The sequence below is a fragment of the Amblyraja radiata genome, chromosome 6 (assembly GCF_010909765.2).
Source record: "Amblyraja radiata isolate CabotCenter1 chromosome 6, sAmbRad1.1.pri, whole genome shotgun sequence".
Classification (NCBI taxonomy): domain Eukaryota; kingdom Metazoa; phylum Chordata; class Chondrichthyes; order Rajiformes; family Rajidae; genus Amblyraja; species Amblyraja radiata.
In genome coordinates this window covers 78,386,934-78,675,291 of record NC_045961.1, presented here as the reverse complement: position 1 = coordinate 78,675,291, position 288,358 = coordinate 78,386,934, and the positions used below count along the sequence as shown (strand labels likewise).

General features: G+C 43.8%; 1 protein-coding gene across 1 annotated transcript; it reads right to left on the bottom strand.

The window, feature by feature from the left end:
- Positions 1-78,408: 78,408 nt before the first annotated feature.
- klhl1 (kelch like family member 1) lies at positions 78,409-281,831 on the bottom strand. Its single transcript, XM_033023035.1, has 10 exons — positions 281,655-281,831; positions 248,218-248,354; positions 231,365-231,561; positions 188,117-188,329; positions 166,909-167,095; positions 134,150-134,374; positions 95,111-95,273; positions 91,601-91,813; positions 89,489-89,660; positions 78,409-81,492 (listed from the first exon to the last, which is right to left on the bottom strand). Exons 1-10 carry the CDS (start codon positions 281,810-281,812, stop codon positions 81,436-81,438), a joined length of 1,722 nt encoding a protein of 573 aa, XP_032878926.1. The 5' UTR covers positions 281,813-281,831; the 3' UTR covers positions 78,409-81,435.
- Between the last annotated feature and the right edge of the window lie 6,527 nt (positions 281,832-288,358).

The window sequence follows — 288,358 nt, the reverse complement described above, 5'->3', positions numbered from 1 at the left end:
TGTCCCAGTCCACCGGACCTGCGGCTGCGTTGCTGGAGCCTCCGAGCCCCAGGAGTCGAGTCGCAGCAGCGAGTCACCACCGCTCCCAACGCTCCGAGGCCGGCCAGCCCCACGATGGTGAGTAGTCCGCAGCTCCGCAGTCTCCCGAGCCCCCGGGTCGTTCAGGTTGGAGGCCGCTCCACGGTGCTAGGCCCCAACGACAACGGAGACCCGACAGGGAAAAGGTCGGGTCTCCCGGACAGGGAAGAGATTTCAAACAGTTTCCCCCTCCCCCCCCCCCGCCCCCCACATATACACATTTAAAACCAGTATTAAAAAACACCAAACACTACATTTAACTAGACAAAAAATAAAAAAAAAGACAGACAGGCTGTAGGGGCCGCTGCAACGGGTGAGTCGCGCCGCCAAAGTCCATGCAGACCTAAGTAATATGAGATTTTTTTTTCTGCAGCTTCTGCCCCTCCACTCTTCAGAGCCTGTCCACACAAAAGTGTTTTGTGTGGACATTCACTGTGCTTTAATGAACACTAATTTGATCATTTGCAGACTTGCCATCCCATCTACCTGGACATGCATACATGTTTAATTTCCTCATTGATATGTCGATATTGTCTTACATAATATATAACATGAAAAGATGTAAAATACACCCTGACACATATTATCTTCTATTATTAGGAGGCAGCAGTGTATTCCGGGTTATCATGCAGAGTGCTATAGTCACTTCTGCAACATAACAACAATAAATCGAGCGATAGCAAAGTCTAGAAGGAAGAAAGGTAATGATAGGACTCAAACAACAAATCTTTTTACTTATGGTCATATGATGTTACTTTGAAAAATGATAAGATATATTTGAGAATGTTGATTTATTTTACTTTTCATTCCTTTTCTGTTTTCTTTTTCCTCTTTCAATTGAGTTCAAGACGCTGAAAAACCTGAAGCAGGTGAATCACCTCAAGAGGCAGTTCCTGATGGTGAAGTAGATGAGCCGGCCCCAAAGATACTGCTTCGATCCATGACAAGTCATAGTCAACAAACAGCAACTGTCAAGCATACTGACCGTAGGCATGTCCTACCAGCGCATTGCATCATTTGTAAAGGTTCAAAGTACACAAAATAAATAAATTGTGGAAAAAAATGATTATATAAAGTTTTAATTTAATGTGGATCGTTTCACTGTTTATTTGGTCAAATTATTTAAACAATGAGTGAATTACTTATGATAATGGCGTGCCGGTGAATGACTGCGACAATCTACCCACCGATCCACACATACATACATACGCACACTTCCATGCATGCAAACACACACATACATGCACACATAAATACGCACACACACATCCACACATCCATTCACACGCAGACATACATGTACACATCCAAACATACATGCACACATACATCCATCCACACATACATACACACTTACAACCACAGATACACATTTGAAAGGCATACACAGACACACACACAAACTAGAGATAAACAATGCAACACTTTTAGGGTTCTTTTAGGTTAAAGGTAATAGCCCTCATTTGCAAAGGCACCATCGGGGGGGGGAGGGGGGGGGCAGGGGGGGGGGGGCAGGGGGGGGGGGGGGGTCTATAACATAAATATAAGCTCATTGTAGCTTAAAATGAATATTCATCGAGTAAACATCAGAGCATTCGATTTTTGGCCAGGATGTGACATTTACATCAGAAATAAGACAGGTCTCTTACAGGTCTGGCACTGCCCCAGTCCCACTATGGCCGTCACCCCCACTCTCCCCACTTTGGCAGTCAGCGGGGTTCAGTAAATGGGGAAACTTAGAGGATTTGTCCTGACCCTTTAATTAGGCAGGTTCATAAGCCCTTAAAACCTGGGACATCTGCTGCAGTCTCATTTAATTTCCTATTAAAGCGACTGGAACATTCCTGCCCCAGTCCCACTATGGCCGTTACCCCCACTCTGCACACTGGCAGTCAGTGGGGTTCAGTAAAGGGAGGAACCCACAATAACTGCCCTAACCCATTAATTAGGCTGGTTCAGGAGCAGGACCTCTGCGACAGTGTCATTAAAAAAACACACTCACAATTATATTCATCATATTATTTTATAATATAATTATACTTAATTATATGTGATTACATTCATATTTACAGGTTACATATATATATATATATATATATATATATATATATATATATATTGGTGTAGTGGCCTGGTCGAGGTCAGGAAAAGACCGGACACCAGGCGGATTCTAAAGAAGCTTTTTAATGGTAGTAGTACGAGAACACACACACGACACCCTTATCTCCGCCCCTCGGGAGTCGTCAGGAAACCCCGAATCTCCGCCCCTGGGGAGTCGTCAGGAAACCCCGTGGCAGACCAATGCCCCTGTCCCTCAATCGGCGAGGGGGATGATCCAAGGAGTGGCCTACCCCACAGGGACCGCCACAGGACCCCCCCCAAGTACCCGAGGTACGAAACGGACAGGAGGGCGTACACGGCGGCCAGCCCGGGTGCACACAACGCTCGGCCCTGGAACAGGCGCCTAGTCAACAAGTGCGGGGGACGAAGTAGCCAGAGGAGGAGGTACCCTAGACAGAGGCCGCCCTCGCTTTCGGGGCAGCGCCACCAGCGCCGGTCGATCGATATCGATATGTGCTGGCTTCAACCGCGCAACTGAAACAGTCTCACGCCGACCCCCAATGTCCAGGACGAAAGTCGACGAGCCATGTTCCAAGACCCGGAAGGGACCTTCGTACGGCCGCTGTAGAGGTGTCCGATGTGCATCCCTGCGCAGAAAAACAAACTGGCAGTTCTCCAGAGCAGAGGGAACGTGCGGACGGAAGGACCCATGACGAGACGTGGGCACCGGCACCAGCTTGCCCACCGTCTGCCGAAGACGTTGCAGAGCGTCCGAAGGCTGCTCCACCTGGCCACGTGCCGGCGGGATGAACTCCCCGGGCACCGTTAACGGAGACCCATACACCAACTCGGCGGAGGAGGAGGCCAAGTCCTCCTTGGGTGCGGTGCGTATCCCCAGCAAAACCCACGGTAGAGCGTCTACCCAGTCTGGGTCAGTGAGCCGCGTCCTCAGGGCACCCTTAAGCTGCCGGTGAAACCGCTCCACTAGGCCGTTCGACTGCGGGTGGTACGCCGTCGTGTGGTGCAGACGAACACCCAGGAGGCGTGCCATGGCCGACCACAGCTCTGACGTGAACTGAGGCCCCCGGTCGGACGTTATGTCCAGTGGAACACCGAACCGGGCGATCCAGTGCGCCAGCAATGCTCGAGCACAGGTGGTTGTTGTGGAATTCTGTAGCGGAATGGCTTCAGGCCACCGCGTGAAGCGGTCCACAACGGTGAATAGGTACGTCATGCCCTGGGATGACGGCAGCGGCCCCACGATGTCCACATGAATGTGGTCGAAACGTTTATGAGGAATGGGGAACTCCTGCAATGGCGCGTGCACATGTCGTTGCACCTTGGCAGTCTGGCACGGGATGCAAGTGCGCGCCCAATGTCCAACCTCCTTCCGCAGCCCGTGCCACATGAAGCGGGAGGCTACCAGGGCTACTGTCGCCCTGATGGAGGGATGTGCAAGTCCATGGAGCACGTCAAACACCCTGCGCCGCCAGGCGATGGGAACGATGGGTCGCGGAACTCCAGAGGAGACATCGCACAGCAGCGTGGTACCCCCAGGGCCACAGACAACGTCCTCCAACTGCAGGCCCGAAACCGCCGTACGGTAGGCGACCATCTCCTCGTCGGCAAGCTGAGCGGCTGCCAGGGCGGAATAGTTGATCCCCTCACCGACCTGGAGAACCGTGTGGACTGCAGGTCTTGATAAGGCATCGGCCACCCTGTTAAATTTGCCCTCAATGAACCGGATGGAGGTAGTGTACTCAGACACATATGCCAACTGCCTCTGCTGCCGGGCAGACCACGGGTCTGATACCTTGGCGAACGCGAAGGTCAGTGGCTTGTGGTCCGTGAATGCAGTGAATGGTCTCCCCTCCAGAAAATACCGGAAATGACGTACGGCGAGATACAGGGCAAGGAGCTCACGGTCGAAGGCGCTGTAACGACGCTGAGGACCACTGAGATGCCTGCTGAAGAAGGCAAGTGGCCGCCAGGAACCCTCAACGAGCTGCTCCAACACTGCCCCAACCGCAACCTCAGAAGCATCCACCGTCAAGGCGGTCGTGGCGTCCTCTCGTGGGTGGACGAGCATTGTGGCATCAGCCAGTGCCTCCTTAGCCCTCTCAAATGCCGCTGTTGCTTCCACGGACCAATCAACCTCCCTGCGATGACCAGCAATCAGGTGGAAAAGCGGACGCATGACTGCAGCCGCTGACGGCAGGAAGCGGTGATAGAAAGTGACCATCCCCACGAATTCCTGCAGGCCCCTAACTGTGGTCGGACGGGGGAACCTGCGGATAGCGTCCACCCTGGTCGGCAGAGGCACCACCCCTTGTGCAGTCACGCGGTGGCCGAGGAAGTCAATAGCCGTCACCCCGAAACGGCACTTGGACGCGTTGATAGCCAAACCGAAATTGCTGAGGCGCTGACACAGTTGACGGAGGTGGGTGCAGTGCTCCTGCCGCGAGCGACTGGCCACGAGTATGTCGTCCAGGTACACAAAGACAAAGTCCAATTCGCGGCACACGCAGTCCATAAGCCGCTGAAAGGCCTGCGCGGCATTCTTCAACCCAAACGGCATCCGCACAAACTCGAACAGACCAAATGGTGTGATAATTGCCGTCTTCGGGATATCGTCGGGGCGGACCGGAATCTGATTGTACCCCCGCACGAGGTCCACCTTGGAAAATATGGATGCTCCAGCAAGATGGGCATTGAAGTCCTGAATGTGCGGGACCGGATACCTGTCGGGGACGGTCGCATCGTTCAGGCGACGGTAATCCCCACACGGGCGCCAGCCCCCGTTCTTCTTAGGGACCATGTGGAGCGGTGAGGCCCATGGGCTACCGGAGGGACGCACGATGCCCATCGCCTCCATCTGGCGGAACTCCTCCCGAGCTAGACGGAGCTTGTCTGGGGCGAGACGACGTGCTCGGGCGTGCACAGGCGGGCCAGTAGTGGGGATATGGTGCTCCACCCCGTGCTTCGGGGTGGAGGAGCGGAAGTGGGGTTCGAGAATGCCGGGAAAATCTGCCAGGATGCGCGCGAAAGTCGCATCCACGGATGACAGGGGGCCATCCGGGCGTACTACCGGATTGCCAGTACGGAGGAAGACCGGCTCCAGCGTGACAGAGTGCAACAGGTGCCGCCGCTTGACATCCACGAGCAGTGAATGGGCTTGAAGGAAGTCGGCGCCCAGCAGCGGCTGGGAAACGTCTGCAATGACGAACCTCCACGAAAACGAGTTGCGGCCAAAGTTGAGCGGGATGGTGCGAAACCCGTAGGTGCGAATAGCACTCCCGTTCGCCGCGGTGAGGAGGGGGCCTTGTTTGCCCGCACGGATGTCGGCAATGGAGGGAGGCAGAACACTCACTTCCGCACCAGTGTCGACGAGGAAACGTCCCCCACTGCGGCGGTCCCAAGCGAAAACGCGATGAATCGTGCCGGCCGCCGAAGGAATCTCTGACGACCGGCCCTTCAGTTTCCCGAGAACGAACAGGGTGGTCGACAAAGCCGTGCTGCAGCTCCCCAGCGGCGATGGTAATAACACCAACCAACCTTGCTGGCGTCTGGTTGAACTGCAGGCGAATTAGGCTGGTTTGAACGCCAGCGACCTCTGCTGGCATTGGTTCGAACTGCAGGCTGGCCGTGCTGGAAGGACGTGCCTGCTGTGGAATGCGCAATGGCCGCCGGATTTTGCCGCGGGGGCCGACCGGGAGCAGCGGAGACGCGGTGGATAGCGGTCCCGACCTGCTCTGAGTCTCCAAACGCCTCGGGAAGGACGTCCACTGCTTCCAGGTTGTGATGGTGAGAATTCCACAGCTCGTCGGCTTGTTCACCCAGCGCCTGCATGTCGGTAAACGGATCCCTGGCGAGCTGCATGCGAATGTCGGGAGGCAGCTGCTGCAGGTAAGCATATTTAAATAAAAAACACGGCTCATGGTCCCCCATTAGGGTGAGCATGTCTTCCAGGAGGACAGACGGCTTGCGGTCTCCCAGGCCGTCCATTCTGAAAATGCGAGCTGCCCGCTCGGCGTCACCCAGGCCAAACCTCCTGATGATAAATGCTTTAAGGCCATCATATTTGTTCGCTACCGGGGGGGCCCTGAGGAAAGGCTTAACTCGCCTCGCAGTTAGTTGGTCAAACGAGCCAACCACATAATAATATTTAGTCTCATCCTGCGTGATACCTCTCATGGCAAACTGTGCCTCTGCCAGCTGGAACCAGGTTTCGGGTTCTTCGGTCCATAGAGTTGGGAGCTTCAACGCAACGGCGTTATTCTCCATCACGATGCGTGATGAACGACGCGGGGTCACCAGTGTAGTGGCCTGGTCGAGGTCAGGAAAAGACCGGACACCAGGCGGATTCTAAAGAAGCTTTTTAATGGTAGCAGTACGAGAACACACACACGACACCCTTATCTCCGCCCCTCGGGAGTCGTCAGGAAACCCCGAATCTCCGCCCCTGGGGAGTCGTCAGGAAACCCCGTGGCAGACCAATGCCCCTGTCCCTCAATCGGCGAGGGGGATGATCCAAGGAGTGGCCTACCCCACAGGGACCGCCACATTGGTATAATAATATATATTGTTTAAATGGACTGCAACACCGAAATAGGCTGCCCATGGTGTAATACGGGCATTGGCCACTAGATGGCGCTTATTTTCCCGATCTCATTTTCTAATTAGTTTAATTAATTAATGTGCAACTTTTGGCAATGACGAGTTATGACTTCCTTCTCAATTATATTTCATCCAAATCCGTGGTAAATATCATGTAGTTTGGTGACTTCGGTCATGAAAACTGATTTCTAGACACATTGTTGATGCTCGGCCCACAGTCTACACTGCCTGATGTAGGCGAGTTCTGATATTATAATGCATGTATAAGGCTGGGCTTCTACTAACAAGCACTATGATTGGCTAGCATGCAATTGCCGATCTACAACCTCCTTTGGCATCACCTCCGGCCACTCCTCCTCCTTGGGTGGGCAACACCTGCATGGCAGGTTATTTTTGAGGGTTGTGCCCTCCCCCTGCGCTGCTGCCTTTTTGGTGCCATCTCTAAAACACAAGTCTCCTCTCCAAAAATCTCTCCAGCTGTGAATAAACATGCCCTGGAGTGACAGAGGTCACATGCTGCTTTTTAAATAACCTTTTTTTTCTACAAACATTTTTTTCACCCCTGAGCTATTACCTTCAACTACTTTCGACCACCTTCGAGTACCTACGACTAGCATCACGACCTACTATGAACGACTTCGATTAGACCTACGACTAAAAATGTATCGATTTTTAGTTGCGGTCAATTTGTAACATCTTGAAAAATACGCCGCGACCTAGGTGAAGCCTCGACTACGCGGAGACCATTCTCAACCATGAAGGAGAGTGACGAAGACCTCCTCCGACCTCATGGTGATCTTCCCACGACTATGGGTCGCGGGCAAGGTCACCTGAACTCGCGGTGGAGGTCGCCCAAGTGGGACAGGGGCTTAAGGGTGAGCTCCTTGATTTTTTTTCAGCAGCTGATTCAAAAAAACTATTTTCCCCTTAACTTAGATTTTTATTCCATTGTACTACACACATTTCAGAAACCATACATGGGTTGATATCTATGTAAAGGACAGATCAGTTTGTTCATATTTTTACTTTTTCTTTATTTTCAGCTTCTTACTTCAATAAACTTGACCCCAGCCAGTGGTGATGAAATATTTTGTGACCTTGACTACCGGATGCTCTTTCATGCCTATATGACCCATAATTTAAATACTTATCCATGTTACAACCTGGTTAATCTCATTGATGCTCCTTTGTGAACTAGCTAGCTCATCATTGCTGCCTTTGATCATTTAAATACGCATTGAATAGTATTATCAGCCAGACAAGGTTGTGACATTTTAATCTAATATCCTCTCTCTTCATAATGAAATAATTATAGATTGAATCAAATATCTTCTTCAAGACGGATCACAGGATATTTGAACTACATGTGCAGCACTTTGATGCATAAGAATTTCTTGCCTTTTTTTAATAGGTTTGTGTTGTGATGGTTCACCCACATACATTAGTCATAGAGTAATACAGATCGCTAACTGAATGTTCAGCCCACCGAGTCTGTGCAAGCCATCAAGAACACAGTTCACATTTAAGGGCAGCACAGTGGTTCAAGGGCAGCACAGAGGCACAGCTGGTAGAGCTGCTGCGTCACAGCACCATAGTCCCAGGTTCGATCATGACAGTCTGTGTGGGGTTTGCATGTTCTCCCTGGGACACGAGGATTTCCTCTGAGTGCTACAGTTTCCTTTCATATCCCTAAGATGTGCAATGTTTTCATTTAATTGTCTCTGTAAATTGGACCTAGTGCGTAGGGAGTGGATGCAAAAGAACTAGTGTGAACGGGTGATCGATGGTCAGTGTGGAGTCGGTAGGCCGAAGAGTCTGTTTCCATGCTGTATCTCTAAACAAAATTGAACTGAACCTACACTTATCCCATTTTACTTTCCACAAATGCCCATTAACTCCACCCAGATTCTACCACACAAGGGGTAATTTTACAGGAGCCAATTGCAGTAATCATCCTGCAATTCTTTGGGGTGTGAGAAGCATCCTAAGGAAACCCACACAATCACAAGGGGTCATGACAACTCCACACAGACAGCATCTGAGTCAGGGCTGAACCTAGCTTGCTGGTGCTGTGAGGCAGCAGCTCTTCTGGTGAAACTCTCCTGCACCATTGTGGAACTTCTCTGTTTCCCATTTCACTGCTCCCATTCATCTGCTATCTATCTAAACTGGCATCATCATTGCGGATTACAGAGACGAATTTTGTTGTTTTCTCTCTGATGGAAAAATGAAAACCAAACAGTCTGATGGAAGAATGAAAACCAAATTCACTGGCGAAGAGTATTCATAACATTATTCCTTTCTGACTATTTGCAGTCAAGTTTTAAGCTGCAACCATTGCTCGCTGCCTGGTTAAAATTTTCATGGCAACAACCATAATTGATACGTTGCACTTTCTTCAACGTCTACAATTTACGGCTGGAATATACTATGTAGCCTGGCACATTGATCACCTATACTGGCTGCTTGTTGGCAGGTACTATTAAACATCTTGCTTGATTAATACCTGCCACCGTGTTTGTGTTTCAGGGACTTCTATTCAATATATAAAACGAATCCACTGGGATTATCTGTGGCACTCAGTTTTTTTACACTTCCCATTCTTAATTTGTGATGTTAGACTTTTCTTAAAGATTTCCACCATGATTTGCCTGCATTTCTTCAGCTTTAATTCTTGTATATATCAGTCAGCTCTCTGGCTTCTTTTACAACATTTTTGATTAGTTCAATTAAACAAGAAATGGTCATTGCCTACAGTCAAAAGGCAGTAATTGCTTCTTGTACCTTTGCTGCAACAGTTCTGATTTTACGAAGCACATTTCCTATTGTTTCAGGAGGAAGAATGTGTGGTGATGAATTGTAAGATTATACATCAGATTGATGATTCAATTAATAATAATGTGTGTACCAACTGTAATCCTTCTGTATATTATAAATAAAGTATATTTTTGAATTTAAACATGAATTTAGCAAAATGAGATTGAACCCACTAAGGGAGCTGAGGAATTTAAATTCAAATTATTAGGTAAATTTGATTTTCTTTTCAAAAATGTAGGTTGTTAAATGATTGCAAAAAGGCTATCACTAATTTCTTCAGGGTAGGAAAAATTATATTTATCTGATCTGTCCAAGATATGACTCCAATTCTATTGTGTGTCATGGAGAGATGCTATATGGAAGCAGACCTTTGGCCCATTGAATCTATATCAACATCACCCACCAATTTACAATACACCATTTTGATTCTTCCATCATTCCTATCATCTCTTCCCAGATTCTACCACTCATTTAGACTGAGGGGATTTTTGATAACAACCAGCGCATCTTTGGGATGTGGGAGGAAACTAGTACTAATAGGAATCTGAAGGTTAACCTTTTCACGCAAAGGGTGGTAGGTGTATAGAACAAGCTGCCAAGGAAGGTAGTTGAGGCAAGTACTATCTAACATTTAAGAACCATTTAGATATGGATAGAACAGATTTAGAGGGATATGGCCCAAACGCAGGTAGGTGGGAATGATATAGTTGTGTTATGTTGGCTGGTGTGGGCAAGTTGGGCCGAAGGGACTGTTCCATGCTATAAAACTCTATGATTCTATGACTCTCTAATTGGGAGAAGCTCACACAGCCACAGAGGGGACATACAAACTCCACAGTGATCTGGATTGAACATGGATCTCAGGAACTATAAGACAATGGCTCTACTAGGTGCACCATTCTGCCATGGGAGACTCCGTTCAGAACAATTAGTGATGGACAACAAATAGCAGCAATGCTGTTGATGTTCCTATGCTATGATTGAACTAAATTACCACCAGCATTCTTTACCTGGAATGGCTTCATTGTCTTCGGATGCAAGATTTGCCAGTTAGGTTTGTATCAGTTTTAGTTTGGAAGTTAGATGGAATTTTTGATAAGGTGGGTGTGGAGAAGATGATTCTTTTTGTGAGAAAATCTAGAAGTTGGGAATTACTTTTCAAATTGAAAGGTTGCCCATTTAAGACAGATGTGGAAAAATATTTACTGATGGGTCTTTGGAACCCTTTTTCTCAAAGGGTGATGAATGCAGAGTCTGAATACGTTTAAGCCAATCGTAGATTGATATTTAAAAGTGATTGAAAAATGCCTGGGATCAGAAGAAAATATGAGTCTGTGGGCCATTAGGAACCTTAAGCTTAACCTTCCCCAGAAGTAGGAAAAATGCATGGTTAGAGATTAGAATCAGATCAGTCATTATCTTATTGAACGGCAAGGCAGGCTTAAAGGGACAATTGGCCTATTCCTGGTCTTAATTTATATGTTCATCTTTTTGTTGCAACACCCTTTTATTTTATTCACTTTACATGCAAGATTGATTGGTTTGTTTTTAACAGATACATCAATGTCTTTAATGTTTCCCAAGGCTGACACCAAGTTGTTTCTAACTCTTTCCTGTTTTCTGAAAGTACTTACTTTTACTTAGCAGAAAGAAGCACCTGGTTATTTAACTTACTGTGAAACTTAGTTGCATGCAAATTGGCTTCATGTACACACAGTAAATACATTTCTATGTACTTCCACCAGGTGCACATTAATTAAACTTTTCTACCAAATCACATTTGCTCCATTCGAATTACTGCTGGTGTTTCAAGTCTTCCATCACGGCTGTAGTCCATATTTTTGAGTAGCCTGGTGAAACTATATTTGAAACCCACGCAGGTCACAAGGTCACGTACAAATTCCACACAGATAGAAGCCGTAGGCAGAATCGAACCTGGGTCTCTAGCACTGTAAGGCAGAAACTCTACCACTGACCCATTGCATCTTTGGTCTGAAGCATGAACTTTGTCTCTCTTTTCACTGTACTCCAACTAATCATTTGCCTAATTATTTCAATGTATAAAGTCATCAGAATCTTTTTTCTTGCAATTGAATTGAATTGGGCAGAATGTACAGAAATATGAAGTCACACACCACCAGGATCAGGAACTATTTCTTTCCTACAGCCATCAGGCTCTTGATCTGATCAGCACAACTCTAAACCTACTTTGGCACTGGAACACAATGGGTTACCTTTTTTTCTTATAGTGTTTGCACTAATGTCTTTTTTTTTGCATAACCTTTTACTATTCACTGTCTCGGAGAATTTATGTGTAATTTATATATCATTTTATATAAGTTATGTTTTGGAGTTGTCTGCATCCATGTGCCTGTAATGCTGCTGCAAACAAAATATTCGTTATACCTGTACCTCTATTTTCGTGCATATGACAATAAATTCAACTTGATTTGACGAGCCCTATCTTCAAAATCCCAAAATGTTTTTGGCCTTTTCTATAACTTTATTAAACTGCATTCACACTTACATTTCATAATGAAGAGGGTTTAATGCCTTTTAAATTGTCAACCTTTGAGGGTTGTGCTGCTTAAGTATTGAAATAAGGCTCAAATTGCTGGTTTTATGGACACCAAAGAAATGGGATGTTCGGCAGAAATATGGACGATGGATAGATCTTAATAAATCACAATGGATTTCTTCCTGCTTTTATCTTAGTCTTCGCTGTGGTGTGGGGATGAGTGCTGCTGTCTCGCAGCTCTAGATTTGAAAGAGACCTAGGGTGCTTTTTGTGTGGAACTTACACCTCTTCCCTCTGACCATGTGGATCTCCTATGGGTGCTCTGGTTTTCTCCCACAACCCAATAATTAGCTATTTGATAGTTTGTTTGTATATTGTAAATTATCCCATGTTTGTGTAGGGTCAGAAGCACAGTGGTGGTGGTGGGAACAGTGGGCCAGAGAGAGGTTGATGAGCATATGAGAGAGAATGGGTTGCAAAAAAATAAGTTGGGGGATAGGATTTCTGTGTTAGCCTGATGGTCAAATAGCTTCATTCTGTGCCTTAAGAAAATATGAGTAATCTCCTACATTCCAATGCTGCAAAGTCAGGAAGGCAAATGGCTTTTAGATAGGCACATGAATATGCAGGGTTTGGAGGGCCAGCGATCCATATGCAGACAGAAGGGATTAGTTTAATTTGGAATTATGTTAGGCACAGATATATATTGCGCTGAGGGGCCTGTTCTTGTGCTGTACTGTTCTTTGTTCTATGTAAGATTAGAAACGGCAGCTTCAGGGCATAAAACAGATTTATACTGACTTTTGTCATAATTCCGATTGGAATTGTTAGCATTTTAAGATTGAAACTGGTCAGTCTGGAAAATCCATGCACACGCAATAGAATTTGACTTATTTGAAGCATACCGAATTATGAGGAACATGGATAAAGTGACCGCTCTCTTTCTTTCACTCTACCACCAATAGAAATTCCTACATATAATGGTGATCCTTTGCAGTATGAAGCTTTCATAAGGGCATTGGACGAAGTAGTAGAAATGAAATTACCGATGAAAAAGAGCACTTACGATTTCTGGTGCATTACACAAGTGGATGTGCTAAGGTACTTGTAGAAAGTTGTCAAAATAAGCCTGACGGCCAAGGCTATCAACAGGCAAGAAGGTTACTTAAAGAACGTTTTGGTAATGAACAGAGGATTGTTAACGCAAACATGGAGAAGGCACATGCTTGGAAAGGTATCAAGCCAGAAGACGTGGATGCATTGAATATTTCTCAGAGGTTGTTGCAGCTCGATGAAAAATCTTGACCACATGGAGGAAATGAATCTTGTTAGTAATACTAAAGCCATCATTAAAAAGCTGCCCAGAGGACTAAGAGAAAAGTGGAGAGTTAAAGCAGGCCGAATATTGAATAAGAAGAAGCGAGTAGCCATGCTTCCATCAATAGTAATGGACCAACAGACATGGTCTCATGTGTAAACAATACAAGAACCAGCGCCTTATAGAGCCTCATCATTACATCCCTGTTTTTGTATTTTAACCATCTTGAAATAAATGCTAGCATTGTGTTTTCCTTCCTTACTACCAATTCGATTTGCAACTTAACTTTTTGAGAATCCTGCACCAGCACTCCCAAGTCCCTGTGCACCTCCGATTTCTGGATTTTCTCCCTGCTTAGAAAATAGCCTATGCCTTCATTCCACTACCAAAATGCATGACTCCACACTTTGCTACATTATATTCCATTTGCCACTTCTCTGCACACTCTCCCAACCTGTCCAAGTCCTTCTGCAGAGTCCCTGCTTTGTCTACACTACATGCCCCTCCACCTATTTTCGTATCATCTGCAAATTTGTTCACAAAGCCTTCAATCCTTCATCAAATCATAAATACGCAATGTGAAGATTAGCGGCCCCAGCACCGACCCCTGCGGAACTCTGCTGGTCACTGACCGCCAACCAGAAAAAAACTCCTATATTGCAACTCTTTGCCTTCTGCTATCCAGCCAACCTGCTATCCACGCTAGTATCTGCCCTTTGATACCATGGGCTCTCATCTTCCTTTAATGCCCCTGTCCCACTTAGGAAACCTGAACGGAAACCGCTGGTGACCTTGCCCATGACCCAAGGTTTCCATGAGGTCGCCGGAGGTTTTGGTTACTCTCCCTAATGGTCGAAAGTGGTTTCCGTGTGGTCGAGGCTTCTTCTAGGTTGCTTCGATTGTTTCAACAAAATCAAAACCGGCCTCGACTAAAAATGGGTTGCCGTTTGGTCAAAGCCAGTGGAGTGGGATCGCTATTTACTTACAGGCAGTCAAAGGCAATTTCCTTCACTGACCGGCCATTTTGATTGGCTCATTGGAGCTTTCAGGACCTAGAAGACCCGCCGGAAGGTAAAATGCTGGCTAAACTTTATTAAACTTCTTAAAACTGTCTCCACTCCTTCTCCCCCCACCCCCTTCTCTCCCCTTCTCCCCACTTCTCTTCCACTTCTCTCTCCCCTTATCTCTACCCTCTCTTTGCTTCTCTCTCCTTCTCTCCTCTTCCCTCCCCCTCTTACCCCCCCCCCCACGCTCTCCAAAGGACTTACCGTGCTCTGTGGCAGCAGTTTACCTTCCTCTTCATCACGCAGACAGTGCTCCTCCGCTCTCCATGGCACCCACCTTCGCGATGTGTTTGTATGTGTGTGTGTGTGTGCAGTCGGTAGATGCAGCTCGCACTTTGGTCGATCCAGCTCGAGGCTTTCCAGGCGAGTGACCAAAACCTCCGCCAACCTCATGGAAACCTTGGGTCGCGGGCAAGGTCACCAGAGGTTTCCGTTCAGGTTTCCTAGGTGGGACAGGGCATAAGCAACAACTTCACAAAACCATGCTGACTTTGTCGTATTTTATCATGAACTTCGAGGTACTCCATTACCTCATCCTTTATAATGTACTTTATAATCTTACCAACCACTGAAGTCAGACTAACCAATCATCTGTAACCACTCCTGTCTTTAGTGATTATTGAAATGTGGAGACATTGTGCTAATGCCTCCACAATCTCCAAAACTACCTCTTTCAAAATGCTAGGGTGCAGTACATCCGGTCCAGTTGACTTATCTACATTCAACCCTTTCAACTTCCCAAGCACCTTCTCCTGAGTAAAAGCCACTCCACCAACTTCCACCCCTGACTCTCTTATATAAAGTATAAGGACGTTTTATTTCACAAAGGAACAAAATAAAAGACAGTAGATCTTTTGGTCTCCTGAACATGTTCCAGTGTCCAACTAGATGATGGCTGATCCTTCATCTCAAGTCCATATTTCTGCTCCATCTAAGCAACCTTTGCTCTCATTTGAGGATTGTCTTGGCCTTGAATGTATTCGGCAACTGAGAATCTAGAACTCTTTGGTATAGAGAATTCCAAAGATATACCACCATCTGAGTGACAACGTTTTATATCTCAGTCCCGAATGGTCATTTTTTTTAAATTAAGACTCTTTCCCCTTCTTGTTCTAGACCCTCCAGCTCAAGGAGGCAACTTCTTGGCAGCTATTCTTCAAGCCATCTTTGAATCCTATAGTTTTCAATAAAATCTTCTCATTCTTCTAAACTAGAAGAGCTAACTTTAATTATTTTTCAGGAGGCACTCTCTCACGCCTGGAACCAATTTGTTGAACCTAGTGCACAGTAAGTTTATAGGTACAGATTCTCCACATATGTTTGCACTAACCCTTGAACAATTGCTAGACCTTCGTCCTCTTACACCCCTAGCTTGCTAGTATGAGCGCTGTGGCACCATGCAGGGGCGGCGTACTCAGTGGCGCTGTACACGAGTGCAAGAGCACTGGTTCGGAGAGTAGATGATCTGCCGCCCCATGACGATCCACCCAAGCAATGCAGGAGATTGTTCTGCGCCGAGATTTTAGCATGGAGAGCTTCAAAGTGTTGCTCTTTGGTCAGCTGTCGAACTAGTTTCACCCCGAGGTATGTAGGAAATGGGTTAGAGGGTAGGGGTGACCCATTGGGGGAGACGGTTGGCTGGCATTGAGCTCCCTTGTTATTCAAGTAAAAGGCCATTGTGATTGTTTTTCCAACACTCAGTTTTAGTCTCCAGGTCTTAAGGTAGCTCAAGTTCCATATCCGCTGAGAACACATCCTCCATGTTTGACCAACTCGTGTCCGAATGCGGTAGGGCCAGGTCATCTGCATGTCCATACTGGCGCGAGGTCATGCGTGGCAGATCGCTGATATAGAGATTGATGAGCATGGGGGCCAGTACTGAGCCTTGAAGGACTCCGTTTCTTAGGCGTCGCAGTCGGCAAGATTGTCCGTCGCTGGTCTTAAGTTCAAACTGTGGTTGGCAAGGATGATGGCAAGGAACCCCACTAAATGACAGTCAGGAATGGATGGGAGGAGCTTCAAGATCCGGCCCTGGTGCCACACAGTATCATTGGCGGCGGTGAGGTCCACCAGTGTGACGCCCGCCTTGTGACCTTTTCAAAACTGTCTTCGATGTCATGGGTCAGCTTGACTATTTGGTGGGTGGTGCAGCATCCAAGACGAAATCCAGCTTGTTCAGCGGGTAGTTGGGGGTCGACGATTGGATCGAGCCGGGCCAGGAGAAGCTGTTCAAGGAGCTTGTACAAGACACAGAGGAGCGAGATGGGCTGATAGTTCCTTGGGTCGGCCGCAGGTCATCAGAGACAGTCCAACAAATTGACTTCACAGTCCAGTAGGGTGGCTTGGGAGACCTTCAATCGCCTCACCGGTCGAAGTACCCGCCCAAAGCATTGCCTGTCACGGCCAACTGCATCGCCCACCAGGTCCTGGCCAACGGCCACTTCTAAGACGCGGACAAGTACCATACTCATTCTGTCAAACAGGAAACCACTAATCTTTGGAAAGCTCCAGGCATTGATGGGCTCCTAGCACCCTTTTGCTCTGCAGAACTCTCTTCTGTCATCTCTCAATTGAAATGCGGAAAGGCCCATGGTCCTGATAACATCCCCCCAGAATTCCTGAAATTCAGCGGTCCTAAATGCCTGGGCTGGCTCCGTGGGTTCTACTCCTCTTGCCTCATTGGTCACTCCATAGGCTCTTGATAAGCTACAGAACTAATGCACAATATCTGGGTAGTTTGGAAAACAAATTAATTGATATAAATTGACAAGAGCTGCTACTTTAATTTAACATACAGCTTGAAATGCAACAGCACTGCATGCCAAATTTGCAGACATGCATACTCATGCAAAGAAAAGCAGTTTACTAAAATAGTGCCAGTGATTGATGAGATCCTTTTTCATGTAAAGTACTGCAATTGCACTCAAGTACAAAGAGCATTATGTCAACCAAAGCTCATTACAAATAGTAAGTTGTGGCTATAAGGTTTGTAATAAGTGAACGTATTATCTGTAAATAAAGCAGGATGCATAATGAAGTCAGCTGTAATTTCCGACAAATTTATTAGGATTACTTTGTCTTCTTCCTTTATGAATACAAATGATGCTCATAATGGGAGAAATGATTGGACTTTTAAAGAATCCATCCTTTACTTTAAAGGTGGCTTGGCAGAACTGCTTTGACAAAAGGTATAATTTATATATAGTAATTCAAGCCACAATTCAGCTTAAATAAACTTGTATTCTGCTATGTCAAAGCCGTTCCTCAATAAGTTATATGAAAATGCTAAATCGTTCAAATCTGAGGTCAAATAAATTACATTGTGATATAAAAGTCACAGGGCCATACGAAACGAGCTGAGAGCATGAATCATTTAATAAGCCAGTGCGAATAACTGTGAATTATAGAATATTGAAAACATTGTTCAGGGAACATTACCACAGCAAAAGCTCTGCTTTAACTTCTAAATCAAAAGATTGCTTAATTGAACTTGGATTCTGAAGGCAAAGCATAGTCTATAAGGTGTACTTTGCATTGAAACTCTGTCCTCATTCATAACTACTAAATAATGGTTTCTCCCATGCTGCTCTTATGGGTCCCTCACCCAACCTCTGGAGGAGCTCAAAGGTCTTGCAAAGTCACGGTTCCTCGTCTTTGAAGAGGGGGTGAAGAGCTGGAGGCGAGAAAAGACCAGGACCAAACAGGGCCAGCCACAAATAAGATCAGGCATGGTAGTGATCGGTGGGCCCATTGTTGGCTCAGGAAGTATAAACTCATAATGGATGCAATGTGGAAAACTGACAAACTGGTTAAATAACTAGGGGGCAGGGGAGCAGAGTATCGGTAGAAGTTACTTAGAATTAGAGAATTTAACATTCATACTGCTGGGCTGATACAGCTTGCAACCCAGTGGTATGAATGTTGAATTTAGCTCACAACCCAGCAGTGTGAACATTGAAGTTAGCTTACAACCCAGCGGTATGAACTTTAAATTATTTAATTATAAGTAACTTTAACCTATACTCCCCTCCCCACACTCCTCCCTCCTCGTCCCTCCACCCTTGTCCACTTCCTTCCTCCTAGTCATTTAACCAATACCTCAGCTCACATTGTATCACTCTTCAGTTCATTCCTTCCCAGCCAACAATGGACCCAACAGGATACCAACCTATCTGAGTTCATTTGTGGGTGGCAAACAGGGCACCAACCTATCTGAGTTCATTTGTGGCTGGCCTGATTGGTCCTGGGCTTTTCTCTGCACCAGCATTTGTCCCCCCCCCCCCCCCCCCCTCGCTCCACCACCACATATTTTTAGCCTGAAGAAGGGTCACAACCCAAAATGTCACCTATCCTTTTTCTCCAGAGATGCTGCCTGACCTGTTGAGTTACTCCAGCACTTTTGTCTATCTTTGGCATCTGCAGTTCTTTATTTCTTCTTTGTTTCTTCTTTTTCATTCAAATTTTGACTACAAAGTTCAGGTTAGAGTTTAGAGATACAGTGCGGAAACAGGTCCTTTGGCCCCACGAAGTCCACTCCGACCACGCCGACCTGTACAATAGTTCTATGTTAGCCCTCTTTCACATCCTACACACCATAGTGGCAGATTATTATATCGTTCAAGTAATTGCCCCCTCTAGCCACTAGGAGAAGACAAAGGGGTAAGGAGATAGCTTTGGTTACGCATGGAAGCTCTCCACGAGACATTCAAAGCCGTCGAAAGATAAATCTTCAAAACACAGTCTCTTGATTAAAAGTGTCTTTATTGTCAAAGTAAAACAGTAAGATATTCATCCAAACTTCTTCTTGATAAGTACATTTTAATCTTAGTCAAACTCCAGCATATGGCTCTGAAACGTTAAACTCCTTTGATGTTGGAAAGCTCTGACCAATGGTCGGAAGCTATGCCGTCCCACCATGCTTCCTCCGAACTAACTAAAAAACTACAAGCTTCTGCGCAAGAATCCCAGCGGCAAATACATCTCTGACTACGTAATAAATCTCACCCACATGATTACAGACAGACTAAATTTAGGCAAATGCCATAATTTATGACACATCTAGTTAAGCCAAGTGGCCACTACATAACGGCCCCTAATTGTTCTGAGTATATAACGCGGCAATTACTAATAGACATCAAAAAAGTAGCTATGAAGGCTTAACATATATATTTTTTAAATAGCATGCATTATATATCCGCATTCAAACTTCTTCACTGATTCTTCCATTTCACCTTCGCTTTCTAGAAGCAAGCATAACTTGGTTATTGGTTTATTAAAACATTGTATTTAGTTTGAAGTTGTATCGTGCGCACCAAACCCTTAACATGATACCCAGTATATAGTCCAAAACACAAAACCCCTAAGTTTTGATTGCATGAAACTTCTTCCTCCATGTCCGATCAATTCATCGAATTGTTGTAACAATAATGTTGAAGTGTAAAAATCCTTCAAGAGAATAATAGGATTTTTAGCAATAACTGTGGTGCTTTGTTTAATTTCCGGATCATTAGCAGAGATTTCAAATCCCACCTCAAGTTTTGCCCAATCTCTGTCTGACTTACAGAGAAACTCTGGTCCATTGATCCATCTTATTGCTTAGTGAGCGGTCTGCAGTCCTCTGCAAGCTTCATCCACAGGATTTTATTTTGTGTTAACATATTTCCTTTGTGAAATATGTAAATATGTAAATATGAAATATTTCCTTTGTGAAATATGTAGCTCCGAATACAAAAGAGATTCTGTTTGCTACAAATGGCAAGAAACGTTTGTTCTCATTGTTGAAATATTTAAGCACTGTAGTATATCGGTCCAGAAGATAGATTCTTCCATTTGAAGCTGTGGTTCCTTGTGCAGCAATATGTCAACTTTAACAGCTAAGACTGCGGCAGTAAGTTCCATTCTGGGAAATGTCATTTGTTTCAATGGTGCCACTCTGGCCTTTCCCATTAAGAATGCAACATGTACTTCTTTGTTATCATTTTCCAGTCATAGATATGCCACTTTCACTGGCATCTGAGAAATTATGCAATGTGCACCTCTGACCTTACCAAGCTTGTAGGCTTCATGCATGGTCCACTTTGAATTTTGAAACCTTTATGAGTTCTGCTAACCATTCTGTCCATCGGTGAGAGGAAGTTTGTGTTATACTCTCATCCCATCCAAGTTTTTCCTTACAAAGATCCTGCAAAATCAACTTGGCTGGCAGTGTAAATTGTGCAAGAAATCCCAAAGGGTCGTAAACTGAACCAATCATGGATATGATATCCCTTGCAGTACATGGTCGCTCTTGAATAGAGATTCTGAACTTGAACATATCTGTTTCAATGCAGCAGTGCAGTCTCAATGCTCCCTCTGTAAATATGCTCCTAAATCTTACCCCCCTAATGGGGCTGTCCCACTGTACAAGCTAATTCAAGAGTTCTCCCGAGTTTCCCCTGATTCGAACTCGGAGAATTACGGTAATAGCCGCTTGTAGGTACTCGGGGCTCTCATGGACATTTTTCAACATGTGCCCGCAACGTACATTTTACGTGCTTACCACGAGTTTGAAGTTGTTTTTTAACTCGGGAGAGCTCTTGAATTAGCTCATACAGTGGGACGGCCCCATTAGTCTAGTTCAGTAAAAACACTGAGTCAAGCACTGGACCAAATTAACTTTATTTTTGAACAAACAACAAATCACCCTATAGGATACCTAAACGACCGCACGTTCGATCCTTGTCTCTGCCTAGCCAAGCCCTTCAGCCTCGTACAAGCAGACACTACAAAAATGTCACGCACCAAGCACCTTTCCAGAAGATCAACACCGATCCAAATGGGGATACCTTTTATAGGTCAATGAACTCTGAGGGGTCAAAGTACATAGGGGTGGCTCCCCTTACAAGCCAATTATAAATGACGATTACATTAAAGTATTATTGACAGTTCCCCAATCCAATTATAAAGAGTCCCAACCAATGTTTCTACCGAAGCTTCTGGAAGGAAGTCAATTAATCAAATAATGCAACATTTGCCTCGTGCAAGCAGAAACACTCCATAAGGTCATGCAGTCTAAGCATTCTCCCAGAAGATTGACATTGGACCTCGTGGTAGCTACCTTTGATAGGTCCCCGAACCTTGAGGGGCTGAACCATATGGGGGTGATCTCTTTACAGACCAATAACAGATATTGATTAACACAGTATATGATTTCCCTAACCCAATAATACAGTAACCAATACAATGTATTTGAGAGAAAGTTCTAGAAGGAGGCAAACAAGAATAAACATTGAAACATATGCCCTGTGATTCAAACAGTTTCTCCAAGGCTCAACAGCTCGACCAATCATCAACCAACAGGATGACAATCTCGCAACATTATTTACACTATTTACAATGCCCTTGCAGCGATCCAATAAAACTGAAGCATTTAGGATTCGTTTGCAAAACTGCAATACATTTTAATCAATTTAGGGGAAACAAGGAGAATACCTGGACCCCTCACCATCCTGCATACCAGTCTAAGCCTAGACTAGCTGGCACCATCCAAAGCCTGTAAATTTCAGCTGACAAGAGTTAAGCAATTCTGACAAGTGCAGGGATCCTCCATTTTATGGTGTCTTTAATGTGGCCAGTATTAACAATTTGCCTCTGCAGCAAACATTTAACCCATTGGATGTAGGTTACATTTTTGTTACTTAGACTCATTACTTACCATCACGATCTTAAATTGTGCTGCTGTAAAGTGTCCCATGAATATTCTTGCCTGGTAGAGTAAAGGGCCTGTCCCACCAGCATGCGATTGCATGTGTCTAGCGCGACCAAACATGGTCGCTTGAGGCGTACGGCCTTGAGGGGCTGGTCCCACTTCGATCGGCGGAGGCGTATGGAGTTGTGCAGGGCTGGCCGCGACATCACGCGGGCTCCAAAAATCTTGTACTGTCCGAAAATCCCACGCGCCAACGGCCTATCAGCCCACAGACACATTGAGGGCATACGCAGCGTCTCGACGGGCGTATGCAGTGTCTTGACATCACACGCAGTGCCTTGATGTCGTATGCAGCATCTTGACAGCGTACACCCAGCGCGTGGCGTAGCGAGATGACGTCACCGCCCGGCGTGCCGTTGCATGATGGCGTCACCGTCCGACGCCGTGCGCCATCCAAATTCAGTCGGCCCGCCTCCTGCCCAGCTGATTGGTGAGTATGATGTTGGGACCAGCCCCGCACAACTCCATACGCCTCCGCGGTTCGAATTGGGACCTGCCCCGCGAGGCCGTACGCCTCAAGCGACCACGTTTGGTCGCGCTAGACGCATGCAATCGCATGCTGGTGGGACAGGCCCTTAAATGCTTCTTTTGTACTGGAAATGATCTTGACTCATGCCTGGAACCTGATAATGGTTTTGGCTGAAGAACTGATAAAGGTTTAGAGATATATTTTTGGAATGCATATAAACTCTTCCCAGACTTCAGGAATCTACAGGTTAAAAGCTTAAGCTCAGCTGCCTTAAATTTATTTTGTTACTTTTGACATTTTTTAAAGATAATTTGATTCATTACCTTAATGTAAATACTTAGAACTGGGCGGAATGTTAAAACATTAATGCTCGGTTGGTTCACAAAACATTGGTGATATTCTCATCAATCAAACCATCGATAGATGAGTTGCTCCAATTTTTTTTTGGTTGCTTCAATCAATTCACTTCACTGTATTTTATTTCATTATTGCATTTAAGTCAGACTGTTACCAATTTAAATCCTATTCTAGAACTGTTGGAGTAATAGGGTATTTCAATTCAGTTGGAGGCTTTTGGATCCAATTTTTAGCCGAGCCTTCATTGAATCCCAATTGCTTTAACATGTTTAAAACAGATTGACCCCAGTAACTATAAATCTATCTCTACCAAAATGTAATTATCGCTCCATTATTCATCTCTCTGCAAGGAAATGCAATATGATTCTGCTGGGATTGCAAAATTCACTTCTGAAATGGAATATTGATAACACACTGGATTACTTTGCTAGGAATAAGAGTAGAGTTACATTTTTAGAGCAATATTTTAACAAAATTCATTTCTATTTAAAGTTCCTATGCAAGTTACAATGTTTTAAAGTTGTATTCGGTCATATCTAGCATTTCAGCTGAACACTACCTGACCTTTTAAAACTGGAAGAGGCTAAAGTGAATGTCATTTTCAGGCATCATCATTATATTGACCAAACTATTGGTCATGCAATTTTAAAACTCTCACCCTTGTTTTCAAATGTGTTGCATTTCTCAATCAACCCTTTCTCCCTCCAGTCATATCCCCAATCTCTGCATATCTCCAGTTTGTGTGTGCAATGCATTGTTTATCTGTTTTGCTCCACAATTGGAGGCCATGCCCTCAAGTCTCATGACTCTTAGATCTGGTACACTCATGAGTATATAAGAAAGAAAAATCAAAAGAACTAAAAGCAGGACAAGACCATTCATCCCTTCTACCTCATTAGCAATTTAATGATATCATGTCTAATCTTTTATTTCTCCTAAATTTCCTGCACTACATCCATATTTCTCTATTGCACTGTTCTTGTTTGGTGAATTCCAAAGATTCAGCACCTGGGGTCAAATACATTTATTCTCACATCCAACCTAAGTATTTCACAGTAATGTGAGATGGCGACCCTTAGTTAAAGACACCCCAGCCAGAGCAAACATCAATTTTGCAACTATTCTGCAACTATCTGAGGCCTCTGAACTCTGTTATCACTGGGTTCGAATAGGTCTCATATCTCCCTCAATTTTAACCTTTCATTTTCACTCCACTATTGGCATTAATCTCATATCTCGGCGCAGAGGTATAGTTGCTACCGTACAGCGTTTGCAGCGGCAGAGACACTGTCAGTCCCGACTACAGGTGCCGTCTGTACTGAGTCTGTATATTCTCCCCGTGACCGCGTGGGTTTTCTCCAAGATCTTCGGTTTCCTCCCACACTCCTAAACGTACAGTTTGTAAGTTCATTCGCTTTCTATAAATATAAATTGTCCCTAGTGTATGTGGGATAGTGTTAATGTGTGGGGATCGCTGGTTGGTGCAGACCCGGTGGGCCGAAGGGCCTGTTTCCATGCTGTACCTCTAAACTAAAAAAAATCTCACTCTTAGTCCCACTATAGCTTTGATTTTCACCCCAGTGCACTCTGATTTCAACCATCAATCTTACTTCTTCCCACATTAAGCAGCAAACTCCAACATTTATAGCTTGATTCTATGTAAATTCAGATTCTGGATTTGAACCTTTCTAAATCCAATACCATACCCCTGATTACTTGATTCCAACCTCCAGCCTTTGGATTCAGTGTCTTTTTTGTCCTCTTCCAGGTCTTTTCTTCCAATGTTTCTAATTAGCTATTCTCTAGCTTTCCACTCTCCTGTATCCCTGAATTTCCAATCCTTCTCCCTTTCTTTTCTGACCTTGTCTTGTGGTCCAGCTATATGCCAGCCACTTCTATTAGGTCACCACTGCAGGGAAATGGAAGCAAATATAGGCATTGGGTCCTTTAAATATATTCACCAGGGTTTGGGAACATTTCATCATTTATGAAGTTGTCCCTCTTTTCTCTTGGGAAGCATTTAACCTATTGCTCTCAAAATGAAAATGAAGGCCAATATTTTTAATTGACATGATTACATAGTGAGGACAGAGAGGATTGTGGGGAATTGTAATCCATGAAGTATAGAGTGATCAAAGAAACAAGCTCAAACATCCAGATGGGCAGCAAGATCACCACAATGCGTGAACCAACGTGGAAATCATGGTGCTAAATTTCATCCTCTGTTTTACAAATATAAAATATTTGTGTTGAAGTCACGTTTGGAAGAGTTCTATTGCATTGAAATCAATGGAACATAATTTGGACACAATGTGCATGTTGCCATGCCAAATATTTAGTTCTTACAGAAGTGCTCCAACTGTTCACCCATTGGCCTTTGCAAAATATATTCAACCTATGCCTGTTAACTGTACACAAATTTTAATCTACTTTATCTTTGTTAGCATTACTCAATATCCGCCTGACTAGGAAATCAGTTTTAATAGGTAGTTATCTATGGTTATGTTACAGTTCAGATTGTAATTTATAATTAGAATCAATCACAATCACAATCACAATAATATTTTATTAGCCAAGTATGTTTTGCAACATACGAGGATCTAGAGTAACGGAGGAACTGAAAGAAATTCACATTAGGCAGGAAATGGTGTTGGGTAGACTGATGGGACTGAAGCCTGATAAATCCCCAGGGCCTGATGGTCTGCATCCCAGGGTACTTAAGGAAGTGGCTCTAGAAATTGTGGACGCATTGGAGATCATTTTCCAATGTTCTATAGATTCAGGATCAGTTCCTGTAAATTGGAGGGTAGCTAATGTTATCTCACTTTTTAAGAAAGACAGGAGAGAGAAAAGGGAATTATAGACCAGTTGGCCCCCGTGCCGAACGATCGAACCCCGCGTTGGGGCTGGTTGAACCTTCCGCGACGTTGGAGCTCCCGACATCCACGACCTCTCCTGAGACTACGAGCTCCCAACGTAAAGTCCGCAGGCCTCGGTTGGAGCGATCCCAGGCAAGGAATCAACTCCGATGTAAGTCCACGCACCACAGTGGGTCCCAAGGTCAGTCTGAGGAGGCTTCCAGCTTCATCGATGGTAGGCTGCAGAGTGACCGGAGAATATGATCCAAAAATTAATCGCATATCCGGCAAGGTAAGAAACTGAAAAAATAACTGTTCCCCCGACCACTCCCCCTACCCCCACATAAAATAAACTTGAGATAATTTACACAAACTTATAACACACTAAAACATATTTTAAAAAAGTGAAAAAACAAACAGACTGTTGGCGGGGCTGCCAATCGTGCGGCGCCCCTGGTGGTCTTCTGAACTGTAACACAACCACAGATATCCACCTATTAATTGTTTAGTAGCAGGATGTACTGATTTATTTTTAACTTCAATACATTAATAAGGAAATTCATAATTTCCATTGGCAGAACGAAAATGACTCAATTAAATTCAAATATCTACCTTAACAAAAGGACTATGCAATTTATCTGTTAAAATGTTTCCACCCTTCTTTCCAAAAATCTTGTATTCTTCCCTTCACATGCCTTGGCTCTGCCAACCTGATAAGACTTTGAGTTTTAATTCCTTTAATTCCAGTCTCTTGGGTATTTCTGAATTTAAGCAATAAGTGTTCAAGGTTACAAACCACAAACTATGCTCCCACAAATTTAAACAAACCAAAATGTACGAGAAGGACTACACTTCTTCCCACCCTGCTTCCTGTAAGGGCTCTATCCCCATCTCCTAATTCCTCCATCTATGCCGCATCTGAGATGTTCCAAACCAGGGCATCGGAGATGTCCTCATTCTTTAGGGTACGGGGGTTCTCCTCTTCGTCTATAGATGAGGCTCTCACAAGGGTCTCCTCTATATCCCATAGCTCCGCTCTCACTCCCCATCCCCCCACTCATAACAAGGACAGAGTCCCCCTTGTCCTCACATTCCACCCCACCAACCGTCACATACAACAGATAATCCTTTGACATTTTCGACACCACCAACGGGATCCCACCACTGGCCACATCTTCCCATCTCCTCCCCTTTTGGCTTTCCGCAGAGACCACTCCCTCCGTAACTCCCTGGTTCCTTTGTTCCTTTTTTCAACTCGCTTAAGGTCTTCTAAACTAGTGGGTTAGGTCACCTAAGTGGGACAGGCCCTTTATGGTAAGTGAAAACCCAGAAAAGGATTGCAGGTACTAGAAACCTGAAACAAAACCTTTTGTCATCAACCTGAAATATTGTTGTTTCTCTTTGCCAGAGCTGCTCAGTCTTTTTACCATTTTATACCTTTGCTTCACATTGCTAGGGTGTCACATTCACTTACAGAAATAAACATAGAGTGCTGAGAATAGCCATCTGGTCAGGCAGCATCTGTGGAGAGGGAAACAGAGTTAACATTACAAATAGGTAACCTTCACAACTGGGAAAAGATGCAGAAATGGTAGTGGCGGGGCATGATGGAAAAGGTGAGACCCAAAGGGGAAGGTCTGTGAGAGGGTGCACAGAAGGAGAGATTCCATATTTATGCTAAGAATGAGTTATAACTGACTGCTAAATAACAGGGTATGCCTGCATGAAGTGTATATGGGAGTAGTAAATATTCAAACCTGCTAATTATTTCTACTTATTTTCAGATTTTCAGCATGTGTCATAGTTCATTTTAATAATTGTGATATCAAGTAATGATTAACTGATAGGCAAACTTAGAAAATATCAGATTATCTATCTTATATAGAAAAATAGAAACATAGAAAATAGGTGCAGGAGTAGGCCATTCGGCCCTTCGAGCCTGCACCGCCATTCAATATGATCATGGCTGATCATCCAACTCAGTATCATGTACCTGCCTTCTCTCCATACCCTGTGATCCCTTTAACCACATGGGCCACATCTAACTCCCTCTTAAATATAGCCAATGAACTGACCTCAACTACCTTCTGTGGCAGAGAATTCCAGAGATTCACCACTCTCTGTGTGAAAAATGTTTTTCTCATCTCAGTCCTGAAAGATTTTCCCCTTATCCTTAAACTGTGACCCCTTGTTCTGGACTTCCCCAACATCAGGAACAATCTTCCTGCATCTAGCCTGTCCAACCCCTTAAGAATTTTGTACGTTTCTATAAGATCCCTCCTCATCTTCTAAATTCTAGCGAGTACAAGCCGAGTCTATCCAATCTTTCTTCATATTAAAGTCCTGACATCCCAGGAATCAGTCTGGTGAACCTTCTCTGTACTCCCTCTACGGCAAGAATGTCTTTCCTCAGATTACGAGACCAAAACTTTACGCAGTACTCCAGGTGTGGTCTCACCAAGACCCTGTACAACTGCAGCAGAACCTCCCTGCTCATATACTCAAATCTTTTGCTATGAATGCTAACATACCATTCGCTTTCTTCACTGCCTGCTGCACCTGCATGCCTACTTTCAATGACTGGTGTACCATGGTGTACCATGACACCCAGGTCTGAAGAAGGGTTTCGACCAGAAACGTTGCCTATTTCCTTCGCTCCATAGATGCTGCTGCACCCGCTGAGCTATTTTGTGTACCTTTGATTTTCCAGGATCTGCAGTTCCTTCTTAAACACCCAGGTCTCGTTGCATCTCCCCTTTTCCTAATCGGCCACCATTCAGATAATAGTCTACTTTCCTGTTTTTGCCACCAAAGTGGATAACCTCACATTTATCCACATTATACTGCATCTGCCATGCATTTGCCAACTCACCCAGCCTATCCAAGTCACCTTACAGCCTCCGAGCATCCTCCTCACAGCTAACACTGCCCCCCAGCTTCGTGTCATCCGTAAACTTGGAGATGTTGCATTCAATTCCCTCATCCAAATCATTAATATATATTGTAAATAGCTGGGGTCCCAGCACTGAACCTTGCGGTACCCCACTATTCACTGCCTGCCATTGTGAAAAGGACCCTACTCTTTACTCCTACTCTTTGCTTCCTGTCTGCCAGCCAGTTCTCTATCCACATCAATACTGAACCCCCAATACCGTGTGCTTTAAGTTTGTAGAGCATATATAACGGACACAATTACTGTGTCCTAGTCATGGACACACAAACTAGAAAATCACATCCATGTTGGAACTTCATTTGTGCCAAAACTAATTTCCCATCTATTATGGATGATGGAATTTCATCATCTATCATAATTCCTACCAACATTCCATTAACAATATAATAGGTAGTAATTCACATAGCATTTTCCAAATATCCTCAAAAATTTATAAATGATTCAATACTTGCTCTAAGATTGCTTTAACTGGTGTAGAATAAATTGTTCTTGGAGGAAAATTGCTCAGCAAAAGACAAGACAAGAAGATATTATTTCTTTATAGAGAGACAAAGAACTAGATACACACTTGTCCATAAATTAACTTAATGCATAGCTCGATAATTTAACACTGTGCAAAGACCACAGTTCCCTTAAACCTGGTCTCCTAAATGACCTGAGATATTGGCAGGCTCAGGATATTAGTCATTCCTCATCATCGCATAACTAGGATGCCCACTCAGAGTCCATGGTTTGACCGACATGTTAATGAACCATTAGTTGAAACTCTTGATTATGCGGCACACAGAGGCATGATTTATCACGCAGAGCGATACATTTATTTAATATTTATATTTTCATATTTTCTTATGGCATAAAAGGAGGCCGTTCACCCCATCCAGTACATACCTGGTCTCAGAAAAATCCCATATCTCCTATGTCCCACTTTTTTTCCCGTACTTATTGTCTCTCATATGCTGATCACTTCCCCAATCCATTGGGCAACAGTTGTTGAGTTTAGTTTAGAAATACAGTGTGGAAACTGGCCCTTCGGCTCCCCGAGTCCGTGCCGACCAGCAATCCCTGCACACCAACACTATCCTACACACGTTAAGGACGATTTACAATTTTACCAAGCCAATTAACCTACAAACCTGTACCTCTTTGGAGTGTGGGAGGAAACCGGAGCACCCAGAGAAAACCCACGCAGGTCATGGGGAGAACGTACAAACTCCATATAGACAGCAGCTGTAGTCAGGGTCGAACCTGGGTCTCTGAGGCTGTAAGGCAACATCACTACTTCTGCACCACTGTGCCGCCCATAACACAACAGTAACTGCCCAGCAGAGAATTAAACCCCAGTCATCCATGTGACAGGCGGGGATGTTAACCACTATATTACTGAGGACTAGTCATTATTTTAGAGATTTACTACCTGTGCAGGTCCAATTGAATCTCTCTTTCAGTATTATCCATCCTACACTAATAAGCATGAAAAAGGACAAATGATTAATACAAATCCTGCCATCTTCTCAGAATCTATTAATTCTCAAGTTCAAATGAATGATACTGATGACTCCAGGGAACTTATATATCCTTATCACGAATAGATTTTGTATTCCATGGTAGTTAATGTCCATTAAACTGTGAGAAATGTGCCACTGATCTTTAGGGGAACTTCAATCAATTTCAGGACCATGTCCGTGATGAATCAGATTGCAAGAGAGCAGAGGAGGAGGGAACATAACAAATTAAAGATTTATTTATGGAAGGTATATTTAGCTTTCCCAATAGTGATCTCCTCTGCATGGACATTTGATACTTTACTCAGTTGTGATCGGAATACAAATATAGGTTCCTGAGGGACGCTTTTACACCCTTGAATGCTAGAAACACAGTGGTTGAGAAGCAACAAAATCGCATAAGATTCATAATTATGTTAGAATCTTGTAAAATTACAAAAAGAATAAGCTTCAGCAGGGTTGTGATTGGGTATAAAGACTAAATCAGGAAAGGGATTGATAAAAGGACAAGATTTGTGATAGGGAAGAGGATGGAGATGAAGAGGACTTGAGGTGATCTGAGGGATTCCTTTATCAGCCAGAGAGGGGTGAGTACTTGGAATGTACTGCTGGAGAGAGCGGTGGCAGAAGACTCGTTGACAGCATTTAAGGAATGTTTTCAGGGGAACATAAATTGTCTTGATCTACAAGATGACGGGCTGGAAGATGGGATTAATATGGATGGGTGCCCGCTGGTCAATGTGAACATGGTGGGGGTCAAATGGTCAGTCTCCATGCTGTATACCTCTATGATCTTATAAATCTAAAATGGAAGTGGCAGGGAAAGAAATAAGTCTCCTCTCAGAAGATATGCTCTTTCCCTGCCCCACACCCCACCTCTTGTCCTCCCCACTCGCAAAATACCTTGTGTTTGCGTGTTCTACACAAACATCCATCTATCCTTGATCAAAGGTCATGGGCCTAACATATTAACAGTAGAATTTGACATTTATCCTTTGTCCAATGTTCAAAATGTCATGTAAGAGCTTATACATATTGATCTGCTTCTTAAATATGATTATATTGAAATTAATTTCCAAAGATTATAAGAATACATGCATAAGCTGCTAAATTGTGCATTTAGCACATGTAGTCATAAATAGATTACTGAGCCTTGTGTGTCTTTCTCTCCTCCCATGCTACCTGAGCACGCTTCAACATTCCCTGGTTTTAATTTATATCCACCTTCCCCAAATAATCTTACAGTTAAGACTCCAATCCCATCCCACCCCCACAAGTCACGGTGCAGTGTGCTGTTTCTTCCTTTATTCTTTCTCTCTGTTTTAATGGGGTTGTTTCCTATTTCAGGGATTGCACAAAAATCCTATTCAATTATGACAGACAATTATTTATCATAATTGGGCAATATTTGACTTTGTGTAGGAAGGAACTGCAGATGCTAGTTTACACCGTAGATACAAAATGCCTGAGTAACTCAAGCAGCAGAGGAGAACTGAAAATGGGCTGAGAAATTGACTTTTAAAGCAATTGAAGGAATTTCATGCAAAGGAATTCTCAGGATGAGTTTACTCATCCTGAGAATATGAGTATATGACTCTATACTCATGACTGAGTAGCCGGTCATAGTGCAAACTCCATCATCAAGTTCGCTGACGACACCACTGTTGTGGGACGTATTACTGATGGGGACGAGTCAGAGTATAGAAGTGAGATCGACCCACTGACCAAATGGTGCCAGCACAATAACCTGGTACTCAACACCAGCAAAACCAAGGAACTGATTGTGGACTTTGGAAGGGGTAGGATGGGGACCCACAGTCCCGTTTATATCAACGGGTCGATGGTGGAAAGAGTCAAGAGCTTCAATTTCCTGGGCGTGCACATCTCTGAAGATCTCTCCTGGTCCGAGAACACTGATGCTATTATAAAGAAAGCACATCAGTGCCTCTACGTCCTGAGATGATTACGGAGAGTCGGTATGTCAAGGAAGACTCTCTCTAACTTCTACAGGTGCACAGTAGAGAGATTGCTGACCGGTTGCATCGTGGCTTGGTTCGGCAATCTGAGCGCCCAGGAGCGAAAAAGACTACAAAAAGTAGTAAACACTGCCCAATCCATCATCGGCTCTGACCTCCCTACCATCGAGGGGATCTATCGCAGTCGCTGCCTCAAAAAGGCTGGCAGCATCATCAAGGACCCACATCATCCTGGCCATACACTCATCTCCCCGCTACCTTCAGGTAGAGGGTACAGGAGCCTGAAGACTGCAACGTCCAGGTTCAGAAACAGCTTCTTCCCTACAGCCATTGAAATCAACTCAAACAAAACTCTGAACATTAATAGCCCATTATCAGTTTATTTGCACTTTATCTGTTTTATTTATTCATGTGTGTATATATTTATACAATGGTATATGGACACACTGATCTGTTCTGTATTCATGCCTTCTATATTCTGTTGTGCTGAAGCAAAGCAAGAATTTCATTGTCCTATCTGGGACACATGACAATAAACTCTCTTGACTTGACTTGTCTTGACTTGACTCTAGCGATGCCCACATTAGGTAAGATTCCTTCACAATGACACGTAACATTCTACCTCTGTCATGTCATCTACTGTTGCAGCACTTCAGGATATTTACGCACCTTCAATTGCGGCCTTCCTGTGATCCCTGATTTTCATTCCTCTGATGTTGACGACCATTCATTCAGGAATTAAGTTAACGTTGATACCCATTGGCAAGTAGACAAAAATGCTGGAGAAACTCAGTGGGTGAGGCAGCATCTATGGAGTGAAGGAAATAGGAGACGTTTCGGGTCAAGATCCTTCTTCAGACCATAGGCAAGTTGTTCTCAAGACTCGGTAATTCATAAGCTATTATTCTGCTGCACTTTTATTATAGGTAAATTATATTGTTATAAATATTTATATGGAGGAATGAATTCCAATGGCACAAATCTGAGATCAATTAGAGTTGAACAAACAAACATGTTTCCTGATGATATCTCCTTTGAATAGCAACTACACGCAATCTACATTTTCCTTTAACGGTTTACGATTGGATGAATAATGCAGATGTCAGTCATTAATACTCTATAATGGTTAACATTTAGGCAGCATTGGCATTTGGTATCCCCTGCAGAATATGAGCACGGAACTGTAAACTACGTTGTTTTAAGATTAAAGTGAAAATACATTGTAAGAGTTATCCATCGCAAGCTGTGTGTAAGGTCAGATTGGTTAATTCAATGTAACAAAGCTTCTCTCTACAATATTGTCACAACACACCTTGATCAATTGGCACATAAAGAATTTATGGTACCATGCAGAAAACAGTATTTCATTCTTATTACCGTACTCAAACACAAGATGCAAGCTGATGCCAACGAGAGTAATTTATGGTTTAAGCTAGCCACAAAATACACTAAGGTATTACAAAAGGCTAGTTTGTAATCTGGAATGTGTTTGCTAATATTTCTGCAGCGTGTGTACCAAAGGAGCTGGCTATCTCCGTAATTCAGGATACTACGCAAAATATTTTATGACTGATAAGTAGTTAAATATTTCATAGGCACAGATCACATATGATTGAATAATCATAAATCACATTAATATCACCACACTATTGGTATCAATGCAAAGAATCTAAGCTCTAACATGGCTTTCCTAAATATTTCTATTTCCCTTTTTATTTTTAAGAGAGAATAGACCAAGCGCGGACCCGTTGGGTCCCATTCCCCCAATGCAATATTCCACCAAGCTGCGCATGCATGACTGACGGACCCATACTGCGCAGGCATGACTGCCGTGTTCAAAGTTGTGCCGTTGATGGCAGAAATTAAGTTAAAGTTAATAAAGTGATTAGAGGACCTGTAGCATCGTTTGTAAAATAGAACAAAATTTACGTGTGGAGCCGTTGGGTCCCCGCTGTGAGGCCAGGCAAGTACACTTGAAAATAAAATGGCGATCTGAAAATCGGCAAATACCCCAACTGTGCAGGCACGGATTCAGGGCCCACTGCCCTCACGAGGTGAGACGGCATCATTTTGCATCACTGCCGCATCACCGGTGCCATTTTCAATTGTGATGTGGCTGATGGGCCTCCCCCAACTGCGCAGGCGTGGCCGGCAAGTGGGAACATGACTACGAATTTTATTAAAGTTTAAAATGTCAATACGTTGTAAAATATAACATAAATCTGAACGAAACTTCCTACTCTACACTCTAGGACAATGGTGAGTAAGGTGGGCAAAAAATCGTAGCACTATCCTCTATCATTTTGGTGGAGTTTGGGGAACACACATATATATATCTATATACAAACAAACAATAATCAAACAAAGAAACAAAAAAAAAGATGAGAGTTTTAGTAATATATACCAGACCAAGTGCGGCCCGTTGGGTTCCGATCCCCCAATGCAATATTCCGCCAAACTGCGCTTGTGGGGTTGACGGGCCCGCATTGTGCAGATGTGACTGCCATGTTCAAAGTTGTGGCATTGATGGCAGAAATTAAGTTAAAGTTAATAAAGTGAATAGAGGACCCGTGGAGCCGTTTGTAAAATAGAACAAAACTTACCCATGGAGCCTTGGGACCCCCATTGTGAGGCCAGGCAAGTACACGCAGGAAAAAAAAAAGGCAAATTTGAAAATCAGCCAAGCCCCCAACAGTGCAAGCACGGATACTGGGCCCACTAAGCATGCGCGGGGAGATGGCATCATTTTGCATCACTGTCATGTCACCGGCACAACTTTCAATTGTGACATAGCTGACGGGCCTCCCCCAACTGCGCAGGTGAGGCTGGCAAATGAGGGCGCGGTTTTAAGTCAATTTAAGTTTAAAATGTTAATAAGTTGAAAAATATAACATCAATCTGAAACAAATTTGGCTAATGCAAATCACAGGACAATGGTGAGTAAGGTGGGCCTAAAATTGTAGCATTATTGTGTACCATTTTGGCGGAGTTTGGGGAACACACACATGTATATATATATATACAAACAAACAAACAAATAAACAAACAAACAAAAAAACAAGATGAGAGTTTTAGTAATAAATATAGATAGATAGTTAGATGTAAACAATGCGCAGGCAGATGGATTAAGTTGTCATCATGGTCAGCATAGATATTGTGGGCCAAAGGGCCTGTCCCTTTGTTGTACTCTTCTACGTTCTATGTTCTAAGATGTTCTTTAAAATCAAGCACATTACCCAAAATTTTTGTTATTGTTTATTATAAGACCTTAAATTGATCAGTATTAAATTCTGCTTAATAACACTAATGTGGAGTGAGTTAGGATACATTATCATAAGGTGCTATATTAGGAAAACTTTACACAATTGCATGAGTGCATGGACCACCAACCAGACTTGGTTAATATATGTGAGAAAACTTGATTCATATGAACATTTTTAATATTGTCATCAATTTCAACCTGGTGTTATTTGATTCTCCACATATCTACTACGATTCCTGCTTCTATCGGTGCAAATTGGACTTGCCCAAGTGACAAAGAACATTTTGCTGAACATATGACATTTTTGTACAGCCTGAGAAGCCATATTTTAACAAGGTTCTCACTAATCTCTTCATATCTTTTGTACTGTGTGAAGTTCTTCTATTGTCAGCAAGCAAATGGCCAAATAATGTTTCCTGCCAAGTTTTAAAATCCTTTGAATAGTTTACTGAGATATTAGCTGCCCCACTTAAAATTAGTTGATGGGGTGGAAGATTGCAACCTTCACGTGGTCCGCCCTGTTTCGACAAATGCAATCAAACCGGCGTGCACAATCAAATAAGATCAAATAGAACAAGTTGTCCGACAACCATAGTATGTGCATGCCATACGCAAGAAGAAGTGAAGCTAGCTGATATGCAGGAACAATAGGAACTTGATTCTTTTCCTCTTCATGAAATTTGTGGATAGAGTAGATTAAAACTGAGATCCATTGCCAGAAATTAACTTAGCAGGTAAGACAAAAAGGACATAATATTCTGGAATAACCGGGCAGGTCAGGCAGCATCTCTGGTAAACAATAGATAGGTGACATTTTGGGTTGAGACCCTTAAGACTGATTGTAGCTAGAGAGAAGAAAGCAAGATGAGGGGAGAGGCAGGACAATGTGTGGCAGATAATAGTTGGACACAGACGAGGGGGGTTAGCTTTCAAAAATCTTTCAAGTAGCTTTAGTACATCATTTGTGATATATGAACCCATGTACTTCACTTCAATCCACATTATGTGGCATTTAATCAGTACCAGGAAATGATTATTCAATTTTTCACAGATATACGTGTATTCTATGATAAGGTCTAGTAGACTGTGACTGTAAAGAGCTTTGGTGGCTTGCTCCTACAGCCTGAGGAAATACTGCATTTATTTTGCCTATGGTGCAAGATCATTACTCAGACAGGACCAGCAGGTGGAGGTTTTGCAATTGATTTCACACTGATGATTCCTATGCATTCAGTGGGAAATTTGAAAAGATATATTTTTCCAGATATTACCATAATACAGCTCTACTTGATGTAACATTGCTCAAAAAACATCTCTATGCCACGATTGTGGGACAGTTTCAAGTCCTTGTTTTGTACAGTAGACAAGATATGTCCATTATTTCAAATATGCTGATAGAATCTCTTTAACAATGGCACTTGGCTGCAATTTCACACACAGACGGAAGAAAATCTTCATCAACCATATTAACATGTTGATCACATTTTCACATTTATATTCTCATACAGTCCCCACTAAGAGCATCGACCATGGTGTTCTGACTGAATCTTATAGAATTTTTCGAGGATGTAACTAGAAGAGTGGATAAGGGAGAACCAGTGGATGTGTTATATCTGGACTTTCAGAAGACTTTCGACAAGGTCATAGGAGATTAGTATACAAACTTAAAGCACACGGTATTGGGGGTTCAGTATTGATGTGGATAGAAAACCGGCTGGCAGACAGGAAGCAAAGAGTAGGAGTAAACGGGTCCTTTACACAATGGCAGGCAGTGACTAGTGGGGTACCGCAAGGCTCAGTGCTGGGACCCCAGCTATTTACAATATATATTAATGATTTGGACGAGGGAATTGAAGGCAACATCTCCAAATTTGCGGATGACACGAAGCTGGGGGACAGTGTTAGCTGTGAGGAGTATGCTAGGAGGCTGCAAGGTGACTTGGATAGGCTGGGTGAGTGCGCAAATGCATGGCAGGTGCAGTATAATGTAGATAAATGTGAGGTTATCCACTTTGGTGACAAAAACAGGAAAGTAGACTATTATCTGAATGGTGGCCGATTAGGAAAAGGGGAGATGCAACGAGACCTGGATATCATGGTACACCAGTCATTAAAAGTAGGCCTGCAGGCGAATGGTATGTTAGCATTCATAGCAAAAGGATTTGAGTATAGGAGCAGGGAGATTCTACTGCAGTTGTACAGGGTCTTGGTGAGACCACACCTGGAGTATTGCGTACAGTTTTGGTCTCCTAATCTGAGGAAAGACATTCTTGCCATAGAGGGTGTACAGAGAAGGTTCACCAGACTGATTCCTGGGATGTCAGGACTTTCATATGAAGAAAGACTGGATAGACTCAGCTTGTACTCGCTAGATGCAGGAAGATTGTTCCCGATGTTGGGGAAGTCCAGAACAAGGGGTCACAGTTTAAGGATAAGGGGGAAATCTTTTTGGACCGAGATGAGGAAAACATTTTTCACATAGAGAGTGGTGAATCTCTGGAATTCTCTGCCACAGAAGGTAGTTGAGGCCAGTTCATTGGCTATAATTAAGAGGGAGTTAGATGTGGCCCTTGTGGCTAAAGGGATCAGGGGGTATGGAGAGAAGGCAGGTACAGGAGACTGAGTTGGATGATCAGCCATGATCATATTGAATGGCGGTGCAGGCTCGAAGGGCCGAATGGCCTACTCCTGCACATATTTTCTATGTTTCTATGTTTCTATGTTCTGCTTTGTAATCTTGTAATCATCTGTCCCGTCATTCATCAGGTCTTAGCATATGCTACACAACCCTAATCAAACTCTACCTTAGCACTGAGTTACTATGGACTTCCCATACATTTGGATTATATACTTCAGCTTGCACTATTAGAGCCTGATTACCTGGTATAACTTATACGTTATTGGTATAATTGTTTATTGTATATTTATTTGTTGCATTGTTGCATTAATGCTCTAGTATAGCTGCAGCAAGTAAAAATTGTATTGCTTCAGTTCCAGTGCATATGACATTCAATTGCTTCTCACTTGACTCTTGTCGTCATTTGATTTGATTCAATTTATTGTCATTGCACTTTTCAGTGCAACAAAATGGTTTATCCTGCAGTCATAGCATAGAATAAATAATAAACATTCAACACAGTTTAAAGTCCCAAAGTCATTGTCTCTTCCCTCCTTGCTCTCCCTCTGCGCTGAGGCAATCCAAGCCTCCGATGTTGTGACTCCGCCGGGTGATGCTAGGTAAGTCCCGCGGCTGAATCCGTGCTCCGCAAACGGGCCGGTTCAAACTCCGCAGCCTGGGGTGGTCGAAGCTGCCGAAGCTGGCGTCCTCCAGTCCAGCGGACGCAGCTGTAGTTGCGGGAGCTCCGGAAAACAGAACTCGAGCTCCCGATGATGTCGTCCACTGGCCCGCAGCCGAGCCTCCGAGGTTCCAAAGTCGGGTCGGAAGTTGGGTCGCACCGCAACCACAGCCCCGAAGTCGGCCAGCCCCGCATTGGTAAGTCCTGGCTCTGCCTCCGCAGCCTCGAGGTCGGTCGCAGTTGGAGGCCGCCAGCTCCGCGATAGGCCTCAGCGCAGACGGACATGGAGACGGGGGATACCGCAAGAAAGGTCGCATCCCCCCCCGAAGGAAGAATCAAGAAACATGTTACACCCACCCCCCCGCACATACACAACTAAATAAACCGAAATAAACTGTAAAAACGGGACAAGAGAAAACAAAAAACTGAAAAGACAAACGGACTGCAGGCGAGCCGCAGCTGCAAGGCAGCGCCGCCACTTCCGAACATAATACAATAGAAAGATTATGAATGAATTAATACGTTTATTGTCATTGCACAATACTGTGCAATGAAATTCCATTGCATCTCCTCCGGTTAAAAAATACAAACACGACAACCATTGACACATATGTACACTTATTAGTAAAAATAATAAATAAGTATTTAAAAAGAATTTTAAAAGTATGTTGCATTTCTTGGAATTACATTTTGCTTCCCCAGTGTTCTCTCTTGGAATTAAGCTCTTTTATCGCACATGGGTAGAAACTATTTTTTAGTCTACCGGTTTTTTTAGTCTAGCGAGCCTTCAGAGACCTGAATCGCCTCCCAGAGGGTAATAGAGTGAAAAGGTGGTTGGCAGGGTGGGATGTGTCCTGCTTGATGTTTGTGGCCCGGCGCAAGCATCGGGCTCTAAATATATCATCCAAGGAGGGCAGTTGAGCGTTTGTAATGCTCTGTGCAGTTTTTATAACTCTCTGCAGCGCCCTCCTCTCAGCCGCAGTGCAGCTAGCAAACCACACCAGGATGCCATAGGAGAGGATACTTTCCACGGCGCATCGGTAGAAGGACAGCAGCAGCGGCTGTGAGACGTTTGCTCTCCGCAGAGACCTCAGGAAATACAGCCACTGCTGTGACTTCTTCACGAGAGTGACGGTGTTCATTTGTCATTTGAGGTCCTGGGAGACGTTTATTCCCAGGAACTTAAAGCCAGTGACTCTCTCCACCATGTCTCCTTTGATGTATAAAGGAGCAGGTTCCTCTCTCCTCTTCCTCCTGAAGTCAACGACCAGTTCTTTTGTCTTTGATGGGTTGAGTACCAGGTTGTTTTTGGTACACCAGACAGTCAGTTTTTGGACTTCATCTCTGTAGGCAGACTCGTCGTTGTTGTTTATCAGTCCCACCACAGTCGTGTCGTCCACAAACTTGATGATCCTGTTTGTACTGTGTGTTGGTGTACAGTCATAAGTGTATATTCTATACAAGATGGGACTCAGCACACAAACTTGTGGGGCTCCTGTGCTGAGCGTCAGGACTGGGGAGTAATTGGACCCCATCCTGACAGTCTGTGGGCGGTCTGTTAAAAAGTCCTTAATCCATCCGCATGTGTTTGCATTAACACCCAGATCAGACAGTTTGTCCACCATTCTGCTGGGGATGATGGCATTAAATGCAGAACTAAAATCTACAAATAACATCCTCACATATGAGCCAGGACGCTCCAGATGTGTCAGTGCAGAATGTAGAGCTATGTTGATGGCATCCTCCGTTGACCTATTAGCTCTATATGCAAACTGATGCTGATCCAGGGTGGATGGGAGTGAGGACTTAATGTGGGCCAGGACCAGTGGTTCAAAACACTTCATCACCGTTCAAGTGAGAGCAACAGGTCTATAGTCATTCAAGCTGGTAATAGATGTTTTTTTGAGTACAGGCACGATGGTAGCAGTCTTGAAGCATTTAGGGACAGTGCACGTTGACAGAGAGAGGTTAAAGATGTCGCTAAAAACCTCCGCTAACTGGTCTGCACAGTCCCGCAATACTCTCCCTGAGATGCCATCTGGGCCAGCAGCCTTCCTGGGGTTGACCCTGCGGAGTGCTCTTCTGACGTCCTCCGTACTCACAGTGAGTGCCAGGTCGTCAGTGCTGGGTGCGGCTGCAGGTGCAGGTTCTGTCTCATTCAGCTCAAAACGGGCGAAAAAGTGGTTGAGCTCCTCAGCTAGCGAGTTGTTACTGCTGATGATGGTCGGCCCCCCCTTGCCCTTGTAGTTGGTAAGTTGCTGAATGCCCTGCCAGACACGCCGAGGGTCCCTCTCGTTAAAATACCCCTCTAACCTTCTTCCCTAGGCTGTCTTTGCCTCTTTAATGGCTCTCTTTAGTTTAGATCTGGCAGTGCTGTACAATTCATCACTGCCAGATCTAAAGGCTGAGTTGCGTTCCCTCAGCAGCTTCCTGACATCCCTGGTCATCCATGGTTTGTTGTTTGGATAGCACCTGACCTCCCTGACGACAGTGACGTTGTTATCACATTGTACCCATGCTTATTTGTGCCTAATATCACTAGTGGTGCCTTATGATCAGTTACTTAGGTAAAGGATGTGTCTGGTTCCATGCAAATACTCTTTCTTGATGTGTGTGTAATTATACTCATTCTCTGTGGGAGTGGGAGAACAGTGGGTTTCTCTCACCCTTCAGCCCTCCGTGATTCAGTACTGCACCCATGTCATGCATTATGTTTCAGCTCAACTGAATGGCATCAAAATAAACAAGGAGTGTTTCATTTGGTGCCTTTTTCTGCATTCATAATTTACACTGTTTTGTTTCTCACTCTATGTCTGATCTCAATGCATTATGCTATGATTTGTGCATTGCTGTGAGATCTGGAAGGATCTGCATGTACTTCTATGCTGACCCTGGGGCACAACCTAGCTCTGCTATATTTTCTGTCCACGTCCTGGTCTCTGTTTCTTTTCTCAACAGGGTGAAAGCCTTCATGGTTCAACATTTGAACTAAGGTACACCAGTACTCATTGCAAAAATGTGTGTTAATTTCGCTTCATATTCACCTTGCACTTACGTAATTTCCTTTCTTTAAGACATAAAGATTTTTTTTCATCTGAGCTTATGGAAATCAATGGATCATCTTGAATACACAAACAAACATCTATTCCTTGCAAAATATTATTCATAGTGTGCTTAATATTCTTGGGCAAAACCTCAACTCCATTGGGCGGCCTTATGCATAGGTAAAGGCCTCTGACCATCTTTGCTGAAATGTAACTGTGTGTCAGCATAGGACAGGCCCAATCCTTGATCGTAGACAGGCCTAAACCCCTCTCTCTCCCCCTCTCTCTCCCCCCTCTTCTCTCTCCTCTCTCCCCCTGTCTCACATCTCTCACTCTCTCCCCTTCCTCTCTCTTCTCTCTCCCCCTCTCTCTCCTCCCCCCTCTCTCTCTCTCCCTCTCTCTCTCCCCTCTCTCCCCTCTCTCTCTCTCTCCCCTCTCTCTCCCCTCTGTCTCCCCTAACTCTCTCCCCTCTCTCCCCCCCTCTCCCCCCCCCCCCTTCTCTTCCTCCTCTCTCTCTCTCTTTCCCCTCTCTCTCTCCCCCCTCTCCTCTCCCCCCTCTCTCTCTCCCCCCTCTCTCTCTCCCCCCCTCTCCCTCCCCCTCCTCTCTCCTCTCTCCCCTCTCTCTCCCCTCTCTCTCCTCTCTCTCTCCTCTCTCCTCTCCCCCTCTCTCTGCTCTCTCCCTACCTCTCCTTCCTCCCCTCTTCCCCTAACTCTCTCTCTCCCCTCTCTTTCCCCTAACTCTCCCCCCCCTCTCTCTCCCCCCTCTCTCTCTCTCCCTCTCTACACTCTCCCCTCTCTCTCTGTCTCTCCTCTCACCTCTCTCTCTCCACCCCACCCCCCTCTCTCTCATCTATCTCTCCCTCTCTCCCCCATTTCTCCCTCCCACCTCACTCTCCCCCGGCTCTCTCTCCCCTCTCTCTTTCTCCTCTGTCTCTATCTCCTCTTTCTCTTTGCCTCCCCCATCTCTCTCTCTTCCCCCTCTCTATCCCATTCTCTCCTACCCTCCCCTCCCTCTCCACCCCCTTTCTTTTCCCTCTTTCTTCCCTGTCACCCCTCTCTCTTCCCCCCCCCTCCCACCTCACTCTCCCCCCCTCTCTCTCCCCTACCTCTCCCCCCTCTCCATCTTCTCTCTCTCCATTCATGCCCCCTCTGTCTCTCCCCTCTCTCTACTCTCACCCCCTCTCCCACCCCCCCCCCCACTGTCTCCCTGTCTCCTCCCCCTCTCTCTCTCTCCACCTCCCTTTGAGAGTCTGTCCCTTCGGCACAGAGACTCTCACGGCAGTGGCGCTTCCGACGGCTCCGCGGCCCGGGACTCTTGCACTGTCCGGAGTGCTCCATGGCCGGAGCTCCAGCGTCAGCCCGCAAACACTCGACAGCGCCGCAAACACTCGCAAGTCCCCGCTCCCCGCTCCCCGCATCTGTTCCCGCCGCTGGTTCTGCTCCCATCCCTCCCTAATCCGCCGCTCTCCAACACCCGCGGACCATGCAGTTTATCCGATTTTTGACATTTTCGTTGATCACAAAATTTCTCACCACTGAGCGTGAGAAATTTCTGATCAGCGTGAGGGCGTGAGAGTTTGCTTGAGGGCGTGAGTCTCACGCTCAAAGCGTGAGAGTTGGCAGCCCTGCTTCAAACATACATTAATACCTTTTCTGTAAATGTGTCACTATTTGATTTTAAAGTGGCGGCAAAGGAAACATGCCTCCAACCTAAATTGAGGTGACCTAGGCAGCCCTTCCTTCGTCAAGTTAAGTTGTGTTTATTGTCATATGCACAAGTATAGTGAAGTAAAGGTATAATTAATAATAATAATAATAATAATAATAATAATAATAATAATAATAATAATAATAATAATAATAATAATAATAATAATAATAATAATAATAATAATAATAATAATAATAATATATTTTATTGTCTTTGCACATAAGTGCAACGAGATTTGGGTATGCAGCTTCCATCCGACATCATAACTTAAGTAACTACTAAAATTTAGGTTTAGATACCCTGAGAACATGGTTTGTACAAATAACATTACAACAGTAAAATAGTCAAATCAAACTAAAGTGCAGATGTGTCTGTGCGACGTGACCATCCGAGGGAGACAGTCCGTGCGGTTGGGGACACTCAGCAGGGCCGGTTCAAAGCAGCTATAGCTCTGGGAAAGAAGCTTTTCCTGAGACTGGAGGTGCGGGCGTAGAAGGCCTTGTAACGTCTGCCGGAAGGAAGTAGTTCGAACAATCCATTACAAGGGTGTGAGGAGTCTTTGTGAATGCTGACGGCCTTCCTGCGGCACCGTGTGTGGTAGATGCCCTCCAAGGCTGGAAGCGGTGTCCCAATGATCTTCTGCGCTCTGTGGACGACGCGCTGAAGAGCTCCCCTCTCCGCCTCCATGCAGCTGAGATACCACACAGAGATGCCATACGATAGTATGCTCTCTGTCGTGCAGCGGTAGAAGGTTGTAAGTTATTGGGGCCAATCCGGACTTGGACAAGGACATGGATATTTTAAAAGACAAATTTGCTGGCTGCAACGGAAACCCCCCCCCCCCAATCCACATCAAGAATCAAACCCGTCTGGCCTGTGGACTTGGACATCACACAACGGTGTGAACAGGAAAGGCTGAGACGGAGATAACGAGATTCTCTTGGATACACAAAGGGAGGAACCAAGCCTCAGCAGATGGTGGTAAACAGGCCAGCACAAGCACAATCACCATCGGGGATGATAACGATCAGGCTGAGGGATCATGACATCAGCAAACCCCTTATCATCGGAAGCCTATTGTTCATGCCAGATCGAAACTGGGAAACATCAAAATAACCCCTTTTATCCAGAGGACCACCTGGGGGTTTCAAAGGAAGCTCAGGTATAAAAGTCGAAGTCAAGCCAGAACTCTCTCTTTCTTCCTGCTCTTCCTGCTCTTCCTGCTCTGCTGGACAGCCCGTGAGCCTGCATCGACCTAAGCTGTGAGTATCCTGGTGACCTGGTGAAAATTCCCGAAATAGGATAGAGGTCGAGGGGGAGTAAACTTGTGTTAAAGTAAGTTTCACGACGTGCCCGTTAGTTTTCCATCCATAGTCTTAGTTTAATGCATAAGTTTAGCCACTGATTATGTAGTGTTGGTGAGATTCGATTTCTCATTGTTTAATAAAGCCTGTAATTTAGACTTGCTTTGGGTCCATCTTGGTTTCTGTTTTCTCTCATCAGCACACTCTGGTCAATTCAACCTTTTTATCATATCCCACCATAATTCCGAGGTCTAGAACCTAGGGGAATCCTTTTTGTGGAGTAAAGGGAAACGCAAAACCCCTACAGAATGGCGACCATGGCAGGACCTCGGTGGTTTGGGATATGTGATTTGTCAGAGGGGGTGAGAGAACGTAGCAAGATGGAGGAGAGAATCTCCTCTTATCTGTTTAAAAAGATCAATCTCACCAAACAATGGGTGATAGCACTGTTGAGAGCAGAGCAGCCCGCAGAAGCTGCAGCTCAATGGATGGAAAGCAAAGCGTATAGTAAAGGGCAGGAAAAGGCAGTTTGGCTAGCGTGCCTATCACAGCAGGTAGCCAATATGCAGAGACAGATAGATAGACTGGAAGAGCAACTGAGAGAAGCTAGGGCCAGCGCTGAAGAAAGCGCTAGAGAAGGGGAAGGGCTATCTGAGGAATGCAGTAAAGCCAGGCAGTGTATCTTGCAGGCGAGGGAGTCCCACAGAAATGCCCAGGAATTCCTCCAATGCCAGGTGGTAGAGGCAAAGGAGAGGGAACGGAACTCCCAGGAACTCCTGGCTCAGAGTACCCAGAAGTGCAGGGAGCTGGAGGGAAAGTTCCAGGATATACAAGCAGCATACAGGGTGGCCCGTAGCGAGCTAGGCAATAGTAATCATGGGCCTTGCCAGGCGAGGATAGCGCAGCTGGAGGAGACTCTGTCCAAGACTAGGGGACGGGTTCACCTGGTAGGACCAGGGGGGTCCCCTGGGGGCAGAGGGCTTCCCTCAGCAGATGATTCCCCAGGGGCAAAGGGGAATAGACCGCCTCCTGAGGCGCCGGGGATAGGTCCGGGTCGACAGGTGGGGTTCGGGTTGTCCGGGGAGGGACAGGCCCAAGGAGGGGCGGGAGAGCACCCTCAGTTAGCGGCTTCCGCGCCATGTGTAGCACACCACGAGGTGGTGGGGTTACCGATCATGGTGGGAGAGCCAGGGGTAAAGGGGCAACAGCCCAGAGTAGGGCAGATGTGCCCGGCACGGCAAAGGAAATATGGTCCCCCGGTAGGGCAGGCAGATAGGGGGCCCATAGAGAGTGATATCATCATTCCCCATGGGGCACATGTGCTGAGGGGGATGGTGGCTCAGGTTCCCAAGTTAACCAGGGCAGGAGACCCGTCATTGCATTTTATGGAGGTGCAGCAGGCAGCCGACATAAACGATTGCGATGAGGTAGAACGGGTAAAGCTGCTACTGATGACCCTAGATTCATACCTATGCAAGGCGGTGACCTCCAGGGAAGGGGGAAGACCTGAAACATGGGTAGCGGCACAGACAGCGGTTCTGGAGGCCATGGGGTTGAATCAGGGTAGTCCTTTCACCAGGGTGGGGGAGACGGAGCAGCAGGTAGCTGAGTCCCCGGACATGTTCGCAGACAGGCTGTGGGCAGTGTATGAGGGAGCGTGTGGGATGCCTTTAGATAGGCAGAATTTAGATGGGAGAACAGCTCACTGGCTGAAGACTCTGGTGGCGAATTGCCTCCCGCGAGTTAGGGCAAAGGCCGAGCACTAGTTCGACCCAGCTGACCCAAACCTTAACGAGGCGGAGGTGATCAGGAAGCTCACCCTTGCGTATCGCAATGGGGTGAGAAGTGAGGAGGAGCCCTTTAAGGGCAAGGTGCACGAAATAGTACCGGCACCCCCCAAAAGGAGGCAGTGGAAACAGGAAGGCAGCCAGACCTCTTCCGAGATGAGGCCGGTGTGCTACGGGTGTGGGAAGCCCGGGCACTACAAGAGGGAGTGCAGAAACCTAAGTAGAGCAGTGGGGGATAGGACCCCAGTAACAATAAAAATAAAAGATCTAATTACCTATTTGCAGTCAAAGGCGGGAGGGTCCGGACAGGTAGCCATGGCAACAGGCCAGGGCGCGCCCGTATCCGCACCCTCGGCACCTTTATGACTGCCAGCGAAACAGCCCACATTCCTATGCCCGTTAGAGTATGGCCCATGTGGGAGACCCTGGGTCAAGATGGAGGTCCAGGATGTGGTCGGGAGTTATCTGCTGGACACAGGTGCTTCCAGTACTATTGTCCACATGAACAACCCCCGTACATCCCCTCTATCTAGTGGGGCGCCCTATAGTCCACGAGGCGAGGGAAATCAGAGGGCGGATTGCTTGGCCAGGGAAGGAGCCAGGAGTGCGAAAGCATGGGATCCCCATGAGGAAGGACAGGTAGCTGCAGCCAGGGAGCAGCCTCGAGAAAAGGAGAGTGCGGGAGTGGTTTTGGCACTGGACCTGACCATGGTCCAGGCACAAGACCCCATTTCAAAGGCTGCCTCAGCAGCCATTTGCGGGCAGGAGATGATAGAGGGATCGTATGGGGGTAAAGATCAAGAACAGACCCGGGTTGATGTGGAAACCGTAGGGGAGCCAGGCGAGTCCACAGGTAGTCAACCTGAAGTAGCCGGCTGTGTTCCAGGGCGAGGACTGGAAGCAGCGGAGAAGGATGCTGGCTCCAGCCCTCCGCAGGCAGGTACCGTAGACTGCCTAAGAGAGGCAGAACTAGCAGAAGCAGAGGAGATGGAGGTATTACCTCTGGTGTGGGAACCCCCGGTCAGACGTAGGAGTGACGGAGTCACTAAACCCCCCAGTAAGGTGGTCCCCATCCCTAATTAAACCTAGGGCTAGGGCCGGCCACAGGAGGGCCGGGAAGGAGAGTGGCCGAAACAGGGCACTACGGAGTGCAGCTGGAGGGAGCCCAGTCTCTACAGGGAACGTAGGGGTAACTCAAAACCCCGTAGTGCAAAGGGAGGTGAGGGGCAGTCAGGCCCCTCGACAGGAGGAGTTCTGGCCTGCACGGGAGGGCCCACCAGAGGGGTGGCCCCAGCGTGACGGGGACCAGTTATGAGTTGGCCACCCGGAGACGGGTGGCGTTGTATATAGCATTGGTTTGTGTGTAAGTAGATGTAGTTAGCGTAATTAGATATAAGGTTTTGTATAGCTACAGGGGAGTACAGGGACAGACAGGACGGGATCGAAGGGATGTGCTGTGGAAAAGTAGACCACAACAGACAAATCAAAACCCCAAATGCCATTTTAGGCGGATAGCTCTGTGGAGGCAAGGAGGTGTTTTGCTTTGTTTTCCAGATAAGTAGCCCCGCCGTATGGATGATGGCAACGATGTGCCTCCGGATGTGCGTGGCACGTCGCGGGGACACGGAGGAGTACCCACATGGTGCCCCCGCGAGACGGAATTATTATATCAGGCCCTGTTAAAAGACATGTTCCAGAAATTCCACAACCTGGATTTTGGGGACATAGACATAGAAGAGATGTACCGCGGGGGAGGGGATTTCACTTTGGGGTCCGGTAGGCAAAGACGAGGGGTGGTTAACGACGGGTTTACAGCATTTAACACGGGGACATCTATTATTAATAGCATGGACAACGTAGAACTGGCCTTGCAGATCAATCAGTTGAAGGGCCAGTTAAGAAAGGTTCTGGGGGAGGAAAATGCGGTGGTAGGATCGGGACTACACGAAGAGGTGGCAATGACTCTACATCTAAAAGAAATCATAGCACAATTGGAGACACATGCAAAAACGATAAACGCCTTGATTAAAGGGGACCGGAATGCGTCCGATCAGGCTGCACAGAATGAGGTGTGTGGGCTGTATGGTGCGTGGTTGTTGGGGGAGGGGAGGAGCAACCTGGAAGACCTGAGGCAAGGTCGGGTCCCCTCCTGGATAAGCAACCAGCACCTAGCAGCGCTACACCCTTATAACAGCACTTTGAGTCCTTGTCAGCTTCGTGTGGCCTCCGAGGCCTACCCGGTACCGGTGGATTGCGGAAAATCCAATCACACCATAATGGGAGTGGTCGTAAGAATCCCGGTGATGGGAACCTCGGCACGACCAGCTCCTCTGTACCGAGTGGAGAACGTGGGAGTTGTTCGTGGGGGGTGCATATTCGCTACGGGAAGGTCCTGCCCTATGTCATAGTGAGGGAGCAAGCTGTGACAGGCATTGACCTTTTGGGTTGTCGGAGCCGGGGAGCACAGGTAATCCTGTGTCCCCAGCACATGGGCGCTGAGGCTAGGCCTCAGTGTGGGTTCAGGACTGTTGGGGCACAGCCTATAAACTGCACCATGGAGGCGATGGCGGCAGACCATGTCCCTCCACAGGTGGCGTATATAGGCAGTGGGACGTACTGTGTCACCACAAGTGCCCAGCGGTATCAGCACGGATCACAGCTGTGGTGCCCGATACCGCACAGCAGCTTCTGCTTTAAACCCAGGGCAGAAGTCCATGTGGCACAGCAGCGAATATTACCCATCCCGGAACCTTCTTCGGTTCACCTCTCGGTACGAGAAAATGTAACTGACTTATTTGACTATGTTGCCCATTTTGGGTATGATATTCCCCCAGTGAATGAAAAATTAAAAGAGTTGCTGGTGGCGGTCGAGTTGTCGCACAAACACTTCTTCTCCCTGGAACAAAAGACTCTGGATATCGTCAGGGATATCGAAGAGATCAAGTCTCCAAGTTGGTGGGACCTGGAGTCCTGGATCATAGTACCAGCATGGGTCCGCATCGTGTCCCATGTTCTGATCATCTGCCAGATGATGATTGTGGTGTATTTGCTATGCATTAATTGCAAATTTAAAAGGCGGAGAAGGATGGCCAAATTACAACAGCTGGTAAATCGAGCCGCCCGACGTCACCGTAACGACACCCCATCACTGTAAAATGTCTGTACTCTAGTGCAATAGTTTTTGTACATAAGTTGTAATCCCTGCATTTTCAGGGAATGGTCGTGAGGGTACTGTATGGTTTGTGGGATTGATGTAAAGTAAAAGGTGTATAGTGTAAGTTAATGTGCTTCGAGGGCCTAGTTTAGCGATTAAGGGGGCTTTCGGGGTACATAATTTCACCTACTCACCAGGAGTGTTTACAGCTCTTGAGGCTGGAGGATTGCCCACTAACTTTGTCAATCGACACGGTCCGTGCAAGCCTGGACGTATCGTAGGGGCATGTAAGTTATTGGGGCCAATCCGGACTTGGACAAGGACATGGATATTTTAAAAGACAAATTTGCTGGCTGCAACGGAAACTCCCCCCCCAATCCACATCAAGAATCAAACCCGTCTGGCCTGTGGACTTGGACATCACACAACGGTGTGAACAGGAAAGGCTGAGACGGAGATAACGAGATTCTCTTGGATACACAAAGGGAGGAACCAAGCCTCAGCAGACGGTGGTAAACAGGCCAGCACAAGCACAATCACCATCGGGGATGATAACGATCAGGCTGAGGGATCATGACATCAGCAAACCCCTTATCATCGGAAGCCTATTGTTCATGCCAGATCGAAACTGGGAAACATCAAAAGAACCCCTTTTATCCAGAGGACCACCTGGGGGTTTCAAAGGAAGCTCAGGTATAAAAGTCGAAGTCAAGCCAGAACTCTCTCTCTCTTCCTGCTCTTCCTGCTCTTCCTGCTCTGCTGGACAGCCCGTGAGCCTGCATCGACCTAAGCTGTGAGTATCCTGGTGACCTGGTGAAAATTCCCGAAATAGGATAGAGGTCGAGGGGGAGTAAACTTGTGTTAAAGTAAGTTTCACGACGTGCCCGTTAGTTTTCCATCCATAGTCTTAGTTTAATGCATAAGTTTAGCCACTGATTATGTAGTGTTGGTGAGATTCGATTTCTCATTGTTTAATAAAGCCTGTAATTTAGACTTGCTTTGAGTCCATCTTGGTTTCTGTTTTCTCTCATCAGCACACTCTGGTCAATTCAACCTTTTTATCATATCCCACCATAATTCCGAGGTCTAGAACCTAGGGGAATCCTTTTTGTGGAGTAAAGGGAAACGCAAAACCCCTACAGGTTGTCAGCAGCTGTTGGGGCAGACCAGTCCTTTTCAATGTTCTCAGAAAGAACAGTCGTTGCTGTGCCTTCTTGACCAGCGCAGCGGTGTTGGTGGACCATGTGAGATCCTCTGAAATGTGAGTGCCCAGAAACTTAAAGCTGGATACTCTCTCCACACTGTCCCCATAGATGGAGATTGGGGCGTATTCCCCCTTCTGTGACCTGCTGAAGTCGATAATCAGCTCCTTAGTCTTGGAGGTGTTTAGTGACAAGTTGCTACATGAGCACCAGTCCGCCAGGTTCTGCACCTCCGCTCTGTAGTTTGTTTCATCACCGTTGGTGATCAGCCCGATCACCGTTGTGTCATCTGCAAACTTGACTATGGTATTGCTTGCAGTAACATCACAGGCACATACACGTAGTCAATACAAAGTGAAAGAGATAAAAGGAACAAGACTGCAAAACAAGACAGTTGTGCAACAACACAAATCAAAAACAAGTCCATGGTAGGGCAAGAGGTGGCCCACAGAGCCTTGCTGAGGTAGGATTAGGGTTGTGCAAGGTGGATCAGTAGTTGCCTTTGTAGCTTGAACTTTGCTACAACTGACTGTGGACTGTACCTCTATCAGTTTCTTGTGGAGGTCAAATCCTGTCATATACCTGGATGCCATTTCCATTGACAGGAGTTTTACATTCATGTTGGAATGTAAGGTTTTGCACACTCAATATGAATTCATTTATCCACTTCTTTACACACCAGTCTTTTAATTAAGGTACTATATGTAAAGGCCCAAACATGTCATTGTAAAAGTAGATTTTTTTCATGAAACAATCTACTCACTAATTGTTTCAATCTGCATCTGAATTCTTATTCCAAAATCATAGCTTTAAACTATTACTGTTATCAGGTTAAACCAATTTTCCGGCTCTTGCACAACATCTTAAAACAGGAGATATTTATCACAGTATTGACATAGATGTGAATAAGGAAAGAAATATGGGACCATGAATAAGATGAGCTATATGAAGCTTTGATATTCATATGAGCTGTTGTGGGAATGTCAATAATTTGGATTTAGCAAGTACTGATTATTAAAATCATATATATTTATTAAACACAAAAATAATTTTGTCAAAGTTTAACCAATACTGCATTTATGAAATTGGTATGTCCTCAACTAAACTAAATATTATGGGCTTATACTTATTCATATGTCACTGGCATCAATTACAAGAAAAATGGCTAGTTCATTGAGCATTGAAGGAGATATTACATTAAGCATATCTTAGTTTTGTATTTGAGCCAATAGTAGGCACCCCCTCGGTCATGACTGACCACAGGTGATGCATCTTAGTTTGCAGGTGATGTGTGGTCGGATGCAAGCCTGGGCGATGTCATATGGAGGACAGGCTGTTGCCCAGGCTGACGAGCCCCTTCTGCCCGAGACTCATGGGGGCGGGAGCGTCTACCTTCCCGTGCAAGTCTAAATGCAACTCTAAACAATAATCTGACAATCCAATTCTGATTCTTGTTCTGACGAAAGGTATTTGAACTAAAACGTTAGCTTTGTTCTCTTTCCATTGATACTGCATGATCTGCAGAGTGTTTCCAGGATTTTCTGGTTTTATAATGGATGGGTAGACTGCCTCAATGAGTTCAGAGCACAAAATGGTTGTTGAATTGTTTTTCATCATTAAAAATCTAAACAATGATGCTTGATGGAAATAAATAAATGAATGCAATGATAGAAACTCTATACACCTAAAGCACAATAAATGTGATGTAATTAATGTAGTAGAGCAGGAAATAGTATGGATCCACTGTGTACAATGAGCTCTCTCATACAGAAACTAGCTTCTTCTTATTGAGTCCACGCACAAGATTTAGAAGTTGTTCAGACAGAGCTGAACACATTTCTCGGCATCTGCACACAATGGTGTCTGTCTTGTCGCTTCTTGTGCTTCCTGTGCGTGGTGGTGGAAAGATTGGTGGAAACAGGTCTGCGACATGAACGCTCTTTCCTTGACCCCAGAAACTAGCTTATGTGCAGATAACCAGTTGTTGAAGGCTATGATACCAATGAAAACTCTTCTACCATTCTTTAAACTCCAGGAGGCGCGGTCCTGTACGGGTATGGCTGCCCAGCCTGCAGCTGTCCGTTTTTTCATCTCTTTCTTTTATTTTTAGTTAGTTGAGTTTTTGTTTTCGGAGTTCTAGCCTTGTTTATGTGGGGGTGGGGGGGGGAGGGGGAAACTGCTTTTCAGAGTCCCTACCTGGTCGGAGTGGCAGCTTTTCTCCGGGCTGCACCGTCGACCTGTCCTCGCGGCCTACCAGTGGGCCTGGAGCGGCGTTTCCTGAGGGAACTGCCCAGAACCTCAGCTTCGATGGCGGCGCAACGCTGGAGCGCTGGAGCGCTATCGCGGAGCGGGCGATGCCTTGCACGGGTCACTGCGCTGGAGCTCCGGAATGCTGAGACCGCAGGTGAACATGGCGGAGCTGCGGGACTGTGGAGCGGCCAGCCGTGGGAGGCGGCGCTGAACTTTAACATCGGGAGCCTGGGATCTCTCGCCGAGATCGCCAGTGTTCGAGCTCCGTCCAGCGCAGCCTGTTGGCTTCGGAAGCCACGTAAGGAAGCGGCCGTTCCAGGCATCCCAAGCCGCTGAGAGGGTTCTCCCGGCGCTAGAGCACCATCACCTGGCGAAGAAGGGCCTGTATCATCGGCCCCATAGCGGCGACTGCGGAGGCCTCAATAGGCCCAACTATGGGTGGACAAGGGGATGGGGACAGGACTTTGTGCCATTCCCTTACAGTGGGAACCATTGTGGGGGGATGTTTTTATGTTTATTGTTAAATTCTTTAATGTTGTGTCTTATCTTTATCTGTGTGCTGCATAGCAAGTCAAATTTCACTACACCAATTGGTGTACGTGATAACAAATGTCCTTTGTATTCTTTGTATCCTTTGTAAACTGTGGCATGGGATTAACAACAACTTCCATTTAAATATTTATTTCAAATGGCATAACTTCCCAAAACACTTCACAAGAGCATTAGCAAAAAATAAGTGGTATCAAAAGAGGAAGGTAAGCTCAAAGGCATCTAAGTGGTAGGCTCTAAGATAATTGAGGGGTTGAAATTGTAAAAGGTTTAGAGATTTTTAAACCATGGAATCTTAAAGCATGTCTCCAATTGTGAGGCAATTAAATCCGGGGATGACCTGGAGTCCAGAAATAGATAATAGACAATAGGTGCAGGAGTAGACAATTCGGCCCTTCGAGCCAGCACCGCCATTCAATGTGATCATGGCTGATCATTCCCAATCAGTACCCCGTTCCTGCCTTCTCCCCATATCCCCTGACTCCACAATTTTAAGCCCTATCTAGCTCTCTCTTGAAAGCATCCAGAGAACCCGCCTCCACCGCCCTCTGAGGCAGGGAATTCCACAGACTCACCACTCTCTGTGAGAAAAAGTGTTTACTCGTCTCCATTCTAAATGGCTTACTCATTCTTAAACTGTGGCCCCTAGTTCTGGACTCCCCCAACATCAGGAACAAGTTTTCTGCCTCTAGCGTGTCCAAATCCTTAACAATCTTATATATTTCAATGAGATCTCCTCTCATACTTCTAAACTCCAGAGTGTACAAGCCCAGCCGCTCCATTCTCTCAGCATATGACAGTCCCGCCATCCCAGGAATTAACCTTGTAAACCTACGCTGCCCTCCCTCAATAGCAAGAATGTCCTTCCTCAAATTAGGGGACCAAAACTGCACACAATACTCCAGGTATGGTCCACTAGGGCTCTGTATAACTGCAGAATTACCTCTTTGCTCCTATATTCGATTCCTCTTGTTATAAAGGCCAACATGCCATTCGCTTTCTTCATTGCCTGCTGTACCTGCATGCTTACTTTCATAGACTGATGTACAAGGACCCCCAGATCACGTTGTACTTCCCCTTTTCCCAACTTGACGCCATTTAGAGGAGGTCAGGTATCAGAGAAGATCAGAGAGTTATAGGGTTGCAGGAAATTACAGGGATAAGGAAGAATGAGGCCACAGACAAAGTGAACACAATCTTCTGTGCCCAGATGAGAAGGCAGATGGAGTCTTAATTCCATCACATCCAGAAATTTACGCTCCTTTATTACCTCTCTACAGTTTACTTCAGCTTCAAAGTTAGTAGGCCCCCCCTCGGTCATGACTGACCACGGGTGATGCATCCTAGTTTGCAGGTGATGTGTGGTTGGATGCAAGCCTGGGCGATGTCATATGGAGGACAGGCTGCTGCCCATGCAGCACGTCCCCGCTCTCCACGTCGCTGATCGATCCAAAGGAACAGCAGGGCCATTACAGTTTGGTACCAGCGCCGTCGCATGAGCTGCCAGAGCGAGGTTGTAGACAACGACAAACTGCCTTTAGGGGTTCCGACTACGGATTTTCTTGAGGTTTACTCCAGGAGCCTTTTCCATGACTGGATATGGCCACAAGGCAGTGGAGGTTTTAAATCAGAGTTTTCCTTCTCCTAGATGGACCACCTTCCCAGGCTGACGAGCCCCATCTGCTCGAGACTCATGGGGGCGGGTCTATAGCACCTGCCCACTGCCCACAACTATTAAATAATCAAAATTATATGCTTGAATAAGGAATGGAAGCCAGATTAGACCATTTAACACTTTATATCAAAGAAAGAATTGTATGGCATGGAAACAGGTCCTTCGGCCCAAGAACTCTACAGACAAATTGTTGATAAATGGATGTCCAGATGGTTACTTGATGATCAGCATGGACATGGTGGGCTGAAGGGCTTTTTTTGTGTGCTGTATGCATTTACAAGTCTATAGGTCTTTGCCTAACAGCAATGCCCGTTTTACACTAATTCTACACTAAACATTCCTTTCAGTTTCCCCCAGACTGGACAACACATCTCCAACTTTGTTGGAGATCTCACTGTGACTTGTCACATGTCACGAATAAACCTCTTTAAACCTTTTACAATCTCTACCACTCCTCTATCTTTCAGGATGCCTCAGAGACTATCTCTTATTTATCATAATCACAATAAATCTAATCTAATCTACTAGGGATAGTTTAAGATGTACAATTAACCTTCCATCTCACACAGCATTGGAATATGGGAGGAAACTGGAGCACCCTAAAGAAACTAAAGAAACGTTACAAACTCCAACCAGACAATGACAGAAGTCCAGATCAAACCAATAAATTAGCATCCAGTTTAATGATTTCAGCATGAAATAATTAATTACATACTGTTTTTACAGTTTACTTTAGATTTTTAGGCGTTTTTTACAGAGACCACAGATCTCTGTAATAAAATTGTCTGGAAATATTTCTGAGAAAGAATAATAACAATTGTGCTTGGTCCACAAGTTGTTCTTTCATGGAGATGTTAGCTGACCTTTATTTTAATGAATCGTCTTGTCATTTAAGGTCAATCAGAAAATAACATGGCATTTGTTATTTTTCAGATGTGTGTCCCTCAGACCTTTAATGCAATACATTTCAGCAGTATAAATAAGTCTAGCTTCTGCTGCATGCCTGTAATACTCTGTCATGTTCCAACTTCAAAATATCAATACGCAAAGACAGGCAATTTTTAACACTGGGTTTAGTGACAGGGGTAATTTGCTTCTGTGCTTTTATTATGTTGTTATGTGTGCATTTTAAAACACTGCAGCCTAGAAATTGGACTAATTTATTGTTATCCATGCTGCAAACATAAAGGCTATTTTTGGAATGTCCAATAGCACTAACAATCCTTTTTGATTAGTAACCGTTGGGAAATTGGTCTAGATATTTCTGAGAGTTACTTACCTTGCCATGGCATTTGCTATGGACTGAATGAGATTGTAAATTCATGCTCTGAATTTTTCCTCCACTCTCCGCAGGGAATAATGTTTTTGGAGAAAATTACACCCTGCATTGTGGGTTTCAGGAGCATATTACAAAGGGATCACCAATCAGATGACAATTTGAGGCTGTAAGATAGCATTGATGCCTTGCACACAACAACTACAGGCCTCAGTTGTTAGGGTAATGGGGACTGGTGCTGATGTTGGCCATGTTGTATAGAATGTTTCTGAGCTACATGGTACTGTCGCTGAGCACCTTGGTCAGTAGAGGATAGAATTGCATCTGGGTTGATCCAGCCAACTCAAGCCACATTTATTGTCATATGAACGAACAGTGAGGTACAGGTACAATGAAAGTCTAAAAACTGCAGATGATTGTTTCCAAAAAATCGACACAACATGCTGGAGTAAATTAGCATATCAGGCAGCATCTCTGGAGAACATGCATAAATTATATTTCAGATCGGGACCCTTCTTCAGATTGATTGAGGAACTGAGATTGTGATTTTGGGCTGAATCTGCAGACCTATTTCATCTCTGGCCTTTGTCCAACCATCTGCCTATCAACCCCCCCCCCCCCCCCCCCTCCCCACTCAGTTATTGCCACCTATTACTTGCCAGGCTTTGGCATGATTCTTCCAGCTTTCTTCTTCACCCTCCCTACAATCAGTTTGAAGAAGGGTCCTAACCCAAAAAGTCATATATCCATGTTCTAGCAGAGATACTGCCTGACCTGCTGAGTTACTCCAGCACATTGTGCCTTTTTGTTCACAATCAAAATCTTTATTTTGCTGACACCTTCGCTCAAACACTATAATCCCCATTCCCATTCCCACACTGACCTTTCTGTCCTTGGCCCCCTCCATTGTCAGAGTGAGGCAAATCACAAATTGGAGCAAGAGCATCTCATATTTTGCTTAGGCAGCTTATAACCCAGTGGTATGAATATCGATTTCTCTAACTTCATGTAACCCCTGCATTCACTCGCTCTCCATCCCTCCCCCACGCAAGTCGCACCAGGTTCCCAATTTCACCTAGCAAACAGCTAACAATGGCCTTTATCATTGTTACTTTTTTGTATATCTTTCATTCATTTGGTCTATATCTCTCTACATCACTAACTCTAGTCATGGTGGTGCAGCGGTAGAGTTGCTGCCATACAGCGAATGCAACGTCAGAGGCCCGGGTTCGATCCCGATTATGGGTGCTGTCTGTATCGAGTTTGTACGTTCTCCCCGTGACCTGCGTGGGTTTTCTCCGAGATCTTCGGTTTCCTCCCACATTCCAAAGACATACAGGTTAGGAGGTCAATTGGCCTGGTAAATGTAAAAATTGTCTCTAGTGGGTGTTAATGTGCGGGAATCACTTGTCGGCGCGGACCCGGTGGTCCGAAGGGCCTGTTTCCGTGCTGTAACTCTAAACTATATCTCTTGTTACCCTTTCCCCTGTCTAGTCTGAAGAAGGGTCTCGATCTGAAACATCATCCATTCCTTCTCTCCAGAGATGCTGCCTGTCCCGCTGAATTACTCCATTATTTTGTTTCTATCTTTGGTTTAAACCAGCATCTGCAATTCCTTCCTACCATTGGGATCTTGTCAAAGGCAAGTTCATATCAACAAGTTTCACCCTATCCTCATCAATCCTCCCAAGAAGCTTTTCATAAAAAACCTATCACATTTGTGAGACACAATTCCCCATTCACAAAGTCATGCTGACTATATTGAATCAGTCCATACATATCCAAATAGATCCTTTCTCTAAGAATTCCCTTAACAACCTCCCCATTACTGATGTCAGGCTTAAAGCCCTGTCCCACGGCACAAGTTCATTCCAAGAGCTCTCCCGAGTTTAAAAAAAATCAAACTCGTGGTAAGCACGGAGAATGAACGTAGCGGGTACGTCGGAGCTCGGGGACGTCACTTTGCGGCTCGTAACGCTAACGGCAGGTACTCAGGAAGACTCGCTAATGGCAGGTATGCACGGGAAGACTCATGAAGATTTTTCAACATGTTGAAAAATGTCCACGAGAGCCCCGAGTACCGACGAGTGGCCATTACCATAAAAATCCGAGTTTTGATCAGGGCAAACTCGGGAGAACTCTTGGAATGAACTCGTACCATGGGACAGGGCTATTACCAATCTGTAATTCCCAGGCTTGTCATTGATGCCATTCTTATATAAAAGGTAAAGCATTACCCACACTCCAGTCAATAGACAATAGACAATAGACAATAGACAATAGGCCATTCGGCCCTTCGAGTCAGCATCGCCATTCAATGTGATCATGGCTGATCATCCCCAATCAGTACCCCACTCCTGCTTTCTCCCCATATGCCCTGACTCTGCTATCTTTAAGAGCCCTGTCTGGCTCTCTCTTGAAAGTATCCAGAGAACCGGCCTCCACCACCCTCTGAGGCAGAGAATTCCACAGACTCACTACTCTCTGTGGGAAAAAGTGTTTCCTCGTCTCTGTTCTAAATGGCTTACCCCTTATTCTTAAACTGTGGCCCCTGGTTCTGGACTCCCCCAACATCGGGAACATGTTTCCTGCCTCTGGCATGTCCAAACCCTTAATAATCTTATATGTTTCAATAAGATCCTCTCATCCTTCTAAACTCCAGAGTATAGAAGCCCAGCCACTCCATTCTCTCAGCATATGACAGTCCCGCCATCCCGGGAATTAACCTTGTAAACCTACGCTGCACTCCCTCAATAGCAAGAATGTCCTTCCTCAAATTAGGGGACCAAAACTGCACACAATACTCCAGGTATGGTCTCATTAGGGTCCTATACACCTGCAGAAGGACCTCTTTACTCCTATACTCAACTCAACAGTCTTGCAGAACTTTACCTGTGGCTCAGATGATGCAAATATCTCTGAAAGGGTCAGCACAATTGCCTGCCTAAAGGGCCTGTCCCACTTGCATGCGAATGCGTGCGTTTGGCGCGACCGACCGGAAGCGGAGGCATCGTATGGCCGCGCGGGGCCGGTCCCACTTAGAAGCGGGGAGGGGTATGTAGTTATGCGCGACATCGCGCGGGGCTCCGAAATTCTTGTAGTGAACGAAATCTTCGCGCGCCACCGGCCTGTCGCGGAACTGACGGCCAAAGTGGGACAGACCCAAGACTCTGGCGTGATGCAACGTCTCACCTTCAACAGCAGCAGAAGCAGGCAAATGATCGCCAAACTCGGCCTGGGGCTCACGGCCGTTGCGGTCCGGATCTGCACCCACTACTACTCCCAGAGCGAGGCCAAGAAAATTGAAGATAGACACAAAATGCTGGAGTAACTCAACGGGACCGGCAGCATCTCTGGAGAGAAGGAATGGGTGATGTTTCGGGTCAAGACCCTTCTTTTCAGACTGACGAAGAGTCTCAACCCGAAACATCATCCACTGCTTGTCTCCAGAGATGTTGCCGGTCCCGCTGAGCTACTTCAGCTTTGTGTCCGTCTTCAAATGACGTCACATGCGCCAGACGGCTGTGCGTACGCATGAAATCGTGCTTCTTAGTGGGACTGACCCCGCGCGGCCTTATGATGCCCGTGCGCCTCAACGTGACAACGAGATCACGTAATTTGTGTGCCAAGAACACGTAAGTGGGACAGGTCCTTAACTTCACACAAGGTTAGGCCCTGGGGGTTTTAAACTGCCAATACCTCTTCTTTGCTCATTTGTATCTCATCTAAGAGAACACCATTCCTATGCCTCATTTCATTAGCTTCTACGAGCTTATCCTCAATTTAAAAAATGAGAAGCATTAATTTACTATCTTACCCATCTCTGTGGTTCCACACTGCTGATCTTTAAAGGATGACCATGCTAATCTTTAATGGAAATATTCTATCCCTAACCACCTTTTTACTCTTAATATATCTATACAGTCTCTTAGGATTCATCGTTACCTGCCCGTTCTATTTCAAGTTCTATTTTTGCTTTCTTGATTGCCTTCTTAAGTGTCCTCCTACACTGCTTAACCATGTGCAGGGATTAGCTTGTCTGCCAAAATTTGATTATGCCTTTTTCTTAATCTTCACCAGAGCCTCAACATCTCTCGTTAACCAGTGTTCCCCAAACTTGCCAGTTTTGAAAGCCTCCCACTTTTGAAAGCCTCCCACTTGCCAACCATCCTCCTTACCCGCAAACAGCCCCTCCCAATCAATCTCTGCAAGTTCTTGACTAATGCCTCCAATATTGGCCTTACCCCAATTGGGACCTTAGGCGAGTCCTATCCTTCCCCATAGCCACTTTGTAGAAGAAATTGATGGAAATGTGGTATAAAAAATGAGTTAAGGATAGTGGTACTGTAAACATAGTCAGTGCTGAGTTGGTAGTTTGTCTTTGTGGTGATTCCATAAATCCAATGTCTGGTATTGCTTTATGCACCACTTACTTGTTGTACTATAAGAAATTGAATTCCAAATCCTATGTGCATATAGGAATAAGAACACTATGTATTGGTTGAGACATGTATAGTAACATAGGAGAAGCAATAGACGTGTCAAAGCCTACACTCTACAGGGGAAAGAGATAGGGTGAGATCTCCATGGATAGTTTCCATAAGTCTCCATCTGTGTCTCTGTGTATCCATTTCTTCAAAAGGTGAACGTGTGAATGGTTGAGAAAGACAGACTGAAAAAGTGTCTCGATCCCAAAAAAGTCACCCATTCTTTCTCTGCCTGTCCTGCTGTGTTACTCCAGCATTTTGTGTCTGTCTTCGATTTAAACCAGCATCTGCAGTTCCTTCCTACACAATGGTTGAAAAAGTAACCATACCCAATGAAGTGAACTTTCACTAAGTTAACCTGACAGATGGTTTGTACTGCTGAACCGAAATAAAATAAAGATCTGTCTGCATTTTTAAAATCTGTTATAGCTACATTATGAAATTGTGCTATTAATTTTTAACTATCTGACAATACATCATTTTCTCACATTTGATTGATTAACATTCGCGGCGACTGCGGAGGGCTCGGGGAGGCGCTGACCACGGGTGAACATTGGGGAACATTAGAGGAAGAGACTGACTTTGGTGTCTTCCCTCATAGTGGGAAACTTTGATTCTGCTGTGTGGGGATGTTTTATGTTTAACTCCATCATGTGTTGTGTTCATTATTTTTATTGTATGGCTGTATGGTTATCTCATTTCATTGTGCCAACTGGCACATGTGACAAATAAATGTATCTTGTATCTTGTATCTTGTATTGATATTTTGGTTTGTTCTCATATATGGTTACGATTTAGGCTTTTGTATTTTGACTGCTAGATTAGCTGGCCTGTATCACGGATACTTATTTAAAAACGTTTCTGGTTTAGTTTAGTTTAGCTTAGTTTATTATCAAGTGTACTGAGGTACAGTGAAAAGTTTTTGTTGCGTGCTAACAAATCAACAGAAAGACAATACATGATTACAATTGGTCCATTTACGGTGTATAGATATATGATAAGGGAATAACGTTTAGTGTAAGGTAAAGCCTGCAAAGTCCGATCAAGTCTGAGGGTCATCAAAGAGGTAGACAGCAGTTCAGCACTGTTTTCTGTTTGTGGTAGGATGATTCAGTTGTCTAATAATAGCTGGGAAGTAACTGTCCCCGAATCTGGTAGTGTGTGTTTCCACACTTCTATACATTTTGCCTGATGGTGCATCATAATGTAATCTGCTCACCCTGCATGCAACTTCAATAGAGACAGCGACATGCAAGGTGTATGAAATGCTCGAATAGGTTTGAAATGTGTGCCTCATCTATTTAAGATTCTTTTCTGAATGTGCACCTGTCCACAATGATATATTAATGCGCAATTACTCAGTGGCTTTTTGGAATCCAATAAAGAAGCTAGATAGAAAATGTTGGTCTCCTTTATATCTGGGCACCACTCTCCATCCCCAAACAAAATTATCTGAACCGATTGACTCTTGTAACTGCCATTGCAAAGCATTGTTTGATAAGGAGACCTTTGATAAGGTGATCTTGTCACCTTCTGTGAGATGAAGGCACCCCTAATTACTTTATCCCCACCGATGTAATTTTGAAATGTTGCCAGTACTACAATGCAGCAAACCTACACACAAGGTTTCAACTAACTACAATGTGTTGGTGGCCAGATCATTTAAGATGTGATTGACTTGTAAATATTGGCCAGGAGCCAGGGCATAAGCTTCTGCTCATATTCCTGCGAGAGTATACTAACATTGTCACTCATTTGTCAACAGACTATAAATGGAAAAGGTCACAGCTTAGAAAGTAGACCTATTTGCTCCCTGTTTTTCTTGCACAAATTATACATGAGAGTCGTAAATCACACCAACGACCCTTTTCAGGACGAGCAGAAAGGTGACCTGGCACATCTGGGTGAAATTCATCCCAGGATAACCTGGCCACAATCATACGCATAAAATACATCACAGACAGCACAGCACATTTCCTACTGTGTAAGAAGAATCAAAGCTTTTATATGCATTCACTGATCTTAAACAATTCACATTTCACTCTTAGTAAAGCTAGCACATCAAACAGGGTTTAGGGAGAATGTGGTACTTAAAAAGTTAGATTTTTTCACATGAATATATCATGGACTGGGTATTGTCAGCCTCACTTTTAAATGGTCAGAAATGATATACTGGAGTGCCCCTCACTATTCATAGTGTCTTTGATCTGGTTACTTCTCATCTTCTTCTGCCATCACTGGGACCATGATCAACTCATAGCTCATAGTTGTAGTGGTTGCATGGAACACACACATCAGTTGGGTCAGTTCATTACATGGGATGATAAGGGGTATGCTCTGATTTATTGATCTATCTCCCTTGTCCATTTTCCTTCACTGAGATGCCAGCTATTTCTGCAACTCTACTGTGCCAGCCATGGGGAAAATTTAGTCATAGAGTCTTACAGCGTGGAAGCAGGCCCTTTGGCCCAACTTGCTCACACAGACCAACATGTCACATCTACACAAGTCTCACCTGTCTGCGTTTGGCCCATATCCCTCTAAACCTGACCTATTAATGTACCTACCTAAATGCTTCTTAAATGTTGCAATAGTATCTGTAACTATTATTTTATTGCTTGGCCACTGATGAAGCTATAATTTCTAATTTTGCTTTAAAATAATTACTGTATAACATGAAGAGTTGCAATTCATATTTAATGTAGACAATTACTTTTACACTCCAGTGCAAAAGTAATTTTTCCATGGCCCTCGACTCTCATTCACAACTGAGATTCTATCAGACAATATTTTTTTTTGTATTAAATGCAGTCAACTCACTCTGTAATATTTACAATTTAATGCATTAGTTAATCGATGACTTGTGTGTGCCAATTATTTTTTACTTAAACCCAACATTAATTCCTGTGCAACCTTTGCTTTTTGTTGAATAAAAGGAACCTTCAATAGTAATTTCCACTGGAGAATTACAAGGATTATGATGGAGGCCAGTCATGAGAAAATTGTGTTTGCGATTCCCTTTGTTCTGAACTGCAGTGAGGATCAAACTGAAACATTTTTTGTAAGTGATAATTGTTATGCTCATAAGATCATAAATACCGACCTGTGGCGGCTCCCAAGGGTCGTGCCATCATAGTGTCGAACCCCTCGGCACAGGAGTAGTTCAGTCCGGAGGCGGCCCTTAGCCAGAGGGTTTAAAGGCAGGGGTTTGGATGCCACCTTCCTCTCATTTGGACTTCCCTACAACCGGGAGGAACATAATAAAAGGTGCCTCTCAAAACACTGTACTTCGTGCCTCCTTTTGATGGGTGAGCCAGTCCGTGGATCACCTCGAACACCCTCCGGCGCCAGGTGGCAGGGACGATGGGGCGCGGCTGCCCGGACGACACATCGCACAGGATTGTCACTCCCCCAGGACCGAGAGGGACATCCTCAAGGCGGAGGCCGGAGATGGCAGTCCGGTAGGCGGGCACCTCATCGTCCGTGAGCTGTGCCTCTGCCAGAGCAGAATAGTCAATTCCGGGCGCCACATCGAACACGGCATTGATAGCGGGGCGGGACAATGCGTCGGCCACCCGGTTCTCTTTCCCCTTGATGTAGCGGATGGATGTCGTATACTCCGATATGTAGGCCAATTGCCGCTGCTGTCGTGCGGAAAGTGAGCGGCTTGTGGTCCGTGTAGGCGGTAAACGGGCGGCCCTCCAGGAAGTAGCGAAAATGGCGCACTGCCAGGTACAGAGCGAGGAGCTCGCGATCGAACGCGCTGTATTTTGTCTGCGCACGGTTGAGGTGCCGGCTGAAGAAGGCCAGGGGCCGCCAACCTCCACCCGTCAGTTGCTCCAGCACAGCACCAACCGCCGACTCCGAGGCGTCCACCGTGAGAGCAGTCGGGGCATCTTCCCGTGGGTGCACCATCAATCCGGGTGACAACGGCACTAGTGGCCGCTCGTTTCATGTGGCACGGTCTGCGCAAGCAGGTTGGCCATTGGGCTCGCACCTGCATTCCGTGCCAGATGGCAAAAATCCAGCGCCATGTCAGTGCGCCTCTCGAGGAGTTTGGTCTACCTCACCGGCAGTTCGACCATCTCCACATAGACATTGTAGGGCCTCTCCCGCCGTCCCGGGGCATCACCCACCTTCTGACAATGGTGGACAGCTTCACGCGGTAGCCGGAGGCCATTCCGTTGGCCGATACATCAATGGTTACGTGTGCTCGTGCGTTGTCCGCGCACTGGATTGCTCGCTTCGGGGTGCCGGCGCACATCTTCTCAGACCGGGGGCCACAGTTCACCTCCGAGCTGTGGTCAGCCATGGCTCGCTTGCTGGGGGTGCGGCTACACCACACCACGGCTTACCACCCGCAAGCTAACGGTCTGGTGGAGAGATTCCACCGGCAGCTAAAGGCAGCACTGAAGGCACGACTCTCCGGCCCGGACTGGATGGACGAGTTGCCGTGGGTCATGCTGGGCATCCGGACTGCTCCCAAAGAGGACTTGGCCTCATCATCGGCGGAGCTCGTGTACGGGTCGCCACTCACGGTGCCAGGGGAGTTCGTGCCGTCGGTGCCGGGGCAGCAGGGAACGCCCTCATCCACCCTAAAGCGCCTTCGCGAGCAAGTTGGCAGGCTCGCACCCGTCCCGACGTCCCGCCATGGGACATTTCGCCCACACGTGCCATCAGCCCTCAGGGACTGCCCTTACGTCTTCCTGCGCCGTGATGCCCACCGGACGCCACTCCAGATGCCGCACGAGGGCCCGTTCCGAGTGCTGAAACACGGGCAGTCGACGTTTGTCCTGGACATGGGGGGCCGGCCGGAGGCAGTGTCGATTGACCGTTTGAAGCTGGCACACCTGGACATTGACCAGCTGGTGCTGGTTGCCCAACCTCGGCCTTGAGGGCGCCCCCCTTCACGGCTCACTCCGCCTGTCACTCCACCTGTCCTTCCCGCCGGTCCCTCGACCTGTCCCTCCACCTATGCCTTCCGCAAGCCCAACGAGCGGCTGACTTCCGCACGCGGACCGGCCGGGTCGTGCTCCCGCCGGTGCGTTTCGTGCCTCTGGTTCTGGGGGGGGGGGGGGGTCCAGTGGCGGCTCCCAAGGGTCGTGCCATCATAGTGTCGAACCCCTCGGCACAGGAGTGGTTCAGTCCGGAGGCGGCCCTTAGCCAGAGGGTTTAAAGGCAGGGGTTTGGATGCCATCTTCCTCTCGTTTGGACTTCCCTACAACCGGGAGGAACATAATAAAAGGTGCCTCTCAAAACACTGGACTTCGTGACTCCTTTTGAGACCCATGCACTACAGACTGACATATATTGCCTACAACCTTAAACATTTCAATGCCACATATATTTACAACAAATATCTAGATCCAAAATTGCAGTATTCAGATAATGAACTTTTGGTAAGTATTTACATTTATTGAATCATAATTCATTCAAGTGAGTATTATTATGTTGAAATTGATGATATACCTCGGTTTGGTTTGGAGGTCTTCTAAAATAATGTTGTTCTTTTGTGTGGTAGCAAAAGATTACATGGGATTCGTATATCATATTGCTGTTTTAATTTCTGATAACGTTCATGTGATAGGAATAATGTATGTAATTATGGAATACAATTTGTCCGTATTTGGATGCAGGCATGGGCGGATGTGTGTGCATTGAGACAGAATAATACGGCATGTAGATGGACTCTTGTCCACCTTGTCCATGCTTTTCCAACAACCTATCTATAATAATCCCTTTTTCCAACACTCATCCGTATATTTCTATGCCACAGGGATTCAGAATCTCATTCAAATAGTTCTTACGTGTTGTGAGAATACTTGCCTCAGGCAGTGCGTTCCAGATCTCAACCATTCTTTGTGTGTAATAAAAATCTTCCTTAGATCCACTAAATTTTCTACCACCCAACTTAAACCGATGCTCTCTGGTCTGGTCTGGTTCCGCCAAGGAGAAGTATTTTTAATTATGTATTTTAGTTATGACTTCTAATTTTATATCCTTTGTTCAGTCCCTATTCCATCTTGTCTATTCCAAGGGAAAACCAATCCACTCTATCCTCATAATGGAAGTTCACCTCAAGCAACTGCTTTGTGGATTTCCTTTGCATCTGCTCCAATGGAATGATGTCGTTGACCACAATACTCCCTTTCAAACCACGTAATTAACAATCGTCACATGTCTTCCCTCACTCCACCTTGCTGCTGACTTCAGTATCAGACCTTTCCTCTTTGAGAGAGGACAGCAGCAGATATTAAATTACTGGACGTAAGTTCAGATGTTTGGAGCACTGATCAAAAAACAATAATTCACACCATGGCAGCCATGAAATATAAATAAATCTGGAGTTAAAAATTAGTGTTAGTAATGGCAGCCATGAAACTAAAATATTATTATAAAAAAATATAATGTAGCGGCGCCTACTGGCGCACGCAGGTATCGAACCCGGCGTTCGGAAGCTGCGGTCACGTGACTCGGGAGGGGCTGCTTGTTTTCGCATGGTTATGCTTTCGCACGTTAGTTCAGCACTGACCACAGATGTGGCCAGACGTATCTAGAGAACCTGTGTACTGAAAACCGAACTTTCCATTAAAGATCCGTTTGAAACTTCTGTTGTCGTTCTTGAGGCCTCCAAAATAACATCCTTTCATAAAATAAATCTGCCTTTTCTACCCAGTCTGGTTATGTGGTTCCAGCTTCATTGATGTATTTGACTTGTGACACACAAAATCACAGATAATAAAATGGATGAGTAAGTTTGCATTGGAGCAGAGTCCATAATCAATTCATAGCAACATCTTGCAGTATAATGTAGCAAGAGATTGACAGAAGTTGAGCCAATCTTCAACTTTTGGTTAGAATGCCTCAATTGATTACCTTTAATGATCTTTTTCTTCATAATTGGCTTCAATTGACTGGCTTCCACTCATATTTTCAGTTAATTGATTACGGCTTTGAGCATAGCACACCTGTGTGGCTTTAATTGATGGCTTGTTATAGGTCCTTATGTGATGAAGGCAGAATAATTTAAGGCAATTTAAACTAATTGCCAGCGACAGAAGGAGAATACCTGTGTCAGCTTTCAACTCACTGCTGGACACAACAGGCTAGCTGCTTATAAGTGAGTTTGGTATCTCGCGCGCGCGCAATGAATCATGGGATTTGTCAAAGGTCATTCAGGATAAACAAAGCGTTGCTAGTGATCGCGAACACAACGCTGTGTAAACTGTGTGTATGTATTGGGCGGAACTCTGTGTAAAAATAAAATTTTCAGTCTGATTTTTCATCCTCTTTGTATCTTATATTGGTTATGGCTGACCCAAATTATGATTTTTTAGCGAACGGGGTTGAAAAAGACGGGACGAAAAGATGAACTCACTTACAAGTTACAATGCAAAATAATTAATTTATAGAATCACAAGATTATAACAGAAAATTAGAATGTCAAATACTGATTAAAATTATCCAACGTAATGGGAATCAGAAGAGACATGATTAGTCAGGAGACTCATGACTAAGTGACCAAGTGACTCGTGACTACACAACTTTATTTACACATGTACCTGCAGCACTCATTCAGAAGTCAACAAACATACATATAGCCCGTGGCCGTGGACTAATATAGTAATAGGTGAAAACCCCACAAATATTTTTCATATTATATGTTGACAATTATTGAAATCATTTCATTCTCCCCCTCCCCACCTCCACCTCCAAACCAAAAATAATCAAAAATGGTTGTAATTCATTGTCACTCACCGAAGTGGGCCAGCAAGCGACCAAGGAAAAGCCAATAAAACCACCAAGATCATTGTAGTTTTGTACAAATGAACCATAAATACACCTAGTTAATAGATTTGAAAGCAGTATTTTCTTACCTCGAAGAAGCAAAACTGGAAAATACGTATGAAACGCAGGTCAAAACAATTATCGATCATAATGTATACACACAGTAGCTCAGCTGGCGAGAATGTTTATCCCGAATGACCCATGTCCTAGGCAAACTCACACGTGCGCAGTTGTAATACCGAACTCGCTTACTCTGGATTCATGTAATCCTAGATTCCTGGAATTCAACTCAATGTTATAAGCCATTTCCAGAGTGGTTTCAGCTACACATTGTTGTTTTATATTTGGTCAGTTGTAAAGAAAGAAGCAACTGAGAATTGAGTTCTTTATCCATTTTTTGGACTTGAGTGCCCGTGGAAAAGCCAACATTTATCGCTAATTCCAAATTAATTGAGGAGCTGATGGTGAACCACCTCATTGAACTGCTGCAGTCTAGCTGGTGAAGGTAACCCCAGAGTCCCATTAGATAGAGACTTCCATGACCTATCCAGTTGGGATGAAAGAATGTTGATTTATTTTACAGTCAAGTGGTGCTCGTCCCATGCACCTGCTACAATTGTTCTTTGTGGTAGAAGACCGTTTTGAGAATTGCTGTATCAATAGCCTTCATTAATAACTTCAGTACATTTTGTAGACAATACATAAATCAGAGCGAAGGTCAGGAAGGTCTTAAGGCCTTCTGTTCTTCCTTGAACAAAGATCTAATCAGTTTCCATCTATTCACACTCTCTTCTGCCTGCTAGAACTTGTCCTCATGCTCGACAACATTTGAGTTTGAGATTAGTTTATTGTCACGTGTACCGAGGTGGCGAAACGGTAGAGTTGCTGCCTTATAGCGAATGCAGTGCCGGAGAGTGTAGGCAAATGGGATAAATGTAGCTGGGACATTGTTGGCCGGTGTGGGCGAGTTGGGTTGAAGGGCCTGTTTCCACACTGTATCACTCAATGACTCTATCACTCTCTGAGAATAGACAATGCACAATAGACAGCAGACAAAAGGTGCAGGAGTAGGCCATTTGGCCCTTTGAGCCAGCACCGCCATTCACTGTGACCAATCATGACTGATCATCCACAATCAGTACCCCGTTCCTGCCTTCTCCCCATATCCCTTGACTTTAGTATCTTTAAGTGCTCTATCTAACTATTTCTTGAAAGCAACCAGTGAATTGGCCTCCACTGCCTTCTGAGACTGAAAATTCCACAGATTCACAACTCTGGGTGAAAATGTTTCTCCTCATCTCTGTTCTAAATAGCCTACCCCTTATCATAGAAACATAGACATAGAAATTAGGTGCAGGAGTAGGCCATTCAGCCCTTCGAGCCTGCACCGCCATTCAATATGATCATGGCTGATCATCCAACTCAGTATCCCGTACCTGCCTTCTCTCCATACCCTCTGATCCCCTTAGCCACAAGGGCCACATCTAACTCCCTCTTAAATATAGCCAATGAACTGGCCTCGACTACCCTCTGTGGCAGGGAGTTCCAGAGATTCACCACTCTCTGTGTGAAAAAAGTTCTTCTCATCTCGGTTTTAAAGGATTTCCCCCTTATCCTTAAGCTGTGACCCCTTGTCCTGGACTTCCCCAACATCGGGAGCAATCTTCCTGCATCTAGCCTGTCCAACCCCTTAAGAATTTTGTAAGTTTCTATAAGATCCCCTCTCAATCTCCCAAATTCTAGAGAGTATAAACCAAGTCTATCCAGTCTTTCTTCATAAGACAGTCCTGACATCCCAGGAATCAGTCTGGTGAACCTTCTCTGCACTCCCTCTATGGCAATAATGTCCTTCCTCAGATTTGGAGACCAAAACTGTACGCAATACTCCAGGTGTGGTCTCACCAAGACCCTGTACAACTGCAGTAGAACCTCCCTGCTCCTGTACTCAAATCCTTTTGCTATGAAAGCTAACATACCATTCACTTTCTTCACTGCCTGCTGCACCTGCATGCCCACTTTCAATGACTGGTGTACCATGACACCCAGGTCTCGCTGCATCTCCCCTTTTCCTAGTCGGCCACCATTTAGATAATAGTCTGCTTTCCTGTTTTTGCCACCAAAATGGAGAACCTCACATTTATCCACATTATACTGCATCTGCCAAACATTTGCCCACTCACCCAGCCTATCCAAGTCACCTTGCAGTCTCCTAGCATCCTCCTCACAGCTAACACTGCCCCCCAGCTTAGTGTCATCCGCAAACTTGGAGATATTGCCTTCAATTCCCTCATCCAGATCATTAATATATATTGTAAATAGCTGGGGTCCCAGCACTGAGCCTTGCGGTACCCCACTAGTCACTGCCTGCCATTGTGAAAAGGACCCGTTTACTCCTACTCTTTGCTTCCTGTTTGCCAGCCAGTTCTCTATCCACATCAATACTGAACCCCCAATGCCGTGTGCTTTAAGTTTGTAAACTAATCTCTTATGTGGGACCTTGTCGAAAGCCTTCTGGAAGTCCAGATACACCACATCCACTGGTTCTCCCCTATCCACGCTACTAGTTACATCCTCGAAAAATTCCATAAGTTTCGTCAGACATGATTTACCTTTTGTAAATCTATGCTGACTTTGTCCAATGATTTCACCACTTTCCAAATGTGCTGCTATCCCATCTTTAATAACTGACTCTAGCAGTTTCCCCACTACCGATGTTAGACTAACTGGTCTGTAATTCCCCGTTTTCTCTCTCCCTCCCTTCTTAAAAAGTGGGGTTACGTTTGCTACCCGCCAATCCTCAGGAACTACTCCAGAATCTAAAGAGTTTTGAAAGATTATTGCTAATGCATCCACTATTTCTGGAGCTACTTCCTTAAGTACTCTGGGATGCAGCCTATCTGGCCCTGGGGATTTATCGGCCTTTAATCCATTTAATTTACCCAACACCACTTCCCGGCTAACCTGGATTTCACTCAATTCCTCCAACTCCTTTGACCCGCGGTCCCCTGCTATTTCCGGCAGATTATTTATGTCTTCCTTAGTGAAGACGGAACCAAAGTAGAATCCCCCAACATCGGGAACATGTTTCCTGCCTCTCGCATGTCGAATCCCTTAATAATCTTATATGTTTCAATAAGATCTCCACTCATCCTTCCAAATTCCAGTGTATACATGCACAGTCGCTCCATTCTTTCAACATATGACAGTCCCGCCACCCTGGGAATTAACCTCGTGAGCCTACGCTGCACTCAATACCAAGAATTTCCGTCCTCAAATTTGGAGACCAAAACTGCACACAATACTCCAGGTGTGGTCTCACTAGGGCCCTGTACAACTGCAGAAGCACTTCCTTGCTCCGATACTCAACTCCTCTTGTTATGAAGGCCAACGTGCCATTAGCTTTCTTCACTTCCTGCTGTACCTGCATGCTTACTTTCAGTGACTGATGAACAAGGACACCCAGATCTCGTTGTACTTCCCCTTTTCCTAACTTGACACCATTCAGATAATAATCTGCCTTCCTGTTTTTGCCACCAAAGTGGATAACCTCACATTTAACCATATTAAACTGCATCTGCCATGCACCTGCCCACTCACCCAACCTGTCCAAGTCACCTTGCTTCCTCATAGCATCCTCCTCACAGTTCTCATTGCCACACAGCTTTGTGACATCTGCAAATTTGCTAATGTTACTTTTGATCCTTTCACTAAATCATTAATGTATATGGTAAATAGATGTGGCCTTGCGGTACCCTGCTAGTCACTGCCTGCTATTCTGAAAGGAACATGTTAATCCCGACTGTTTGTTTCCTGTTTGCCAACCAATTTGCCTGTCAAACCCCCCCCCCCCCCCCCCCTTTGCCAGTATCCATCTATCACTCACCAGGCTTTGTCCTGCCCATCCACTCCTCCAAATTTCTTCTCTGTCTCCTCCCCCCCCCCCTCCCCCCCCCCCCCCGCCCGCCACCACAGTTAGTCTGAAGAAGAGCCACAACCCAAAATGTCACTTTTTCATGCTTTCCAGAAATACTGCCTGACCCACTGAGTTACTGCAGCACTCTGTGGCTTTATTTGTAACCTAGCATCTGCAGTTTCTGGTGTCTTATTACAGACATGGTTGACCATTGGTTAAGAATGGAGCATAGGTTTATAATAAACTTTTTCTGGATAGTATGAAGATTTTCAAGTGTTGTTGTAACTACGCTCAGAAAGTTAAGTCGAGAATACAGCATCACACTCCTGATCTGAAGATATTGGAATGATTATGAGGAGTCTGGAGGCAACACAGTCACCAGTGGATACAGAGATTCTCACCTGCGCTTTGAAGCGGCCTTTTCACGGGGCGACTTGACGCAAGAGTTAACCGGAGTTTAACATCGTGGGAACCTCGTGCGATAACAGTACGGCATTCGTGGACCACCGTAGCGCTAACGGCAGGTCATCGTGTAACTTGGTCACTCGGGAGAAAATTCAAGAAAGTTTGAATTTCTCCAAGATTGACTTGTACACTTGTGGTTGAGTATTGCAACATTATATGAACGTAGTGGCCAGTGCGATATCCGTAATAACTCTTGCGGGTACCGTGGGAACTCCTGCGAACGGTGAACCCGGAAGCTGGACAGAGGGGACAGAAGGTGAGTAAAAATTATCTTCTGTGGGATTGAATTTAAAAAATAAATAAAAATAAAGATTTGCATCCGCATATGGACATCAACTTATTCATGAGTTATGTTAATGAGATTCAAGAAAATAACTATAATCTTTAAAAGGGACTTTAAAAGGGACTTTACTGAAAGGTTACGCATTTTTATGGTCCGTGAGAAATTTTTCACATGTACTTCTTTGAGAGATACAGCTCGGAGTCCTCGGGTCCAGGGGTCCGGAACGCTACCAATCAATGTTGTACAGAGACCCGTGTAAGGAATGAACTGCACATGCTGGTTTAAACCGAAGACAGACACAAAAAGCTGGAGTAACTCAGCGAGTCAAGCAGCATCTCTGGAGAAAAAAAGCTGATGTTTCGGGACGAGACACATCTTCAGACTCAATTCCGATTAGGCTGTCTGAAGAAGGGCTCCAATTCGAATCGTCACCTATTCTTTTTCTCCAGAGATGCTGCCTGACCCGCTGACTTACTCCAGCTTTTTATGTTTTTCTTCCCAGATCTGACTTACCTGCTGAGTTACACCAACATTTTGTGTCCTTCTGTGCGTATTAAACAGCATTAACCAGCGTCTGCAGTTCCTTTAGACATTACCTAACTTCAGATTTTAGAGATATAGCGCGTGGGAACTCCTGCGAACGGTAAACCCGGAAGCTGGACAGAGGGGACAGAAGGTGAGTAAAAATATCGACAAGGGAACATGTGTCCTTCGAGGACGTCCCACCTAATTGTCATTGTTGGATAATCTTTTTAACAGGAACACTTGCAGAGATGGCTCCCAGAAAATCTCAAAGAAAGGGGGTAAAGCGTGTCAGAGATGTTTTTGCCATGTTGCGCTATTCAGTTTCTATATTGTTTCAGTTTCTATATCTATATTGTTGCTCTATTCAGTTTCCCAGGGGGTCGGGACGGGACTGGAGTTGGGAGGGAAAGGTGGGGGAGTCGAGGGAGAGGAGGGGGAGACAGATGGGAGTGTCTTCATTTACTGGCGGCGGGTGTCTGTCACTGAAACAGGCAGGTGAGATTTCACATCCACCTTGTGTGTGCCTCTCTCTCTCTCTCCCTTCCTCTTACACAGGCTGAGAGACTCTGCCTCTGTGAGTGTACGTCTCTTTCTCCCCCTCTCCCACACACAGTAAGACCGAGGTACTGTGCTCAGTCCATCTGTGTCTCCCACATACATCTGTGTCTCCAAATGAGCCAATTCAACCAAGGGAGGATATATATAGTGTGTGAAAAAAAAAGTTACATCATTTGTGTCACGTGTAGTTCACGATGTTCATTCAAGATTTAACGCGAAAGCTCGGGAAACGGACAAGTCACTCGCACAAATAACAGAAATGCCGAGTACCGTGGGAACTCTTTATCTACTCCCGTTATATCGTGCGAGACTCGTGCTGGACCACGACCTCTTCACTCTGGTGACATCTTGCGTCAACTCGCCCCGTGAAAAAGCCCCATTAGACAGTGTCTATAGAGTTAATTCAGCATATACTCCAGCGTAAGGTGATCATGGAATAATTCATCGTCTGATCATTAGTGATTTTGCACATAAATATTCCATCCCAGATTGCACTACTTTCTGGTTGCAAGTCATCCAAGATCTCCCAACCCCTTGCATTCATTGTTTGAATGCACAGAAGTTTACTAACGTCAATGTAAAAAATGGTGATGTATGAAAACAAGCAGGACATGAAAACAAAGGGTTATATATTTTCTATGTTTAATTCATGCTGTATTTCATACTATTTCTCATACTATTTCTCATATTTGACAAAGCTGAAACACTTTTAAGATTTTATCATACCAAAGGAAAAGTTATCACAGAGCATTCTATAAAAATGTTGCAGCTACAGTACATAACTGCAGGATTCCTTCATTCCAACACTTATTCATTTTACAACGACTGCATACTTCATTTATTTTGGCAAGCTTGATACTTAATGGCTTCATGTGCAGTTTTTATTTGGTCTTTTAATACAATGTCACATAATACTGGTACCTTTGTATGCAATGTGTCTGTATAATGATTCTTTTCCAAAGTTTATGTACAATTCTGTCATTTCATACACCAACCTGCAGCACCTGAACACAGCAAAAATCAATGTGTACATTGCCTGTACACAAGCAATTTTTTTTCTGCAGCTTTGCAGATTCCTTTCAAAATAAAAACAAGAGAATAATTGCGGAGACATGACATAAAAGTGCAAAGTGTTGTAAACAATAGTCAAAAGAAAATTATGTGCAACAGGTTATAGACAATAGACAGTAGGTGCAGGAGTAGGCCATTCGGCCCTTCGAGCCAGCACGGCCATTCAATGTGATCATGGCTGATCATCCCCAAATCAGTACCCCGTTCCTGCCTTCTCCCCGTATCCCCTGACTCCGTTATCTTTAAGAGTCCTATCTAGCTCTCTCTTGAAAGTATCCAGAGAACCGGCCTCCACCACCCTCTGTGGCAGAAAATTCCACAGACTCACAACTCTCTGTGAGAAAAAGTGTTTCCTCGTCTCTGTTCTAAATGGCTTACCACTTATTCTTAAACTGTGTCCCCTGGTTCTGGACTCCCCCAACATCGGGAACATGTTTCCTGCCTCAAGCATATCCAAACCCTTAATAATCTTATATGTTTCAATAAGATACCCTCTCATCCTTCTAAACTCCAGAGTGTACAAGCCCAGCCACTCCGTTCTCTCAGCATATGACAGTCCCGCCATCCCGGGAATTAACCTTGTAAACCTACGCTGCACTCCCTCAATAGCAAGAATGTCCTTCCTCAAATTAGGGGACCAAAACTGCACACACTACACCGGGTGTGGTCTCACTAGGGCTCTGTACGACTGCAGAAGGACCTCTTTGCTCCTATACTCAGCTCCTCTTGTTAAAAAGGCCAACATGCCATTCGCTTTCTTCACTGCCTGCTGTACTTGCATGCTTATTTTCATAGCTACACAAAAAAGCTGGAGAAACTCAGCGGGTGCAGCAGCATCTATGGAGCGACGGAAATAGGCAACGTTTCGGGCCGAAACCCTTCTTCAGACTTCCATAGACTGATGAACAAGGACCCCTAGATCCCGTTGTACCTCCCTTTTTCCCAACTTGACGCCATTTAGATAGTATTCTGCCTTCCTGTTTTTGCTACCAAAGTGGATAACCTCACATTTATCCACATTAAACTGCATCTGCCACCAAATTACATCGAATCTACCCAGCTATTTCTCCATTATGTGACAGATGCAAAGGTGCAGATGGTTCTTTAACACATATTTTCTGGCTCTGTCCTCATATACAAAGATACTGGTCTGAAATATTTAAGTGGTTCTCTGAGGTCTATGGAAAAGATATTCCCCCTGATCCAGAACTGGCACTTTTTGGATGCTCAGAGACTGCTTTGTACTTTACATCTGAAGAACAACAAGCGCTGATGCTTGGTATGGTGGCAGCCAAGAAAATGATCCAAACAGACCTTCGAAAAATGGCTCAATGAAATGATAATAATCATACAGATGGAAAGGATACGCTTCTACAACTCCAAGGCACCCAACAACTTTTTAATTGTTTGGGGACCATTTATCAACCATCTCAAAGACCAATAATTTCATAATTTCATATTATCTGCAGTGATGTAGTCCTGTGCTCTTTACTTGTGCTCTTGCAATGCCTGACTGTGTAGCACCATGTGGATTGCACCAATCCTTTTATGTCTGGTGGGTTTATTCTGTTATCTTTTTTTTCTTTCTCTTTTTTGTTTTGTTTTGTTTAATTTAAAAAATTGAAAATAAATAAGTAAATAAATAAATAAAAACGTCATCTGCCATGCATCTGCCCACTCCCCCAACCTGTCCAAGTCACCCCTGCATTCTCATAGCATCCTCCTCACAATTCACACTGCCACCCAGCTTTATGTCATCTGCAAATTTGCTAATGTTACTTTGAATCCCTTCATCCAAATCATTGATGTATATTGTAAATAGCTGCACCGAGCCTGGTGGTACCCCACTAATCACTGCCTGCCATTCTGAAAGGGACCCGTTAATCCCTACTCTTTGTTTCCTGTCTGCCAACCAATTTTCTATTCATATCAGCACTCTACCCCCAATACCATGTGCCCACTAATCTCCAATGTGGGACATTATCAAATGCTTTCTGAAAGTCCAGGTACACTGCATCCACTAACTCTCCCTTATCCACTTTCCTAGTTACATCCTCAAAAAAATTCCAGAAGATTAGTCAAGCATGATTTCCACTTCGTGAATCCATGCTGACTCATACCAATCCTGTTACTGCTATCCAAATGTGCGGCTATTTCATCTTTTATAATTGACTCCAGCATCTTCCCCACCACCGATATCAGGCTAACTGGTCTATAATTCCCTGTTTTCTCTCTCCCGCCTTTCTTATAAAGTGGGATAACATTAGCTACCCTCCAATCCACAGGAACTGATCCTAAATCTATAGAACATTGGACAATTATTACCAATGCATCCACAATTTCTAGAGCCACTTCCTTAAGTACCCTGGGATGCAGACTATCAGGCCCTGGGGATTTATCAGCCTTCAGTTCCATCAGTCTACCCTACCTTTACAAAGCAGAAAAAATGGGTGCAAAAGAAAAGACACAATTGGTTAGGGTTAGGGACAGGGTTGGGGCTATGACAAAATAAAACAGCTGGCATTGGCCTATTGGATTATTTAATCAGGTGTCTATGAATATTGTACATCTAACAATCGCATTTGATAGGCATTCATTGAGTAAATAAGAACAAATATCCTTTCTTGTAGTGAGAGAAAATCTGTGATTAAAATATGTGGATTTTAGGTAAATATGTACCGAAAATGCTGGAAACATTCAGCAGGTCAGGCAAATATATGTGGAAAGATAAACTGTTAAAGTTTCAGGTCAATGGCATTCATCAGAACTGAACCTTCAACAAAAGAGTCTTCAACCTGAAATGTTAACTCACATTGTATGAATGTTGCCTGACTTGCTGAGTATTTCCAGAATTTTCTACTTTAATTTCTTGATTCTACCATATGCAATTTTTTCTTTGATTTTTCACAGATTTAAGGTAATTGGCAAAGGGACCAGAAATGTATAAAGTAAATTGTCATGCTGTGGTCTTCACTCACTGAACACAGGGAGAAAATTCAACAGTAACGTACATGAAAAAAATTGAAGAAATTAGTTAGTGAAAAAGACTAATTGGATTGCTCTTTGAAAGCACTAATGCTGGTACAATGGGCAAAAGGGAATCCACTTAAATAGGTCATAGGATGCCCTTTCCTATTCCCTATCCTGCAATGCACATTAACAGAAAGAAACAAGCCTTTCACAGCAAAATATGACAACATTCATTGTTTAGCCTACTTGTGATGAGAGAATACTTAATAAGTACTATTGTACAACTGTAATCAGTCATGGGGATTTGGGAGAGAATGTAGGAAAAAAATTAAACCGTGAAAATGAAGAAAAAAGATAAAAGATTCTACAAAGTTGAAAGGACAACATCTAATACATAAATTAAAAAAAAAAATCCTGAGCATAGTATTTTATAATTAGTCACCCTGGTGGCTAATTTGGTAGCCAATACATTTGGTAATCAATATGTTGGCTTTGCAATTACTTGTGGTTACATTTCTCTCATTTTATGTAATTTCTTTAAATAATTTTGAACGTAAAATACCCCGATTTCTGAGAAAACGACAAGGGTGATGTGAAGACCTTGTAAACAATAACTGAGATTTTTTCCAAAGTTCTGAAGTGTCAGCCAATTAATCTCATTATTGTAGAAGTGACACTGATAAACTTCAACATAATGGGCCAAGCAAATTGTACAGTGAATTACAAGGATGAACACAAGCTGGTCTTCCTTCTTCACAAATAATAAATTTGCCTCTTTGGAGATAATTACCAATAAAATGTCATACATATCTTCACTCCTTCATCAATGAAATCTTTTAAGTACCTAAGTAATATATCCTTCAATCTTAACCTGGAAGTTGTTTATTGATTCTTAGATCTATTTATCAGTTAGTGGTTTAATGGTCAATAGCTGACTGTCAACGACTCTCTTAACTAAGGTGGTGAATTTACATCCTGTTTTCATGCTTTGCTATTGTGATGCTCGTTAAACCAAAAATAAGCAATTTGTCTCTGGTTCCAAAACACATACCGTTTGGTCATTCGTGTTATCTCCATTTGTTATGGTAATATTACTTAAATAAAGGTGTACATTTACACAGCACTATTCACAATCTCAGGTTGCACTAAAATGTTATAGCTAATGGCGCGTTTTGGAATCTTTGTCATTGTCATTAATGAGAAAAGCTGTAGGGAATTTACAACACCAATACCCCTTAAAGTGTCATTAAATAGTTTGCTAAAGTGGAGTGCGTTATGGGTAAATAACAAGTATTGGCTAAAATGATGAGACATCTCCTGTGTCCTTAAAATATAATCCTTACTGTCTATCTTCAAGGCAACGTGGTTAAAGATGTCATAAAAACAATAGCATGTCCAACAGTGCTTCTGTCCCTCCATGCTGCTGTGAAGAATTAGCCAACATTTTTGTGCTTGGTTGTTCCTTTCAAGGGTTTGAATCTACAATGTTATAACTCAAAGGCAAGGGTGTTGCAAACTGAACCACAACTTTAGTTCATGTAATAAGCATAGAGCTTTGGACACAAGTGTAAAGTGATTACTGCTTTGGCTGCTATATACATAAATATATATATATGTAACAGTGCTATGATAATAACAATGAATAAATCTCAAGAATGTCAACAATAATCCACAGTTTTACCAATAATTTCTCAAGCAGAACATTAAATACATAGCAGTCTGATCACTAAATAACTACAATGGTCACATTGTGATGACTTATTCAGAATCAGTCAGTATTAAAAGGTAAAGTGATGGGTGAAATTCAAAGAAACATTCCATTGTCTCTGGCTGTAATGAGGTGATATTTCATGCCTTGCTAAGCTTCATTGCAGACTGCATCTTTGAGAACACCAGCAATACCAAGGCATCATCTTACCTATTAAAATTACTGTTTTAAAATATCTATTCACTGATACTACTGAGAGACCTACATAAACTTGACATGTGCTTGTTTTAAGATTTTATTTGGTGGTGTAGTCTCGTTTGGAATGTTTTCTAGACAATTCTCTACCAAAGTACATTTTTCATGAATAGATGTGATTTTTTTTGTTTCTTTTGTCATTTCTATGCATTTTAATTTCTCTGCGATTGACTAAAATCTATTGAATTTCAAAAATTGATTTGAGAGTTTTCTGACTTAAGCGCTCGAGGTGATTTGAAGATGCAGCAACAATCCTAAAAACACAATTTCAATACAGGTAAACATTTTAATATACTGTATGGTTTCTCAAACATTGTCTGTTTGGTTTTGTGTTGGTCACTCTGATTATTGCAGAGGATTTAGGTTAGTTCATTGCTGTTTCAGAATTATTTTTTTCCAGCACTCAAATTGTTTCAATTAAGTGGATGCTTCTTGGTAGAAAACAGGCGTACCTTGAAACCTGCAAAGAGGCTCCGTGGAATGCTGGTGAGAATGTAGGATGCAGAAGTAAGTTACAAATACTAGTTCAATGCTAAGAAGAGAAAGTTTTGTGCGTTGACTGCATCTTCACATCTTGACAACTACAACACAGGCTCCAGCTCGCCCGATATTCAGGGATGCTGCCTGCGGGAAGAGAACCAAAGGTCAGTACATGTGTAGGATTTCATGAATACCAGAATCTTTTCATGCCTAGGAGATCTTAGAGCATAAGTTAATATTTCAGAAATAAACTAAAGATTCTAGAAAAAATGTATCCATTAGCTCACTTTAAAAAAAAAAGAATTTGCAAAACTTAATTCGGGTTAGATTCATTTTGATTGTCACATGTCCCAATTGAGGTACAGTGAAACGTGAGTTACCATACAGCCATACTAAGTGAGAAAAAACAAGAATACATAATTCAGCCACATAAAATAAAAATGTAACATAAACATCCACCACAGCAGAATCCACATTCCTCACTGCGATGAAAGTCAATATAGTTCAGCCATCTTCCTCCTTTGTTCATCCGTGGTCAGGGCTGAATCCTCCACACTTGCCATTGCGGACAGTCTGCTGTTCAAGTCCTCTCGTGGGGATGATCAAAACTCCGGCGTCAGGATGGATCGGAACACTCCGCGGCATGGAGCTCCCGAGTCGGCCGCTTCTTTCCGGAGACCGCTGCTTCATGGTGTTAAAGTCCACAAACCCCGCTGTCGGACCTCCTACATTGACGATCCTCTGCAAAAGAAGTCCAGGCTCCGTGATGGTAAGTCCGCTTCGCCCGCGGATTGAAGCTCTGGGCCAGTCTTCAGGAAAGGCCGCACCACTCCACGTTGTAGGCCGGAAGGAGGCACAGAGATACGACACGGAGAAAAATCACATCTCCGTCGAGGTAAGTGACTGGAAAAAGTTTCTCTCGATACCCCACAGCATCCACCACATAAAACAGACCAAGAGGCATTAAAAATCAAACATTCAAGACATACTTAAAATAATAAAAGCAGAGAAGGGACGAGACAGACTGCTGGCGAGGCGGCCACCCGGCGGTTAGTTTGGGGTAACTAACATTCCATTAGAAAATGTACTCATTTAGAAGTCGGGTCACATACTGTTTTTTTTTTCTGGCAATGGTTGTTCAGCTCATGATGTTGATTCATAGATTGATTGTTCCCACCTCCCTGATATACATGGGAGACTTTGTCTGTAATTTCTATCCTTTACTGAACTATCACAATAGACAATAGACAATAGACAATAGGTGCAGGAATAGGCCATGCGGCCCTTCGACCCAGCACCGCCATTCAATGTAATCATGGCTGATCATCCCCAATCAGTACCCCGTTTCTGCCTTCTCCCCATATCCCCGGACTCCGCTAGCTTTAAGAGCCCTATCTAGCTATCTAGCTCTCTCTTGAAAGTATGCAGAGAACTGGCCTCCTCCGCCCTCTGAGGCAGAGAATTCCACAGACTCACAACTCTCTGTGAGAAAAAGTGTTTCCTCGTCTCCGTTCTAAATGGCTTACCCCTTATTCTTAATCACGTTACTAGTGGGAGCATGTTCTGCTACTGCATTTGTCCATTCAAAGATGGATTCTGCTGTGTGGACAGCTTCAGCACTGACGACAGGCTGCCCAGGCTACCGTTGCAGAGTCTACAGTATGTGCAACAACTTGCTTTGCTGTTGAGGTACTCATACCATGGGTGAGTCTTGGTGGTGTGTGACTACAGGCTTCATTACCTCCTGCCTGACAGTATCAATGCTGATGGCTTTAAAATAAATATAGGATTTCCATTGAATGCAGCATCATTGCATGCTTGCCAAGATCATTCAAGTCACTTAGCAGTCAATTATGTTAGTTGTCAGCATGTGTAGTCAGCGTTATTTTGTCTCATCCCATTTCTGCACACCAAGCTCCCACAGCACTGGTGTTTTAAAATTACTAATTCATTTTTGTTTTGCGATGTTGAGTGAAGCAAGATTATTGGCCGATAATTGAGGGTGGCTGATAACATTTCATAAGTACACAAGTTCATAAATTATAGGGGTAGTATTATAACCATATAACCATATAACAATTACAGCATGGAAACAGGCCATCTCAGCCCTTCTAGTCCGTGCCGAACACTTACTCTCACCTAGTCCCATCTACCTGCACTCAGACCATAACCCTCCATTCCTTTCCCGTCCATATACCTGTCCAATTTATTTTTAAATGATAAAATTGAACCTGCCTCCACCACTTCCACTGGAAGCTCATTCCACACAGCTACCACTCTCTGAGTAAAGAAGTCCCCCCTCATGTTACCCCTAAACCTTTGTCCCTTAATTCTCAAATCATGTCCTCTTGTTTGAATCTTCCCTACTCTCAATGGAAAAAGCATATCCACGTTAACTCTGTCTATCCCTCTCAGAATTTTAAAGACCTCTATCAATTCCCCCTTAACCTTCTGCGCTCCAAAGAATAAAGACCTAACTTGTTCAACCTTTCTCTGTAACTTAGGTGCTGAAACCCAGGCAACATTCTAATAAATCTCCTCTGTACTCTCTCTATTTTGTTGACATCTTTCCTATAATTTGGCGACCAAAATTGTACACCATAATCCAGAATTGGCCTCACCAATGCCGTACAATTTTAACATTACATCCCAACTTCTATACTCAATGCTCTGATTTATAAAGGCCAGCACACCAAAAGCTTTCTTTACCACCCTATCTACATGAGATTCCACCTTCAGGGAACTATGCACAGTTATTCCTAGATCCCTCTGTTCAACTGCATTCCTCAATTCACTACCATTTACCATGTACGTCCTATTTTGATTTGTCCTGCCAAGATGTAACACATCACACTTATCAGCATTAAACTCCATCTGCCATCTTTCAGCCCACTCTTCCAAATGGCCTAAATCTCTCTGTAGACTTTGAAAATCTACTTCTTTATCCACAACACCACCTATCTTAGTATCATCTGCATACTTACTAATCCAATTTACCATACCATCATCCGGATCATTGATGAATATGACAAACAACAGTGACCCAACACAGATCCCTGAGGCACCCCACTAGTCACCGGCCTCCAACCTGACAAACAGTTATCCACCATTACTCTCTGGTATCTCCCATTCAGCCACTGTTGAATCCATCTTGCTACTCCACTATTAATACCCAACAATTGAACCTTCTTAACCAACCTTCCATGTGGAACCTTGTCAAAGGCCTTACTGAAGTCCATATAGACAACATCCACTGCTTTACGCTCATCAATTTCCCTAGTAACCTCTTCAAAAATTCAAGAAGATTAGTCAAACATGACCTTCCAGGCACAAATCCATGTTGACTGTTCCTAATCAGACCCTGTTTATCCAGATGATTATATATATTATCTCTAAGTATATTTTCCATTAATTTTCCCACCACTGATGTCAAACTAACAGGTCTATAATTGCTAGGTTCACTCTTAGAACCCTTTTTAAACAATGGAACAACATGTGCAGTACTCCAATCCTCTGGCATCATTCCCATTTCTAATGACATTGGAAATATTTCTGTCATAGCCCCTGCTATTCCCTCAATGTCCTAGGGAATATCCTGTCAGGACCTGGAGACGTATCCACTTTTATATTTTTTTAAAGTGTCAGTACTTCCTCTTCTTTGAATCTCATAGTTTCCATAGCTACTCTACTTGTTTCCCTTACCTCACATAATTCAATATCCTTCTCCTTGGTGAATACCGAAGAAAATAAATTGTTCAATATCTCCCCCATCTCTTTTGGCTCTGCCGATAGCTGTCCACTCTGACTCTCAAATGGACCAATTGTATCCCTTGTTATCATTTTGCTATTAATATAGCTGTAGAAACCCTTTGGATTTACCTTCACCTTACTTGCCAAAGCAACCATATCTTCTTTTAGCTTTTCTAATTTATTTCTTAAGATTCTTTTTACATTCTTTATACTCCTCAAGCACCTCAGTTACTCCATGCTGCCTATAATTATTGTAGATCTCTCTCTTTTTCCGATCCAAGTGTCCAATTTCCCTTGAAAGCCATGGCTCTTTCCAATTATTACACTTTCTTTTCAACCGAACAGGGACATAAAGATTCTATACTCTTAAAATGTCACCTTTAAATGTCCTCCATTTCTCTTCTACATCCTTCCCATAAAACAAAATGTCCCAATTCACTCCTTTTAAATCCTTTCGCATCTCCTCAAAGTTAGCCTTTCTCCTATCATAACTCTCAACCCTAGGTCCAGTTCTGACCTTCGCCATAATTATATTGAAACCAATGATATTGTGATCACTGGACCCGAAGTGCTCCCCAACACTTTCCTCTGCCACCTGACCTGTCTCATTTCCTAACAGGAGGTCCAGCACTGCCCCTTCTCTAGTAGGTACCTCTATATATTGCTGCAAAAAACTATCCTGCACACATTTTACAAACTCCAAACCATCCAGCCCTTTTACAAAATGTGTTTCCCAGTCTATGTGTGCAAAATTGAAATCTCCCACAATCACTACCTTGTGCTTACTACTAATATCTACTATCTCCTTAAATAACCATATAACAATTACAGCACGGAAACAGGCCATCTCGACCCTTCTAGTCCGTGCCGAACACGTATTCTCCCCTAGTCCCATATACCTGCGCTCAGACCATAACCCTCCATTCCTTTCCCGTCCATATAACTATCCAATTTATTTTTAAATGATAAAAACGAACCTGCCTCCACCACCTTCCCTGGAAGCTCATTCCACACAGCCACCACTCTCTGAGTAAAGAAGTTCCCCCTCATGTTACCCCTAAACTTCTGTCCCTTATTTGCTCTTCCAATTCTCGCTCCCTATTAGGTGGGTTATAATACACCCCTATAAGTATTGCTACACCTTTCCCATTTCACAGTTCCACCCAAATAGCCTCCCTAGACAAGCCCTCTAATCTATCCTACCAAAGCACTGCTGTAATATCTTCCCTGATAAGCAATGCAACACCTCCACCTCTTGCCTCTCCAATTCTATCATACCTGAAGCAACAAAATGCTGGAATATTTAGTTTCCAATCACAGCCATCCTGCAACCATGTTTCACTAATCGCCACAACATCATACTTCCAGATGTCAATCCAGGCTCTAGCTCATCCACCTTTCTTACAATGCTCCTAGCATTAAAATATACACATTTAAGAAACCTACCACCTCTGTTTATTATCTTTTTCTTCTTTCTCCCCTACATGGTGGGTCTGAGTGCTTCCCTTCTCTGCCTCCTGCCTCACACACTGTCTGCTTGCTTTCTCTATTTGAGTCCCTCCCCCCAATCGTTCTAGTTTAAAGTCTCCCCAGTAGCCTTTGCAAATCTCCCCGCCAGGATATTGGTCTCCCTCGGGTTCAAGTGCAACCCGTCCTTTTTTTACAGGTCACACCTTCCCCAAAAGAGGTCTCAATGATACAGACATTTGAATCCCTGCCCTCTGCACCAGTCCCTCAGCCACGCATTTATCCTCCACCTCGATCCATTCCTACTCTCACTGTCGCGTGACACAGGCAGTAATCCTGAGATTGTTACTTTTGCGGTCCTTCTCCTTAACTCTCTTCCTAACTCCCTAAATTCTCCTTTCAGGACCTCTTCTCTTTTTCTAACTATGTCATTGGTACCTATATGTACCACGACCTCAGGCTCCTCTCCCTCCCATTTCAGGATATCTTGGACACGTTCAGACACATCCCAGACCTTGGCACCAGGGAGGCAAATTACCATCCGGGTCTCCTGACTGCGTCCACAGAATCGCCTATCTGACCCCCTAACTATAGAGTCCCCTATTACTATTGCCCTCCTCTTCTTTTCCCTACCCTTCTGAGCAACAGGACCGGTCTCTGTGGTAGGCTGTCCCCCTCAACAGTACTCAAACAGGAGTACTTATTTCCAAGGTGTACAGCCACCACACTAGTCCCTGCCTCTGCCCCTTGCCCATCCTATGGTGGGCGGCGCGACTTTCGTCAGCAGCGGCCTCTGCAGTCCGTCTGCGTTTTTATTATTTTATGTGTATGTTTTTATGTAGTTTTTGTTATTTTTTGTTGGGGTATGTGTGTGGGGGGGTGGGGGTGGTGTGGGGGGGAGGGAGTAACTTTTAAATCTCTCCCTGCACGGGAGACCCGACCTTTTCTTTGTCGGTTCTCCGTTGTCGTTGGGGCTGCAACGAGGAGCGGCCTCCAACAGGAAGACCGGGGCTGTGGTGCCGACTACTCACCTCACCGTCGCGGAGCTGGCCGAGTCCAGAGCGGGTGGAGCTGTGGTGGACGCTGCTGCGGCCCGACCCCTGGAGATTCGGTGGCTGCAACTGCGGGTTTGGCGGACAGTGACACCGGGAGTCCGCGGGACCCTGGAGGGAGTCCGCTTTTCGGGGCTCCCGCAACGGCGACTTCTCCCGCCCGAGTTGTGGGGTTGAAGAGCTCCTGGAGCGGGGCCTTACATCACCGCCCCGCGCGGCTTGGAATGGCTGCGGGACTGCGAGTGCACGCCGGGGGCTCTAACATCTAGAACCCGGTGTGCGACCTTGCATCACCCGGCGTGGCTTTAATGGCCACGGGACAATTCGCCATCGCCCGCCGGGGGCTTTGACTTTGACTCTGACATCGGGGTGGGGGAGTGCAGTGGAGAGATAAGTTTTTTTGGCCTTCCATCACAGCAATGTGATGGATGTTTATGTAAATTATGTTGTGTCTTGGGTCTATTTGTTTGTAATGTATGGCTGCAGAAACGGCATTTCGTTTGGACCTCAAGGGGTCCAAATGACAATAAATTGAATTGTATTGTATTGTATTGTATTGTATCCTAACCGTGACCCAATTGTCTGCCTCCCGTGGTATTGGAGTGACCACCTCTCTATAACTCCTCTCTATGACCTCCTCACTCTCCCAGACCAGACAGAAGTCATCGAGCTGCTGCTCCAGGTTCCTAACACGGTCCCTTAGGAGCCCCATCTTGACGCACCTGTCGCAGATGTGGACGTCTGGAAGGCGACCAGACTCCATGATTTCCCACATCTGACATCCAGAACAATAAACTGCCCTGGCCCTCATTCTCCCCCCCCTTACCCAGGTTACAATACAAAGTGCTGTTCAGAAATCAGCAGGGATCTGACTCCCAATCAGCTGCTTCCTCTAGTCCGCTTCCACCAATCAGCGGCTTCCTCAAGCCCACTTATTTAGAAGTGTGATGGAACATTGCAGAGTGGGCACTCCACCCGCTCCAACCGCCATTAGGCCATTTGGCCCATTCAGTCCACTCTGCCATTCAATCGTGACTGATTGAATCCTCCCTCATCTTTCTAAACTCCAGCGAGTACAGGCCAAGTGCCATCAAATGCTCACCATATATTAACCTAATTCTGCCCGGAATCATTCTCGTAAACCTCCTCTGAACCCTCTCCTATGCCTGGACAACCTTCCTCAGATCTGGGGCCCAAAACTGCTCACAATATTCAATTGTCGTCTGACCACTGCCTTATAAAGCCTCAGCATCACATCCCTGCTTTTATATTATATACCTCTCGAAATAAATGCTTGCATTGCATTTGCCTTCCTTACTACTGATTTTACTTGCAAATTAACTTTTTGGAAATCCTCTATCAGCACTCCCAAGTCCCTTTGAACCTCTGTGCCACTCTTCTGAAAAACAGTGCTATGACGTATTTTATGCCCAGCTGAAAAAAACGGAATTTTATTGGATAAACTGCACCTCCAACAGCACATCAGTACAGCATTCTCTCACCATTGCACTAAAATTCCTATCCATACAAAAAAAACACAAGTATATGCAGATGATCAGACATTTTAAGAACATTATGAAATAACTAACACTGCATCCGTGCTTTAAAAACGAGTAATCAGACAGTGAACACTTTGATTGTATTATTCAATAAAGGAGTTAATAGTTATGTGCAAATGCCCTTCTACCAATGATAAATGGCATACATGATGAACAATAATAAGAATGCATGCATTTGAACAACTGTCCATGGTTTTGTGCAATACAGTAGTGTGATTTATGCTGGTAGTTGTCTGATCATGAAATTTGCTCCTATTAAATAGGAGCCCATCATAAAGGCTCTTAAAATTTAGTAATAAAAATATATATTACCTGTGTCCATTCATTAATCTGTGGATCATAAGATTCCATAGTGTTTAGATACGTTTGTCCATCATATCCGCCAACTGCATATAGTCTATCTCCAAGGAGACAGACTCCAACTGCATCACGAGGGGCACTCACTGAAGCTATCATTGTCCAGGTGTCAGTTTTGGGATCGTATCTGATGTGAAAATGGTAAAATAACATGATGATCATAAAAAGGTTCAATGCCATTTTAATGTAAAGTGACAATAAATACCAGTTTATCAATAAATAAGTATAACATCATATCTATAAGTAAGGTTTCATTTGAATGGTAAGTTGAAATAAGTTATAGATATATTATCATGCTGGATGTATAATATTGCCAGCACTAACATTTGGATAGTAAATCCATCAGTCAAGTATACTGGGCAGCATAGTGGCACAGCAGCAGAATTGCTGCCTTACAGCACCAGAGAACTGGGTTCAATCCTGACTACAGGTACTAACTGTATGGAGTTTGCATGTTCTCCCTGTGACTGCAAGGGTTTTCTCCAGGTGCTCTGGTTTCTTCCCACATTCCTAAGACTTGCAGGTTTGTAGCTTATTTGGATTATGTAAATTATCCCTAGTGTGTAGCGTATGGGTGATTGGATTGGTAGTCGGTGCAGACTCAGTGGGCAAAAGGCCTCTTTTCACACTGTATCTCTAAACTAAACAATATATATTTTAGTAGACAAAAATGCTGGAGAAACTCAGCGGGTGAGGCAGCATCTATGGAGCAAAGGAAATATGTTTTGGGTCAAGACCCTTCTTCACACCTGGAGTATTGCGTACAGTTTTGGTCTCCTAATCTGAGTAAAGACATTCTTGCCATAGAGGGAGTACAGAGAAGGTTCACCAGACTGATTCCTGGGATGTCAGGACTTTCATATGAAGAAAGACTGGATATACTCGGCTTGTACTCGCTAGAATTTAGAAGATTGAGGGGGGATCTTATAGAAACTTACAAAATTCTTAAGAGGTTGGACAGGCTAGATGCAGGAAGATTGTTCCCGATGTTGGGGTAGTCCAGAGCAAGGGGTCACAGTTTAAGGATAAGGGGGAAATCTTTTAAGACCGAGATGAGGAAAACATTTTTCACACAGAGTGGTGAATATCTGGAATTCTCTGCCACAGAAGGTAGTTGAGGCCAGTTCATTGGCTGTATTTAAGAGGGAGTTAGATGTGGCCCTTGTGGCTAAAGGGATCAGGGGGTATGGAGAGAAGGCAGGTACAGGATACAGAGTTGGATGATCAGCCATGATCATATTGAATGGCGGTGCAGGCTCGAAGGGCCGAATGGCCTACTCCTGCACCTATTTTCTATGTTTCTATGTTTCAGATTGATGTGGGGGTGGGGGGGGGGGGGGGGGGGGGGCAGAGGGAAGAAGAAAGGACGAGGCAGAGACAGTGGGCTGTGGGAGAGCTGGGAAGGGGAGGGGAATGTAGGAGTAATCAAGATTTAAATTGGATGAGAATGATTTAAAATGCCACTCAGATGTTTGGGTATTGGTGATGCTTATGTTTATAATTTACTATAATTTGAAACATGCAACACTTTAGAACAAATTTGGTGGAATATTATAAAGCATTATGAATAATGAACATTTTTATTAAATATTGACGAATTTCCACTGGGTTAATTAAACCACAGACACCTACTCGAGACAGCTCAAAGTAGATTGATGCCTCAACAGATCAGTTCGAAGGAAGCAGCATTAGAATAATGAACCTTTCTGTAAATAAGCAATTTTTCAACCATTACAGAAATAATATCTGTATCTCAAAGATGATGTTCCATTATTCATTCCGACCATGGAAAATTGGTACCATGTTTCATATAGTTGCTTGTTTGTAAACTTTAATATCCTTGTCCTACAAAATAACTATTTTGATCTTAGAGTCATAGTGAGATAATCAGGAAAGTGGCCCAGTAATAATCCTACCATAATCTTACTTTTTCCAATCTATTGCCAGTTTGCACCAAACTTGGGTGATGGGAAGAGGAAGATGCTGTGAATAAAACTATTCCGGATTGTGCACATTTTGTACAATATTTTAAATATGAAGTGTCACAATTTTATTTCAATCTTTTACCTTTCTACACAGTCCGAAAGCCGAGAGCAGTGGTTTGAAGCTGGAGCATCATGGCCTCCGACTGCATAAAGGAAACCATCACAGGTTGCCACACCCACACCTCCTCTCCTCTTGGACATGGGTGTGCACATACTCCATTTATTGGTGTGTGGATCATAGCATTCTATAGATTTGAGGCAAGCACTTCCATCGCGACCCCCAACAGCATACAGCCTGTTGACAAAGTAAAATCTGCTCAGAAAATCTGTATTATGGCCTCAACAATGCTGATAACTAAAATCACCAGATGTGGAGTCTTACAACACATTTGGAGATGATGTGGTCCATTGTTTCTGTCAGCTCTTTGAAAGAGTAAGTTTATTAGGCCCACTTTGCAATTTTACTTTCAACGCTTTTCAGTTCATCTTAAAAATTAGTCAGCTTAGAATATATGATGTCAGATTAAAGGTAGACGGAAAGGCTCTTTGAATTTGCCCTTCCATTCTATAAGAACATGGCTGGTCTAATCTTTGACTTCAAAACTTTTCACTGCACTGACACGTAGGACAATAATATACCTAAACCTAAACCACTTACATTTTGCAATACTCTGATCTAAACATCTATGCATCTCAGTTGTAATTCTATTGAATGTGATCTTTTGATTGTATATGATTCCATAACTTTGAGGGGAGAAATTAAGTCACTCAAGTTTGTTGAATCTTGCCAATATTTTCTCTGTAATTGTCCCATACAATACATCTTACATTCATATAACATCGCAATTTAATAAAATACCCATGGCACTGCACAAGAGGATTGAAGTGAAGTGGGCAACAAATTGATATTGAACTACACTAAGATCTATTATGACAGGTACTTGAGAGATTTCAAAATGAGTTTTATGGAGTATCTATCTATACTATTACTAAAACTCTCATCTTGACCACTTCGGTCTGCATTGTAATTAAATTTACGCAAAAACACCACCGTATATCGCTAGGATTTTTTCGCCACCTTATCATTCTCATCTGTTTTGTTCTGATCAGTGAAATATGAGAAAAGGTATGAAGGTTTAAAAAATAGTGAGATCAGCAGATTGGTCTTCATGCATGTCAGTCACCATGAAGGTAATGACACTTCCAGCACTCGCTGGAGAATAAAATCCTGGAGGCGGGGCTGATTAAACAAGCCGTGCTGATTGAGCCCGCAACAGTGGAGTCGGGAAAGCCGCTGTGTGGAGTCGGGAAAGCCGCTGTGTGGAGTCGGGAAAGCCGCTGTGTGGAGTCAGAAGGTGCTGTGTGGTGCCACGGTCGGTAGCCGGCCGCTGAGTGGAGTTCCTCCCCCTCAAACCCCCACCCCCTCCACCCCACACACACCCCTTTCACCCTCCCCCCTTCCCCCCTCCCCGCTTCCCCCTCCCACTCCTCCCTACACACCCCCTGCCCCCCTCCCCCTTCCCCTCCACCCATCCCCCTTCCCCACTTCCCCCGTCCTCCCCACATCCCCCACACCACCCCCTCCCCCCACGCCACCCCTCCACCACACCACCCGTCCCCCCCTCCCCACCCTACCCCCCACACCAGCCCTCCCCCTCAAACCACTCCTCCCCCTCACACCAACCCTCCCCCCCACACCACCCCCTCTCTCCCACACCAACCCTCCCACCCACACCAACCCTCCCACCCACACCACCCCCTGGCCTCCACACCACCCCCTCTCCCCACACCACCCCCTCTCTCCCACTCCACCCCCCCCACACCACCCCCTATGTCAAATAATATGTGTGTGTTTATGATTGTGTTTATAGTTTGTTTGGTTGTTTGTTTGTTTGTCTTTTTGCACAAAGTCCGCGAGCATTGCCACTTTTCATTTCACTGCACATCTCGTATGTGTATGTGACGAATAAACTTGACTTGACCACCCCCTCGCCCCTACACTACTCCCACCCCCACACCACCCCCTCCCCCCACACCACCCCCTCGCCCCCACACCACCCCTCGCTCCTACACCACCCCCTCCCCACACACCACCCCCTCCCCACACACCACCCCCTCCCCACACACCACCCCCTCCCCACACCCACACCACCCCTCGCCCCCACACCACCCCTCCCCCCCACACCCCACACCACCCCCTCGCCCATACACCACTCCCTACCCCCACACCACCCCCCTCGCCCCAAACACCCTCCCCCCACACCACCCCCCCTCCCCCCACACCACCCTCCCCACCAAATCACCCCCCACACCACCTCTCTCCACACACCTCCACCCCCTCCCCCCACACACACCCCTTTCACCCTCCCCCCTTCCCCCTCCCTGCTTCTCCCTCCCACCTCTCCCTACACACCCACCTCCCCACACAAATCCTCCGCACACCACCCCCTCACCCCCACACCACACCTGCCCCCACAAACCCCCCCCCCCCCCCACACCCTCCCCCCCACACCACCCCCTCCCCCACACCAGAGTTATTGAAAACTGCCAGTTACAATGATAACAACATATTTGTTTGTATTTATTTTACTGGTATTGGCATGTCATCTACCATATTGTAATGACATCAGGTTGTCATCTAGCATCTTTGTTATCCTGAAATGATCCTAGTTGAATCCAGAACATCAGCTTTGCTTGTCCAGAGGATATCAGCATTGTGTAATGAGGCCCTGAATATTGATCAGGCCTTGACTAGTGATCAGGCCTTGAACATACAATGGCACAATGTGAGTGAGCCAGAAAAAGGCAAGCCACTGATCCCCTCTCAAATCCTTTGATAGCTGGCAAGGCCACATCCCACTTTTGTCAGTTGTCAAATATCTCAAATATATTTAAATATTCCTAAAACTCACAAAAAACCCGTAAAGTGTTAAAAACAAATAATTAAAAAATTAATCCAAATGTTTAAATAAGTAGCGAATTAAAACCTTGTAGGATTGCAAGGTGGTATGGGGTGAATACGAACTGTGTAGTCTACCTCTCTAGATTTGTTAAGATCTGATAGACGTGTCATAGATAAGTACTTATTGTTGTCATCAAGTAAACGTTAGTTTCTTATAAATGTAGTTGTTCATAGACTGTGGATATCGTCGAGTTTGCCAATACGTATTGACCACTTTAATTATTGTGGAACTGAGGAAGCAGTGGAAAGCTGACCTATTGATGGATAAGGAGACAAAAATGACCAGATCACGTACAGACTGAAGTTTTCTATCTTTGAATAACACGTGAAATAGATGGCTTTTTACACCAATTCAGCAGTTTCAAGATGCCTGTTACCATGACTACACTTTTAAAGTTCCAGATTTATTTACTTGCCTGAATTTAAATTCTTCTTGGCCTTATGTTGCTGGATCAATGATGTAGGCCTCTGGTCCAATAATTTAACATACACATTAGTTACATTGCAGTCCTCTTTTTTCTCTATTTCACAATGGTGACATTGATTCATTACATCTATCAATCAGAGAGTTAGTGCAATAGAGATGTGTTCAACCTGGAATACACTCTTGAAGCTGTATTCCCTACTCACTTGCCATTTAATGCTGCTACTCCCACTGTGCTCCGAGCAGTGGACATACTGGCCACAAAGGTCCACTGGCAGGCTTGTGGATCCCACCTTTCTACTGTGTTTAGGTAACTCCAGCCATCGTGGCCACCGACTGCATACATCGGACCTTCTAACACAGCGACACCTGGAAAAGATCGAAAAATGTTCATGTAATGGACAGAAACAGATCAAGAGGCACAGTGTGTGCTGATAATGTTACACAGGCCAACTGCCTTTCCCCGTCAGTTGTGGAATATGATGCTCCCTGCAATAGCATGCACCAGTTCGAAGTTGGTGTAAAGCTGTCCCACACAGTAGTACAAATCAAAAAAAAATTGAAAATACTCAACAGACAGGCCGTAACTCTGGACACAAAACCAGAGTTCACACTTCAGGCTAATCAGTTGAAGAGAAGGAAAAATATACTTAAAACCAAATGGAATCCACAATTTTTTAATTATCATGAATGGAAAGGATTGAGAGACAGGGAATTATAAATTCTGCACTATTCTGTCTACAGGTACAGTATTGTCTAACCAAAAAATAATGTTACTAAATTTCAGTTTTCTAGCCCTTGTAGTATGTACCAGTTATCTAAACCAATCCAGAGGGATGCAATTACAGTATGTGCCTTGAATTCAGCTTTGGCATGTATTCTGATGAAGCACTAGGATTCAGGTTGGTATAGAGCGTATCCTCTTCCTTGAGTACTTTATCCAACTCAAGATGATTAGGTTAGTATTACCACATGCAAATAACATGTTTAATGTTGCTATAATTCCACTGATGATTGGGTGGTGAAAAAATAAACATTATCTGGTTTCCACTGACCATAGCCAGGTTGGATTTCAATTATATATCCAAGCATACCTCTCACCCATAGTGTTCACTTTTGTTTACTCTTTTTCCCAGTGCTCGTGATCCAATTCTGCTTAGTGTTACAGCAATAAAATCTGCCTTTTATCATTCATCACATGGATTTATTTTTTTGACAGAATGGAATAGCAGAGAGAGATATAAGATATAGTAAACCATTGCAGCTTTAGCCTGCCATTTATTTAGAGAAATAACAATAGCAGGCATTTCACAGAAACTTTTGAAAATCAGTCTGAAGAAGGGTCCTGACCCAAATTCCCTCTGCACTTATATAGAACAGTACAGCACAAGAACAGGCCCCTCTCACCTCAAAGCTGCACTGCCTGACCTGCTGAGTTACTCCAGCACTTTGATTTTGTTCAAGATTCCAGGATCTGCAGCACCTTGTGTCTTCATTCCACAGAAAATTAACAACAATAATGACTATATATCAAACTAGTCAAAAGACTCTTCACAATTTTACTTGATATTCAATATATTGTAGTTTAATTTTAATTTGATCCTAAACATTTATTTTTCCTTCTCGACCCTTCTTTTAGGTTTCATGATTATTTTATTTCCCCTTCCAAAAATACCTTGTCTCCTGACATAGATGTTCCCATCGCTGCTGATGAAATGCAGCATTTTAAGCCTCTGTCCCACTTGGGCAACCTCCACCGCGACCGCTGGCGACCTTAAGCGACTTTAAAAAAAAATCAAGGTCACGGTGACCTACGACCTCCTACGACCTTCCACGACTATGCACGACCTCCTACAAATATGTTGAAGACCTCCCTTGACTATGAAGAAGACCTCCTTCGACCTCCTTCGACGCCCGGAGACTGGCTTCGACCATGTACGTTTTACTCGTGGATGGTCTCTGGCAAATTGGTCCACGAATGAGCACGACCCTCTTCCACCTCAGAGGACCACACCGAAAACCAACTACGACCAGTGACGAGTGTCTACAGCTCAAATGATCACTTGATAAAATGATGTCATGTCTGCATTTTTTTCTCACTAAAAAATGCCTCCCAGGTTTTATTTTAAATCATTCTGAACCATGCAAGCAAGGAAGGAACTAGTTTGGAGGATGTTAGTAAAAATACAACTACTGCTGTTTGCAGTAGCCCTTTTGCTTCAGCAGCCTTTTAAGAAAGGCAGAAGGGGAAGAGCAAGGGTGAAGAGGAAGCACAAGAAGAGGTCTCAACGGGTGAACGAAGATGATGTGATGGACTGTCCACCACCAGATGACTGGAAGAGAGTGGCGCTGGGCTTTGACAATGGGTCGCGGGCAAACTCGCCAGAGGTCGCAGTGGAGGTCCCCCAAGTGGGACAGGGGCTTTATTCATCCAAACCTTTCTAACTGTATTTGAGCCTAATTTATCACCTCGAGTATGCTTGTAAAGCTCCTGCACGTTAGTAACAATGCACACACAAACACACATAGCTGGCAGACTTGATAACTATGGGGGCCACAATGACTCCGTTTTTTCCTCTCCTTGTGTAGCTAAATGCACCATGGGGGCTGAGATCCACCAATTTAATTAAGATGAATCCAAACACAGAATTATTTTTAGCATTGAGACTCAGAACTTGTGAGCAAGATAATTATGATGCATGAGAGAATATTAATGGTGTATAACATGACTACTCAGATCAGCCTTTAACAATGCTGTTAAATAATAAAAAATGATAATTCAGATTAATATGGTCTGTTTTCCCTGAAAAAAACACTTTATAAAGAGTGGACATTAGTAATGAACTTAAGAGAATGATACCAGAGATCCCGCATAAACCAGAAACATAGAAATTATATAAAGCTGTATATATAATTTGATCATTAAAATTGTCCGAAGAGTTTTTGCAAATAGGTGCAAATGAATGGATGATGAGAAAGAAAAGGGACAAAGGAAAGCTTGGTCAAAATAGTTTTGTCTCCGTCTTCAGAGAGTGCACATAAATATTGGGTGAGATTATGCTTGTCTCCTTCTAATGGATCCCCAGAGAATTGTTGGCTGTCTTCTCCTCACTAATCAGCTTGTCTCTGAAACAAATGTCTGTGTTTTAAAGCACAGACGTTGGAGAGGGGTTGTAGCTGGGAGTCATGTACATTAGACCTCCTGTTCACCACCAAATCCAGGAATAGGGCTCAGGTGCAGAACACATTTCCCATCGGCAACCATCACTAAACCCCCTCCCTTCTTCTGGCTTCTGGCTTCTGGCTTCATGCCAGGGAGAGAATGTATTTAAAACTTCATCACTTCATATGTCATAAGAGCAGAATTAGGCCATTCGGCCCATTGAGTCTGCTCCCCACATTCAATTATGGTTGAACTATCTTTACCTCTTAATCCCATTCTCCTGCCTTTTCCCCATAGCTTTTGAGACACTTAAAGCCCTGTCTCACGGTAGGAGCTGACCCACGAGGTACCCTGAGTGAAAGACTCGTGGTTGTGTACGAGATCCCAAGTGTATGATCAAGAGTTTAACCGAGTTCCCATGGGTATGACAAGTTTGCCGTTTACTGGTCATTTCTGCGATGTTCCAAATTCGTCTTTAGCCAATCATGAGCCAATCCTGATTGAAGGTCTGTTTTAATAAGCAACAGTGTTAAAGAAGACATCTCCATCCTGCGGCTTTGATTTAAAGATAGAATTCAGCGTGGCCGCATCTATTGATGTGACCTACAAAGGGAAAATGCGCACCATCCAGTGCCAGAGCAGATATACTTATGATTTGTTTGAAACACACAGGTTTGATATATTTTAATTGAATTTACTGCTATGTCTACACACTGCGGGGAGACGGGAGATGAAATAATTGAATATGGACGGATGTGCACATCAGATTGTTGAGAGACGGAGCTCAGGGTTCGCCTCCTGAGCTGCTTTGGTGCCCAGGCGTGAGTTGAGGTGGAGAGAGGTTGGAGGGGGGGGATGTGCGGGCGTCTTTAATCTGTCTGGGGTGACATGGCTCTTGGGTTAGGCTGGGATCATTCTCTGCGGGATGATCTTAGTGCGGGAGACAAGTGTAGGAGAGGTGTACTGACTGTGTGGGCAGACACATTGGTAGTGATTGCCCACCAGTCTCAAAAGCTGCTGTGTCTCCCTGTCCCTGGGATAGCAGGGGGCGATCAACACAGCACAATACCCCCCTCTCATGCACTATTGTAGGTCTCCTTTGCACGTTGGTGTTTCTGTCTTTCTCCACTCATTGTTGTCCCTGTCTGTCGCCACCCCCACCCACACCCCTCTGCTTCCCGGCCATGTGTGTGACCCCTTCCCTCCCCTCTCCAGCTCCCCGCCCATTGCACCGGGCGCGGGGGCTTTGCACTGTCTTCACGTCGGCGATGCCAGCAGGTTAGTGCCAGTCGCCCCGGGGCAGGTGCTCGGGGGCTCTCTCCCAGAGTGGCCCCAGACCTGGGGAGGGGGGAGGGGGAGGTGGGAGTTCGCAGGCACGCCGGCTCTGCCACACCAGTCTGTAATATAAGTGAAGATTTATTGACCAAAACTGCTGGAGCATTGCTGAATATTGTTCGTCCACCATTGTGACTTTGGTGGCTTCAGCTGGTAATAGCATAGGTCTGTTAACAATGACCTATATGGCACTTGCGAGGTTACTACTTTGCACGTTGTAAGTTCTGATAATGCAAAGGCCCAATTGCACAGCTGAAACGCAGCTGCTATATTGCCAATTACACTTGATGAACAGAAGACTGTTACAGGCTTCTATTGATTCCAATCTCTTGCCCCTGGGCGCGTCACAGATAAATTAATGGTTAAAGGTAAAACCAAATAATCAATAAATGTAGTTGGTATCAACTTAAATTTAACTGGATGGATGAGGAACCTCAATTTCTCAAATCTAGTTGTAGCTGAAACAGTTGAACACAGCGTTTAGAATATCATCCAGATAAGCCCTAACAAGTGTTCAAAAGGGAACTGCAGATGCTGGAATATCGAAGGTACACAAAATTGCTGGGGAAACTCAGCGGGTGAAGCAGCATCTATGGAGCGAAGGAAATAGGCGACGTTTCGGGCCGAAACCCTTCTTCAGACTGATAGGGGGTGGGGAAAGAAAGAAGGACAAAGGGAGGAGGAGGAGGAGCCCGAGGGCGGGCGGATGGGAGGGTGGGAGGAGACAGCTAGAGGGTGAAGGAAGGGGAGGAGACAGCACGGGCTAGCCAAATTGGGAGAATTCAATGTTGATGCCATAGGGACGCAAGGACCCCAGACGGAATATGAGGTGCTGTTCCTCCAATTTCCGCTGTTGCTCACTCTGGCAATGGAGGAGACCCAGGACAGAGAGGTCGGATTGGGAATGGGAGGGGGAGTTGAAGTGCTGAGCCACCGGGAGGTCAGGTAGGTTATTGCGGACTGAGCGGAGGTGTTCGGCGAAACGGTCGCCCAACCTACGCTTGGTCTCACCGATGTAAATCAGCTGACATCTAAAGCAGCGGATGCAGTAGATGAGGTTGGAGGAGATACAGGTGAACCTTTGTCGCACCTGGAACGACTGCTTGGGACCTTGAATGGAGTCGAGGGGGGAGGTGAAGGGACAGGTGTTGCATTTCTTGCGGTTGCAACGGAAAGTGCCCGGGGTGGGGGTGGTGCGGGAGGGAAGGGAAGAATTGACGAGGGAGTTGCGGAGGGAGCGGTCTTTGCGGAAGGCAGACATGGGGGGAGATGGGAAGATGTGGCGAGTGGTGGGGTCACGTTGGAGGTGGCGGAAATGGCGGAGGATTATGTGTTGTATTTGCCGGCTGGTGGGGTGAAAGGTGAGGACCAGAGGGACTCTGCCCTTGTTGCGTGTGCGGGGATGGGGAGAGAGAGCAGTGTTACGGGGTATGGATGAGACCCTGGTGTGAGCCTCATCTATGGTGGCGGAGGGGAATCCCCGTTCCTTGAAGAACGAGGACATTTCCGATGCCCTGGTATGAAATGTCTCATCCTGGGAACAGATGCGGCGTAGGCGGAGGAATTGGGAGTATGGGATGGAGTCTTTACAGGGGGCAGGGTGGGAAGACGTGTAGTCCAGATAGCCATGTGAGTCAGTGGGTTTATAATGTATGTCGGTCAGGAGTCTGTCCCCTGCGATGGAGATGGTGAGGTCAAGGAATGGTAGGGAAGTGTCTGAAATCGTCCAGGTGTATTGGAGTGCCGGATGGAAGTTGGTGGTGAAGTGGATGAAGTCAGTCAGTTGTGTGTGGGTGCAGGAGGTGGCACCAAAGCAGTCGTCAATGTAGCGGAGGTAGAGGTCGGGGATGGGGCCCTGGTACGCATCGAACAAGGATTGTTCAACGTACCCGACAAAGAGGCAGGCGTAGCTGGGGCCCATGCGTGTGCCCATAGCTACGCCTTGTGTTTGGAGGAAATGGGAGGAGTCAAATGTAAAGTTATTGAGGGTGAGGACCAACTCCGCTAAGCGGAGGAGAGTGTCAGTGGCTGGGTATAGGTTGCTCCTCTGGTCGAGGAAGAACCGGAGGGCTCTGAGGCCATCCTGGTGGGGGATGGAGGTGTAGAGTGACCGGACATCCATGGTGAAGATGAGGGGGTGAGGGCCCAGAGAGTGGAATGCGTGGAGGCGGCGGAGAGTGTCTGAGGTGTCTAGAACATAGGTGGGGAGGGATTTGACCAAGGGGGATAGGATGGAGTCAAGGTATGTGGAGATGAGTTCGGTGGGGCACGAACACGCAGAGACAATGGGCCTGCCGGGAGAGCCGGGTTTGTGGATTTTGGGGAGAAGGTAAAAACGGGCCGTGCGGGGCTGGGGAACGATGAGTTTGGAGGCTTGGTCAGGTAGGGCGTGGGAATTGATGAAGTCGGTGATGGTGCTAGAAATGGTGGCCTGGTGCTCATCAGTGGGGTCATGGTCCAAGGGTAAGTAGGAGGAGGTGTCCGAGAGTTGGCGCGTGGCCTCAGCTTTGTAGGGATCGACGCGCCAGATTACCACGGCACCTCCCTTGTAGGCTGGTTTGATGACCCAGTCTGGGTTTTTGCGGAGTGATTCGATGGCAGTGCGTTCAGAGGGGGAAAGATTGGAGTGAGACAGGGGAGTGGAGAAGTTGAGGCGGTTGACGTCGCGGCGGCAGTTCTGAATGAAGAGTTCCAGAGCCGGGACTTTCTGAGGGGGGTTCCACGAGGAGGGGGTGCATTGGAGACGGGAAAAGGGGTCATCATTAGGGGGCGAGGACTCCTTCCCATGGAAGTGCGCTGTGAGGCGGAGACGACGGTAGAAGCTCTCCAAGTCATGGTGGGCGCGGAACTCATTGAGATGGGGACGGAGGGGGACAAAGGTGAGACCTCTGCTGAGGACAGACCGTTGGGTGGGGGAGAGGGGGAGGTCGGGGGGGATGGTGAACACCCGGCAGGGGTGGGAGTTGGGGCCAGAGGAAGGCAGGTGGGTAGACTGGGGACGGGGCGATGTGTGGGGGGGGGGGGTTGTGGGTGTTGGAGAGGTGGTGGGTGGTCAGGGGGTGGGGGGGAGAGAGGGCTGTAAGGTGGGTGGGGAAGAGCGGGTGTGACATGGTTGGGGGGGGATGGGGGAGGGTCAGTGGAGCAGCCACTGAGGTTAGCACGGCTGGGCAGACGGGCGCTAGGACCCGGTGGAATTAAGTCCAGGAGTGTGGGAGTAAGCAGCGTGAAGGCTGCAGGCCCAGTGCAGAGTCCAGGCTCCAGGTAAGGCGACGGCTATGGGTTGCTGGAGGGGGGTGGAGTGGCGCGGGTCAACGGACCCGATGGTCGGAGTCCAGCGGCGCGGGTCAATGGACCCGATGGACGGAGTCGAGTGGCACGGGTCACCGGACCCGATGGTCGGAGTCCAGTGGTGGTTGAGTCGGGGTCCGCGGGCAAAAATAACAAGTGTTTTTGAGCTCTGAGCAGTTCCAGCACTGGTTTAGTAATTTGGTAGATGACCTGGGAGCTGAAGTAGCCCATTTGCAATGCATTAACTGTTATCCTTGCCCCATCCAGATAAATTCCAAATGTCTCCTGGGATCCCTGTGAATGGGACCTAAATAGTATGCATCTTTGAAATCGATGCATGCCATAAAGATGTTAAGGAAATCAGTCTGTTAGACAGTAACAAAGTTTCATACACTGAAAAATCTATGTTGCACATGCGAGTTAAATCAATTATGAACCGACATCCTCCATCTTTCACAATGAACAGGCCACGCCTGCCATGATTCCGTGCTTGCCTTGAATGACAACTCTGGTCAGATTCCCGAGCCTGTCTCGAAAGGTGATCCTGGCCATAATACTGAGCCTGCCTCGAAAGACAACTCTGGCCATAATACTGGGCCTGCCTTGAAAGGTTCTCCGGCCATAATTCTGAGCCTGCCTCGAAAGACAACTCTGGCCAATTTCAAAGCTTGTCTTAGAAGGCAATCCTGGCCGTAATACTGAGCCTGCCTCGAAAGACAACTCTGGCCATATTTCTGAGCTTGTTCCGGAAGGCAATCCTGGCCATAATACTGAGCCTGCCTCGAAAGACAACTCTGGCCCCAATTCCAAGCCAAGCTTGGTACCTTTATATACTGTGCAATAATAACCCAATCTCATATTATTATTTTAGTATATAACTGATCTGAATCTCATGTTATCATAGTCTTTTGTACAAAAACAATTGTAAATATTACCAACTTGTAAATGGTCGACTTACCCCATGTTTCGGAAGAACCAGACCCACCTACCTCCATGCTATGTTAGCTTTCATAGCAAAAGGATTTGAGTATAGAAGCAGGGAGGTTCTACTGCAGTTGTACAGGGTTTTGGTGAGACCACACCTGGAGTATTGCGTACAGTTTTGGTCTCCAAATCTGAGGAAGGACATTATTGCCATAGAGGGAGTGCAGAGAAGGTTCACCAGACTGATTCCTGGGATGTCAGGACTGTCTTATGAAGAAAGACTGAATAGACTTGGTTTATACTCTCTAGAATTTAGGAGATTGAGAGGGGATCTTATAGAAACTTACAAAATTCTTAAGGGGTTGGACAGGCTAGATGCAGGAAGATTGCTCCCGATGTTGGGGGAAGTCCAGGACAAGGGGTCACAGCTTAAGGATAAGGGGGAAATCCTTTAAAACCGAGATGAGAAGAACTTTTTTCACACAGAGAGTGGTGAATCTCTGGAACTCCCTGCCACAGAGGGTAGTCGAGGCCAGTTCATTGGCTATATTTAAGAGAGTTAGATGTGGCCCTTGTGGCTAAGGGGATCAGAGGGTATGGAGAGAAGGCAGGTACGGGATACTGAGTTGGATGATCAGCCTTGATCATATTGAATGGCGGTGCAGGCTCGAAGGGCCGAATGGCCTACTCCTGCACCTAATTTCTATGTTTCTATGTTTCTATGGTTACCGGTGGTCTATGGTAAGCTCAACGGCCCCTGATGTGGGTTCTATTCCCGTCCTTGATTGAAGAGTAGGAATGGTAGTGTATGTGGATTCCATATTTTCTGAGACCGGTTTGGACCTTGGCCTGAAAGGCCTCTGCCCAGCTTTCAAGCTGCCACCAGTTTCAGTGAATTGCTTACTGCCGATGAGGCATGGGGTGTGTCATCGCCGATACGATGAACGTTGGTACTTGATCAGTCCGTCAGCTTTACCTTCCTTATCCAGGTATACCTGTTGGATAAGTCTTACCTGAAGAGAAGATTTGGCGTCTGGTTTCATTTCCTCCATGTCACCCCTGATAGCGCTGTTCACTGCCAGCACGTGTAGCGTGAGGGGAAACTCTGGCCCCTTCCGGGTTTTCTGCCAATGGCTGGAACCAATTCTTCCGGCAGTACCCCTTCGCTTGCGAGTATTTCTTCGCACTCCCCTCCACAGAGAGGGAAATTCGTAGGTAGCCCTGAAAACAGGTGCTGCCGCAGGCCCCTGAGGATACCTGCGCTGACATGGCCTCTCCTACGGACCTATATCAGGACTTTTGCTCTGTCAGACTGAAACTGACCCTGAATGCTCCCCTCCTCAAAGATAGAGACATTGTGCAGCCCTGAAACAGGTGCCGCTGCCGCAGGCCCCCGAGGAGACCCGCACTGATAACTCCCTCCTATGGAGTATATCATAGTGGAGCACCTCTCCATCAGGTGCTCCATGTGGGTTAGAACGTTCAAAGACGTTATCCATTGAAGGAGGGGATCCTCTCCATCAGGAATCCTCCTGGCCCGACACGTTTTGAGTTAACGGGCCTCTTCCTTACGCTCCCCTCCTCAGAGAGGGAGATATAATTTAGTGGCTTATCCTCCAAGCGGGGTTGCCCAGGTGCTACCGGCACCAGTCTGAAGCCACTGGCTCCACCGCCAGCAAATCGAAAGGCGAATTCGACCGCCGCCCGCTATCCTCACTTCTGCGGTCTCCGTAGTGGGTTCCCCGCGGTCCATGGCCGGGATTCCCCGAGGTCATGACCGGAATTCCCTGCGGTCCATGACTGGTGTAAGCAGAGATTCCTGCAATAGAAAACATAACCTGGGAATAAGTTTAAAACTTACCTTCAGGTTTAAACTTACCGCTGAAAGGAGCATCGCCCCTGCCAGTCAGTCGTTGCGCAATACGGTAGACATAATGACGCGCATGCGGGCTGACGGCCTTCTTCACGTAGTCACTCACGTGACTCCGAAGTAAAATAGCACTCTGACTCCCTGTGCAAACTTAATGCTAACATTACTGAAGTAAACTTTATCTCCTCAAGGGAAAGTGACTGGTAGATTAACCTTGAAATGGAATTGTAACCTGAGATTCAAACCAGTCACAGGAAAGATAAATCAGATGCAGATTAAATTATCTTGCGATTTTACTGGTAAGTGTATTCATAACCACTTGTGACACCATCAGACATGCATGGCAGCAACAGACATTTTACAACCTCACTATAACCACCTTAATTGCCTAATTACTCCATCTGTGATATTGCCCTTTGAATCTGGTGAAAAACTACAAAATAAACAGGCTTTTTTTTATTCAAGACTTAACTAAATTAGATTCACCTACTAATGTGAAATAAAATAAGCCACATACAGCATGTGATTATTGTTGTTGAGATTCTGCAGAGGAAGATCAAGACACTGTTATTAATTGTAAATCAAATGGACCGAACAGAACTGAATTCAGATCCTTGGGCAAACTCTATTTGCTGTTCAAAGTGGTCACTAACCACTAACCACAATGCGGTGGAGGCCGGTTCTCTGGATACTTTCAAGAGAGAGCTAGATAGGGCTCTTAAAGATAGCGCAGTCAGGGGATATGGGGAGATGGCAGGAACGGGGTACTCATTGTGGATGATCAGCCGTGAACCCATTGAATGGCGGTAGCTGGCTCGAAGGGCTCAATGGCCTACTCCTGCACCTATTGTCTAGACAATAGACAATTGTCTAACGTACAGTTATCAATTGAGAAGTTGCTTGCTTAATAGCTATTTCATCACCATCATTGAACTGTGTGAGAGGCCTCAATTGCCTATACCATCTAACTTTATTTATACCAATCATTTTTAAGTTTCCTGTCAGCTGTTATAAGTCAAGATTATATCTGAAGCAATGGTAAACCAAAGATCAACAATCGCAGCATCTGCTACATTAATAAATGCCACAGGGAGAATGTGTTAACTGCACACAGTTCCTGCTATCAGAATTAAACCTATGTCGCTGGGGCTGTGAGAAGGCTGCACTGCCTGTAGCAGCACACTGTCATTTTTAATGGAGAGGAAGAACTGTGAGGTACTGAAGTAATCAACAAGATAATTTCCATTTTTTATAGTTTTCTTTAAATTATTTTGCTATTTTAAAGTGTTTGTTTCATATTTTACAAATTATATTTTTAAATAGTTATATTTTTTTAATGGTCCATTTTTGTTTATAAATTATGGGGCAATGTTGAGAGAACATGGAAAAGTACAGCATTGGAACCATGTCTGTGCCGAATATGATGCTAAACTAAACCAAATCTCATCTGTCTGATTAGTCATCTGACCATCTTTCTCCTGTGGCTATTTCTCCCTTGCTTTTTTCTTCCCTTGTGCAAAATTAGATTATTGGACTGTGGTGCTGACAGGATTTGGAAAAAATCTGTCCATTAAGAATGTGCTCCATTGAGCAGAATGAGGATAATCGACTGATTAAGAGGTGAAATTATGATGTAGGTATAGAACATTGTTCTCACTCATAGATCGTTCAAGGACATGAAGGTTTAAGAACTAGAAATTCACGAGTGTTGCAAGTAGATTTAATCATAGCTTATACTCAAGGACTAATGTTCAACAACTGTATTGTCTATAACTCTCATTTTGTACCATTGCTTTCCAGAGCAGACAGACATTCATCTCTATCAATGATTTGGTGTTATATAGCCTAACCTGACATGAACTCAGAAATTACAAACCATTTTGTGACATGGTGTCTTTTTTTCCCCCCCAAGGAATATCAATTCTGCCTGAGGATATTTAGAAACTCAAGTGCTGATGTCGTGTGAATGCAAGAAAATTATGTGGTTTTCTCCAAAGACCACACAAAGGGCCACCTCATCAATGAAGCAATACATATATGAAAACGCAGGCAGAATCACTGAGGCTTTTAAACCTGTCAGAGAATAAAGTAACTTGCAGATATTTTGGTGACGAACCGTCAATCTTTATTCATTGCAGGTTCAGTTTTTGAGTTTGAAGACCGACACCCAGGAGGTTAAAATTAATACATCATAAGCCGGCGATCCCATTGAGTACCTGAGTTCCTTTAATGTCCTCTTGGTGGAGTAAATACATGATTCAGATACACTTTGATGTAGAGAGCATGTCTGCGACTGACGTGAGTCTAGCCTAGTTTCATGCTCTTTTGAATAACAGAATGTCACTTTCAAAGCAGAACTAGAGTAAGTGATAATACTACCATTAATTGGTTGCAGTAATGATAAATACCACGATCAAAGCTTTAAGTTCAATACACCTTTTCAATATGATTTCTGAGTACACTCTGTCTGGTTACCCAAAAAGTTCACCATCTAGATTTTGTCTTTCCAATGACCTGTTTCTCAGTGAAAGCTTTGAGGCGGATCATATTAATCTTAGCCTGTGGTTTGTAAATACTGTTCACCCCAATTCACAGGGCATACTAAATTCATGCCACACCACACAGCCTCTACACCAACATCATCGCAATTCTTCTCCAAAGCAGAGGAACCACAAGCAACAGGTAGATCCTGCCCACCACCCACCTTAATGGCCTTATTCATTAAAAAAAACAGGTATACTGTAAAATGAAAAAACAAACACGTTTAAATCAAAAATTTTAATGAATGCTGAGGGACCCAAGGCTAAGGTAGATACCATATATCAGAAAAGCCAGGTATGGCATATCTAACCTCTTGGTTTGGCAATTTACAGAATGGTCTTGATTTCATTGGCACTTCTGAGGTAGATAAAAAGGGCAACAATATGTGCATCTAATCTCCAGTATGACCATGATTTAATTGCACAAGCTTATTCGTGGAAACACAATGAGGCACGCACAACTCGTGGATAAAAGTTCTTTATGAAGAGCAATAATCACATAGCAAGTCTTGCTGATTCGATTTTGAAATCCTCATATTTTTTCGTAATCTCTTCATCTTCTTCTGAAAGTTTCATTTCTGGAGATAGTCATTCTTAATTTGAATTGCTTTATCATTTGGCAATCAAACCTTCAGCCATCATGACCCTAAGCTCTAAAATTCTCAATTTAATTCTTTAAACGTCTCCACGTCATCTTATTTATTAACATTATTATTATTATTATTATTATTATTATTATTATTTATTAATGTATAATTTATTTATAATTTATTAATTTATCATTTATTAACAGATATCTACTGTATCGTTGTTAAAGATGTGACCTCATACATCGGCGAGACCAAACGTAGACTGGGCGATCGTTTCGCTGCACACCTTCGCCCAGTCCGCCTGCACCTACCTGATCTCCCGGTTGCTAAACATTTTAATTCTCCTTCCCATTCCCTCACCGACCTTTCTGTCCTAAACCTACTCCATTGTCAGGGTGAGGCTAATCGCAAATTGGAGGAACAACATCCCATATTTTTCTTGGGCAGTTTACAACCCAGTGGTATGAATATTGATTTCTCTAACTTCAAGCAACCCCTGCACTCCCTCTCTGTCGATCCCTCCCCCACCCAAGACCCACCAGGTTCCTGTTCTCACCTAGCAAACAGTTAACAATGGCCTGTTTCCTTTATCATTGTTACTTTGTTGCATATCTTTCATTCGTTTGTTCTATATCTCTCTACATCACTGACTATATCTCACGTTTTCCTTTCCCCAGACTAGTCTGAAGAAGGGTCTTGACCTGAAACATCACCCATTCCTTCTCTCCAGAATCAGCATCTGCAGTTCCTTCCTACAGCCTCATTTATGGTGCTCCTTAATACCTTCCTGAGATTGGATATCTGCTTTAATATCTCCATGTATAACTCAGATTTATTTTTCTGCTTAAGAAGATGCATACCTGCTTTAGAAGTTCTGTATTTGTGGAAACCTGTTAAAGTATTGGCTGCCTCCAATTGTATTATCTTCATATTAGCTGCATGATTAGTTCAATAATTATCATGTTATTAAATTACTTAGATAGTATTAACCTTGGTTCTTTAAAAGGAATATGGTTCGGTGAATGTTTTATAATCCTTTCAATCTGGGATTGGGGATGATTTATTAGCATGGATAGAGGACTGTCAAACCATAGACAATCTGAATAAATGATTAATTTTGGATTGAAAGTCATTAACTACTGCCGCAGGCATCAGCGTGAGGCTTGAAATATTTATAATCTAGGTTAATGATTTGATTGAAGGAAAGAGTAGCCAAATTTGCTGATGATCCAAAGAATGAGTACTTTTTGAAAAAAGGTACAAAGTGTCTGTCGAGGGATATAGATAGCTGAAATGAATGGACAAGAAGTTGGTAGATGGGGCGGGGGGGGGGGGGGGATGTGATTCCATCCACTCTGGAAAATGAAGTGAGAAACCAAGTTATTATTTAAATGGTGTGTGGCCACAAAATGCCAGAGTGCATAGGAATCTGAAGTTTCCAGAGCATAAATGAGGTAATCTGCAAGAACAACAGCTAATTAGATCGTTTTTTATTTATTGCAAGGGGCATGTGGTGAGACTATAGTGTTGGTGAGACAGCACCTGAAGCACTGTGCATGGTTTCTGCCTGCATATTTAAGAATAAATGTGGTTGCGTTGGAGAGAAGATTCACCAGGCTGTTTCTTCTGTGTGAAGAAAGTTTGAACAGGTTGGAAACTCAAGGAATTGCAGATGCTGGTGTACAAAAAAAGACACAAAGTGTGAGAGTAACTGGCAGGATCAGGCAACATCCCTGGAGTACATGGATATGCAATGTTTTGGGTTGGGACCCTTCTTCAGAATGTTGTGGGGGTGAGGGGGAGGGGGGGGGGGGGTAGCCAGAAGAGAGGTGGGGGCAGGACAAAGCGGTTGGTGGATACAGGTGATGAGGGTTTGGTTGGCAGATGGTTGGCCAAAGACCTGAGATAATTTGACAAAAATGTGAAATAAGGACGGAAGATGTGGCATTTGCAAAATGAAAAAAAAGGAGTATAGGTGGAAGTGGACAGGTGGGTGACAGAGTGAAATAGGGGGCAAGGGGATGGGGGTATGTGGTTGTTTGTAGGTCAGTTAACCAAAATTAGAACATTCAATGTTCACACCGTTAGGTTGTAAGCTACCCGAGCGAAATATGAGGTGCTGTTCCAGTTTGCATATGGCCTCACTCTGGCAATGGAAGAGGCCCAAGACATAAAGGTCAGCATTACAATGGGAAGGGGAATTAAAATGTTGAGCAAACGAGAATTCCAGCAGGTCTTGGCAGACCGAGCACAGGGAAACACTTCGTCTCACTGATGTAAGGAGGTCCCACAACAGGAATAACAATTGAGGTTAGAGGAGGTGTACAAGAAACTCTCACCTGGAATGACTGATAGTGTCCCTGGATTGATGTGAGGGAGGAGGGATAGGAATAGGTGTTACATCTCCTGTTGTTGCAAGGGAAAATACCTGGGGAGTGGATTGTTTAAGTAGGAAGGGTGAGTACACTAAGGAGTTGCAGATGGATTGATCTCTGTGTCAGGCAGAAACGGCTGGGATGGGAAGATGTTAATGATGGTGATATCATGTTGAAGGTGGTGGAAATGTCGGAAGTTAATGTGTTGGAAGCGGAGGTTGGAAGGTTAAAAGGTAAGGGAGCCATCCTCGTTCTGTCATCGAAAGGGGGAGTAAGAGCAGAACTGCTGGACATCGATGAGATGCGGGTGAGGAATCCATCTATGACAGCAGGAGGGAAACTACATTTACTAAAGAAAGAGGACATCTCAGATAACCTGGAATGGAAATCCACATCTTGGGAGTAGATACGGCTGAGACAGAGAAATTGAGAGTAGGGCGTAGTGTCTTTGCCAGAGGCAGGGTGGGAGGAGGTGTAGTCTAGATAATTGGGGGAGTCAATGAGTTTGTAGTAGATGTCATTCGATAATCTGTTCCTTGTGATGGAGACAGAGTAATCACGAAAGGGGAGAACGATGCCAGATATAGTGCATGTGAATTTGAGGGCAGTGTGGAAAGTAGTGGTAAAGTTAATGGAATCAACTAGTTCTGCACGGGTGCAAGAGGCAACCTCGATGCAATTATTGATGACAGTAGAGAAAGAGTTGGGGGATGGTGCAGTGTACAAGTACTGTTCGATATAACCGATATAAACACAGGCATAGCTGGGGCCCTTGCGTGTGCACATGATTACACCTTTAAGTTGAAGAAAGTGAGAGGAGTCAGAAGAAAAGTTGTGAATGAGAACACATCCTGCCAGGTGGAGGAGAGTGTTAATTGGGGAAAACTGAATGGGTCTTTCTTTAAGAAAGAAACGGAGGGCCTTGAGACCTTCCTGGTGGGGGATGGAAGTGTCAAGGGACTGGAAGTCTAGGGTAATGAAGTGGCAATTGGGGCATAGGAATTGAAAGTTATTGAAGAGTCAAAGGATGTGTGAGGTGTCTTGGATGGAGGTCGGAAGGGATTTGACAAGGGGAGGATAGGATGGAATTAAGGTATTTGGGGATGTGTTCTATGTGGCAGAAGCAGGCAGAAATAATGGATCTGCTAGGCAGTCTTGTTGTGGATTTTGGGAAGGAGATAGATGTGGACAGTGCAGAGCTGGGGAACTATAAGATTGTTAGAAGTGATGAAATTGGTAACAGTCTAGGAGATGATAGTTCCACTGCGGGTCATGGTCAAGGTGTAGTTATGAGGAAAAATGTCAGAGAGGTTGCGCCTGGCCTCAGCATGGTGCAGGTTAGCCTGTTGGACTACCACAGGAGACAAAAGCCTGTATCCACCCATCACCTGCCAGACGTTGTCCTGCCCACCTCTCTTCCAGCTTTTACCATGCCCACCACAATCAGTCTTAAGAAGGGTCCTGACCTGAAATGTCACCTAGCCATATTCTCAAGGTACTGACCCGAAATGTCACCTATCCATGTTCTCCAGATTATGACCTGAAATGTCACCTATCCATGCTCTCCAGATTATGACCTGAAATGTCACCTATCCATGCTCCCATAGATGCTGCCTGACCCATTGAGTTACACATGCTGAGGCACTTTGCATTTTTTTTAGCAGGTTAAATCAATGCTCATTGAAAGAAAAGAATGAGATACGATCTTATTAAAATATATAAAACTGACTAGCTAGATGTTACAAAGAAGACAGCGTCTTCCAGAATGAAGAATGGTCCTGACCCAAAACATCACCCATCCCAATCTGAAGAAGTGTCCGGACCTGAAACATCCATCATCCTTTTTCTCCAGAGATGCTGCCTGACCCGCTGAGTTACTCCAGCACTTTGTGTTTATCTTGGGTAGATGCTCAGATGTTTCTGTTGGCAGGGTAACTAGAACTCGGAGGTATAGCTTCAGAATAATGGGTCTGCAATTTTTGACAGAGGTGAGCAAAATAAACTTCTCTTACAGGATCACGTCTTCGGATTTCTCTGCACCAGAGGGCCATGGAGGTGGAAGGCATACTCAAAGCTGAGACTGACAGGCACTTAAACTCTCCCCAAATCCAGGGTTCCAGGGTGGGAGCTGGAAAATGCTGCCAAATCCAAGACTGGCTGAGCCACAAACTACTGATTCACAGAGCAGGTTCGGAGAATCTAACTACACAATTCCTGCTCTTGTTTCATGTTTCCTTTGTGCATTTTACAACCATCAAAGGATCCCTGTGAAAATCTGCTTTGCTTTCATTGCATCAGTATGGAAATAGATAATTAATTTGTTATTTGTCTCATCATTGGTTAATTGCAAATATTATTAAGGCCCCAAGTGAACATGGAGTTAATTTTGATTTATTTTGCCTGGTACAAGCAGATTAACAAACATCATCAATTGTGTTGAGTTGCTTTACCACTGGGTGGCGACTAGCTCCATTCTGAACAGGGTCCTTTGCACTGTGTTCAAAGTATCTGCTTGTTTCAATGACAGACCTCTAATGGGACATTATGACTTAAATTGGCCCAATTTCATTTCATGTTCCAACAAGTTCCTCAGATCTCTGGGCACAACAGTTGAGTTGCTGCCTTGCAGCGCCAGAGACCTGGGTTCGATCATGACTATCGAGACCCGGGTTTGATCCAGAAGCTTTGGTTTCCTCCCACACTCCAAAGATCTACAGGTTTGTAGGCTAATTGGCCTGGTATAATAGCAAATAGTCCGTAGTGTGTATAGGATAGTGTTAGTGTACGGGGATCAGGTCATGCAGGCTGAAGGGCTTGTTTCCGCACTGTATTTCTAAACTAAAGTAAAGATGTTCTGAGCCTCAAAAGATTTGCATTATTTTGTTAAAATATTAAATAATTACAGGGTTCTGGAAAGCGTGTGGCTTAATTCAGTGTGTTACTTCCAACTTGTGTCAATGAGAAGAAAGAAGAGCTGGATAGATAGTTATTTAAATTAGTTTTGTTATTATTGTCTCATGAGGCCCAAGAGGCTATGAATTTTCCCAATGAAAGTACCCTCAATCTGTTGGACTGTTGCAGTTGCAGAGGTCCATGTGTTGGTATTGCATTGAGTTCACTTAAAGGGAGCAGTCCTTTTCACATGTCCATTCTTCATTCGAAGAGAAGAATGAGAAACGATCTTATTAAAATATATAAAACTGAACACTACGAACAGCTGCTTCCTAGTTTCTCCCATGCTGATGTCCAATGTATTAAGGGCCCTTTTACAGATGTCTTTAAGGTACAAGTTAGCAGTCAATTTGCCTATCCTCAGGGCTAGTTCCATCTGTTGAACATCTTCACCTATATGAATAATATTAATTTAATGTTAGGCATTTGCACTGTTGAAGAGTTAGAATGTCAGTTTGCAGGCAAAGGACAACTACCCTTCTATTGCTGCCGAATCCAAGACTGAATCAAATCGAATCCAAGAATCCCTCAACAACTTTTCCAATGACTCCCATTTCCTCCAAATCCAAGGCGTAGCTATGGGCACGTGCATGGGCCCTAGTTATGCCTGCCTCTTTGTAGGGTACATCGAACAATCCCTGTTTGAGGCGTACCCTGACCCTATCCCCGAACTCTACCTCCGCTACATTGACAACTGCATTGGTGCAACCACCTGCACCCATGCAGAGCTCACTGACTTCATCCATTTCACTACTAATTTCCATCCAGCCTTCAAATTCACCTGGACCATTTCTGACATCTCCCTACCGTTTCTAGATCTCACCAACTCCATCGCAGGCAACAGACTACTGACCGACATTTACTGCAAACCCACTGACTCCCATAGCTATCTTGACTACACTTCTTCCGACCCTGCTTCCTGTAAGGACTCTATCCCCTACTCCCAATTCCTCCGTCTACGCTGCATCTGCACCCAGGACAAGGTGTTAAACACCAGGGCATCGGAGATGTCCTCATTCTTTTTGGGAACGGGTGTTCCCATCTTCTATTATAGATGAGGCTCTCACCAGGGTCGGCCTTAGGAGGTGCGGGGCCCAATTGGGAACAATTCTGGTGAGCTCCAGGTTCCCAACCAAGGTTTGTAGAATCATAGAAATATAAATAAAGTTTATTACAGACTTTATATCTCTATGGTAGAATGGAGAGTAATCAAAATGTGCACTTAAAAAGTGCTTGCGACTTAATGGACCAAACAGATCTAAGCTACATTTTAATATAAAATCGCACACATGTAGGCCTACAAGTAACAAACAAAATGTGTAGATCACATCTGAAAAGTACATATTTACAATACCACTTGTTTTAGTGACTGTGAAATGAAAAAAAGTAATTGAATTAAATAGATCCTGGAATACCAATAACCATTGGTGAAAAACCAGTCCAGGCATTAAATTTTGGGCTTCAGCCCCATCTTACCCTTTGGGCTTCTTCCCCATCCTAACTTAGTTGTGTGTGAGTGTGTGTTAGTTAGTTGTCTGTGCGTTATGTGTGTGTGTGGGAGGGAAGGAAAGAAGGAAGAGAAGGGAGGAAGGACAGAAGGGAGGGTGGGAAGTAGAGAAAGGAGGGAGGGAAGGAGAGAAAGAAGGGATGGAACGAAGGAGTGAATGGGAAAGAGAGAGAGGAATGAGGGAGGGAAGGGAAGGAGAGAAGGGAGGGAGGGAGGGAAGGGAAGGAGAGAAGGGAGGGGGGAAGAAGGGAAGGGAGGGAGGGAAGGAAGGGACGGAGAGAAGGGAGGGAAAGGGCCGGCGGTGGGAGCGGATGCCGGGGTCCGGGTGGGAGCTGAGGCCGATGTTTGTAAACGTTGCTCCAACCCCTGCCCGACCCTCCCTGTAGTGTTCATCAAAGATCATAGAGCGGATAATCTTTGGTGTTCACCACGTTTTCCCGGGATGAGAGAGGGGTGGAGCCGGGGCTGTGTGCGTGGTGCACGGCGACTGGAGGAGCGGGAGTGCTGCCCCAGGACCGTGAGCGAACGACCCACCTCCCCCTCTTCCCCATCTCCATTCCCCCTCACACCCCCCTCCCCGTCTATCCCTTTTTTCCCCCTCCACCCCTCTGCTCTCTCTCCACCCCTCTCTTCCCCTTCCACCCGGGGTAGATCTACCCGAGCCGAGAGTTCATTACTCTAGTGCTGGGCCCCCTTAATCGCGGGGCCCAATTGGGAGCAATCGGTCCAATCGGCTTAAGGCGGCCCTGGCTCTCACCAGGGTCTCCTCTATATCTCGCAGCTCTGCTCTTACTCCCCATCCCCCCTAACTCGTAACAAGGACAGAGTCCCCCTTTTCTTCACATTCCACCCCATCAGCCGTCGCATACAACATATAATCCTCCGACATTTTCGCCACCTCCAAAGGGATCCTACCACAGGCTATATCTTCCCATCTCCTCCCCTTTTCTGCTTTCCACGGAGACCATTCCCTCTGTAACTCCCTGGTCAATTTGTCCCTTCCTACCCAAACTACCCCCTCCCCGGGTACTTCCCCCTGCAACTGCAGGAAATGCTACATTTGCCGCTTTACCTCCCCCCTCCATCCAAGGACCCAATCAGTCTTTCCAGGTGAGGCAGAGGTTCATCTGCACCTCCTCCAACCTCATCTACTGCATCCGCTGTTCCAAGTGCCAACTTCTCTACATCAGTGAGACTAAGCGCAGGCTCGGCAATCGCTTCCCCAACACCTCTGCTCAGTTTGTATTAGCCAACCTGATCTCCTGGTTGCTCAGCACTTCAACTCCCCCTCCCATTCCCAATCTGACCTTTCTGTCCTGGACTTCCTCCATTGCCAGAGTGAGGCCCAGTGCAAATTGGAGGAACACTCCAGTGGAATGAACATTGACCTCTAATTTTAAATAGCCCTTGCTTTCTCCCTCCCCCTTCCCAGGACTCCCTCAAAGCCTACTGTCTCCGCCTCTTCCTTTATTTCCCCCCCACCCGACATCAGTCTGAAGAAGGGTCTCGGCCTGAAACATTGCCTATTCCTTCTCTCCATAGATACTGCCTCACCCGCTGAGTTTCTCCAGCAATTTTTGTCTGCCTTCGATTTTCCCAGCATCTTTCCTAATAGGCCTTTTTCACGGGGCGACTTGACGCAAGAGTTAACCAGAGTTTAACATCGTGGGAACCTCGTGCGATAACAGTACGGCATTCGTGGACCACCGTGGACCACCGTGGCGCTAATGGCAGGTAATCGTGTAACTTGGTGACTCGGGAGAAAATTCAAGCAAGCTTGAATTTCTCCAAGAGTGACTTGTACACTTGTGGTTGAGTGTTGCAACTTTATATGAACGTAGTGGCCAGTGCGATATCCGTGCGATATCCATAATAAGTCTTGCGGTTACCGTGGGAACTCCTGCGAACGGTAAACCTGGAAGCTGGACTGAGGGGACAGAAGGTGAGTAAAAAAGGTGTTCTCAATATCCTTTAACTGGCGAAAACTTTGGAACTAGTCGTTCGGTGCGAGTTGATTAAAAAGTGTTTGGAAATTTCAAACTTCAAATCAAATGTCTCTCAAACCTGCTGATTGTATCTGATTCCACTTTTCGTAGCAAGTTCCACTTTTCGACACAAATGCTTGAATAACTCAGGCAGGAAGCATCTCTGGAGAACATGGATAGGTGACGTTTCAGTTCCAGATGGGAAAGAGGAGGCAGGATCAAGCGTGGCAGGTGTCGGAAGGAACTGCAGATGCTGCTTTAAATCGAAGATACACAAAATGCTGGAGTAACTCAGCGAGTTACTTCAGCATTTTGATCTCTGGATGGAAGGAATGGGTTTCCCAAACTCACCCATTCCTTAAACCCATTCTTTCTCTCCAGAGATGCTGCCTGTTCCTCTGAGTTACTCCAGCATTCTGTGTCTATCTCAGGTAATAGATGGACACGGGTGAGGGGGCAGATGGTTTGAACAAAGATCCTAGATTAAAGCGTAGTCTGTAAAATAGGATTGTGAAGCATGGGGAAGGAATGTTTGGGGGGGTGGGGGGTGAGAGGGGTGAGGGGAGGGCTGAAAGAGGTGCGAGTCTAGATGGGCCACAGCGGGGTGTGGTGGGGTGGGGTGCGGGCGAGGGAAGGGTAAGAAATGGGAGGAGAGAGAGGTTGTTAGACGTTACCTTGTGGCTAGCATCCGTCCATCCATGAGAGATGATGGTGTGGCTTTAGAAACATAGAAAACAGGTGCAGGAGTAGACCATTTGGCCCTCCGAGCCAGCAGCGCCATTCACTATGATCATGGCTGATCACCCAAAACCAGTACCCCGTCCTGCCTTCTCCCCATCTCCCCTGATTCCGTTAGCCCTGAGAGCGAAATCTAACTCTCCCTGATAGGAGTAGAATGAGGCCATTCAGCCTATCAAGTCTACGCCATTCAATCATGGCTGATCTATCTCTCCCTCATACCCCATTGTCCTGCCTTCTCCCCATAACCTGTGACACCCGCACTAATCACTGGGTTAGGCAGCAACTCCACTATTGTGCTGCAGTGCCGTTCCAAAATTCCCTGTCTGCGTGTGTTTTAATATCCCAGCCCAGCTTTAAATCTGGGAATGGGAAGGGTGATTTTACAGAAAATAGAACAATACAGGAGGGCACCAGTAAATGGTCAATTAGGGGAGGGCACCAGTAAATGGTGAATTTGGGGAACGCACCAGTAAATGGGAAATTAGAGGAGCGCACCAGTAAATGAGGAATTCGGGGAGCGCACCAGTAAATGGGGAATTGGGGGAGTAAATGGGGAATTAGGACAGCAGCAGTGATAGTCATTGATTGTGTTATGTTATGCACGGATATTACACTGGTGTGAACTTGTATAATACGCTGTGCAGCAAAATGGACCATGAGTTTAAGATCAAAGATTTGCGTGTAAATTGATATGACTGATAGACACAAAATGGACCCTTCTTCAGACTCTCTCCAGAGATGCTGCCTGTCCCGCTGAGGTACTCCAGCTTTTTGCGTCAATCTTCGACAGATTGGGTTTGCTGTAAATGTCTGTATGTTAATATGTGTGTCTTTTCCTCTTGGGCATTACTTTGTTTCTGTTGGTGGCTCCACATTTTATGATAGCCTGAAGTATGATAAACTTTTACCTCAGCAGTTTGATTGTCAGTGCTTGTTTACCTCATTAAATAAATATATTTTTTACTATCAGCTTGATGTCTGCAATTCTTCATTAACACATCACTACAAGATGAATGTCCCTAATGTTATAATCCCTCTCATGCTGAAACACAAAATAGTTGAAGGGAGGTGATATAATCACATTTTCATTAAGTTTCATTTTTGAGTGTTCAGGTCCATCAATTGTTGAGCTATTTAAACGTTTGAAAGTTTCCCCTCTCGGTAGAAAATAAAATAAGCCAATCAGCACGGTAAATGTGAGACAAAGTCTTTATTCCTATTTGACAATATAAAAAGACGACTTCTTGCACATATTGAGAGAAGGTGCATCACACCAAACATTTGTCTATAAAAGGGCCTCGCAAACACGAAAATCAACAAATGAGGCACGCTAGATTATTTTAAACACATTATATTCATTAACCTCCGCAACACGCCTAAACTCAGGCATTAAAAGGAACAATGCAATGTGCTAAATGGCAGGTTTTGCGGATGAACATCTTATAGGAAGCACTTTTCAGAGGACAACACTAGAAAGTCAGCTTATTTGCTATGCATTTCTGCTAACATGCAGTAGTGTTCCTGTGGTCGGCTACCCATCAATATAGCTGTCCTGCCACGGCACACTCCCCAATTGTGAATTGTAGTAAGCGCAGAGATGACCTCTTTGCTCTTTCACACCCAGTGAGACTTCCTCTTAATTCTCTTTTTAATTAATCTCTCCCTTCTGCCTTCACGCAAGCGTCCTCAATGCACATAGTGGGCTGCTGCATACAGCGCGTCATTGACAAAAAACCACCATCCTGTACTCGAAACTACTTTGTATAGGCATGCCTCCAAATGAGCCAATTCAACCAAGGGAGGATATTTATAGTGTGTGAAAAAAAAGTGACATCATTTGTGCCACGTGTAGTTCACAATGTTCATTCAAGATTTAACGGGAAAGCTCGGGAGACGGACAAGTCACTCGCACAAATAACGGAAATGCCGAGTACCGTGGGAACTCTTTATCTACACCCCGTTATATCGTGTGATATCGTGCTAGACCATGACCACTTCACTCTGGTTACATCTTGCGTCAAGTCGCCCCGTGAAAAAGTGCTTTAAACCCTTCATATTGTTTGTTGTTCTCATCCCCAGCCTCACTGGTAGTGTTAGGGTTAACTCTGTTTTTCTTTTCACTGATGCTGCCTAATCTGTTGAATGTTTCCAGCATGGTCTTTCTTTATTTTGGATTTCCATCAACTACACATTTTGTGTTTTTCATGCAATCATTCTTTCCAATTACAGAGTTTTGAATAACAGCTAGCACTCTCAACACAGCAGGCCTAAAACAACGGATGCCAAGCAGAGGCTGAAAACAAATATATCCCAAGATAATAATTATTCCCTGCATGCAAATAGCTATAAATTCAGCAAATCTTCCAAATTCATCATAAATCTTTAATGGTGATTTTTTTCTGTTCATATCTGATGTCAATAATAAAGGATAAAAACCATGAATGTCCCTCAGGCATTTGGCACATTAATGGTGTTCATAATGCATTGCCATCTATCATCCTTATTGTATTTGATACCCTGACCAGTTCGGACGCATGGTCTTTTACTCGTATTAGCTCAGATTTTCTCTCTCCAGGGATGCCACCTAACATATCAAGTATTAGGAGCAATTCTTTTAGTTCGGGTTTCCATCAGGCACTGTGTTTTAAACATTGTTCCAACAAAGTCTGAATATTTCTTCTCCTCTGCTCTCATTTCCCTACCGCAATTAAATCTCCATTAGTGTTTATTAACGATTAACCAGCTAGCATCACCATCTGCCAGCCAGCAGATGTGTCACTTAGTTTAAATCCTTCCATACACTTTATTTTGTTCTCTTCCTCTGCCCTCTTCAAAATTAAATGATTTCCGATGAAAGTCATTAATCTGAAACAATAATTTTGTTTCTTTCTCCACAGACACTTTCTAACCTTCCTAACACAGACACTTCCTAACATGTTGAAAAATCTTCACAAGTGTTCCCGTGCTTACCTGCCATTAGCTAGTCTTCCCGAGTACCTGCCATTAGCGTTACCCGTCCCCGAGCTCCGACGTACCAGCTACGTTCATTCTTCGTGCTTACCATGAGTTTGATTTTTTTTAAACTCGGGAGAGCTCTTGGAATGAACTCGTACCGTGGGACAGGGCTTTAACACCAGTAATCATTTCCAAACATAGTAAGATTAATCGAGAACTTACCAGTTTGAAGTTTGATATTTATTTTATGAGGAGTTACAATGAGCGATTACGTGAAGAAGCCCGCCAGCTCGCATGCGCTTCAACTTTCAAAGCAGCGGTGTGAAATCACAGATAACAGTAGTTGAACTGAACATAGTAGGATTGGAGAGAACTAGAACTACCAAGTGATCTTTATGATAAGAGGGTTGGGAGCGGAGGGCACGTAATCGCTCATTGTAACTCCTCATAAAATAAAGATCAAACTTCAAACTGGTAAGTTCTCGTTTAATCTTACTATTTTACTTCGGAGTCACGTGAGTGATTCCGTGAAGATTTCAAAGCTCTGCGATTTCATGCCGTGAACACGAGTCCACACAAGCACAACTGCATCAGTTGACCATAGATAAGGGAAACGTTCATAATGCATACAGACATGACATAGATTTAAAACATGCTGATGCTTTTTAATGAACAAATAATAATAATAGTAACCCCTCTCATCTGGGAGGAAACCATAAAACAGAACCTAAAATAAAGTTGGCAAATACCCCCGGTCTGGCAATGGGTTATTGTAAAATGTTTGGAAAGTTTGTTCGTTTAACCATCCTGCAGCCGCTAGGATGTGGTCCAGCGGGATGTACATAACCCTTGCTGCTAATGTTGTTGCAGCCCTGGTGGAGTAGGATTAGAAAATATTAGTATCTACTCCTGCATAAGCCAAAAAACCCGTTTTAACCACCTGGAGATGGTCTGAACTGATACCTTCTTATGAGTTTTTTTGTAACTAACAAACATTGCTAGTTCAGAGCATCTGGCTCTTGGTGACTTTGACGTATTGTTGTAAATGTGTGACTACACATAACCAAAGGTCCATGGGGTATGCCATGAAAAACTAGTTTGAGACCTGACGCCCCTAGTCTGCTCTGCTTAACTAAATCACAAGCATAAAATATTATATTATTTGCAGATGTAACCACCCTGTCCAGTCGCAATTTATGTAGTGACTGGACCCGTTGCGCTGAGCCCAGCGCCATGAGCATAACTACCTTATGAGAGCCGGGCCAAAGATAAGGATGTAGCTGGAGCCCCCTGGTGAAGTAGTGTTAACACAAAGTCAATATCCTATACTTCCGTGTACCTGGGCCTGGGAGAATTTGTGTTAAAGGTATCCTTTATAAATTTGGATATCAGAGGGTGAGACCCGACAGAGTGGGTCCCGCTCGCTGCAGCAAATATGATGAGAAGGCACGTTTGGCACAGTTAATGGCACTATAACCTAATTTATTGTCAAAGACCCATTTGAAATGAACTCCAAGACGTCAGTTATCCGTGCCGTATTATATGTAACATTAGCGTTTAAACAAACACTTCCCATCTCCTGATAAGGAAATGTACTGCTTTTTTGGTGCTATCCCCGCACTCTGCAGTGAACACGTACATGGATCGGTCTGACAACCCGAGACGCAGGAAACGGTCTTCTCAGAGTCTGCAAGTCAATGAATTGATTTTATCATGCAGAGGCTGGTTTTCCCGAGTCACGGGCTAAACCAGAAAATTTATGTGTTTAGAATAACCATATAAGGTTCTATTATCATACCCGACATTAGCGGAAACCATGGCTGCATAGGCCAGTCAGGCAGTACGAAAACCCTGAAGCGGTATCTTGCTGGATTTTTTGCAAGACCCGACTGATGAGGTAAAATGGAGGAAAGACATAAAAGAAAATTTCTCCCCAGTGTAGCGAGAATGCATCTATCGCCACAGTTATGCCACATATTTTTGCAACTGGTGATTGAGCCTGGATGCAAACATATCGATATTTGGTGTTCCCTCGAGCCACAATGTCATTAAATACCTTTGTGATCCAACATCCATTCTGTGTTGTCATTGATTTTACATGATGATACACCAGCGCCAAATGCGGTTAGGTAATTTATCACAGGATACTTTGACTTGATTGCACCCATGTGATTAACATATGCCACCACCATAATGTATCAACTTGTAGTTCAGCATGCAGATTATGCATCGTGAAGTTTGCAGACGACACAAACCATCGTGAAGTTTGCAGACGACACAACAGTGATTGGGCTGATCACCAACGGTGATGAAACAAAATACAGAGCGGAGGTGCAGAACCTGGCGGACTGGTGCGCCAATAACAACTTGGCACTAAACACCTCCAAGACCAAGGAGCTGATTATTGACTTCAGGAGGTCCCATTCTGGAGAATACGCCCCAATCTCCATTTATGGGGAAAGTGTGGAGAGAGTGTCCAGCTTTAAGTTTCTGGGCACTCACATTTCAGAAGACCTCACATGGTCCACAAACACCGCCGCGCTGGTCAAGAAGGCACAGCAACGACTGTTCTTCCTGAGGACATTAAAAAAGACTGGTCTGCCCCAACAGCTGCTGACAACGTTCTACCGCTGCACCACAGAGAGCATACTAACGTATGGCATCTCTGTGTGGTATCTCAGCTGCACGGAGGCGGAGAGGAGAGCTCTTCAGCGCGTCGTCAACAGAGCGCAGAGGATCATCGGGACAGAGCTACCAGCCTTGGAGGGCATCTACCACACGCGGTGCCTCAGGAAGGCCCTCAGCATCCATAAGGACTCATCACACCCCTGCCACGGTCTGTTTCAACTACTTCCCTCCGGCAGACGTTACAAGGCCTTCTACGCCCGAACCTCCAGACTCAGGAACAGTTTCATCCCAAGAGCTATAGCGGCTCTGAACCGGCCCTAATGAGTGCCCCCCCACCCACCCCCTTTGGGCAGTCTCCCTCAGATGGTCACGTCAATCAATTCAGCTTGTTTATTTATGTATTGTATTTATTTACCTTTCTTGTACATCAGTGGAGCTGCACACTAAATCTCGTTACACTGACGTGCAATGACAATAAAAGATATATTATATTATTATTATATAACTGAAGAATTGGTAACTCATACAAATCCCATCCGCCTCTGTATGGTATTCGTAATTTTCCATCTTTGAGCACTAGCATCAGTTTGTAATATAACTGAAGCTTTACTGACCAAAAGGTTACTGGAGCAAAGCTGAATACTGTTTGTGACCATTGTGACTTTGATAGCTTCAAATGGAAATAGCATAGGTCTGTGAATAATGTCCTACATGGTACTTGAGAGGTTACTCCTTTGCATGATGTAAGTTCTGATAATGCATAGCCCAAATTACACAGCTGAAACACAGCCATTTCTTTGCCAATTACACTTGATGAATAGAAGGCTGCTTCATAACAACAAGGTTGTTACAGGCTTCTATTAGTTCCAATCTCTTGTCCCAGGGCGGAGTCACAGACAAATTAATAGAGTTAAAGGTAAATCGCAACAATAATAACTCTAGTTAGTATCAACTTAAATTTAACTGGATGGATGAGAAGCCCCAATTTCTCAAATATAGTTTGCGGCTGAAACAGTTAATTTTTAGCAAAATACAGCGTTTAGAATATCATGCAGATAGGCCATAACAAGTGTTTTTGAGCTCTGAGCAGCCCAAGCACCGGTTTTAGTAATTTGGTAAATAACCTGGGAGCTGAAGTTAGCCTATTGTGCAGTGCTTTAGCTGTTATCATTGCCCCATCCAGCTAAATTTCAAATATCTCCGGTGATCCCTGTGAATCGGAACTGAATAGTATGTATCTTTGAGATTGATGCATGCCATAAAGATCCTAAGGAAATCAGTTGTTAGACAGTAATGAAGTTTCCTATTCTGAAATGTCTATACTGCACATGCGAGTTAAATCAAGGATGAACCGACATCCTGCATCTTTCACAATGAACAGGCCATGTCTGGCATAATTTGTGAGCTTGCCTTGAAAGACAACTCTGGCCATATGTCCGACCATGTCTCGAAAGGCAATCCTGGCCATAATACTGAACCTGCCTCGAAAGGCAATTCCGGCCATAATTCTGAGCCTGCCCTGAAAGACAACTCTGGCCATATTTCCGAGCCTGTCTCGAAATGCAATCCTGGGCATCATACTGAGCCTGCCTCGAAAGACAACTCTAGCCACAATTCCAAGCCTGTTTGGAACCCTTGTATACTGTGCAGTATAAACTAATCACGTTATCATTTTAGTTTATAAACGGATCTGAATCTCATGTTATCATTGTCATTTGTACAAAACACATGTGTAAATATTACCAACTTTTAAATGGTCAATATACCCCATGTTTCGGAAAGAACCAGACCCACCTACCTCCATGGTTACCGGTGGTCTTATGGTAAGCCCAAAGGCCCCTGATGCGGGTTCTATGTCTGTCCTTGATTGGAGATAGGACTGGTAGGGTGCGTGGATTCCATATTTTTCCTGAGACCGGCTCTGGCCTTGGCCTGAAAGACCTCTGCCCAGCTTTCAAGCTGCCACCAGCTTCAGTGAACCGCTTACTGCGATGGAGACGTGGGGTGTGTCGTCGCCGAAACGATGAAGCTTTGCTCGTCGTTGGTACCTTGATTAGTCCGACAGCTTTTTCTTCCTCATCCAGGTCTTACCTGGTGGATAGGTCTTCCCTGAAGAGAAGATTCGGCGGCTGGTTTCATTTCCTGGGTTTTCATGCCCCCTCCAATGTCACCCCAGATTGCGCTGTTCACTGCCGGCACTTTCAGGAACAATTTACAGGTGCATGGTATCTTACAGCCATCACCTGTTCCTGTATGATGTGACGTGAGGTAGCTGATGCTAGCAAAGCTTGTAGCGTGAGGGGAACTCTGGCCCCTACCGGGTTTTCTGCCAACGGCTGGAAACCAACTCTTCCGGCAGCAACACCTTTGTTTGCGAGGATTCCCTTGAAACCATACGCATGTACTCCAGTATGTTCCACGGACATACTTCCGAGTTTGGAGTTAGTTACACACTGACCACTCGCACTCCCCTCCATAGAGAGGGAGATTTGTAAGCAGCCCTGAAACAGGTGCTGCTGCAGGCTCCTGAGGATACCTTTGCTGATATGGCCCCTTCTACGGACCATATCAGGATGGAGCATCACATTTGTGGGATAAATGCCCGAGGGCGCTATCCATGCTTCATCTAGGTTAAACGTCCGAGGACGTACCCATGTATGTCGGAGGGGAACCCTCCTGGCCTGACTCGTCCAAGTCCATAGGCCTACCCGACTTACTCTTGGATTAACCCTCTTTCTGGGGAACCACAGCGGTCTGGGAGCCGTTGGCCGCATTGTCAGTGACTTGGGTAGTGAACCCGACGGCTGCCAGCTACTCGCGCTTCCGCGGTCCATGACCGGGATCTCCCCACGGTCCATAACCTGTTTCCCCCGCGGCCCGTCTGGACTTCGCCCCAAAATTGTCCAGCAGGAAAAAACTCTGTAAAAGAGATTCCTGCAAGAAAAAACAGAACCTGGAAATAAGTTCAAAACCTGCAGGGTTTGAAACTTACCACTGGAGGAGCGACGCGCCTGCCAGCCAGTTGTTGCGCAATGCGTTAGATGTAACTGATGCGCATGCGGGCTGGCGGGCTTCTTCACGGAATCACACGTGACTCCGAAGTAAAATACAACAGTAGAACACTCACCTTTAATGCTGATTCCTTTTCTCTGTCTGTGAATTGTAAAAATACTTCAAAATTCTTACTTCTGGTATTGATCCTGACTGCATATCCTCATTACTAACTGATAATAATCTTCCTACATGGACATCAATCACAAACTATTATTCCACATGTGCTTTCCCTTTTCTCTATCCTTTTTAAAGTTAATCTAAATGACATGCAATGACATTTATACCTATGGCACAGCTATTTCACTGGATGCTATGTTATTTCACAACATCCAGATAATTAATTGAAGTTGTGGTTCAGTCTTTTACTATTGGTTCTCAGAAACAAATAGTAAAACATATTGAAACATGTTTTGTGAAGGTGAAGAGTGAGACACAGCATGAAGGCTACCAATTAGGGATGAAATTATGCAAAAGTGATGGGTGGGATGATGCTTACAACATCACATGGCTATTTCCCTTTCATAAGCATTTGAACAGGCACAAAGAATCACATTTTCAAGAAAATGGAAAAGGGTCTGTCCCACAGGCAATTTTTCAGGCGACTGCCGGGGACTGTAATGTCGCCGGCAGTCGCCTGAAAAACGGGCAACTGGAATGGCGACTGTCAGAGTGGAGCACACACACACACACATCGCTTCCTTCTCCAGCCCGTTATGCAGGCGGGGGACAGGGCAAGTGGGGGGAGCGCTGTCTGAGTGAAATTCACACGGTGCAAAGCCAAGGTGATACAGTCACACACCGCGATGAACAGGAAGTTTGCCGCTATAATTAATATGTTGAAAGCACAGTGTATGGTAAGTCCATTAAAAGAGGGGGGAGAGAAAGGGGGAAGAAGGGGGGGAGAAGGGGAGAAGGGGGGAGAAGGGGGGAGAAGGAGGGAGGAGAATGAGGGGGGAGAAGGAGTGGCGACAACTTTTAAGAAACCAGAGATACACGGCTGTGAAGCTCGGCGCACATTAACATTAACGGTCGGCTGAAAACTACTGCTTACGTTTTTTTTCCCAATTAGCCAATGAAATTCACCGGCTACATCCTACGAGAACCTATGAGAACCTTCGTTCTCCTGGCATCCCACTAGGACCTCCTTGTGACCCACCTACGGCACGAGAATTCTCGCTACTCTCCATGGCGGCTTCATTCTGGTCGCCGCTAATTTTTCAACATGTTGAAAAGTTTGCAGCGACCATAATGAGGCCACAACTAGTTCCCAGAATGCAGGAACTCCTCACGACCATGACGGCGATTCCCCGGCAACCACCATGTGGCGACCAAATGGCGACCGCAGTCTCCTGCAGTCACCTGAAATATCGCTTAAGTGAGACAGGCCCTTAATCTGCACAAAACTCTGATTGAGTTTCTCTCCCCACAGATGTTCTTTGGCCAGCTGAGTATTTTCAACATTTTCCTTTATTTTATATTTGATTTTGTGCGTTTGTGATATTTTGGGGGATTTTTCTCTCTCTTTGGGAACATTCATCACTGAAGATGAATGTATTGAATACAAAGGGACAGAATAATAGGCATGGATTAGGAAACCAGAAAGTAGCAAGACTTGAAAATGCTGTGCTGAAGAACATTTTCCTCAATTCTTGCAGTTATCTTGTTGGAAGGAATGGTCCTGCCATTGATCATGAGGTCTTGCAGGGTGGCAGGCTGTTGAACAAGGTAATTCATGGTGAGGGTGGGCCAGTACAAGTCACACCTATGAAACAACTGTGAAGAAACATTAACATCCGTCAAAGCCAAGGTCCCCAGGCTAAGTCAGTCAGGCAAGGTCCCCAGGCTAAGAGAACTTTACAGGTCCCTGTGTTCTTAAATGGATCCATCAGCGTATACAAAATCCATTGCACAAGAATTGCTACAATACCAGTTTTTAACTCTTTGCCAAAACTTGATTTGCTGTCGTGTAATTGAATCTCTAACAAACCAGTCATTCCTTTGACCTTGGCCTCATTTTCCTATATATTTCTCTTGAAAATTAATCAGAAATACTGACAGTAATTTCATAAAGATTGATTAACTGTCTGCTGTTGTTTAATATGGGATCTTCAGGAATAACGGAATAGCTAAAACAGAGTCATTGTATAAAATGATGCTTTCGAAAAGTTAAAGGTGTGTTAAAAAGATTTATAGATTGAATTAAACTATTGCAGCATTAACAACTATTTTCTGTGTTGTGTTTTGCATGGCAGAGCAGCTTACAGTAATAAAAACCTCAAGGTGCTTTTCACGATTGCTATCAGACAAATAAAAAAGATATTGGGCCACAGAAATTTACGACAAATGGCCAGAATTCGAAGCAACGAGAATGGGGTTAAAGAGAGACAGAGAGAATGAGAGTCTCAACAGCTCTAAGCATTGCTCCCAATGTTTAGGACATAGAAAAATGAAATCTGTAGCAGACCCAATTGGAAATACGACAGTAATCTTGAAGATTTGAAGAGCTGGGAAGGTTTCAGAAATAGGGAGGGGAAATGTCAAGGGAGGCACAATGCCACAGCTGGTGCTGCTGCCTCATAGTGCAGGGACCCTGCTTACTGTCTGTCTGGAGTTTGCTTGTTCACCCGATAACTGCTGGGTTTCCTCTGGACGCTCAATTTTCCTTTCACTTCCCAATGATTTGTTTGTTGGTAGGTTAATTGACCCTGTGGGATTGGTGGGTAGTAGATTCTCAAGGAGTTGATGAGGATGTGGAAAGAATAATGTGGGAATAGCGATGAGAATGTGGAGCGAATACCAGTGGAATAGTGCAGGAACTTGATGGTCAGGAGCTGTAGGTACCTGGTCCAAGACCGCAGGAAATTGTTGTGAATTGTGGACGCAGCCCAGACTATCACACAAACCAACTTCCCTTCTATTTACTCGATTTATACCTCACGCTGTCTCGGCAAGGCGAGCAGCATAATGAAGGACGAGTTGCCCCCTTGCCACTCCCTCTTCTCCCATCTCCCATCAGGCAAAAAGGTATAGATGTGTGAAAACTCTGTGTGACACCTCCAGATTCAGGGACAATAGACAACAGACAATAGGTGCAGGAGTAGACCATTCAGCCCTTCGAGCCAGCACTGCCATTCACTGTGATCATGGCTGATCATCCACATTCAGTACCCCATTTCTGCCTTCTCACCATATCCCCTGACTCTGCTATCTTTAAGAGCGCTATCTAACTTTCTAATGAAAGCATCCAGGGAATTGGCCTCCACTGCCTTTTGAGGCAGAGAATTCCACAGATTCACTACTCTCATTCGTTCTAAATGGCCTGCCCGTTTTCTTAAACTGTGGCCCGTGGTTCTGGACTCCCCCAACATCGGGAACATGTTTCCTGTCTCTAGTGTGTCTAATCCCTTAATAATCTTATATGTTTCAATAAGATCACCTTTCATCCTTCTAAATTCCCGAGTATACAAGCCCAGCAGCTCCATTCTCTCACAGTTTCTTCCCAACTTCTATCAGGCAACTGAATCATCCTACCACAACCAGAGAGCAATGCTGAACTATCTAACTCGTTGGTGACCCTCAGACTATACTTGATTGGACTTCGCTGGCTTTATCTTGCACTAAATGTTATTCCCTTAAGTCATGTATATATACACTGTAAATGGCTCGATTGTTATCATGCATTATCTTTCTACTAACTGGATAGTACGCAACAAAAGCTTTTCACCATACCTCAGTACACGTGACAATAAACTAATCTGTAAACTGTTTCACTGTAAATCAGGGTCTCTTTCCATGTTGTATGAGTCTGACGGATGAAAATTCGAACATTGACTGGTCGGTGTGAGCAAGTTGGGCCAAAGGGCCTGTTTCCATGCTGTATAATTCTATGACTCTATGAGTGTTGCTTTGCGGAATGGCCACATAACCTCCCAAGACTCCTATGTTTATGACCCCATTCATTTCCTATTTTACAAAAGGAATATAAAAGGTTCTAGATAAATGTCAGTCTTTATTTTTTTTAAATCTCATTCTGACCCTTTTGGCTTTCTCTTATAAAACTGTCCTAGCAAAGTTCTTGGGTAGTTAATTTGGTATCAGGATTACCTCTGACAGGAATTAATGGCAATTTGAAATTTAGATAATGAAACATTGGTTAATGGAACATTGATCTAGAATCCTACCAAAGCAACAGCAATAATTAAGTAGATGGATAAATTAGTTGGTCTTGGTTACAGTAGTAATGAAACTGGATTAGTGAAATAATGCACATGGTTTGATAATCTACTTCCTTAGTTCTGACACAATTATGGATGGATAATAAATGCCAATGATGCCTACATCCCATGACCAAACAATACTAAAATAAAACATCTTGTTAAAAGGTATAACTCTGGCCAGGGTTCTTATGATGCATGGTTGCATGGTGATTGAGTTAGCAGCTTAGTTTGAAAAGAGTTTTGATCTGAAATCATGAGTTTGAATCTCACCAATCGCCCAAGGAATGTACATAATTTAGTGCATCTAAAAAGAGACAGATTTAGCATCCATATGATTGGTGGCTGTGGAACTGTCAGTTGTTGTAAAATCCCAGCTGGCTCATCACTGTCCTTTAGAAATGGAAATCTGCTAATCTTACCCAGTCCAGCCTATGCTAGATCAAACCTATTGTATTTGTTGTCAGTTCTTATCTGCCCACAGCAGTGACCTGTTCAATTCAGAGAAAATTAGATTTAGGCAATAAAAGTCACTGCTACCTATATTTTCTCTGTTCCTCTTTATTCCCCAGACCTTGCAATTTTTGTTGGTTGTGCTTCAATGGCCTGACCCCAATTGAAATCCCGAAGAATGAAGATATTACACATTGCCACATTGAAACCTCCACAACTTTGCAAACTGCAACTGCAACCACAGAAGTCAAAGACTTATCAACTGCAGATAGTCAGTTTGATTCATTAATTTAATATAAAATATCACAGATTGACATTGTGATTTTGTTCCATGAACAAATGTGAATGGTATGCTCTTAAATGCGAGTCAGTGCCTCCTTTAAAATATTTGATGAATTTGCTACAAGGGCATTAAACACTCCTGTGATAGCATCACCAATAGTAATTTCTAAGCAAAGGACCAAAATCTGCAAACCTAGGAATATTTCCTTCATATCATTTGATGCATTGAGCTTGGTGATATAATTCAACAACTGAAGGCAATGAAATAAAACTTTAAGTATTGCATTGTCAAACTGCAATCTTGATTGCATGCCAGACTCTACACTACTTGCATATTCATTTGGCAAAAGTGTGGAATATTTTTATTCAATGCTGTTGTCATATAAAATCCAGAATTCATGATAGATTTTGGGAGTTGGTGTTAAAACACTTCATTTTGTACGTCTCCCACTCTCCGTAAATCAAGATTGATGAGAGGTGAAATTATTCTGCGACTGCCACAGAAATTATACTGGCCTTCAGGGAATTTTGTATTTACCTCAGAATAGTTCTTCAGCACTTTCTGTCTGGAACAAATAATCTGTCAATTTTATTCAAATGAAGAAGAGAGTCATTTAAAGGAGCGCCTGTCCTCCGTTTAAAAATGACAATGGAGAAATATCACATTCCTTGGGTTCTGCTACCAATACTCTGAAAATGGGAAGCAGAGGATTTATCTTTCTTAAATGAACACATTTCAAATAAAATATAAATTACCATTTTGTAATGGTCTGGAAATGTGTTTTATGAAAAAAAAAACTTTTACTGCAAATAATCAATATACTTGGATATTATATGTGCAACCATTGGAAACAATTGATTTTGATATGCATGGATATGTAGAAACTTCTATAATGTGTCATTTAGACACACAAGTTTGTTCTGGCTTTCTTTTATTTTAATTTAGCTCAAGTTAGATTTACAGCATGGAAACAGGCCCTTCCACCCACAGAGTCCACGCCGACCATCGATCACCTGTTCACACTAGTTCTATGTTATCTCACTCGCTCATCCACACCATACACAGGAGGGGCATTTTATAAAGGCCAATTAACCTGCAAACCTGCACGCCTTTATACACACACGCCGTCATATGCACACACGTGGTCACAGGGAGAATGTGCAAACTCCACACTGTCAGCACTCGAGGTCAGGATCGAATCCGGGTCTCTGGTACTGTGAGGGATCAGCTATATCAGCTGTGCCTCTGTGATACATCGCAATGAAATATTAGCTGATCCATGACATCACAAAATTAACCTGATTTTTTAACACATCCTTGAATTGTTTTAATTAATAATAGTCTTAAAATTAACAGTCAACCTAAATTGCCATCCAAAATTCCATCACCCTCTTATTTGAAGTCTGGCACCAATTTTTAGAGTAATACCCTTTATCTCAACATAAATAATTTATTTCTATGTATAGTGCTACTCGCCCGCCGCAGTCAGATGATGGAGGACACGCCCGTCATGGACCGACGATGGAGGAATCACCCGCCGAGGACAGAGGAACGAGGAACGGCCACCATGGACTGATGACGGAGGGCTTGCTTGCCCTGGGCCGATGGAGGATCCGCTTGTGGACACCGAATTGGACCAAAGGCATCTGTGTCAACAGGAACAATGCCACGAAGAATGAGGTGGACCAGCGAGACCAATAGGGGGTGAGGTGGGGGGGGGGGGGGGGCTGCCGAGAACAAAGGGAGTTCTGTTTATGTAGGATAAAACTGCAGATGCTGGGTTAAACCAAAGACAGACACAAACTGTTAGAGCAACTCAGCAGGACACTCAGTATCTCTGGAGAGAAGGAATGCGTGACTTCTTGGATCTGAAGAAGGGTCCTTCTCTCCAGAGATGCTGAGTTACCCAGCACTTTGTGTCTATCTTCAGAGAGGACTGTTTGGTACTTTGTAACTTTGTCGGTGCCAACACGTGGCGATATTTGTTTATTGCCTAGGTTGTTTGCCAAACAAAGTATAGTACATGCGACAATAAAGTATCAATCATTCATTAATTAATTCATTCATTATATAGCACAAATCATCCTGCAACCTTCCATATTTTAAGTACCAACAATATTAATGCCTGATAAAACATTTTGGCAGTGTTGTTTGATTATATAACAGGATGGAAGATATTGGTGGGAAGCTCACTGGAAGCCATCCAACATAAATGAAAATAGCTACAAAAAGCTGGAGTAACTCAGCGGGGCAGGCATCATGTCTGGAGAGAAGGAATGGGTGTTGTTTCGAGTCGAGACTCTTCAAATGAACATGGATTAATGTCATTATAATAACCATTGATCATTCTCATTCATAAATGTGAAATCATAAAAATAAAATACTCACCAAGACCGTGTCTGTGAGTTGACATAGAAGGCAACACATTCCAAGTCTTTGTTTTTGGGTTGTAACATTCCACAGTGTTTAAAGTCTTCAGGCCATCTCTGCCTCCAACAACGTAAAGTTTATCATCAATGACAGCTACTCCAAATTGCAGTCTCCTACCATTCATCACTCCAGCCTGGGTCCAAGTATTTGTTCGCAGGTCATATTTTTCAATGGTAGTGGCACCTGATAAAACAATTAGCGAGACATGATTGTGACGGGAAAGAGCAGATTGGAATCCTGAATGCACACATCACATGCAACCTAATAATACAGTGCCTCCCGCAACAAACAGAAGTCAAAAAGTTAAGTTAAAATCCATCAAGGAATTTTCATGTACAGCTTTTGGCATTTCATTGAGTGCTCACATTTCTCTGGACCTTTTACTGACTAATGTACTTGTGGGTTTTTTTCAATTAATAGCAGGAAGATGAAGCAAGGAATTTATATATTTACAGCTGCATGATAAATTAAGTTCAATGGAAATCAAAGCATGAAAGGAAGGGCTTAACTAAAAAAAAAGAAACCTTAACTAATGAAGAAAGAAATCAGGATCAAGTTTGCTACATATGGGCCGTTTTCTTTGTCAGTGTCTCGGTTTGAGGTTCAGAAAATTATCTCACAAAATCTCTGCATTTCTCCTTTTTCTTTGAGGAACTCCGTGATGCTATCACTTTGACTCAAGTTTATGGTCAGTGCCCACATCATCTCTTTGTGGGAAATAATATTTAACTCCATTCATTGTCTGATCCAGCCATGCAATTAGGAAATTTAAATTCTGCTAATCAAATAAACCAGAAAATTAATAAAAAACAAAACAGTCTTAGTATCTACAGGATTATTGTAAAAATCCATTCAGTTCACCATTGTTAATTAGGGTGGAAGATTTACCATCCTTGCTGGTCTCCGTCCGTACTATATGCCCAGGGAATTACTACAGGCCATTGGGGTGTCTGTTTACATTCCTCTGTCTGCCAAACCGCTGCATGTGAGTGCGTCATCTACACAGTCACTGCGAGACTCCAGACACCCGAGTGCTTTCATCGCTATCTCAGGGGATTTCAACCACGTGACTTTGGACGCTAACCTATCTACTTTCACTCATTTTGTTGACTGTCCGACCAGGGATATGAAAACATTGGACCTGCTGTATGCCAATGCTAATGAGGCGCACAGCTCCATAGCCATTCTGCCACTGGGAAGTTTTGACCACAACTGATTCACCTTTTATCCAGCTATAAGCCAATGGTCCAGATGCTGCCTGTGACCGCAAGGTCGGTGAGGAGGTGATCATAGGAGGCCTGTGACACTCTACAGGGCTGTTTTGAGGTCACATACTGGGACGCACTCTGTAGTGCCCATGGAGAGGACATTGATGGACTCACAGACAGTGTTACCAGTTACATAAAGTTCTGTGTGGATAAAGTTGTCCCTGTGACTGTACACAGTTTACCAAACAACAAGCCCTGGGTGGCCAATGACATAAAGGCCCTTCTCAACCAGAAGAAAAGGGCCTTCAGGAATGGTGACAGGGAGGAGGTGAAACGAATGAAGAAAGATCTGAAGGTGAGACAAAGACAGGGATGACTACAGGAGGATGCTGGAGCTGAAACTTCAGCAGAATATCATGAGGGATATATGGAGTGCTATAAAGAGCATTACAGAGTACAAGATGACAAGTGGTCTGGGGAGGGAAACCAATCAGGACTGGGCCAACGAGATAAACCTGTTTTTAATAGATTTGGTGGAGGGGCCTTTCTCCACCGTGCTCCCCGACAGACTCTCTCCCTCAATCCCGCTGGTCCACTTCCTCTGTCCTTTCTTTGTCGCACCTGACCATCAAGGCCGAGCAGGTGAAGAAAGAGCTGAGCAGTCTCCGCCCGGGAAAAGCCATGCGCCCCGATGATGTCAGCCCTAGGTTACTCAAGGCATGTGCCAGCCAGTTGTGTGGAGTACTCCAGAATATCTTCAACCTGTGCCTGAGCCAGGAGAGGGTTCGCGTGATGTGGAAAACATCCTGCCTGGTTTCTGTACCAAAGAGGACACGTCACAGATCCTCAAATGACTACAGACCCGTGGTGCTGACTTCACACATCATGAAGTCCCTGGAGAGGCTGATGCTCACTCACCTGTCACCCCTTGTTAAACCCTGCCTGGACCCCCTGCAATTAGTTTACCAAACTAAGATGAGGGTTGAGAACGGCATCATCCAACAGTTCCATCATTCCTATGCTCACCTGTATAAGCCGGGAAGCACTATCAGAGTCATATTTTTTTATTTCTCCAGTGCTTTTAGCACCATCTGGCCTGCCCTGCTAGGGAATAAACTGACGAAGATGTGGGTGGAAGCTCCGTTGGTGTCCTGGATCACCAACTACCTGACTGGATGACAACAGTATATTTACCATGTCAGGTTACAGAACTGTGTATCGGACATGGTAGTGAGCAACACAGGGGTCTCTCAGGGGACGGTCCTCTCTCGCTTCCTGTTCACCATCTACACTTCGGACTTCAGATATAACTTGGACTCCTGCCACCTGCAGGTATTCAGATTACTGCATTTGCGGGCTACATCAGTGAGGGGAGGGAACCTGAATACTGTGTAGTCGATTACTTAGTTGAGTAATGTGGGCTGAAACACCTCCAGCTCAACACCAACAAGACTAAGGAGTTAGTGGTGGACATTAGTAGGAGAGGAACACTCCTGTCCCCTGTCTCCATCAATGGTGTGGATGTGAAGTATACCAAGGAGTACAAATACCTTGGAAGGTACACAAAATAGCTGGAGAAACTCAGCGGGTGCAGCAGCATCTATGGAGTGAAGGAAATAGGCAAAGTTTCAGGCCGAAACCCTTCTTCAGACTGAAGAAGGGTTTCGGCCCGAAACGTTGCCTATTTCCTTCGCTCCATAGATGCTGCTGCACCCGCTGAGTTTCTCCAGCTTTTTTGTGTACCTTCGATTTTCCAGCATCTGCAGTTCCTTCTTAAACAAATACCTTGGAGTTTACCTGGACAATAAACTGGACTGGTCCAGGAATGCTGAGGCCCTGTACAAGAAGGGACAGGGCCAGCTTTACGCTTTGAGAAGGCTCCGCTCCTTCAACATCTGCAGTAAGATGCTGCAGATGTTCTACCAATCGGTGGTGGCTCCGTCCTGGGGGTGGAGTGGATTCATGGGAGGTGGTCTTGGAAGAGAGGATGCTCTTCAAACTGCTGAGCATCTTGAACAATACAGCTCACCCCCTCTAAGACACACTGGTCAACCTGAGGAGTACCTTCTGCAACTGACTAGTTCCACCAAAATGCAGGACAGAATGTCACAGGAGGTCCTTTTTACCTGTGCCTATCAAATTGTACAAGTCCTCCATCTTTTGTCATGGGATAGACTGACTCCCGTCCCCCCCACCCTCCCCAATCTTTGCACATCACTAATCCTTTCCACTCGTCACTTTAAATTCATGTTTCATGTATCTTGTGTTTTATGACAGTTGGCAGACCAATTTATCTCCTGAAAAAAAAGTTATATCGTTTCGTATTGTGCCGTAAGTACAATGGAAATCGTAAGCATGAAGGGAAAGGCTTCTTAATTCAGGAAATTCTCTCGCAGAATCTATGCACTGCTCCTTTTTCTTCTAGGAACTCCTTGGAGCTATCTCTTTGACCCAGATTTATGGTCATGTGCCCTATCATCTCTTTGTGTGAAACAATATTTAACTCCATTCACTATCTGATCCAATTAGAAAATTTAAATTATGGTAATCAAATAAACCAGAAAATCTATTAAAAAAAAGTAAACAGTGTTAGTATCTACAGGATTATTGTAAAAATCCATTCAGTTCACCATTGTTCATTAGGGTGGATGATTTGCCATCCTTGCCCAATCTGGTCCATATGTGTCTCCATATCTAATAATGTATTGATGCCTATTGCATTCCCAGTTCAAATGGAATTGGAATGGACAATAACTGTTGGCATCTCATAATAAAACAAGTCAAATATCAGTAAATAACACTTTGTTAATTAAATATGTGTTTTTAAAGTTGTCATTATCTCTGTTGGTAGGGTGTCCTTAATCATGAGTTTGATTTTGGAATTGTATATTGATAGAATTGATGATAAATGGTTTGCATTACAGCTATTGAAGCATACGCCATACACCCCCCCCCAGAAAATAGTATTCTCAGTGAATTCAGTTTACTGTGAGATATCATTTCCATTTGGTTGTTGAAAAAGTTAAACTAAAGATGCTAATCCAGTTATAGAGTCTAATTCAGTAATAAACTCTGTGGAACATTTCCTGCCTAATAAGCAGAACAATTAATCCCTCTGGGTAATTGGTACTCTGTACAATACTTAGCTGTGTCAGAATAGCTTGACTCTTTCACTGTTGCGTGTATAATTGTGACCGTGTTCCTTCATGTTGTAGACCCAGCAACAACAAAATCAGAAAAATACATAATTTAACTCAAATTAGTCATTATCATTTCTCAAGAAAATTGGAATCTACCTACTTACTAAAAGTTGCATGGTCTATGTACTTACAAATGCACCATTTTAGGGATTATTCAATTTTTGTAAGCAAAGGCTTTAACCTTCGTGCGCTACAAGCCTAAATTATAAAATTTAAAACATTGCTATGAAGATATTATTATTTCCATCTTCAATTTTCGGTATATTACTTTTACTTTGATGATAGACACAAGTAGCTGGAGTAACTCAGCGGGACAGGCAGCATCTCTGGAGAAAAGCAATGGGTGACATTTCTGGTCGAGACCCTTCTTCAGACTGATTAGGATAAGGAAAATGAGAGATATAGACGGTGATGTAAAGAAATAAAGAACAATGAATGAAAGATATGCAAAAAAAGTAATAAAGGAAACAGAGCATTGTTAGCTGTTTGTAGGGTGAAAACGAGAAGCTAGTGCCACATGAGTGGGGGAGGGAGACTCTTTGCTCTTACAATTACAGCTGTTGTTCAATGCATTTCAATGCTCCCTCTGAGTCAGGATGTTCTGGATCAAGTCTCACTCCAAACACACAAGCAAGGTAACCAACCTAATATTCAGGACTGCAGAAGAGTCAGAGGTCTGTCTAATTTTTAGATGAGATGTTGAGTGGGAATTTGCTGACATACACAAACAATGAACATATCAATTTGTCAATTTGCAAGCACTGTACTATTTCCCAGTTGGCAAGGTCATGTGTGGCTGCAAGTCCTTGCATAATGCAAAGTCCCAAATCATAAAGCCACTGCTTGCTGCTGACTCGGATGAACCATAACATTTATCTTTCCCAATCCCAAATTGCCAACTTGCAAACACTACACTGACTAATCATAAAACCACTGAAAAGGTTTTAACTTGCTGATAGCTCACACCTCCAGCTTCGATTGACCATCGACACGAATATAGACTTTGAACGGTCTGAATTGCTGATATTCAGAAATATTAAAAACTGTTATTAAATAATTTTAATGTCTATTTTTTAAATGAACAAAATTTCAAAGATATATTTCACTAAAATACTTACATATTAGATCAAACTTAATTACTGAATAAAATTGAAGTTACTCAATGCCTGGCCTTCTTCCTTGCAGTGACCACTCTCATTTCAATGCATGGGCTCAATGTCCCTGCACCAAGCCTATCTCAGCAGAGGTTAGAAACATAGAAACATAGAAAATAAGTGCAGGAGGAGGCCATTTGACCCTTCGACCCAGCACCATAATTCAATATTATCATGGCTGATCATCCATGATCAGCACTCCGTTCCTGCTTTCTTCCCATATCCCTTGATTCCATTAGCCTTAAGAGCTCTATCAAACTCTCTCTTGAAAACATCCAGTGAATTGGCCTCCACTGCCTTCTGTGGCCGAGAATTTCACAGATTCACAACTCTCTGGGTGAAAAACATTTTCCACATCTCAGTCCTAAATGGCCTACCCCTTATTCTTAAACTATGACCCCTGGTTCTGGACTCCCCCAACATTGGGAACATTTTTCCTGCATCTAGCCTGTCCAATCCCGTAAGAATTTTATATGTTTCAATAAGATCCCCACTCTCCTTCTAAATTCTAGTGAATTCCAGGTTCAGTAGGCAGATTGTCCATTGTAACAGCTGGGGAAATATTCACTGATGGCCTCCACAGACTTTTGTGGCAAAGAATTTCACAGATTCATCACCCTCAGAGAAGTTTCTTTAATCCTTAAAGAAGAATTACCCTTATTTTCTTTAAGGATAAAGAAACTTCTCCTCATCTCCTTCCTAAAAGAACATCCTTTAATTCTGAGGCAATGACCTCTAATCCTAGACTCTCCCACTAGTGAAAACATTCTCTCCACATCCACTCTATCCAAGCATTTCACTATTCTGTATGTTTCAATGAGGTCCCCCCTCATTCTTCTAAACTCCAGCGAGTACAGGCCCAGTGCTGACAAACACTCATTATAAGTTAACCTACACATTCCTAGGATCATTCTTGTAAACCTCTTCTGCACCCTCTCCAGAGGCAGCACATCTTTCCCCAGATATGGTGCCCAAAATTGCTCACAATATTCCAAAAGTGGCCTTACCAGCACCATATAGAGCCTCAGCATTACATCCCTGGTTAATGTATACAAGCCCTCTTGAAATAAATGCTAGCATTGAGTTTACTTTCTTTACTTCTGATTCGACTTGCAGATTAACTTTTTGGGAATCCAGCGCCAGCACTCCCAAGTCACTTGTCATTGAGAGGCTAAGCCCTATGAAAAAGCCTTTCAAATACTAGGTCTGAATCGTCCAAAAGGCCACATGAATGACAGTGATGCCTTGTATATGGTATTAACATTACAAATGTATAGCAAAACACAAAGTTCTGGCAAAACTCAGCAGCCAGCAACATCTGTGGAGGGAAATGAACAGATGACGTTTCAGATGTTGGCCTTCATAACAAAAGGATTTCAGTATAGGAGTAAAGAGGTTCTTCTGCAGTTGTATAGGGTTCTGGTGAGACCACATCTGTAGTATTGTGTACAGTTTTGGTCTCCTAATTTGAGGAAGGACATCCTTGTGATTGAGGCAGTGCAGCGTAGGTTCACGAGATTGATCCAAGGGATGGCGGGACTGTCATATGAGGAAAGATTGAAATGACTAGGCTTGCATTCACTGGAATTTAGAAGGATGAAGCGATATCTTATAGAAACATATAAAATTATAAAAGGACTGGACAAGCTAGATGGAGGAAAAATATTCCCAATGTTGGGCGAGTCCAGAACCAGGGGCCACAATCTTAGAATAATTGGGAGGTCATTTAAGACAGAGATGAGAAAAAAACGTTTTCACCCAGAGAGTTGTGAATTTATGGAATTCCCTGCCACAGAGGCCAGTGAAGACCAAGTCACTGGATGGATTTAAGAGAGAGTTAGATAGAGCTCTAGGGGCTAGTGGATATGGGGAGAAAGCAGGCACAGGTTATTGATAGGGGACGATCAGCCATGATCACAATGAATGGCGGTGCTGGCTCAAAGGGCTGAATGGCCTCCTCCTGCACCTATTTTCTATGTTTCTATGTTTCTAGATTGGGATCCTCCTTCAGACTACAAATGTACAGATCAGACAACACTATGAATGTATAAACAAGACAACAAAATTTAATGTAAAGATAGCCATGTACTTTTAAAAATATTTTTTAGGAATACAGATTATTATTAAAATGAAAAACAAATTATGTCAATAAATGACATCTTGTCTCCTTGCAAGGTGTTATTTTATTGAAGGCCAGGTCCCTTCTCTTCAGTGTCCTGACCAAAAGTTACTCCTTAGTCAATACCACACACAAACGACAAATCCGGTACTTGTAACCTTGCTATTTGATGGAATTGTGAGCAAATATTTGTGTCCTACATTACCAAAATAACTACATCTGAAAAATAATCACCTGCCTCATTGCCCACATATGAGAGTGGATGGGGCAATGATTAAAGTAGGTGAGGATCTGCTGAAAAGTGTCAGCAATTCACCATTGCTTCCAAAGCAGTCAGTAAGTTCAAGGAAGCTATAGGACATGTTTTGTACCTAAACTCAAATTGTTCCTTAATATTTAAGTATTTGTTCTTACCTTCCAAGCCAATTAAACCTTGATAATAGTAGGAACCTGACGTTAAATGGCCAACCGTCTTGTAGAAGCATAGAGTCATGTAGTACAGAAACAGGCCCTTCAGCTTGCCAAGTGCATGCCGACCATCAAGCACCCATTGACACCAGTTATACATTAATTCCCATTTTTTATTCACTGTCAATGCACAATCTCCTCAACTGGCTCCAAACTTGCATTTTTCTATAAATCATGGGAAATTTACAGAGGCCAATTGATGCACCAACCCTGTTATTTTGGGACTTAGGAGGAACCGGAGCACTCACAGGAAACCTATGTGGTCACTTGGAGAATGCGCAATCCCCACACACACACACACAGCACCTCATGTCAGGATTGGAATGGGTCTGATGCTGAGGCAGGGGCTCTATTACTGCACCACTCGCAGCTCCCTTTGAAAGTTATTAGATCTTTTTCTTTGTGTAAGTGCATACTGTCATTCACATTCGATTCCAGGCTGTGTTATATTCCATCTTGAAAAGCTGATTATCTTCCCAAATGCTCAGACACAGTCCAGGCACTGCCACATCACTGAATAAATCCAACTATAGTGCAATGCCTTCCACGTATAAATCCTCTGCTGTGCTAGAACAAGAATCACTGATGTAAAGCGTTATTGCAGCTTGCTAAACTCCAAATGTTCCTGAGCATTTTTTCCCCATTGCATTTTTATACATCACATTGTGAATCAATAGACCAATAACATATCCAACAAGCTTTTCTAAAAGACTATTGTAATGATTTTCCATCAGAACTGCAAAGCAGTGATGAATGGATTGCTGAGCAAATAAATAACCCTACTATTGATGAGTAGAATATTAGGACTACCTATTAATAATGTGCAAATAGCAGACTATTAAGCCACATTCAAAATGTATTTCAATTGAACAGATTTTGAAAATAACTGAATATGATGTTCCATTAAATTACAAAATGAATCACAAAATGTATCACGTTAACAGTCTGACCATATTCTACAATTATCCATGGCAACGCTGTTTTCCTCCTCTCATCGTGTTCCAGTTACAAATAGTGAAGGAAAGTCTGTCACAACCTTCACCACTGCCACAGTAATGCCAAATGTAAACTGGAGCAACAACATTTGGCATTCTGCTTGTGGTCAATTTGTATGAACATTGAACTCCTTTCCCAGTTCACCCATGTTCTCTCTCCCTCTGTTCGGTTTTCCCACTGCAATTTCAGTTCTAATGCAGGGTCGCAACCTGTAATGTTGACAAACATTGATCAACTGAGTTCTTCCAGCTAGGTCTTCTTGCTCGTGTATTTGAATCCTCTTCAATAGATCTACATACTATTTGCGTACCTAGTTGCCGGCTGTAACGGAATGTGTGCTTTCAATTAATGTAATACAAGGACATCTAGCCTTTGCACACCTTCTTCTTTCCAAATCCATCACTATCCAGAAAATAGTCTGTCTTTCTGATACTATAGGCTATTCCCGTTATCCTGCATTTGTACACCATGGACAGCATGACTGTAATCATCTATAGTCTTTCCGCTGACTGGATAGCATGCATCAAAAAGCTTTTCACTGTACTTACTGTAGGTACATGTGACAATAAACTAAACTAAAAAAAAATTAGATCTATAACAGATAACCTCACATTCATCCCCACTGCACTGTATCTGCCATTAATTTGCCCACTTACCACTTGTCTAAATTACCTTTACATTTTCCTCACAGCCCATACATTAATCCCTTCCACTTTTCAACTTTGTGTTGTCTGCAAATTTGGAGATGTTTCATTCACTTATCCAAATATTCATGTATGCAGTGAATAGTTGATCCCTGAGACACTCTCCTAGTCACCGTGTGCACCCTGCAAAAAACCCATTTGTTTCCACTCCGTTTCCAGTTTGTTAACCTTTTTTGAATACATGCCTGTATATTATCATCAATCACATATGCTTAATTGAAAAATTCTTCTTAAAGTCCAAATGTACCTCATCCATTTCTTCTTGCATATATTCCACCAGTAACATCTTCAGATAAACTGCAGTGGATTTGTCAAGCTTATTCCTCTTTTATGAATTCATGTTGACTTTGTTCTATCTTAATAATATTTTCCAAGTGTTGGTTTTCATCCTATTAATGTTTTCCAGATGTTGTCACTCAAAATTATATAACAGATTCCAGCATTTTTTCTACAGCCATGTTATGAAAATTGAGCTGTAATATCCTGTTTTATTCTCCTTCATCTTTTCCTTCAATTATGTAGTTGCTTTTGCCCACTTATGTCCACCCCTACATCTCCCCCTACTCATCCAATCCCCCTGCCCCCAACTGTAGGAACTGATCCACTGATCCAGAGTATAAAGTAATTTGGAAGATGGCCACTTATGCATCTACCATTTCCAGGATCAATTCCTTTGCTAATAGAGGCTGTCAATAATCAGCCTTTAGCCCCATTAATTTGCCAAACACTATTTTGTTAGAGCTTTGAATTTTCTTCAGTTTCTACCTTTCTCAAGACCTTTAATTCCCAATATATCTGTAAGTTATGTATGTCTTCCTTTACAAATTCACAAAGTTTGTGATTAACAGTTCTCTTATTTCTTTGTTTAAGAAAGAATTGCAGATGCTGGAAAAATTGAATGTAGACAGAAATGCTGGAGAAACTCAGCGGGTGAGGCAGCATCTATGGAATGAAGGAATAGGTGAAGTATTGTGTCGAGAACCTTCTTAAGACTGATGAGGGGTGGGGGGGTGGGGTTGGAAAGAAGAAATGAAGAGGCGGAGACAGTGGGCTGTGGGAGAGCTGGGAAGAGGAGGGGAAGGAGGGGGAAAGCAAGGACTACCTGAAGTTGAAGAAGTCAATGTGCATACCGCTGGGGTGTAAACTAACCAAGTGAAATATCAGGTGCTGCTCCTCCAATTTGCGGTGGGACTCACTCTGGCCATGGAGGAGGCCCAGGACAGAAAGGTCAGATGCGGAATGGGAGGGGGAGTTGAAGTGCTGAGCCACCAGGAGAGCGGGTTGGTTAATGCGAACTGTGCGGAGGTGTTGGACGAAGCCATCGCCAAGCCTGCGAGAGAAAGAGAGAGGACGTGGAGCACCTCGCACCTCCTCCAGCTGGGGATCCACCTGAGTCCCACTGAGGATGCTTGACCGACAAACTGGCAGGAGCTGGAGACAAAAGTCGACACCCAGCTGGGACGCTGGTCAGGCTTCCTTAGAGTTCTTTCTTTCCAGGGTGGGATGCTGGTCAAAAACCAGCTGGTGGCCTCCATGTTATGGCACTGGCTGACTCCTCTTGTCCTGCCCTCTATCTCTGCAACTACAATACAAAAGAAGCTAATGGGTTTTTTTGGGGGGAGATAGGAAGCGCGGGTTTTCGCAGTGGTCCTGAGTCTCCCATTAGAGGATGGTGGCCAGACCTTGGTATGCGTGCATAGCCAGGTGGCGGCTCTCCGTCTCAGGACACTGCAAAGGTACGTGTATGCGGAGAAACCACCCCCCCCCCCCCCCAAATGGCATGTTCTGGCCATGTATTTTTTCATCCGGGGCCATTGCTTAAGGGGGGTTTCGCGGCTCCCGGTGGTGGGCATCAGTCAGCCCACCACACGGGGTCTGTTTTGCTTCTATTGCAATGTGTTAAGAATGAGGAATTTGGACATCTTCAGCCAGTGCGTTGCTCCTCAGGGGGAGGGGGGCGTTGTGGCTGCGAGGGGGGGCGGTCCTCACCCTGTCACGGCTGGTGTTAAGGAGAGCCATGTGCTCAGAATGATTCTGACCGAGCTTACCCCTGCTCCGCCGGAATTGCTCATCGGGCCCAGGCTATGGAATATTTCCCGGGCGCCGGCCCCACACAACGAGCCACCTTTCCGAGATCCCCAGCGTGCCATTTCGAGATGCGGGGAGACACGTACTGTACAGAATGCTCCTGCACATTCTGTACCTCCTCGCCTTCGTTTTCCATCCGGACACGCTTGTTACCACCTGAAGGCGGGGGCAGTCCCCACTAGAGGCGAGGAGGTGGTGGAGAGTGTTTCACAGAGCCGTGGCGTGTAATAAACCTTTGAGTCGGTTCACAGGCTCACTGGCCGCCTGTAACCTCTGCGGCGAGGAAGAGACCGTATTCCACCTGTATATGAGTGTGAGAGGTTGCTGTCCATGTACGAATATCTGAAGGGGCTGCTCCTTAGGTTTTGGCTGCATTTTAGTCCCACGATCCGGGTGATGGACACAAGGCAGGGAGTGGGTAGGGCCGATCGGGAGGGTGGGAGGGTGGGATCTCCCTGTCAGTTTGCCCTTGGCCTGACCAAGATGGTCATTCGAGGGTCCAGGCAGTGGGCGGTCGATGGTCACATCAGAGTCGGCTGCCTGCCCCTCTTCCAGGCCTATGTCTGTGCTCATGTGTCCCTGGAGAGGGAACACGCGGAGTCCATGAGGATGTTGGAGGCCTTCTGTATGCGCTGGGAGCCGCGAGGGGTAGAGAGCATAGTAAATAAAAATTGCACCATCGTACTATAATGACAGCTTGATGTATTGTAACCATTGAACGTTTAGGTACCTTTGGTACTGTAATATGCAATTGTTGAATAAAGTCCTTGGAAAGGAAAAAAAAGAGAGAGAGAGAGAGATGGAGTGTGTCAATGCAAGATGGAATGTGTCAGGGAGAGAGAGATGGAATGACAATGAGAGATGAAGTGTGTCAGTGAGAGAGGGAGATGGAGTGTGTCAGTGAGAGGTGGTGTGTCAGTGAGGAGGTGGAGTACATTGGTGAGGGAGAGAGAGAGATTGTATGTCAGTGGGAGAGGTGGACTGTGTCAGTGAGAGAGATGGAGTGTATCAATGAGAGATGGAGTGTATCAATGAGAGATGGAATGTATCAATGAGAGATGGAGTGTATCAATGAGAGATGGAGTGTATCAATGAGAGATGGAGTGTATCAATGAGAGATGGAGTGTATCAATGAGAGATGGAGTATGTCGGTGAGTAAGAGACAGTAAGAGAGAGATGCCGAGTATGTAAGTGGGAGAGAGAGAGAGAGTGCATCAGTGAGAGGGAGGGAGTGTGTCAATGAGAGGGATAGAGTGTCAGTGAGTAGAGAGGGAAATGGAGAATGTCACTGAGAGAGAGGAAGAGCACATCAGTGAGGGAGAGACAGCAAATGTATCAGTGAGAGAGATGGAGCATGTCAATGAGATGGCGAGAGAGAGATGCAGTGCACCACTGAGGGAGAGAGATGGAGTGTGTCAGTGAGAGAGAGAAAGATGGAAGGTACACAAAAATGCTGGAGAAACTCAGCGGGTGCAGCAGCATCTATGGAGCGAAGGAAATGGGCAACGTTTCGGGCCGAAACCCTTCTTCAGACCTGATCTCCCGGTGGCTCAGCACTTCAACTCCCCCTCCCACTCAGTATCCAACCTCTCTGTCCTGGGTCTCCTCCATGGCCAGAGCAAGCAACACCGGAAATTGGAGGAACATCACCTCATATTCCGCTTGGGGAGTCTGCATCCTGGGGGCATGAACATTGAATTCTCCCAATTTTGTTAGCCCTTGCTGTCTCCTCCCCTTCCTCAGCCCTCGGGCTGTCTCCTCCCATCACCCAGCCTTCTGGCTCCTCCTCCTCCTTTTTCCTTTCTTCTCCCTGGTCCCCCCCACCCCCCATTAGTCTGAAGAAGGGTTTCGGCCCAAAACGTTGAAACTTCGATTTTCCAGCATCTGCAGTTCCTTCTTAAACACAGAGAGAGAGATGGGTTTGGTCACTGAGAGAGTTGGAGTGTGGACACCAGCAAATGGGGAATTAGGGGAGAACACTAGAAAATGGAAAATTTAAGGTGGGTTCAAAAATGGGGAATTAGTGAGGGAATTAGAGAGCGTCAGTGAGATATGGAGTGTGTCAGTGGGAGATGGTGTGTCAGTGAGAGAGATGGAATATGTCGGTGAGCGATGGAATAAAGTGTAGATAAAAGAAAAGTGCATCGACCGTAATGAGGTAGATTGCCTCACCCTGGCAGTGGAGGAGGTTCAAGTCAGACACCCATGAGCCCAATTGTCCCTCACTTTACTTCACTCTAGCTCTGCCATTTTATTGTTTTGTATCTTCTCTGCACCAAGGCATGATTTATGGCAGACAAAAAGCTGGAGAAACTCAACGGGTGAAGCAGCATCTATGGAGCGAAGGAATGGGTGATGTTTTGGCTCTCCCGAAACATCACGCATTCTTTCGCTCCATAGATGCTGCCTCACCCGCTGAGTTTCTCCAGCTTTTTGTCTACCTTCAATTATTCCAACATCTGCAGTTCTTTCTTAAACATGGCATCATCTATAATCTCCAAGTAAACTAGCAGCGCACATTTGAGATGTAGGAAGAAACTGCAGTACCCGTGGAAAGTCACAGAGTGAATGTACAAACTTTCTACAGGTGGTACCTTAGGTCAAGATTGTACCTGGGTCCCTGGAGCAGTGAGGAAGCAGCATTAAATGTCTTACCTCTGTGCCTCTGTTGTGAGAGCAATAGAGTTCAAGTAGACATGCTTCAGATGAGACCAACCCTGGAGTACAGCATATGTTTTTATTTATGTGAAGAGGGATAAACTTGATTTTTTTAAATGGAAAGAGTACAGAAAAGATTGACAAGGGTATTGCCCAGACTCGACCCAGAGCCTTAAAGAGAGGTTGAGCAGGCTGGGACTTTATTTCTTAGAGTGCAGGAGGCTAATGCACAGAGTTTTTTACCCAGAGTTGAGAATAAAAAAAATTGAGACATAGGTTTAACGTGAGAGGCGAAAGAGTTAATAGGAACATAAAGGGCATCATTTACATACAGAGCACAGTGGGTAACTGGACAAGCTGCCAAAGGGGGTAGTTGACGTAGGTATTATACCAGCACTTTTGGATAAGTACATGGATAAAAAGGTTTAGAGGGATGTTTTGAGGCAAACACAAGCAGGTCGGACTAACATATGTGGCGTATCTTGGTCGCAATGGACAATGAAAGGGGCTGTTTCTGTGCAGTATGACTATGAAGTAGAAGCAGTTCACAGAAGATTCATTGGATTGATTCCGAGGAAGAGGAAGCTGTCTCCTGAGGAAGGAATGAGAGAATGGACCTATACACCTTGGAACATTTTTTAAGTGAATGAATTTGAACAAAGATGTCTGCAAGGGGGGTTTGCCGTATGAGATGTTGTAAGGATATTTTCCCCAGTCACAGGATTACGGCTCTCCCATTTCATTTGGAGAGATTTCTCTTAGAGGATCCTTGCAATTCTATGTCCAAGAGAACTGTGCCATAAAACATTTCAGCCTGAGACATTTTGACCTTCATGGGGCAAGAAAGGAGTTGAGACTAAATTCAGATTAGCCATGGTGTACAGTGGAAAGCAGGCTTGAAAGGCTCGTTGACCTCCTCCTGCTTGCATTTCACATTGTTTCTGAGCCTGTATGAAACACAACAATTAATTAACCAAATGCAATGAATGTAATGATATGATTAATAATTAATACTACAATTAATTTCTTTGCTCCTGCTGACTGTGTGGTTTCCACTACCTGGTGACAAAGGTTAATCTATTTTGTGATTTAGAATCATCAGCTTCATGCTTCATTTCTAGGAAATTAAATGGTTGATATGAACAAAATAAATGTAACTAGAATGGCACATTAAATTCTGCTGTTGAAAGCAATTCCAATCCTAAAGCATGACTGTTGCAGAGGAGCTTGAAAATAAATTTTAGATCCTGGCATGGGGAGAAAAGAATGGGAGGATTGGAATCATAGAAATTGAAATTCAGACAGCAAGACTGTTTCAACAAATGCAACTTGGTAGATATATGTATAACTTGCAGTTCAGAAGTGGCTTTGTTATTTAAGTATTTTACTGAAACCATGTGCCAGAAATGTCAGCTTTATTTTAGACATAATATCCATTGCAGACAATAGAAGCGAATGGCGTTCATATCAAGGGTGGCACAGTGGTGCAGCGCTGGAGTTGTTGCCTTACAGTGCTAGAGACTTGGGTTTGATCCTGACTGCAGGTGCTGTCTGCATGCAATTTGTACATTTGCCCTGTGACAGTGTGGGTTTCCTCCGGGTGCTCCAGATTCCTCCCATATTTCAAAGATGTGCAGGTCTGTAAGTTAATTGGGTCATGTAAATTGTCCATATTTTGTAGGATTGAACTAGTGTACAGGTGATCATTTGTTGGCATGGACCTGGTTGGCCAAAGGGCCTTTTTCCACACTGTCTTTAAATTAAAGAGGTGTAGAACAATCTGCTTGATCATAATCTCTCACTTTTATTGTCTACCCCTATTTACTGATTTACTATAGTTTCAGTGAGGACCTATAAGTGAGAAGCACTATGACCAACAGGGTCACACCTGCCATTTCCACATCAGAAAGACAAAGGAAGCAAATACATTGGAATATCTTCACCATCAAGGTTCTTCACCAAATTGCACACGAGTGTGAAGCTATGCAGTTAATGACATGCCGGAATACCTTCACCGGGGGCCATAGTAGTCCAAGAAGAAGAGCTAAGGTCATCAGGCCATGGTGTCATATAATCTTAGCAACTGAAGGCACAGAAGATACTTTGTGTTATGCCACTCTATCATTATACCATATCCAACAATGAACCCCATGGGGTCAAGAGGGAGATAGGTCAGCCATCATTAAATGGTGGAGTAGACTTGATGGTCCAAAAGGCCTGATTCTGCTCCTATTGCTTGACCTTATGACAAGAACAAAAGACAACAAAATGATAGGAGCAGGAGTATGCTACCTGACCCCTGACCTGCTATTCACTATGGTCATGGTTGATCTAGACCAGGCTTCAACTATGGCCAAGAAAGCACATCAATGTCTACTTCCTCAGAAGACTAATAAAGTTTGGCATGTCTCCAATAACTCTGACCAATTTCTATAGATGTATGATAGAGATCATCCTATTCTAATACATCATAGCTTGGTATGGCAACTGCTCTGATCAAAACCACAAGAAATTGTGGAAAGTTGTGAATGCAGCTCAGACCATCACTCAAACTGGCCTCTCTCCATTGACTCCATCCATACTTCACACTGTCTTGGGAGGGCAGCCAACATACACACCCCTGTTATTCTCTGTTCATCCCTATCCTACAAGGTAGAAGATGTTCCTATGACATAGAAATAAGTCATTTAGCCCATCATTTCTATGATGGCACTCAGTGCCATGAATCCCATTCCCTTATTTATTTCTTTGTAATATACTCCCTCTCACATTTCTATCAAATCAATCCAGATTCTCCTGTCACCACCTATGTAGGCAGTAATTTACATCAACCAATTAACCTAACAAACTGTATATATTTACGATGCTGAAAACCCCCCAGAGGAAAACCACAGATAGAAGGTTCAAACATCAAAGAGGTGCTAATGGAGGTCAAGATTAAAACTAGATCATGAAAGCTGTTGCAATATTTGTGCCACAGTACCAACCAAAGATTGCTCAGGTCTTCTAGTCCAGAAACATAACCAGTACACTGCATTATTGTACCCAACATGATTTTGGTACCTGCTTTTACACACTGGTGCCTTTGTCTGGGTAACGTGCATCTCAGGAATGATGAGATGTATAGTAACAACATGTGGCAATGTTATTGACTCTGGTTTTCAGAGCTTAATCTGTTCCATGTATTTCTGAGCTCTTTTTCTGATACCATAACTTATTGTTTAAATATGCTTTAATATTTTATTGTTATGTTGCTAAAGTGGAAATATTTACTTCCTGTCCTTTATACACCCACCTGTCACTTGATTATTTATGCTATATTGTGTGAATGTCTTACGAAAGTTGTTAATTATAGTACTGTTCATGGTTGATCGAATAGCTCTCAGAACTCCTATATCATGCAAAAGCAATTACATAATGTACACTGCACTTTTCCTGTTTTGTTAAATTGTTTCTCTTGTGTGCACAGTGTTGTAAATGTATAAGAATGGAATATAAAACATTGAGCGGTTTTTCTTTATGATTCTATATTGTTTCATTGCAATATAGAGTGTCATAATTGGCTTCCTCTGGATAAATAAAAAATGAAATGTACTTTCTAAATTCTTGTAAAGATTGCTGTACAACCTGACCTCATACAACATGAGCAAATATAGAATTGATGTTTCTGTGTAGTTGTAGCTTTTAATTGCTCTATACCTTCCTTCCATTTCCCTCTCTGCAGCCTCAAATTGTCTATGCTTGTGTCTTTGAGCTTTCACTATCAACTCAAAATCTTTCTTTCATACTCTGGCTCACGTCAACCTCAAATAATAACATCACACAATTCCTAATTGTGATTAGTTTGGACTCTTTTAACTTTGCTTGTTTTCCACAGAAATTCTGATCATGTTTGTTAACAATGATATTAATAATTACATTGACTCTAAAGAAGTTGTTGAGACTGGCTATGTGAGAGATTATCCGGGCACTATGGAGTTGCAATTGCGTTAATTCAACATGGCTGATGCCCCTGAAGGCAAGTACCCATCAAAGCTACACTGTTGTCACAAGCAATCAATTGCTTAATCAGAAATACCAAAGATATAGATAGTAAAGTCTATAAGAATTATTTATTGTTTCATTTCCCGCATTTGTCCTTTCAACGGCCATAGGCAGTCATGTGAAGATGCTGACATGTCTTCAGATAGGTACTATGATTGATTGTTCAAACAAGATGGGCTAAATGGTGATAAAAACTAGTCTGTTCATTCCAGAACTAGTACTTTGCAGCTGCTGAGAGGGGTGAAAATCCTTTAAGACTTACTTTGAAGACAAATTGGTCTTTGCTCTCAGCTGAAAACATAAATGTAATACATCATCATGCCAGTTTGGTATAATATTGCCCAAACTGTGAATGCACCAGAAAAATGTTGCCTCTTTTAAGTCTTGTATTTTTACTCCTAATGTGATCAAATTGGCTCCTTAAAACAGTGATAGTCCTGAAATCAATTTTGCTCTTTTCAGCACTTAATTAAAAGGTTTGCTGTTGCCAGCCTTATCTGCTTTAATTTCCTCTTTCATTTACAAAGGAGACAAGCCACCTTTCATTTTAAATTTTATGTTGAGACTTAGTAGTAACATAAAAAGCAAAACCTGCATTCACTTGAGATCTACATCCACGCTTTTCATAGAAGTCACTGGATAATAACAGGGAATGAGAACCATTAGTTGTATTCCTTGTTTCGTTTCCCATGATACTAATTCAGCACCAAGTGTACAGGTGTCACTACAACAACAAATCAGGATTCCAAATGATGTCACCACAAATCAGGATTCCAAATTGGGAATTGCTTATTCTCAACAATGGTGTGTGCTTTATTTGTTCTGTCATTGCCTGGAGAGGGTTTCTTTAACTTGCTGACTATGAAGAATAACTATATTTGTTTTCACTCTTTACAGTTATTTATCCTGCAGTGTTTGTTCATTTAATCAATTGAACTCAACTGATTTTCTGTAGACTTTCAGGTAATTTCAGTGCTTGTATATCGTTGTGTCGGGAAAGGAAGTTTACCGTCTTGAATTAGCAAGGGCTGCCGAAGAATATTTGTTGTATGTTAATAGAACAATTAATTTCACATTCAATTGGCAGCTTCTGCTGTTCTGGTCTCATAAATTCATAATAAGTTCATAGGTGATTGTTGGGGAAGTCCAGAACAAGGGGGTCACAGTTTAAGGATAAGGGGGAAATCTTTTAGGACCGAGATGAGAAATCATTCTTCACACAGAGAGTGGTGAATCTCTGGAATTCTCTGCCACAGAAGGTAGTTGAGGCCAGTTCATTGGCTATATTTAAGAGGGAGTTAGATGTGGCCCTTGTGGCTAAAGGGATCAGGGGGTATGGAGAGAAGGCAGGTACAGGATACTGAGTTGGATGATCAGCCATGATCATATTGAATGGTGGTGCAGGCTTGAAAGGCCGAATGGCATACTCCTGCACCTATTTTCTATGTCTATGTCTAAGTGATAAGAGCAGAATTAGGCCATTTGGCCAATCTACTCCGCCATTCAATCATGGCTGATCTATCTTTCCCTCTCAACCCCAATCTCCTACCTTTTCCCCATCACTTCTGACACCTGTACTAATCAAGAATTTATTCTTGAAAATATCTATTGACTTGACCTTCACAGCCTTCTGTGGCAATGAATTCCAAAGATTCACCACCTTCTGATGAATGAAATTCTTCCTCTCCACATCCATTCTATCCAGGTCTTTCACAATTTGGTAAGTTTTAAGTGCCCCCTCATCCTTCAAAACTCCAGCGAGTACAGCCCAATGCCATCAAACACTCATTACATGTTAACCCAATCATTGCTGGGATCATCTCGTTAACATCTGGAACCTCTCCAGCACCAGTATAATCTGATCTGATTGGATTACATGCAAAACAAAGCTTTTCACTGTACCACCGTACACGTGACAATAATAAACCTAAACCTAGACCTGAATTCCACATAGTCAACACCCAAAGTCAGAATCGAACCTGGGTGCCAGGCACTGTGAGGCAGCAGCTTTCCAAGCTCTACCACTGTGCTGTCAATCATTAAAAACACTTTTAATGATCAACTTACAGATCTTTTGAACCACTTTAAAATATGAATTGCGTAAAAGCATTTAACAATTAAAAAACCTTAAATTAATAATAATTAAAAATTATAAATTCGCTTCACCATGGCAAACTTTCTTCTCCATTTATGGAAAGAGCTCACTATTCTTGACATAGCAGCACATTCCTCAGTGCAAATGTTATTGAATTTGGCCAAAGTTGCTGCTCAAAATTTTCTGTATCTTTTTAACCGTTGAACTGCTTTTATTTTCAATCTTGGAACACTTACAGAAAATCACTGGTCCGCAAGATGGGGATTTCTGTGTTTGCACAGGGGCCTTTACCTTCCAAATTCTCGCAGGATTACATGATGACAGTTCTATGCGGAACAGTTGACATTTCAGAGTAGGTTTTGGTCTTCAGAGTTCAGCCCTATTTCATTGCTTGTCTGTTTCATTTTAGCTTGGAGAACACCTGGGTGGGGATGGATGATGAGCATCTGTTCTGCCATCACTGCACTCTGCCAACGCTGAAAACATATTCAGCCCTGGAGAAATTGATGGTAGTTTGAAACTCAGCTCAAATAATATTACAAGTAAATATTAGTTTTACCACTTGCAATATCTCCTTTAACCTTGCCATGTCAGTGAAGCTTGCTGATTTAAAAATAAGCCATCACAAAAACTTGTGGCCTGTTTAGAAACACAAGATGCCACCAATCCTAGAATCTTGAGTATAAAACAAACTGCTAAAAGAATTCGGTGCGGGCCAGGATGCATCTGTGGAGGGAAAGGAATAGACAAAGTTTTTAGTTGGGACCCTTCATCAGTTTAAAGTTTCTCTCCACAGATGCTACCTGTTCTAGTGAGTTCCTCCGGCAGTTTGTTTATCGTGTTATAGTCTGTTATGCACTCCTTGTAAATGTTAATCCTGGTACCAAATTTAACACAAGAAGATAAGAGCATGGGAAATAAGATGAGAAGCTGATCACATCATCCCTTGAACCGGCTTTTCTCCTTCATAAAATCCGATCTCAGCTTTGGAACCACTTTCTTCTTTCTTTACCATAACCCTTGCCTCTCCTATAGAGCCTATATATTTAATGATTCCATATCTTCAACTCACTGGGGTGAAGAATCCCACTGATTTATTTTTCTCTGAGAGAAGCAATTCCTCCTCATCTCCATCATGAATGGATGTTGTGGTCTTCTGAGTCTATGCCTGTAGATCTAGATTCCCCCAGGAACAGCACCTGAACTGAACTGAACTGAACTGAACTGAACTTTATTTATAGAGCACTTTAAAAACAACCACTGTTGCAACAAAGTGCTGTACATGACTAATCATAAACATAAAACAAAACAATAAAAACATTAAAAGACAGTAAAAACAATAAAAAACAATAATAGAAACACTAAAACAAGAGCAAAGTCTCATGCAGGGGCGAAGGCCAAGGAATAGAAAAGGGTTTTAAGACTAGTTTTGAAAATGGACAGTGAAGGGGCCTGTCTAATGGGCAAAGGTAGAGTGTTCCATAATGTCGGAGCAGCAACAGAGAAGGCTCTATCCCCTGAGCTTCCGCTTAGACCTCGGTACCTCCAGGAACAGCTGATCAGCTGACCTGAGGCACCGAGCAGGAGCGTAGGGATGAAGCAGCTCAGAGAGGTAAGGCGGGGCGAGAACATTTAAAGATTTAAAAACAAATAAAAGAATCTTAAAATGAACTCTAAAGTACACAGGCAGCCAGTGGAGGGAGGCCAGAATAGGCGTTATGTGCTCCCTCTTACGTGTTCCAGTTAAAAGGCGAGCAGCAGCATTCTGAATCAACTGGAGACGTGCAAAGGAAGATTGGCTAACTCCAAAATAAAGTGCGTTACAGTAATCCAGCCGAGATGTAATGAAGGCATGGATTACTGTTTCAAAATGCTGTCGTTCAAGAATGGGCTTCACCTTTGCCAGCTGCCTTAAATGAAAGAAGCTGGACTTAACTACCGCGCCTATTTGACGATCTAATTTAAAATCACTGTCCATCATAAAACCCAAGTTTAAAACTATTGGCTTCACATACAGTGGCAAGGTACCCAAGTCAAAAGGGGGAGGTTCACGGCAGCCATTGGGACCAAACACTATCACTTCTGTTTTCTTTTCATTAAAATTTAAAAAGTTTAGGGCCATCCAGGATTTAATGTCATCAAGACATAACAGAAGTGGTTTGACTGAGAAAGCATCTTTCTTCTTCAGCGGCACATATATCTGACTATCATCAGCATAACAATGAAAAGAGATGCCATGCTTTCTAAGAATGGAACCCAGAGGAAGTAAGTACAGTGAGAAAAGCAGGGGCCCTAAAATTGAACCCTGTGGAACCCCATATGACAGAGGAGCGGAGGAGGATTCAGAACCAGCAAGGCATACACACATAGTTCTGTCTGCCAGATAAGATCTGAACCATTCCAGGGCACTACCACAAATGCCCTGTGCTTTCACCTTCTCTGGATCCTTTGCATTTCAATTGGATCATATTTCAGTCTTCACTTTTCCAATAATAAGTTAGGTCTTTATTCTCTGGAGCGCAGAAGGTTAAGGGGGGGACTTGATAGAGGTCTTTAAAATGATGAGAGGGATAGACAGAGTTGATGTGATCAAGCTTTTCCCTTTGAGAATAGGGAAGTTTCAAACAAGAGGACATGACTTCAGAATTAAGGGACAGAAGTTTAGGGGTAACATGAGGGGGAACTTCTTTACTCAGAGAGTGGTAGCGGTGTGGAATGAGCTTCCAGTGGAAGTGATGGCAGCAGGTTCGTTGGTATCATTTAAAAATAAATTGGATAGGCATATGGATGAGAAGGGAATGGAGGGTTATGGTATGAGTGCAGGCAGGTGGGACTAAGGGAAAAAAGTTGTTCGGCACGGACTTGTAGGCCCGAGATGGCCTGTTTCCGTGCTGTAATTGTTATATGGTTATATGGTTATAAAAAGCAAAACCTGCATTCACTTGAGATCTACATCCACGCTTTTCATAGAAGTCACTGGATAATAACAGGGAATGAGAACCATTAGTTTTATTCCTTGTTTCGTTTCCCATGATAATAATACAGCACCAAGTGTACAGGTGTCACTACAACAACAAATCAGGATTCCAAATGATGTCACCACAAATCAGGATTCCAAATTGGGAATTGCTTATTCTCAACAATGGTGTGTGCTTTATTTGTTCTGTCATTGCCTGGAGAGGGTGTCTTTAACTTGCTGACTATGAAGAATAACTATATTTGTTTTCACTCTTTACAGTTATTTATCCTGCAGTGTTTGTTCATTTAATCAATTGAACTCAACTGATTTTCTGTAGACTTTCAGGTAATTTCAGTGCTTGTATATCGTTGTGTCGGGAAAGGAAGTTTACCGTCTTGAATTAGCAAGGGCTGCCGAAGAATATTTGTTGTATGTTAATAGAACAATTAATTTCACATTCAATTGGCAGCTTCTGCTGTTCTGATCTCATAAGTTCATAATAAGTTCATAGGTGATTGTTGGGGAAGATTGTTGGGAAAAGAAATTTGTTTCAACCTATAATCTGGTTCAAGCTTATAGGACAACCACTCCATTCCACCAATCAAGCTGGTGTATCAACCTAGAGAGCCTTCTCTAAACAACTTCCATTACAAGTAAATTCCTCCTTGAATAAGGAAAGCAAAACTGTGTGCATTACTCCAAGTATAATCCAATCAACATCCTGTGTAGTTGTAACAAGATCTCCCCATTTTTAAATTTACCACACTTTGCATTAAAGCCTCACATTCCATTACACATCATAATTACTTGAACGTACTATCTGTGCCTTATGTACAACGGTATCCAGATCACACTGCACTGTAGCAGTCTATAATCACTCTGCATTTTATTTCTTCTATCATAGTGAATAACATCTTGGCATTTTCATACAAACATGGAATTGTACAGCACAGAAACAGGCTCTATCAGCCCACCTCGATGATGCTGACTGTGATGCCTGTATATGCTAATCCCATTTGCCTATATTAGGCCCCTATCCCACTATGCCTTTCCTATCCATGAATCTGACCAAATATCTTTTATATGTTGTAATTAGATCTTCCTCTACTACTTCCTCTGGCAGCTCATTCCAGATATTCACTCCCCTCTGTATGAAAAACATACTTCTCAGATCTCCTTTAAATTCTCTCCTTTTACCTTAAATATGTGCCCACTGGTTCTCAACTCTCAAAAAGACCACCTATCCTATTCATGCTCCTTATGATTTTATAAAGCTCTGTAAGGTCATCCCTGAGCCTCCCATGTTGCAATAAGAATAAACTTAGCCGTGCTAATCTCTCCTGATATTAAACAGTCCTTCATTCATGGCAGGTACACAAAAATGCTGGAGAAACTCAGCGGGTGCAGCAGCATCTATGGAGCGAAGGAAATAGGCAACGTTTCGGGCCGAAACCCTTCTTCAGACTGATGGGGGGTGGCGGGGAGAAGAAAGGAAAAAGGAGGAGAAGCCCGAGGGCTGAGGGATGGGAGGAGACGGCCCGAGGGCTGAGGAAGGGGAGGAGACAGCAAGGGCTAACAAAATTGGGAGAATTCAATGTTCATGCCCGCAGGATGCAGACTCCCCAAGCGGAACATGAGGTGCTGTTCCTCCAATTTCCGGTGTTGCTCGCTCTGGCCATGGAGGAGACCCAGGACAGAGAGGTCAGATGGGGAATGGGAGGGGGAGTTGAAGTGCTGAGCCACCGGGAGGTCAGGTTGGTTATTGCGGACCGAGCGGAGGTGTTCGGCGAAACGATCGACCAGCCTCCGCTTGGTCTCACCGATGTAGATCAGCTGACATCTAGAGCAGCGGATGCAATAGATGAGGTTGGAGGAGATGCAGGTGAACCTCAGTCACACCTGGACCGACTGCTTGGGTCCTTGAATGGAGTCGAGGGGGGAGGTAAAGAGACAAGTGTTGCATCTCTTGCGGTTGCAACGGAAAGTGCCCGGAGAGGGGGTGGTACGGGAGGGAAGGGAAGAATTGACAAGGGAGATACGGAGGGAGCGGTCTTTGCGGAAGGCAGACATGGGGGGAGATGGGAAGATGTGGCGAGTGGTGGGGTCACGTTGGAGGTGGCGAAACTGATGGAGGATTACTTGTTGTATGTGACGGCTGATGGGGTGAAAGGTGAGAACTAGGTGGACTCTGCTTTTGTTGCGATTGGGGAGATGGAGAAGAGAGCAGTGTTGCGGGGTATGGAAGAGACCCTGGTGCGAGCCTCATCTATGGTGGAGGAAGGGAACCCCCGTTATCCGGCACTCAAATACACCTGGACCATTCCGGACAGTTCCCTACCATTCCTTGACCTCACTATCTCCATCTCAGGTGGTAGACTTCTGACCGACATCCACTATAAACCCACTGACTCTATCTGGACTACACTTCTTCCCACCCTGCTTCCTGTAAGGACTCCATCCCCTACTCCCAATTCCTCCGTCTACGCCGCATCTGCTCCCAGGATGAGGCATTCCACACCAGGGCATCTGAAATGTTCTCCTTCATTCATGGCAGATTTTTTGTGAAAACATGAAATGATGGAGTAACTCAACGGGTAAGGCAGCATTTGTGGAGGGAATGGATAAGCAATGTTTTGGGTCGGAATCCTTCATGGAGTCATAGAGTGATAGAGTGATACAGTGTAGAAACAGGCCCTTCGGCCCACCTTGCCCACACTGGCCAACAATGTCCCACACTTGTCCCATTTGCCTGCGCTTAGTCCATATCCTTCCAAACCTGTCCTATCCATGTACCTGTCTAACTGTTTCTTAAATTATAGGATAGTCCCAGCCTCAACTACCTCCCCTGGCAGCTTGTTCCATACACCCACCATCCTTTGTGTGAAAAAGTTACCCCTCAGATTCCAATTAAATCTTTTCCCCTTCACCATGAACCTATGTCCTCTGGTCCTCGATTCCCCTACTCTGGGCAAGAGACTCTGTGCATCTGCCTGATCTATTCCTCTCATGATTTTGTACACTTCGAAAAGATCCCTCCCCCCCCCCCCCACCCCACCCTCATCCTCCTGCGCTCCATGGAATAGAGACCCAGTCTACTCAACCTCTCCCTATAGCTCACACCCTCTAGTCCTGGCAACGTCCTCGTAAATCTTTTCTGAACCTTTTCAAGCTTGACAATATCTTTACTATAACATGGTGCCCAGAACTGAACACAATATTGTAAATGCGGTCTCACCAACGACTTATACAACTGCAACATGACCTCCCGACTTTTATGCGCAATACTCAGACTGTTGAAGGCCAAAATGCCAAAAGCCTTTTTGACCACCTTATCTATCTGTGACTCGACCTTCAAGGAACCATGCACCTGTACTTCCTCAGAGATCATGGTAAATTTCTTCTGCACCCTCTCTATTCCTGTGATGTAACAAACGGAATTGTACCTTATACGCTAAGCGTCACCCTTGTATTAGCTACACAATATAAAATTTCAAGCCGGCTTGTCAATCTTGTGTGTAACTGAATTAAAGCTAGTGACAGAGGAATTCCCTTAGATATTCTGAATGTGTTTCCATGTTAATAAATTATGTCAGCACTTATCCTCGGCATTTCACTTTCATGTTGATAAACATCACTGAGAATCACTTTCCATGCCTTTCAGGGGTTCATTGATTTTATTTACGGTAAGCCAATGGACCAAATACACAGGATATGCAACTTTTACTTAATCAACCTGATTCTGAAAAATGTATGGAAGCATGTTGGGGTTTAGGAAGAAAGATATGTAACAGTCCACTGCACACCATCCATCACCACTCAAATGTCCCTTCTAATGGTTTGGGCATAGAATTTAATATTTCCTTGTTTAGTTTAGATACAGCATGTAAACAGCTCTTCAGCCTACTGAGTCCATGTCAATCATTGATCACCTGTTCACACTAGTTCTATGTTATTCTACTTTTTCATCCACTCCCTACACCCTAGGGGCCAATTAATTTACAAACCCGCATGTCTTTGGGATGTGGGGGGGGGGGGGGGGGGGGGGCACCGGAGCACCCAGAGGAAACCCACATGGTCACAGGGAAAACATGTAAACTCCACAGATCGAACCTGGTTTCTGGCACTGTGAGGCAGCAGCTCTACCATCTACACCATTGTATGTTGAAGAAAACATTGCAGTTATACAATACTTCCCATAGCCTTGGGAGATTCAATCCTTACAGCAGTGAATTATTGCTCAAATGAAAATAAACAGAATAGAGAATTGATTGAGAGATAAAAGTTAGCCAAGAAACAGGAGAGCAACTCTTTACCCTTCTTGCAAATATTTTGTGGGAATTTTACATATTTTCCATCCATGTAAAGGGGCAACCTTGTTTTAACATTACCTCTCATAGATATAACCATATAACCATATAACAATTACAGCACGGAAACAGGCCATCTCGGCCCTACAAGTCCGTGCCGAACAACTTTTTTCCCTTAGTCCCACCTGCCTGCACTCATACCATAACCCTCCATTCCCTTCTCATCCATATGCCTATCCAATTTATTTTTAAATGATACCAACGAACCTGCCGCCACCACTTCCACTGGAAGCTCATTCCACACCGCTACCACTCTCTGAGTAAAGAAGTTCCCCCTCATGTTACCCCTAAACTTCTGTCCCTTAATTCTGAAGTCATGTCCTTTATTATACCAATACTTTTCAATGCCATTCTTCCGACTATCATTTTAACAGGTGTCAGAGGTTATGGGGGGTAGGCAGGAGAATGGTGTTAGGAGGGAGAGATAGATCAGCCATGATTGAATGTCAGAGTAGATTTGATGGGCTGAATCACCTAATTCTACTCCTATTTCTTATGACCTTATAACACAGGTATTACTTATTGATTCAAAACTCCTATTCTGGAGCCATCTAATCCTATCTAGAACTGTGGTTTATCCCTTATTCGTGTTTTGCTCAATGCTGACAGTCTCTGCAGAACAGTATGCAGAAACCCAGTGCTTTTTACATTGGTATGTGTTATTTTGACCCCATCACCTCACCTTCTTGCACTGTCCTTGGTAAACATTTCTGATGCATCTTTTGTCAGAGTTTTCATTTATATTCATTAAATTCACCCTCAGTTGAATCTAATGCATTATTCATTTCTCTATAAACCAGAGAGCAGCTGAATAGTACATTTATAATTAACTTTATGAATATACATCTAACTGCCGCATAAATCCACTCAAATAAGGATAGTTCACAGAAGAGAAGAGGCAATGAAATTTGATTCCATAATTATAATAATCTTTTTGCCTGCAATTGGCAACAGGAGTGCAGACCATTTTGTTTACAGATTCTCTTTTTGCAGGTCATTGATGTTTATCGACTTTGAACCAAGTGTCTGATGACGTGTATGAAGCAAGTGAGTTTTTTTGTGTCGCAATTGTAGTCGCTGATACATTGTACAGGCATGTGACCTGTTGCTGAGATGTTTCTTTAAGCATGCTAGGGCTTAGGAATTGGATTGCAGCTCACATGTGTGCACTAAAACATTACTTTGTTTAGCCCTGATATCAAATTATATCGGAAAAAAACTGTGAAATTGGCCAAAAAAACCGTAACAAAACAGTATTAAAATGTTTCATAACCAAATGCAAGTGCTAATATGGGACTTGCATGGTTCCCAATGGGACCACTTTCAGTGCAGTGCAGGCACCATTACTCTGCTGCACAACAATCAGAGATGGGCATTAGTCCTTAAAGGTATGCTCCCTTTATACACACAAAATTCAAAGTACACCATGTGTACTTGAAAGAGTTAAATGAAATAGAAGTTACAAAATGGATTCTGCTGTAGATTTATAAGTATACAAAAATGGATGCTTAGCCTAGCCTCTCAACACTCAGCAAGATTAAAGTACAAACACACCAGATGTCTTGTCCTATAATATAAACACTAGCAAGATTACAGTATAAAAACACTAGATGTTTTGCCCTTCTGATATAAACATTCATAAAGATGTTCAGAACACTCGGTCTTTACTCTTTACTCTAGAGATTGTAATGTCCAGACACTGAATCAAAAAGGTAAAAAAAAAAGACCGCTTAAATCTGCAAAAATATAAGAAATAGCTCCTTCGAGCAAAACCACATATGGACATAACCTTTCCTCTATCACAAGAAACTGCCAATCTTTGATACTACCCTATATGGTCAAGGCCAGAGGCTGTACAATGCTCTGTAAGATAATGAATTGCTGATTATTAGGGTATAAATACATCTGATTGAACATTACATCTGTGTGTGGAACGTGAGGAAATCTGTGGTCTGTGTTTACATACTTATAGTTGTCTCCCACACCCGCCTAGACGAAATAAATACTTCACTGCTTTGTTACTAACTTTTGTGTTGTTATCTGTTTGAAGCAAATCAGACTTTAACATACTATGGAAGAGAGGCTGAAGAGGAGAGTGAGATTATTTTCATCTTTATTCAAATTGATGATCTGGTCAATGAGATGTATGCTGGAAGGGATATCTTGTGCACTGCTGTAATTGCCTGGGAACAGAAGACTACTATATTATCCACCAGGAGTGAGAATCCTCACACGGTGAATAATGCAGAAAGAAACTTCATGATCTCAAGAGGTATGTCAGGTTAGTCGCCACCTTACTGGGAACAGCATTCAAAAACAGAGATCCTCACATGAAAATGTATTTGAATCAATGTTCAACACTAAAAGCTGCAGTAACTCAACAGGCCAGGCAACATCTCTGGAGAAAATGATAAGTGACGTTTCAGGTCGAGACCAAACTGAATCAATTTGCCAGTCATTAGACAATATTAAGGTCTTATTGTAAGCCAGGGATGTATTAATTTATGTAATGTATTCAGTGGAGGTGACCTGGACATCATGGTGTCAAGGATTATCAAGTATCATCTCAATGCTTCTATAGACAGTGCTTCCCTTCCCTTTGCAGCTGGAAGAGACACTCTGGATGCTGAGTAAGGACTTCCCTCATAAGCTTTCTTTTTTCTTTCTCCTCTTCATTCTCCTGCTCTTCAGCCTCTTCATCAAGGTCCTCAGGGTTAGGATCTAAATGCTGTTCTTCCTCTGGCTCCACACCTGTCTTTGATATACTAGACTGTGCAACATGAACACAAGGGGAAGTCCCATTCTAGCTCAGTATATACCAGAGACCAAACTGCAAAGTATGATGACTGGCGAAAACAACCAACAATACAAATACGAAGATAGACACAAAAAGCTGGAGTAACTCAGTGGGACAGGCATCATCTTTGGAGAGAAGGAATGGATGAAGGAAAGGGTCGAGACCCTTTTTCAGATGTTTGAAGCAATGTTTGAAGCAACCATTGAATGAGTATCTCATCAAATAAATGAACCAAAGAGCACTTCTTTTTAGGTTAATCAGACTTTGTTGACTTTTGGAAGTATCTTAACAGCCAACAGAAAGTTCTGAAGTTCTTAAGTTACCCAGTCAGGTCAAGGAACATCAATAGGCGGTCAAGGAACATCAATCTTTAAATGGTGATGAAAACAAGAATATTGTTTGAGATGCTCCTGGTGCAAGTGAGGTCCATTTAACATAGTGTAGGCAAAAATGTGTGCAAAATAGTCGCTTGGTGCCTTCCTCAAGGCAGGAAAACACACGAAACATTAAAGTGCAGGAGGATGAGGGGTGTTCTTATAGAGATGTATATGATCATGAGAGGAATAAATTGGGTAGATGCACAGCATCTCTTCCCAGAGTAGGGGCATCGAGGACCAGAGAACATAGGTTCAAGGTGAAGGGGAAAAAGCTTTAATCGGAATCTGAGGAGTAATGTTCTCACACAAAGGGTGGTGGATGTACGGGAAAAGCTGCCAGAGGAGATAGTTGAGGCTGGGACTATCCCAACATTTAAGAAACAGACAGGTACATGGACAAGCTTGGAGAGATATGGACCAAACGCAGGCAGGTGGGACTAGTGGAGCTGGGACAAGGTGGCCGGTATGGGCATGTTGGACGGAAGGGCCTGTTTCCACACTGTATCACTCTATGAAACTATGACTAAGTGAATGGTGCACAGAAGTGTTTGCTCCAAAATCATATCTAATGTGATTTCAACCAGACATAATTACCTACTCAATAAACCCTGGATAAAATGTAAATTGGATTGTGTATTTTATGTGCCATGTAATCCAGTTTTTAGGTATCATTGTTTGAGTTCAAATAGCAATGTTGAAGAATGGTTTTCAAATATTAACATGAAAGCAGTTCAATGACAATGCTGAAGATCCAAAATAAAAATACAACATCCTGGGGATATTTAGTTGGCCCGACAACACCTGTGATGGATGAAGAAAAGTTAATATTTTGGGTTGATGACCTCTCAGTACTGTTCCCTTTAAGTGTTCCTTTTAAGTATTCTCCACATGCCACTTTAGTTTCTTCACATCCCATTTTCATTTATTTCCCTCTACACTGAACATCACTTCTGTAATTTAATTTCTCCTGCCTTCCACTTTATCACAGATCTTCCTCGTGTTCTCTCCACCCCTCTGTCTGTTTTCTGCCCTTCTGTCTTTTTCCTGTTTCTATAAAAGGTCATTGATATGAAATATTTTAACACTTTTACATTTCTCACATATCTATCAGACTTCCTGAATATTTTTTCCCTTTTGATAGCTGTCTAAATATAATTGGTCTTTCAAAGTACAGCCGCAGGCATGATGGGCCAAACAACGTCCTGTGTGCTAAATGAATCAATGTTAAGATATAATCACTAATTATTACTGACAATATTTTCCAACATATAATTAGGAACAGATCAGGGAAGAAATCCTGCCATTATTTGACATGCTAATCATGTGATGTATTAATATATGTAAGTTAGATTCTGCTTCTGAAGTTCTATTCCATTGATGTCTGAATCAGAGTTCAACACAGTAAAACTAGTGTGATACATTTAGCACAACAGAGGAACAATTACTATTGTTTTTACTTCCAAAACAGCACTGAAACGCCTACCTTTATTTGCATCCATGCCTCCAACTGCATACAGAGCTCCAACTGTAGACTTCCGAGGTTTAGTTCTAGGACTCTGCATTAGAGGCCGTCTCTCTGGTAACAGGTGATATTTCATGGCTTCCAAGATAAGCTTTTGGCACTCAAGGTCATCTTTGAAAAGAACATTGTTTTCAAGATCAGCCAGAAGCTGAAAAACAAAAAAATATTTTTAAAATGGGCAACTAATTTCTTTGTGTGGTAGCAGCATTTCAAGGTTGTATTTTAGTTTTGTCATTTTGTTTAAGGGCAAACCAATGATGATTGAGAAGAATGGAAAGTTTGAGCTGCAGTCATTAAATTGAATTTGATATTCTAAATCATGAAACGCAATGGATGAACCAGCAATACATATCATTACATGTAGTACTGATGTGATTGTGAACTGCATGCAGACTGATAATGAATGTTGAGGGAAAATAGGTATAGAAAATTATTATGACTTTAATTCTGTCGAGACCCATTCTCAGTTGAAAATTTATCTGCTTGAGTTATATGCCTGAGCATATTAATTTTATTTTATTTGACTCACGCTTCCCTATACCTACTTGGACGATGGCACAGCTGGAAATAGAACAGAAGCATTGCCTTTCAATTCTGCCTCCAAGAATATGGTTTGGATACCACCAGACACAAGTACAGTGCCATCTCTTTAATCACCTTATTGTTGATTAAATAGAGGCCTGTTTTGCTGCTGCGAATAAGAATTTCATTGTTATGTTGTTGGTACATATGACAATTAAACATTCTTGACTCTTTTGAGTCTTGATAATAAAGCAGAGAGCCAAGGAACTTTAAAGATTTTGAATACCTTACATCAATCCAGGTGGATTACTCATACCTCGTGGTACAAGGATCAACTCCTAAATAGATGGTTCTACCATGTACAAGCCATAATGCATTGTATGTCACAAAAAAAAAAAAAATGCTGGAGAAACTCAATGGGTCAAGCAGCTCTGAGGGGGGAAAGTTATTGGTGATTGGGGTTGAGACTACATCAGGAAATTGCCCTCTCCCACAGATGTTGCTTGACCCATTGAGCTCTTCCAGCAGTTTGTTTTCTTTTGCTCCAGCTTCTGGCATTTGCAGTCTCTAGCATCTATATAGATGATATACAATTGGCCACCATTCATGCAGTCTCTAAGCCAAAGAGCAATAATTGATCATGTTCAAAGTATCTAGAAGGAGACGGACAGACTTTTGAAACACAACCTAAGTCCTGGAGTTTGCATAATGGGCACAAAGTACATAAACATTGCACCATACAAAAAGATTACCAAACTATAGATTTATGGCTCTGTTGCTGGCTCCCCCATATGGAAACTGTGAAATTGTTTGATCTGGTGATGCATCAGTCATCTACTTGAAACATCAGCAACCTATAGATTGACTAATCTTCACTGTCAGGGTTGGAACGAGGTAAGAGTTCTGTGATAGCAGCCAAGGAACTCAGTACTGTGGTCGGGTTGATAACATTTAACATTGCTTACAACAGTTGATTGAAGCATTCATAAAGTGGATTACACTGTTTAAACAATCTAATAGCTCTATTAAGCCTTATCTACAACCAAATATAATTAGTGAAAAACATATTCTAGCAATGTTACAACATTTTGAGATTTAAAAAATCAAGTCTGCAATTTTCCCATCAGATAAAGCACAAAAATAAGTTTAATTTGACACCTAATTCACTTTCATATCTTCAGTATTAAAACAGTTATGGCCATTTTCATACTCGGAAATTAGCATCTTGTTCCCTATTGATTTTCCATTGACTTAACACAAAAGCTGTGATCGAGGACAGTGAAATGGCCATAACTTTCTTAAAAATTAAGAAAACTGAAAGAAATGTTCAGTTATTATAGATTGAAGCATTCTGAAACAAATATGAAACAATCTTACTTGGATGACCTGAAATTAAAGCATATAATGAGTTAGTTACCCAATTGTAGCTAATTCCAAACTTAAATTAATAGATCTAAACATCTATCCATTTCTTAAGAAAAGATTAACATTTTTAAATAGCCTAAGTGTCCAGATAACATTGACAAAGAATTCACAATAAAACATGATTTTTAAATCTCATTTACATTAATTTATAGGCCAAATGGAAGGAATTTAGTGTTCAATTGCTGTAAATTAATGGCCATTTAAATCAGCTTTCGAGTGGGATCCTGTGGAACTCTGTGGAACGCGCTGGTTTGGAACGTTCCCATTGCGGTAGATTTGTACCCCATATGCCCAGAAAAATATTGCGGGATTTAATGGGGCCCCAAATTAGCTACTCGCAACATAAAACTTTGTATAAAGGGATCTTAAGAAGCCCTTTTTAATGTAAAAATAAACAACCTACTTTCCGTTGTCCCCTGTATGAGATCCGTCCCGTTGTAGGCGGTTGCGGGTTTAGAGGATAATTTTTAACCTACTATAACAATTAAATTAACCATTTAAGTTTAAAAATAGCTGCAGAGAATGAACCTCGCAGCAATTTTTCGTCAGCAACTAAGTAGGCTGAACAACCTCGATTTGAATAGCCTAGGGAAAATCGCGTTTTAAACCCGCCCCCCTCTCAAAGGCGCCAAAATCACGCACACGGTCTGGGACAGATCTGCAGCCCCGCTGAAGGTAGGTTTTGCAACAAACCTACATATTCTCAATATTTTTTGTAAATTATTCTATCTTGTTCTGTCTCTATTTTCAGCCATATTGTTAATTATCTCTTCACCAATCCAACCATTCATAGAAACATAGAAACATAGAAACATTCCTGATTCTTGTGTAGGAAGGAACTGCAGATGCTGGTTTAAACCAAAGATAGACACAAAAAGTTGGAGTAGCTAGAAGCACAAGTGAACACTATTGGAGAGAAAGTTCCTCTCCAATCTGCACACCATCCTGATTTGGAAATATATTGCCGTTCCTTCAATGTCTCTGGGTCAAAATCTTGGAGCTCTTTCCCTAACAACATTGCAGGTGCAGCCATACCTTGAGGATGGCAGCTGTTCAAGAAACAGCTCAACAAAATCTTCTCAAGAGAAATTATGGATGGGCAAATAAATGTTGGCTCAACCTGCAATGCCCACATCCCTTGAATGAATAACAATAAAAAAAATAATAATCATCAATATTATTGATTCCAATTTATGATCTTTGGCACAGTTAGGTCAGTCAGAGGACTTGGCTTCATGGATAAATTAGGTGTCTAGTGAAGCAAAATTCTATCACAATAATGTAGGGACAAATGACACAGGAAGAGAGAAATGAGAATTGGGAAGAGCAATTTTCTACATTTGTGCAGCAGTCATCTGTTTTACTAATGCCTTTCTGTAGAGGAAATCTTATTTCCTTGCCTGGTCTGGCCCATATGTGACTTTGTGGCCACAAATGTAGTTGACTATTAACTGATTTAACAAGCCACTCATTTCATGGGTAGACAATAAATGCTGGCCTTGCCAGTAACCATCACATCCTAAAAAAGAAGAAACAAATAAAAATGTCAAGAGCAGGAAAAAAAAAACAAGGAGCAAATAAACCTCATGATTCTCATATTTTTTCACAACACAGAAGGAGGCCATTTAGCCCACTGAGCCAGTGCTGCCTCTCATCAAGCGCAATCTCCATTTATTTATTTGATTAAATTGCCTCCACGTATTAAACCCCGATCAAGACCATATTGACCATATTAAACCAATACCAAGAACAATACCAATCTTATGCAAATATTATTTGTTAAGTCGCAAGGAACTCCTTAAGACTTCCCCACTGGAGGACAGCACATAATGTGGAACAAATTGAAAATGCGAACAGGAGTAAAACATATATCTTGTCTAGCCTTTTCTGTCATCAATAAGTTCACGTTTGAGCTGTGACCATAGACCCTTCTTTTCTCCAACCTCTTAATAGTTTTGTTTAACAGAAGTCATTCAGTGTGAACCTACCATCAAATGCCAGTTGTGGAATAGAGTTCTAAATTTCCAGCAGTCTTTACGAATAAGATCCAGATTATTCTGTTACTCTGGGCTGAGCAAACACTAGCACCAGAAGTAATGGCAACTTGAAAATATATCCTTATATTTTATACAGAATGGGCAACACTCAGTAGAATTTGCTCTGTAACTAGGCCCAGGGTATTCAGCTGACTGTCATGTTAAGCACAGTCCTATTCTTGCAGATTACTATTTGTGTTTTTAAACTATTCCAGTGAAATTCAACTAAAATGTGAGAAGCAGCACCTCACCTTTATTCCGGGCACACTGTGACCTGATGGACCCAATATTGAATTCAACAACTTTAGGTAACTTGTTTACTCTGTTTGTATTACAACTGGCCAATTCTCCAATAAGGCATGCATCTGTCGTATTGACTCAGTTTTCTCATAGCGAGCATTGCCTGACCTACTGAAACCTTCGTACAGTTCCACATCGCACAGTTATGTGGCACACTTTGTTTGTGTTCTTTCTCTCTAATCTATAATAACAAATTGGAAGTTACAGAGAAAGTATATAAAGTGAGACAGCTTCTTCAACAGCATATCTTTATGACCATTCTATACACACCCTGTTAGAGTATTACCTGTAGCGGCAATTTTTATATTGTTCAAGAGATTACTCCCTCTAGCCACTTAAGAGACTACATGGCTTCAGGCGAATGTCGTAATACGCATGTGAGCTCTCCGTGACACTTTCAGAGCTTCTCGTAAGATAAATCTTCATAACACAATCTTTTGATTAATAGTTTCTTTATTGTTGAAGAAAAATTATAAGATATTTATCCGACCTTCATCTCTGACACGTACACTTTAATCTTCGTCAAACTCCAGCATATCGCTTTTAAACATTAGAAAACTCCTCGTGTCTCTGCAAAACTCTACATGGTCGAAGGGTGTTCCTTCACCATGTAGCTCTAAAACTAAACTAAAACTAAGTTTCTGCGCAATTAACCCAGCGACAAACATGCCCCTGACTATGTAATAAATCCCACCCACATAATTAAGGGCAGTCTAAAATTTAGACAAATGCCATAATTAATGACACACAAAATAAGCCAAATGGCCACTACATAACCTTTATCCTATTCTTCCTTGTGTGGCTGCAACTTATTTTCTCATGTCTCCAGTTCTGATGAAGGGTCTTTGTCCTGAAACGTTAACTTTGTATCTCACTCCACACATGCTGTCTTCCCAATTGAGTGTTACCACCACATTGTGATGATATTTTTATTTTCAAATTTTCCAACTGCAGATTTTTTATTTTCAACATTAATTTGAACACTTTCAAATGCTCTATTTTTTATTTCAAATTTTTTATTTCTGGTTCCCACCATTCATGTTTTCTTTCTTGTAATTACACTACCATATTTATTTGTGGCAGTGAATACTCCCATTTATACCTCCTCAAGACCGGCATTTTACTTCGGAGTCACGTGAGTGACTACGTGAAGAACCCGCTTCCAACGCATGCGTGCCATATCGCTACACGCATTGCACGAGTCAACAGAAGGGTGGAGGACATCCACCAGTAACGGGAGAAGGAACAAAGGACCAGCAAAAGGCAGGTAAGGACTCTGCATTTTTATTCACAGAAAAATGGACAGAGTGAAAAGGAAGCGGTCTGCAAAAAAGCTGCCCGAGAAACGCGTTGTAAACGTGGATGAACGGCAGAGACAGCAGCCGTCGGCTCTAGAGGCCTCGGTAGAGGAATCAGCTGTTCTGGCACCGACGAAACTTACTCACCGGCCGGGAGGCAAAGTTCAAACAAAAACGCACCATCTAGCAGAGCCCGACTTGGAGCAGCAGCGGGCGACCAGCCCGTATCAATATCGGACCAGGGCTGAACGGGTGCGGCAGACGGAACAAACCCGCTATGAGTGGCTGCATACGGAGCAGCCAGGAGAAACAGCTGACCGGGAACAGACGTGGACCGACAGTCAGGACTCTATAAGAAACGGCTGACCGGGAACAGACGTGGACCGACAGTCAGGACCGGTGTGGCCAGCGGCGGGACGAGGAAAGCCCGCAAACCAGCACCCGTGAGTACCGGGGACGGGAACAGCTGGGATACAAAGAGCAGCACACTGCTGAAAGGCTGCAGGAATGGGAGCAGCCAAAAATAGCAAGTGCAGTTCACCGTCTAAAGGAGCTGCTGGAGGAGCTCCTTCACAGTGGCAGTCCCATGAATGTGGAGACTAGCCACAGTGGGCAGACAAGCCCCATATGGGTACCCCGTGAGGGACCCCCTGAAATCTCGACCTCTTCGGAGGAGAGTGGGCAGGACCCTGATGGGCCAGACCCTGATCACACAGCTTCCCATGATCCTGAATCTGCAGAAAAACATACACTGCTGGACATGGTGGCTGATTACTTCAAACCAAGTCAAACAGGGGCAGACTTGGATTCCAGGATGGCAGCCAGTATTAACTACATGTCTGGCCATCAACTCCAACAACAAATATTCACAGAGACACTGGCCAGACATATGCCACCTGGTAACTGTGATGTATTACAAATCCCCAGTGTCAACCAATGCATTTGGAAGCATATGGGGAAGGAAATCAGGAACCATGATCTCAAAATCCAGAAAGCCTTAAAGGGGCTTACGGCAGCTTACATCCGCACCCTGGACAAAACAGAGCAAACTAAAGGCCACCAAGACGCACTAGCCCTGTTCTGTAATGTACAATATGAGCTGAATAGCATGCGGAGGGCGGCTATTCAGCCAGCACTGGATCCTAAATATGCAACAATTTGCAAACAAAGAGCCGTTAAAACCCCAACCCTTGTTTGGGGAAGCCAAGACACTGGGGCTCATCAAAACCAGCGCAAAGGCTTATTTTGGATCACGGTACCAGCCACATGGAAGACCGAAAAGTGTGGCTTATATCAGTGGCAGTGCCAGAACCCAATATAACCTGCAGCAGCCTTCTTTTAGGGTATGGCCAGGGACGGCCACCCTGGAAGATGCGGAAGCCTAAACCTCCAGTACAACCACGAACACGAATAAAGACAAAGAAAATAATACAACCACCAGTAACCATGGAGGTAGGTGGGTGTGGTTCTTTTGTAAAAAAGGGACCCACGACGGTGGGAGGGAGGTTGCAATACTACAGTGACGAATGGTGTAAAATCACTACAGACTCGTATGTTCTAAGCAGTATTCAGGGTTATCTGATAGAATTTACTCATCCCAATAACCCCCCAGTACAACATACACCAGAAAGGCATTTCGTCCTTACAAAAACCGAACAATCTAAAGCCCACATGGAGCTACAACGATTGTATACAAAAGGTGTGATTGAGCATACTACTCATGAACAATTAAAATTTGTATCAAACATATTTATTAAAAATAAAAAAGATGGGGGTTGCAGGATTATCATTGACCTTTCAACCCTAAACACATTCGTTCAATATGTTCATTTTAAGATGGATACCTTTATCACTGCTAAAGAATTAGTATCAGCTGGTTTCTATATGACAAGCATTGACTTAAAAGATGCATACTATACAGTACCCATCAAAGGGGAACACAGACGGTAGTTAAGTGTAAATTGATACCAGAAACGAATATGGATTATCTAGGATTCACCATTAACACGGTCAATATGTTAGTAACTTTACCAATAAATAAAGCCGCAGCCCTACAGGAGGATTGCAGCGAGCTTCTTAACACCAACAGACCCTCCATTAGACGGGTAGGCCGGATAATTGGGAAGATTGTGGCTACATTTCCGGGCCACACATTTTGGGCCATTACATTATCAAAATTTGCAAAGAGCAAAAATTAGAGCACTCAAATTTAACAAAGGTCATTTTGATAGACCTATGGAGCTGCCTATGGAAGCTATAATTGAACTACAGTGGTGGGAACATAGCATTAGGTATTGCTCCAAACCCCATCATTATTGAAAACTCGTCTATGGTATTACAAAATGGTGTATCCAAAGAAACATTTGGATATCGGCAACATAAAGGTAAGCTAAATTCAGTGGCAGACACCAGGTCACGCAAATTTAATGAAAACACGGAATGGATGTTAAATAAAATGTATTTGCTTAAATTACAGCAAAATATGGTAGACCAGATATTGATATTTTTGCGTCCAGGTTGAATCACCAATTACCAAGGTACGTGTCCTGGGAACCAGACCCTGGGGCAGAAGCTACAGATGCTTTCTCACTGCATTGGGGGAAATGGCGTTTGTTATGCTTTTCCCCCATTCTGCATCATCAATCGGGTACAAAGGAAAATTCAACAATATTCGGCATCTGGGATTCTCATAGTACCCGATTGGCCTACTCAACCGTGGTATTCGGTCATACAGGGGATGGTGTTAGAACCATGTTCCATTATTGGACATAGCCCGAATTTATTAATTCATCCAGTAACTGGAGGGGGGCAGTCACCCATGCCATAAGACTATGGATTTGTTGATTTGTAGAGTCTGAAAGACCCACTACACGGCATGGGGCTGTCAGACAGGACGATGAATCTCATCACATCCGCACAAAGACTGTCAACACGGAAGCAGTACCTCGGACACATCAAGAAATGGGGCATATACTGCTTTGACAACAACCTAGACCAAAGGGCCAAGAATATTCCGGCCGTATTGGAATTCTTAACAAACCTCCATTATGATAAACGATTGGGCTACAGTGCCATCAATAGTGCCAGAAGTGCACTCTCCAATTACCTATCACAAGGAACGGAGCGGCACACGGTGGGAACGCACCCCCTGGTAACAAAACTTATGAGGGGCATATTCAATGCAAATCCCCCTAAAACCAGGTACTCCAAAATCTGGGATGTGGGTGGCGTTTTAAACATGCTGAGGAGCTGGTAGCCCATAAACAGCATTATCACTGCAGAAACTGACCATGAAGATGGTTATGCTCATGGCGTTAGTTACTGCACAACGAGTCCAGTCATTAAGCAAACTGAGCCTGGACTCCTTGATCATCTCACGAGAGAAACTGGTGTTTGTCATACATGAGTTAATAAAACAAACAGACCAGGTTCATCGGGTCAAGTGATTGAATTTATGGCATATCCATATGACGAACGTCTGTGTATAGCAAGACATATCCAATTATACATGGAATATACTAAGAGCATTCGAGGTCAGGAAATGGCTTTGTTAATTTCTTACAAGAAACCGCACAAAAGGGTCACGACCCAAACTATCTCAAGGTGGCTCAAATGTGTCCTAAAGATGGCAGGAATAAACACTAATGGTTTTAAATCTCATTCCACCAGGGCTGCAGCAAAATCCGCAGCAAAAATTCTGAGGTACCCACGGACCAAATCCTCAGAATAGCAGGATGGTCATCCGAAAGGACTTTCCAAAGGTTTTATAATAAACCAGTTTTTGGAGCCATCATCATTTTCGGAAAGCATTTTACGTTCAATATTATAATTTGCCCGAAGGGTTACAGGGCTATGATTTCAATTAATAAATGTATTTACTCGTTATATCACACAAGTCTTTGTATAAGTGTGTCTAAAATTGCTAATGATACTCTCTCCCGATACCCAAGGCAGTTGTGAAGCATGGACTCGTTCCACGGCATGAGGTCACAGAGCTTTGAAATCTTCACGTAGTCACTCACGTGACTCCGAAGTAAAATAGTAAGATTAAACGAGAACTTACCAGTTTGAAGTTTGATCTGTATTTTATGAGGAGGAACGTTGAGGGAATACGTGCCCTCCGCTCCCACCCTCCTATGATCATATCAAAACTGGTATCTCTTTGATAATCTTACTATGTTAGGTCATTATAGTTTCTGTGACCTCACACCGCTGCTTTGAAGAATGGCACGCATGCGTTGGAAGCGGGTTCTTCACGTATTCCCTCAACGTTCCTCCTCATAAAATACAGATCAAACTTCAAACTGGTAAGTTCTCGTTTAATCTTACTATTTTTCTTCATTAATCCACACCACTTCCTTTCAAATTGCACCTGTTTCAGCATATCATTTTTCCTCTTCTATCTCAGACTTTCCCCTGTTGTCCCCACCGCAGCCCTCATACCCACACCTTAACATTTATTTTTTAGTTCCGGTGAGAGTTTGTCAACCTGTAAAGTTGACTCATTGTCATTCATCACAGGCACTCCAGCATTTTTTTGTTGTGTATCAGACAGCTGTTGCCCGCAGTACTTTCTTTTCAGATCTTTGTATTTACTACTGTTAGTACTTTACATTCTGTTCTCATCTTAGTCATTATTATACCCTCGATCCATGCCAGAAGTTGGAAAGAAATTGTCTTTAAAAAAAAATCAGCAATTATTGTTTACAATTCCCTCATTATACCTCTGCAGAAAGATTGAAGACTCAAAACCACAAAAACATGAGAAGGAGAGAAAGCTATTCAACAACAACCGGCAGCAAACTCATCAGCTTCTTTCTGAATGTATTTACAATTATGACAATCATTTGAGAGCTCAGTGCTGGTGCTACACACGTTGAAACTGGTCCCTTTGGTGCTGCTAAATTTAAATCTAAATCTAAATTTGTGTAAATGCATAATTTGTCAAATTATCGTATAAAAAGAGGGAAATAAACCTGCTTAACTTAATTTAATTATTTTTTTTTCTTCACGTTCATAGGTTATAAAAGTAGAATTGGGCCATTCGGCCCATTGAGTCTACTCCACCATTCAATCATGACTGATCTCAGCCTCCTAATCCCATTTTCCTGCCTTTTCTCCATAACCATTGACACCCATTCTAATCAAGAATTTGTCTATCTCTGCCTTAAACATACCCACTGACTTGGCCTCCACAGCCCTCCGAGGCAATGAGTTCCACAGATTAACTACCTTCTGACTAAAAAAGTTATTTCTCACCTTCTTTCTAAATGAGTACTCTTTAATTCTGAGGCTATGACCTCCGGTCCTAGAATCTCCCACCAGTGGAAACGTCCTTTCCACTATCCACTCTATCCATGTCTTTCATTATTCTGTAAGTTTCAATGAGGTCCCCACTCAACCTTCTAAACTCCAGCGAGTAGAGGCCCAGTGCTGTCAAGCGCTCATCATATGCTAACCCATTCTTGAATTGTAATTTTGATACATGGCTGATATTTATGTTCCCGGTTGAGGATGCTGCACTTTGTATATATTACTGGGTCCGTGGATATCACACATGTGCTAGTTGAGCCCAAGGCACCATCTTGAGTAGCTATGTTAGATAAATTAAGCCATCACATCCAAGCTCCCATTAGTTATCGTCACCAGGAAGACAAAGCAATAATTTAAATTTTCGGGAATAAGTCTACTACAGGTATCTCCCTGCAGTTTCTCTCTCATGGCTTTCTACAGCCAACTGGGATATTATTTCCTCTGGAGTAGATAGATGCTCATTACTTTGTACCACCCATGTTTGGATAGTGCTTCTTCTTTTAGATGCTCACCGCAGGCAAACTCCCACAGTCGGTAACCCCTTCAGCACCAAGATGTCCAGTAACCAAGCTTTGGGAGATTAAAATTCAATGGTACGCAGTTTAGGGTCGGCTATGTCTATTGGGCATAGTTGGTGGTTCTCAAACTCAAAGAATATGCTATCTCACCTGCTGAGTGTTTCATTATCCTGTGTTTATATTTCAGATTTCCAGCATCTTCACATTTGCAGATTTTTTTCAATTATTTATCTACCACTTTTCATGTTCCTTCTATCGAGCAAACATAGAAAATATGATAGGAGTGGGCGATTCAGTCCCTTGAGCCTTTCTGTCATTCAACAGAATCATAATTGATCCGCCATTTCAAATGCATATTCCCATTCTTTCCCTGTAACTTTTGTGTTGATGCTTCTTGCTTGTAAAGTGCCATTTGACACCCACTACCTACTGTAAAAGAGATTTTCATAGGTAGAGTTCAAAAAATTGTCATCTCAGTATTGAACCTCTTACACCATATCCTGAGACCTTAAAGCGCCCATTAACTCCTGCACAGTGGCGCAGTGGTAGAGTTGCTGCCTTACAGTGCCAGAGACCCGGGTTCAATCCTGACCACTGGAGCTGTCATTACGGATTTTTCACGTTCTCCCTGTGATTGCGTGGGTTTTCTCTGAGTGCTCTGGTTTCCTCCCACATTCCAAAGATGTGCAGGTTTGTAGGTTAATTGGCTTCTGTAAATTGACTTTGGTGTGTAGGGTAGTACAGGGTTGGTGCTGGACAACTTGGACGGTGGGCCAAAGGGCCTGTTTCAGTGCTGTACCTCTAAATTAAACTAAACTGTGCAGCCAAGTTTTGATGTCACTGGATAGCATGGAAACTGACCTTTTGGCCCACCAGGGTCAAACACCCATTTACACAAATCCAATTTTCTATCCTCCCCACATTCCCATGAGCCCCCTCAGATTTTACCTCTCATCTATAAAAAATTGAATGGAATTGAATTGAATATTTATTTTATTAGCCAACTATGCATACATACAAGGAATTTGCCTTGGTGCTTTGCTCGCAAGTAACAACACGATATACAGTAGACAGTCAAAAATAAAACATTATAATTTAAACATGTGATGAATGAAATAAAATACCAGAGCACAAGTAGGCTACAAACCTTTGGCTATTGAGTAGAGCTACTGGTTGTGGAGAAAAGCTGTTTTTATGTCTGGCTGTGGCGGCTTTGACAGTCCGGAGGAGCATTCAAAGAGTTTGTGGCCAAGGTGAGAGGGGTCAGAGATGATCTTACCCCCACTCTTCTTTGACCTTGCAGTGTACAGCTTGTCGATGGGGGAAGGTTGCAGACAACAACCTTTTCGGCTGATCGAATGATGCACTGCAGCCTCCGGATGTCATGCTTGGGTGGCTGAGCCAAACCAGACCATGATGGAGAAGACTCTATGATGGCAGTATAAAACTGGACCATCATTGCCTGTGATTGATTGTATTTTCTCAGTTGTCGCAGAAAGTACATCCTCTTTTAGACCTTTTTGACTGTGGAGGCGATGGTGGCCTCCCATTTAAGGTCCCTGGAGATGATGGTTCCAAGGAACTTAAATGACTCCACAGATGTGACTGTGATGTTGTTGATGGTGCGTGGGGGGAGGGGAGGGGAAGCTCTCCTATCAATTCCTCCATCTTAAGAACATTGAGCTCCAGGATGTTGCGATGGCACCAGGACGCCAGCTGTGTCACTTCCTGTCTGTAGGCAGATTCCTCCCCATCCTGGATCAGTCCAATCAGAGTTGTGTCATCCGCAAACTTGAGAAGCTTGACAGAGGAGTCTGTGGAGGTGCAGTCTTTGATGTAGATAGAATAAAGGAGAGGAGACTGTATGCAGCCTTATGGTGCTCCAATGCTAAGGGTCTGCGGGTCCAAGATGAGCTTTCACAACCTCAAATGTTGCTTCCTGTCTGTCAGGAGGTTGATGATCCACTGAGGAGTTCAGGCACTGTCAACTGGAAGAGTTTGGAGTGTAGTAGCTCGGACACAATGGTGTTGAATGCAGAGCTAAAATCCACAAACAAAATCCTTGCCTAGGTCCCCTGGCGATCTAGGTGCTGGAGGATGAAGTGCAGGACTAGGTTGACTGCATAACCCACTGATCTATTTACCCGGTATGCAAACTGCAGGGGGTCCAGCAGGGGGTTTGTGATATTTTTCAGGTGGGCCAGTGCGCCTTTCAGGGGTCCTCATGATTACAGAGGTCAGTACGACAGGCCTGTAGTCATTAAGACCAGTAATCCTTGGCTTTTTAGCTACAACAGTGGAGACTTTGAAGCAGGCAGGGACAGTGCAGGTTTGCAGGGACTGATTGAAAATGTCTGTGTAGACTGGTGCCAGTTGTTTGGCACAGCTTGAGGGTATAAGGGGAAACACTGTTCGGTCCTGGCGATTTCTGGCTTTTCTGTCTCCTGAATAGCTTTTCCACCTCCTCAATTGCTATTGTTAGTGATGGAGAAGTGGCCAGACTGATGTTGGGCTGCAAGGAGGGGGTGGGTAGTGGATGATGGCCCAGTCTTTGGGCCCTCATAAGGTTAAAGTAAGGTTAAGTTAACGTGATCAATTATCCTACCGAACCAGCATGATTTGGGATTATCTGACAAAATCGGAGAACGTGGTGTAGTCCCACCTGGTCACTGGGAATGCGGAAACTATACATGGATTGAACCTAGGTTGCTGGACCTGCGAAGCAGTAGATCTGCTAGTGTGGGTATGTTGTAACGAGGGAAATCATTTGGACACAGCGGGATCTCATGGACTGCAGCGTATTAAAACCAGATAGCAGCTTTTAGAGAAAAAACGTGCGGGAGAATGAGGGAGCATCTGGGAAAAGGACAGGTATGTTTCAGGTAAGGTTTACTATTCAGACTGATGGAGTAAAGTGAAGAAAGTCGATAGAAAGAGGTAAGTCAAAGAGAGGGGGGGCACGCAAGAGGTGATAATTTATAGGTGGATTCAGGTGAGGAGGGAAGGATGGCAGATAAGTGCAGATAGTAACCAAAGCAGTAGGTGGAGTAGAGACAGACGTTAGAGAGGTCGAATCTGAGAAGAAGGAATATAGAGAGTGAAATGTGGCACCAGGAGGGATGGATAGTGGGTGGTAGGGAATGGAAGGGGGAAATGGGAGCAGAAATGAAAATGTGGGACTGGGAGTATGGAGAGGTGGGAGATGAGTGGATGATGGAGGAGGGGAAAGGAAGTTGGTGATGGGCACAAAAAGTGAAAAGAAAGGTGTGTGGCACAGAGTGGGGGGTGTGGGGTGTTTACCTGAACATGGAGAATTCAATGTTTGTGTCATTGATAAATGAGGTGCTGTTCTTGCAGTGTTGTGGCAGGGTGGGGGCGCTGCAAGCCGGCGCCCTGCCAGCTGCGTGTTAGTTCATTCTACTTTTATTTATTTTTAGTATGTCCTAATGTGGGTTTTTAGTGTTTCTCTGTGTGTTATGTGTGGGGGGTGGTGTGGGGGGGTAAGGGGGAAACAGTTTTGGTTGCCTGCTCCATGGAGAGGCAACTTTTTTTTTCATGTCGCCTCCCCCGTGGCCTAACAGCAAGGTTCGGGCGGCCATTCCCGGAGAAAAACGCCCGGGGCTTCAGCGGCGGGCGCAGCGTGGACTCTCGTTGCGGAGTGGGCGAGCCCTCGCTGGGGCTCACCAGAGGGGAGTGCTCCGTTTCGCTGGCCCGTGGCAGCCGGCAGCCTGAAGCCGCGGTCTGCAGAGCTCCAGCTGGCGCTGCGTCTGCAGCCCGGGATCCCTCGTGGGGGACCCGGGGGAAGAAGAGCTCCAATTGCCAGCCCGTGGCCAACTTCTACCGCGAGCCTGGCGTGGACTTACCAACAGGAGCGGGGTCCCTCGCCAGGGATCCCTGGAGGGGAGTTTCGACCATCCTGCAGCCTGCGGTGCTTCGGGCTGTGGCGCGAACTTTAAATCTTCGACCGCCGGCCTGCGGCCTACACCAAATTGAAGCCGCGTTCTCCGGTGGGGAAGAGCCGATTCTGGACTTACCTGGTCTTTTTACCTTGTCCTTTTACCATCTGGATGCCGGCAGCAACGGCTGCGGAGGGTTGAGGTCCCGACCACGGGGGAAAATGAAGGAATACTGGCCAAATGTTGTGCCTTCTACCATAGTGATGAATGCTGTGGTGGATGTTTGTGTTAAATTTTTAGTGTGTTTTTTGTGTGTTCTTTATCATTGTACCGCTGCTGGCAAATTAATTTCACTTGCACTTTATGTGCAATGTGACGAATAAAACCGTATTGTATTGTATTGTATTGAGAGAGTAATCACTCTTGGCCAGAGGTGAGTAATGATCACACTACCATCCACACCTTGAACCTCAAGCTAAAAATACTTCTATTCTGTTTATGATCTGTGCCCCTGAAGCTTCTGCTGTGCTTGTCGCAGGCAAATCGGCACAGTGCTGGGTCATGAATTCTTACTGAAAGCTTGCATTGTAAGGGATGGTAGAGTTGACCTTGATTATATCAGCAAGATTGAATAGACTAGGTTATATTCAGAGGAGCTTAAAGTTAAGAATGATTGTGCAGAGAGGAACAGATCAAACGTGGAGAGAACAGAGCTTTACGTTTGTAGGGGTTGGCGATCAGAGGGAGGTTGAGGAACATAAGATCATCAACGGTGATGGGAATCAGGAACTCACACTTGGCCTGAGGGTGGTGGATTACATAAAAATTAGTCTCAAAGCTTTTTCTCACCTATTATTGCTATGGTGCGAACTCCACCGTTTTATGATATATCATGACTTTACATTTTCAAGTTGTTATTCCACTACCATATTTATTTATTGCTGTTAATTGCTATGCCTCAATTATGGGGTTCAAATGCTTTCTAACTGGCTTTTAAGGATGCTAATTATGACAATTGAATCATTATGCTCTATTCCATATCCCACTGAGTATTGGCCACAATGTGTGCTAAATTCAGGCAAATGAAAGATTAAAGTCTCCGACTGATAACCTCAGTCAATAAAACGTAGAAAAACGTTGAAAATGCTTAGTTAACTATTTTATACTGTGTCAATAACAATGTCTGGGCTTGCCAAAGAAACAAATGTTTATCGACAAAACAGTTTGACCCAATCACATGGGCACCTGGTTTTTGGATGATTACTTCTTCAGATCCAATACTGTATTTAGTTTAGAATGCACACCAAGGGACCACTGAACGAGATCAAACAAGTCACTGAGATTACCAATACAGTTAACCTAGCTCACAGAATTGTTTTTCTTCCATTTTCTAGCCCAAGATGTCTGAGCTGTCAGGTGTTTACAAACTCTGTAAGCATCAGCATTGAGTCAAATAAAAAGTGCAACAACAGTTTGAAATCTGGCACAAAAGGATGATGAAGATAAAAACTTATAGATGTAATTAAGTATAAGTTCTGGTGCGGGGACAATGACTACACCAACACCAATGACTACACTCATGGTCAGGTGAACTCCCATGAAAAGGTTAAAAGAGGATGGTGAGGAGATGGCCTGGGTTAATATGGGGGCGCAGACCCTTGTCATTTGTGGGCAGGTGAGCAGCTGGTGGCCTTGGGCTTGTCCCAGCAATTGAGTTTTGTTCCAAAAGGAGGTGCTGGTGGTCTCAGGCTTGTCCCAACGGCTTAGGCTTGGCACAAGAGGAGGTGTTGACAGCCTCAGACTTGCCTTTGCTGCTCAGTCTTGCCTTCAGTGAGGAGGAACTGACAGTTCCTCGGGCTTGTCCCAGCGGCTCAGTCTTGCTCTGCATGTGAAGACACAGTCCCTTGTCATCTGTGAGAAGGTGAGGAGACACTGGCAGTCTTAGGCTTGCCGTGATACCTTGGTCTTTGCCTCGAAAAGGAGGAGCTAGTGATTTTGGGCTTGTCCCAGTGGCTCAGTCCTGGCCTCAAAGAAGGAGCACTGTCGGTGGACATGCTGGACTGAAGGGCCTGTTTCTATTGTTCGTAACTCTCTCAATTGAAGCCCATTTAGTTACTCTGCTAATAACATGTCCTGTAGACTTCAAACACCTCCCCAAAAGAAAATCAGTATCGTCCACTATATGATATGTTATGATATCATATGATGATCTGCACTGAGGTTCTTGCATTCCACCTTATTTGTGTGTTCTTTGTAATGGCACAGATCGCATCCTGATACTCCACTACACTGATTGTCTCACACTGTCCAAACAAATTATGGACTCTTCCTCTGAATTGCTCGCTTAGCAAGAAGATAAATATTTTCATTTATCTGCAAATGTTAAATCATTGTCCAAATAATCCTTGGATTCTCAATTGCATTTGCCATGGGATAATTAATCATGATTTTGTTCATGAGTCCTTCAGGTTGTGTATCTCATTCCCACTGCACTGCAGTACTTTTCTATCTGCTCCCAGTGAAGTAAAACATGTCCATGGCTTCCAAAAAACTTCTTAATAGTATTTTATATTCCAAATGATAATCTTCATTGGTATCATTGGTTCCATTATTACCTCACCTTTGGGAAAATTACCTTTCCATTGTACAATTTCACCACAGCTTGTATTTCATTCGCCTCAATGTTTTTTTTTAAATTTCACTAACCTGCCACTGTTCAAAATATTGGCACAATATCTGGCTGAGATCTATTACAGTGGATCTTGAGCTTGGCAGCTTTCCCCCTCTTTATGCCTCAACACCTCTTCACGTGGGCTCTTATCAATCTTTCTGTACAGGTACAATGGATAACTACTCAGAAATTGAGCACAACACCTATTCTCTTGGAGGCAGCCACACATCAACTCCACACTCACATTTTGTATGTTGCTCAATGATCCGCAATACACAGCTCTCACCAACTGTCCATGTCTCTGTTTACGCAACTATTTGCCATATATATTAATGATTTGGAAGAGGGAATTAGGAGCAACACTAGCAAGTTTGCGGATGACACAAAGCTGGGTGGCAGTGTGAACTGTGAAGAGGATGTTAAGAGGTTGCAGGGTGACCTGGACAGGTTGAGTGAGTGGGTAGATGCGTGGCAGATGCAGTATAATATAGATAAATGTGAGGTTATCCACTTTGGTGGCAAAAACAAGGGGGCAGATTATTATCTCAAAGGCTTACGTCAGGTAAGGGGGGGGGTACAGCGAGACCTGGGTGTCCTTGTACACCGGTCACTGAAAGTTGGCGTGCAGGTACAGCAAGCAGTGAAGAAAGCTAATGGAATGTTGACCTTCATAACAAGAGGATTTCAGTATAGGAGTAAAGAGGTTCTTCTGCAGTGTATAGCGCTCTGGTGAGACCACATCTGGAGTATTGTGTACAGTTTTGGTCTCCTAATTTGAGGAAGGACATCCTTGTGATTGAAGCAGTGCAGCGTAGGTTCACGAGATTGATCCCTGGGATGGCGGGACTGTCATATGAGGAAAGATTGAAAATAATAGGCTTGTATTCACTGGAGTTTAGAAGGATGAGAGGATATCTTATAGAAACATATAACATTATAAAAGGACTGGACAAGCTAGATGCAGGAAAAATGTTCCCAATGTTGGGTGAGTCCAGGGGCCACAGTCTTAGAATAAAAGGGAGGTCATTTAAGACTGAGGTGAGAAAAAACTTCACCCAGAGAGTTGTGAATTTATGGAATTCCCTGCCACAGAGGGCAGTGGAGGCCAAGTCACTGGATGGATTTAAGAGAGAGTTAGATAGAGCTCTAGGGGCTAGTGGAGTCAAGAGATATGGGGAGAAGGCAGGCACGTGTTATTGATAGGGGATGATCAGCCATGATCACAATGAATGGTGGTGCTGGCTCGAAGGGCCCGAATGGCCTCCTCCTGCACGTATTTTCTATGTTTCTATGTTTCTATGTCTCAGTTCCACCTAGTCTCAGATCCAACTAGTTGTTGACTACTTTATAAGGCACATAAGCTTTACAATCAACATCTGCAAGAAGAAGGTCCTCCAGCAACCATACCCTGCTCGATAACACTGTCCTTTCACAATGAAGGTCAATATGGTCAATGTGGACCTCCTCCTAAATCTTGGGTGCTACCTCTCTCCGATTTCTATGAGGAAATTCATCATCACATTCATGTTCACCACAGCCTTTGTCTGACCAACGAAAAGGGTGTTTAAAATTCAAGATCTCAAACTTGTAACAAACTCCTGGTCTACAAAGCAGCCATGATCAATATTGTTCTGTATCCTTCTGAGACCACTCAAGACACTGAAAGGATATTGCCATTGTTCTTCTGTAAAATCCGCCAAAACATTAGGAGAATCAATTGTCCTCCTCTGAGCTAATATCCCAGCATTAAGGATATATTACACTCTGTCTATTGAGCAGGCCATGTTCTTTGGATCTCAAGACCCCCAAAAGAGTCACTTTATTCTGTGTTCTGCCACAGGAAGAGATTACCAGGTAATCAATATCTTAGGTCAAAGACCCATCACAAGAAATATATTTTCCTCTCTATACCAATTCTGACAAAGGGACTTTAGCCTGAAACATTGATTCTGTTTCTCATTTCACAGATGGGCCCGATGTGCTGAATATTTCCAGCATTTTATTTCAGATTTATAGCATCTGCCATTTTAGTTTTGATTTTCAATGTTGCTCTTTCTAGATAGTGACAAATACCATGAGTAGATTTGGGGGTGGTATGTTTAAGTGGTTGACAATGCAATTTGTCAAGTCAAGTCAAGTCAAGTCAAGTTTATTTGTCACATACACATACGAGATGTGCAGTGAAATGAAAGTGGCAATGCTCGCGGACTTTTGTGCTAAAGACATAACAACCAAACAAACTATAAACCAATCATAACACACATATTCTTTTACATAATAAATAATGGAAGGAAAAAACGTTCAGTAGAGTTAGTCCCTGGTGAGATAGGCGTTTACAGTCCGAATGACCTCTGGGAAGAAACTCCTTCTCAACCTCTCCGTTCTCACCACATGGCAACGGAGGCGTTTCCCTGACCGTAGCAGCTGGAACAGTCCGTTGCAGGGGTGGAAGGGGTCTCTCATGATATTGTTGGCTCTGGAGTTGCACCTTCTGATGTATAGTTCCTGCAGGGGGGCAAGTGAAGTTCCCATAGTGCGTTCGGCCGAACGCACTACTCTCTGCAGAGCCTTCTTGTCCTTGGCAGAGCAATTCCCAAACCAGATGGTAATGTTCCCGGACAAGATGCTTTCCACCGCCGCTGCGTAGAAGCACTGGAGGATCTTCGGAGACACTCGGAGATTGACTGTTCTAACTAGAATTCTATTGAGTTCAAAACAATGGATTGGCAGCTTTACTCTCATATGATAGATTATATTGGAGATCTTCAATGAAATGAAGAATGGGGGCATGGGAAATGTGGTGTAAATGTAAGTTGGAAGTTTAGTTTAGTTTAGTTTATTGTCACGTGGACCATGGTACAATGAAACTCTTTTGTTGCGTGCTAACCAGTCAGCGGAAATACAATACATGATTAAAATCAAGCCACTTAGAGTGTACAAATACATGACAAGGGAATAACTTTTAGTGCAAGGTAAAGCCAGTAATGTCCGATCAAATATAGTCGGAAGTGGTGACTAGATGTTAGAATAAACAACAATCATTCATCCTGAGATATCTTGTTATCTGTAGCTATACAAATAGCACCACAACATAAACATTTAGGGAACATAAAACAACGCATTTCAGTATTGAAGGATTGAATGGGAAAGAAGGAGAAGCGATCAAAAAGACGAGAACAATTAAACTTACTTGAGGTGGGAGCAGTGGTAATCTGATGTATGCGAGCAGCATGCCAAGATCGCGACATCTCCTCTGCAAATCATATTTCACCCACATCATCAGGGCATGAAATATCGTCTCTTCATCTGGAACATTCACATCATCACTTACAAGAAGTTTCAGGATGTCATCTGTAGGCAACAGCAGAAATTCTTGATTTCTGATCACCTCCATAATGTGTTCCTGTGAAATTAAAAGAAACGACTCTTGTCAGAAATCAATCTTTGGTCACCATAGATTCTGTTATTACATGGTTAATCCTAAATGTGTAAAGATCAGTCTTTTCCCCATGTTGCTTCCAGTGCTACTGAAGTAATTTCAGAATTCTGACATCCATATTGTACATGGAAATCTCCTTCATATCCTTGGGTTTTGATTTCAAAGAACACTTCGCTAATCAATCCCTTGTTATCATGCAGCATGTAAATTGAGCATTTAATGCATCAAGTCTATACCAACCAGTTTGGTTTTAAATATCTTTACCAATCTGATCGGGTACTGATTGGGGATGATCAGCTATGATCACATTGAATGGCAGTGCTGGCTCGAAGGGCCAAATGGCCTACTCCTGCACCTATTGTCTATTGTCTATTGTCAATCCACACTTACTGGATATATCACATGTTCTCTGGTAATTGCTTAAAATTTAGCAAGCCATTGAGTACACAATGCATAAATCAATGACAGAAGAACACATGATGAAAATACTACTGGAGGTCCTTCGTACCTTTGCCAAAGATTTGGTGGATTTGCCATGGAAACTGGTCATATTAAAACATAATCAATAACACCTTTTAATTCAGATGCAAATGCTGTCCATGAAGGTTTGAGTGAAAATATCCTAGTAACTTACAAAAGGTCCAAAGGTTCATGTTCATGATGACTATATTGCACATAACCAGATGAATCAAGATTCAAATGCAAAGTGGTTAAAGTTATAAAATAAGTGATCATTTTCCTAATAATCATATTGACATTTAACAGTTGTACAAACCATCCCTTTGACCAAATTCTCTCGTCCTTCAACTCTGACACTTAGAAAATAAGCAAGGCAATTATCTTGCAGAGCCAATAAATTATACAGCAGAATTGTCTGTTATCAGAGTATATCAGTAAAGAGGCGCTCCTTGAATTAAAAAGATATTGATAAATTTTAACGTTAGATTTCCTCAGTGAACACTATGCATGATCTGATCTGTGATATGTACTACTATACATCTACTATACATATTATTATACAACAATTATGCTCATACACCTTTCCAGCTGTACCTGCCGTTTCCCGAGTACCTGCCGTTCGCGTTACGAGCCGCTAAGAGATGTCCCGAGCTCCGACGTACCCGCTACGTACATTCTACGTGCTTACCACAAGTTTGATTTTTGTTTTAACTCGGGAGAGCTCTTGAATTACCTCGTACAGTCCGACAGGCCCTTAAGCATGCAGTAAGAGGTTTGGCCACCTGAGCTTCTGAAATGTAATTTAATTGAAGCATATAATTTGCCACCGTCAATTCATTCAAACTTCAAATACAGGATACAGTACACCCCTGAGGTAAGGAGGCATAATGGTCCTAAAAATCTATCTGCATTGCGATCTTTTGTAATCTGCCTTAACAAAAAAAAGCAAAATTTGTTCTTTTCTCTGCATTTTGGTTATATTGGTTCTTTTTTTCCCCACATAAATTCCGTGTGAAGACTCCCGGGATGCGTCATGGAGCTGAGCAGTGGACGGGCCGCCCAGAACAACCTGGTGGAGAACAAAGAGGTACCTGGCGGAGAGCCACCAAAACCAAAGAGGGTTCCTGCAGGGAGCTGCTGAGAGCAAAGAAGGACCCGGCAGGGGGTCGCCAATGGGCCGTCTGCGGCCACATGCGGCGGCAGGCCTGGTTTGCCACTGTGAGAAGATAAGATCGGCGTCGCGAACTTGTAGATACAATCCCACACCCCGGGGGCTTGCTTGGTTCGGAAGAATCTCCGGGAGCCCGGGACAATGGACGCCCGCGATGGTTGAGCCTCATGGACTGGCTCGCTCAGGTCAAAGTGAGCCGCTTTCAAATGAGCAACAGACACAGTTTCATGCCGGCCTCCCATGTCCAAATCAAATGTAGTGGGCCCGTGCCGCAGAAAGGGACCTTCATACGGGCGCTGCAAGGGTGACCTGTTGGAGTCACGGTGAAGAAAAACATATGGGCAGCCCATCAGCGGCAGTGGTACATGGGAAGGGGCCACTCCACGACGCGACGTTGGGATGGGATACAGGGCACCGACCCTCTTACGCAAGCAGATGAGCTTGAGCTTGATAATGGGGGTTCCTGGGACCCATCAACAGCAGGGACAAACTCCCAGGGGACGGTGAGCGGAGCACCATATACCAACTCCGCGGAGGACGATGACAGATCCTCCTTGGGGGCCGTCCGAATCCCCAACAGGACCCATGGAAACTCGTCTATGCACCCAGGGCCCATGAGACGAGCCTTCAGGGTGGCCTTCAGACAGAGGTGGAACCGCTCCAACAACCCATTTGACTTGGGATGGTATGCTGTCATGTGGTGGAGCAGTTCCACCGCTGTCTGAAGGCTCAGAAGGCACTCAGGGCTCAGATTCTGGTGGACACGGGGCAGAGGTCAGCTTATTGCCCCCATCTGGACTCGACCTTCATGCTGGTAAGAAGGGCTGGTTAATTGCTGCGAGTGGCAGTTCAATCCACATATATGGCGTCCGCACGGTTCCTGTCATTTTCGGCGTGTGCCCATTTATCATCGCGGATGTGACCCAGCCATTGCTGGGCGCAAATTTCTTGTGAGCACATTCGCTCCTCGTGGACGTGAGGGGCCAACATCTCGTCAACGCGTAAACTTTTGAGAAGATCTCCTTGCGCTCTACTGCACCCACCGCGCCGGTCAGAAACCCTGTAGTGATGGTGGACAATGTCTATGCCTAGGTACTGGCTGAGCTTCCGGACCTTGTCACCCCCAAGTTCGGCTCGGCAAGCCTGAGGCACGGTGTCATGCATCATATTCTGACATCGGGTCCACCGCTCCACGCTCGCGCCCGCAGGCTCGTTCTTGACAAGCTCCTCATAGCAAAGGCAGAGTTTCGGAGTATGCAGGCCATGGGCATCGTTCAACGCTCCAACAGCCCATGGGCCTCCCCGCTGCACATGGTGCCGAATGTGCCCGGCGGCTGGAGGCCGTGTGGGGACTACCGCAGCCTTAACGAGGCCATGACCACTGACCATTACCCTATTTCCCACATACAGGACTTCTCAGCCCATCTGGCCGGGGCTAGATTCTTCTCCAAGTTCGACCTAGTCCGGGGATATCACCAGATCCCTGTTCGACCGGAGGATGTCCCCAAGACGGCAATTCGGGGGGGGGGGGGTTGGTTGTCATGTGGTGGCACCAGGTGACAACTCTGGTACCGACCCCATGACTAGCGCCTCCCACACCAAGACACCGCCCTCCAGATCCGATGGTTCGTTGTGCCTCTGGGTTGCCACCAGGTGCCGCCACATGACCACATGAGAGAATAAACACGTCTAGTGCACGCAACTCGTGTCCGATTAGTTTTTGGCTGAACTCCTTCGAGTCCCCGCCACACAACACCCATTTTTTGGAGTAAGCCTAATATATCACAGTTAGAAAGTAGTGTGACCTAGAGAGGATGCAAAGGATGTATGTGGAGCAGAAGGCATTGAGGTATATGGATTGCAGAACAAAACATATAGATATAAGGAACCAGAATGGCTGGGTATATTCTGAATGCTAACAAATGTATCACAATGGAGAAGAATACCACTGACCTAAACATCTCTGACGTACGAACTTTCAAAAGGGGGGTAATATTTAAGAAATAATCAAATAGAATTAACGAATTAAAAAAAGGCTATTAAGAAATAATTAAAAGCACTTGGAAACATGAATGATTAAAACAGCTAAATATTGTAAAATATGAAAAGTACTCAGCGGCTCTTACCTTATTCTACAAGGGTAGTGGCACAAATGTAAATGAATGAGGTTACCATTCCTATCTTGTGTTAAGCAAAAGGCTGCTCATGATGTGGACCGCACCATTCCAAAGGGTCCAACAACAGTCTCAAAGGTGAATTCAGCCGTGCAGGAGGCAGACAGATGTGCTGACATCTCATCTCCAGCTGCCAGCTATCAATCTACATGATTTGCACCATTGTTTAATCTTTGATAAATCCCAATCTTTGGTAACATAGAAACATAGAAAATAGGTGCAGGAGTAGGCCATTCGGCTCTTCGAGCCTGCACCGCCATTCAATATGATCATGGCTGATCATCCAACTCAGTATCCTATACCTGCCTTCTCTCCATACCCCCTGATCCCTTTAGCCACAAGGGCCACATCTAACTCCATCTTAAATATAGCCAATGAACTGGCCTCAACTACCTTGTGTGGCAGAGAATTCCAGAGATTCACCACTCTGTGTGAAAATATTTTTTCTCATCTCGGTCCTAAAAGATTTCCCCCTTATCCTTAAGCTGTGATCCCTTGTTCTGGGCTTCCCCAACATCGGGAACAATCTTCCTGCATCTAGCCTGTCCAACCTCTTAAGAATTTTGTAAGTTTCTATAAGATCCCCCCTCAATCTTCTAAATTCTAGCGAGTACAAGCCGAGTCTATCCAGTCTTTCTTCATATGAAAGTCCTACCATCCCAGGAATCAGTCTGGTGAACCTTCTCTGTACTCCCACTATGGCAGGAATGTCTTTCCTCAGATTAGGAGACCAAAACTGTACGTAATACCCCAGGTGTGGTCTCACCAAGACCCTGTACAACTGCAGTAGAACCTCCCTGCTCTTATACTCAAATCCTTTTGCTATGAATGCTAACGTGCCATTCGCTTTCTTCACTGCCTGCTGCACCTGCATGCCTACTTTCAACGACTGGTGTACCATGACACCCAGGTCTCGTTGCATCTCCCCTTTTCCTAATCGGCCACCATTCACATAATAGTCTACTTTCCTGTTTTTGCCACAAAGTGGATAACCTCACATCCCACTAGGGGCACGACAAAGCATGGCAGCTAATTACTGAACACTGGCAAGGGGTTGAATTTGATAGGCAGGTGGTTGAACAAAGGCCAGAGATAAAATCAGAAGGTGTGAGACAAAAGAATTTAAGAGTTTCAAATTGTGATGCCAGTGTATTTTACTATAAACCAATATAAGCAGTTCCTTGTTTCTACCCTTGAAACAATAGGTCTGCACTAACCATCCTACACCTATCCACGATACCCTCACATTATTCTCCCAACGCCCATCGTTGGTACAATTTATAGTGGCCAACTAACCTATCAATCTGAATGTCTTTGGAAGAAAACTGAAGCACCCTGATGAACACCATGTGGTCACAGAGAGAATGTGCAAAATCCATACACAGTGTCAGTGGTCAGCCTTGTACTTGGGTCACTGGAACTGTGAGGTAATAGCAGTGTGCTGCTTCATGTGCCTGGAGAAGAACATGAATTTAGAATGTCTCAAATCAGTGGTGTAGCAGAATCCAGCTAAGAGTTGCTCTGTAGATGTTTGTGCTCAACTACAGGAAGAGTATTTAGATTGCAATCAAAAGTATTACACTTGTTAGCTCAGAATAACAAAATTAAGAAAAACGTAACAAATAAATACTGATTTTAACAGTCTGTGCATAACTAGGCAATTAGTGCCAGAGTACAACTTCAGAAAAGTAATTATACTTGCAGTCATCAGAATATCTACAAAAAAATATTTTCCAAAGTCTGAAAATTGAAACTACAATGTTATTTACTGCATCAAGAAGATGTCTCGCGTTCAAGGACAATTCAGCACAGGCATTATATAATGGATTTGTCAGCAATCCCTCAGTGCGAGAAACTGAAAAAAAACTACATTTCAACATTGTTGAAACTCCGTAGCAACTTTCTTTGCAAGGAAACATTTTAGAAATTCTTTAAAATGTGTATGAACAATAATGCTTTCTTCTTTCTTTTGAAATTTTTGAAGAAATTATCCACAGAGGTCTTGCAGTGTCACAACAGTTGGTGTTTTGATGTACTGTACCACAGATTCATACAATATGTATGAGAGTTCTCTCACAGCAGGACAAGAATATCCATCATCACTAAATAAAACAAACAGAGTTCTGTCACTTCTTCATTTGTGTTTATTTCTGAGTTAGGCTTGAAAAACGCCAGAACTCCCGGTCATTTTTCTGCTCAAACCATTGTGTGAGGAACGGAGGTGGGAGATCGCTGTACAAGGAGAGTCAGAAAAAGAGATACGATCAAGACACTCCATGATGCTTTATTACACACCAGAGAGGAAGGTGATCTAAAGCACAGAAAGTGCAATGTGGCTCTGTGCTGACCGGGCAAGAAATATAATCATTCCAATGGAGAAGGAGGGGGCACCAATTCACCCAAGTGATAACAAGGCTAAAAGCATTAGGCCTTGAAGGCTGGTCTTGACTGGTATTCCTTTGAGCACAGAAGATTAAGCAATTATCTAATTGAAGGATTTAAGATGATTAAATACACTGACAGGGCAGATACATCATCTCTAATGGGAATCTCAAAGCAATATAACTTTAAAATTGGAACCAGACCTTACAGAGGTGACATAGGTATGTCTCAACAAGGGCAGTATAATTTCCCACAAATAATCAAAGTAACCAAATGAAAAATGCACAACTAAAATTGAAAGCCGAGTCCACGGCCTACGAATGGTGCAGAAATCAAGGACTGTAACACCATCAGGAGGAGTATTCGGAATGGAGCAGTCAGGAGGTGTTGTAAACTATTTGCTGAAAATCTGGCATGACCTTTATTCCAAGAATTGTAAGTTTGGCTTTTCTCTGGTGATGGATGGAGACTGAATGAGCAGGTAATCAATCGGTTGTTGTCTTGACAACAGATATAGTGTGCAATTGGAAAAGAGGTAGCAGGGATTAACCCTCTTAGTCAGGGTGGTGGAAGACCAAATTAAGAGGTAGTGAGCTGTATGAACAATCATTGAACTGAGTTCCTGAATGTCAATAGTTTTTTTTAGTATTTCCCAACACTCAAAATTGTAATGATGCAAACCATAATGATTTAAAAGACAAATACTGAAATAAAACAGAATTTGCTGGAAACACTCAGCAGGTCAGGCGGCATCTGTAGAGAATGAAGCAGAGTAAACAATCCATGTCTCAGACAGTTACGCTGAGGGAACTCAGACGTAAAAAACAGCTGGTTGTCTTTCCATAGGTGGCACCTAATCTGCATTTTCTATTGTTATTATGCACACCAAGGTAGATGTAGACATCCAATGCAAAATGGACAGTTGATATCATTGTGGAATCTGCACTGTGCATGAAACAGAGGTCATGGGCTTGATATAGCCATCCAAAAATAAACGTGTGGTTATAGAAAAATGTAGACTCAGCCAACCATATAGGTTCAAGGTTCAAGATTCACATTTATTTGTCACATGCACCAATTAAGGTACAGTGAAATTAGTTACCATGCAGCCATACAATTTAAAAGAACACAACACACAATAAAATGTAACATAAACATCCACCACAGCATTCTTCACTGTGATGGAAGGCAATAAAGTTCAGACAGTCCTCCTCCTTTGTTCACCCATGGTCGGGGGCCTTGACCCTCTGTAGTTGCTGCTACGGATGGCCCGATGTGCAAGCCCACTCGTCGGGATGGTCAAAACTCCGACATTGGGACAGATCGAACACACTTGCGGTTTGGAGTTCCTGAATTGGCCACTACCGGAGACCGTGGCTTCAGGATGTTAAACGCAGCAGGCCAGCGGTCGGAGCTCTTCTCCAGCGATCCCCGGCAAGTGATCGGCCCGCTTTCCGATGGTAAAGTCCGCTCCACGCCTGCTGCTAGAAGCTCCGCAGACCGAGGCTTCAGGATGTTATACATCACTTATGTGGCAAAATAGCATTCTTGCACATATTCTGGATATTAGTGGCCCTCAGAACAGACTGTAGGACAAACAACAATTTCATGTCCAATCTACATATATGAAGAGAATGTCACAGTAATACAATTGATCCTACTCTCTTGCTCAGCTAATTAGACTTGCTTTTCAAGATCAGCTTCACATAAGGAAATTGTCAATTAATAGCTTAAAAGTCAGGGCCAAGGAAACACAAAACAAATTGAGTTACATATAATCAGTAACTGAATTTGCATTGAGTTTGCCTATGACCTAATGTCAAGCTCACTGATCTTGTTGCATTTAACCTTGTTTGTCCTTTGCTGGTTAATTTACTTTCCTATCTAAGTTTCATCACTACCTTCCCCATGTCTTGTTGTTCTTCCTCTCTAGGGCCTCATTAGTTCTGTTACTGCGATATTCTTGTTCATTTATCAGTTGGAACAAGCACATCCTTTGGAGGTTTGCATAGGTGATTAATAGATCAACCATATGTTGTTAAGAAGCACGTACAAAGGGCAAAGCCATGCTATACACAGTCTACTGCCCAGAATGATGGCCTGTCATGTTCACTCAACCATACATGGCTTTTTTCTATGTGGATGGACACTCAGAAGCTAATCATTATACGCTGATAGAACAGTAAAATAGTTCAGCCCGTTTTTAACAACCATCTTCATATATTTGAAATTTAAATTCTCACAGTTGCTCAGCTGACATTGTGATTAAAAGTACTGGTGAGAGAACAAAATGCTCTTGATTGTTAGTTTAGTTTAGTTTAGAGATACAGCGTGGAAACAGGCCGTTCGGCCCACCGGATCCTCGCCGACCAGCGATCACCGCACATTAACACTAGCCTACACCCACTAGGGACAATTTTTACATTTACCAAGCCAATTAACCTACAAACCTGTATATCTTTGGAGTGTGGGAGGAAACCGAAGATCTCGGAGAAAACCCACGCACATCACGGGGAGAGAGTATAAACTCCGTACATACAGCACCTGTGCACAGGATCGAACCTGGGACTCCGGCGTTGCATTTGCTGTAAGGCAGCAACTCTACCACTCTGCCACCGTGACCATTAGTGTTAAATGGATACACATTGCTTTCCCTTTCAAAATTCAGATCAATTGGTGCCAATTGAACTGAATATATTGTATATTTATGAAGGAGATTATGTTTTCTCTTTATTCTGAATAACCGATTTTCAGTGCGGGCTGATCCAACATGCCACACTTAACTACTTCAAGACATATCTTATAAAGATATTTCTTCACATTTTCCTCTGCTCACTCACCGCAGTTCCTTATAAAGATTTTTATTCACACTTTAAAATAATTGTTCTGCTTAAAGGGGCTGTCCCACTGCAACGACCTAATCCGCGAGTTAAGATGTGTGTCTTCGACCTTCAAGCTTGAGGGCACTCGCCTGGAAAACCTCGATCAGGATCCACCGTCAGCGTTGAAACCGCCAGCTGGATCGACTGACCGCACACACACACACACACACACACACACACACACACACACACCCCCACACACACACACACACACACACACACACACACACATCGCAAAGGCGCGGGCCAGGGAAAGTGGGGGAGCGTTGTCTGAAATTCACACCCGCGATGAAGAGGAAGGTAAAAGATGGTTGCCCAGTTACGGTAAGTCCTCTAGAGAGCACTGGGGGAGGGGGGGGGGGGGAGGGGGGTAGAATAGGGGAGAGAAGGGGAGATAAGGAGAGAGAACCGGTCGGTTTACCTTGGTCCTGAAAACTCCAATTAGCCAATCAAATGCCCAGTCAGTGAAGGAGATTGCGTAAGGCTGCCCTCGACTGCCTGTAACTAAATAGCGACCCCACTCCACTGCACTGTGAGTTAAAAAGAACCATGCCGACCAAATTTTACTCGCGGAAAATTTTTCAACATGCTGAAACATTTTCTGCAACCTAGCTGAGGCCGCGAGTGACCTCATAGGACCTCCTAGGATCACGTGTTAACCATGCTGCGAGTTTGAGTCAAGGACAAACTCATCTAAACTCGCAGAATAGGTCGCCGCAGTGGGACAGCCCCATCTTCCCCACCACCAATGTCAGGCTAACTGGTCTATAATTCCCTGTTTTCTCTCTCCCGCCTTTTGTAAAAAGTGGGATAACATTAGCTACCCTCCAATCCACAGGAACTGATCCTGAATCTATAGAACATTGGAAAATGATCACCTATGCGTCCACAATTTCTAGAGCCACTTTCTTAAGTACCCTGGGATACAGACCATCAGGCCCTGGGAATTTATCAGCCTTCAGTCCCATCAGTCTACCCAACACAATTTCCTGCCTAATGCAAATTTCCTTCAGTTCCTCCATCACCCTAGATCCTCTGGCCACTAATACACCAGGGAGATTGTTTGTGTCTTCCTTCGTGAAGACGGATCCAAAGTATCTGTTCAAATCGTCTACCATTTCCTTGTTCCCCCATAATAAATTCACCTGGTTCAGTCTACTTTGGTCTTAACTATTTTTCACATACCTAAAGAAGCTTTTACTATTCTCCTTTATATTCTTGGCTCGCTTACCTTCGTACCTCATCTTTTCTCCTGGTGTTGCCTTTTCAGTTATCTTCTGCTGCTCTTTAAAAGTTTCCTAATCCTCTGGCTTCCCGCTCAACTTGGCTATGTTATAATTCTTCTCTTTTATTTTTATACTGTCCCTGACTTCCCTTGTCAGCCACGGTCGCCCCTTACTCCCCTTGGAATCTCTCTTCCTCTTTGGAATGAACTGATCCTGCACCTTCTGTATTATTCCCAGAAATACCTGCCATTGTTGTTCCACTGTCATCCCTGCTAGGGTATCTTTCCAGTCAACTTTGGCCAGCTACTCGCTCATGGCTCCATAGACCCCTTTGTTCAACTGTAATACTGACACTTCCGATTTTCCGTTCTCCCTCTCAAATTGTAGATTAAAACTTATCATATTATGGTCACTACCTCCTAATGGCTCCTTTACCTTGAGTTCCTTTAGTAAATCTGGTTCATTACACAACACTAAATCCCGAATTGCCTTTTCCCTAGTAGGCTCCAGTACAAGCTGCTCTAAGAATCCATCACAAAGGCACTCCACAAACTCCCTTTCTTGGGGTCCAGTACCAACCTAATTTTTCCAGTCTACCTGCATGTTGAAATCTCCCATAACAACCTTAGCATTACCTTTACAACATGCCAATTTTAACTCTTAACGCACAGGAGCTTGGGTCTGACAATTAGTTGAACTAAACAGAAAATGTTGGAAAAACACAGCTGGTCAAGCAATATTTGTTGTAATAAAAACTATTAATGCTTCACGTCCTGGACCATTCAGACAGATTGATCTGATAAAATATTCCAGAAATGAAATCTAACTGTTTCTCTTTCGATGAATACAGCCTGACCTATTATGTATTTTCAGTTTTTATTTCACATTTTCAGCATCTGTAAATTTTTGAATTTCTGAATTTGTTGGACCTACCTCAATGGCTATAACCTGACATTTTTTCCTGATAACTGGACATCTGGGTCAAGAGCAGAGTCGTGAATACTGCATTAAGTGAGAATAACCTGAGGTCATGTGCATGGCAATGGAAACAAATGCTCCATTCAAACCGCTGATCTATTTGTCCTGGCTATTTTGGCTCCTGCTCTCACAATAATGACCCAATTTACATTGAGATGAGCTCCATGTCACAGACAGTAATTGGCACAGAGTGGGGCAATGTATAGAAAGAGACTACAGCAGTGAATGTGAACATTCAGCCCATCATGCATTTGAAAGAGACATTCAATTAGTCTCACTTCCTTGCTTCGGTCATCGATCTGCAGAGCACACCTCACGCAGCTGCTTCTTGATAATGATTGTGGGTTTAATTCTCTTTTCGCAGAGCACACTTTCTTGGCAGAGCTACAACATTGAGGCCAAAAATATATAAGACAGTGTAAGCAGAATGTTGCTCTCTTTGAGCAATTGTCTCCGCTTACTACAATTAGTCCTGCAAACTCCCAAGGAGCTTGGGAAACCACCCCACAAGGATTCTGACTGCTGCAAATAAGGTAATAAGATCATAAGGAGAAGGAGTAGAATTAAGCCATTCAGCCCGTCATCTACTCCACCATGTAATAATGGCTGATCTATCTTTCCTTCCTGACCCCATTCTCCTGCCTTCTCCCCATAACCTCTGACACTTTTACTAATCAAGAATCAATCTCTGCCTTAAAAATATATCCACTGACTTGGCCTCAAATGTAGTAGAAAGCTTTACATGTGATAACTTAAAATCCATGCTTCTACTTTGTTGTTCAATTAGGCAAAGAACATATTAGAGCTTCTGAACAAACATCCTTTATTGAAGATGAGCAAGTCCCAACTAACAGCAATGGCTATAGACAATAGACAATAGACAATAGGTGCAGGAGTAGGCCATTTGGTCCTTCGAGCCAGCACCGCCATTCCATATGACCATGGCTGATCATCCCCGATCAGTACCCCGTTCCTCCCTTCTCCCCATATCCCCTGACTCTGCTATTTTTTAAGAGCCCTATCTAGCTCTCTCTTGAAAGCATCCAGAGAACCTGCCTCCACCATCCTCTGAGGCAGAGAATTCCACAGACTCGCCACTCTCTGTGAGAAAAAGTGTTTTCTCTTCTCCGTTGTAAATGGCTTACTCCTTATTCTTAAACTGTAGTCCCTGGTTCTGGACTCTCCCAACATCGGGAACATGTTTCCTGCCTCTAGCGTGTCCAAGCCCTTAACAATCTTATATGTTTCAATGAGATCCCCTCTCATCCTTCTAAACTCCAGAGTGTACAGGCCCAGCTGCTCCATTCTCTCAGCATATGACAGCCCCGCCATCCCAGGAATTAACCTTGTAAACCTACGCTGCACTCCCTCAATAGCAAGAATGTCCTTCCTCACATTAGGGGGCCAAAACTGCACACAATATTCCAGATGTGGTCTCACTAGGGCTCTGTACAACTGCAGAAGGACCTATTTGCTCCTATACTCAACTCCTCTTGTTATATAGGCCAATATGCCATTTGCTTTCTTCACTGCCTGCTGTACCTGCATGCTTACTTTCATAGGCTGATGTACAAGGATCCCCTGATCCCATTGTACTTCCCCTTTTCCCAACGATGCCATTTAGATAGTAATCTGCCTTCCTGTTTTTGGTACCAAAGTGGATAACCTCACATTTATCCGCATTAAACTCATCTAATACAACACGGTATCAGAAGTCACAATTTGACATCGTATCTGTTTGGTTCTACATGTGATTCCCTACCCACCAGCTCTCCACTGCCTCCCAATTCAGAAGCTATTAGGAATGAATAATTGCTGGCATGGCCAATAATGTCTCCATCCACTGAAAGATCACATAACAAATAGGAAGAATCTATTCATTGAAATAATCTATAAATATTGTCTTTTTACTTTTGACAACATTGATATGGAGTTTCAAGAATCTGTATTGACCTGCGAGGAAAAGAAAAATGGAAGCTTTATCGTTAAAAACCATCTCCTCTGAACAAATAAATAACAATAGAAATGCAGGAAGAACTTGGCCGGTATGGAATATATGGAAAGTGAAACGTTAATATTTCAGATCATGTATGATAAAAGGTCTTCAACCTGAAATATTAACTGATCTCCCTTTCCACAAATACTGCTTGACTGCCTGAGTTCTTCCAATATTTCTATTTTCGCTACAGATTCCAGCATCTGCAATGTTACTTGCTTTCCAAATAAATAGATGTCAGTAAAATTTTTGTCCACATAATCTCCATACCTTTAACACAATATTTTGTACATGTGTGGTATGATCTGCCTGGACATCACATAAAGCAACGTTTTTCACTTTATCTTGGTACACGTGACAAAAACAATAAACTGAATCAAACATTGGTCAGGAAAGTAAAAGAGGATACCTTTAATCCTTGATACTCTGAAGTAATGTAGTATTGATAGTGAGATCTCTGTACTCTTCCAGTTCTAGCCTCATGTGTATCTCCAGCTATAACGACTGCCCATTTTACTTCGGAGTCACGTGAGTGACTACGTGAAGAACCCGCTCAGTGCGCAGGCGCGGCATTACGCCAGCAGTGCAACAGCGGCCGCAACGGGAGTTAGGCTCTCCCGTTACAGAATGAACCGGACCATCAGGTGAGTCCCCTGAGGTCGGGGTTTCTTTTACAGGTGAGCCTTTTTTCTGCTTGCGTTTTTTACAGGCAGAGAAAAAGGCTCTGGAACAAAACTGTCCCCCGTTCAAGGAGGAACGGTTTCCCGTTGGGGAGGGGGGCAGCAACAGGCGGTAGGAGCGACCCGGTGTTCCGTAATTCCCCGACACCGTGCCGAGGCCAGCCCGCTAGTACCTGAGCAGCGGGCTGGATGCATAGCCACTCGAGAGGCATCCGGCAGGTGTTCCCGATTGGGACGAGACGTCTCTCCACCCGCACGGGGGGAGAGAGAGCCGCCTGAGCCGCTGGAGCGGCTCACGGAGCAGGTGCCTGCGAGACGCGCTGCTTGAGGGGCACTCTCGCATCTACAAGGCAAAAGCTCCAGAAGAAGGCGGTAGGAACCGGGCGCTCCGCTATTCCCATCACCGCGCCGAGCCCAGTCCTGCTAGTGCCTGAACTGCGGGCTAGATATCTAGCCATCCGAACAGGCATCCGGCCGGTGGCGTCCGATTCGTCGGACGGGGACATGTCTCTACCTAAAATGGAGGAGAGGCAGCCGCCTGAGCTGCATCCAACAGCTATTGGAGCAGCTCCAGCGAGATGCGCAGAAAGAGCGCTCTCGCGAAAAGAAAAAACAAGACTTTCGAAGAAATCTGCCCCCGTCCAACTCCGCAAGAGGAGAAGGGGGGGCAGCAACAGGCGGTAGGAGCGCTATCCGGGCGCTCCGCTATCCCCGACACCGAGCCGAGTCCAGCTCCGCTAACGTCTGAACAGCGGGCTGGAGGCAAAGCCAAACGGAAGATCAACCGGCCGGTGGCATCCGACTCGTCGGACGGGGACGTCTCTCCACCCAGGAGGGGGAGGGACAGCCGCCTGAGCCGCATGGAGCGGCTCTTGGAGCAGGTGCTCCAGCAAGGTGCACCCCCGGAGGGGAGCTCTTGCAGAGGGAGGTCAGGCACTCCCTCTACAGTGCCTCCTGCACTGTCCATTGCATCCTCCTTTCCAGAGGATAGCTTTGGGGACCAGGACTGGGCTGGTCCAGAACAAGGGGTTATGGCTGAAGATTTCGGGAGTATGCAGGGGGTGCAGGAGCAGGAACAGCTGCTTGGTGCAGTGGGCCTCTACGTGTCAAAACCCCGTGCAGGGGAACCGCTAGAGGCCAAACTAGCGGCAAGTATCAATCACCTTTCCAACAGAGCTCTGCAGGGGCAGGTGATTAATGAAGCTTTAGATACCTATACGGCGCCGGAGAACTGTGAACCTCTAAAAGGTACCAGCGGTGAACAGCCAAATCTGGGGACACATTGGGGCAACCATCCGGCACCACGAGCTAAAGCTGCAGCGGATACTCCGACTATTGACAGCAGGCATCACTTCTATAAACAACACCGAGATGACCACCAATCAACAGGATACACTCGCGTTGTGTAACACGCAGTTTGAAATTAATAATCTGCGGAAAGAAATCATCAAACCTGCCATCAGTCCTCGATTTGCCGGGCTGTGTAAAACACCAGCCGATAAGCCAGACAGGCTGCTCTTCGGGAAGGCAGGGTATAAAACGAGCAAACTGAAAACACACACCACCAAGTGGCAGCACCCCGCCGCATCCACCAGTAAACATCTGCCATTCAACACTGGTGAAAGCTCGGGGTCCGCTTACTTTCACCGTAAGTCTTTTTTAGACCAGGGCCCAGAGCGGACCCCATGGAAAATGCGCCAACCCCCAACAAACACGCCACATCAGACACCTCGCAAGCCTCGTCCGACCAAAGGGAATCAGAGGAAATACCCGTAACCATGGAGGTAGGTGGGTCTGGTTCCTATCACCTTTTGGGAGGTGGAGGCTTAATACTAACAGGTAGATTGCACCGGTTTGAAGCATAGTGGATATAAAATACAATTCATGTCAGAAAAAACGCCGCCAGTTCAACAATGGCCCCAAAGGGTATTTCTCCCTCCGTCAAAGAGAAACGTGAGGGACAAGCTGAACTGGTGAGACTTATCACAAAGGGGGTCATCGAAAAGACCAAACATGAACCTTTGGAATTTGTATCGAATATATTCACTAAAACCAAAAAAGATGGTGGCTGTCGCATCATCATTGACTTAACATCACTAAACAAATTTGTTACGTATATACATTTCAAAATGGAGACATATGTTACTGCCAAACAACTGAATTCCAAAGGATATTCGACAATTAGCAAGAGTAATTGGGAAAATGGTAGCAGCATTTCCGGCTACTCAATTCGGACCTTTGCACTATCAAAAAATTTACAGAGAGCAAAGGTACAGGCAATAAAACGACATACAGGTCACTATGATCGTGTCATGAACTTACCCACTGAAGCAATATCAGAGCTACAGTGGTGGGCAGAAAACGTTTGGCATAGTTTCAGCCCTATCTTTATCACTAACCCTACTTTAGTTACTAAAACAGATGCCAGTGCTCAAGGCTGGGGAGCGACTAACTCCATATCCAGCACAGGTGGTAGATGGACTAACCTAGAGTCATCATTACTACTTACACTGGGCATTAACTATCTCGAGATGTTGGGCGCCTTTTATGGTTTAAAAGCATATGTGTCTAATATGCAGCACTTGCATGTTCGGTTACAAATTGATAAATACTACGGTGATGGCTTATATTAACCATATGGGTGGCATAAAATCATTGTCATGCGACAAATTGGTCAACATGATTTGGCAATGGTGTGTTGAAAGACATATTTGGCTATCAGCTACTTACCTACCAGGTAAGCTAAACACCCATGCCATGAGAAAATTAAACGCATGGGTTGCAAGTTTGAACAGACCTTACCTGGAACTGGGATTGTCCAAACAAACCATCACCATGTCGGCATTCCTTCGAACATCCACCAGAGGCAGTACTTAACCAGCATCAAAAAAGGGAGAAGTACTGCCAGGAAACAGGGACGACATACGCAACAGCTACAGCCACCAACATACTGGAGTTCCTGGCCTATCTACACCACGATGTAGGGATCAGCTACAGTGCCATCAACAACCAGCGCCAGGACAACAGGCGATTGGATCCCATCCACTGGTGGTAAAACTGATGAAGGGCATTTACAATATCAAGCCCTAATCCCAGGTATACCCATATTTGGGATATCAGTGTGGTCCTGACATATCTCAGGGAATGGCCACCAGCCAGATCCCCCGGCCTTGAGCAAGCTACACTAAAGACGCTCATGTTGATGGCACTTGTATCCGCTCAGAGGGTCCAGTCACTACACCTATTGCGACTGGACAACATGATCACAGCTCCAGACCAGATCTGTCGTTATCCAGCGACTGATCAAACAGAGCAGACCAGGAACACCTAACCCAGTCGTGGCTTACCCACCAGAACCACGGTTATGTGCCATGACTCACCTACTATCCTACATAGACACAACCAAAATATACGAGGGAGATGAAAAGCCTTGTGGGTCAGTCACAAAAACCTTATGGTCGGGTGACGAGCCAAACCATTGCGAGATGGCTCAAGCAGGTGCTAGAAACTGCTGGGATAAACACTAACATGTACAAATTTTATTCCACCAGGACAGCATCCATGTCGACGGCTAAAGAATGGACATGCCTATAGACCACATCCTGGCTACAGCAGGATGGTGGGGGGGAAAAGACCGTTCAGAAATGTTATAATAAGCCGTTGGCAAAACCTGGTTTAATTGCAGTAAAGATTTACGAACTGCAAATATTTAATTTAAGCCCAGGGGAGCAACTTAATTCTTTGTTGTTATTGTTTAAAAAATACCATTGTGTTTTTCTACAAATACTCATTGGTTGATTACGATAACACTTCCTCCCTCAAGAACTTCGGCAGTGAGTGAAATGAAACTGTTACACGGTTTGAAATCACAGAGCTTTGAAATCTTCACGTAGTCACTCACGTGACTCCGAAGTAAAATAGTAAGATTAAACGAGAACTTACCAGTTTGAAGTTTGATCTGTATTTTATGAGGAGTTACGATGAGGGATTACGTGCCCTCCGCTCCCACCCTCATTATATGGATCAAACGAATAAATTGATGTCTCCTTATCTTTACTATGTTTACTTCAAATAACTGTGTCTATCTGTGATTCCACACCGCTGCTTGGAAGTATGCCGCGCCTGCGCACTGAGCGGGTTCTTCACGTAATCCCTCATCGTAACTCCTCATAAAATACAGATCAAACTTCAAACTGGTAAGTTCTCGTTTAATCTTACTATTTTGTGGGTATTTCTGCTTAAATCAAAGGCTTAGAGACGTAGTTCTGTAACTATCATCCTTCCTGCCCCTCTAATTCTCCCTCTGAAAGAGTTAATCACTATTAGCTAGGGTTACCTTGCATGATGGGATACTTGACCATTTCTGTATTCTTGCTTAAATGCTGATGTAGCTTTAAAACTACTGACAGAGGAAATATACTGCTGACTCATGTAGCTGAAAACTGAAATATTGCTGGTGCCTTGTACGGGGGTAACTGATAACTGAAATACTGCAGACTCATGTAGATGTGAGCAAGACTCATATGATCGAAACTTGCAATCCTTGGAATAACCACAGAACAGAATATGCCTGGGATAACCTAACTACAGAACGGCAGTTGACCGAACTAATGTACATAGGTCACCTCTCCTCCACTGAAACAGACGTCAGCAGTTGTTTCTTGGAAATGCTCCTCGGCTGTAGTTTTTGGAAGAATGACCAAGGCATTTATTTGACATTAACAGTATATAAGAAATTGTAAAACACTGTATCTTTAAATGGCTGGTCAGGGAGCACTGAGTGTATTGGTATACTCTTTGTACTAGTCCCCGCCACTCCAGTCATGACAAATTGAGTAAAGCTTGGTATGGTTTACCTTTAACCCTTTGTGTTGTTGTCTGTATTAAGTAGTGAACTTTATCACCTCAGTCTTAAAAAGACATTATAACATACCTCTTCACCCAATGCTTTGGCTACCTCTCTCAATATCTTCTTACACGGTTCAGTCACAGTTCTGTCTGATGTGAAGTGCTGTTAGCTTTCATATAAGTTAACTTTGTAAACTTGTTAATGATAATTCAATCACGTATTACAGATACCTTGACATAAGTAGTTTGCAATGAAAATCAGCATCAATATGCAAAATTGAATATTGTTCAAGGTTTTATATTTGCCACGGGTTTTTAGAGAGTAAATGAAGAGGCACTATTTCCTGTGGCTGGAGGTTTGTTAATCCGAGGACATAGATTTGAGATCATCGGTGAAAGAATGAGTGGGGAGATGAACTGATTGCTATTCTACACAATAAGCCGTTATGATCACGAATACGGCGTTGGTGGATAATGATACATTGGGGATTTTCAAAAGGGAATCAGATGAATAATTTGAAATGGAATGTATTTTTTTCAATGGTTCTGCATTAAAGATTACAATATATGGCTGAAACAATACTGCATCGTATATCTAAATAACCAAGGACAATTTGATGCCTTCAAATACTGGCCAGTATGAGCTAACCAGTAAGTAAAAGGGATGGAGGTCTCTGGGGCAGACTTTGTACAGGCTGAAAGAGCAGACCTAAAACTGAAATACAGATTTGACAGCTAGATTTTATTCCAAATTGTGGCAGCAGTACTATTCCCACAATTTGTTTACTTCAAATGTCTTTGTTATTACATTTCAATAAAAATATTACAATTTAATTTAAGTTTGCATCAGTAAGTAATGTGTCCAGTACAAGAAACTAGACGATAAGCAGTATTAAAGCGACAAGCTTTCACTTTAGTCCAAGCATTTCAGCATTCGCTGCTGAGTCCAGGCTGAATTAGTGAAATGTGCACAAACACGCTTGGAGGCAGAAAAAGTGAAATCTGTGTCTGTCAAGATAATGAGCTGACAACAGTTTCCCTTCCCAGCTGCTTTAATGTCAACATAATTTAGCATTTTTCGATAAACGAGGCTTAAGCATTTGTTACTCTCACTGTTTAATAAACATCTAATAACGGATTAAAAAGAATAATTGGAGAGATTTTGCAATATAATGGCAGGGAAATATCAGCACTTGTAATCAGGGTACCAGGCAACTAGGGACATCTTCTGGATTCCTGCTCAGTTTAATGAGGAAATGCTGAATTATGGTCAGTGATTCAGCATTCCACCATAGGGCAGTGATAACTTCTGCAACAGAATGGAGGGAATAACTTAGCTATTTGTAAACTAATTTTACAATTGGGACAAAATCCAAGTAGGAATCTGAGAACACTAAGCTATATTTCATCCCAACAAACTTTTTAGCCATAAAACACTTCTTTAAACATGCGTATTGCAATTTCACCACACAAACACTATAACAAGAGACAATAGACAATAGACATTAGGTGCAGGGCCATTCGACCCTTCGAGCCAGCACTGCCATTCAATGTGATAATGGCTGATCATCCCCAATCAGTACCCCGTTCCTCCCTTCTCCCCATATCCTCTGACTCCGCTATCTTTAAGAGCCCTAGTTAGCTCTCTCTTGAAAGTATCCAGAGAACTTGCCTCCACTACCCTCTGAAGCAGAGAATTTCACAGACTCACAACTCTCTGTGAGAAAAAGTGTTTCCTCGACTCCGTTCTAAATGGCTTACCTCTTATTCTTAAACTGTGGCCCCTGGTTCTGGACTCTCCCAACATCGGGAACATATTTCCTGCCTCTAGCATGTCCAAACGCCTAATAATCTTATATGTATCAATAAGATCCCCTCACATCTAAAATTCCAGAGTGTACAAGCCCAGCTGCTCCATTCTCTCAGCATATGACAGTCCCGCCATCCCGGGAATTAACCTTGTAAACCTACGCTGCACTCCCACAATAGCAAGAATGTCCTTCCTCATATTAGGGAACCAAAACTGCACACAATACTCCAGGTGTGGTCTCACTAGGGCCCTATATAGTTGCAGAAGGATCTCTTTGCTCCTATACTCAACCGCTCTTGGTATAAAGGCCAACATGCCATTCGCTTTCTTCACTGCCTGCTGTACCTGCATGCTTACTTTCATTGACTGATGAACAAGGACCCACAGATCACGTTGTACTTCCACTTTTCCCAACTTGACATCATTTAGATAGTAATCTGCCTTCCAGTTTTTGTTACCAAAGTGGATAACCTCACATTTATCCACATTAAACTGTACCTGCCATGCATCTGCCCACTCACCCAACCTGTGCAAGTCACCTTGCATTCTCATAGCATCCTCCTCACAGTTCAAACTCCACCCAGCTTTGTGTCATCTGCAAATTTGCTAATGTTACTTTTAATCCCTTCATCTAAATCATTGATGTATATTGTAAAAGGTTGTGGTCCCAGCACCGAGCCTTGTGGTACCCCACTAGTCACTGCCTGCCATTCTGAAAGGGACCCGTTAATCCCTACTCTTTGTTTCCTGTCTGCCAACCAATTTTCTATCCATGTCAGCACTCTACCCCCAATACCATGTGCCCTAATTTTGCCCACTAATCTCCTATGTGGGACCTTATCAAATGCTTTCTGAAAGTCCAGGTACACTACATCCACTGGCTCACCCTTGTCCATTTTCCTAGCCTCTGTTTTCTAAAGTAACAGAAACAAGATAAAAAATGTCACAATAATAAATCACATAATTCACCTTATCTGAGCTTCAAAGAAAGGTATGTATAGAAAGCAGTCTGAAGAAGGGTCGCAACCCGAAACATCACCCATCCTTTTTTCTCCAGAGAGGCTGACTGACCCGCTGAGCTACTCCACCACTGTATCTGTCTTTGGTATACACGAGCATCTGCGGTTCCTTTCTACAAACTTAATGTTTAGAAATTGTCACTAAAATTAAAATATGTTGCTCGGCTATCGGGCAGGCTATCAAATAGTGATCATTGGTTTCATTATAAGGCTAATTTTGCTGCTAACTGTTTAATTTCTTGTTATAGTTAACCCATTTCTATTATTGTCAAGGTGACAGGAACAATTGGGAACAAAAAAGCAGGGTTCAAGAAACAAAGGCAGTTATGCTAAAACATTGCTTTAAAGTTTTTGATGTTAAAGATTGGCCTCTGTTCAAATCCATCAATGCATTTGTAAGATGCATTATTTAACATGCACATACATAATTAGGCCAAAAATCTCAATGGTTAGGTCAATGCAGGAACATTTAATAGCCTTCTGTGGAATGTGCCCGATATATCCAGATTCATGAAAGTTGATGACATTTCAGAATTACCCCACATTATTATTTTAAAAGACATAATTTGTCCCGTAAAAGCATTAGAAAACCTGAATAGAAAATGTAAATAAAGCATAGTGTTAGGCGCTTCCCCCTCCTGGTGAATGCTATGTACTTACCTTTCTCTGTTTCTCTCCCGAGTACAGGCCTCGTGGCTGTGAGTCTGGAATCAAGGGGTTAAAGGCTCCTGTACCCGATTGGCCAAGCTGCGTCAGGTGACGGGTGACTCATCTGAAGCATAAATACCAGAGCTTCCCAGGATTCTCTCTCTTCTTCGTAGACCCTGACTGATGAGCAGACTGCTGGTGTGAGCTAAGGAAAGCCTGGCCACATGGCATAGAACTTTGTGTACTTTCACCATTCCTTGTTAACAGATATTGAATTGGGACGGATCAGGGCTGACCTTAGAGTTTTCGTGTATTTTGTTTCAGGGTTATATCTCTTTAGGCAGGTTTTGGAGTCTCCGGTTCGACGGCCCATTACGTGGCTGGCTGGAGCATTGTTAAATTGTTTGTCAGTTCATCCATATCCCTGACTGGGTTGTTTAAAATCAGGTTTGGGTTTTGTGTTCCAATGAATAATTAAAACTGTTTTTGAACTTGAACCTGGTTTTTGACGTGTTACGCGGCTCTGAAGTACTTGCATTCGGGAGTCGTAACAATAGTCATAAAAGGTTACAAGACGTGCATTTCTTTTTACATCGCTTCCATTCAGCCACTAATGAAGTGCTCATTGAAGTACATTGGGATGCAGGGAACTTGGCAGCCAATTAGTGCACAACAAGCTTCAACAAACAGTAGGTGAAAATGACCAGATCATCTTGATTAAAGTGATATGAACAGAAAATACTGTAAAGGGTCAGCCGGTTAGGCAAAGCTTTTCACTGTACCTCGGTACGTAACAATAATAAACTGAACTGATAATCCACGGAGAAAGAGAGCCAGAGATAACAGTTCAGTTTCTTGATGCTTTAGTGATGAAATAGTGGCAACGTTTCATTTAAGAGGGATCAGTCATGAAATATTAACAGTCTCTCTCTTCACAGTGAAGTTTCAGCATTTTCTCTTTTTATTTCAGACCAACAGTCAGTTTTTTTCAGTTTTCTTTAGTTTTTTCTTACTTTATGATTATGTTCACAATGGTTCAGATATAAATGTCCAGGACATCAGACATAATGTTTCTAAATTTATCTATATTGGCACCATGGCATTGCACTTGAGAAGGCAAACAGCATCTCAAGTTAAAAACCCATCCAGGACACTAGGGATGGGATAGTGAGAAAAGCACTACTTATGGGCCTGTCCCACTTAGGCGATTTTTCAGGCAACTGCCAGCGACTGTCATGTTGAAAAATTAGTGGCGACCAGAATGAAGCTGCGAGGGAGGAGGGTGGGGGGTGTGGGAGGAGGGTGGGGGGTGTGGGAGGAGGGTGGGGGGTGTGGAGTGAGGGTGGGGGGTGTTGGGAGGAGTGTGGGTGTTGTGGAGGAGGGAGGGTGGGGGGTGTGTGGGAGGAGTTGGGGCGTAGTGTTGTGGAGGAGGGTGGGGGGGGGGGGAGGAGGGTGTGGGGGTTGGGGGAGGGGGGTGGGAAGGAGGGTCCCCATCCCATTGGTACGGAAACATGCATTTCAGCTGAAATGGGCAATATTGTTGATACTGTAGCGAGTCTATAAACTTACACAAATGCAATATATGCTTTAAATTGGATTGGAGTGTTTTGAAAGGGGGGGAGGCTGTGCGATCACTGATCACTGGCTTGGGGGTACCGGTGAGGGAGTGGAGCAACCGAGTGGGGAGAGGGTGTGGAAGAAGGGTAGGAACTTTTTGAAATTTGATGTATTAAAATCATGTTTTAGTGCACTGTAGAAGTATGATTTCAATGTTTTTTGTATGAAATATTTTTAAGAGGTAACTTTTTAAGGGGTAACTTTATCCACACAAAGGGTGATGGGAGTATGGAACATGCTGCCAGAGGAGGTAGTTGAGGCAGGGACCATCCCAACATTTAAGAAAAAGTTAGACTGATACATGGATAGGACAGGTTTGGAGGTATGGACCAAAAGCAGGTAGCGATGCTGGGACATGTTGGCGGGTGTGGGCAAGTTGCGCCGAAGGGCCTGTTTTCACACTGTATCACTCTATGACTACATTATACCTCCATCATGCATGAATGCTTCAAAATCAAGTGATCGAGTTTTATTGCCATATACTCAAGCATAGAAACATAGAAAATAGGTGCAGGAATAGGCCATCGGTACCTTCGAGCCAGCACTGCCATTCAATATGATCATGGCTATTCATCTAAAAACAGTACCTCTTTCCTGTTTTTTCCCCATATCCCTTGATGTTGTTAGCCCCAAGAACTAAATGTAACTCTCTCTTGAAAACATCCAGTGAATTGGCCTGCACTGCATTCTGTGGCACAGAATTCCACAGATTCACAACTCTCTGCGTGAAGAAAGTTTGTCCTCATCTCAGTCCTAACTGCTCCCCCCCTTTATTCTTAAACTGTGACCCATGGTTCTGAACGCCCCCAACATCGGGAACATTTTTCCTGCAGTTACAGTAAGTGAAAATCTAGCAGGCAAGCAGGATGCTTTCACCAACCACCCCCATTTGAAGTCCACTACCTTCCACCGTTTCTACCCAGTGCTTGGTACTTACTTCCAGCAGCCACTGGTTGTCCTCCAGGATGCACCGAGCCGCAGCCTGATCCAAGCCGGTCACCTGGGCAAATTCGACACAAAGACTCTCTCTCTCCCCCCCCCCCTCTCTTCCGCTCTCTCTCCTCTCAACCCCCCTCTCTCTCTCCCCCCCTCTATCTCTCCCCTCCCCCTCTTTCCCCTCTCTCTCTCCTCTCTCCCTCTCTGTCTCTCCTGTCACCCCCTCTCTCCCCTGTCTCCCCCTCTCACTCTCTCCCCTTCCCTCGCTTCTCTCTCCCCCCCTCTCTCTCCCCCCTCTCTTCCCCCCTCTATCCCCCCTCTCTTTCCCCCCTCTCTTTCCCCCCTCTCTTTCCCCCTCTCTCCCTCCCACCTTAATCTTCCCCCTCTCTCTTGTCCCCTCTCTCCCCCTCTCCCTCTCTCTCCCCTCTCTTTCCCCTAACTCTCTCTCCCCTCTCTTTCCCCTAACTCTCTCTCCCCCCCTCTCTTTCTTCTCTCTCTCCCCCTTCTCTCTCCCCCCTCTCTCTCATCTCTCTCCCCATCGCTTCCCAACCTCTTTCTCCCTCCCTCTATCTCCCCCTCTCTCTCCCTCTCCACACATTATCCCCTCTCTCTTTCCCCTCTCTCTGTCTCTCCTCTCACCTCTCTCTCTTCCCCCCTCTCTCCTCCTCTCTTCCCCATGTCTCCCTCCTACCTCACTCTTCCCCTTGCCCTCTCTCCCCTCTCTTTCTCCTCTGTCTCTATCTCTTTTTCTTTGCCCCCCTATCTCTCTTTCCCCGTTTCTCTCTTTCCCCCTCTCCCCCTCTTCCCCATCTCTCTTTTACCACCCCTCTCTTCCCCTTCTCTCTCCCATTCTCTCCTACCCTCTCCTCCCTCTCACTCCCCCCCCTCTCCCACCTCACTCTACCCCCTCTCTCTCTCCCCTACCTCTCTCTCCCCTCTCTCTCCCCTACCTCTCTCTCCCCTCTCTCTCTCCCCCCTCCCTCTTCTCTCTCTCCATTCACTCCCCCGCCCCCCGTCTCTCCCCTATCTCTCCTCTCACCCCCCTCTCTCTCTCCCCACTGTCTCCTTCCCCTCTCTCTCTCTCCACCTCCCTTTCAGAGTCTGTCCCTTCGGCACAGAGACACTCACAGCAGCGGCAGTGGCGCAACGCTTGCGACGCCTTCGACGCCTGGGACATGCACTGTCCGGAGTGCTCCATGGCCAGAGCTGCAGCGAGCGACACGCCGGCCCTGGCAAACACTCGTCTGTCCCGGCTCCCCACATCTGTTCCGGCCGCTGGTACTGCTCCCATCCCTCCCGCAGCCCCGGCTCTCCAACACTCGCGGACCATGCAGTTTATCCGAGTTTTGACATTTTCGGCTCCCCGGCAACCACTGGCGAACTTGTGGCGACCGCATAGTCTCCTGTAGTCGCCTAAAAAGTCACCGAAGTGGGACAGGCTCATTAGGGTTTCAATTTATGGGCAGAGGGATAATCATCCCTCCTTTTTCATTACTGGAGATTTAGTTTCACTAGAAACCTGCCAGTTTGATCTGGCCCCTGACCATGTTTATTGTGGTGTTATGAGGTCACAGAATATATATTGTGTATGTGTGTGTGTGTGTGTGTGTGTGTGTGTGTGTGTGTGTGTGCGCGTGTTGTGTGTTGTGTGTATTGGCGAGGGGGTGAGTGGTTCAGTTAAAGCGGGGTTAAGGTTTGAGGTGGTTATGGACAGGATTACGATGTAATTTTGCAGGCAGCAAGGTTTTTAGAGTAATTGAATCATAAAGTAGTAATCAAGGAATTTCGTCCCACCATGTCCATGCCAAAACCTTTGCCCAACTACACTAATTCCCTTTGTCTGCATTAAAGCTGTATTCTTCCATGCCTTGCCTACAAAAGTGTCTGTCTAAATACCTCTTAAACAAAGTGATTGTATCTAATTCCACCACCTCCACTGGCAGTACATTCCAAATATCACCAGTCTCTGTGTAAACATACTTACCCCCTCAGAACCACTTTAAAACTCCTCCCTCGCAACTTAAACTTGGGTGTTTTGGTACATATCATGGCAAAAATATTTTGACTATTTACCCAATTCATGCCTCTCAAAATCTTACGGTTATACTTCTATCAGATCACCTCTCAACCTCCTTCGCTCCAGGGATATTTTGTCACTAATAGCAGGGCTGTGGGAAATTACCAATTGCTCGGGCCACACTAATGGGACAGAAAAAATTGAAACAACATCACAGAGAGAACACAGACACAGATGGCCAGTTGTGATGCAGGCATAAAGCAAGGCGAGAGCATTACTTAATTCACCATCCTACTCTTAATATTACCTTTCTATCTATGACCTCCTGCACTCTTACAATGAGGCCCAAAGTAAACATGGGAAGGGAAGTTTTAACAAAAGAAAAAATTGGCCCTTGCAATAACCAAAGACATTAAATTAAGTGTCTTAATTAATGGTAATTCCTTTCTTTAATAAAATAAGTGTTCCCAATTTTAATAGATTGTATTATACTTCATGTTTTAAACCAAAATGATTTAGTACGGTGCTGAATGAATCTGCAGTAATTAATATCTAACAGGTCAGCAACATCTCAATTTGTGGTGTAGATTAAAACAAAGGGAGCTTTTTCACAACTCTTGCAGGTGTACATAATGTTTTTAAAGACTGATCCTGAAAAATTAGATTGGCTTTGTTTGGACAAGTTGAATTGTGTAATGATCTGCGTTTTACACCAATAAAGAGAAAAAAGACAGGATCGATGGAATTTCAATTCACTCAATTCTTTGAGTGGGCTGCAATACGTATGTGGAAGTGCATGTCACAGTTCATCTATCAGCATTGAAACAATATCAGAAGAAAGCTTTTCTTTCCTCAAGGGGGTAAATGCGAAGCCTCAGACATTCAAATTGTAAATACTGTTTATCAGTGCATTTCTTTGTCTATAAATAGATTCCGGCATGCATGATTAATAAATATCCATGTTATATGGCCAGAAAGCAAAATAATAACATTTAACTTTTGACATTTAAATTTTGAGGTGGGTGAGTCTCCTTCTTGAAGCAGAGGACTCATTTGGTGAAGTCGTTGAGTGAGGAGTCCAGGATATAAGCCCAGTGATGAAGAGGGAATGGCAATACATTTTTAGGTTAGGACAGCATGAGGTTTGCATAGGATCTGCAGAGAGTGGTGTTCCTTTGCATCTGCTGGCCTTTATCTTAGTGGCAGAATGCGCTTAATTGGTTCTGTCAGAATAGCTAGGGAGAGCAAAGGCAGTGCATTTTATAATGGTCTACTCTGGAGCGACTGCTTCCCATTTACTGCAGTGAATAGGATGTCTGTCAAGCAACCCACTCTGCCTAGATTGCATCCAAGATGGCGGCGCTGGCTTAACAGCTGCGGCCCACCTGCAGTCCGTCTGTTTTTTTTCTTTCGTTTTGTTCATTGTCATGTTTTAGTTAATTTTGTTTTATTAAGTTGTGTATGTGTGTGGGTGGGGTGGGAGAAACATGTTTTGGTCTCTTCCTTCGGGGGATGCGACTTTTTCTTCGGTCGTATTCCCCGTCTCCGTCTGCGCCGAGGCCTAATGGCGGAGCTGGCGACATCGGAGTTGTAGCAGCAACAGCGGCGGCAGCGGAGACCGGACTCGGCACCGAAGCTGTAGCAGCGGCAGCAGCGGCAGCGGAGACCTGACTCGGCCCCGAAACTGTGGCGGCGGCAGCAGCGGCAGCGGAGACCTGACTCGGCACAGAAGCTGTGGCGGCGGCAGCAGCGGCAGCGGAGACCCGGCTCGGCCCTGGAGCGGTAGCGGCGGCAGCAGCGGCAGCGGAGACCTGACTCGGCCCTGGAGCGGTGGCGGCGGCAGCAGCGGCAGCGGAGACCCGGCTCGGCCCTGGAGCGGTGGCGGCGGCAGCAGCGGCAGCGGAGACCCGGCTCGGCACAGAAGCTGTGGCAGCAGCAGCGGCAGCGGAGACCCGGCTCGGCCCTGGAGCTGTAGCAGCAACAGCAGCGGCAGCGGAGACCTGACTCGGCCCTGGAGCTGTAGCAGCAACAGCAGCGGCAGCGGAGACCCGGCTCGGCACAGAAGCTGCGGTGGCGGCAGCAGCAGCAGCAGCAGCGGCGGAGACCCGACTCGGCCCTGGAGTTGCGGCGGAGGCAGCAACCACCCGCGGAGTTTGAACCGTCGCCTCGGCGCAGAGGGAGAACAAAGGGGGAAGAGACAGAGACTTTAAGATTTTGCCTTCCACCACAGTGAGGAGGTGTTTGGTGAACTCACTGTGGTGGATGTTAAATTTGTGTTGATTGTGTGTTTTTGCCATTTTAAAAAATTATATGTATGACTGCAGGGAAACAAAATTTCGTTCAGACCGAAAGGTCTGAATGACAATAAAACGAATCTAATCTAATCTAATCTAATCGCACTTCATATTAACAGTTAGTGCTTCATCTCTGTTTCTTATTTGGAACTTCACCAGACTGGTGTAATTCCAGTTTCAAAGTGACGTAAATCTCGCCATGTTCACTGGATTTTTACAAACTTACTTTAAAGTAAAAGCATAAAATGAATAGTAAGTGACATTAACACGGGTATTGAAATAGGTAAAAAAAAAGATAGAAAAACTAAAATTGTGAAATTAAAATACTGCAGATGCTGGAAATCTGAAATCAGAATAGAAAATATTGGAAGCACTCAGCAGGACAGGCAGCATCTGTGAAGAGAGAAACTGAGTTAACATTTCAAGTTAAATAATTTCATCAGATGAGCAGGTACAGCAGGCAGTGAAGAAAGCTAATGGAACGTTGGCCTTCATTGCGAGAGGATGTGAGTTTCGGAGGAGGTCCTACTGCAGTTGTACAGGGCCCTGGTGAGACAGGCATGAGACAGGGAAAAACCTGAAAAAAGCAGAAGAGAAATGGGGATCCAGGGGGCATTGCCCCCTGGTAGGATTCCAAGGAGCAACGCCCCTGGCGGGGGTAAAAGAGGGCAGCGTCCCCTTTATGCAGAATTTGTTTGATAATTCTACCTTGAAATCACATCGTTTTCTTGCCTGTTTACCCTTAATTTCTCACAGGGTCTTCCCCACTCACAGGGACCCCCCTCACTGCTCACACTCACAGGGACCCCCCCACTGCTCACACTCACAGGGACCCCCCTCACTGCTCACACTCACAGGGACCCCCCTCACTGCTCACACTCACAGGGACACCCCTCACTGCTCACACTCACAGGGACCCCCCTCACTGCTCACATTCACAGGGACGTCATCTCACCTTTACGCACACTCGCAGAGACTCCCCCCTCAGCTCACCAGGGCTCACACGCAGTCTCTCTACTTGCTTTAAAACACTTATTGATACCGACAAGGCCCCGGCACTGCGCCCCGGCCTTTCCCAGCCCAGTAATCGGAAACCCAGTTAATCTTCCGCTGCCTTCCCAGGGACGACGCTAACTGCGCTCCTGGCCATGGTGCCTCGCTCCACCTGCCCCCGGATGTCTCCCTCCTCCAATCACTGCTCTCTATGCTCAATCCCCCCCCCCCCCACTTCTGCCTCTGACAGACGCCTCTCTCCTCCAATTATCGTGCTGAATCATCATGTCCCGTCCCCCCACTGCCTGATGACCAACGTCCCTATCATCCAATTGTCACCCTCGATCATTAGTTCCACCCCCACTGTCTCACGGAAAGCCATTAATAGAGATTTAGATTTTTTTTTTACAAATTTCAAAATCCGCGGAAATCTGCGGGTCCGCGGTGAAATCTAATGCCTGTATTATGTGCAGTTTTGGTCTCCTAATTTGAGGATGGGCATTCTTGCTATTGAGGGAGTGCAGCGTAGGTTCACCAGGTTATTTTCCGGAATGGGCGTGACTGACAAATGATGAAAGAATGGGTCAACTGTGCTTGTATTCACTAGAATTTAGAAGGATGAGAGGAGTTCTTATAGAAAGATATATAAAATTATTAAGGGACTGGACAGGTTAGATGCAGGATAAATGTTCACAATGTTGGGGGAGTCCAGACTCAGGGGTCTCCTTTTAAGAATAAGGCATAGGCCATTTACGACTGAGATATGTAAAAACATTTTTCACCCAGAGAGTTGTGAATCTGTGGAATTCTCTGCCACAGAAGGCAGTGGAGGTTAATTCACTGGATGTTTTCAAGAGAGAGTTAGACTTAGCTCTTAGGGCTAATAGAATCAAGAGATATGGAGAAAAAGCAGGAATGGGAATATTGATTTTGGATGATCAGCCATGATCATAGTGAATAGGGGTGCTGGATCGAATGGTCGAACGGCCTACTCCAGCACCTATTTTTCTGTGTTTCTACGTTTCTATCAGTGAAACTGTAAGAAAATAAGTTAGTTTAAATTGCATAACAATGTGGGAGGGTTGACTAGGGAACAGGGAAAGTCTGTAATAGGATGAGAAAGCCTACTTGTGTGTGTTGCCAATGTTCAATTACCATGGATGTGCCTTTAAAATCGAATGTCCTTCACAGATTAGAGTACACGGTGGTAAGCTTTTGCATTTTTCAATTTGAAATTGTGCAATCTGGTGCATACAGTAGTGAGCCTTTTAACTGAAACTTGAATGCAACATTTATGCTTTAAATTGGATTAGGTACGAATAAGGTTAAGCTAAATTACATTCCTAATTACATTCCACAATACAGCCAGGCTCTGATAAACAGCTGCAGCACATGAATGACTATATTCATGTATGGAAATCAGATTATATTCATGCTGTTATGCAAATATATATAAAGAAAAACAGAGAAACAAAGCAAAAGTCTGACTTCCATCATTGTTCCGCATAAATAAATCAATCAACCTTGCCCTTTGAATATAGAAACAAGACGAAAATAATACCACATATTCAATGATATATGGTTCAATGAAATTAAGATATATTTGTAAAAATATATATATGGAAACAGGCCCTTAAACCCACCGTCCACACCGACCAGCAATCTCTCATACACCAATTCCATCCATCACGCCAGGGACAATTAACAGAAGCCAATTAACCTACAAACCTGCACTTCTTTTGGATATGGGAGAAACCGGAATATACGGGAAAAAACCCATGTGGTAGTAAGGCAGCAACTCTACCGCTGCGCCACCGTGTCACCCCATTTAATTAATTTTACTGTAATATATTTATTATGGTGTCACGTGAATAAAGATGAACACATGATTCTGATTTCTGCCCTTAGTTGGATAACACGCATGTCCAGTCATTGTGTTTTATGGCTGGTTTTCAACCTCTTCAGGCTGAAGGTCTCGACCCGAAACATCACCCATTCTTTCTCTCCAGAGATGCTGCCTGTCCTGCTGAGTTTTTCTAGTTTTTAGTGTCTATCTTCAGTTTAAACCAGAATCTGCAATTCCTTCCTACACTATTTGTTAAGCAAAACGGGTCCTATTCTCATAATATTAATCACCTCAACTAAGTTTTTTCTTCACCTCCGTTGCTGCAGAGAATACAATACCAGTCATCAAATCTTTCTTCAAAATGAAAAAAATTCCAGCCCTGCCAACATCTTCATAAATCGCCCCTGGATCCTCTCCAGAACAATTGCGCCCTTTCTACAATGTGTCATAGTCTTACAGCATAGAAACAGGCCCTTCATCCCAACTTGTTCATGCAGATCAAGATGCCCCATCTAAACTAGTTCCATTTATCCGCATTTGGCCCATATCCCTTTAAACCTTGTGTGTGCCAGTGTGTGTATGAGAGTGTGTCAGTGAAGCGGTGACACCATCCGGAGTGAGCGGGGACTTGGCGATGCCCGGGAAGCATTTCCCTCCCCCCCTCCCAGGAATGCAGGTCGGCCCAGGTGCTCCTTGTACAGCTGGATTCCGGGGGAGGTGAAGGTCAATGACCCGGGGGAGGTGAGGGTCAGCGACCCGGGGGTCAGGCATCGGAGCGGAGCCTTAGCGAGCGATTCATCCCCGCGGCTCCGGAGGCGGCACCACTCACCCGGTCAGCTCCTGGCTCCGGGCCGGGGTTAAAACTCCATGGGGTGTGGACAGAGCGGCTGACAGACATAGAGCCGCCGGAGGTGAGGGTGGGTGGTGTGTGCCGTGCCTCAGGGAGGAAGGGGGAGGGGGATTGATGCTGGGACCACCGCCGTCGTGTCTCACCTATCTCACCATCTGCATGGGAGAAACTAAACTACTTTTTTTCCCCCAAAATCATCCGGCGGGCCAGTAGTTTGACAGCCTACTTTAAACCAATCCCCTCTAGTGCTTGAATCACATATCCCGGGAAAAAGATTATGCATTCACCTTATATTCCCTTCGTGGTTTTAACCCACCTATAAAACAATTTTTGCTTTATTTTGAACTTCCAGCACCTGCAGATTTTTGAACGTGAGAAATTTTGTGATCAGCGTGAGAGCGTGAGAATTTTGTGAAATGCGTGAGTCTCACGCTCAATGCCGCCGGAGGTGAGGGTGGGTGAGTCTCATGCTGAATGCGTGAGAGTTGGCAGTCCTGCTAATAAAGCAAACATTTTATGCAAGTTCCAATTGTTTGGACAAAAATCACTTATTATTGCTTTATAACAGTTAAGTTGCTTTAAGACCATTTCAGAAATTATGGCAATCAACAAACAATCAACTAACAAATTAAAACAAACTAAAAAAAAACGTGTTCCCTTTCCTGACTCTACCTCATAATTACTTTAACGCTGTTAACAGAGCAAAGGGATATTAATCTCAAGAATCAAAATAGGGGAATGTGGGGGCAATTTTGCTTAAATGGTAATTCTAAGCCCATTCAGATCTGCATAGAGTCAGAGTTATACAACATGTACCTGGCTGGCCCAATTTGTCCATAATGATCAAGTTGGCATTCTGCTTTCCCAGGGACTGGTTGCCGTTCCCAGATTAGCTCACGTCCCAGGGACTGGCTGCAGTTCTCAGGTCGGCTCGCCTGCCCCGACCCCGCGAAAACGAATTGAAAATAAAACGCGCTTTTGCGGGTTACGGGCCGGATTCGGCCCGTATGCCGTAAGTCGCCGAACCCCGTCCTAGATGTTTGGCCTCATTGTGGTCCCCCCATGTTTTACAACCGATTCACCTAGTTAGTTCTATCTCCTGCTGTTTCATGTTGTCAGCGGCTGCACATCCAACCAAGAAAGAAGAGAAAATATGCAACGTCACTCACAGCTGCGCTTCCCCAGACTGCACAGATCGCTGTGATGTAGCGCAAAAAGACAAACTGTGCAGGGACTGAAGACAGTGAGAATTCTGTCATCAGCGTGAGAATTGGCTGAAATGCGTGACTGCCCTTTCTAAGGCTAGGATGTGACAACAGACACACAGGGAGACACATACACAAAGGAAAACACACACACACACCCACACACACAGGGAGACACATACACACACACACAGGGAGACAGACAGACACAAACATGGGGACACACACACACACAGGGGACACACACACAGACAGGGAGACATAGAGAGACACACACACACACACAGGGAGACACACACAGGGAGGCACACACACACACACGGAGACACGCACAGATACATGCACAGAGACACGCACAGAGACACGCACAGAGACACGCACAGAGACACGCACAGAGACATGCACACACACACACACACACACAGGGAGACACACACAGGGAGACACACACATGGAGACACACACATGGAGACACACGCAGGGAGACACACACAGGGAGACACACACAGGGAGACACACACAGGGAGACACACACAGGGAGACACACACAGGGAGACACACAGGGAGACACACAGGGAGGCACACAGGGAGGCACACAGGGAGGCACACACACACACACACACACACACACACAAGGAGACACACACAGGGAGACAGACACACACACACACACACCTTTCCTTCCCCCACCATCCCTCCATCCTCCCCCTCACTCCCTCTTTCCTCCCCACTCACTCCCTCTTTCCTCCCGCCATCCCTCCCTCCTCTTTCCTCCCCCTCCCACTCTTTCCTCACCCTCCCTCTTTCTCCCCTTTTTCCTTCCCTTCCTTCATCGCCTTTCTACATTCCCTCCCTCTGTGTCTCTTTGCCTCCATCCCTCCCTTTTTCTCTTTCCCTCTCTCTCTCTCTCTCCCTGCCCTCTCTCCTCCCTCTCTCTCCCCGGCCAACCAATGGGGAGTCTGGCGGGCACAGTGTAGCGTGGATTGGCGGCGCTGGCGCTGCCGAGTGAATTGAAGGGTAGGAGGGAGTGAGGGAGGGAGCGAGGCTGCAGCGGCGGCTGGCAGCGCAGCGCTCGCAGCCGGTGCAGAGAGGCACTGACACCTGGCAGCTGCACATCCGACCAAGAGAGAAGAGACGCGACGTCACACAGCCGTCAACCAACATGCTTCCCCAGACCACACAGATCGCTGTCATGTGATGCAAAGAGACAAACTGTGCAGCAAAGATCATATAGCTCCGCTATAGGATCTTTGCTGTGTAAGGACTGAAGAGAGCGTGAGAATTCTGTCATCAGCGTGAGGGCGTGAGAATTGGCTGAAATGCGTGACTCTCACACTCAAAGCGTGAGAGTTGGCAGCTATGACCATAGAGACATGAAACTGTGCAACACATAAACAAGCCTTTCTGTCCAACTCATCCATTCCAATCAAGTTGCCTAACAGAGCTAGTTTCGTGAGTTACAAAAGTTTCCCCTGTCTTTCTCCGTCACTGGTGTAAACCATGGAATACTCTCACAAACAGCACCTTCAGCAGATGGATTGGTGAAGTTCATAGCCATAACTCACTACAATATTTTAAGAGCAATGAGGTATGAGCCTTGCTAACGAAACCCACATCCCAAAATACATTAAAAAAGATAGCAAGTTTGGAAAAAAGATAAAGCTTAATCTTAATTTTCTTTTTCATTGAAGGAACCTTTTCAGTTACAGCAAGAAAACCTGCTTATACATCAAGCAATTAATTGATATATATATATATTGAAGTGAAATTCTACGTCTAGTTACACTACAATAGTGGAAATCCTGATAATTGCAAGGTGATGCATTTAGCGGTTCTCATAGGGATACATACACAAAAAATGTTAGGTCCCGAAGGAGTATTGAGGAACCAAGGGACTTCAGTACCAGTTCAAAGACCTTTGAAGGTGGCAGCGTTAATAGATGAAAGAGGGATGCATGTAATTCGTGAAATTCGACATTGAACACAAAATGCCTGGATAGAGTGGATGTGGAGAAGATGTTTCCAATAATGGGAGAGTATAGGACCAGAGGTCATAGCCTCAGAATTAAAGGACGTTCCTTTAGGAGGAGATGAGGAGGAATTTGTTTTGTGTCAGCAGGTGGTGTGTGTCAGCGGGTGGTGAATCTGTGGAATTAGTTGCCACAGTAGACTGTGGAGGCCAAGTCAATTGATATTTTTAAGGCAGAGATAGATATATTCTTGATAATGATGGGTGTCAGGTGCAATGGGGAAAGGGCAGGGGTATGAGGTTAGTAGGGAGAGATAGATCAGCCATGATTGAATGGCAGAGTAAAACGTGATGGGCCGAATGGCCTAATTCTGTTCTCATCACATGGACTTATGGCCAACTTTATAAAACCATAGTTAAGACACAACTAGAATATTAAGCAGTTCTACTTGCCTTATTATACAAAATATGTGATTGCACTGGAAAGGGTGCAGAGGAGCTTCACCAAAATATCGCTTGGTTCAATTCATGGTCATATCTACAACAGAATTGGGGTGGCATGGTCTAAAGTCTAAAGTCCAAAGAAGGCATGTTTAAAACACAATATCACTTTTCTATTGCATCCATAATAATATTAACTTAGACTTGGTAAGAACTGATGACCTGAACCACTAGGGGCGCCGCATTGATTGCAGCATCTGCCTACAGTCTGTCTGTTTTGCTATCTTTTTAAAATTTTTAGTCTGTTTTAAAAGTATGTTTTGGAGATTTCTTTAGTTTTTCTATGTGGGGGAGGGGGGTAGAGTAAGGGGAAAACCGTTTCCCAGTCACTTCCTGGCGAGGATGCGACTATTTTTCGAGTCTCGTCCTCGCCCCCATCCTCACGGCGTACCAACTGGATTGGCACGGCCTTTCCTGCCGGGAACAGGCCAAAGCTTCAGCTGTGGCGCAGCACTGGGTTCACCGCGGAGCGGGCGATGCCTTACCTGGATCGCCGTTTGAAGCCTGCTTGAGTGTTGGGCCTACTGCTTCAACATCACGGAGCTGTGGTCTGCAGAGCTTCCAGCGTGGGTGACGCTGACTTCTACATCACGGAGTCCTGGGACCTTTTGCCGAGGGCCGCCAGCGTGAATCTCCACCCAGCGCAGCCTGTGGACTTTGAGAGACACGGACTCTGGTACGAAGTGGCCGATTCGGATGTCCAAGCCGCTGAGGTTGTTCTCCCGTTCCGACGTCAGAGTTCCAGCATCCCGGCGATAGGGCCTGAACATCGGGTCGCCTGTACCCACGACAGCGAGGGGTTCGGGAGCCCCCCGACCACAGGTGAACAACAGAGGACAACGGAGGAGGATGACTGAACTTTGGTGCCTTCCCTCACAGTGGGAAACTTTGATTCCGCTGTGTGGGGATGTCTATGTTAAAGACTATCGTGTTCTGTGCTCTTTTTTATTCAAGTGGCTGTATGGTGACCACACATTTCACTGTACCAATTGGTACATGTGACAAATAAATGTCTCTTGTCTCTTGTCTCAAAAGACATTTGTGAATGAGATATTTTCTGAGTCCATTTCAATTCAAATTATTTGGACCAATAACATAATCCTTAAATACATCATTAAGTGCATTAAGCAGAGATTGGTCCTATCAGCAAACACATAATTACTTAAATTTACAACCATCTCTTGCATAGTAGTAACGATGTGTTTGCTGATAGGACCAATGCATTTAATGTAACCCTAAATTAATTCCAAAAGCTGAAATGATTAATTGATCAAAAGATTGAAATCTTATTCATTCAGTTATTTTAATGAAAATAACGAGATAGATATTGGGAGTAATCAAAATCAAACGATGGAAAATCCTGAATGAAATTGGCAAACATCCAATACATAACTTAACCCATCACACGGGTAACACCTATCACGGAATTACATTTTTTTCCTGCAAGAGATACTTCCATCTGAGAGATAGTATCTTAAGTCATGAAAATTAAGAGGCAAGTTAATATATATATTTTTAAAGATGGAGGAAGTATTGTGGGAAACATTTCCTTTTCAAGGGCTATTTCAGGGAAGAGTCAAAAGTCAAAAATCAAGAGTGTTTTATTGTCATTTGTCCCAGATAGAACAATGAAATTCTTAATTGCTGCAGCACAACAGAATATGTAAACAGGAGCACAATGTCTTAAAATTAGAGCCCGGGTATTCATGGGTGCTGGCGGGAAGCCACTTCTCCACATAAAAATTTGGAAATTTGGAAAAAAAAAAAAAGAGAATTTTGTTAATAGCAGGGCTTTGGAGAAAAGATTGCCATAATGGAGTTTAGATATAGATTCCTGCAACCTAATTGAATGGTGGATGAAGCTAGTTTGTCTGAATGGCTTCCTTCCATACCTGTATGTTTTACTTAAGATTTGTTGGTTCTTCATGAGCAAAGCATACAGATATACCATTCTTTATTTATTAAATATGATAGGATGTGAATGTTCGGTTTATTGTCATATGTACCGAGGTACAGTGTAAAGCTTTTGTTTATTGTCTATTTTACGTGCTAACCAGTCAGTGGAAAGACATTACATGATTATAATCGAGCCATTCACAATCTTCAGATGCATGATAAAGGGAATAATGTGAATGTTTAGTGCAAGGTAAAGTCCAGTAAAGTCCGATCAAAGATAGTCTGAGGGTCTCCATTGAAGTAGATATTAGCCTAAAGGGCCTGTCCCACTTTCACGACCTAATTCACAAATTTTACTCGTGGACATTTTTCATCAGGCATAAAAAACGCCGCGACATACTTGATGCCGCGAGTACTCAAGACCAGCATCACCACCTGCTATGACCTACCTACGACCTCCTACGACCTCGTGACGACCATGCTGCGAGTATAAGTCAAGGGCAAACTCGGCAGAGGTCGTGAATTAGGTCGTAAAAGTGGGACATGCCCTTTCGACTTCTTTCTAAATGTTGGTAGGATGCTTCAGTTAGAGATATCCATGCCCAGGAACTTATAGATTATCTCCACCACCAATCCATCAAGGAAGACAGGTTTGTGGTTCCTTTGCCTTTCTCTTCTAAAGCCAACAATCGGCTACTTGGTTTTGCTGCCATTGAGAGCAAGGTGGTTGTTCTGGCACTCTTCCTCAGATAGCCAAATATCTGTGTCACTAAGCGATGCTGGCAATCTCTGCAGATCTCTTCAACATTATCAAGGTATTTCCCCCCCCCCCCCCACCACTCATATCTTCCTCACAGGCACAAGCCACCTTTACTTATAGGTACATGCTAACATATTAATTGCACAACTCCATTTATTAATACATAATTAAATTATCCAATATTTACGGTATAGAGCAATAGCACATTTCATGGTATTAATAAATTCATCAATATTGCCACTAAAGAGCTAGGACATTTTTCAATTTCTATTTCATTACATTTTATGGATTGCTCAGAAATATCTGTATCAATATTTTTCTCACCACAGAAAGCTATTTCAAGAGTGCGCTGTGCACTAAAATTACACCATATTGCATTTTTCAATGTACTTTATCACTGGATTCACAGATGATGTTTAAATGTCCAGATAGTGATTTAGTGGTCATCCAGATCTCTGCATGTTGATATTAACATCTTAATGATATAAACTATTCATTTGCATTGCACGCTGTATCCAGTTGAGATGATATTAAAATTTTAGTTCTGCTGGTCTGATTTAATCTACAGAAATACTGCTGCAAAGTGCCAACATTGATCAAAACCTTGCCTGCATCCTACCAGTTTAATTTAGTTTAGTTTTGAGATACAGCGCGGAAACAGGTCCTTCGGCCCACGTATCCGCACCAACCAGCGATTGCCACACGTTAACGCTATCCTACACACACTAGGGACAATTTTCCCTTATACTAAGCCAATTTACCTACATACCTAGTAAACACAAAATGCTGAAATGTCTGCGGGTCAGGGAGCATCTCTGGAGAGAAGGAATGGGGGACGTTCCAGGTCGAGACCCTTCTTCAGTCTGAAGAGGTGTCTCGACCCAAAACGTCACCCATTCCTTCTCTCCAGAGATGCTCCTTGACCGTCTGAGTTACTCCAGCATTTTGTGTCTACCTTCGACTTAAACCAGGATCTGCAGTTCTTTCCTACCTACATACCTGTACGTCTTTAGAGTGTGGGAAGAAGATCTCGGAGAAAACCTACGCTGGTCACGGGGAGAATGTACAAACTCCGTACAGACAGCACCAGGAGTCAGGATCAAACCCGGGTCTCCGGTGCTGCAAGCACTGTAAGGCAGCAACTCTACCGCTGCTCCACTGTGCTGCCCCCAGTTCTGCTTTACTTGTTAAAACTCAAGATCCACTTTGGGAAATTTCCCAAAAATGGGTGCAGGATTATCTTGCCTTACATAAAGATTCATGTAGCCAAGGTAAAAAGAGAGAGTATGACTGGTTTTCTGTGCTCATTAAAATACCTAAACGTGCTTAATGATATAATGATAGCTTAAGGCTGCACCAAATAGTCTAAAAGACGTGTGAGATTAATGGGTCATTCAATGGACTCATGAAACTCCATCAGTGGTTGAAGTGTCACGCTGGAAATGTGAGCATCATCTCCATTCCAATAGTACGTGTTGTACAGTCGGTGATGGCAAGCTGGGCAAATGACTCAATGGTATTAGTCAAAGTGGAGGTAGTGCAACATAATATCCTCCAAGCAATGTCATGAAAACTTGGCATTATCATATTACTAATTGTGAGAGCTTAATGTGTGTACAATGGATGCTGCTTCCCACATTATAGTTGTTGACCGCATTTCCAAAAATGTAGCATATTGACTGGAAAGTACTCCAGGATGCCGAGTTATATTAATGAACATCTGCCATATCATTTTTTAAAGCATGCTTATCATTGTCATCAAGTGTATATAGGAGTGTTTGAATATTACAATCAAAATGTTAAAATACCAATTTGAAATGCTTTAAGCATGATCCTGTATGTTTCTTGGTGTAATTCTGGTATTTTACAAATCCTAGAACAGTATTTATTAACTAACCCAGTATCTTTTGAAAACAGCATTTAGTTTAATCCAATAATGCTCAGAACCTCATCCAAAATCACCAACACATAAAGAGAACAAGATTTTTGTTAAAATACTTCAGATGTGATTTAAGACTGATCTCTACACGCAATGGAGAAAACAATGGAAACATCCCCGATTCATCTTTGAAACTACTATCTAAATCACCCATGCTTTAGTGTGGTTTTCACTTCATTTCACTTAGTTTTTCACCACTTAAACAGGCATTTGATTTTGGTAAACAGAAAGTAAGTATACCAACCTTTATTTGTTAAATGGTGCTCAAAGTACTCGCTTCCCCTTCTCTGTTGGAGGCAACCAATCTTTAATGAATAGTTTAAGCAGATAAAGAATATGAGCAGGAATATGTCACCTGGCCCTTCAAGTCTGCTCTGGTATCAATCGAGATTTTGGCTGATCCTTGAACACCGTACCATTTTGCAGCACCATCTCTATACCATAATGTCCTTCAGAGATTTGGAGATTTCAGTCAACAGAACCTCAGAAAGTACCAGCATGGTGAATGTGATTTTTCTAGATGACATTCAGGAACAGAAATCACTTCTTAATCCAACTCCACTTAGTTGAAGTGTAAAACCATTATTGGTAAGATCACCAATGAGCAATTGACTCAGCTTTGATTGCGAAAAGAAAGTTTCTTGTAACCTACAAATTTGAACTGTGCAGTGCAGATATACTTAGAGAATAATGATTATCTATATAATTAAAAGTCTCATCTTGACCACTTTCTGTTTGTGCTGTTGTTTGATTTTACAAAAAACACTACCATATATGTCTGTGATTTTTTGGCCATCTTACTCAGAGTCCTCCTCCGATGATCAGGCCCCAAGGATTTTTCCCATCGATATAAAATAAAAGAGTTTTTAGTGTTTAAAAAATCTTGAGATTTCTCTCTCCTGTCAATCACCGTGATGAAGGCCACGCCCCTTCCAAGGGGGGAGGGACTATAAAACCCAGAAGTCTGGACATGGCTCAGTCGTTGCACGATGGCGAGGGAGAGGCCACGAAACTCAGACTGAGCTGAGAATCTACACAACACTGAGTGTCTACTGAACTGTAAGTGACCTTCATGTGCTTTATGTGGTTTTATGTGGTTTTATGTGGTCTGGAAACCAGTCTGGCCCAGAACACCCATACTAGCACTCCAGAAACCCCCGCCCCCCCCCACCCCTGCCCACCCCACTGGCCAGCGATATTGAAATTGGTGGAGAGGTGGAATATTGCATTGGGGGACCAGCCTTCCCGTGTGAAGCTGGGACCCAACGGGTCCCACTTACTCTAGAATGTAATTAATTCTGTTTCGTTAGGAAGGGAAACTTGTTTGAAATTCTGTATCATAACATTAAATTAAAACAAAAAGCTCTGCTATGTAGTGTGGGACATGCCGTCAATACTAATTTTAATATCACTTTTATTTTACCAGTTTAAAAGAGACTGAACATAATCTCATCAGGATCAAAAACAAACACAGGAATAACTGTTACAAAGTAATTCAGCAGCTCCATCAAACACATATAGTGAGGTAAATTGACAAGCATTTGCTCCTGAAATGGAGACTGGCTTTGTCAGCACAACATCTTATTGAAATGTGCAATTCAGAGGTTGCAATTTGGCCCATTGCCCCAGTCCAAATTCTTTATAAGATCTACTGGATTTATTCCACTCCCCTTGTCGCTCTCTGCATTGAATTTCCTAACAGAAGTCAGCTGAGGTCCCACTCCCCACAAATGCAATCTCCAACAACATTTCCATTCACTTGCCTGGTAGAAATGGACAGGTTGGCCTTAGCACAGACGGCTCCAGTGGAAATATAGTCTGCTCACATAGAACAGGAGCACATGCAGGGCCAGCAAGTGACACAACAAAGTGGTTCTAAATAAAACGTCCCCTGTAACCTTACCATAGTGTAGCTGTGAGCCACCTTCATTAATTCAGTGCAGCCTTGAGCATCAGCGAAAGCACGAATACCCAAGCAGTTTGACGGATGTAGCAACTTCATCAGAAAATGGCAGCACACTTCTACCACCTGGGGGAGCTGGAGTAGGCAGGCAGCTGCAAGGAGATTCTCAATCGTCTCCTCTTTTAACTCCAGGCAACCTGAAAGCAGATCAATTTCCCAAACACAGGGTGACAATTATGTTCTCAAGAGAAACATGGGAAACAAGGATTTTCAAAAAATAAGTTTGTTTTCTTCATGCAATGTTCACAGACATGTGTTCTATTCTCTGTGCTTGTCAACAATAAATGAAACACATTAAAAAAAAAGTTGATTTGAAGTTTGCTTGCAGATTCCATGCAACCGATAAACTGTTCTACAGCAGCCACTGAAATGCAATACAAATCATCATATTGTGAAGCTTCCAGTCCGTATTATGTAACTGATATACTGACACAATTCAACTGTTCAACTCCCACACCTTAGAGATTTTATAATCAACATGATTTAAATCAGGTAGACACAAAATGCTGGAGTAACTCAGCGGGACAGGCAGCATCCCTGGAGAGAAGGAATGGGTGACGTTTCGGATCGACAGTTTAATCAATTCAAATGTGTTGAGTTTTAAAATGACTTCATTGGGAAAATCACTGCAAATTTGATTTGACGGTAAATTTATAAAAAAGTAAGCAAGTACATAATTCCAGGAAAGACTGAACTAATCTTTACAGAGGAAAAAAAACAGGTCTTTGGTTACTAGCAACAAGCTTATGAAAGAATATCAGCTCCTTGCTGGTATTTGACAAGTGCTGAAGCTGGGTCAGGATGCACTTCACATCCAGCCCCTTCACCTTATGACAGAGAAGGTTGGTTTAGGAACAGCAATCTCATTCATGTGAATGGAGTCAACAACCCTGTGGTAAAATCTCGGTGCAAATAAGTGCTCAACCTATTTTACCTTAATGTTTGTAATTATTCTGTGGTATTTTAATCTGTTTCTTCATTTTTTTTTTTGCCAGGCTTTGTTTTTTTTAATTATTTAAAAGCATTTGAATATTTTGTCAGATACTATGGAAAACTGGTCAAAAGTTTTTGACAGGGGGCAAGCTCAAGGGGTGGGACCTCAGTAGTACTATATATGAAAGTGTTCTCAGTGCAGAGGTCACTCTGTCTGCTGGTGGGCAGGAAGGATGGGTTCACAAGAATCCATCCCAATGGAAAAACAAGTGCAGAGTCAAGTTAAGTTGCGGGCTAATTTTCAAGTGCTTGTAACTCTTCATAATACTCCCTCTTCTATCCTTATCTAATACTTTGTCTTTTCATCTCCACCTATTGTCCAACCATTAACAAATTAAAAAAAACACTGTATCCTACCGCTTGTAAAATGTAGTCCTGGCCCAACCCAAAGCTTCCCCTATGCCTTTTCCCAGCAATGCTGCCTAATCTGCTAAGTTACCCCAGCACTTTGGGTCTTGTTTTGTAAACCAGCATCTGCAGTTCCTTGTATCTCCCTGAAAAATCCGTAAGACTTGAAAGACATTCTACGGGCAACAAACAAATAAATCAGAGGCAGACATATGGGGCTGCAGATGCAGGAATCTTAAGCAAACATCAAGCTGCAGTTGGAACTCGGGCAGCATCTGTGGTGGAAATGGACAGATGATAATTTGGGTTGGGATCCTCCATCAATCTGAAGGAGCACTATGTTTTTTTGGTTAATGATTGGTACTCACCACGACTGGGAAAATACAGAAAGCACCCTTTGAAGTTCCACCATGAGCTCATATGGACAGAAGTCCAGAATCATTCAGATCTATCCTGCTTCACCACACACTGCACTGGGACAGTAATTTGCCAATAGAAAAAAAAACTCTGAAAGCGTATGAAGTCTGTGCTCTTACTAAATAGAAAATTATTGGAATATTTCTGAGCAGTATAGAATACATATATCTAAATATTGCTTACCATTAAAGGTCACTAATAAAGGGATTTATTAGCGCTTAAATGCCTTGGATTATACATGAAAGGTGTTACCTTAAAGCAATTGAATTAGTTATCGTATTGTTCATTATGCCCTGGCAATTTAAAGGTGAGGGCTGGAATTGGTCAATTAGGAAAACTGACTAATTTTATGCTTCATATCAAGCAGCCTAGTTCTATTAAAGGCCTTGATCATGTTATAACAGTGGAATTTAAAATCCTTGTTCTGAGTGAGCTATGAAAATAAAATCCACAACATACGTATATGTGGCTGGGTAACAGGAGTGATGGCACTATCTTTTATGGTTGAGATATTCAAAGTCATTTGTGATACCAGGCACCTTGTAGGGAATGTACTAAAATGAAGTTCATTCAATAGGTCAGCAGAATTGTGGGGCAGGGTATGCACTTCTTTCAGATCCAGCCACCCTGGTTAGATCCCGAACTCTGGCATTGCATACATAGCATCTTGTGGGATCCACATTTCCTTGATTATCATTGCTTTCTGCATATCTTCCATTCATTTGTCCGAAGTATCTCTATCTCTCACTCCCCTTTCCCCTGACTCTCAGTCTGAAGAAGGGTCTCGACCCGAAACGTCACTTATTCCTTTTCTTCAGGGATGCTGCTTTTTGTGTCTGCTTCAGTTTAAACCAGCATCTGCAGTTCCTCCATACACATTGAGTCTGCATGTTCTTCCTGTGACTGCTTAGAATTCCACTAAGTCCTGCGGTTCCTTCCTCCAAACACATGCCATGATAAGTTAATTGCTGCTGTAAATTACCCCAAGTCCAGATGACAGGAAAATTAGGGGTGGGGAAATGGGTATTTGGAGGTGGTTAATACGCATTTAATGGGTTACATAAAGCGTGGGATTGATGGGATTGATCTGAGAGCAGCACTGCCTCCTATTTCATTTGGAAAATTTGGAACAGATATTGAACTGTGCATTAAAAACTTTGCAGATCTTTTTCCCGATTAATATGCTGGAGATTGTGACATGCTGTCAACAGAAAACTTTCATTTATTTTCCAGACAGTGGATCTGACTAAATTCACGAGTGAAGTCTCCTAGAAGTTACCGCTTCTCATCTATTTGTTTGTGGTGGGGCACCTTTCCTTTGAGGTTTCTGTTTCCCAAAACCTCACTGAATATTTAACTTTCATTTTCCCTTGTGGATAGCCTAAATTTGACAGGAACATCATCTGTGCCTTTCTATGGCCACCACAGAAATCTCGGCTTCAAATGTGGTCCAGTAGATTATGGATCCTATTTGTTTTGATGGTTTCTTTCCAGAACTAAGACTGGAACTCACTACCTGGAAGCATTAACCTTGCATTTTAGATACTCCTTGACATATTTTTCTTTAGTGCATGAATCTCCTTTGGAATCCATCATGTTAACCCTCTATTGATTGCGACATTGCAAATTTCTTAACTCTGGTCCAGATTAAGTTTTGCCGTCCTTAAACAGAATTTTACTTGTGAAAGGAAATGTACGGGGGAAAGAAAGTAAGAAGCGGAGAGAGTAGGCTGTTGGAGAGCTAGGAAGGGGAGGGGATGAAGGGGAGGGGAAGAAGGGTGAAAGCAAGGAGTACCTGAAATTGGAGGTTCATGTTCATACGCAGTGGTGGAAACCTCCTTCCATCCCCTTCCCAGCCTCTAACTCTTTCTCAGCTATGTAATGACTGCATTGGGTCTACCTCCTGCACCAGTGCAGAACTGATTGATTTCATTAACTTTACCACTAACTTCCACCCAGCCTTCAAATTCACTTAGATTATCACTGACACCTCTCTTCCCTTTCTTAATCCCTCTATCTCCATCACTGAGGACCTACTATCAACTGATGTCTACTACAACCCAACCGATATTCAGCTGAATTACACTTCCTCTCACTCAGCCACTTGCAAAGATGCTGTCCCCTAATCTCAATTTCTCCATCACTGCCACATCTGCTCCCAATTACTACTATAATACTATTGGGATGTCCTCCTTTTTTTAGTAAACATGGTTTATTCCCTTCCGTCATAGATGGATAGACAATAGACAATAGACAATAGGTGCAGGAGTAGCCCATTTGGTCCTTCGAGCCAGCACCGCCATTCAATGTGATCATGGCTGATCATCCCCAATCAGTACCCCGTTCCTGCCTTCTCCCCATATCCCCTGACTCCGCTATCTTTAAGAGCCCTATCTAGCTCTCTCTTGAAAGCATCCAGAGAACTGGCCTCCATCTCAATCTGAGCCAGAGAATTTCACAGACTCACAACTCTCTATGAGAAAAAGTTTCCTCATCTCCATTCTAAATGGCTTACCCCTTATTCTTAAACTGTGGCCCCTGGACTCCCCCAACATAGGAAACATGTTTCCTGCCTCCTGCATGTCCAAACCCTTAACAATCTTATGTGTTTCAATAAGGTGTCCTCTCATCCTTCTGAACTCCAGAGTGTACAAGCCCAGCCGCTCCATTCTCTCAGCATATGACAGTCCCGCCACCCCGGGATTAATCTTGTAAACCTACGCTGCACTCCCTCAAAAGCAAGAATGTTCTTCCTCAAATTAGAGGACCAAAACTGCACACAATACTCCAGGTGTGGTCTCACTAGGGCTCTATACAACTGCAGAAGGGCCTCTTTGCTCCTATACTCGACTCCTCTTGTTATAAAGGCCAACATGCCATTCGCTTTCTTCACTGCCTGCTGTACCTACATGCTTACTTTCATAGACTGATGAACAAGGACCCCCAGATCCCGTTGTACTTCCCCTTTTCCCAAATTGACACAATTTAGATAGTAATCTGCCTTCCTGTTTTTTATACCAAAGTGGATAACATCACATTTATCCACATTAAACTTCATCTGCCATGCATCTGCCCACTCACTCAACATTCTCATAGCATCCTCCTCACAGTTCTCACTGCCATCCAGCTTTGTGTCATCTGCAAATTTGCTAATGCTACTTTGAATCCCTTCATCCAAATCATTGATGTATATTGTAAATTGCTGCGGTCCCAGCACCGAGCCTTGTGGTACCCCACTAGTCACTGCCTGCCATTCTGAAAGGGACCCGTTAATCCCTACTCTTTATTTCCTGTCTACGTCCCTTGTCAGCCACGGTCGCCCCATACTCCCCTTGGAATCTTTATTCCTCCTAGGAATGAACTGATCCTGCACCTTCTGTATTCCTTGAAATACCTGCCATTGTTGTTCCACTGTCATCCCTGCTAGGGTATCTTCCAGTCAACTTTGGCCAGCTCTTCCCTCATGGCCCCTTCTCCCTCTCCAATTGTAGATTAAACCTGACCATATTATGGCACTACCTCCTAATGGCTCATTAACCTTGTTCCTTTATCAAATCCGGTTCATTACATAACACTAAATCCAGAATTGCCTTCTCCCTGGTAGGCTCCAATACAAGCTGCTCTAAGAATCCATCACAAAGGCACTCTACAAAGTCCCTTTCTTGGCATCCAGTTCCAATCTGATTTTCCCAGTCTACCTGCATGTTAAAATCTCTCATAACAACCACAGCATTACCTTTGCTACATGCCAATTTTAACTCCTGATTCAACTTGCACCCTATGTCCAAGCTACTGTTTGGGGGGTTGTAGATGTCCCACTAGGGTATTTTTAGCCTTACAATTCCTTAGTTCTAACCATACTGACTCCACATCTCCTGTTTCAATGTCACCCCTTGCAAGCGACTGAATTTCTTTCCTCACCAACAGAGCTACCCCACCCCCTCTGCCCACCTGTCTGTCTTTTCGATAGGAGGTATACCCTTGAATATTCAGTTCACAGCCCTGGCCCTCTTGCAGCCATGTCTCTAATTCCCACAACATCATACTTGTCAATTTCTAACTGAGCCTCAAGCTCATCCACTTTATTTCTTATACTTCGCGCATTCATATACAACACTTTGACCTCCATATTCACTTCCCCCCTCACACCGTTCGCAATTGGCCCAGAACTTACTCTTTTATCCCTTCTCAAAGTTTCCTTCCCAATAATTCGAGAATCTTTTGTAATTTTTCCTGTACTCATTTCCCCTTCAACTTCGGCTTTATACTCCCAATTTGTCAATCCCTCCCCCCCACTATTTAGTTTAAACCCACATGTGTACCATAGCAAACCTGCCTGCCAGAATGTCAGTCTCCCTCCAGTTAAGGTGTAACCTGTCCCTTTTGTACAGGTCACCCCTACCCCAGAAGAGATTCCAGTGGTCTCTAAATATAAATCCTTGCTCCCTGCACCAGCCCCTCAGCCACACATTCAGATCCCCTATCTCCCTGTTCCTGTCTTCACCAGCACGAGGGTACTGATCTCCGGATTGCTACCTGAGCCACGGGCCAAATCGGCGAGGGTACGTAAAATTAAAAAGCTGAATGCGTGGCTCAAAGACTGGTGTGGGAATAATGGGTTTGGTTTCTTGGGCCACTGGCACCAGTACTGGGACAGGGGGGATCTGTTCTGTAAGGACGGACTTCACCTGAACGGTGCTGGGACTGGGGTCCTGGCAAATCATATAACTAGGGCAGTAGAGAGGTCTTTAAACTAAGTAGCGGGGGGGAGGTATCAAGGGGGGTAATAACGGCAGGGGTAGAGGAAATAGAGCAGGGTATCAGTGGGGAAGCGGAAAGTCAAAATGTGACAGGAGACAGAATGTGTGAAGATAAAGCTCTAGATGTAAAAGGGGCAAAAACGGAAAGGAAGGGTAGTAAAAATCATCTGAAAGTGCTTTATCTAAATGCACGGAGTATTCGTAATAAGATAAATGAATTAACGGTGCAATTAAGTATATATAGTTATGATATTGTGGCCATTACGGAGACATGGCTGCAAGGGGATCAGGACTGGGAGTTAAATATAGAGGGGTACTCGACAATTAGGAAAGATAGACAGGAAAGAAAGGGAGGAGGGGTGGCCCTTTTAATAAGGGAGGGAATAACGGCAATAGAGAGGAAGGATATTGCGTTGAAGGATCAGGATAGTGAAACAGCTTGGGTACAGATAGAGAATAACAAGGGGAAAAAAACACTAGTGGGTGTAATTTATAGACCTCCAAATAGCTGTGACGCTGTTAGTCAGAACATAAATCTGCAAATAGTTGACGCATGTAAAAAGGGAACTGCTGTAATCATGGGGGACTTCAATTTTCATATTAATTGGGCAAACCAAACTGGGCAGGGTAGACTAGAGGAAGAGTTTATAGAATGTATTAGAGACGGGTTCCTAGAACAGTATGTTACAGAACCGACAAGGGGGGAGGCAATCTTGGATCTGGTCCTGTGTAATGAAGCAGGATTAATTAAAAATGTCATAGTTAGGGACTCGTTGGGAACAAGTGACCACAATATGGTCGATTTCCATATTCAAATAGAAGGGGAGCAGGTTGAAACTCAGGCTAGGGTGCTTAGTCTAAATAAGGGGGATTATGAAGGTATGAGGAATGAGCTGATCAAAGTTGACTGGGATAGCAGACTCAAGAATAAGACGGTACATGAGCAGTGGTGTACGTTTAAGGGTCTACTGTATAACCTTCAAGAAAAATTTATTCCTATGAAGAAAAAAAGGGGTAAGGGTAAGAACAGTCAGCCATGGCTCAGTAAAACCATAAAGGATAGTATTCGGCTGAAGGCAAGGGCATATAAGGTAGCCAGAGATAGTGGGAGGGTAGAGGATTGGGAAGCATTTAAAGGTCAGCAAAAAATAACTAAGAGATTAATTAAGACGGGGAAAATAGACTATGAAAGGAAATTAGCAAACAACATAAAAACTAATAGTAAGAGTTTTTATAGCTATATAAAAAGAAAAAGGGTGGCTAAGGTGAACGTTGGTCCATTGGAGGGTGAGACTGGAGAGTTGTTGGTGGGGAACATGGAAATGGCAAAGGCATTAAACGAGTATTTTGTATCAGTCTTCACCATAGAAGACATAAAAAATATTCCAACGCTGGATAAACAGGGGGTGGTAGAAATGGAGGAGCTAAATACTATTAAGATCACGAAGGAGGTGGTATTAGGGAAATTAATGAGACTGAAGGAGGATAAATCCCCTGGGCCTGATGGATTACATCCAAGGGTCTTGAGGGAGATAGCGGTGGGGATTGTGGATGCATTGGTGATAATTTTCCAAAACTCCCTGGAGGCAGGAACGGTCCCAGTGGATTGGAAAATGGCCAATGTAACACCTATATTTAAAAAAGGAAGTAAACAGAAGGCGGGTAACTATAGACGGGTTAGTCTAACATCGGTGGTGGGTAAAATGTTAGAGACAATTATTAAAGAAACACTAACGGGGCACTTGGATAAACATGACTTCATCGGACAGAACCAGCATGGTTTTGTGAAGGGGAAGTCCTGTTTAACGAATCTGCTCGAATTCTTTGAGGAAGTAACAACCCGGGTGGATAAAGGGGAACCGGTGGATGTGGTATACTTGGACTTCCAAAAGGCTTTTGACAAGGTGCCACATAAGAGACTATTGCTAAAAATAAAAAATTATGGGATTGGGGGTAATATATTAGCATGGGTAGAGGATTGGCTAACAAATAGGAAGCAGAGAGTGGGGATAAATGGTTCATACTCGGGATGGCAACCGGTAACTAGCGGGGTTCCGCAAGGGTCGGTGCTGGGACCCCAGTTGTTCACAATTTATATAAATGATTTGGAGGAGGGAACCAAGTGTAATATATCAAAATTTGCGGACGATACAAAAATGGGAGGAAAAGTAGGGGATGAGGAGGATAGGAAGAGTCTGCAAAAGGATATAGATAAGCTAGGTGAGTGGGCAACAACTTGGCAGATGAAGTTTAATACTAATAAATGTGAAGTCATTCACTTTGGGAAAAAAAATGATAGGGCAAGTTATTTTCTAAATGAGGAGGAGCTGCGTTGTAATGCAACGCAAAGGGATCTAGGGGTATTAGTACATGAATCACTAAAAGTTAGTATGCAGGTGCAGCAAGCAATCAGGAAGGCCAATGGAGTTTTGGCCTTTATTGCTAGGGGGATTGAGTATAAAAACACGGAGGTCTTGCTGCAGCTGTACACAGTATTAGTGAGACCACATTTGGAATACTGTGTACAGTTCTGGGGTCCATACTTAAGAAAGGATGTACTAGCCCTGGAGGCAGTGCAGCGAAGGTTTACAAGATTAATTCCTGCAATGAGGGGATTGACATATGAGGAAAGGTTAAGTAGGCTGGAACTCTACTCTTTGGAGTTTAGAAGAATGAGAGGCGATCTCATTGAAACATATAAGATCGTGAGGGGCCTTGATCGGGTGGATGCACCGAGGATGTTCCCAATGATCGGGGAAACTAGAACTAGGGGACATAGTTGCAGAATAAGGGGGGGCTCTTTTAAAACGGAGATGAGGAAGAACTTCTTCACCCAGAGGGTGGTTAATTTATGGAATTCACTGCCCCAGGGAGCAGTGGAAGCAGAAACTTTAAATATATTTAAGACTGAAATAGATGGTTTTTTAGCTGCCAAGGGGATAAGGGGCTACGGGGAGAGGGCAGGGATATGGACCTAGGTATGGTTAGTATAGTAAGACCTGAGTGATCTCCTGGACAAGTGTCGATCGCCTGGATTGGGGTCGGAGAGGAATTTCCCGGATTTTTTTCCCGAATTGGACCTGGGTTTTTATCCGGTTTTTTGCCTCTCCCAGGAGATCACGAGGTTTTTGGGGTGGAAAGGGGTGATAGCGGTATAAAGGGGAGGGTAGTGTCTTGTGTTCTGTGTCTTGTGTCTACTGTTTGTGGGTAAGTGTGTCTGTTTAGTGTTCAGCCATGAGCGAATGGCGGTGCGGGCTCGACGGACCTGGTGGTCTACTCTCGCACCTACTTTCTATGTTTCTATGTTGGAGGACCTCCTTCCTCTTCTTCCCGACGTCATTTGTGCCTATGTGCACAACTACTGCTGGCTGTTCACCTTCTCTCGCGAGGATGTTCTAAATTTGGTTTGTGACATCCTGAACCCTGGCATCAGGGAGGCAACAGACCATCCTCGCTTCTCGTCTGCCACAACAGAATCTCCTGTCTGCTCCTCGGACAATGGAGTCACCCACCACTATGGCTCTGCCTGATGTTGGTCTCGCCGGTCGAGTCCCATCTCCAGGTTTGGATCCACCGACGTGTCCGTCGCTCGGACTGGAGACCTCGTCTCCCCCTCACAGTTCCCAAGAGGGCGTACCTGTTTTCATTAGGCACAGCCACCTGGGTCTCCTGCACTCCACGGTTACCACCCTTTCTCTGAGTCACACACCTTCGTTCTTCCCGTATCCTCAGCGTGACAACCTCACTGTAGGTCCCGTTCAGGAAACTCTCGTTTTCACGGATGTCCCTGAGGTCATCCAGCTGCTTCTCCAGTGCCCCAACACGGTGCTTCAGGAGCTGAAGCTGGACACACTTGCCACAGTTGTAGCAGCCAGAGGCTCCATCCGTGTCCCTGGGCTCCCAAATTCTGCAAGCGTCTATTTATAAGTCTAGGTATAAGTCACACCTATTTCTCCCCTTCCGTTCTCCCTACATTCCTTCCTCTAGCTTCACAATTCACAACTCTTCAATCCGTTTGTCTCACACCTTCTGTCTTTTCATCTCTGACCTCTGTCAAACCATCTGCCCCATACCTGTATCCAACCTTCAAAAATTCCCATACTTGAATCCACGTATTACTTGCCTGGTTGTGTCCTGGCCCTTCTCTCTATCAGCTTTCTCCCGCCCTCCCATCCCCCTCCCCTACAATTAGTCTGAAGAAGGGTCCCAACCCAAAATGTAACCTAGAATGTACTTAAATAGGCTAATCTGCTGAGTTACTCCAGCATGATGTGTCTTTCTTTCTTCAAAATATAACACTAGTTTTGTATATCTGGCTTCAGTTAAAAAAGATTGCAAGTGCCAAATGCAAAACTAACATTGGATTAAATAGTCAAAGCAGTAATTTATTCAAAACGCAGGCCATTGTTCAACCAAACTTGGATGAACAGGCTGGAATTTAATCTAAACTATTCAGATACAATTCAAATTTTGTACAAAATGACTATACAATATTTATACATATACTGACTTTAAACATTTTGCATCAATAACAGATCAAGTAACGTTTACAGGATAGGGAATAACTTCTCTTTTGTGCTATTTTTTTCCTACCATGAGATTAAAGGAATCACATTTATTCTAGCATGTTGCTTTCAAGTATTCATTAACGTTTTCCAGAAGTAGCACGTGCACAAGAAACCTCAACTTGACTCTTTGTCAGGAAGGGCAGTAGTTTGGCAGCTTAATTTCAAAGCCATCTCTTTGATTCTTTTGTAAGCCCAGCAAGTGCTTCAATTCATGCTCTGCTTCTTATCAAGTCAGTACAGGTTTTTTTTTTATCTTTGGCACTTATCAAATATTTCCTTTCGCAACTGTTCTTACAGCTCAATTTAACTTTAATTCATTGAACACATGAGAGATTTGCAGTATCTTGCAAGGCCAGAAGACTGATGAACACGAAAGTAATTGTTTGTATTCTTCAAGACTGGTAACTTGAGTATTGTATAAAATATATATTAAAAAAGCATTATATAAAACATAGGTTGCACAGAACAGTTTATAGTACCAAAGTAAATCAAGGTTAATTAGATTAAGCCAAAATTTAAATCCAATACTGCTTGAATGCTGCAACTTTTGCTTTGCTTACATGCAAGTATCAATTCTGGAGAAATATAACTCTGATGGGATTTTGTGCTGGCAATAAGCTCCTTGTATATTTTGGTTTCTTCAGTTACAGGGATGTGTTTCCAGCTTCTGTAATCACCATTCATGAATTATGCACAATGTAATCACATTTCCAAAATCTGTAAGTCCTTCAAGAGTCTTTTTTTGTGAACTGCTACAGAGCAATACACACCTTCCAGTCTAATGTGTATATATTTTGTAAAATATGATGGTTAAAGTAGGAAAATTGTGTTGGACTGCAGAACTAAAGACTTGTAAAACCATTTACATTACACTATCAAGACACATCTTTAATTCCAATGTAATTAATCTTCTCTCCAATGCTAACTGTCCTATTACATGCCATGGATTATTACAACAGATACATTTAGAAGTCAAAATGAAGTAGCTTGCTTTTATAGAACACTTTACAAAGCTATTCATTGACCAATGCATTTGACTCTCGCTTCTCTTTCTCACTGGAGCCTACTGTTCTAAAAATATGTCAATTTTCATCAGACCTTTAAGCAGCTTTTTCACGGGGCGACTTGACGCAAGAGTTAACCAAAGTTTAACATCGTGGGAACCTCGTGCGATAACAGTACGGCATTCGTGGACCACCGTGGACCACCGTGGCGCTAACGGCAGGTAATCGTGTAACTTGGTGACTCGGGAGAAAATTCAAGCAAGCTTGAATTTCTCCAAGAGTGACTTGTACACTTGTGGTTGAGCATTGCAACTTTATATGAACGTAGTGGCCAGTGCGATATCCGTGCGATATCCGTAATAACTCTTGCGGTTACCGTGGGAACTCCTGCGAATGGTAAACCCGGAAGGGGAGGGGGGGGGGGGGGTGAGAGGGGTGAGGGGAGGGCTGAAAGAGGTGCGAGTCTAGATGGGCCGCAGTGGGGTGGGGTGGGGTGAGGTGCGGGCGAGGGAAGGGTAAGAAATGGGAGGAGAGAGAGGTTGTTAGAGGTTACCTTGTGGCTAGCATCCGGCCATCCATGAGAGATGATGGTGTGGCTTTAGAAACATAGAAAACAGGTGCAGGAGTAGACCATTTGGCCCTCCGAGCCAGCAGCGCCATTCACTATGATCATGGCTGATCACCCAAAACCAGTACCCCATCCTGCCTTCTCCCCATCTCCCCTGATTCCTTTAGCCCTGAGAGCGAAATCTAACTCTCCCTGATAGGAGTAGAATGAGGCCATTCGGCCTATCAAGTCTACGCCATTCAATCATGGCTAATCTATCTCTCCCTCATACCCCATTCTCCTGCCTTCTCCCCATAACCTGTGACACCCGCACTAATCTCTGGGTTAGGCAGCAACTCCACTATTGTGCCGCTGCGCCGTTCCAAAATTCCCTGTCTGCGTGTGTTTTAATATCCCAGCCCAGCTTTAAATCTGGGAATGGGAAGGGTGATTTTACAGAAAATAGAACAATACAGGAGGGCACCAGTAAATGGTCAATTAGGGGAGGGCACCAGTAAATGGTGAATTTGGGGAGCGCACCAGTAAATGGTCAATTAGGGGAGGGCACCAGTAAATGATGAATTTGGGGAACGCACCAGTAAATGGGGAATTAGAGGAGCGCTCCAGTAAATGAGGAATTAGGGGAGCGCACCAGTAAATGGGGAATTGGGGGAGTAAATGGGGAATTAGGACAGCAGCAGTGATAGGCATTGATTGTGTTATGTTATGCACGGATATTACACTGGTGTGAACTTGTATAATACGTTGTGCAGCAAAACTGGACCATGAGTTTAAGATCAAAGATTTGCATGCAAATTGATATGACTGATAGACACAAAATGGACCCTTCTCCAGAGATGCTGCCTGTCCCACTGAGGTACTCCAGCTTTTTGTGTCAATCTTCGACAGATTGGGTTTGCTGTAAATGTCTGTATGTTAATATGTGTGTCTTTTCCTCTTGGGCACTACTTTGTTTCTGTTGGTGGCTCCACATTTTATGATAGCCTGAAGTGTGATAAAGCTTTTACCTCAGCAGTTTGATTGTCAGTGCTTGTTTACCTCATAGTTAAATAAATATATTTTTTACTATCAGCTTTATGTCTGCAATTCTTCATTAACACATCACTACAAGATGAATGTCTCTAATGTTATAATCCCTCTCATGCTGAAAAAAAAATAGTTGAAGGGAGGTGATATAATCACATTTTCATTAAGTTTCATTTTTGAGTGTTCAGGTCCATCAATTGTTGAGCTATTTAAACGTTTGAAAGTTTCACCTCTCGGTAGAAAATAAAATAAGCCAATCAGCACGGTAAATGTGAGACAAAGTCTTTATTCCTATTTGACAATATAAAAAGACGACTTCTTGCACATATTGAGAGAAGGTGCATCACACCAAACATTAGTGTATAAAAGGGCCTCGCAAACACGAAAATCAACAAATGAGGCACGCTAGATTATTTTAAACCCATTATATTCATTAACCTCCGCAACAAGCCTAAACTCAGGCATTAAAAGGGACAATGCAATGTGCTAAATGGCAGGTTTTGCAGACGAACATCTTATAGGAAGCACTTTTCAGAGGACAACACTAGAAAGTCAGCTTATTTGCTATGCATTTCTGCTAACATGCAGTAGTGTTCCTGTGGTCGGCTACCCATCAATATAGCTGTCCTGCCACGGCACATTCCCCAATTGTGAATTGTAGTAAGCGCAGAGATGGCCTCTTTGCTCTTTCACACCCAGTGAGACTTCCTCTTAATTCTCTTTTTAATTAATCTCTCCCTTCTGCCTTCACGCAAGCGTCCTCGATGCACATAGTGGGCTGCTGCATACAGCGCGTCAATGAAAAAAAACCACCATCCTGTACTCGAAACTACTTAGTATAGGCATGTCTCCAAATGAGCCAATTCAACCAAGGGAGGATATTTATAGTGTGTGAAAAAAAAAGTGACATCATTTGTGCCACGTGTAATTCACAATGTTCATTCAAGATTTAACGGGAAAGCTCGGGAGACGGACAAGTCACTCGCACAAATAACGGAAATGCCGAGTACCGTGGGAACTCTTTATCTACACCACGTTATATCGTGTGATATCCTGCTTGACCACGACCACTTCACTCTGGTTACATCTTGCGTCAAGTCGCCCCGTGAAAAAGCGCCATTAATGTTTCCTTCCAAGTATTCCAAAAGACCTTAGTGTCAATCTTTGAAGTGCAGTCAGGCATTACTACGTTGCTACATTTTCTATATACTGATGGTAATGCAGGAAATATAGCTATTTTGAATGTGGCAAGCTCTCACAAACAACAATCCAGCATTGACTGAATGATTAGGTATTTTGACTGATGGGTGGATGTTCAGTCTGAAGAAGGGTCTCGACCTGAAACGTCACCCATTCCTTCTCTCCAGAGATGCTGCCTGTCTCGCTGAGTTGCTCCAGCTTTTTGTGTCTATCTTCTGTTGTTAAGGGGCAGCAGGCCTAATGCATTAGCATTTTCTTAAATTACTGGTACAATTTTTCCCCACTAACTTAAAAGAACACTCAGGGATGCTCTTGATCTCTGGTGCTGTCTGGGTGAAGTTTACACTTTGCTGTATTAAATACCTTTCAAATTATAGTCACAGTGATAGAATATGGAGACAGATCTATTGGTCAAATCGGCCACACAAAGGAGCATCAGTGTTTAGGGGGTTGAATGTCATCAATAAGAGGCAGCTGTGGCTCTGTACGAATGCCCCGGTATAATTTGTAAGCACTGGGACTTCCCACAATAGAAAGAGTCATGTCGCTTTCTCCTGGTTTTTCCCAATAGTTCTATGAATAATTATCTTTCATGCACCATTTCATAAGGCAATAAGGCTGTCAAAAGTTACAGGGAGAAGGCAGGTGTTGGGATTGAGAGGGAAAGATAGACCACCCATTATTGAATGGCAGAATAGACTTGATGGGCTGAATGGCCTAATTCTGCTCCTATGTCTTGTCAACATATGGATAGGATTGTTAAAATCTCGAAGAAGGGACCAACAATATTTAACTTTGTCTGTGCCTTGTGGTGACTCTTTTGTGTACCGTGTTTGCAAAAACAAAGAATTTCACTGTACCTCATGGTACATGTGACAATAAATTATCTATCTATCAGACTGTGCCTGGAGTTTATATATTTCTCCATGTTCCATATGGGTTTTTTTGGGTGCTACGGTTTCCTCCCACATCCCAAATACATGCAGGCCTATAGATTAACTGGCCATTGATAATAGCTCAAAATTAGTGGGTTAGTGAAATAAACTTGAGTAAAATGGGATAAGTACAGGATGAAGGTAAATAATTGTTTGATTTGGTCCCTTTCGACCAGTAGATTTGTTTCCATATTCTATCACTTTGTGACTATAATTTGAAATATATTTAAGACAGCAAAATTTAAACGCCACACAGACAGCACCAGAGGGCAGGATCAAATCTAATGTTGTAAGGTAGCAGCACTAATTGGTGTGTCACCATGCCAATGTTAATTGTTAATGTTATTGAATATTAACCAACCCCAGTGATGTCAAATCTTTAGTACAAACCAATTCTTGTCCCATCAAAGCTAAATACTGTAGGTGCAAGAAAATGAACATATAAAGTAAACAAAATGCTGAAAATACTCAATGGGTCAGGCTGCATTCAATGGAGGGAGTTCGTGTTTTAGGTCGAGCATTCATCAGGAACGGTAGAAGGCCATTAATCCTAAATATAAGAACACAGACTTGCAGGATGAGGCCATTGAGCTTGCTCCACCATTTCACAAGTCTGTGCCTGATTCTGGGTCCCAAGTCCACTTTCCCAGATAATCCCCATATTCCAATTACCCCAAATTCCAAAAGATCTATTTATTTTGACATTGAATATTGACCAATGTGCAATCACAGCACCATGTGGAAAAGAATACCAAGGATTCGCAATTCTCACAGAGAAGGAATTTTTCCTCAGCTCAGTGCTAAATATCCAACATCTTATCCGGAAACCATGCCACATAACCCTATCAGTCCAGACAGGGGAAGTCATCTTCCATTGACAGGCACGTCAAAATGTTTCTTCCTCCACAGATGCTGCCTGACTTGGTGAGCATTTCCATCACATTTTGTTGATATTTTTGTACCTCTAACCTTACCTGTGTATGCAAATTGGACAAGATCCCATAGTGCACTGGGGTCTATGCCCTCCATTTTGATTTCTTCTTGTTTGGCTTCACAAACATCACTTGTAAACATGGCAGCAAAGTAGTCTGAAACAGCACTGAGGACGAGTCTGTAGAAACAAGAAAAACAAGGATTGAGTTTAATTAATTCCTTTTAATTAGTTGAGTTGTTGACTGAAAGAATCCACTCAAAACAAAACAAAGGCACAACTCGTGAGCTATGATTGTTTTTTAAGATAATTTAAGTGCTAGCAAGAAATACATTGGCTGGAAAGGAAGTTAATAAATTTGTATATCTACAGTGTTAAACATTGAGCATTATTTATTTAATGTATTCAAAATGAAGGCCTGAAATTATATTGCATTGAACTTTTATTTACTTAAAGTCAATTTAAATACATTTTGGGGTTAAACTATATCAATCATGAAATTCAACAAACAAATTTCAGCAACAAGCAATTTTTATGCCTGAATTAGTGTCATTCTGCTGCATTAAGGCCACACTGGGTGACAATCCTGCCCTCTGGTGCTGCCTGCGTGGAGTTTGCATGTTCTCCTGTGACCCTGTGAATTGAATTGAATTTATTTGTCATTCAAAAAAGAAAATGTTAACGAAATGTTGTTACCATACAGTCATAACAATAAAAAGCAAACAAAACACAATTATGCAAAAGTAACATAAACATCCATCACAGTGATTCTCCTCCAGGCACTTCCTCACTGTGATGGAAGGTTAAAAAATGTCTTATCTCGTTCTTGCTTCTTCTCCCCCGATCAGGCAGTAAAACGGCTGCGTCGAAGCAATTGAGGCAGCTGATATTGAAGATATCGGGCAATTGAACATCCTGCTGCCGACCACGGCAGGCGATGAAAGGTCCTGCGAACGGGTCGATTCAAGCCTTGCGCTTCTGGGCGGACGAAGTTGCTGCGGCTGGAGTTCCTGAAAAGTTGGTCACCAACCAGGGACCTGCGAGCTAGCAATGTTACAGACCAAAGGACAAATGGCCAAAGCCTCCGAAAGTCGAGTTACAGCCACAATCGCAGCACCACCACAGCCTCCGAAATTCACCCAGCTCCACGAGTCCAAAGGCTCTGTGACCGGAGCCCTCAAGGTCGATCCCTGCTGGAGGTCGCCCAGCTCCTCGATGTTAGGCCGCAACGCGAAGAGGGATACAACATGGAAACATAGTTGCATCTCCGTTGAAGAAAGAGATTTAAAAAAGTTTCCCCACCCACTCCCACCAACCCCTACATAATACATGACTAAAAATAGACTATTACATACATCTAACATTAACGATAAGACAAAGCAGGGAGAGAGACAGACAGACTGCAGGCGAGTTGCAGACGCAGACGCACCACCACCACAGAACTGTTGAGTTGCCTCGGGGTTCTCTATTTTCTTCCCACAAAGTAAAAATGCATTGGTGGTAGGTTAATTGGCTACTGCCCCTGGTATGTAGCCGAATGGTATAATCAGGAGGAGGGGGGTAGTTATAGAGCGGAATATAAGGAGAATATAATGGTTTTGGGTAGAATCAGTGTAAAAATGGGTATTTGATGGGTGACAGGGTCAGTGGGGCAAAGGACAGGTTGCCATGTTATATCTCTCTAGGACTCCATGACACAAGTCCTCTGTGCAACACTCACTATGGAGTATTACAGGAGACTTTGATCATTCTGTCCTGTTCGTGGGCACTCCTGGAAAAAATGTCGTTAAAGGTACATTGCTGAGTTGCACAACTTCCTGACCTCTGCCCCCTGCCTGCTGACCCACCCTTCTTCTTCCCTGATGGTCAGTTAATTTCCCAGCTCTCCTAATTTCCCTCTTTGTTGTTTACAGGGTACTGCCCTACTTCCCTCCACCTCTCAGATCAATCCAGATTAAACCAGTGGCCAACTTCCTGAGCCCCTGATCTCAGAGATCGAGATCAAGTAGAACACTTTCCTTCAAGTAAGCAGAAAATGGTGGATTGAGACTGGAGCTTCAGAGAGGCAATAATAGCAAGATAATTTTTACACTCACTATTCTTTCATCTATGGACATGTATTCACCTTCTCACTCTCTATACTGCTCCCATTCACTCGAGGACCAGGCTACTGTTGTTTACAACTTATCTCCACGGTTTTACCATCCTGGCTTTACTCTATCAGAGACAACAGTGGGTCTGGCAACATCTTTGATAGACAAAGAATAGTTGATTTTCATTTCGAGACCCTGCATGAGAACTTCCTTTCATCTCCTTCCCACTACTGATGAAACATCTTTGACTTAAAACATTGACTGTTTTGCTTCTGACAGATGTGGTCTGACCAGCACATTGTTTCTAACACTTAATATTTGTTATTTTAGATTTCCATTGTCTGCAATTTTTTTTTCATATGTGGTGATTTTTCCACCATATAGGGCCATTATGCCGATAGGCTTTATACCAATTCCAATAAACCAAACTCCTCAGTCATTCTCCCCTGTGCTTTCCCAATAGCTCTGCAAATTATTCACTTTCATGTGCCATTTCATACCCATTTGAAGGCAACAACTCTATTTCAATCACCCTTATGGGCACTGAATTCCAGATCGCATCTCCATTCCTCTTGCCTCATCTATGTATTTTCAGGTTATATCTTTAAATTCCTGCTCCTTGTCTTTGAACTGTCACTAAACAAAACTGTCTCTCTCTACTTATTCCACCTGGCTGCACATTGGTGTGTTGTTATCAAATCTCCTCTCAACCCTAATCTGAAATTTTGGTTCAGATATACGTACGTGAGCATGTACACAAGTAGTTAGTAGCACATTGGACTTGCTGTTTGGAACTGATGGATATGCTGTAATGGGATTAAAATGTTCCAGAGTGGATTAGAGAAATGATGCAATTTGGAAATTTTCATTATGGTTATTGGTATAATTTAAAATTATTGTCTCTTGTATTTAGATACAGTGAGGTTGTTTTACTTGCTATCTGGGCAGAGCATACCATGCATAGGTGCAATCATACTGCACATGAGCATAATCATACCATACATGAGAAATTCTGCATGTAAGAATGTCATTGTTCTATCTGGGACATATGACAATAAAACACTCTTACTCTTGAGTACAATCAAATCACTTATGAGTATGCTAGGTAGAATAAAAAGGGAAATTAAACAGAATATAGAATATAGTGTTACAGTTACAGATAAAATGTAGATAGAATTGCAATGGACAACATGGGGTAGATTGGAGAATTAGGAATGCTTCGTTAACATACTGTCTTTGATAAAGTAATGCAATTTTCTCCAAGTCATGATAACAAACACTTGCAGGGTATTCCCAGGTAAATAGGGTAGTAAATGCAACATGCTAATCGTCATGAGTATAAGATTGAGAGTTATCACATTACACCTTTAATGGTCAAGCCACAATTGAATCATTGTGTATAGTTTTTTAGTGTTCATCACACTACCCAAGAATGTGTTAGCATTGGATAGCGTGTAGAAGAGATGCACCAAGATTTTGCCTGGGATGCAGGGCTGCAGTTATGACAGATTAGATAGGTTGGGTTTATCCTATTCATTGAGAGAATGTCATTGTCCTATCTGGGACACATAACAATAAACTCACTTGAACTTGAACTCCGTGGAATGTAGGGGGCAGAGGTGTGACCTTATAGAAATTTACAAAATTATCAGGTATATAAATCAGGTAGATTGTCAGAGTCTTTTCCCCAGAGTGGGGAGAGTCTAAAATTAGAAGACATAGGTTTAAGGTGAGAGGGGAGAAATTTAAAGGAGATCTGAGGTCCTAGTTTTTTGTATGGAATGATCTGCAGGTGCTTTGGTGAAGAGGTATTGAATCGGAAAGGCGTGAGAAATATGGCCTAAAGCAGGAAAGTAGGATTAGCATAGATAGGCATCGTGATTTAAATTGAACACTGGGCAATGATCAATCAATGTCCTCAATTACTGTTCTTATGACAGAAGAACGGTTACTGATGAAGCTGCTGCAGAGGTTGGGCTTAGGACATAACCCTGAGGAAGTCCTGCATCGGTATCTTCAGGAAGTTACGAACGATCTCAAACAATCACAACCATCTTCCTTTGCATGAAGTATGGTTTCAGTACCTGGAGACTGTTTCATTTGATGTCCATTGTTGCCAGTTTGCTCTGGATGCCTTGCAGCCACACACATGAGCTGCATTGATGCCAAAGCAGTCACAATCACCTCAACTCTGGAATTCAGCTCTTTGGTTCACGTTTTGCAGGAATTTTAATGACACTTCAAAGACAAGGAGCAGGAATTTAAACAATTTAAGGAATTTAATTAATATTTAAAAAATAATGTTTAATTCAATTTTGTAACAAAATTGCTCTTTTTGAGTCTCCCTGTTGTATTTATCACAGCACTCAGACGGATGAATGCTTACATTAGGTGATTTTATCACAATTAATGTTAAGCCCCTGTCCCATTTTCCCGAGTTTTCCCCTTGATTCAAACTCGGAGATGCCAGCCGTAGGGTACTCGGGAGAATTTGTGAGTAACTCGGGAAGGTGGGACAGGGGCTTAACATTAATCTTGATAAAATCACCTAATGTAAGCATTCATCCCTCTGATTGCTATCATAAATACAACAGCGAGACTCAAAAAGAGCAATTTTGTTACAAAATTGAATTAAACATTATTTTTTCAACATGCTGAAAAATATATCCCGATTTACCTGATGCCCCGAATACCTACGGCTGGCATTACGAGCCGCTACGAAATATCTACGGACTCGCTATGGACATTCCCCGAGTTTGAATCAAGGGGAAAACTCAGGAGAATTCGTGAGTAACTCGGGAAAGTGGGACAGGGGGCTTTACTTTTCAATAGAACTGTGCTCCACTGTGCTTTTCCAACTGGTCACCAGCTGAAACGACTTTAGGTAATTACTAATCACTCACAATAGTTGAAAACAAGCCATTAGCCAATTTCATACCATTCAACATCAGAATCCCTGAGTCACATCCACAAAATGGACTGTAGCAATTCACCTAGGCTGCTCTGATTCTGCTGCACTGCATTGATGGTCAAATGTTACACGGTTAACTTTACAATAAATTTAAATTCCAGATACCAAGGACAAAATATACAAAGTCAGATAAAAAAAAGAAGTGAATGATCCTTTTGCATTTCTGCCTACTTCATTCAAAACTTAGAGTCATGTTCAAGTAAATAAAGGAAGGAATAAAACTATTGCCTCGGTTTAAGACTGGACAATGTGTTATTCACTCCAGTGAACAGAATCATCTTTCTCAAGATCTCTAAAAGGCAATCCGCCCCAAAAGTGTCAATGCTCAAAAGATGACAAGCAGATACTAGACTGGATATAAACCTTTGCACCTTGAGTTTTAATCTACTTGAACCATGTTGTTGGATCAAATAACAGTAAGGCTTGGAGGCTGACAATGTTATTAGTTTGACTTCTCTGAAAAGCCAGAAGGAAAATGTGACTGTTTGCTCTTGTCACAATTTCACATCAGATGAACATATTGATTGACCTCTAAAAATCTCTGATGCTTTTAAAAAGGTCACGGAGAAGTAATTTGGCACAAAGGTCAGAGGTGGATCATTTTCACTGCTGTGATGCACACATATAAAACTAAATCAAGAGCCCTGCTTAATGCCTCAGCCTTCAAAATGGGATTGTGAAGAGGAGTAATGATGAACTTATTTTGTATGTGTTATTCAAGACTAACCTCCTAGAAGTGAATTAATTGAAAGTCTCCAGGAAGCATTTACTTTGCCCAGTAGGGAATTTTAAGTGAGGCCATCCACCAAAGTCTCCACTGGGGGATATATAGTAAGTGACAAATGCAAAATGTTCTTGCACAGTGTCAGAAGAGGTTGAATCACTTTAACAGGTCAAGCAAAGTACTTTGACTTCCTTTTACGTGGTGTGAAAGTGCTCAAATTACTTCTAACATAATCCATTTAACACTCCCAGCGAGAGTTCCCTAACTAACAGCCTTACGGACATTGACCTCACTAAAAGTCTCACACATTTGATGCATTGGTCGGTGGACACACATTGGTCGGTGGGGGCGCTGCGAGTCGACTGCCCCGCCAGCAGCGTTTTCGTTATTTTTACTTTTTATTCGTTTTTTGTGTCTAATGTTAATTTAGGTGTCTCTTGGTGTGTCGTGTGTGGGGGGTGGTGGGGGGGAAAAAGGGGGGAACCGCTTTCGGTCGCTTCCTCGACGGAGAGGCGACTTTTTCCATGTCGCCTCCCTCGCGGCCTAACAGCATGGATTAGAGTGTCCTTTCCCGGAGTTGGGCCCGGAGCATCAGCAGCAGGTGCAGCGTGGACTTTTCCATCACGGAGCGGGTGAACCCTTGCCGGGGTCGCCAGAGAGGAGTGCTCCAATCGCTGGCTTGGTGACTTTGGCACCATGGGGCTGTGGTCTGCGGCGCTTTTAGCCATGGGCGTGGCATGGACTTACCATTCGGAGCCTGGGATCCCTAGCCGGGGATGACCAGAGAAGACCTCCGACCGCCGGCCTGCAGCCTATAGCATCCTGAAGCCACGGTATCCGGTAGGAAAGTGTCCATTCGGGACCTCCAAGCAATGGGCAAATTAATGGAAAGGATACTTAGAGATAATATATATAATCATCTGGATAAACAGGGTCTGATTAGGAACAGTCAAGATGGATTTGAGCCTGGAAGGTCATGTTTGACTAATCTTCTTGAATTTTTTGAAGCGGTTACTAGGGAAATTGATTAGGGTAAAGCGGTGGATGGTGTCTATATGGACTTCAGTAAAGACTTTGACAAGGTTCCACATGGAAGGTTGGTTAAGAAGGTTCAATTGTTGGGTATTAATGGTGGAGTACTAAGATGGATTCAACAGTGGCTGAATGGGAGATACCAGAGAGTAATGGTGGGTGGCTGTTTTTCAGGTTGGAGGCCAGTGACTAGTGGGGTGCCTCAGGGATCTGTGTTGGGTCCACTGTTGTTTGTCAAATACATCAATGATCTGGATGATGGTGTGGTAAATTGGATTAGAAAGTTTGCAGATGACACTAAGATAGGTGGTGTTGTGGATAATTAAGTAGATTTTCAAGGTCTACTGAGAGGCTTAGGCCATTTTAAAGAGTGGGCTGAAAGATGGCAGATGGAGTTTAATGCTGATAAGTGTGAGGTGCTACATCTACAACAGAGACACTTACGTAAGAATGCTGTTCATCGATTACAGCTCAGCATTCAACACCATTATACCATCAAAACTGATCACCAAACTCGGTAACCTGGGCATCGACCCCTCCCTCTGCAACTGGATACTGGACTTTCTAACCAACAGACCCCAGTCTGTTAGGTTAGACAAGCACACCTCTTCAACCCTCACCCTGAACACCGGCGTTCCACAGGGCTGTGTGCTGAGCCCCCTCCTCTACTCCCTCTTCACCTATGACTGCACACCTGTACATGGTACTAACACCATCATCAAGTATGCAGATGATACAACGGTGATTGGCCTCATCAGCAACAACGATGAGTCGGCCTACAGGGAGGAGGTCCAGCACTTAGCAGCATGGTGCGCTGACAACAACCTGGCCCTTAACTCCAAGAAGACCAAGGAGCTCATTGTAGACTTCAGGAAGTCCAGGGGCGGCACGCACACCCCCATCCACATTAACGGGACGGAGGTGGAACGTGTTTCTAGCTTCAGGTTCCTGGGAGTCAACATCTCCGATGACCTCTCTTGGACCCACAATACCTCAACTCTGATCAAGAAGGCTCACCAGCGTCTCTTCTTCCTGAGGAGACTGAAGAAGGTCCATCTGTCTCCTCAGATCCTGGTGAACTTCTACCGCTGCACCATCGAGAGCATCCTTACCAACTGCATCACAGTATGGTATGGCAACTGCTCTGTCTCCGACCGGAAGGCATTGCAGAGGGTGGTGAAAATTGCCCAACGCATCACCGGTTCCTCGCTCCCCTCCATTGAGTCTGTCCAAAGCAAGCGTTGTCTGCGGAGGCCGCTCAGCATCGCCAAGGACTGCTCTCACCCCAACCATGGACTGTTTACCCTCCTACCATCCGGGAAGCGCTACAGGTCTCTCCGTTGCCGAACCAGCAGGTCCAGGAACAGCTTCTTCCCGGCGGCTGTCACTCTACTCAACAACGTACCTCGGTGACTGCCAATCACCCTCCCACCCCCCGGACACTTATTATCACTTATTATTATTTATTCAAATCATTTGCTATGTCGCTCTTCCAGGGAGATGCTAAATGCATTTTGTTGTCTCTGTACTGTACACTGACAATGACAATTAAAATTGAATCTGAATCGGAATCTGAATCTTGGCAGGACAAATCAAAATAGGATGTACATGGTAAATGGTAGTGAATTGAGGAATGCAGTTGAACAGAGGGATCTAGGAATAACTGTGCATAGTTCCCTGAAGGTGGAATCTCATGTAGATAGGGTGGTAAAGAAAGCTTTTGGTGTACTGGCCTTTATAAATCAGAGCATTGAGTATAGAAGTTGGGATGTAATGTTAAAATTATACAGGCATTGGTGAGGCCAATTCTGGAGTATGGTGTACAATTTTGGTCGCCAAATTATAGGAAAGATGTCATCAAAATAGAGAGAGTACAGAGGAGATTTACTAGAATGTTGCCTGGGTTTCAGCATCTAAGTTACAGAGAAAGGTTGAACAAGTTAGATCGTTATTCTTTGGAGTGCAGAAGGTTAAGGGGGGACTTGATAGAGGTCTTTAAAATTATGAGAGGGATAGACAGAGTTGACGTGGATAAGTTTTTTCATTGAGAGTAGGGAAGATTCAAACAAGAGGACATGATTTGAGAATTAAGGGACATAAATTTAGGGGTAGCATGAGGGGGAACTTCTTTACTCAGAGAGTGGTAGCTGTGTGGAATGAGCTTCCATTGGAAGTGGTGGAGGCAGGTTCGATTTTATCATTTAAAAATAAATTGGATAGGTATATGGACGGGAAAGGAATGGAGGGTTATGGTCTGAGTGCAGGTAGAGGGGACTAGGTGAGAGAGTAAGTGTTCGGCACGGACTAGAAGGGCCGAGATGGCCTGTTTCCGTGCTGTAATTGTTATATGGTTATACGGTTAAGCCGCGGAGTGTGTTTGACCGTCCCGACGTCGGAGTTTTGATCATCCCGATGAGAGGGCCTGTACATCGGACCATCCGTAGCGACAACTACGGAGGGTTTATCGCCCCTATCACGGGTGAACAAAGGAGGAGGACTGGCTGAACTTTGTTGCCTTCCACAACAGTGAACAATGCTGTGGTGGATGTTTTTGTTAAATCTTATTTTGTATTGTGTGTTCTTTTTAAGTGTAACGCTGCTGGAAAATTCATTTCACTGCGCATTCGGGTGCATGTGACAAATAAAATTTTGACTTTGGCATACACTTATCAACATAAAGGGCCTGTCCCAATAAGGCGACTAAGCTGTCGCCACATATTCGCCGGGGTGACGCCTGTATGATCTCCTCAGTTTCCCAATGAGTCGTAGTCTTTCTGGTCGCCACAGAATTTTGAAATATTCAAAACCTTTCGGCGGCCATTGTCTTGACGCCAATGGGGTAGCCTGATGTAGCCTTATGTAGCATGATGTAGGTGCTGTCGTCAGGATGATGTAGGTAGTTGCCGGTGATGACATTGGTGAATTCCAATAAAGTTATATTATAGATAATTTAAATTTTAATGTTATTATAATATTTTTGTATGCACTGGTGTATGTCGTAGGGGCGTACAGTTGCTGGTTTTTCGGCGACCAGCAACGACTATGACAGTTGCGGCAGTTGCCTAAAAAATCACCTAAGTGTGAGAGGCGCTTAAGCAGTGCGCTGCAGCTTTAATTTGTAGCAATGTCTCAAAGCACTTCAGAGAGTTCAGGCAAAAAGTGGATGTTGCTCCAAAGAATGACACATCAGGATCAGCAACCAAAAAGCTTATTGAAAAGTGGGGTATGTGGAAGGCCGTAAAAGAAAAGACCGCGTTCAGGGATGAAATTCCAGAGCATGTTGTTAAAGATATAAAGGAATAAATCAATGGTGGCAGCAACATCATGGAGGAGATGCTGCCTCTTCACAGAGGATCCCACTTGCACCTGGACTCGAGCTCCTTCACTGCTGCAGTTTGCAGCTCAGAGAGGCAGCAATGATCAAGCACACTGGAGTGGAAAGGTCCCGGGAAGCCGCACGCGCGGCGGGAGATTACCGGAGATTGGCGGCTTGAAGACTGGGCGGGACTTACTTGCCCACCACTAGGTCCAACTCACCAGCCGCAGACGGTGGACCCACGATGTAGACCAGAAGTCACCAGGAATGCCCAGCTCACCTGCCACAGATCGAGGGCCCGCACCGCAAACCGGAAACTCACCTGGAGTCCCGGCTCACCCGCCCAGAGTGGAAGAAGTCTGACGGAGGGCCAGTAAGCCAACTGGCTGCGCGAGGCTGTGCAATGCCTCGATGTGGGAGCGGGCCGCTGGAGGCTCTGCAACAGCCTGGGGCTTGGCTGGACCAGCTGCTGATCCAAGAGGCTGTGCACTTGGACCAGACGCAGCCTAAAGTGGTGGAACAGTAGCGGAGGACACCATGCTTACACTTGGCCAGGCCGGGACTTTGAACTTGATGAAAGCGTCAAACATGGTGGTGCCGGCATTATGAATTTTGCATTTAATTTTGCAAATAAATATGCTTACAAAAAGGGCACGGAGAAGTGATTTGGCACAAAGTTCAGAAGTGGATCATTTTCACTGTATGATGCACACATATAATAATAAATCAAGAGCCCTGATTAATGTCTCAGCCTTCAAAATGGGATTGTGAAGAGGAGTTGTCTGTCTGTCTGTCTGTCTGTCTGTCTGTCTGTCTGTCTATGAAAGGCACTACTTACTGCAAATGGTGGCTTGGTTGCTTTGGTTTGAAGTTGAAAGGTACTACTTACTGCAAATGGTGGCTTGGATGCAATGGCTTGAAGTTAAAAAGGTATTACTTACTGCAAATGGTGGCTTGGGTGCATTGGCTTGAAGTTGAAAGGCACCACTTACTGCAAATGGTGGCATGAAGTTGAAAGGCACTACTTACTGCAAATGGTGGCGTGGGTGCATTGGCTTGAAGTTGAAAGGCACTACTTACTACAAATGGTGGCTTGGGTGCTTTGACTTGAAGTTAAAAGGCACTACTGTAAATGCACATACTTCCTGTTTGAACTGTATATTGATTTTAGATAAAACGCTACCACTTACGGCTGTGATTTTTGGCCATCTTACTCAGTCCCCCTCCGCTGAGCAGGTGCAGAGAATTCTTCCCATCAATGAAAAATAAAATTGTTATTAGTTTTTTTTTTAATGTTGAGAATCTCTCTCCTGTCAATCACTCCATGAAAGCCACACCTTTTCCGGTATGGGGGGTGGGGTTATAAAACCCGGAAATGTGGGTGTGGCTCAGTCTCTGCAAGATGGAGGAGGGAGAGGTCACGACTCACTATCTTTAGTGGCTTTGCAACCTACTTCAAATGGTACTTGAATAGAATAGAATAGAATAGAATAGCCTTTTATTGTCATCCAGACCGAAGTCTGAACGAAATTTAAGCAGTCATACATATAATACAATACAATAAAAAACAACAATAAACACATATTAACATCCACCACAGTGAGTCCACCCAACATCTCCTCACTGTGATGGAGGCAAAAGTCTTAGGGCTGCAGTCTCTTCCCTCCTCTTCTCCTTCTGCGCTGAGGCGATACCCCCCGGGCGATGTTAAAACCTGTCCTCGCGGCTCAAATACCGCGGCCCGGGGTAGTCGAAGCTGCCGCTCACCAGACCTGCTGACGCAGCCGCTGGCCCGCGGCCGAACCCCCGGTCTCAGGCCACCGCCACCAGAACTGCCGTCCCAGCCCCCGGAGCATCGTTCCAGCCCCGAGCCAGAGCGCCCTCACGTGAGTACTGCCACCGTCTCAGCCTCGCGCCAGGCCACCGCTCCTCCCTCGGGCCAGGCCGCCCCGACCGGGCGCCGCTCCTCCCTCGCGCCAGGCCGCCCCGACCGGGCACCGCTCCTCCCTCAGGCTGGGCCGCCCCGACCGGGCACCGCTCCTCCCTCAGGCTGGGCCGCCCCGACTGGGCGCCGCTCCTCCCTCAGGCTGGGCCGCCCCGACCGGGCGCCGCTCCTCCCTCAGGCTGGGAACGCCGTACCTCCCCGAGCTCGGCTACTCCGACGGGAGCACCGTTCCTTCCTCGGGCCGGCCGTCACAGCCCCTCACGGAAGCCCTGTTCCAGCCCCGAGCCGGGCCGTCCTCACGGGAGCGAGCTCAGTGCGAGTCCTGGCGGGCTCTGCCTCCTGAGCCTCGAGGTCGCCAGCTCTGCCATTAGGCCTCAGCGCAGATGGAGGCAGAGAAGGGGAATACGACAAAAAAGTCGCATTCCCCCGCAGGGAGAGACAGCAAGCCCCGTTTCAACCCCCCCCCCCAAAACACAAACTAAAAACCAAAACTAGACTAACCAAAACGAAAATAAACAACCCAAAAAACACAAAACAAACAGGACTGCCGGAGAGCCGCTGCAGCCAGAGCCGCGCCACCACTGCAAACTCACTATCTTTAGTGGCTTTGCACCCTACTTCAAATGGTATGAAACTGCACTTGAATAGAATAGAATAGAATAGAATAGCCTTTTATTGTCATCCAGACCGAAGTCTGAACGAAATTTAAGCAGTCATACATATAATACAATACAATAAAAAACAACAATAAACACATATTAACATCCACCACAGTGAGTCCACCCAACATCTCCTCACTGTGATGGAGGCAAAAGTCTTAGGGCTGCAGTCTCTTCCCTCCTCTTCTCCTTCTGCGCTGAGGCGATACCCCCATTCTGATGAAGAATTTGGTGGCCTTGCACCCTGCTAGAAGTGGTAAGAAACTGCATTTGAATTTGGTGGGCTTATACCCTGCTTGAAATAGAATTTCAAGGATTAGCCGTGAGTCAACTACCAGCCCACCAGCCGAGAGTAAGTGAGTTGCCAGCACAACAGGCTTGATTGACAGACGCCAGCCCAATAATCCATTTGGCGCACAATTTGCATACTAGCCCTCTGGGAACCAGTCCCTTCAGCCCACAACACCCATACTAGCACTCCAGAAAGCCCCCCCCCCCCCCAAACTGGCCACCAATATTAGAATTGGTGGAGAGGTGGAATATTGCGTTGGATGACCATCCCTCCTGTGTGATGCTGGGACCCAACGGGTCCCACTTAGTCTAGTAATGAACTATTTTTGTAAAGGGTGTACTGCATATGTTTTACCAAAGACTCCACTAGGGGATATATATATAGTAAGCAGCAAATGCAAAATGTTCTTGCACAGTGTCAGAAAAGGTTGAATCACTTTAACAGGTCAAGCAAAGTATTAAACACATTTCTACTTTGACTTCCTTTTACGTGGTGTGAAAGTGCTCAAATTGCTTCTAACATAATGCTTTTAACACTCCCAACGAGAGTTCATTAACTAACAGCCTTACGGACATCTACCTCACTAAAGTCTCACACGTTTGACGCATACACTTATCAACATAAGCAGTGTGCTGCAGCTTTAATTTGTAGCACTATCTCAAAGCACTTCAGAGAGTTCAAGCAAAAAGTGTTTATTTGCAATTCTGACAATAAATATCCATTAAACCATTTCAAGTATATTTTTATATGCACAAGTATGGTCAGGCACAGGTACAATCAACATCTTGTTTGCAGCAGCAACAACACAGGCACAAAGACACAGACAAAGCATAAAACATAACATAATAAACTCTGCCAGGCAGTAAAAAAAGAAACTAAGAAAAACGGTGCCAAAAAATAACGAGCTTGAAATGTTTCCAAGCTTTCCTCCAAGTCATGCACCATGCTGACATGAAAATATGTTGGCTATTCCTACATTATTACTTAAAACATTAGTATTAAACAAATTTTTAAAATTCATGGTGATCAACAGATTGCCTGTAATGTTCCATTCCCAAGGTAGGATTAGGGTTGTAAGGGTTGGTTTAGGAACCCGATTGTTGTAGGAATATACAGTGGCTGTTTCTGAACCTTCTGTATCTCCTGCCCGACAGTAGCTGCAAGTAAAGGGCACAGAATACAGATGGTGCGGATCCTTGATGGCAGATACTGCTTTCTTGTGGTAGTCACCCTTAGTATTTTCAAGGGCAAAGAGGATGATGGGTTTCTTTGGAGTGAATGCTGACAGTGAATTTGAAAGAAGGAAAGGGTATGGGGTAAAGGAAAAAGTTAAGGGTGACGCAAACTTATTTTTCAATTGCCATCTGGAAAAAAATGGCAGCAGGTGCATGATTGCACGCCATACTAACGGTACAACATTGCCCATTCCTTCATCAATCCATGGTCAAAACCCTGGAACTACTTACATACGGGCCAAATGGGGAGCCTTTACATACCATGTGTAGTAATGAACTGCAGATATTGGTTTAAATCAAAGGTAGATACAAAGTCTGATGAAGAGTCTCGACCCGAAACGTCACCCATTCCTTCGCTCCAGAGATGCTGCCTGTCCTGCTGAGTTAATCCAGTATTTTATGTCTACCTTTACTTATTAGCCAAGTGAGTAACCTTCACCAGAGAGACAGCAGCACTTCAAGAGGCAACATCTCCCTTTCTGAAGATTGTTGAGTTATGGCTATAAATATTGGCAGTGATTCTCATATCCTACATTTAAAATATGTATTCCTAGTAACCCTTTGCACTTGATAGAACAGCAACATTTATATGAAATAACTTGTGCTATGTATGACCCAATCCGGAGAACCTGTAGCCTTTGGTCATGAATGCTGTTGAATTTCCACCTCATAACCTAACGAGGTTATGAGCACATTGTGCAGTAACGTTACATGCAGGCAGAGAGACAACGTAGGTCCGCAGCTCGCTATAGTAAGGAGTTCAGACAATGTTGACAAGTTAAAAGGAGTTAACTGAGAATATAAATTATCAGAAATTAGAACATTTGCCTGGTAGGTCCATTGTTGGTGGGGGAAGGTGTGATCTCAAGAGGGAAACTTCCGGTGGCGCCATGCTGGACTAGCAGTCGCAACTTTTAGCTCCGCTGCTGTAAAATCGCGATTTTTCGCGTTAAAATCGGGTCTGGAGGTCGGGACCAACTCAAAAACTCACCGGAGCCCTGGGACGTCGCGCTGATGACGTCATCAGTAAGCGCTGCAATTTAAAACGGCGGGAAAAAGGATTTAAATGAAAAAACCGTCTTCAGCTCAGAGCCCTCAGAGAACAATCTCAAAACTGCTGAAAACACAGAAAACTGAAGAACAGACCTCTGAAGTGGATTCTGGAATGGCTACAAGGGCCAAGACTGAGTTGGCTACTAAGGAGAAAAATGAAATGGAGGAGATAAAGAACTCGGTAAGAGAACTGAGAAAAGATATTGAGGCTGGAAACTCAAAAATGATGGAAAATATTAATGTTAAATTGATGGAAAATATGTCGAACATTAATGCTGGTAATCAAAAAGTTATTGACTGCATTGGCATTATACAAAAACAAATTGAGGATGTGCATGAAGAGCTAATGGGGAGAATTAATAAAGGGGAAGAAGTATCTAAGAAGAAGTTTGAGGCTGTGCATGTAATTGTTTCTTCACAAGTAACTGCAATGAAAGACATGGAAACAGTTGTTGATCAAATGGCTGAAGATATGCAGGGAATGAAGCTAGAACTAGACAGCCTCAAGAGTCAACTGGGAAAAGTCTCAGATAAATGTCTTGATCTCGAAACTCGCTCAAGGCGCCAAAATCTACGAATACTGGGAGTAACTGAAGGAGCAGAGGGAAATAACGCCCGTGAGTTCACTGCCAACTTAATCAAAAAGGTACTCAATTTACCTGTGGAACCGGAAATTGAAGTGGCATATCGAATACCTAGATTTAAGCCAAGATCACAAGCAGATCCAGCCCACCCACGACAGATCATAGTCAAACTTCGGGACATTTCAGCACTTGAAGAGCTGATGAAAAAAATCAAATATGGAGTGAAGATGACCTTTGGAAACGACACTATCAAACTCCTCCGGGATTATCCCTATGAGATCGTGCAAAAGAGAAGAAAGTTTGCACAGACAAGACAGATTCTCCACGGAGTTAAAGATGTCAGATGTGGCGTTTTTTATCTGGCCAGGATGCACATTACTTTCAAGGGAAAAGAGAAAACTTTCACTAATTCGGACGCATCTTATAAATATGCCCAAGAGATTGTGGCAGAAACAAAAGATTAATCAAGGCAGCGGGACGATATGGACAATTTATTTCCTTTTATTACTTCATAGAGAACACCTGAAGATAAGGGAAGAAATACTATTCTCTAAAAGTTTAAAATGGAAGATCATTTCCACGTGCACCGCTCTAGACACCTTATCTTCTTTGGACGCTTTGGAATTCAACTCAAGGACATTCTTTGTTCAAAATGAAGGAAAGACTGATAAGCAACGCAGAGACGAACAGCAGAGCCAAATTTGGAAAACATCACAAGGACAAATGGCGGTTTAAGATCTTAAAACAGCTTTACAAAATATAGAGAATTAACAATAATTAACAATACTAATATAGAAATATAAATGGAAACTAACCTGAACTATATAATGGACAAAATGTAATAATGTGCTAAAAAGACTGACCAGCGCGTATATAGAGATAACAAATTTTAGAATTAAAGTAGATAATACTGAATGTTTAAGTGTTATGTAGTTTGTGTGGGGAAGGGAGAAGACTCAGGCACCTGGCATAATTCCAGGAGCCGGTTTCAGGTTAACCCTTACAGCTAACAGCTTACTATTATCAAAAGTATAACCAATTATAAATAATTAGTAGATGAAAGTGTTAGATAAATACATTTCACAGTAGCTGAACACAGATCTGATAAGTCTGAATGAAATATATATATATATATATATATATATATATACTAGACTAAGTGGGACCCGTTGGGTCCCAGCATCACACAGGAGGGCTGGTCATTCAGCGCAATATTCCACCTCTCCACCAATTCTAATATTGGTGGCCAGTTTGGGGGGGGGGGGCTTTCTGGAGTGCTAGTATGGGTGTTGTGGGCTGAAGGGACTGGTTCCCAGTGGGCTAGTATGCAAATTGTGCGCCAAATTGATTCTTGGGCAGGCGTCTCAGTCAATCAAGCCTGTTGTGCTGGCAACTCACTTACTCACGGCTGGTGGGCTGGTAGTTGACTCACGGCTATTCCTTTAAATTCTATTTCAAGCAGGGTATAAGGCCACCAAATTCAAGTGCAGTTTCTTACCACTTCTAGCAGGGTGCAAGGCCACCAAATTCAAGTGCAGTTTCATACCATTTGAAGTAGGGTGCAAAGCCACTAAAGATAGCGAGTCGTGACCTCTCCCTCCTCCATCTTGCAGAGACTGAGCCACACCCACATTTCCGGGTTTTATAACCCCCACCCCCCCCCCCCCTACCGGAAAAGGTGTGGCTTTCATGGAGTGATTGACAGGAGAGAGATTCTCAACATTTAAAAAAAAACTAATAACACTTTTATTTTTCATAGATGGGAAGAATTCTCTGCACCTGCTCAGCGGAGGGGGACTGAGTAAGATGGCCAAAAATCACAGCCGTAAGTGGTAGCGTTTTATCTAAAATCAATATACAGTTCAAACAGGAAGTATGTGCATTTACAGTAGTGCCTTTTAACTTCAAGCCAAAGCACCCAAGCCACCATTTGCAGTAAGTAGTGCCTTTCAACTTCAAGCCAATGCACCCACGCCACCATTTGCAGTAAGTAGTGGCTTTCAACTTCAAACCACACCCAAGCCACAATTAGCAGTACAAGGTGCCTTTAAACTTCAAGTCAAAGCAACCAAGCCACCATTTGCAGTAAGTAGTGCCTTTCAACTTCATGCTACCATTAGCAGTAAATAGTGCCTTTCAACTTCAAGCCAATGCACCCAAGCCACCATTTGCAGTAAGTAGTACCTTTCAACTTCATGCCACCATTTGCAGTAAGTGGTGCCTTTCAACTTCAAGCCAATGCACCCAAGCCACCATTTGCAGTAAGTAATGCCTTTTAACTTCAAGCCATTGCATCCAAGCCACCATTTGCAGTAAGTAGTGCCTTTCAACTTCAAGCCAATGCACCAAAGCCACCATTTGCAGTAAGTAATGACTTTTAACTTCAATCCATTGCATCCAAGCCACCATTTGCCGTAAGTAGTCCCTTTCAACTCAAGCCAAAGCAACCAAGCCACCATTGCAGTAAGTAGTGCCTTTCAACTTCAAGCCAAAGCAACCAAGCCACCATTTGCAGTAAGTAGTGCCTTTCAACTTCAAGCCAATGCACACACGCCCCCATTTGCAGTAAGTAATGCATTTTAACTTCAAGCCAAAGCTCCCAAGGCACCATTTGCAGTAAGTAGTGCCTTTCAACTTCATGCCACCATTTGCAGTAAGTGGTGTCTTTCAACTTCAAGCCACACTAAAGCCACAACCAAGCCATCATTTGCAGTAAGTGGTCTTTCAACTTCAAGCCACACCCAAGCCACACCCAAGCCATCATTTGCAGTAAGTGGTCTTTCAACATCAAGCCACACCCAAGCCACCATTTGCAGTAAGTGGTGCCTTTCAACTTCAAGCCAAAGCAACCAAGCCACCATTTGCGGTAAGTAGTGCCTTTCAACTTCAAGTCGAAGCAACCAAGCCACCATTTGCAGTAAGTAGTGCCTTTCAACTTCAAGCCAAAGGAACCAAGCCACCATTTGCAGTAAGTAGTGCCTTTCAACTTCAAGCCACACCCAAGCTTTAGAACCAACAGTCATTTTTTTTGCAAGCTTTAGAACCAATAGAGACACTTTTTGCAAGCTTTAGAACCAATAGACATTTTTTGCAAGCTTTAGAACCAATAGACATTTTTTGCAAGCTTTAGAACCAATAGACACTTGTTTTGCAAGATTTAGAACCAATAGACACTTTTTGCCAGCTTTAGAACCAATAGACATTTTTTTGCCATCTTTAGAACCAATAGACATATTTTTGCAAGCTTTAGAACCAATATACATATTTTATGCAAGCTTTAGAACCAATAAACACTTTTTGCAAGCTTTAGCACCAATAGACATTTTTTTTGCAAGCTTTAGAACCAATAGACACTTTTTTTGCAAGCTTTAGAACCAATATACACATTCTGCAAGAATTGTAGAACCAAAAGAGACACTTTTTGCAAATATTTTAGAACCAATAGACACTTGTTGCAAGCATTTTAGAACCACTAAGGGCACTTACATTTGAGTAGACATGTGTTCAGTGTTATTCGCAGCTCAGAGAAACGTGACCCTCTGCCTTCCTCCATCTTGAAGAGTGAGTGAGGCACACCACTTCCTGGTTTTATAGTCCCTTCCCCCTGCCGCCAGCGGGGGCAGCAGAGAGAATGGGGAATTTTGTAAAAACATTAATATATCTGTCATTTTTAATAGACGGGAAAAATCCTCAGCACACATGTGGCGGAGTGGGGCTCTGAGCAAGGTGGCCATAAATTACGGATGTAGGTGGTGGCGTTCTCTTGGAAATCGCAGCACAGATGGCCAAAACCGGTCAAGAACAGACTTTTAGTCATATAGAAGATAGTGTAATTGGGTGAAATATAATTGATTTTGAAATGGTACCGCCCTCCTAGGTATAGAGTAATAAAAGGAGCGGAGCTAATTGTACAACATCAACTTCGGAAGTCGAATAGATGTCGAACCCCACAGACGCGTGGGACACGCACTACAGTGTCGAATACTTAAGACACTGTAATTTTACTTGTTCAATTTTTTTTTAAATTATCACAATATGTCACTACAATGTGTTTTTTTTTTCAAGGAAAATCGCAAAAGGGTTATTCCAAGGAAGTTAGTAACAAAAACGCCCCCCAAATATCCAGAGTCCTGAGGTATGGATGCACCGTAATAAATAAGGGTATTAAAATCAGAGAAAATGCAAGATAATAAACAAAAGAAAATGGGAGGAATCACATTGTGTAGCTGGAATATAAGGGATATTAATGAACCAATTAAAATGGGCAAAATACTAGCTCAGTTGAAATCATATAACACGGACATTACTTTTCTACAAGAAACGCACCTTAAACATCAAGATCAGATGAGATTGAGGGCGAATTGGATAGGCCAAACATTTCACTCCTCATATACTTCAAAATCCAGAGGCACCACAATCATTATTCGCAAAGGAATACCATTCAAATTAAAGAACATTATATCAGATAAGGAAGGGAGATATCTTATAGTTACAGGAGAGATCCATGCCACGCCAATCACCTTGGTAAACATATATGCGCCCAATTTTGATGATCCTCAATTTTTTAATAAAATCCTGAATATAATTGCAGAAATTAACTACCAAAATGTTATAATTGGAGGAGACTTCAACTGTGTTTTAGATCCGTACTTAGATAAATCGATGCAAAAACAAAGAGGTAATATGAAATCCAAAACTAGTGAACTCTTAAATACATATATAAAAAATACAAATATAGCAGACGTCTGGAGGATCGCGAATCCGACTGGAAGGGAATACTCGTTTTATTCAATGGTACACAAAACATATTCACGTATAGACTGCTTCCTAGTGGATACAAAACTAATCCCTTATACTATGAACCCTAAATATCACACCAATACGATTTCAGATCACTCTCCGCTAACTTTCGTTCTAAAATTAGAAGGAATGTCTACGAACAAATCATTCTGGAGGTTTAACTCGCAAATTTTGAAAGACCCACAAGGGAGTATATATCTAAAAAAACAGATGGACCTATTTTTTGAGACAAACGATACACCAGATATATCGCCCACTTTATTATGGGAATCCTTCAAAGCATTTATTAGAGGAGTCATTATCTCGTATCAAGCTTTACAAAACAAAAAGAATAAGAATGAACAAAGACAATTAGAAGAACAAATTAGAAAACTAGATATAGATAATGCTAAAGATCCAACTATGGATAAACATAATAAAATTTTAATACTGAAATTTAAGCTAAATAAATTATTATCAGAGAAGGTTATAAGATTATTCCAAATTACAAAACAAGAACATTTCGAATTTGGGGATAAACCCCATAAACTTTTGGCACGCCAACTGAAAAAACGTGGAAAAGATCATGCAATTTTAAAGATTAAATCAGATAGAGGGGAATTATTAACACTTCCTAATGATATCAATAAAAGATTTGCTCAATTTTACAAGAATTTATACACATCAAAAACGCTAATAAACAATAATAAAGTTTCAGAATTTTTGGACAATTGTAACCTTCCAAAACTAGAACTGAAGGAACAAGAGGAACTGGGAGCACAAATTACATCTAAGGAAATAGAAGACACAATAAACTCACTTAAGAATGGAAAAACACCAGGACCAGACGGATTCAGTAATGAATTTTATAAATGTTTTTACGACATAGTTACACCACGTCTACAGAAAATGTATACATACGCTTTTAAAGAAGAAATCTTACCTGAAACACTAGCAGAATCAACGATCACATTAATACTTAAAAAAGATAAAGATATAGAAGAACCAGGCTCCTACAGAGCTATTGCTTTGTTAAATACGGACCAAAAAATATTAGCGAAAACACTAGCTAGAAGACTAAGTCAATATGTTAGTAAATTAATAAACGAGGATCAAACGGGATTTATACCTAAGAGACATTCATTTAATAACCTGAGACGTCTGCTTAACATAATGCACTCTCACAAATCTCAAGAACAAGAGTTAGCTATCATTTCATTGGACGCAGAAAAAGCGTTTGATCAAGTAGTATGGGATTATATGATTAAAGTATTGCAAAAATTTCAAATGGGAGAGAACTTCATCGCATGGATAAAATTATTATATAACAAACCCACGGCTAGAATATTAACTAATAATATACTATCTACGAAAGTCCAATTAACAAGGGGCAATAGTAAAGGATGTTCATTATCACCGCTGTTATTCGCTCTGGTAATTGAACCTTTAGCTGAAAAAATTAGAACACACCCGGATATTTACGGTTATAATACTAAATATTCAAATAACAAAATATCCTTATATGCAGACGATGTATTACTGTATATCACAAAACCCCAAATCAGTATACCAAACATATTAAAGCTAATTGAGGACTTTGGATCTTTCTCAGGATACAGAATAAACTGGAACAAAAGTGAAATTATGTCGATAAAACCGAAAGACTCAACACATCTCTTGAAATTCCCCTTTAAAATAGCCACAGAAAAATTTAAATATTTAGGAATTGAAATCACTAGAAACTATCACGCTATGTTTAACGCCAATTATAGCCCCTTACTTAAGAAATTAAATAATCTAATCAAATTCTGGAAAACGCTCCCGATGTCTTTAATAGGTCGAATAAATGCTATAAAAATGATCTTTTTACCACAAATCCTATATTTATTTCAATCAATTCCAATATATCTTCCAAAAAAGTTTTTCAAAACACTAGACTCAGACATTACAAATTTTATATGGGATTATAAATCCCACAGAATACAAAGAGCACACCTTAGTAAATCAAAAGAGATGGGTGGTCTAGCGCTCCCTAATTTTATGTACTATAATTGGGCAGTAAATATTAAAAATATGATTCACCTGCTGGACAATTCTGCCCAGCAGGTGGACTGGATTGTAATGGAGAGAGAGGACTGCTCTCCGTGTAATACAGGAGCGACTCTCCTCTCACCAATGAATCTGAATAACAAAAATTATAATAAAAATCCAATGATACATAGCACAATTAGAACTTGGAAACAAATAAAACAGAATCTAAAATTAAGAAATCTATCTCTTTTAATGCCAATAGTCAATAACCCGTTGTTTAAACCTTCAATTATAGATAAATCATTTACACAATGGGAAAGAATGGGAATTAAAATGCTCGGAGACTTGTATGAATTAGGAAAATTATTATCATTTCAACAATTACAACTGAAATATAATTTGAAAAATAATCAATATTTTAAATATCTTCAAATCCGTGACTATCTGAAAAAATACACAAAAGAAAAGACTATCATAACATGTCCCCAGACTTATTGGATGAAGCCATGAAGACAAAGGCTGAATCAGCAAATCTAATATCATACTTATACAACATTATTTTAAATATAGAAATACCTACAACCGATGGTATTAGAAGAGACTGGGAACAAGAACTAGCTATAAAAAATTCAAAAGAGAGCTGGGATAAACACTTACTATATGTGCATAAATGCTCGATCAACGTACGACATACTCTAATTCAATATAAAACATTACATAGACTATATTATTCCAAAACTAAAATAAATAAACTTTTCCCCAATGTCTCACCCATTTGTGATAAATGTCAGTCACAAGAAGCTACCATAGCGCACTCTTTTGTTTTTTGTATAAAAATCCAAACATTTTGGAACAAAATATTTGAAATCTTCACAAAATTATTTAAAATAAAACTTGTACTAAAAGCAGAATGGATCATATTTGGAATATCGGAAGGTAAGCCCGAATTAAACGTGTTTCAAAAGAACTTACTTAATTACGGGCTAATAATGGGGGAAAAAAGCTTATACTCAAATTTTGGAAAAATGCTCCAATACCAACAATAAAAATGTGGATTTCAAACATGTTCGAAACACTACATTTGGAAGAGATGAGACTCCTCCTAGCAGGCAAAGCAGACCACTTCCAAAAGACGTGGTCTGCATTTATGGAACTATTACAAGCATAAGGTGCAATAGTAATTTAAAATATAAATGGTACCAGGATCTGGTAACGGGGGTATAAAATATATATATTTTTTAAAACACGGTTGGTATATCCTTTTTTGCGAGTTTTATGTTACAATAGAGCGATTGTTTTTCCTTTTTTTTCCCTTTTCTTTCTAGGGTCTTATTTCCTTTCTTTACTTCCTTCTCTAACTTCTTCCCTAAGGGGCTTTCTTTTCCCAACACTTTCCTGCACCTTCACGATTCTTGCTCACTTTCCTTCATTTATTTCTATCTTTTTTAAGCTCGAAAAAAGAAGTGGTACAACAAATGTAATAAGATATATCTGATGTGTATTATTGTAATTTACTGTACTTCTAATAAAAATAAAATTTTAAATTAAAAAACAAAAAAAAGAACATTTTTTCATAACCTGTATGATAAGGTTCCGGATAAATCTATTAAAAAAGTGTACAAAGAAAAGTAATTATCATGAAGTGGCTCAGCACTTCAACTCCCCCTCCCATTCCCCATCCGACCTCTCTGTCCTGGGTCTCCTCCATGGCCAGAGCGAGCAACACCTGAAATTGGAGGAACAGCACCTAATATTGGGGAGTCTGCATCCTGCGGGCATGAACATTGAATTCTCCCTATTTTGTTAGCCCTTGCTGTCTCCTCCCCTTCCTCAGCCCTCGGGCTGTCTCCTCCCATCCCTCAGCCCTCGGGCTCCTCCTCCTTTTTCCTTTCTTCTCCCCCCCACCCCCCATCAGTCTGAAGAAGGGTTTCGGCCCGAAACGTTGCCTATTTCCTTCGCTCCATAGATGCTGACTGGAGTGTGGCTTTGATTGAATGCTGAGAAAAGGACAGGATTGCGGGGTAAAATAGACTTTGACATTTCAGAGAAATCTCCACCTCCCAAGCTGCTTGTAATTTGATGTAAGACAGCATTCACAGCAGCAATGGAAACGTGTCCAGGGATCACAAGAAAGTCAAAAACTAAATAGGAAACACACAGCATGACTTTTTGCTGGAGATAAAGAAGTCTGAGGCCTAAACAGCCAAAGAACTATTAGATATTACTAAATATATTCGTACAACAATTTGTCATTTGAGAAAGTGATAATGTGGTTGTATAATTAGGCATTATATAACCATACATTATTTACACCAATTGGTTTATTTTAAGCAGTGCAATGTTTCAGCACCAGAGGAAAAAAATGCCGTCGCTGTATGTTGAAGGTGCTCTTTGAAAGAGAACCTATGTTTAACGTTAAAAATAGATACATTTATAGTTTAATAGTGATAGTGGTAATGTCACTATACAATACACGGCTAAATAGTGCCTGCTAAATTTTATGCATCTGCATTTCCTTTTACCATAATGATAATTTTAATTGCAAATTGGATCTTGTGATGAAATGAAATTTCAGTTGCATGTAGAAATTATTAATGAAGTTGCTGGGAACACCATTCCTTTCCTTTAGCATAAGTCGAATATTTTCTCAGGCCATCCCTAGGCAAATAGATGGGTTCTGCTTTCACAGAGTCCATAAATTGATTTTGTCCGTAAGGTAGAAAATACACAAAAGCAGTTGATACTGTAACCATACCTCCATTGTTTTGTAATGAATGGAAGCAAACACACATCAGACTGATAAGAAAGAAGAATTACTAAAAGCTAAGAAGGAAACAAGTTTTACCGTTCATAGAAACAAACATATGTATGCACGTCTGCCTGACTTTTGAATATAATATCTTGGGAACTCGTTCATATGTCTGTGTGTCATTAAGTTGATTGTTATTAACCCGGTGACAGATTGTACAGTACACATTTCCTCAGCGAGGTGGCAAGTATATGCAATACAGAGATGGATAAGTTTTAAATATTAAAGAACATAGGATGTAGGATTATTGTATGGAAATGGCGCTAAAGCAAAAAACAATTAATGATCAGCTGTGATTTTATCGAATGGCAGAGAAGGTATTGGGGAATTATTCCTGTTTCTATTTTGTATGATCCACTAATATTATTCCAGACATTCTTGATTCACACATTAATGACTGATATCATGCCGAATATTATTCTCAAATTTCACTGTACATCAGTTGGTTAAATGACAATAAACGCAAACTTGAACTTGAATTTGCACGAGAATATTGAGTGGATTTGTGCATAAAGAGGAAACAAGTATCCTCTATATTTTTTAATCGTAGCTGTTAAACTGTATAAAGTTGTTTTTATTGGATTTGGACAATACCGGACCAATGGACTGCCTCCAGATGCTCTTCATTCCAATGTTTTTTTTGGGATCATGGCTTCCATCTTTATAATATCTATCTGATACATTGAGTTAACTGATTAAAGGGGGTGGCACAGTAGTGCAGACAATCGAGCTCCAGGGACCCATGATCAATCTTTACCTTGGTCTCTATCATAATGGGTTCATATGTTCCGCCACTTACTTGCCCCAAGTGCACCACTCTCCTCTCAAAAACTTGCTAATTAGTAAATTAGCTTCTGAAAACTGCGTGTAGTGTTGATGGGTGGCGGGAGATTTAGTGGATTTAGCATGTGAGCAGGATTAAGTCATAAGGAGGTAAGTGGAGGAATGAGGCTGAAGAGTGTGCTCTCTAATTAATTACCAACCCGGTTGACCTAATAGCTTCTACAGAAAATAGAATTACAATATGGACCATAATACAACAAATATACCTATAAAGCAAAATCTACATGTGCTGACAAATTTGGCACCAATAAGGGCATCACGGTAGCACAGCGGTAGAGTTGCTGCCTTACAGCGAATGCAGCACCGGAGAACCGGGTTCAATCCTGACCATGTGTGCTGTCTGTTCAGAGTTTGTACGTTCTCCCCGTGACCTGCGTCGGTTTTCTCTGAGATCGGATTCCTCCCACACTCCAAAGTCGTACAGGTATGTAGATTAATTGGCTTGGTAAATGTAAAAATTGTCCCTAGTGGGTATAGGATAGTGTGAATGTGAGGGGATCGCTGGTCGGCGTGGACCCGGTGGGCCTCAAGGGCCTGTTTCCGCAGTGTATCTCTAAATTAAACTAAATTAAACTAAATAGATAGAATAGGTTTAGACGGCTATGGATCAGATACAGGCAGGTGGGATTAGTGTAGATGGGACATGTTGGTCGGTGTGCGCAAGTTGGGCCGACGGGCTTGTTTACATGCTGTATGACTCTACGATTATATAATAGAAACAGAGTCAGTAGAGTCGATCTCGCCCCAGTGCAAGCTTTTGATATTAATTTGTTTCTCCTGCCTTGCAGCTTCTATGATTCACCTACATGCCAGGGCCAAATTACAGTGACCAGTTTAGCTAACAACCCCCATATCTTTGGGAGGTGGGAGGAAACCGATCTCGGAGAAAAGCCACGTAGGTCACGGGGAGAACGTACAAACTCTGTACAGACAGCACCCGTAGTCGGGATCAAACCCGGGTCTCCGGCACCTGGAAGAAAAGTACAAACCCACGATCTTCTAATGATACAGTGGAGCAAATGGCAAGTGCCATAATAGCGAATGGCTCAATGGTGCCGCTAGTCGGATTGGTTGGGGAGGATGTGGAGAGAATGTTTCCACTAGTGGCAGAAATAAGGACCAGAGAGCACAGCCACAGAATAAAAGGATGTAGATTTAGAAAGGAGATGAGGAGGAATTCCTTCAGCCAGAGGCCAGTGAATCAGTGCAATTCATTGGCTGAGACGGCTGTGGAGGCCAACTCACTGGGTATTTTTAAAGCAAAGATTGACAGGTTATTGATTAGTAAGGGTGTCAAAGATTATGAAAAAAAAGCAGGAGAATGGGATTAAGAGGGAAAGATGGATAATCAAAGATTGAATGGGGGATGAGCCGGACGGCTTAATTCTGCTCCTATGACATTAACTTATGAGCTGCTGTATCACAGCCCGAGAGACCCGGGATTCAGTCATGACCTCAGGTTCTGTCTGTGTGCAGTTTGCATGTTCTTTTTGTGACCACGTGTTTTTTTCCTGGATGCTCCAGTTTCCTCACACATCCCAAAGACGTGTGGGTTGGTCGGCAAATTGGTGTCTGTACGTCGCCCCTAGTGTGCAGCTGTGCGGTCGAATCTGGGTGGAGTGAATAATAACGTGGGGAAATTAAAAAAGAATGGAACAAATATGGAATTATTCTAAATGGATGGCTGATGGCCAGGATGTACTTAGTGGTTTGAGGGGCTTGTGCCTGTGCTGTATCTCTCAATGACGCTACGCAGACAACACTGGAAATCAGGATTGAACCAGGGTTACTGGAGCTTTGAGGCAGCAGCTCGACTAGCTGTACCATGGCGCAAAAAGGTGACAATTTAACATCTCAAAACACCATTACACTTAATTAGGATAGAAATCTGACTACAGTCTGTCACTGCTGTTAGTTGAGTAATATAAATGCTGGTGATAGTAATCATGGTGGATTTATTTTTGTCTAAGGTCATAAGAAATAAGAGTAGAATTAGGCCATTTGGCCTATCAAGTCCACCTCGCCATTCAATCATGGCTGATCTATCTCTCCCTCCTGATCCCATCACCCTGCCTTCTCCCCATAACCTCTAACACTTGTACTGATCAAGAATCTATCTATCTCTGCCTTAAATATATCCACTGATTTGGTCTCCACAGCCATTTGCGACAAAAAATTCCACAGATTCACCACCCTCTGACTAAATAAATATCTCCTCATCTCCTTCCTGAAAGAACATCCCTTGATTATGAGGCTATGACCTCGTCCTGGATTCTATCCTCAACAATACTGTCACTTGCAGAGTAACTCGAGCATTTTTGTGTTTTTTGTTTCAGACCTACAGCATTCTAAATATTGTTTTACAAAGAGTAGGAACGTGGTTAATAAAGGCTCTTTGGCGAGAATCCCTATCCCTTTTATTTGCACATCTGAGGAATCTACAGACTGCAACACACAGAAGTGAGTGCAGCCAGAAACGTCTATTTTTTCTTAGCTCTAGTGACCAAAGGTGAATAACTCTGCTTTGAATTTTCTCAGATGTTTTCTATATGTTTCTATGTTTCTATAAAAACACTACAGCAGAGCTCTGTTAATCTGGCATGTTCAGGATGTTTGGTGGTGCAGAAGAAGCAGATTGCTTCCAAGACTAGGATATGTTATACTTATTAATTTTCTATTCCACATTTAATTCTATTTCACTATTTTTTTCCCACTGATGATTTTAAGGGGATCGCAGGAAATTTAAAGTGTCTCCCCAGTCCTTACCTTTCACCCCAACAGCCGTCACATACAACACATAACCCTCCAATATTTTCGCTACCTCCAACGGGATTCCACATGTCACATCTTCCAATCTCCACCCGTTTCCATCTTCCACAGTTCCCTCCACAGCTCCCTGCTTAACTCATCCCTTCCTACCCAAACCACCCCCTCCCGGGTACCTTCCCCTGCAACCGCAGGAGATGCAACACACGTCTCTATACCTCCTCCCTCGACTCTGTCCAGGAACCCCGACAGTCCTCTAGGCACAGGTTCATGCACACCTCCTCCAACCTCATCAATTGTATCCGTTGTTCAAGATGTGGACTCTTATACATCAGTGAGACAAAACGTAGACTGGATAATCATTTTGCTGAACAACTAATTCTCCTTCCCATTCCCACACTGACCTTTCTGTCCTCGGTCTCCTCCATTGTCAAAGGCTAAATGCAAATTGGGTGAACAGCATCTTCTATTTTGTTTGAGCAGCTTACAGCCTACTGATTTCTCTAACTTCAAATAACCCCTGCACTTCCTCCCCCAAACCCTCCCCCACCCAAGTTGCACCAAGTTCCTGTTCTCATCTAGCTAACAAATAACAATGACCTGTTTCTTTTATCGTCATTACTTTTTTACATATCTTTCATTCATTTGTTCTTTATATCTCTATATCACTGTCTACATCTCTCATTTCCATTTCTCCTGACTAGTCTGAAGAAAGCAGAGGGTGACAGTGCAGATTGTTTTTCGGATCGAAGACCTCAGTTTAGTGGTGCGCCTCAGGAATTGAAGCTGGGCCCATTGCTGTTTATGGTTTATATCAACGATTTGGATTAAAATATAGAAGCCATGATTAGTAATTTTTCAGATAAACTAAAGTGGATGGTAAGCTAGATAGTGTAGATATTTATCAAAATTTACAACAGGATCTTGATCAATTGGGCAAATGGGCTGAGGATTTGTTAATAGAGTTTAATACGGATAAGTGCAAGCTTTGCATTTTGCAAAGTCAAACCAGGGCAAGACCTTGACAGTGAAAGGCAAGGCCCTGGGAAATTTTGTAGATCAGAGAAATCTGAAAATGCAGGAACATAGATCCTTTAAAGCGGTGTCAGAGGTATTTAGGGTGGTCAAGAAGGCTTTCGATACATTGGCCTTCATCAGTCAGGGTGTTGAGTACAGAAGTTTGGATGTTATCTTACAGTTGTACAAGATGAACGAGGTCGCATTGGGGTACTGTGGTCATAGAAACATAGAAATATAGAAACATAGAAAATAGGTGCAGGAGGAGGCCATTCTGCTCTTCGAGCCAGCACCGCCATTCATTGTGATCATGGCTGATCGTCCCCTTCAATAACCCGTGCCTGCCTTCTCCCCATATCCCTTGACTCCACTAGCCCCTAGAGCTCTATCTAACTCTCTCTTAAATCCATCCAGTGACTTGGCCTCCACTGCCCTCTGTGGCAGGGAATTCCATAAATTCACAACACTGGGTGAAAAAGTGTTTTCTCACCTCAATCTTAAATGACATCCCCTTTATTCTAAGACTGTGGCTCCTGGATCAGGACTCGCCCAACATTGGCAACATTTTTCCTGCATCTAGCTTGTCCAGTTCTTTTATAATTTTATATGTTTCTATAAGATCCCCCTCATCCTGCTAAACTCCAGTGAATACAAGCCTAGTCTTTTCAATCTTTCCTCATATGACAGTCCCACCATCCCAGGGATCAATCTCATGAACCTACGCTGCACTGCCTCAATCACAAGGATGTCCTTCCTCAAATTAGGAGACCACAACTGTACACAATACTCCAGATGTGGTCTCACCATAGCCCTATACAACTGCAGAAGAACGTCTTTACTCCTATACTGAAATCCTCTAGAAATCCAATTTTGGACACCCTGTAATAGGAAGGATGTTGTTTAGATGGAAAGAGTGCAGAGAAGATTTATGAGTATGTTGCCAGTGTGTGAGGACCTGACCTATAAGATGAAGTTGAGCAGGCAAGGACTTTATTCCCAGGAGTGTTGGAGGATGAGGGGATCTTATAAAGGTATATACAATCATGAGAAGAATAGAAAGGATAAATGTACAAAGAGTGAGGGTAAATGCACCCACAGTAAGTTAATCAAGAACCAGGGGTTGAAGATCCAAGGTGAGACAGGAGATATTCAATAAGAAACTGAGTGGCAACGGAGCGAGTGGGAGAGAGAGGGAGAGAGGGGGGGGGGAGAGGGGGTGGGAGAGGGGAATAGAGGGGGAGAGAGGGGTGATAGAGGGGGTGGAGAGACAGGGGGAGGATGGGTGAGAGTGGGGGAGGAGAGAGGGAGCAAGAGGGTGGGAGAAGGGGGGGAGAGGGGCAGAGAGGGTGAGGAGAGGGGGAAGATTGAGGGGGGAGAGGGGTGGTAGGTGGGGAGGAGAGGGGGGAGAGAGAGTGGGAGAGGGGGAGAGAGAATGGGGAGAGAGGGGGGAGAGAGGAGGGGAGAGAGGGTGAGGAGAGGGGGGAAGATTGAGGGGGGAGAGTGGTGGTAGGTGGGGAGGAGAGGGGGAGAGAGAGTGGGAGAGGGGGAGAGAGAATGGGGAGAGAGGGGGGAGAAAGGAGGGGAGAGAGGTGTGAGTAGAGAGGGGAGAAGAGGGGGGGAGATAGGGGAGGGGGTGGAGAGAGGGGGGAAGAGAGGGAGTGAGGAGAGAGGGGGTAGTGTGGGGAAGAGAATGGGTAAGAGGGGGAGGAGAGTAGGAGGCAGAGACAGGGGGAGGGCGGTCTTGAACTGAGCGAGCGAGGCGGACAATAAGCGTGCGGGTTAGACGGACGGGCAAGAGGGGTGGTCGGCCAGCCGCACGGGGCAGATGGCAGGCGGGGGGGGGGGGCACACGGCGAGCGGGGGGAACGTCTAAAGGACAGTGAGTCGGTTGGGTGGTGACGTCACTCACAGCGCGTGGAACACAGCGCACGCTGTGCGGAGCAGACCCGTTGTGACGTCACCAGCGAGACCATCTCGTTTTGATTCAAAGTTTTTAAAGATTTTTTTATATTTTGATTAATAACTCGAGAAATAAAGCATGAATTTTTCAGATAAGGCAGAGGGCAGAGACAGAAGGCGGAGACCGAGGGCGGAGAGCGAGGGCAGACAAAGTGGCCGGAGACAAGAGGCAGGAGGCAGTAGGGCGGAGACCGGAGGGCAGAGACTTCAGTGCGGAGACACTTGGGCGGAGACACTGGGGCGGAGACACTGGGGCGGAGACACAAGGGCGAAGATGGGAGGGGGGATGGCGGAGAGGGGAGGGGGATTGCAAGGGCATGGGGAGGGCAGGGGCAGAGGGACAGCGGGGACAGAGGGCGTGCGGAGACAGAGGGCGGGGACAGGGACGGGGACAGGGACGGGGACAGGGGGCGGAGGCAGAGGCAGAGGGCATAGGGCAGTCAGAAACATAGAAACATAGAAACATAGAAAATAGGTGCAGGAGTAGGCCATTTGGCTGATCATCCAACTCAGTAACCCGTACCTGCCTTCTCTCCATACCCCCTGATCCCTTTAGCCACAAGGGCCCCATCTAACTCCCTCTTAAATATAGCCAATGAACTGGCCTCAACTACCTTCTGTGGCAGAGAGTTCCAGAGTTTCACCACTCTCTGTGTGAAAAATGTTTTTCTCATCTCGGTCCTAAAGGACTTCCCCTTTATCCTTAAACTGTGACCCCTTGTCCTAGACTTCCCCAACATCGGGAACAATCTTCCTGCCCAACCCCTTACTAATTTTGTAAGTTTCTATAAGAAGACATAGGGCAGAGGCAGAGGGCAGAGCAGGGAGGCAGAGAGGGAGCAGGGGGGGGGGGGGGGTTCAGTGCGGGGGTGGCATAGAGGGAGCGGGGGGCAGAGAGGGTGGGGGTAGAGTCTGAAGGGTGGGGGGGTGGTGTGTGCACAGGGGAGGGCTGGTTCAGTAATAACTTGCTAAATAAAGCCTTACATTTTCAGATAAGGCGAATGTGGACTCCATGGAAAAAAATCTCTACCGGGATATGTAAAGATTTTACCGTTACTGCGTTGTTTTTTCGAGATGATGTAAAAAAACACACACACACACACACACACACACACACACACACACACACACACACACACACACACACACACACACACACACACACACACACACACACACACGAGAGATTTGGTACATGGATTGGAAAACTTTTAAAGGACATGGGCCAAGCATGGGCAGGTTTTAGCTAATATAGATGGGAGTTTTTTTTCGGCATGGGCATGTTGGGTTGATGGGTCTGTTTCCATTCTGTATGACTATGACAAACAGATCAATTCAGAATGGTTCACAGCGAGATGGCAGGATGGCCTACCTATGAGCAGGAATCTTCCGGTTTCCAGCAATCAGAATGACATCACAGAGCTGGTGTTGCTTGAGATAGAGCTCCATCTTGCGGAAGGTCTGTTCCGCGTGATTCACAGCCTGGAAGAGTTCCTCAGAGCTACCTGCTTCCATATCACAGTGTGGCATCAGCGGATGACCAGGCACTGACAACCTGTGGACCACAAATGAGAGATATATGTTGTTGATGAACTGTCACAGATTTTATGGCCTAAATCACATTTTTGCTGATTTTAGGCTTAAGAAAACCAATAAGAAAATAATCAATAGTTGCCTATGGCCTTCCTGCAAACAGTAGAATGAAATGAGAACAATGTGTTCCTTGCAATCCTGTCCTCCTTTAATTCACTCTTCTTATTACTAAGTCTTTATCTCATGATAATTTTCTTTTGCTGCACAGTAAGGGTCTTTTTGAAGAAAATTGCCTCGTTTTACAAAGCTTCACTGCACAGTATGCAATATAAATGAGTGTGTCTTCCTTAATAGTTGCAGTGAAATCATATTATTTGTTTTAACACAACATTTTATAAACTGTTGAATTTTCTAGGTTTTTGTCGTTATCTCATCCAAGTGGGACGATAACCCGATTATATAAATATGGCACATTTTCAAATTAAATCCAAATGCATGATACATAGAACAGTCCTTATTTTCTACATTACATTTTACTTTTTCAAGCACTTTGGAATGTTGATGTACAGAGAGACCAAGGTTCTAAGCTCATAGTTCCTTGAAAGTGCCAACAAAGGCAGATAGAAAGGCAGATGGTGAAGAAGGTATATGGCGTGCTAACCTTCATAGGATGGGACATAGAATGTAAGTGTTTACATTGCAACATTACAAAACATTGCACAAAGAAGCAAAGTGCTGGAGGAACTCAATGTGTCAGGTAATATCTGAGGAGGAAATGGACAGAACCGCTGGGACCCTTTTTTAGACTTTCAGACTAAAACATGTAGTATTGTTTTGCAGTTATGGTCACTGTTCTATAGTTTAGTTTAGGTTACTTTAGTTTAGTTTAGATACAGCACGGAAACAGGCACTTTGGCCCACCGGGTCTGTGCTGACCAGCGATCCACGCACATTAACACTATCCTATTGGGGACTTTTTTTTACATTTACCAAGCCAATTAACCTGCAAACCTGTACGTCTTTGGAATGTGGGAGGAAACCGAAGATCTCGGAGAAAACCAACCTAGGTCACGGGGAGAACATACAAACTCCGTACAGACAGCACCTGTAATCGGGATCGAACCCGGGTCTCTGGCGCTGCATTTGTTGTAAGGCAACGACTCTACCGCTGTGTCACTGTGACTGCATTGTGATAGCACTGAAAAGAATCTAGGGAAAATTCACCAGGATGTTTCCAGGATTGAATGAATTTAGTTATGAGGTGAGATTGAATAGGCTGAAGGTGTTTCCCTGGAGAGAAGGAGGCTGAGGGGGTGACATGTTTGAAATATGTTGATTATGAAAGGCATAGATAGGGTAGATGGTTAAAAAAAAAAATTCTTATGGTAGGGCTTTCAAAAACAGGAGGGCATGGCTTTAAGGTGAGAGGAAGGGAAAACATGTTTTACAGTGGAGTTGATATTGGAACTTGCTGCCAATGGTGGAGGTGGATGCTGTTCAAGAGCCATTTAAAACAGACAGTTAAATGGTCAAAGCTTAAGTGGATTTGATCCTAAAGCAGGCAAATGGGATTAGTACAGCTGGACAAATAGGAAGGCATGGCTTTAGTGAGCCAAAATACTTCTTTCTCTCCTGTATGATTCAGTGTATTTTGTATTTCTTAAACTGCAGTTTTTCAACCAATTTCCTCTCGCACCCCTGCTCTCCCTATTTACACCTCCCCCAGATCATGTGATATTAATAAGCCTTCAGAGATAGATGATTAACCATGATCATAGGGAATGGTAGGGCATGCTCAAAGGGCCTGAAGGCTTACTCCAGCACCTTATTTTCTATGCTGCACCATTCTCTTGCAGTATCTTGCATTTTGACTCGGCCTGTCACCAAAATTCCATTTGTTATATCCATTCCTTAACCCATCTCCGTAACTTAAAACAGCTTAATTTTTTGTTATTTATGTTTTGATGAAGAACCTTTGATCTGAATCGTTATCTGTATTTCACTCCTGCTGAGTGTTTACACCATTTTCTGGCTTCATTTCAACAGGTATCCTTTGAATCAAAATATTAATGTTTGAGTCTGGAAAAAACAATCAAGAGAACTCATCACTTCAAATAACATACTGTAAGTACTAAAACTTGCCTGGATCTGTTGAAGCCAATGGAACTAATTAACAGAGTCAGAGAAGAACAGATTGTCACGACTCTAATGCCCGAAATGTGCCCAACACTTCCAATGTGTTCTTAAGTTGATGCTGGGCAGCTTTGTCACTTCACTCTTATTCTGCTAAAATGGAAGACAGCTATAGATTGGGTAGTCCACTCTTATCCCTAGGAAACCACTCCATCAGTATAAACTAAATTGTTGTCCTGATATTTTTTTGAATCATAGTGTAAATTTACTTTGCTCAATTCTATCTAAAAGCTATGCAGGCATATTAGCAATATAAATTCAGCATCATATAAAATGATAACACCCTGAAGACATAACATCCCCCAAATTTAGGAAAAGAATATCAACCATTCCTGATATATGTCTCGGGCACTCTGGTCATGTTGTGCCAACATTCTCACCCTTGTATTCAAATACTTCCAGTGTTCTACCTTCCAATCATCTTCTCAGCCCACAAGTGTTGAGTTCCAATTCAATTCTAAACTATGTGCCACTGTGTACCATTTAGGTATCCCTCTACATGTTAAAGAAGGTGAGGGGAGGATGGTTAGAGATAGAAATCTAGAACCTAAGGACTTCCAGAAACTTAGAGTCATCAAATCAAAGCGGCTTCAAGAGCTCATATCTCCAAGTGACTACAAGACCTTAAGTTCCACAGTTCTCTTGCTAAACATCTCAGCCTCTATTTCCTTATTTAATTTGTTCATTGAAATCTCTATGATTAATTCTTTTTGTGATCTGAACAAATATCTCAACAAAACAAGTTACCGCTGTTGCAGAACAACTCAAGTGACCTGGGATCTAGCCAGCCTGCGGGTGCTGTCTGTGTGACGTTTGCATGCATTTCCTGCATGTGTTTCCCTTGGATGCTCCACTTTCCTCCCATCTCTCAACTGTAATTTACTTCAATCATAGATGGGCAGTAGGAAAATCAGGGAAAACAGGGACAGATTATACAAGGAAATAGGTTGAAGAATGGGATTGATGTAAATTCACCAAGAACTAGAACGGACTTTTCCTTACTATGTTGACTCTTTACAATGTTGGCTCTGTTCTCAGGCTGCGGGTTCTCGCTTATACTAGTTCTTAACTACTGCTGACTAATTTCTGCTGCACTCTTACCAAATTTAATAAGTTTAATTTTTGTCAGCACCTCCCCTTTAAGACCAGTCTAAGTAGTTTCCCTTTTAGAAGATGGTATTCTCTCCTGCTCTTTCTCCTGCTGTTGGCTTACTAGTTTTTCCGGTCCCTGTTCTGGAATGTCCCGAGAAGGACCAGTTATCTCGTGTTCCCCTCTAATTCCCAATTTACATGCTGCCAATCTTAGGGTGGACAGCAAAACAATCTCTTTATTTATTTTCCTCCTAGTGAAAAACATTCTCCATATTCCAATTAACTAATTTCCTTCTTCACTATTTCCATATTTTTTGACAATCATTTCTATGTAGTTTATCCCTATTACAGATTTAGTCCACCCAATGGCCAAAGTTCCTTTCTGAAAACTGCATTTAATTCCCCAAATAATCCTCTTAGTCTGTCCGCTTCATGTGGAAGCTTCTCCCAAATTTTCCTTATTGGGCTCCCTGATCTATTTGATGGGTCCTTGATGGTTCCAGAACAAGGGGTCACAGTTTAAGGATAAGGGGGAAATATTTTAGGACCGAGATGAGAAAAACATTTTTCACACAGAGAGTGGTGAATCTCTGGAATTCTCTGCCACAGAAGGTAGTTGAGGCCAGTTCATTGGCTATATTTAAGAGGGAGTTAGAAGTGGCCCTTGTGGCTAAAGGGATCAGGGGGTATGGAGAGAAGGCAGGTACAGGATACTGAGTTGGATGATCAGCCATGATCATATTGAATGGCGGTGCAGGCTCGAAGGGCCGAATGGCCTACTCCTGCACCTATTTTCTATGTTTCTATGTTTCTCTGAGACATTTCCCATTATCTGAACAATAGTCACAATCAGGGGCGGAACTCCCAGGGGTCCAGGGGGGACATGTTCCCCCTCCCTTGTTTTGATAGGTGGGGGACGATCCCCCCCATTTTTTGAAATCCGGATTTTAAAACCCGGTGAAATCTCCACTTTCCGCGAGGCAGTGGGGGTGGGACTGCTGATTGAGGGCGCCGATTGGACGAGGGAGACATGGTCAGCAGGCAATGGGGGCTGGACGATGATTCAACGTGATAATTGGAGGAGGGAGGTGTCGGTCAGAGGCGGAAGTATGGGTGGTGGGACTGAGGATAGAGCGCAGTGATTGGAGGAGGGAGATGTGCCAAAACACTCTCGGCATCCCTGGACACAGACCTGCGCCTCATCCGCAGCCAGGATCGATTCCGGTCTCCCGCACTGCAATCGTTGCCGAACCGCCACTGAACCATCCCCATCCTCACCCGAGTACCCCCACTCATGAGGGTGGTCAGACACATCGGTAGTCAGACGGTGTGCGTGCCCCCAGGCCCACAGCCAGCGCAGAGAAGCAGCGCTAAACCGAGCTCAACTCTGCCTGTATCGCCAGGTTAACCAACAGCCCTGCTTGGACTTACGGGAATGACAGCCCAGGTTTACAGCCAGCGCGGAGAAGCTGTGCTAGCTCCACGACTCCAGGCTGGTGTCCCATCAGTCCAGGCAGGGCTGGAGGTTAACCTGGCCAGACAGGCATAGTTGAACTGCGTTTAGCGCTGGATTAAGCTGTAATTACCGATCACAGGGCCCACGGCTGAAGCCTCCGAAGCCTTGCTTATGTGAGTGAGTGTGCCATCTCTCAGGTACTCTTCGTTATCAGGTACTAATCAACAATCAATCAGAGGGTTACTATTCACTGTTGATCAGCCGCTATTCTGAATCGATCACGGACATGCACCAACACCGAAGTTCTATCTACAAGAATTCGAATTCTACCTTACAGTAGGTGTGTTATAAAACTTACCTTTAGCGGCGCTGCAGTTCTGCCACTGGCCGTGTGCGCGACTTTGGCGCCTTTGAGGGGGGAGGTGGGGGGGGGGGGGTTAAAATGCAATTTTCTCCTGCCTGTCCGAGATATATTTTATCGGGCTGCTTGCTAATGCTGAAGAACTTTCCAACTTGCGTTCTGTGAATTATTTTTTTTAAAGCACGGGACAATTTCAGCGCTGGAGTAAAATAAAAATCCACTTCTAACGCCGTCAATGCTGACAATGGGATGGATCTTCCGTATGGGACAGATAAAGATAAGCCGTTTATTTTACATATAAACATGCTTCTTAGGATTACCTTAATCCAAAATTTACGTTGCGAAAAGGTGATTTAGGCCCCATACGAACCGGCAGTGTTTTTCCTGCCGATATGGGGTTTAAATTCACTGCAAACAGCAACGTTCCAATCGATCGCATTCCACAAAATCCCACTCGCAAGATGATTTAAATGGCCATTAATTTGCTGGAATTAAACACTAAATTCCTTCCATTTGGCCTATAAATTCATGACAATGCGATTTAAAAATCATGTTATATTGTGAATTCTTGTGTGAATGTTATTTGGACAATTAGGCTATTTAGAAATGTTAATCTTTTCTTAAGAAATGGATAGATGTTTAGATCAAGTAATTGAATTTTGTAATTAGCTACAATTAGGTAACTAACTAATTATATGCTTTAATTTCAAGTCATCCAAGTAAGATTGTGTCATATTTGATTCAGAATGCTTCAATCTATAATAACTGAAAATTGATTTCAGTTCTCTTAATTTTGAAGAACGTTATGGGCTTTTGACTGTCCTCGATCACAGCTTTTGTGTTAAGTCAATGGAAAAGCAATAGGGAACAAGATGCTAATTTCCGAGTATAAAAATGGCCATAGCTTCTTTAATACTGAAGATATGAAAGTGAATTATGTCAAATTAAACATTTTTATGCTTTATCTGATGGGATAAAGTGCAGACTTGATTTTTAAAATCTCAAAATGTTGTAACATTGCTACTTACAGGCAGAACTTCAATGTGAAATTCTGTATTTGGAAATGTGACTGCAAATCTAGACTTGTTCTTGAACTCCTAGTTTTAGTGCGTATCCCTCCTCATATGCGGGCACTCGAATCAAACTAAAATTGCCCAATTAAATTCTTAAATGGACTAGAGTATTCTTTGCCAAACTATACTCTGTCCACCGAGCCGAGATTCCTCCTCCGACACTCCAGAGAGGGACTCAGACACCTTCACGCAGACACTCCTCTCTGCTGGGCGCTGGGGGTTTAGCACTTCACCTCTTCACGCTGGCAATTGTCGATGCCGATTTTCAAAGTGCACCTTTCCAATACGAGCTCCCGGCAAAGATAGATCAATATGTGGGTCAGACCTGTGTTTCAATATCCCACCAATTGGATACCAAATCTAACCTT

Coding starts and splice junctions, on each gene's coding strand:
- klhl1 (XM_033023035.1), bottom strand. CDS start 281,812: ATGCCACACTGTGATATGGAAGCAGGTAGCTCTGAGGAACTCTTCCAG. Junction 134,375..166,908: donor AGGCATGGATGCAAATAAAG/GTAGGCGTTTCA, acceptor TTGTTTTATCAG/GTGCCACTACCATTGAAAAA. Junction 89,661..91,600: donor CTTTCGGACTGTGTAGAAAG/GTAAAAGATTGA, acceptor TTTTCACATCAG/ATACGATCCCAAAACTGACA.